Here is a 284399-nt window from a genome sequence, read left to right on the forward strand (position 1 = left end):
CTCCTAAACTTTGCCAGCATGCGGTGCACGCACTGTTAGGGTAAGTGCACACGTCAGGATTTCTTGCAGAAATTTTCCTGACAAAAACCGGACATTTCTGCCAGAAATCCGCATGCTTTTTTACCGCATATTTCATGCGTTTTTGGTGCGTTTTTGTGCGTTTTTCCCAAATGCATAGAATTGCGTGAAAAACGCATCCTGTGTCAGCGCCGGCCAGCCGGAAAGCACAGCGGTGACGTCACCGCTCTGCTTTCCGGCTGACCGGCGCTGACAGTGCAGAGGAAAGCAGAGCGCCGGAGGACAGACAGCTGAAGGTAAGTATGTAGTGTTTGTTTTTTTAACGTTTATGCTGGTAACCATGGTAAACATCGGGTTACTAAGCGCGGCCCTGCGCTTAGCAACCCGATGTTTACCCTGGTTACCGGGGACCTCGGGATCGTTGGTCGCTGGAGAGCTGTCTGTGTGACAGCTCTCCAGCGACCAAACAGCGACGCTGTAGCGATCGACATCGTTGTCGGTATCGCTGCAGCGTTGCTGAGTGTGAAGGTACCTTAAGGCTGGTTTCACATTTGCATTTTCTGGTGCTGCGTTTTAGCGCAAAAAAGCATGCGTTTTTTTCCCTATATTTAACATTAAAAACGCATGCGTTTTTTAAATGCGTTTTGCTGCGTTTGACGACGCATGCGTCGTTTCTATGCTTACGTTTTGTTGCAGAAATGCAACATGTAGTAATTTCTAGAGGCGTTTTTTTGCGGCAAAAAAACGTATTGCTGTGTAAATGCATGCGTTTTTAAGCACATACGTTTGGTTGCGTTTTTAAACGCATGTATTTCCATAGAAAAAAACAAGTCTACACACTGATAAGCCACCCCCCACCATCAAGGTGATAAAGGGATCCAAACCCTAACCCTAACCCCCCACCATCAAGGTGATAAAGGGATCCTAATCCTTACCCCCACCATCAAGGTGATAAAGGGATCCTAACCCTAACCCTAACCCTAGGGATCCTAACCCCCCACCATAATGGTGATAAAGGGATCCTAACCCTAGGGATCCAAACCCTAACCCTAGGGATCCAAACCCTAACCCCCCACCATAATGGTGATAAAGGGATCCTAACCCTAACCCTAGGGATCCAAACCCTAACCCTAGCGATCCAAACCCTAATCCTAACCCTAGGGATCCAAACCCTAACCCTAGCTATTTCTATTTATAGTGGGTTTTCTAGTTGATTTTGATAATTGGCAGCTGTCACACACTTCTCAACATGCGTTTCAAAAACGCAAACGCAGGAAAAAACGCATGTAAACTCGTCAAAACGCCGCGTTTTTTTACCGCATACAAAAACGCATGCGTCTAAAAAACGCAGCGTTTGCACGCGTTTACATGCGTTTTTTTCACCACCTGCATTTGCGTTTTTAACGCTGCGTTTTTAAACGCAAATGTGAAACTAGCCTTAACCAGTGCTGTCTTTTATGGTCAAGCTTTCATGTGATTTTATTTGTTTATTGCCTGCAGATCAGGATAGGTCCTGAGACCCTCAGCGATAACTCAAAAGAGAGATCAGCAGCTCAGGAGTCAGGAGCATGCACACAAATACGACTATGGATCACATAGAAAGTCATATCCTTTTTATATGCTTCATGCTCCACCTTGTGCGCTTGCTCAGGCAGGAGATGTTTGCGTCTGCCCCCTGACCTGCACAATTCTCAGCCATCTTTTTGGAAATCGATGGAGGTCTCAGGACCCAAACCCTCACAGATCTTCAAACAAGTACAGTGCATAAAAAAATAGAAAAACCTGTAAAATGGTCAGTTCCCACTTGTGACAAACCCTTTAACAGCATGACATTATTTGTACATTTCATGTTATTATGTTTACTTTAAAAAATATTTGCTTCCAGAGAGAGAAGGAAGCAGGGAGTAGATGTGTTATTTCCATGAAAGGCAACTGCACAACCATTCATGACCCACGGAACCCAGGTCACGAAAAAACGTTTCAATTTGATCTTGCCTACTGGTCCCATAATGGATTTGTGAAGAATCAAGATGGCACACTAGTTCCAAATGGCAAAGAAAGCAGTTACGCTGGCCAGGTAATATCATTTTATATAAGTAATTGTTATTTCACATATGAACATGTTTCAACTCTAGTCATGAATATTTGACTATTTCATTCTAAACATGTAAAATAGCTTGTCTGAAAAGCCTCATTATGTCCTTATTGGTGACCTTACATTTTGGTGTGTTTTTAGATGGGTTTGTGAGTTTTTCTTATTTGCGGAGACTTAAATGAAAACTACTTGGCAACAAAGGAAAATGTTAACAATGCGCCACTCTCCATGTCATTTATATTACCGATGTCTTATGTGATTGAGGGACCTTTAGACATGTTCATGCACCAGGGTCTGAGAGTGATTTCTTCATCTTTATTCTATTAGTCTCTGTCTATTTGCATTCTTTAAGTGTAATCATTCTGAAATATGTTCTTCTGGAAAACTGCTAATTCATTCCTTTTCTATCCAGTTGGATGAGCACATAGGTGTTTTTTTCACTTGCTAAAGACACCAGTACGATGTTTTGAACTCATTGTGAATAAAAAAAACCTTATTTTCATCGTCATTTCTGAAGAATTACTTTACTCCAGTATTGCAGCACACTAACGTGTTCATCCAACTGGATACAATGTCTCCTGGAGGATTGATCCACCAGCCACGGGGCAGCAGCAGCTATTTTTCTTCATTTTTACATAGGAGTTGTGTCTGTCACTACTCCATCAGGTGAGCGTAGCCAGCACTCTCCTTCCTACTCTCCCTCCATAGGGTATCACCCTATTGTGCGCCTTATTTTCCAGATTCCAGATATTTTTAGATTTATTCATTAATTACTTTTAACAGCTTTGATGAAAAAGAACTGAAATATTTTTTTACTCCACCAATATACAGTATATGCTATGCACCTGTCTGGACTCTAGTGTTGGGTTCTTCTCTGCCTTTCCTATGGCCATCTCCCTTTGTTGTGCTCCACACCAAATTTCACTAGTTGCTTGATGTAGCTCACTGATATCATCATCCAAAACCTTTTATAGTCCACTTTGACACACATATGGCATCGGAGTATTCAGTCTGTGTGGTCTCAGTTGCAGTTTGTCTTGGAGTTTGACGTCATCCTGTTCCTATAACATCTTTTCAAACTCCGGAGATATTTACAAATTGCATTATTACTTCTCAGACCTGCTGGTTAGCCAATCATTTATTGTCAGCATTTTGAACTGTTATTTAAAAACTATTAACATTATGCTGAAATCATCTCTGCAATCATCTGTGGTTTCTGCAACTTGAATTTATTGTTCTTAAGACCTGCTGGTTAATTCATTATTTGCGAAAAGCATTACAAACTATTATTTAGAGACTATTCACATTTGGCTGCAATCATCTCTGCATTCTCCTTTGACTTCCGATATGTCCTACTCTGTTTGCTTGCCGTCCAGCATAGCCTGTTGCCTGGTCCAAGATGCTGTGCCATCGTCTTTGGTCCAAATGTTTGGCCTGACCTATGACTCAGTGGATTCATCATAACAGATGAGCCTAAGTGTATAGTTACTGTAGGTAATGAAAAATGTGTATCATTCACCATACAGCAAATCCTACATAATAATATGCACAAAGATGAAACATGCAAATATTTTTAGTAAAAAAAGAAACATGTAAGATCTATTTAAAGGTGAGTCACTCAGTCGGTGGCAGCACACAGCTTTAGGACAAGCAGTACAATAGTAATTATGTGAAGTTCAGAACCTAAAAATTATTGTTATATTGAAGCAGCCTAATAATGGAATAACAGATAATAATAGAATCAATGTTGTGTCCAAAGAGCTATTATTGAAATGTTATTCCAAAACAATCAAGTTATCCTCTATCAATAAGATAGGAAATAACTTGCTGGGACGCCCAGAAATAACAAGGTTAGATGTCTGAAGTCCCATCCTGAAAGAAGTGGAGGTGTGCATGCTCAGCCTCCGCTCCATTTATCAGTCCATGGACTGCTGAATACAGCGGAAATACCACAACAAACTCACATGCTGTAATATCCAAAGGAAGTGTAATAAATAAATGTACTAGAGTATTTTATAAACTAGAACCACAGTAATTATATGATATGCTGTATCAAAAAAATATAAAAAAGGAAGAAATGAATGCTACACATGGGAAGAGCATGGCAGTATAACTGATATAGGTTATTTATTATGTGTAATAAACGTGCCAATGTTTTTAACACCATGTGTGTTATATGACTGAAAATGCATATAAAGAAGGGGCAAAGGAGCGAACAATACAATGTCCTACCACACTCCAAAGACATATTGATAGGGAATCTAAATTGTAAATGGAGCGTCGTTGTCGGTGGTCGTTAAAGGGGTGGTCACCGTGGCAGTGACCCGGTCCGTGGCACTGGGCGTCCAAGTGAAAGGAAAGGACTTTGAAGGGGTTATTTGAATAAAGAGTGTTTGTTACGCCACCTGTGGTATTCAGTCATGGATAACCGACACTGTTTAAAGGGGTCCTCTGTTATGACCTGGTGGTCAGGACAATAATGGAGCTGGTGGTTAAGAGCACACGGAATGACCTGATAGTTACTGATAATAAGGACGAGCTCTGGGACGTGGGAACTCTGCTGACCGCAATCCCTAAACCTATCAAACACACTAGAAATAGCCGTGTATTGCGCCTAACGCTCCCTATGCAACTCGGCACAGCCTAAGAAACTAGCTAGCCCTGAAGATAGAAAAATAAAGCCTACCTTGCCTCAGAGAAGTTCCCCAAAGGAAAAGGCAGCCCCCACATATAATGACTGTGAGTAAAGATGAAAATACAAACACAGAGATGAAATAGATTTAGCAAAGTGAGGCCCGACTTACTGAACAGACCGAGGATAGGAAAGGTTACTTTGCGGTCAGCACAAAAACCTACAAAAAGACCACGCAGAGGGCGCAAAAAGACCCTCCGCACCGACTCACGGTGCGGAGGTGCTCCCTCTGCGTCCCAGAGCTTCCAGCAAGCAAGACAAAAAATTAAATAGCAAGCTGGACAGAAAAATAGCAAACCAAAGAAATACAAGCTGGAACTTAGCTTCTGATGGGAAGACAGGTCACAAGAATGATCCAGGAGTGAACTAGACCAATACTGGAACATTGACAGGTGGCATGGAGCAAAGATCTAAGTGGAGTTAAAGGGACACTGTCACCTGAATTTGGAGGGAACAATCTTCAGCCATGGAGGCGGGGTTTTCGGGTGTTTGATTCACCCTTTCCTTACCCGCTGGCTGCATGCTGGCTGCAATATTGGATTGAAGTTCATTCTCTGTCCTCCATAGTACACGCCTGTGCAAGGCAAGATTGCACTGTGCAGGCATGTACTATGGAGGACATAGAATGAACTTCAATCCAATATTGCAGCCAGCATGCAGCCAGCGGGTAAGGAAAGGGTGAATCAAACACCCGAAAACCCCGCCTCCATGGCTGAAGATTGTTCCCTCCAAATTCAGGTGACAGTGTCCCTTTAAATAGAGCAGCAGCTAACGAATTAACCTCGTCACCTGTGAAACTCAGAAACACCCACCAGAGGAAGTCCATGGACAGAAACAGCAGAAGTACCATTCATGACCACAGGAGGGAGCCCGACAACAGAATTCACAACAGTACCCCCCCTTGAGGAGGGGTCACCGAACCCTCACCAGAGCCCCCAGGCCGACAAGGATGAGCCAAATGAAAGGCACGAACCAGATCGGCAGCATGAACATCAGAGGCAAAAACCCAGGAATTATCTTCCTGACCATAACCCTTCCACTTGACCAGGTACTGGAGTTTCCGTCTCGAAACACGAGAATCCAAAATCTTCTCCACCACATACTCCAACTCCCCCTCAACTAACACCGGGGCAGGAGGATCAACGGATGGAACCACAGGCGCCACGTATCTCCGCAACAACGACCTATGGAACACATTATGGATGGCAAAAGAAGCAGGAAGGGCCAAACGAAATGACACAGGATTGATAACCTCAGAAATCTTATACGGACCAATGAAACGAGGCTTAAACTTAGGAGAGGAAACCTTCATAGGAACATAACGAGACGACAACCAAACCAAATCCCCAACACGAAGTCGGGGACCCACACAGCGCCGGCGGTTAGCGAAACATTGAGCCTTCTCCTGGGACAATGTCAAATTGTCCACCACATGAGTCCAAATCTGCTGCAACCTATCCACCACAGTATCTACACCAGGACAGTCTGAAGACTCAACCTGCCCTGAAGAGAAACGAGGATGGAAACCAGAATTGCAGAAAAACGGCAAAACCAAAGTAGCCGAGCTGGCCCGATTATTAAGGGCGAACTCAGCCAACGGCAAAAAGGACACCCAATCATCCTGATCAGCAGAAACAAAGCATCTCAGATATGTTTCCAAAGTTTGATTAGTTCGTTCGGTTTGGCCATTTGTCTGAGGATGGAAAGCCGAGGAAAAAGACAAATCAATGCCCATCCTAGCACAAAAGGATCGCCAAAACCTTGAAACAAACTGGGAACCTCTGTCAGAAACGATGCTCTCCGGGATACCATGTAAACGAACCACATGCTGGAAAAATAATGGCACCAAATCAGAGGAGGAAGGCAATTTAGACAAAGGGACCAAATGGACCATCTTAGAAAAGCGATCACAAACCACCCAAATGACCGACATCTTTTGAGAGACGGGGAGATCCGAAATAAAATCCATAGAAATATGCGTCCAGGGCCTCTTCTGGACCGGCAAGGGCAAAAGCAACCCACTGGCACGAGAACAGCAGGGCTTAGCCCGAGCACAAGTCCCACAGGACTGCACAAAAGAACGCACATCCCGCGACAAAGACGGCCACCAGAAGGATCTAGCCACCAAATCTCTGGTACCAAAGATTCCAGGATGCCCAGCCAACACTGAACAATGAATCTCAGAGATAACTCTACTAGTCCATCTATCAGGGACAAACAGTTTCTCCGCTGGGCAACGGTCAGGTCTATCAGCCTGAAATTTTTGCAGCACCCGCCACAAATCAGGGGAGATGGCAGACAAAATTACCCCCTCTTTGAGAATACCCGCCGGCTCAGGAACACCCGGAGAGTCAGGCACAAAACTCCTTGACAGGGCATCAGCCTTCACATTCTTAGAGCCCGGAAGGTACGAAACCACAAAATCCAAACGGGAGAAAAATAACGACCATCGAGCCTGTCTCGGATTCAACCGTTTGGCAGACTCAAGATAAGTCAAATTCTTGTGATCTGTCAAGACCACCACGCGATGCTTGGCTCCTTCCAGCCAATGACGCCATTCTTCGAATGCCCACTTCATGGCCAACAATTCACGATTACCGGACACTAGCAGCCGGGCAAGCAAGCTCCTGCAATGCATATTCAGCCAATTCTGGCCAGGTGTCTAATTTGGATGCCCAGTAATCAAATGGGAATGATGGTTGAGGGAGAACATGGATAAGGGATGAAAAATAGTTTGTAACCATACTGGACAAATGTTGTCTCCTGTCACTTTGAATTGATGCTGCAGTACCTGTCCTGTCTGCGGTCATAGCAAAATCACTCCACAACCTGGTCAGAAAACCGCTCTGTCCAACGCCATTTCTGATGTGTGCACCCCTAGCACTCCTGGTCTGCTGGCCCCTGGAGCTCGTGTGAGAACGATCACGGGAGCTGTGTGCTGGGAATGCCTGAAGCAAACGGTCAACAAGAGTTGATTGTTTTGTTGCTAATATTAGTTCCAAGTTCTCATGTGGCATAATATTTTGCAATTTGCCTTTATAGCGAGGATCAAGGAGGCAGGCCAACCAGTAATCGTCATCGTTCATCATTTTTGTAATGCGTGTGTCCCTTTTGAGGATACGCAAGGCATAATCCGTCATGTGGGCCAAAGTTCCAGTTGTCAAATCTGCGGTTGTGCTTGGTTGAGGGGCAGTTGCAGGCAAATCGACGTCACTTGTGTCCCTCAAAAAACCAGAACCCGGCCTTGCCACGCCACCAATTTCCTGTGCCCCCGGGAAAGCTTCCTCATTAAAATTATACTCATCCCCATCATCCTCCTCGTCCTCCACCTCCTCTTCGCCCACTACCTTGTCCTGTACACTGCCCTGACCAGACAATGGCTGACTGTCATCAAGGCTTTCCTCTTCCTCTGGTGCAGACGCCTGATCCTTAATGTGCGTCAAACTTTGCATCAGCAGACACATTAGTGGGATGCTCATGCTTATTATGGCGTTGTCTGCACTAACCAGCCGTGTGCATTCCTCAAAACACTGAAGGACTTGACACATGTCTTGTATCTTCGACCACTGCACACCCGACAACTCCATGTCTGCCATCCTACTGCCTGCCCGTGTATGTGTATCCTCCCACAAAAACATAACAGCCCGCCTCTGTTCGCACAGTCTCTGAAGCATGTGCAGTGTTGAGTTCCACCTTGTTGCAACGTCTATGATTAGGCGATGCTGGGGAAGGTTCAAAGACCGCTGATAGGTCTGCATACGGCTGGAGTGTACAGGCGAACGGCGGATATGTGCGCAAAGTCCACGCACTTTGAGGAGCAGGTCTGAGAAACCAGGATAAGTTTTCAATAAGCACTGCACCACCAGGTTTAAGGTGTGAGCCAGGCAAGGAATGTGTTTCAGTTGGGAAAGGGAGATGGCAGCCATGAAATTCCTTCCATTATCACTCACTACCTTGCCTGCCTCAAGATCTACTGTGCCCAGCCACGACTGCGTTTCTTGCTGCAAGAACTCGGACAGAACTTCCGTGGTGTGTCTGTTGTCGCCCAAACACTTCATAGCCAATACAGCCTGCTGACGCTTGCCAGTAGCTGCCCCATAATGGGACAACAGGTGTGCAACAGTGACAGCTAACGATGGAGTGGTTTCACGACTGTGGTCTGTGGAAGAGCTCTCGCTTCTGCAGGAGGACGAGGAGGAGGAGGAGGGGGTGCGAACGCCTACAGCCAACTGTTTCCTAGACCGTGGGCTAGGCACAACTGTCCCGAAATTGATGTCCCCTGTGGACCCTGCATCCACCACATTCACCCAGTGTGCCGTGATGGACACGTAACGTCCCTGGCCATGCCTACTGGTCCATGCATCTGTAGTCAGGTGCACCTTTGTACTCACAGATTGCCTGAGTGCATGGACGATGCGCTGTTTAACATGCTGGTGCAGGGCTGGGATGGCTTTTCTGGAAAAAAAGTGTCGACTGGGTAGCTCGTAGCGTGGTTCAGCGTACTCCATCAGGGCTTTGAAAGCTTCGCTTTCAACTAACCGGTAGGGCATCATCTCTAACGAGATTAGTCTAGCTATGTGGGAGTTCAAACCCTGTGTACGCAGATGCGAGGATAAGTACTTCCTTTTTCTAACTAGAGTCTCATGTAGGGTGAGCTGGACTGGAGAGCTGGAGATTGTGGAACTAGCGGGTGTGCCGGTGGACATGGCAGACTGAGAGACGGTTGGAGACGGTATTGTTTCCGCCGGTGCCCTAGATGCAGTATTACCTCCAACAAAACTGGTGATTCCCTGACCCTGACTGCTTTGGGCTGGCAAAGAAACCTGCACAGATACTGCCGGTGGTGAAGAAAATGGTGGCCTTACAGTGACGGAAGGGATGTTGCATTGCTGAGTAGCTTCATTGGCCGAGTGTGCTACAACCTTAAGGGACGTTTGGTAGTTAGTCCAGGCTTGCAAATGCATGGTGGTTAAATGTCTATGCATGCAACTTGTATTGAGACTTTTCAGATTCTGACCTCTGCTTAAGCTAGTTGAACATTTTTGACAGATGACTTTGCGCTGATCAATTGGATGTTGTTTAAAAAAATGCCAGACTGCACTCTTCCTAGCATCGGATCCCTTTTCAGGAATTACTGACTGAGCTTTAACCGGATGGACACGCTGTCCTCCAACATTTTTTTGCTTTGCCACGCGTTTTGGGCAAGATACGGGCCCGGCAGATGGAACCTGTTGCGATGTTGATGCCTGTTGCGGCCCCTCCTCCTCCGCTTCAGAACTACTGCCGCCTGCACCTTGTTCCCCCAATGGCTGCCAATCGGGGTCGACAACTGGGTCATCTATAACCTCCTCTTCTAGCTCGTGTGCAACTTCGTCTGTGTCACCGTGTAGGTCGGCGGTATAGCGTTCGTGACGGGGCAACATAGTCTCATCAGGGTCTGATTCTGGATCAGTACCCTGAGAGGGCAATGTTGTGGTCTGAGTCAAAGGACCAGCATAGTAGTCTGGCTGTGGCTGTGCATCAGTGCACTCCATGTCAGAATCTACTTGTAATGGGCATGGCCTGTTAACTGTTTCACTTTCTAAGCCAGGGACGGTATGTGTAAAGAGCTCCATGGAGTAACCCGTTGTGTCGCCTGCTGCATCCTTCTCTCTTGTTGTTGTTTTTGCTGAAGAGGACAAGGAAGCGACTTGTCCCTGACCGTGAACATCCACTAACGACGCGCTGCTTTTAGATTTGCCAGTTTCAGAAGAGGAGGCAAAAGAGCTAGAGGCTGAGTCAGCAAGGTAAGCCAAAACTTGCTGTTGCTGCTCCGGCTTTAAAAGCGGTTTTCCAACTCCCAGAAAAGGGAGTGTTCGAGGCCTTGTGTAGCCAGACGACGAACCTGGCTCCACAGCTCCAGACTTAGGTGGAATAATTTTTTTCCCACGACCACCTGATGCTCCACTACCACTACCATCATTACCAGCTGACAATGAACGCCCACGGCCACGACCTCTTCCACCAGACTTCCTCATTGTTTTACAAACTTAACCAAAGTAACTTTATTTGTTGCTGTCAGACAACTTACACGGTGAGCTATAACTTCAGTATGATTTCGATATCGCTTTACAGGTTGGTGAAACCGCAAGGAAAATCAGGCACAATGTTACACACTGTTTTCTGTGGCACAAAATCAGAGCGATGCCACACACGCAGGACTGTCACTCAAGCAAAAATGTCAATATTAATCTCCCACTTTTTTTTTTTTTTTTTTTTAAGGAGACTTTAGAAAAAAAATTAAATAAAATGATTTATTCAGGAAGAATTTAGAAACCAAATAAAATAAAATGATTTTTCAGGGACAATTTAGAAACCAAATAAAAAAAAAATATAGGCTTTCTATGGCCCACTGAGTGAGAGATGGCACCCACAGGAGTCAGGAGTGGCACACAAGCCCAGAGGCCAATATTTTTCTCCCACTGATTGATGTGATTTTTTTTCAGGTAGATTTTTGAACCCAAATCAAGCAAAAAAAAAAAAAATATAGGCTTTCTATGGCCCACTGAGTGAGAGATGGCACCCACAGGAGTCAGGAGTGGCACACATGCCCAGAGGCCAATATTTTTCTCCCACTGATTGATGTGATTTTTTTTTTCAGGTAGATTTTAGAACCCAAATCAAGCAAAAAAAAAAAAATATAGGCTTTCTATGGCCCACTGAGTGAGAGATGGCATACACAGGGATGGCACTCTAGCAGAAATGCCAATCTTAATCTCCCACAAAAAAAAAAAAAAAAGGGACTGTCCCACAATTACTATCTCCCTGAAGTAATCTCAGCCAGGTATGGCAGTCAGCAATAAGGAGTGGACTGATGCACAAATGAAATAAAAAGTGTGGACAAACAAAAAAGATAGCTGTGCAGAAAGGAAGGAACAAGAGGATTTTTGCTTTGAAAAAAGCAGTTGGTTTGCACAGCGGCGTACACACAGCAATGCAGCTATCAGGGAGCCTTCTAGGGCAGCCCAATGAGCTACAGCGCTGAGGAAAAAAAAAAATGTAGCCTCCACTGTCCCTGCAAACCGAAGGTGGTGTTGGACAGTGGAAATCGCTACAGCACAAGCGGTTTTGTGGTTAATGGACCCTGCCTAACGCTATCCCTGCTTCTGACGAAGCGGCAGCAACCTCTCCCTAAGCTCAGATCAGCAGCAGTAAGATGGCGGTCGGCGGGAACGCCCCTTTATAGCCCCTGTGACGCTGCAGACAGCAAACCAATCACTGCAATGCCCTTCTCCAAGATGGTGGGGACCAGGACCTATGTCATCACGCTGCCCACACTCTGCGTTCACCTTCATTGGCTGAGAAATGGCGCTTTTCGCGTCATTGAAACGCGACTTTGGCGCGAAAGTCGCGTACCGCATGGCCGACCCCGCACAGGGGTCGGGTCGGGTTTCATGAAACTCGACTTTGCCAAAAGTCGGCGACTTTTGAAAATGAACGACCCGTTTCGCTCAACCCTACAGGAGACTGGTAAGGTGCATAAGTTTTTTAACCAATCATGCTTCTTGGTTAAGTCATACTACATTATGCATTGATCATATCAATCTGCTTCTTATTTGTTTTAACTTCTGCTTTCTCACAACTCGCCCGCCCTTTAACACATTCTGGGCACTCTCTCTATATCCACCCCTCCCTTCTCCCCTCTCCCATGTATAACTCTGAGGCTCTACTGACATTTTGTATCCACTCCAAACCAGCCACTACCGCCATGCAGCACTCAAAACATTCATACAAATCATCCCACCACCTGCTCTTTCTGTTTTTTTCTCCTTCTACTAGTTGCAGGTGACATCTCCCCAAACCCTGGACCTCCCTCCACCAGCATACATTACTCTCCTCCAGCTACATATAGAAACCCTGCTAATCTTATTAACATTCAGTGCATGCCTTCTCCTATTGCTTTCTACTGTGCTCTCTGGAATGCACGGTCTGTGTGTAACAAACTAACTTACATTCACGATCTTTTCCTCTCTAATTCCCTTAACCTTCTGGCTATTACAGAAACCTGGATCCAGCACTGAGACACCACCGCCGCTGTCGCTCTCTTGTTTGGTGAGCTGAAATTTTCACATACCACCAGAACTGAGAACAGACGGGGTGGAGGTGTTCGTTTACTCCTTTCATCACAATGTGCTTTCCAGGTCATCCTCCCCGGTTCCCTCACTTAAATTTCCTTCCTTTGAAGTCCACACCGTCAGACTCTTTAAGCCCTTCTCCTTGCGGGTGGCATTTGTTTATCGCCCTCCAGGTTCCTCCCGCCTGTTTCTAGACCACTTTGCCACCTGGCTTACTCACTTTCTATCCTGTGACATCCCCACCCTCATCATGGGAGACTTTAACATCCCCATCAATGATCCCCTCTCCCAATCTGCCTCCCATCTTCTCTCTCTAACTTCTTCATTCAACCTCTCACAGTTTACTAATTCTCCTATGCATGAAGACGGGAATACTCTGGACCTGGTTTTCTCCCATCCCGGATCGCTACACGACTTTACTAACTCCATTCTCCCACTCTCGGACCACAACCTTCTTTCCTTCTCTGTCAAGAATTGTCTCCTCACCCAGGACACCCCCACTTACCACACTTATCGGAATACACGTTCCATTAATACCCAGCAGCTTATGGACAACCTCCACACATCTTTAGCCCCCATCTCCTCCCTCTCCTGTCCAGACTTAGCATTGTCACACTTTAATATTACACTGAAAAATGCCCTGGATGAAGCAGCACCTTCTACACGCAGAAAGACCCGACACAAACAACTGCAGCCCTGGCACACTATGCAAACACGCTTTCTTCAGCATTGCTCAAGGTGTGCAGAGCGGCAGTGGAGAAAATCTCTCTTAGCAGAAGAGTTCATCCACTATAAGTTCATGCTCAAAACCTATAACTCTGCCCTTTCTCTGGCCAAACAATCCTACTTCACCACCCTCATCACCTCACTATCCAACAACCCAAAATGACTTTTTGAAACCTTAAACTCCCTCCTGAAACCTAAAGTACAGGCCCCCATCTCCAATCTCAGTGGTGAGGATCTGGTCACTTATTTCCTAGAAAAAAATCAACCACATCCATCAGGATATCTCAGCCCAATCTCCTCAGTGCCTGGATCCCCTTCCCTGCCGCACCTCAAGCTCATTAGACATCTTTGAGCCTGTTTTAGAAGAAGTTTCCAAGCTCCTCACTTCTGCTCTGCCTACAACCTGCAATAGTGACCCCATTCCTTCACCTCTCCTGCTGTCTCTCTCACCAGTGGTCACCACTCACCTGACTAATATATTTAACCTCTCTCTTTCTTCAGGTATCTTTCTCTCCTCATTTAAACATGCCATCATTACCCCTTTACTTAAAAAGCCATCCCTGGACCAGTACTGCACGGCTAACTACAGACCTGTCTCTAACCTTTCCTTCATCTCTAAACTCCTGGAACGCTTGGTCCACTCCCGTCTAATCCGCTATCTCTCGGATACTCTCTTCTCGACCCCTTACAATCTGGTTTCCGCTCTGTACACTCCATTGAAACTGCCCTCACTAAAGTCTCTAATGATCTAATAACAGCTAAATCCAAAGGTCATTGCTCTCTGCTGATTCTCCTGGATCTATCTGCCGCATTTGATACTGTGGATCACCAGCTCCTTCTCACTATGCTCTGCTCCATAGGCCTCAAGGACACAGCCCTCTCCTGGTTCTCCTCCTACCTCTCTGTCCGCTCCTTCACTGTATCTTTTGCCGGCTCCTCTTCCTCTCCTCGTCCCCTTACTATCGCGGTTCCACAGGGCTCAGTCCTGAGCCCCCTTCTTTTCTCTCTATACACTGCCCCTATTGGACAAACAATCAGCAGATTTCGGTTCCAGTACCATCTCTATGCTGACGACACCCAATTATACACTTCTTCCCCTGACATCACCCCCACTCTAATTCAAAATACCAAGGATTGTCTGTCTGCTTTCTCTAACATCATGTCCTCCCTCTATCTGAACTAAATCTCTACAAAACTGAACTACTTGTGGTTCTCCCTTCTGCCAACCTCACTCTACCCAACATCGAAATTACCCTGGAGGGTTCAACCATAACTCCCAAGCAGCATGCCCGCTGTCTTGGGGTGATATTCGACACTGAACTTTCCTTTACTCCCTATATCCGATCACTCACTCGCTCCTGTCACCTGCATCTTAAAAACATCTCCAGAATCTGATCTTTTCTCACCTTTGAAACTGCTAAGACGCTTACTGTCGCTCTTATATTCATTCTTGTCTGGACTACTGCAACTCTCTTCTGATCGGTCTCCCTCTTTCCAAACTTTCTCCTCTCCAATCCATCTTGAATGCGGCAGCCAGGGTCATATTTCTGTCTAGCCGCTTCACCAATGCCTCCATCTTGTGCCAGTCATTACACTGGCTACCCATTCGCTACAGGGTCCAGTATAAACTCATCTCTCTCACCCACAAAGCTCTCTACAGTTCTCCACCGCCTTATATCTCCTCTCTTATCTCCGTCTATCGCCCTACACGTGCCCTCCGTTCTACAAATGACCTAAGACTAACATCCCCTGTAATCCAAACCTCACACCTCCGTCTCCAAGACTTCTCTCGTGCTGCACCAGCTCTCTGGAATGCATTTCCCCAGACGATCAGACTGATACCTAGCCCCGACCTATTCAAGCGCGCTTTAAAAACCCATCTCTTCAAACAAGCCTACCACATCAACTACTCAGTAAACTAACTTTGCCCGGTTCCCTCCTTCCAAATATTATCTGCATGTGAATCTGCACCCTACTATTCATCTGTCCCTACACCCTCCATGCACATGATAACTGCACTTGATACTTGACTATTGCACTTAAACACACGGGCTGATGACCAGATCATGCAGCTTTATATGAAAATCCCTATTTATTATAATTGCCAGACCTGAAATAACAAGCACTTTTCACCTATTGTGTCCCCCCCATTTCCTTGTAGATTGTAAGCTTGCGAGCAGGGACCTCACCCCTAATGTCACTGTTTAAATTGTCTTAACTTGTACTGAACTTATTGTCTGTACATGTCCCCGCTTAATTGTAAAGTGCTGCGGAATATATTGGCGCTATATAAATAAAAATTATTATTATTATCATAAGAATTTGGCATACATCGAGTATGCTAAAAGGTTGACACCGAGACAGGCGAAATGGTCACTTTTCATCCCACGGTTTCAATACTCTATTACCTTTCGACCTGGTTCTAAAAATGTCAATGTTGATGCATTGTCTCATATTCTGGACCCGAAATCACCTCCTGAACTTCCTTCCTCCATTATTCATCACAGTGTAATGGTGGCTGGGGTATCTTCGGTATTGGAGCAGGAGGTTTGTGAGGCCCAATCTCTTGCCCCTCCGTCATTGCCAGGTAATAAGCTCTTTGTGCCCATTCAATTTCATCTCAGTATACTCTGGGAGTTTCATGATTCAGCCCTGAGTGGGCATCCTGGAATCTTGGTTACCCGTAAAGCTGTTTCTAGGTTGTTTTGGTGGTCCTCGTTGGCCTCGGATGTGGTGAAGTTTGTGTCATCCTGTGATGTATGTGCTCATGCTAAGAACGCCCATAGTTGGCCGGTCAGGGAACTCGTGCCATTGCCAATTCCTGATAGACCATGGACACATCTGTCCTTAGATTTTATCATCGATCTTCCTGCTTCTAGTGGTAAAACGGTCATTTCGGTGGTGGACAGATTTACCAAGCAGGCTCTTTTTGTACCTTTAACAGACCTGCCTAATGCAGAGACGCTAGCTAAATTGAACATGTGGTGTGATTGCATGGTTTGCCTGTGAGTGTGGTTTCAGACAGGGGAGTGCAGTTTGTGTCCAAGTTTTGGAGGGCCTTTTGTAAAAGGTTGGGTATCTGTTTGACCTTTTCTTCAGCATATCATCCTGAGAATAATAGTCAGACAGAGAGGACCAATCATTCCCTGGAACAAATCTTGCAATGTCTGACTGCAGCTTGGCAGGATGATTGGTGTTCCTCTTTGCCTGTGGCTGAATTTGCTTTTAATAATCGCATTAATCAGTCCACGGGCACCTCCCCTTTCTTCTGTAATTATGGGTTTCACCCTCATTTTGGGGAATTTTCCCGACTGGATTCAGGGTGTCCTGGGGCTGATCTAGCTGTTCCCTTTTCCTGACTTCTCTGTGTGTTTGGTGGTTCCCTACAGTGTAAGACTTGACTTCAATTCTGAACCCTGCCTCCTGCTTTCCATCTCTGTCACTACGTTTCCCGTCTGACTTTGACTCTTTAACTCTTTGGCTCATTCCCCGACTATGTCTTCTGTCTCACGTTTTGGATCCCGCGCTCCCATCTAGTTCCGATTTCTGGCTTCTCTCTGACCACGTGCATTGCTGTGACCTCTGGTACTTCGTCTTCCTGTTTGTTGCTGACCGGCCTGTCTGACTACTCTGTGGCCTCCTAGTGGCAGTCCGCACTCTGCACTGTTGTGCTACATGGCGAGTGCTACCTTTTTTCACTTACCTGTGCCCCCTGGTGGAGGTTGCGTGCAACTGCCTTGCAGTTGCATTACAGGCAGGGCCGCCATCAGGGCATTACTGCCCTTACTGCTGTATAGGACCCGGTGAACAGCAGAACACAGAGGGGCCCGCAGGTCCAGGGTCCCGCTTATGTGCTACTTCTCATGGGGCCCAATCGTGCAGTAAAGTGGTTCGTGCTGCGGCGCACACGTCGGCACTAGGGCCAGGGAGCTTTCCCGGAGCTGTGCAGGGCCATCTTACCTTGATGGTTGTGTAGGTCCTGACCCCTCCGTCTTCTGTATCAGGTGACGATGCATGCACGATGACGCTCGACATGTTCCGGACGCTGGAGGCAGAGCCACGCTGCTGGGGAACGACTGTGAGGTAAGTATGCAAAAATGAATGTACAAAATGAATTAAATGGGTGAGGGGAGGAAAAGGAGGAATTGCACATGATGACGGGGGAACGAGTAAGTAGGACTGCACATGATGGTGTGGGGAGGGGGGTTAAAGGGGGTCTGCACATGATGATATGGGGGGCTAAAGGGGGACTGCAAATGAAGTGGGGGTTAAAGGGGGACTGCAAAGGATGACATGGGGTAAAGGGGACTGCATATGATGATGTTGGGAGGGAGTTAAAGGGGGACTGCACATGATGGGAGGTTAAAGGGGGACTGCACATGATGATGTGGGGAGGGGGGGTTAAAGGGGGACTGCACATGAAATGGGGAGTTAAAAGGAACTGCAAAGGATAACATGGAGTAAAGGGGACTGCACATCATGATGTGGAGGTTAAAGGGTGACTGCACATGATGATGTGGGGAGTGGGTTAAAGTGGGTCTGCACATGATGATGTGGGGGTTAAAGGGGGACTGCACATGATGTGGGGAGGGGGTTAAAGGGGGACTGCATATGAAGTGGGGGTTAAAAGGAACTGCAAAGGATGACAGAGGGTAAAGGGGACTGCAAATTATGATGTGGGTGTGTTAAAGGGGGACTGCACATGATTATGTGGGGAGGGGGTTAAAGGGGGACAGCACATGATGGGAGGTTAAAGGGGGCTGCACATGATGATGTGGGGAGGAAGGGTTAAAGGGGCACTGCACATGATAATGTGGGGGTTAAAAGGGGACTGCACATGATGTGGGGAGGGGTTAAAGGGGGACTGCACATGAAGGAACTGCAAAGGATGACATGAGGTAAAAGGACATGGGGTTAAAAGGAACTGCAAAGGATGACATGGGGGTAAAGGGGACTGCACATGATGATGTGGGGGTGTTAAAGGGGGACTGCACATGATGAAGTGGGGTAAAGGGGACTGCACATGATGAAGTTGGTTCGGGGGCCTGCACATGATGAAGTGGGGGAGGGGACGGGAGACTGCAAATGATGAATTTAGAGTGAGGGAAGAGGGACAGCAGTTGAATTGAAGGTGGGGAGTGGGAGAGCAAATGATAATCGGGAGAGGGCAAATAATAATGAATTTGAGGATGAGGGAATAAATGATCTATTGAATGTGGGGTAGAGCTGAATAGAGGGTGGGAGAGAGAAGACATGATAATTAATTGGGGGGGTAGGGGCATGTAAATATAATGAGTCGGGGGAGCGGTAGGTACATAGGGGGGGCATTGAGTATGCAGTGACTGTTAATGAATTGGGAAAGAGTACAGGTGCTAATGAATTTATATGTTTATTAGGTGGGGAAAGTGGCTATGTATAGCTAGAAGGGACTCAGTGGCGTGTTGTAATTTATATTTGGAATGGTGGGTTGCATAATAACCAAGTATGTATTAATGGTGGGTGCATATCTATATTCAGATGTGCATTGTAGAAGAAAGGGAATAAAGAGGGGAATTTGCTCTGGAAGCAGTGCTCTAGGTAACTGTGCTATTTTATGCAGGGATGACTCCTGGCTGGAAGAAGTGATGACTGTCTGTGCTGCATGAAAAAGAAAAGCAAAGATGAAGGACTTAAGGTACCTTCACACATAACGATATCGTTAACGATATCGTTGCTTTTTGTGACGTAGCAACGATATCGTTAAGGAAATCGTTCTGTGTGACAGCGACCAACGATCAGGCCCCTGCTGGGAGATCGTTGGTCGCTGAGGAAAGTCCAGAACTTTATTTCGTCGCTGGACTCCCTGCAGACATCGCTGGATCGGCGTGTGTGACACCGATCCAGCGATGTCTTCACTGGTAACCAGGGTAAACATCGGGTTACTAAGCGCAGGGCCGCGCTTAGTAACCCGATGTTTACCCTGGTTACCAGCGTAAAAGTAAAAAAAACAAACACTACATACTTACCTACCGCTGTCTGTCCCCGGCGCTCTGCTTCTCTGCACTCCTCCTGCTCTGGCTGTGAGCGTCGGTCAGCCGGAAAGCAGAGCGGTGACGTCACCGCTCTGCTTTCCGGCCGCTGTGCTCACAGTCAGTGCAGGAGGAGTGCAGAGAAGCAGAGCGCCGGGGACAGACAGCGGTAGGTAAGTATGTAATGTTTGTTTTTTTTACTTTTACGCTGGTAACCAGGGTAAACATCGGGTTACTAAGCGCGGCCCTGCGCTTAGTAACCCGATGTTTACCCTGGTTACCCAGGGACCTCGGGATCGTTGGTCGCTGGAGAGCGGTCTGTGTGACAGCTCTCCAGCGACCAAACAGCGACGCTGCAGCGATCGACATCGTTGTCGGTATCGCTGCAGCGTCGCTGAGTGTGAAGGTACCTTTAAGCTAGAGACATCACTGGTGAGTCAGTGTGTTACCTGTACACTGACACTGTACACTTTATACTCTGTACAGAGCTTCTGTGTATAATGTCACCAGTGATCACTGTATTATTTGTACACCAACACTGTATACTATGTACAGAGCTTCTGTGTATAATGTCACTTAGATTTGTGTTTTTTTAAATTAATGATCAGTATTGTAGTATTCAGTCACTATGTTGTGGTAATATGTGGTCCGGTCATGGTTTGGTGGTATTTGTTCCTTGTATGTGGTATTTGGTCACTATGTGGTGGTAATATGTGGTCTGGTCATGGTATGACAGCATTTGTCCCTTGTATTTGGTATTATAGGTCACTATGTGGTGGTAATATGTGGTCTAGTCATGGTGTGATGGCATTTGTCCCTTGTATGTGGTATTATAGGTTACTATGTGGTGGTAATATGTGGTGTGGTCATGGTGTGACGATATTTGTCCCTTGTATGTTGTATTAATGGTCACTTAAAAAATGTATGTGACTCATTCTCTTAAAGAAAAATACATAAAAATATACAGTTAGGGCCAGAAATATTTGGACAGTGACACAATTTTCGCGAGTTGGGCTCTGCATGCCACCACATTGGATTTGAAATGAAACCTCTACAACAGAATTCAAGTGCAGATTGTAACGTTTAATTTGAAGGGTTGAACAAAAATATCTGATAGAAAATGTAGGAATTGTACACATTTCTTTACAAACACTCCACATTTTAGGAGGTCAAAAGTAATTGGACAAATAAACATAACCCAAACAAAATATTTTTATTCTCAATATTTTGTTGCAAATCCTTTGGAGGCAATCACTGGCTTAAGTCTGGAACCCATGGACATCACCAAACGCTGGGTTTCCTCTTTCTTAATGCTTTGCCAGGCCTTTACAGCCGCAGCCTTCAGGTCTTGCTTGTTTGTGGGTCTTTCCGTCTTAAGTCTGGATTTGAGCAAGTGAAATGCATGCTCAATTGGGTTTAGATCTGGAGATTGACTTGGCCATTGCAGAATGTGCCACTTTTTGGCACTCATGAACTCCTGGGTAGCTTTGGCTGTATGCTTGGGGTCATTGTCCATCTGTACTATGAAGCGCCGTCCAATCAACTTTGCAGCATTTGGCTGAATCTGGGCTAAAAGTATATCCCGGTACACTTCAGAATTCATCCGGCTACTCTTGTCTGCTCTTATGTCATCAATAAACACAAGTGACCCAGTGCCATTGAAAGCCATGCATGCCCATGCCATCACGTTGCCTCCACCATGTTTTACAGAGGATGTGGTGTGCCTTGGATCATGTGCCGTTCCCTTTCTTCTCCAAACTTTTTTCTTCCCATCATTCTGGTACAGGTTGATCTTTGTCTCATCTGTCCATAGAATACTTTTCCAGAACTGAGCTGGCTTCTTGAGGTGTTTTTCTGCAAATTTAACTCTGGCCTGTCTATTTTTGGTATTGATGAATGGTTTGCATCTAGATGTGAACCCTTTGTATTTACTGTCATGGAGTCTTCTCTTTACTGTTGACTTAGAGACAGATACACCTACTTCACTGAGAGTGTTCTGGACTTCAGTTGATGTTGTGAATGGGTTCTTCTTCACCAAATTAAGTATGCGGCGATCATCCACCACTGTTGTCATCCGTGGACGCCCAGGCCTTTTTGAGTTCCCAAGCTCACCAGTCAATTCCTTTTTTCTCAGAATGTACCCAACTGTTGATTTTGCTACTCCAAGCATGTCTGCTATCTCTCTGATGGATTTTTTCTTTTTTTTCAGCCTCAGGATGTTCTGCTTCACCTCAATTGAGAGTTCCTTTGACCGCATGTTGTCTGCTCACAGCAACAGCTTCCAAATGCAAAACCACACACCTGGAATCCACCCCTGACCTTTTAACTACTTCATTGATTACAGGTTAACGAGGGAGACGCCTTCAGAGTTAATTGCAGCCCTTAGAGTCCATTGTCCAATTACTTTTGGTCCCTTGAAAAAGAGGACGATATGCATTACAGAGCTATGATTCCTAAACCCTTTCTCCGATTTGGATGTGGAAACTATCATATTGCAGCTGGGAGTGTGCACTTTCAGCCCATATTATATATATAATTGTATTTCTGAACATGTTTTTGTAAACAGCTAAAATAACAAAACTTGTGTCACTGTCCAAATATTTCTGGCCCTAACTGTATTTATATTTAATAGGTTAGAGTAGAGCAGGGTCCAGCCAAAAGAGTCTAGCGTGTCGTTTTGGTGGCTTAAAAATTATTTTAGCCAGAAAAAAAGCTGCTGATTATGAATGTAATCTGGTGTCTTATGGAAACTGTTAATATCTGATTGATGAGGATGTGGTGGAGTTTTCCCAAGAGTGAGCTATGGGACTGTGGAAGGTTCGAAGGGTGGAGGTGGAGATGGGGGTGGAGCCTGGGCAGAGTCTCAAGGTGGCCTGAAAATTTTGCCGGTATGGGGCCCCGAAAAAAAAAAGAGACGCGGGCCCTTTAAATCTTCGGGCAGCGCCGACCGCCGCCACGATCAGGGCCCTCCCCAGGTGCCAGCGCTGGCATCAGGCCCCCCTTCTAATACTCACCTCTCCTGGTTCCTGCGGCAGCTGCAGTGTCTTCAGCGCCCTCTGACTCTGCGACGTCTCAGGGCAGAGAATGCGATGACATCATCACTGCGCGCTCAGCCTCTCTGTCCTGAGCATTGCAGAGCCGGAGAGACGCTGAATGCACCGGACCTGCGCTGGGAATGGAAGAGGTGAGGATTTTTTTTTCTTTATGTCTGACTGGGGCCCATAATAATTTATGAAGGAGCGGGGGGGGGGGGGGGCATAATACTGTGCAGGGGGAGGGGGCATAATAGTGTGTGGGGGCATAATAATGTGTGGAGGAGCTGGGGGGAAATACTGTGCAGAGGCATAGTACTGTGTGGAGGAGCTGGGGGGGAAATACTGTGCGGGGGCATAATACTGCGTGGAGGAGCTGGGGGGGAAATACTATGCGGGGCATAATACTGTGTGGAGGAGCTGGGGGGGAATACTGTGCGGGGCCCGGGGCATAATACTGTGTGGAGGAGCTGGGGGGGAATACTGTGCGGGGCCCGGGGCATAATACTGTGTGGAGGAGCTGGGGGGGGGGGAAATACTGTGCGGGGCATAATACTGTGTGGAGGAGCTGGGGGGGGGAAATACTGTGTGGGGCATAATACTGTGTGGAGAAGCTGGGGGGAATACTATGCGGGGCATAATACTGTGTGGAGGAGCTGGGGGGGAATACTGTGCGGGGCATAATACTGTGTGGAGGAGCTGGGGGGAATACTATGCGGGGCCTGGGGCATCTGGAGGGGAAATACTGTGCAGGGCATAATACTGTGTGGAGGGTCTGGGGGGGAAATACTGTGCGAGGGCATAATACTGTGTGGAGGAGCTGGGGGGGGAAATAATGAGCGGGACCCGGGGCATAATACTGTGTGGAGGAGCTGGGAGGGAAGGAAATACTGTGCAGGAGCATAATACTGTGTGGAGGAGCTGGGGGGGAAATACTGTGCGGGGCATAATACTGTGTGGAGGAGCTGGGGGGAAAAATACTGTGCGGGGCATAATACTGTGCAGGGGGGGCAATAATACTGTGCAGGGGCAATAATACTGTGCAGGGGGTGGGCATAATACTGTGTGGGGGGCATAATACTGTGTGGAGGAGCTGGGGGGGAATACTGTGCGGGGCCCGGGGAATAATACTGTGTGGAGGAGCTGGGGGGGAAGGAAATACTGTGCAGGAGCATAATACTGTGTGGAGGAGCTGGGGGGGAAATACTGTACGGGGCATAATACTGTGTGGAGGAGCTGGGGGGAAAAATACTGTGCGGGGCATAATACTGTGCAGGGGGGGCAATAATACTGTGCAGGGGCAATAATACTGTGCAGGGGGTGGGCATAATACTGTGTGGGGGGCATAATACTGTGTGGAGGAGCTGGGGGGGAATACTGTGCTGGGGCATAATACTGTGTGGAGGAGCTGGGGGGGAATACTGTGCGGGCCCGGGGCAAAATACTGTGTGGAGGAGCAGGGGGGGGGAATACTGTGCGGGGCCAGGGCATAATACTGTGTGGAGGAGCTGGGGGGGGGAAATACTGTGCTGGGCATAATACTGTGTGGAGGAGCTGGGGGGGGGGAATACTATGCGGGGCATAATACTGTGTGGAGGAGCTGGGGGGGAAATACTGTGCGGGGCATAATACTGTGTGGAGGAGCTGGGGGGAAAATACTGTGCAGGGCATAATACTGTGTGGAGGAGCTGGGGGGGAAATACTGTGCGGGCCCCGGGGCATAATACTGTGTGGAGGAGCTGGGGGGGTTAAATACTGTGCAGGGGCATAATACTGTGTGGAGGAGCTGGGGGGAAATACTATGTGGGGTATAATACTGTGTGGAGGAGCTGGGGGGAATACTGTGCGGGGCATAATACTGTACAGGGGGGCAATAATACTGTGCAGGGGGTGGGCATAATACTGTGCGGGGGGCATAATACTGTGTGGAGGAGCTGGGGGGAATACTGTGCGGGGGCATAATACTGTGTGGAGGAGCTGGGGGGGAAATACTGTGCAGGGGGCATAATACTGTGGAGATACTGGGGGGGAAATACTGTGCGGGGCACAATACTGTGCAGGGGGCAATAATACTGTGCGGGGGCAATAATACTGTGCAGGGGGTGGGCATAATACTGTGCGGGGGCATAATACTGTGTGGAGGAGCTGGGGAGCATAATACTGTGCGGGGGGCATAGTACTGTGCGGGGTGCATAATACTGTGTGGAGGAAACGGGGAGCCCATAATACTGTATGGAGGAGCTGGGGCATAATACTGTGTGGAGGAGCGGGGGTCCCATAATACTGTGTGGAGGAGCTGGGGGGCATAATACTGTGTGGGGGGCCCACAATACTCTATGTAGGAGCAGGAGGCCCATGATGTGCTGTATGGAGAAGCATTACATGGGGCCCATAATGCTATATGGAGGACTGTGAGGTGCCCATAATACTGTATGGAGGAGCATTATATGGGGCCAATAATACTGTATGGAGGAGCATTATATGGGGCCAATAATACTGTATGGAGGAGCATTATATGGGGCCAATAATACTGTATGGAGGAGCATTATATGGGGCCAATAATACTGTATGGAGGACTATGTGGTTGCCCATAATACTGTATGGAGGACTATGAGGTGCCCGTAATACTGTATGGAGCACTATGTGTTGACCATGATACTGTATGGCGGACTATGAGGTGCCCATAATACTGTATGGAGGACTATGTGGTTGCCCATAATACTGTATGGAGGACTATGAGGTGCCCGTAATACTGTATGGAGCACTATGTGTTGACCATAATACTGTATGGCGGACTATGAGGTGCCCATAATACTGTATAGAGGACTATGTGGTTGACCATAATACTGTATGGAGGACTATGAGGTGCCCGTAATACTGTATTGCGCACTGTGTGGTGCCTATATTTTGTACTATATCTGTTTTTTTATCTGTGCATCAGGATTCGTGGCATGTGTTAAAGGGGCCCATGAAAACCTGGAGCCGACCCTGGTGACAACGCACATCAAGATGAATACCGGCTGCTACTGTGACAGGGCGCTCTGCTCTGTGACAAGCCATGTGTTGAAGTCACATGGCAGTCTTGTTAAATGACTCCTGCAGCCTTTGATAGGCCGGCGGCCTTTCAATGTTACTGCTATGTGACGTCAGTGCGCGGCCTGTCACAGAGCAGAGCACCCTGTCACAGCTGCAGTCGGCAGCCATTGTAACGACCACGCCGAATATGAAGCCAAAAGAGGATGCTGGGGAGCGCAAGAAGGTGAGAAGAATCCCCCCCCTTTGTAGTTGGGCAAGGTAGTGGCCATAGGGACAGACATAGGGGCCCATAGGGGTACATTAAATAAAGGGGCCCAAGATGAGGACATTATTACTGGAAGGGCCCCAGGATAGGGACCTTATTAAGGTGGACATTGGGGTCCAAGATGGAGACATTAAATAAAGGGAGCAAGGATCTGGCACCTTATTAAATAAAGGGGTGACATAATTACTCTATTGAGGTCAGGATGAGGAACATACATTATTGGTTTATGGTGGCAAATGGGGACATAATTGCTGTAGGGGCCAATCAGGGGATATTATTACTGCTGTAATTTACTTTTGATCTTACTGTCTTCCATGGGGAGAACAAAAGGGTCCTGCTACTGAGCAGGGTGGCACTATGTCTTTTTTTTCTTCATCTGACATAGTATAGAAGTCGAGGAAAATAGTGGGAAATGTGCTCTGGAAGCGATCAGCTATGGCTAACTGTGTTATTTTCTGCAGAGATGAGTCTTTGCTGGAAGAAGTAATGGCGGTCTGCACTAGATGAAGAAAAAAGACTTCAACTACAGATGTCACCGGTGAGTCAGTGTGTTGCTTGTACACTTACACTATATACTGTGTACATAGCTCCTTTGTATAATGTCACTGGTGATCACTGTATTATGTGTACACTGACACTATATACAGAGCTCCTGTGTATAATGTCACTGGTGATCACTGTATTACCCGTACACTATGCAATATATACAGAGCTCCTGTGTATAATGTCACTGGTGATCACTGTATTACCTGTACACTGACACTATATACAGAGGAACTGTGTACATTGTCACTGGTGGTAATAACAGTGTTGTTAGTATTGTGGTTTGTATTCATAATCAATATTGTAGTATTCGGGCACTATGTGTTGGTAATTTGTGGTCTGGTCACGGCGTGGCAGTATTTCTCCTTGTATGTGGTATCTTGTGGTCCCTATATGCTGGTAATATTTATTTTTATTTATTTTTAGTCATATATATAGCGCTATTAATTTCACAGCGCTTTACAGACATTATTGCCACTGTCCCTGATGGGGCTCACAATCTAGAATCCCTAGCAGTATGTCTCTGTAAATGTGGGAGGAAACCAGAGTACCAGAGGAAACCCACGCAAACATGGGGAGAACATACATTGCAGATGTTGTCCTTGCTAGGATGTGAACCCAGGACCCCAGCGCTGCAAGACTGCAGTGCTAACCTCTGAGCCGTGCTGCCCTAATATGTCATATTATGCAGTCACTGTGTGGTGGTAATATGTGATCTGTTCATGGTGTGGCGGTATTTGTCCCTTATATGCAGTATTATTCGGTCACTATGTGGTCTGGTCATGGTGTGGTGGTATTTCTTCCTGTATGTGGTATTATTGGTCTTGGTATAGTGGATTGTGTTGTTTATGGCGGTCATTTGATCTCTCTGATATTAATTACGAGAAGATTCTTTATTTCCATTAGAGTTTTAATGCTTTGTACACAGCGGCGGAGATGCACTTACAGGGGGTTTCCTGTGGAAAAAAGTAATCACCTCTCCACAGGATAAGTGATAACGTATTGATTGGTGTGTGTGTGTGTGTGTGGGGGGTCTGACTGCTTGGACCCAGTCAGCAAAATGTGGAACTTTTTATCCCCATTAGACTGGCGTGGCATGTCCGACTAGATCACTGATCCACTCAATCCCTCAGTGGCTGCACTTGTTTTTTTCTGGAAGCCCCAAAGAGAATGAATGGAGCTGTGGTTAGACATCCCACCTGCCGCTGCATTTTAAAATAGTGATAAAAGTGTCCTGTCAGGGATAAAACTTCCCCATTCTTCTGATCGATGCAGTTTCTAATGATCGGACCTAAGCGATCACCTATCCTGTGGAGCCAATGGATCGGTGATAACTTGTTTTAACCAAGAACCCCATTAATGTAAACTACCGTAATTATACATCCCAGTTATTGGGGAACACGGTAGATGTGCAGCAGCCACTGGTGTTTTACAGCCGATGCTCCACTATGACAGATATTTGCATATAGATGTATGGTGGGCCCCTAGAGTCCATTCCTCTGGTGGGCCCCAGACACCCCAGTCCGACCCTGAGTGTGCATTCCATGTGCTGTCCATAATTAATATTAAAATGGGCAGGAGAAGCTTTGAATCTAATTATTTATTATTTTACTGATTGTAAAAATTGACAGCTGACCAAACACTGATGTACCTCAGATCCAAAATACTGATGACTCTCAGGTCATTTTTTGTGCATATGACAACATTCTCTGATGCCTGAATGAGGCCTAAAGTAATCTACTGATACTGTGAAACTACAAGTCACAACTGAAGAAAACCCCAAAATCCTACCCTACCACACATAATGATAACGCTTTGTTATGTTAATTTTTGTCCAGCAATATAACGTTTACCAGTGACCCTATTCCTAATCTCCCCGAGGCACTGTGTACAGTATCAGGCTACAATCATACTTAAAAATCATCGGTCATTCATTGCCGCAATTTGCAGAGTTTTTATAAAGTAGTGGAAAGTAATGCACTATACTCAGAATGTGCAAAGCAAACAGAAAAACTTGAGTAAGCTTCAAAAGCCACGTTCACATGTTCAGAATTTAGTCAGTATTTTACATCAGTATTTGTAAGCGAAATCCAGGAGTGAAACAATCAGAGGAAAAGTATTATAGAAACACGTCACCACTTCTGCATTTTTTACTCAATCCTGATTTTGGTTTACAAATAACGATGTAAAATACTGATCAAAAACTGAACATGCGAATGTGGCCTAGGTCGTGTTAGCGCACACAGAGAAGTTGTTAAAGGGCCTGGAGCAAGTCTACATGGAGTACGGTAATTTAAAAGTGATATAAAATAAATGTACTGCCCACGAATTAAAAACAAAAATAAATGTACCGTAATTATATGGCCTACTCATGTGTTTCAGAATTGAAAACAAAAATTTGCAGGAAGTGTCTTTTAGGTCACAGCTGACATGTGATTGGCAGTTCTTTGGCGTTCTTAGGCCTAGGTTAACACCACTGTATTTTCCCACATCCCAGAAAATTGGGTCTATTATGCTAATCACACTTTGATCAGAGTTTGATCAGAGTGGAATGTGGAAAACATTTCTCAATCTTCTCCATTCTGTCAGTCCGTGAAAATCGCACCACATGCGGATGTGTTCCAATGTTTCCATTAACTTATTGATTTGCATTGCTGAGTGTGATCCCAGTATCAGATGCAAATTGGGCATGCTGCAATTTTTTTGCTTGGACAGATTTTGTCCAAGGAAAAAATCTGATGTGCCCAACCCCATAGAATAACATTGGTCTTAGTGCGATATGATTTTTTGACGGATTGCCCTCAGACCGAAAATAGGGTCATCTGCACCTTCCCTTATGCTGACAGATGCTCAGTCACTGCCCTCTTACATTATTACATACAGATATAATGTAGAGCACCATAGATAAACTACTGTTACTTTTGGGAATATTACATTTTTGGAATGGAATTTTTCCATGCAAATTAAACAAAATCACATAGACAAATGCTATTTATATTGGGGTTGCTTTTATTATGTAAATACAATTGTCAACAAAACAGAAATGACGTGATGAATTTTTCCAATTTCCCATTTGTTCCAGGTTAGGATATTAGTGGGAGAACTCTTCTTCTATGCTCTCTTTTTCTTAATTGTTGTTAGTGAGGTTTTATTTTCAGTGCTGATGTTTTTAAATGTAAACCTTCACCTTTACAATATTGCTCGTTACAGTGCAGGAAATCCAGATTTGTATTATTGCAGTAAATGATTATTTGCAACTTACATTATTTTATCGGCAAAAAACATTTGCAAAAAATTAGCCAAAGGAAGAAATGTTAGAAAATATTAAACTAACCTTTTTGTGTACTTGGCTGAAGCAATCACCTTCTGTTTAAACATGTGACTTTGTCCCATCAGTCCAGCATCAAAGCAAAGGTTCTTTAGTTATTGTTACATCAGCGCCCCCCATTGACCTTTTCTTTTCTTTTTTTAATTTCAGAATTAAATCTCTGCTTATTCTACACTTGTGAGTCCAGTGGGCAGTCTCAGTCAATAATTGATAGTTTTCAATGAAAGAGTGAGTGTATAAGCCCAGATACAGTAAAATGTTAATGAATGACAAATTAAAGTCAATCTTTTTCCATAAAACTGTATATTAATCTTCTCAGCAACTCCAGCTCTATAACATGATATCCACAGATTACAAATCATATTCAATATGACAGGTTCCCCTTAAGGAATGTAATTAAGTTTACATATCAACCTATTAAGATCAGATTGGTTGTCACCCCGACACTTAACATCTCCACCAGTAAACTGTTACCAGGGCCTGCAGCCTCCACTCTGAAACTACCCTGTGCACAAAACCAGAACACAAAAGCTCTGCATGCCATTTTTGGGTTGTGCAGTTTAGCTTCCATTCACTTCAATAGGGGCTGAAAAGCAGTAGCCAAGAAAGACCCCATTAACAATGCTTGAGGAGAGACTATGTATTTCATATGATTGTGTGATGGCTTAAAATGTTACTGATGGTAATACGAGGTGCAAAATATGACGATGAGCTTTCTATAGGGACCCACAATTTTTGTGAACGATATTGTATATTGTTTGTATACTGGGACATTGGCTTTGTCCTGATGTGTTTTTTTCTAATTTTGGTACTGTTTTGGTCTGAATAATAAAGCAAAGTCTGTACACTAAAAAAAATAGAAAACAATGCAAAAAATGCTCAAACTAATTGCTATGTAACCTAAAGATTCAGCTGTAAACTAAAAAGAAAACATTAGAATAAACTTCTTATTGGTTTCAGTGGGGTAAAAGACATACATGTGAAAAAGAGAAGAACTCACACATTACAAAATTAGTAGTAATGAATGTGTCCGGATCACTGGTGGGTACAGACAGAAGGGGATCCCTGTGCAAGAACTAAATACAGGCCCTTTGCAGTCCAATAACTCATCATAATGCACAATTCTACCTGCTTTATAGGCGGATGTGGCCCTCTTACCTCTTGGGTCCCTTTGCACAAATGATATGTCCGCTGCTGGTCCGGATGTCTGGGATTGTTTTAAAAATATATTTAGAATTGAGAATCCTCAATGGTTGATTCCTTTTAATGGCTAACTGAAAAGATGGTAACAAATTGCAAGCTTTTGAGGCTACTCAGGCCTCTTCATCAGGCATATGGGATTGTTTTATGAATTTGTTTTGACCTATTGTACTTTGTTAATACTAGAGCAAAGTGGCGATTTCTACCATACTCATATTGCAGCAATAATTCACAACAGATGATCACATAAATATCTTTGATGGTATTCAGCAATATATAGGCAACTTGAGAAGTGCACAGTTGTGGCCCTCACCATGTAGAAAAATAGAATTCTTTTTTAAAGCATATAGATTGGATAGAGAACATAATCATATGCAGCTTGTTTGTACTCTCTGTGTGACCTATGTGCATTAAGTAAAGAACATTTATAAATTCCACAATTTTCTTAAATGAAGTGATATTATATTTTGTGTCTTTGCAAATCTTATCAGCATGGTACAATAGGCAAATATTAGGTTTATCGTTACATTAAAAAAAAGTTGTTTCATAAACTTCTAACTTCCAGATCTTTGCAGATCATCTACAATGAATTCAGAAAAATAATTTTCTATTCTCCATTTTCTTTGTTTTCTCTTATTTTTGCACAAAAAACACAAAAGAGAATATTTTGGAACAGTGAGTAAGTGCAATACCATAAACTAATTGTTACAAATCAGCATGAAATAATTAATATGATCATACTAGCTGTAAATTAATCACACACATTTTGGAAGACTTTTTTTTAATTCATATATTGTATAACTGCAAAACAGTCGGTCCATGGCCTTGCATATAATGGAGTTAAAAAATCATGCTTAAAAAATGAAAGGAATCACAGCTTTTCTATTTTTGGGATAGTCTTTAAACTTTTGCAGGTAAAACCTGAAAAACAAGTAATAATATTATTAGCAAAGTACTACTACTACTACTCCTCCTACTTCTACTCCTACTCCATCTCCTACTCCTCTAATTAGTTGAATTAATTTTTCAGGTTATTACAGTAAGCCTAAAAAGTACAGTATTTTTTTACTGTAATCACTATGAAAGAAAATATATTTTAAAGAAGCATTCAGGTCTAAAGAAATGTTCTTCTCCACTAGATGGATGATATCTGTTCAGGGTCGGACTGGCCTGGTGGGGTATTGAAGAAAACCACATTGGGCCCTTGGCTGTGTGAAGGAGAAGAGGAGAAGAAGAAAAAAAAGTCTACAGTTTTTAGGGGCACGGGTCCTTTAAAATCACACAGAGAATGTGCAGGGGCGCGTGCACGCAGCGTTCATTATCTGAACCGCTGCGGCACACGTCCCGATCGTATATGTCAAATGTGCGCCAGCTGGTTGTCACCAGCGTATGATGTCAGTGTCATGAGCCGCACGTGACGGGCGCACATAAGCTGCTGGCCTCTGCTAGGTTGGCGACCATCTGTCTCTGCCTCTCTCTGTGTCTCTCTGTCTGTCTCTGTCTCTCTCTGTCTCTATCTGTCTCTCTCTGTCTGTCTCTGTCTGTCTCTGTCTCCCCATGAGGCCAGGATAAGGGGCCAGGATGGATATATGGGGGCGACAGGATGGATATATGGGGGGCAAAAAAAAAGGATTAGGATGGATATAAGGGGGGCAGCAGGATGGATATATGAGGGGCAGGAAAAAAGGACCAGGATGGACATAAGGGGGGCAGTCAGATGGGTATATGGGGAGCAGGAAAAAGGACCAGGATTGATATAAGGGGGCAGCATGATGGATATATGGGGGCAGGAAAAAAGGACCAGAATGGATATAAGGGGGTGGCAGAATGGATACATGCGGAGCAGGAAAAAAGCTCCTGATGAGGCGTTTGATGGTCTCCTCAGGGATCTCCTCTCAGACCTGGATTAAAGCATCTGCCAACTCCTGGACAGTCTGGTGCAATGTGACATTGGTGGATGGTGCGAGACATGATGTCCCAGATGTGTTCAATCGGATTCAGATCTGGGGAATGGGTGGGCCAGTCCATATCTTAAATGCCTTCATCTTGCTGGAACTGCTGACACACTCCAGCCACATGAGGTCTGGATTTGTCCTGCATTAGGAGGAACCCAGGGCCAACTGCATCAGCATATGGTCTCACAAGCGGTCTAAGGATCTCATCTCGGTACCTAATGGCAGTCAGGCTACCTCTGGAGAGCACATGGAGGGCTGTGAGGCCTTCCAAAGAAATGCCACCTCGCACCATTACTGACCCACTGCCAAACCGGTCATGCTGAAGGATGTTGCAGACAGCAGATCGCTCTCCATGGCATCTCCAGACTCTGTCATGTCTGTCACATGTGCTCAGTGTGAACCTGCTTTCATCTGTGAAGAGCACAGGGCGCCAGTGGCGAATTTGCCAATCCTGGTGTTCTGTGGCAAATGCCAAGCTTCCTGCATGGTGTTGGACTGTGAGCACAAACCCCATCAGTGGACATCTTGCACTCAGACCATCCTCATGGAGTTGGTTTCTAACCATTTGTGCAGACACATGCACATTTGTGGCCTGCTGGAGGCAATTTTGCAGGGCTCTGGCAGTGATCCTCCTGTTCCTTCTTGCACAAAGGCTGTGTAGCGATTCTGCTGCTGGTTTGTTGCCCTCCTATGGCCCCCTCCACATCTCCTAGTGTACTGGCCTGTCTCCTGGTAGCGCCTCCTGCCTCTGGATACTACGCTGACAGACACAGCAAACCTTCTTGCCACAGCTCGCATTGATGTGCCATCCTGGATGAGCTGCAGTACATGAGCCACTTGTGTGAGTTGTGGAGTCCGTCTCATGCTACCACGAGTGTGAAAGGACAACCAATATTCAAAAGTGACCAAAACATCAGCCAGAAAGCATTGGTACTGAGATGTGGTCTGTGGTCCCCACCTGCAGAACCACTCCTTTATTGAGTGTGTCTTGATAATTGCCAATAATTTTCATCTGTTGTCTATTCCATTTGCACAACAGCATGTGAAATTGATTGTCAAACAGTGTTGCTTCCTAAGTGGACAGTTTGATTTCAAAGAAGTTTGATTTACTTGGAGTTATGTTTTGTTGTTTAAGTGTTCCCTTTATTTTTTTGAGCAGTGTATATGGGGGGTCAGGATGCAGATTTATGGGGGAGCCAGTATGCATATATATGGGGAGCTAGGATGGATATATGGTAAAGCCAGGATGCATATATATGGGGGGCCAGGATCGATATATGGGGGGCCAGGGTGGATTTATGGGGGGTTCAGGACAAGATAACAGGATGAATATATATGGGGGGCTAGGAGGATATACGGGGGGCAGGACAAGGATGGATGTATATGGGGGAGCCAGGATGGATATACTGTATAGTGTGGAGCAGAGGATGCATATATATGAGGGGCAGGACAATGGACCAGTATCTGTTAGATCATTTTAGATCTTCTGGAAACACACCGATCACTAAAACTGTTGTGCATCTCCCCTGCCTCTTTCCTAGGCACAATACTATTTCTAGAAGAAAATGAACCTAGCATGCAAGTGATAATTTCCTCACACCACAATACCCCCCTTAATAGCATTTTCCATTATTTTATTGCAAGCTGGGGAAGGGAATTTTCATTACATTTTTTCTACCACTTGAAACATTTATTTCATGTTTGATAATGCTTGATACAAATATGTTACATAATATACATTACATACGTCTGGGAGACATAAAAAGGAAAAATAGGCACCAGCGATCATGTAAGAACGGAAGCAAGGAAATCGCTCGTTCATCTATTCTCTGAATAGCGTTCATTTAGTGCTAAGTATGCTGAAAATAGATTTAAATTCCTTTTAAAGATTGGGGGTGGGACTGAGGAAATTAAGTTGAGACCCCACATGACAAGTGTTGGGCCGGGAGCAGAAACTAGGGGATTGGTAGTAGCGGTTTGAATTTCAACTTAAAGAGAGAGAAGCTACAGGGAATATACATCAGGGAAAATGTGTGAAAGAGGCCATTTTATGGGATCGTTATTAAGAAGAGTACTATTTGGTATACAGCAAAGTTTGTACGTCAGTGTATAACAAGGCAAGAAAAAAATTGGGACAGATTAATTGAGACTAGCGTTGTACATGTCAGTCTTTTTAAGTTGTGTGTTGGAGTAGGAAACACAGAATTTATTAGGAGGTGCATGCTACTTAACGGATTTGGCACATACTCTTAGTCAGGGACTTCTGGCAAAAGTAATGGAGTAACATTTAATGAATTGAGAGGCCAGGAGAAAGGTCAGAGTTTAGTACTCATCCTGTAGAAAATCCTAATTACATTAACTTCATTGGTATGTACATAGCAGCTAAATAAAAAAATGTGGTCAACTATTTTTTTTCGCTTTCTAAAATTTCCAGAATTTGGTAAATTGCTGTTATTAATATAAAAAATATTACCTCTGCTGACTGATGGCACCATGCAACGTCTAAAAACTAAATGTAGATACAGCTCTGTTAGGAGCTCGGTGTTTGCTTTATTATTTTCACATGAAGTAAAATAAATTCTAACAAAGAGAGAAAAAGTTGTGTCTTACTTGTGATGATGATAAGCCCTTGGCCCAATGCTAACTGTGGTAAACACTGCAAAGGCAAATGCTGGCAAAGACCATGTTGCTATAGCATAACCATACCACTCCACAATTTCACCAAAGAAATTTGCTCCAGATACAAAGTTAAACATTCCTCCTGTAAAAAAAAAATTATATTAACAAACCTCATCTGAACACATGTATATCATGTTTGATAAGCACTATGTTAAACTACCAAAAAAGCAGACATGCGGACCTCTGTTCTATTCAAGACAGGGCCTAGCAAAGTTCTGAAAGTTACTCAAAGTCCCAGTGGTCCCCAGCAATTAGCCAGTTATCCAATATCCCATGTCATACGGATAGAGGATATCTTGCTATCTTGGGAATAACCTTTCAAAGGGGCAAAACGATTTGTAAATATTATTTGCCAATATGTACATAGGATCTAAATACCGTAATCTGATGTGGTGTTACCTTGTGGAATCTTGTAAGAGACTTCACTTGGTTTTCTTAATTTGCGCAGAATATGGTCACTGTGTATATTAATACCCATTCCAAAAAGAAATATGGCAAGCCCTGAAATATGAATAAAGTTAATATAAGATATGTAATACTGTAGAGTCATGCATTTTATTGTCATTGTGAACTTTTTAACTGCATTTAAACCCCTTCACGACATATGCGGTACTAGTACTGCACATGTTGTGTCTCCCCCTTTGATGTGGGCTCTGGCGCTGAGCCCACATCTTTCTTGGCACATGTCAGGTTTTTGAACAGCTGACATGTGCCTCTAACAGCTGTGAATGGAATCGCAATCCACCTGCGACTGTTAACCTGTTAAATGCCACTGTCAATCTCTGACAGCGGCATTTAGCGGGTGCTTCTAACAAGCATGCCGGAAATCCCACCGATCGGTGACCCTGTCACATGATCGTGAGTCACCGATGGGTTGGTATGACAACCAGAGGTCTCCAGCAGACCTCTATGGTTGTCACTGTCAGATTGCTATGAGCACTGCTCAGTGGTCGGCTCTCATAGCAAGTGAGCAATTCTGCTTCATACAGGCGATCAGATCATCGCCTGTATGTAGCAGAGCAGATCGGGGTATGGCAGCATCTAGTCTCTCATGGAGACTATTATTGAAGCATGCAAAAAGTAAAAAAAAGTTTAAAAAAATAAAAACAATATAAAAGTTTAAATCACCCCCTTTTCCCCCATTCAAAATCAAACAATAAAAACATCAAACATACACATATTTGGTATCACCATGTTCAGAATAAAGAATTAATCCGATTGGTAAACGGCATAGCAAAATAAAAAGTAAAAACGCCAGAATTATGTTTTTTAGGTCGCCGCAATATTGCATTAAAACGCAATAACGGGCCATCAATAGATCGTATCCACACCAAAATGGTATCATTAAAAACACCAGCTCGGCACGCAAAAAATAAGCCCTTACCCAACCCGTGATCACGAAAAATAAGATGCTACGGGTATAGGAAAATTATGCAATTTTTTTCTTTAGCAAACTTTGGATTTTTTTTTCACCACTTAGATAAAAAAGAATCTATACATGTTTGCTGTCTATGAACTTGTAATGACCTGCAGAATCATAATGGCAAGTGATTTTTAGCATTTTGTGAAAATCGTAAAAAAATCCAAAAAACAGTTGTGGAATTGCACTTTTTTGCAATCACACCGCACTTGGAATTTTTTCCTTGTTTTTGTGTATGCTATATGATAAAAGCAATGGTGTTGTTCAAAAGTACAACTTATCCTGCAAAGAAAAGCCCTCACATGGCCATATTGACCGATAAATAAAGAAGTTATGGCTCTAGGAAGTGGGGGAGCAAAAAACAGAAATGCAAAAATGAAAAAGGGCTCCGTAATGAAGAGGTTAACAATATACAATAGGGAGATACGATAGATAGATAGATAGATAGATAGATAAATAAGTATTTGATGCACTACCGACTTTGCAAGTTTTCCCACGTACAAAGAATGGAGAGGTCTGCAATTTTTATCAAAGGTACACTTCAACTGTGAGAAACAGAAACTTAAAAAAAAATTCAGAACATCACATTCTATGATTTCTACGTAATTAATTTGCATTTTATTGCATGAAATAAGTATTTGACACAAAACAAAAACAGAACTTAATATTTGATACAGAAACATTTGTTTGCAATCACAGAGGTCAGACATTTCCTGTAGTTCTTGACCAAGTTTGCACACACTGCAGCAGGGATTTTGTCTCATTCCTCCATACAGATTTTCTTCAGATTTTTCAGGTTCTGGGGCTGTCGCTGGGCAACATTGAGTTTCCGCTCCCTCCAAAGATTTTCTATTGGGTTCAGGTATGGAGACTGACTTACCACTCCAGGACCTTGAAATGCTTCTTACGGAGCCACTCTTTAATTGCCCTGGCAGTGTGTTTTGGGTCATTGTCATGCTAGAATACCCATCTTCAGTGCTCTTAGTGAGGGAAGGTTGTTTGCCAAAATCTCATGATACATGATTCTATCCATCCTCCCTTCAATACGGTGTAGTTATCCTGTCTCTATTACAGAAAGCATCACCAAAGTATGTTTTCCCCACCATGCTTCACAGTTGGGACCGTGTTCTTGGGGTTGTACTCATCCTTCCTCTTCCTCCAAACACATCGAGTGGAGTTGATGCCAAAAGTTCTATTTTGGTCTCATCTGACCACATAACCTTTTCCCATGCCTCCTCTGTATTATCCAGATGGTCATTGGCGAACTTCAAACGGGTCTGGACATGAGCTGGCGTGAGAAGGTGGGCCTAGCATGACCTGCAAGACTTTAATCCATGACAGTCTGGTGTGGTAGTAACGGTAATGTTTGACACTGGTCCCATTTTTTTCAGGTCATTGACCAAGTCCTCCCATGTAGTTCTGTGCTGATTTCTGACCTTTCTCAGAATCATCCCTAACCAACAATGTGAGATCTTGCATGGAGCACCAGGCCGAGTAAACCACAGTCATCTTGTGGTTTTTCCATTTTTATTAATTCTGCAAACAGTTGTTGCCTTCTCACCAAAATGCTTTCCTGTTGTCCTGTAGCCCATTCCAGCCTTGTGCAGATCTACAATTTTGCCCCTGGTGTCCTTAGACAGCTCTAAGGTCTTGGCCATGATGGAGAGGTTGGAGTGGGATTGTGTGGACAGGTGTCTTTTGTACAGGTAATGAGTTCAAACAGGTGGAATTAATACAGGTAATGAGTGCAGAGTAGGAGGGCTTCTTGAGAAAAACTAACAGGTCTGTGAGAGCCAGAATTCTTGCTGGTTGGTAGATGAGAAAATACTTATTTAATGCAATAAAATGTAATTTAATTATTTAGAGATCATATAATGTGATCTTTGGGATTTTTTTAAGATTCTGTCTCTCACAGTTGAAGTGTACCTAGAATAAAAATTACAGACCTCTCTGTTCTTTGTAGGTGGGAAAACTTGCAAAAGCGGCAGTATTTCAAAAACTTATTTTCCCCACTGTAGACAGAGAGAAGCATAGGTATAAAGTATTGACTTTATTCATTTACCTAATTGAAATCGAATATCCATGTGCCAGTCATTGGGGTATGCAGCAACATATATCATGCAGTGACTTTGTAAGAAACCATTGTAAGAACAAAATATAAATGCCAAAGCTACTATAAATAATGGTATATGGCGTCCTCTTGTAAGGGCCGAAAAGATAAATGTCCTGAAAAAAATGAAAGTTACAAAGTAAGGAGCTGACAGAAGAATCAATATTCCACTTGATAAACTATTAAAATGAAATATTTAGCGTAATGGGAAGAATCTTTACTGAAAACTTCTAATCACTATGTAGGAAATATTTGAGAAGTAGTTTGCCTTGATAACAGTTCTTCTTGAATGTCCGCACCTGTATTATTTTAATATTCAAGTTGCCCTTCTAGTTGTGTTTTGCTTTATTCAGGTCACTATTTGACCAGAGACTATAGTTGTTGAATTCACACCCTAGTGATTCCTTAAAAGGCGCAACCCTAATTCATGACATGTTGTGATTGTCATGATCCGGACCAGGTTTTGAGTCCTGTCTTCCCTTTTCCTGGTCTGATCATGTCTGGGGTTAACTTTTCTCATCCCCAGTCTGGTCTCAGGTTTGCTATTTAGCACCGCTGTGTCCTGCAGATCATGTCCGTTATAGTTTCTGTCTAGTGCTGCTGTCTCTGATTGCTCCATTTTGTCCTGCTGCGTTTGCTGTCTGAACCCGTGTCTCTGTTTTCCCCTGTTCCCGTCTTGACTCCGTGTTCCCCTTTAGTGTGCAGACTCCCAGGTTTGACTTGGCGTGTGTCCTGACCTGTTTTTGTCATTTGTCTTTTGGCTTATTCACTCTTGAGTGTTACTGACTCCCTGGCTTGTCTCTGACTGCGAGTTTGCTTATTCCTTTTAAGCCCTGCGCTACAGTCTAGGATTTGACCCTGCTTGTTTTGACTATTCTGCTGCCACCTGTGGTAGCCTCACTGTTGCACTACAGGTAAGCTCTGTTAGGTACAGACCTACTTCCTCTCTACTGCCATCTAGTGAAGCCTGCACCTACCTGCATTGCAGCAGCATGACATTATAACTGACCTGAAAGTTTTTTTTCTCTGCTCTGCTTTCTATGGATACGCTCCGCACCTTGGCAGATCAAATGGCTAGCTTGACACAAATTATGCAGGATCTGTCTGTGGAACATAGGCAGGGCCGGCTCCAGTTTTTGAGGGCCCCGGGCAAGAGTCTCAGTGGGCCGCCCTTTAACACATACCACGATTCATGATCGCATATAAACACAGCCATGTAGTATATAACACAGCCCACGTAGTATATAGCACAGCCACGTAGCATATAACACAGCCATGTAGTATATAACAGCCCACGTAGCATATAATACAGCCACGTAGTATATAGCACAGCCCATATAGTATATAGCAGAGCCACATAGTATATAACATGGCCCACGTAGTTTATAGAACAGCCATCTAGTATATAGCACAGCCCACATAGCATATAACAGCCCACGTAGTATATAACATGGCCCACGTAGTATATAGAACAGCCATGCAGTATATAGAGACACTTGCCCCATATAGTGCTGCACAAACGTTATGGCCCCATAGATGCTCCATACAGACACTTGCCCCATTTGCTGTTGCTGTGATAAAAAAATCACATACTCACCTCTCCGTCGCTCAGGCCCCCGGCACTTTCAATATTCACCTGTCCTCGTTCCAGCCGCCGCTCCATCTTCTTCAGCATCTTCTGCACTGACGCTCAGGCAGAGGGCTCGCACTAACCACGTCACCGCGCCCTCTGACCTCAGCGTCACTGCAGAAGATGCTGAAGACAGTGCAGCGCTCCCCTCCCTGTTATACTCACCTGCTCCTGGCACTGTGCAGTCCCTGCTTCCCGGCGCTGGCAGCTTCTTCCTGTATTGAGCAGTCACTGTTACCGCTCATTACAGTAATGAATATGCGGTTCCACCCTTATGGGAGGTGGAGCCGCATATTCATTACTGTAATGAGCGGTACCATGTGACCGCTCAGTACAGGAAGCAGCTGGGGAGCCTGGGACCTGCAGGGACCGCGCCAGCCACCAGGAATAGGTAAGTACAATTAGACAGCCCCCGGCCGCTCCCCCTCCCCATCTGAGTCAGCTCTGTGATGTGTCGCTAGCTGAGGGCCCCTGGGGGAGCGGTGGTCCCAGGCACTGGCAGCTGCCTGCCCCTAACGCCGGACTTGAATGGGCCCCCCTGTCTCGCCAGGGCCCCGGCACTTGCCCGGGTACGCCGGGTGCTGACGCCGGCCCTGAACATAGGGCCCTGGCCACGTCTCATAACCACCTGCAAAGAGAGTTTTCTGACACAGTAAGATCTTTTCAGGGATCTTCTTCCCAGTCTGGCTGTAAGCACTCTGACACTGTTGATGTCTCATTGCACGCTCCTGAACCTATGGTCAGACTCCCAGATACCTTCAGGGGAAAAGGAAAAGTTCCATACGTTCAAGGAGAATTGCAAGTTGTTGTTTTCCCTTAGACCCCGATCTTCTGGAGATCAGAGATTTCGAGTGGGGATAATCATTTCTTTACATCGGGAGGGACCTCAATCATGGGCTTTCTCTTTACCTGCTACTGCCCCTGAACGTATGTCTATGGATAAGTTCTTTGAGGCCTTAGGACTTATTTTTGACGAGCCTGACCGGGTCAGAGTGGCAGAAGACACAATCATGACTCTTTTTCAGATTAAGCTATCGGCTGAATGGTATAGTTCCGAGTTCCTTTGCTGGTCCACTGAGGTGTCCTGGGATGATTCTGCACTGAGATGTCAGTTCAGGAAAGGACTGTCGGATTACCTGAAGGACACTCTGGCTCTCCATTCACCACCCAACTCATTGGAGGAGGCTATGACTCAGGCTATCCGTATGGATCGGAGGCTGTGGTAAGAGGTGTCACACAGTGAGAGGTTCCGTTGCTCCCTGCTAATCCTGTTGTTTTGCCATCATCTGAACCTATGGAGGTGGAGGCCACCAACTCCAAGGAGAAGGAGAGGAAGCGATGACGTGATGGGAGATTATGGTTTTATTGTGGAGATTTGGGACATTGGAAGAAGGACTGCCCCTCTTGTCCATCAATTAACAAGCTTCCGAGTCTGGGTGATTGTTGAGGAAGTAACCCAGACTCTCATGTACCATTTTTATAATTTCAAAAAGTTTTGTTAGAGGTGGAACTGTGCTATGGAGGTTATGTATCCACTTCAGCTTTTGTGGACTGTGGATCCATGAACTTCATTAACTCTAGTCTAGTGTCCAAGTTAAAGTTAGGGACAGTTAGGCTAGACACTCCCATCCATACCATTGCCATTGATAAGACACCATTGGCTCAAAATGTTATTAAGTTTGTCTCTGAGGAGTTCCTCCTTAAGGTGGGTTCCTTACACCAGGAACAAATCTCATGTTATGTTATGAATCTTCCTGTCAGACTAGTGTTGGGTTCCCCTGGTTACAAAGGCATAATCCTGTTATAGACTGGGGATCTTGTGAAATTGTTAAATGGGGTCCTAATTGTTCCAGTGTTTATATTTCTGCTGTTTTTGTGTCTGCGATTAATCTGGAGGGTATTCCAGAGTACCTGAAGGATTTGGGGGATGTGTTTTCCGAAAAAGAAGCTGAGGTCTTGCCACCACATCGTCCGTATGATTGTACAATTAATTTTATTCCGGGTTCTAAATTGACCGAAGCCCATTTGTACAATCTTTCTGGCCTGGAACGCAACGCTATGAAAAACTATACAGTATATCCGATAGTCTACGTAAAGGTCACATCCGCACTTCTGTTTCATCTGTAGCTGCTGGATTCTTTTTTGTTAAGAAAAAAGATGGTGGTTTACGCCCATACCTTGATTTCCGAGAACTAAATAAAATTATGTAGAAAAATAAACCTTGCACTCAACTTAATGCTCAAGTGAGATATTTTATTGTAGTACTCAAACGTTTCGGTCCAAAACACACAGGACCTTCATCAGTTACGTACTGTTGGGTAAGTAAGTGAACAAAGAAAAGAGACTATCGGGTCTCAAGGCACACAATAGGCTGCGCCTGCATGACTCATGAGAACGGAACCAGTTAAACTGTGAGGTAGACGTAGGTAAGTGCCTGGATCAGACGAGCGGGGGATACCGCGTCTGATCCAGGCACTTACCTACGTCTACCTCACAGTTTAACTGGTTTCGTTCTCATGAGTCATGCAGGCGCAGCCTATTGTGTGCCTTGAGACCCGATAGTCTCTTTTCTTTGTTCACTTACTTACCCAACAGTACGTAACTGATGAAGGTCCTGTGTGTTTTGGACCGAAACGTTTGAGTACTACAATAAAATATCTCACTTGAGCATTAAGTTGAGTGCAAGGTTTATTTTTCTATGTACCACATGGTGTGGGAACCTACCTTTGCACCATTACTAATAGTGCACGCGTTCCCATTTGTTTAAATAAAATTATGGTGATAAATACCTATCCTATTGTCTGGGGCTAAATAGTTTTTCAAACTCGATCTCAGGGGAGCATATAACCTTATCCGCATTTGGGAAAGGGATGAGTAGAAAGCGGCATTTCTCACCTCCGAGGGTCTGTTTGAAAATTTGGCCATGCCCTTCGGTATCATAAATGCGTCCGCAGTGTTTCACAAATTTATGAATGATGTTTTTTCTGATTTTATCGGGCACTTTATGGTTGTATACCTGGATGATATCCTTGTTTCCTCCCTGACAAGGAATCCCACATTGGTCATGTACGTGCTGTTCTTCATAGGTTACGGGGAAATTCACTGTTCGCTAAACCCGAGAAATGTTTGTTTTGTGTCCAGGAGCTTTCATTTCTAGAAATTATCCTTTCTGCCAATGGGTTTCGGATGGATCCCAGGAAGGTACAAGCCATTGTTGATTGGGTGCAACCCAGAGACCTCAAGGGTCTGCAGTGTTTTCTGGGTTTCACCAATTATTATCGAAAATTCATCAAGGGGTTTTATCAGGTGGTCAAGCCACTCCCAAATCTCACTCGCAATGGGGCTGATCTCAAAGTCTTGTCATCCTTGGCGGTTGAAGCATTTTCTACATTAAATAAGTGTTATATGTCTGCTCCTGTATTGGTTCAGCCCGATCTGTCAGAACCATTCATTGTAGGGGTGGACGCATTGGAGGTGGAAGTGGGGGCGGTGTTGTCTCAGGGACCCGTTACTTTGGTCAATTTAGGACCATACGTGATGTGAATTCTGTTGTTAAGCTCCCTCCTGTGGTCATGAATGGTACTTCGGCTGGTTCTGTCCATGGGCTTCCTCTGGTGGTTGTGAGTGGGGCTGCGGCTTCTGAGGTTCCTTCCACAGGTGACGAGGTTAATTCGTTAGCTGGCTGCTCTATTTAACTCCACCTAGATCATTGCTCCATGCCACCTGTTGTGAATTCTGTTGTCGGGCTCCCTCCTGTGGTCATGAATGGTACTTCGGCTGGTTCTGTCCATGGACTTCCTCTGGTGGGTGTTTCTGAGTTTCACAGGTGACGAGGTTAATTCGTTAGCTGCTGCTCTATTTTACTCCACTTAGATCTTTGCTCCGTGCCACCTGTCAATGTTCCAGTATTGGTCTGTTCACTCCTGGATCGTTCTTGTGACCTGTCTTCCCATCAGAAGCTAAGTTCCAGCTTGTATTTCTTTAGTTTGCTATTTTTCTGTCCAGCTTGCTATTTAATTTGTTGTCTTGCTTGCTGGAAGCTCTGGGACGCAGAGGGAGCGCCTCCGCACCGTGAGTCGGTGCGGAGGGTCTTTTTGCGCCCTCTGCGTGGTCTTTTTGTAGGTTTTTGTGCTCACCGCAAAGTAACCTTTCCTATCCTCGGTCTGTTCAGTAAGTCGGGCCTCACTTTGCTAAATCTATTTCATCTCTGTGCTTGTATTTTCATCTTTACTCACAGTCATTATATGTGGGGGGCTGCCTTTTCCTTTGGGGAATTTCTCTGAGGCAAGGAAGGCTTTATTTTTCTATCTTCAGGGCTAGCTAGTTTCTTAGGCTGTGCCGAGTTGCATAGGGAGCGTTAGGCGCAATCCACGGCTATTTCTAGTGTGTTTGATAGGTTTAGGGATTGCGGTCAGCAGAGTTCCCACGTCCCAGAGCTCGTCCTTATTATCAGTAACTATCAGGTCATTCCGTGTGCTCTTAACCACCAGGTCCATTATTGTCCTGACCACTAGGTCATAACAGTACAGGTGGCCCAAAGTACTAATGCATCTCAATAGAGGGATAAGAGAAGTTCTGAGACCATTTTTTTTTCTTTGCAGTGTGTTTTGTCTCTATTTTCCCCTTTACCTCTGGGTGGTTCAGGACACTGGTGTAAACATGGACATTCAAGGTCTGTCCTCTTGGATGGATAATCTCACTACAAGAATACAAAACATTCAAGATTTTGTGGTTCAGAATCCGATGTCAGAGCCTAGGATTCCAATTCCTGATTTGTTTTTTGGTGATAGATCTAAGTTCTTGAATTTCAAAAATAATTGTAAATTGTTTCTTGCCTTGAAACCTCGCTCCTCAGGTGGCCCTGTTCAACAAATAAAGATCATTATTTCTTTGTTACGTGGTGACCCTCAAGACTGGGCATTTTCCCTTGCGCCAGGAGATCCGGCATTGCGTGATGTTGATGCGTTTTTCCTGGCGCTTGGATTGCTTTATGACGAACCTAATTCAGTGGATCAGGCAGAGAAAATCTTGCTGGCTCTGTGTCAGGGTCAGGATGAAGCGGAGATATATTGTCAGAAGTTTAGAAAGTGGTCTGTGCTCACTCAGTGGAATGAATGTGCCCTGGCAGCAATCTTCAGAAAGGGTCTCTCTGAAGCCCTTAAGGATGTCATGGTGGGGTTTCCCATGCCTGCTGGTCTGAATGAGTCTATGTCCTTGGCCATTCAGATCGATCGACGCTTGCGTGAGCGTAAAGCTGTGCACCATTTGGCGGTACTATCTGAGCATGGGGCTGAGCCTATGCAATGTGATAGGACTTTGACCAGAGCTGAACGGCAAGAACACAGACGTCGGAATGGGCTATGTTTTTACTGTGGTGATTCCACTCATGCTATCTCCGATTGTCCTAAGCGCACTAAGCGGTTCGCTAGGTCTGCCACCATTGGTACGGTACAGTCTAAATTTCTATTGTCTGTTACTCTGATTTGCTCTTTGTCATCCTATTCTGGTGATGTTCCATTTTTGTCTATTTCGTCTTCCACTCCTTCTGAAGTTCCAGAGTTTTTGTCGGATTATCGGGATGTATTTGATGAGCCCAAATCCAGTGCCCTACGTCCTCATAGGGATTGCGATTGTGCAATTAATTTGATTCCTGGTAGTAAGTTTCCTAAGGGCCGATTGTTCAATTTATCTGTGCCAGAACACGCCGCTATGCGGAGTTATATAAAGGAATCCTTGGAGAAAGGCCATATTCGCCCGTCGTCATCACCGTTAGGAGCAGGGTTCTTTTTTGTGGCCAAGAAGGATGGTTCTTTGAGACCTTGTATTGATTACCGCCTTCTTAATAAAATTACAGTCAAATTTCAGTATCCTTTGCCGTTGCTGTCTGATTTGTTTGCTCGTATTAAAGGGGCTAGTTAGTTCACCAAGATAGATCTTCGAGGGGCGTATAATCTTGTGCGTATTAAACAAGGCGATGAATGGAAAACAGCATTTAATACGCCCGAGGGCCATTTTGAGTACCTGGTTATGCCATTCGGGCTTTCCAATGCTCCATCAGTATTTCAGTCCTTTATGCATGACATCTTCCGAGAGTACCTGGATAAATTCCTGATGGTGTATTTGGATGATATTTTGGTCTTTTTGGATGATTGGGAGTCTCATGTGAAGCAGGTCAGAATGGTGTTCCAGGTCCTTCGTGCGAATTCCTTGTTTGTGAAGGGGTCAAAGTGTCTCTTTGGAGTTCAGAAGGTTTCATTTTTGGGGTTCATTTTTTCCCCTTCTACTATCGAGATGGACCCTGTTAAAGTCCAGGCCATTTACGATTGGACTCAGCCGACATCTGTGAAGAGCCTGCAAAAGTTCCTGGGCTTTGCTAATTTTTATCGGCGCTTCATCGCTAATTTTTCTACTGTTGCTAAACCGTTGACTGATTTGACCAAGAAGGGTGCTGATGTGGTCAATTGGTCTTCTGCGGCTGTAGAGGCTTTTCAGGAGTTGAAGCGTCGTTTTTCTTCTGCCCCTGCGTTGTGCCAGCCAGATGTTTCGCTTCCATTTCAGGTTGAGGTTGATGCTTCTGAGATTGGAGCAGGGGCTGTTTTGTCGCAAAGAAGTTCTGATGGCTCGGTGATGAAGCCATGTGCTTTCTTTTCTAGAAAGTTTTCACCTGCTGAGCGTAACTATGATGTTGGTAATCGTGAATTGTTGGCCATGAAGTGGGCATTCGAGGAGTGGCGTCATTGGCTGGAAGGAGCCAAGCATCGCGTGGTGGTCTTGACAGATCACAAGAATTTGACTTATCTTGAGTCTGCCAAACGGTTGAATCCGAGACAGGCTCGATGGTCATTATTTTTCTCCTGTTTTGATTTTGTGGTTTCGTACCTTCCGGGCTCTAAGAATGTGAAGGCTGATGCCCTGTCAAGGAGTTTTGTGCCCGACTCTCCGGGTGTTCCTGAGCTGGCGGGTATTCTCAAAGAGGGGGTAATTTTGTCTGCCATCTCCCCTGATCTGCGGCGGGTGCTGCAAAAATTTCAGGCTGATAGACCTGACCGTTGCCCAGCGGAGAAACTGTTTGTCCCTGATAAATGGACTAGTAGAGTTATCTCTGAGGTTCATTGTTCGGTGTTGGCTGGTCATCCTGGAATCTTTGGTACCAGAGATTTGGTGGCTAGATCCTTTTGGTGGCCGTCTTTGTCGCGGGATGTGCGTTCTTTTGTGCAGTCCTGTGGGACTTGTGCTCGGGCTAAGCCCTGCTGTTCTCGTGCCAGTGGGTTGCTTTTGCCCTTGCCGGTCCCGAAGAGGCCCTGGACGCATATTTCTATGGATTTTATTTCGGATCTCCCTGTCTCTCAAAAGATGTCGGTCATTTGGGTGGTTTGTGATCGCTTCTCTAAGATGGTCCATTTGGTGCCCTTGTCTAAATTGCCTTCCTGCTCTGATTTGGTGCCGTTGTTTTTCCAGCATGTGGTTCGTTTACATGGCATTCCGGAGAACATCGTTTCGGACAGAGGTTCCCAGTTTGTTTCGAGGTTTTGGCGATCCTTTTGTGCTAGGATGGGCATTGATTTGTCTTTTTCCTCGGCTTTCCATCCTCAGACAAATGGCCAAAACGAACGTACTAATCAGACTTTGGAAACATATCTGAGATGCTTTGTTTCTGCTGATCAGGATGATTGGGTGTCCTTTTTGCCTTTGGCTGAGTTCGCCCTTAATAATCGGGCCAGCTCGGCTACTTTGGTTTCGGGGTTTTTCTGCAATTCTGGTTTCCATCCTCGTTTCTCTTCAGGGCAGATTGAGTCTTCGGACTGTCCTGGTGTAGATACTGTGGTGGATAGGTTGCAGCAGATTTGGACTCATGTGGTGGACAATTTGACATTGTCCCAGGAGAAGGCTCAACGTTTCGCTAACCGCCGGCGCTGTGTGGGTCCCCGACTTCGTGTTGGGGATTTGGTTTGATTGTCGTCTCGTTATGTTCCTATGAAGGTTTCCTCTCCTAAGTTTAAGCCTCGTTTCATTGGTCCGTATAAGATTTCTGAGGTTCTCAATCCTGTGTCATTTCGTTTGACCCTTCCAGCTTCTTTTGCCATCCATAATGTATTCCATAGGTCGTTGTTGCGGAGATACGTGGCGCCTGTGGTTCCATCCGTTGATCCTTCTGCCCCGGTGTTGGTTGAGGGGGAGTTGGAGTATGTGGTGGAGAAGATTTTGGATTCTCATATTTCGAGACGGAAACTCCAGTACCTGGTCAAGTGGAAGGGTTATGGTCAGGAAGATAATTCCTTGGTCTTTGCCTCTGATGTTCATGCTGCCGATCTGGTTTGTGCCTTTCATTTGGCTCATCCTGGTCGGCCTGGTGGCTCTGGTGAGGGTTCGGTGACCCCTCCTCAAGGGGGGGGTACTGTTGTGAATTCTGTTGTTAAGCTCCCTCCTGTGGTCATGAATGGTACTTCGGCTGGTTCTGTCCATGGGCTTCCTCTGGTGGTTGTGAGTGGGGCTGCGGCTTCTGAGATTCCTTCCACAGGTGACGAGGTTAATTCGTTAGCTGGCTGCTCTATTTAACTCCACCTAGATCATTGCTCCATGCCACCTGTCAATGTTCCAGTATTGGTCTAATTCGCTCCTGGATCGTTCTTGTGACCTGTCTTCCCAGCAGAAGCTAAGTTCCTGCTTGTTTTTCTCTGTTTGCTATTTTTTCTGTCCAGCTTGCTGTTTTGATTTTTGTCTTGCTTGCTGGAAGCTCTGGGACACAGAGGGAGCGCCTCCGCACCGTGAGTCGGTGCGGAGGGTCTTTTTGCGCCCTCTGCGTGGTCTTTTTGTAGTTTTTTGTGCTGACCGCAAAGTTACCTTTCCTATCCTCTGTCTGTTCAGTAAGTCGGGCCTCACTTTGCTAAATCTATTTCATCTCTGTGTTTGTAATTTTCATCTTAACTCACAGTCATTATATGTGGGGGGCTGCCTGTTCCTTTGGGGAATTTCTCTGAGGCAAGGTAGGCTTTATTTTTCTATCTTTAGGGCTAGCTAGTTCCTTAGGCTGTGACGAGTTGCATAGGGAGCGTTAGGAGCAATCCACGGCTATTTCTAGTGTGTGTAATAGGATTAGGGATTGCGGTCAGCAGAGTTCCCACGTCTCAGAGCTTGTCCTGTATTATTAGTATCTATCAGGTCTTTCCGTGTGCTCTTAACCATCAGGTCCATTATTGTCCTCACCACCAGGTCATAACACATACGCCTTTTTCTCCAGGAGGTTTTCTTTTGCGGAGAGGAATTATTATGTTGGTAATCGTGAGTTTTTGGCCATAAAATTGGCTTTTGAAGAATGAAGACACTTTTTGCCAGAGGCGGTTCATCGGATCACGGTGATTATGGATCACAAGAACCTGTCTAACATTGAGTCTGCCAAGCGGTTAACTCCTAGGCAGGCATGGTGGTCACTTTTTTTTCTTGTTTTCATTTTTCTCTCACCTTTTGGCCTAGTTCTAAGAATGTCAAAGCGGATGTCTTATCTTGCAGTTTTGATCCGATATCACCCCCGAACCTCCTTCCTCCATTCTTCTGCATGGGGTGTTGCTGAGGTATCCTCTGAATTGGAGCATGAAATTCGGGAGGCTCAGTCTCTCGTTCCTCCCTCTTTGCCTGATAATAAGCTCTTTATCCCAGTTCAGTACCGGTTGAGAGTTCTCCAGGAGTTCCACTATTCTGCTCTCAGTGGACACCAAGGGATCTCAGCCACCTAGAAAGCCATTTCTAGGCTGTTTTGGTGGTCCTCCTTGATCTCTGATGTTGCTTTGTTTGTGTCTGCTTGTTATACCTGTGGCCGTGCTAAGAGCTCCCATAACCGGCTGGCAGGGGAATTCGTGCCATTGTCAATTCCAGATAGACCTTGGACTCATTTGTCCATGGATTTTATCACTGATCTCCCTCCTTCCAATGGCAAAACTGTAATCTGGGTAGTGGTTGACAGATTCAGTAAACAGGTGCATTTTGTACCTCTGTCTGGATTGCCTATTGCAGAGACACTATCTAATTTGTTTGTTGAGCACATTGTGCAGTTGCATGACGTGCCATTGAGTGTGGTTTCTGATAAAAAAAAATTGGGTATTTGCTTGATCTTCTCCTCTAACTACCATCCCAAGACCAAAGGTCAAACGTACAAGACCAATCAGTCACTTGAACAGATTTTGCGGTGTATTGCTACGTCTCAGCAGGATGCTTGGTGTTCTTCTTTGCCAGTGGCTGAGTTTGCATTTAATACTCGGATTAACCAGTCCACTGGCACCTCTCCGTTCATTTGTAATTACGGCTTTCACACCCATTTTGGCGAATTTTCCAGGCTGGATTGAGGATGTCCAGGGGCTGAAACAGCATGTCAACGGTTGGGGAGGTATGTAGGGAGGACCAGAAGAACATTGGGGAGGCTCAGGACAAACATAAACATTTTGCTGACAAGCGACGGTCAGTAGGACCTACATTCCTGGTAGGAGATAAATTGTGGTTATATACCAATAACATTCATCTGAAAGTTCCTTCTACTAAGCTAGGGCCCAGGTTTATTGGTCCTTACGAGATCATTGAGGTTGTCAATCCAGTTGCCTTTCACTTACACCTACATCCGTCACTTCGTATCCCCAATGTGTTCCATAAGTCCATTCTTAAGACATTTGTACCTTCCTCTGCTGTGTCTCCATCCCCTCCATTTCCTTTCTTTGTGGATGGCCAGACTGAGTATGAAGTTGAACGAATTGTGGATTGTCACATGCTGATCAATTGATTTGGGCATTTCATATAAGTTATCCTGGGATACCTGGGGTCCGGTGGCCCCCTTGAGAGGAGGGTACTGTCATGACCCAGACCAGGTTTTGAGTCCTGGCTTCCCTTTTCCTGGTCTGATCATGTCTGGGGTTAACTTTTCTCATCCCCAGTCTGGTCTCAGGTTTGCTATTTAGGCCCGCTGTGTCCTGCAGATCATGTCAGTTATAGTTTCTGCCTAGTGCTGCTGTAAGCTGACTCTGATTGGTCCGTTTTGACCTACTGCGTTTGCTGTCTGAACCCGTGTCTCTGTTTTTCCCTGTTTCCGTCTTGACTCAGGGTTCCCATTTAGTGTGCAGACTCCCCGGTTTGACTTGGTGTGTGTCCTAACCTGTTTTTGTCATTTATCTTTTGGCTTATCCGCTCCTGACTGTTACTGACTCACTGGCTTGTCTCTGACTGTGAGTTTGCTTATTCCTTTTGTATTGCGCTACTGTCTAGGATCTGACCTTGCTTGCTTTGACTATTCTGCTGTCACCAGTGGTACTGTTGCACTACAGGTAAGCTCTGTTAGGTGCAGACCTGCTCCTGCTTCCGCTCTACTGCCATTTTTTGAAAAATATATCAAATTTTATTAGAGCAATAATGCATAGCATAAACACAGGGTTGTTGTTGCAGGGGGGGGAGTTTGCTCTTGAATATTCAGCATAGGATTGTTTAAATACTGACTACTTTTGTATTACAAATTATAGCTAATTGCTGTTTCTGAGGCATCTCCTTTAATGGGACCATACCATTTATTGAATTAATGTGCTATTCATCTGTGGTCCTCTATGCACTACAGCCACTTTATATTTTTTGTCACAGTGTTCATTGGAATGGGATAGTCTATAGATATATCTAATGTTACTCCAATGAACTAATACTGTTATGTTATTGATATGTGCTATGGCATGCCTGTTGTAGTTGGTCATAGTTGGCTGTCTCGAAGTACACTTGTATAGCCCTATTTTTAATTATTTTCTGTGTTTATACTGTGCTTTATTGTTCTAATAAACTTTGATATATTTTTTATATACTCTATTTACTGATCCTTCAGTTGTTCTCAATTGGTGTAAGTTGTATTTTTTAAGGGTTCAATATTATTTATAGTGAGGAAGTTTTTTTTGCTTCATACTATTTATTGTCTGTGATTACAGATGCCTCAAAAACTGAGTACATGGACTTTCGCAAACGCGATAAAACATGGATTAACCAATTAGGGCTCCTATTTGGTGAGAAAACAGGGACTACAACAGAGACCAATGATGCTAGAGATTTGAAACTCAAAATTAAGGACCTTTTGAAGAAACGCACTAAAATCTGGTGGAACAAGGTGGCACTGAAGAATTATCTCCAAAAAGATATTATCCCAAGGGGGCTAAGAATCCGGATCTATCCAACCATTCACAAAGGGGACAGTTCCTTTACCAATAAGAGGGAAGATACCATTTCTAAATGCTCACGTATGTTGTTGGAACTGCTGATTGGGTTGGATAGAAAGAAATTGGAGGGGATTGAAGGTGAAATTGATATCCTAAGAGTAAAGATACAGTCTATACTATCTACTGATGAATGCACCAAATTTGATAAGGAAGTAGAAACTGAATTGATTAAATGGGAACAAGACATACAGAGTAAAAAAACTCATAAATTCCAACATGATTTACAGGATTATTCACAGAAGAAAGTCTATAGATGTCAATATAGCCAAAATGGCCATAAGCCATATTTATGCTCATCCTCTATAACCTCTAGCTAATCAGAGGAATCATGTGGAAAATGTTTTTTAGAAGAGTGGAGTGGGTTAGGGGACGACAACAGTTCAGATCGGCCAACCCACAAATCCGTCACACCCCTTCCTCCACCAAGAACAAGGATTTATGCGAAATGCGAAAGGCAGTATCGGAGAAATTAAAGGTAATTAATTTGTCAAACATTACCTACACCATAGCACAGATACGGGTATTAGAGAAGGGGTTGACATTTGCACCTTCAGCTGCCGTTAATTCGTTTAATATGACTAAGGATCTTGAACTATTCGCCAGAAAGTTGTCTTTCAAAAAATACTTTGCCAATCAATCTAAGCAAATTTTCCCTACAAATATTGAACGACAGGCACTGGCTGATCTTGAAGATCTCTTAGCCGAGCAGGGACCATCAGATACTGAACATGGGCCTACATATCTGCATGCACGATTGCAACATTTTCCCCCTTTGGGATTATGCCCTAATGTAGATATATTTGTAAAATTGGTTAGGGAAGATATGGCCCAAATTCCTGAACAAATATCTACATTTAATCTGTCATCAACTCAGAATAGAGCAATTAAGGAATTGAAAAACATGAAAAATGTGGTGATCAAACCAGCTGATAAGAGGGGGGAAATGTTGTGCTCTGGACTGTAGATATGTATGAGCGTGAAGTCTTTAGACAGCTTAATATGACAGACTGTTATAGGAAGTTGGACAGTAACCCTCTACATCGATTCAAACTTGAACTAGATTCTATACTGTTGACAGGTAGATATAGAGGAGTGATTACTTCAAAAACGTTTGAAGCATTGACTGTGCCTCACCCAATGATCCCTACCTTTTATTTAATACAAAAATCCACAAAAATGCGAATAATCCACCTGGGCGACCTATTGTGTCGGGTGTAGAGGGTTTGAGCAAGTGTGCAGATTCATAGACTATTACCTTAAAAAATGTGTAGAAACACTTCCATCTTTTATCAAAGATATGACTGACATACTCAATAGACTTAACGACATACAAATGGAGGACAACAAGGTTTTGGTTGTCTGTGATGTGGAGGCGTTGTATACGTCTATACGGCATGACCATGGGATCGCAGCATCGATGTCCTGTTTATGAATGACAAATTTGGATGAAGATCTAATTCAATTTATAATTGACCTTTTGCGATTTACTCTGATGCATAATTTTTTTGTTTTTAAAGGGAACCTGTCACCTGAATTTGGCGGGACTGGTTTTGGGTCATATGGGCGGAGTTTTTGGGTGTTTGATTCACCCTTTCCTTACCCGCTGGCTGCATGCTGGCTGCAATATTGGATTGAAGTTCATTCTCTGTCCTCCATAGTACACGCCTGCACAAGGCAAGATTGCTTTGCGCAGGCGTGTACTACGGAGGACAGAGAATGAACTTCAATCCAATATTGCAGCCAGCATGCAGCCAGCGGGTAAGGAAAGGGTGAATCAAACACCCGAAAACTCCGCCCATATGACCCAAAACCAGTCCCGCCAAATTCAGGTGACAGAGTCCCTTTAAGGACCGATACTTCCTACAGCTCCAGGGAACGGCTATGGGGCTACCTGTGCATCCTCGTATGCCAATATTTTCCTGGGGCTGTGGGAAAGGAAGGTCGTACAAAATTTGGAGGGCATTGATGCTGTAATCTCATGGTCTAGGTATATCAATGATATACTTTTTATCTGGCAGGGTTCTGAATCCTCTCTCAAATCTTTTCTTAATAGGCTCAATAACAACATCTCATTATTTGCCTGACGTGGAAATACAGCAAGGACAGAGTGGATTTTCTTGATGTGAGTGTGGAAAAAGACATAAGAGGCTTTATTAAAACCGATGTGTTTCGCAAGTCCACTGCCACAAACACGTTATTGCACACCGAGTCATCACACCACCCCCAAACTTTCAATTCTGTACCAATTAATCAGTTTTAAAGATTTAAGCGCATCTGTTCCAGTGATTTGCTTTTCGAACAGCAGGCCAATATTCTAAAAGACAATCTCAAAATGAGAGGTTATAATCACAAAGTTATCAGAGCAGGTTATAGAAGGGCTAAATTCCCACCAAGAACACTGCTGTTACATCAATCAAAAAATAGGGCCTCCATATATAAACAACCTGTAAGGCTGATTACTGACTTAAATTCTGAATGGAAGGCAATTATGGCGATTCTTGGCAAATATTGGTCAGTGTTACTGGCTGATGATGACTTGAAGCAGCATATCCCTTACTATCTGGCAGTAACGTGGAGACAATCTGGAAGCATAAAAGATCTGATTACACATAGCCACTATGTGGCACCTCAATAATCTTTCTTTTCAGATAGTGTTGGTCCAAGATGGGGTTCTTTTCAATCTGGGGACTGTTCGGCGTGCAAGTATGTGGAGCGAACAACTGATTTTGAGAATAGTTGTGGTAATAGGACTTTTTCCCATCACTCACAATATAGTCGTTGCAACCTAACTATCCGCCAGCTGCGAACACGCATTCTGGAACATGTTCATGACATCAAAAATTCAAAACTGGAAAAAGACATTGAGAGCTTGAAAACTATCCCTAAACACTTTAGGACTTACCATAACAGCAATCCAAATTATTTCAAAGTGAGTGGTATAGATCGAGTACAATTGGGCACTAGGGGAGGTGATTATAAAAGAGAATTGTTGAAAAAAGAAACTAAATGGATGGTGGTTATGGATACTGTTGCCCCCAAGGGTCTAAATGAATTTTTGAGTTTCAAACCTTTTTTAGAGTAGCGTGAAATTTATAACTATTTGGGTTGGGTAATTTGTTTTTGAACATTTTCAGTTGTGTGTATTATGTTACTTATTTGTCTGTCTTTCTTTAGTAACTAATCATTTACTGAGGGTTCTGGTAGGAGATGTATCCCTAGGAGAATGCATATGTCTTTTAAGAAGCTGTAGAAAACATTGATCATGAAAATTATATGGATCCGCATATCTATTAAATTATATGATCTAAGTAGGAACGTTTATATTTAATTGCACTATTTATTTCACTTTCACATATATATTCATTGTATAGCTAGGCATATTTTTTTTAATATTATGTAAATTATTGCACAACTTTATTATATATTAATTGGATTTGTTAGATTGTTGTTATGGCACTGTAATATTGATTAGGTTTTAGTAAGCATATTTGTTTTTATTTTTGTTTTCATTTTTTATGTGATTTTTCACATTTTCTTTAAATTGTAATAAGGCACTTAGCACTTTATTCTATAGCTATGGATCATATACATTTGTGCAAATATTGACCTATACCAGCTATGTTTGCCGTTACTGTTATGTTACCATACTAGCGTTGCCAGTTTCAATGTACACTGCTAAAAAAAATAAAGGGAACACTTAAACAACAGAATATAACTCTGTGAAATCAAACTGTCCACTTAGGAAGCAACACTGTTTGACAATCAATTTCACATGCTGTTGTGCAAATGGAATAGACAACAGATGGAAATTAGTGGCAATTATCAAGACACACTCAATAAAGGAGTGGTTCTGTAGGTGGGGACCACATCTCAGTACCAATGCTTTCTGACTGACGTTTTGGTCACTTTTGAATGTTGGTTGTGCTTTCACACTCGTGGTAGCATGAGACAGACTCTACAATCCAGACAAGTGGCTCATGTAGTGCAGCTCATCCAGGATGGCACATCAATGCGAGCTGTGGCAAGAAGGTTTGCTGTGTCTGTCAGCGTAGTGTCCAGAGGCTGGAGGTACTACGAGGAGACAGGCCAGTACACCAGGAGACGTGGAGGGGGCAGTAGGAGGGCAACAACCCAGCAGCAGGACCACTTCCTCAGCCTTTGTGCAAGCAGGAACAGGAGGAGCATTGCCAGAGCCCTGCAAAATGACCTCCAGCAGGCCAAAAATGTGCATGTGTCTGCACAAACGGTTAGAAACCGACTCCATGGGGATAGTCTGAGTGCCCGACATCCACAGATGGGGGTTGTGCTCAAAGCCAAACACTATGCAGGACGCTTGGCATTTGCCACCGAACACCCAGGATTGGCAAATTCATCACTGACGCCCTGTGCTCTTCACAGATGAAAGCAGGTTTACATTGAGCACATTGACAGACATGACAGAATCTAGAGACGCCGTGGAGAGCGATCTGCTGCCTACAACATCCTTCAGCATGACCAGTTTGGCAGTGGGTCAGTAATGGTATGGGGTGACATTTCTTTGGAGGGCCGCACAGCCCCCCATGTGCTCACGAGAGGTAGCCTGACTGCCATTAGGTACCGAGATGAGATCCTCAGACACCTTGTGAGACCATATGCTGGTGCGGTTGGCCCTGGGTTCATCCTAATGCAGGACAATTCCAGACCTCATGTGGCTGGATTGTGTCAGCAGTTCCTGCAAAACGCAGGCATTGAAGCTATGGACTGGCCCGCCAGTTCCCCAGACCTGAATCCGATTGAACACATCTGGGACATCATGTCTCACACAATCTACCAAAGTCACGTTGCACCACAGACTGTCCAGGAGTTGGCGGATGCTTTAGTCTAGGTCTGGGAGGAAATCCCTCAGGAGACCATCCGCAGCCTCATCAGGAGCATGCCCAGGTGTTGTAGGGAGGTCATACAGGCACGTGGAGGCCACACACACTACTGAGCATCATTTCCTTGTCTTGAGGCATTTCCACTGAAGTGGCCTGTAACTTCATTTTCCACTTTGATTTTGAGCATCATTCCAACTCCAGACCTCCGTGGGATATTAGTTGTGCCATGTTGCAAATAAAAGGCCTACACATAGTCCATAGCACTTTAACTTACCGAACAGTTCATTAATGTCCACTGAACACAACAAGCCCCAACAGTCTGTTCCAATTGCAGATACTCATCTGCCCATAACCCCCTTTATCTGGAGTTACCTTATAGGAGCACCTGCTCCACACATTGACTCCTGTCAATCCTGGTTCCCAGGGAAAAGCTTCCTTTATGGGATCAGCGTGCTTGTGACCAGGACACTTCAGATAGTCCGTACCCCCAGAAGGAACTGTAGCTTCCCCAACACAGTAGCCGTCCCAGGCTCTCCAGATCTGCCTCTCCATATGCTAGTCAGGAAGTCCGGTCAACAGGCACTTCCAACACACAGGCCATCAGTCCATGGCCTCACCATGTGCTTCCAGGAATCCAGTCAACTCCAGGACATTCCAAGACACTGACCAATCCAGGAACTCACACTCTGACCATTCAGGTCCATACACTATGAACCATATGACCAAACCCTGGTCACATTATGCAGTTGTAACCACCCGCATAAGTGGGAGGTGTGTGTGGTTAGTCAGTCCCACCCAGCTCTCCGACTAACCCTGCAAGCCTCCCTTTCAACCATACAAATACTTGTGGGACTACAGGTCCCAGAACAACAATACTAAAGGCTTACAGTGCAGACTCCCTCTGTGACACATACCGGCCATTTACAATCATGCCGGACACTGTTTAATTATCACCATTACAGATACGCCTCCATGTATATCCTGAGGAGCACAAACAACGCCCCCTGGCTGTAACATGGGTTACTGCATCACAATATATATATATATACAGTGGGGCAAAAAAGTATTTAGTCAGTCAGCAATAGTGCAAGTTCCACCACTTAAAAAGATGAGAGGCGTCTGTAATTTACATCATAGGTAGACCTCAACTATGGGAGACAAACTGAGAAAAAAAAATCCAGAAAATCACATTGTCTGTTTTTTTATCATTTTTTTTTGCATATTATGGTGGAAAATAAGTATTTGGTCAGAAACAAACAATCAAGATTTCTGGCTCTCACAGACCTGTAACTTCTTCTTTAACCTCTTCCCGACCTTTGACGCCACGTAGGCGTCATGAAAGTCGGTGCCAATCCGACCCATGACGCCTATGTGGCGTCATGGAAAGATCGCGTCCCTGCAGATCCGGTGAAAGGGTTAACTCCCATTTCACCCGATCTGCAGGGACAGGGGGAGTGGTAGTTTAGCCCAGGGGGGGGGGTGGCTTCACCCCCTCGTGGCTACGATCGCTCTGATTGGCTGTTGAAAGTGAAACTGCCAATCAGAGCGATTTGTAATATTTCACCTATTATAACTGGTGAAATATTACAATCCAGCCATGGCTGATGCTGCAATATCATCGGCCATGGCTGGAAATAGTAATGTGCCCCCACCCCACCCCTCCGATCGCCCCCCCAGCCCCCGATCTGGCCGGTACACTGCTCCGGCTCCCCTCCGTCCAGTGCTCCGCTCCCCCCCGTGCTCTTGTCCGCTCCCCCCGTGCTCCAATCACCCCCCCGTGCTCCAATCACCCCCCCCCTGCACTCCGATCCACCCCCCGTGCTCCGTTCCAGCCCCCCGTGCTCCGTTCCAGCCCCCCGTGCTCCGTTCCACGCCCCCTGTGCTCCGTTCCACGCCTGCCGCGCTCCGATTCCCCCCCCGTGCTCCGATCCCCTCCCGTGGTCCCCCCCCATCATACTTACCGATCCTGCCGGGGTCCCGTCCGTCTTCTCCCTGGGCGCCGCCATCTTCCAAAATGGCGGGCGCATGCGCAGTGCGTCCGCCGAATCTGCCGGCCGGCAGATTAGTTCCAAAGTGCATTTTGATCACTGAGATAGATTATATCTCAGTGATCAAAATAAAAAAAATAATAAATGACCCCCCCCCCCCTTTGTCACCCCCATAGGTAGGGACAATAAAAAAATAAAGAAATTTTTTATTTCCACTAATGTTAGAATAGGGTTAGGGGTAGGGTTAGGGCTAGGGTTAGGGCTAGGGTTAGGGGTAGGGTTAGGGGTAGGGCTAGGGGTAGGGCTAGGGTTAGGGGTAGGGTTAGGGGTAGGGTTAGGGTTTCGGTATGTGCACACGTATTCTGGTCCTCTGCGGATTTTTCCGCTGCGGATTTGATAAATCCGCAGTGCTAAACCGCTGCGGATTTATGGCGGATTTACCGCGTTTTTTTTCTGCGCATTTCACTGCGGTTTTACAATTGCGATTTTCTATTGGAGCAGTTGTAAAACCGCTGCGGAATCCGCACAAAGAAGTGACATGCTGCAGAATGTAAACCGCTGCGTTTCCGTGCAGTTTTTCCGCAGCGTGTGTACAGCGATTTTTGTTTCCCGTAGGTTTACATTGAACTGTAAACTCATGGGAAACTGCTGCGGATCCGCAGCGTTTTCTGCAGCGTGTGCACATACCTTTAGAATTAGGCTATGTGCACACGGTGCAGATTGGCCGCTGCGGATTCGCAGCAGAGTTCCATCAGGTTTACAGTACCATGTAAACATATGAAAAACCAAATCCGCTGTGCCCATGGTGCGGAAAATACCGCGCGGAAACGCTGCGTTGTATTTTCCGCAGCATGTCAATTCTTTGTGCAGATTCCGCAGCATTTTACACCTGTTCCTCAATAGGAATCCGCAGGTGAAATCCGCACAAAAAATGCTGGAAATCCGCGGTAAATCCGCAGGTAAAACGCAGTGTCTTTTACCCGCGGATTTTTCAAAAATGGTGCGGAAATATCTCACACGAATCCGCAACGTGGGCACATAGCCTTAGGGTTAGGGTTGGAATTAGGGTTGTGGTTAGGGTTATGGCTACAGTTGGGATTAGGGTTAGGGGTGTGTTGGGGTTAGTGTTGGAGGTAGAATTGAGGGGTTACCACTGTTTAGGCACATCAGGGGTCTCCAAACGCAACATGGCACCACCATTGATTCCAGCCAATCTCATATTCAAAAAGTCAAATGGTGCTCCCTCACTTCCGAGCCCTGACGTGTGCCCAAACAGTGGTTTACCCCCACATATGGGGTACCAGCATACTCAGGATAAACTGCGCAACAATTACTGGGGTCCAATTTCTCCTGTTACCCTTGTGAATCTAAAAAAATGCTTGCTAAAACATCATTTTTGAGGAAAGAAAAATGATTTTTTATTTTCACGGCTCTGCGTTGTAAACGTCTGTGAAGCACTTGGGGGTTCAAAGTGCTCACCTTACATCTAGATAAGTTCCTTGGGGGGTCTAGTTTCCAAAATGGGGTCACTTGTGGGGGGTTTCTACTGTTTAGGCACACCAGGGGCTCTGCAAACGCAATGTGACGCCCGCAGACCATTCCATCAAAGTCTGCATTTCAAAAGTCACTACTTCCCTTCTGAGCCCCGACGTGTGCCCAAACAGTGGTTTACCCCCACACATGGGGTATCAGAGTACCCAGGAGAAACTGGACAACAACTATTGGGGTCCAATTTCTCCTGTAACCCTTGGGAAAATAAAAAATTCTGGGCTAAATAATTATTTTTGAGGAAAGAAAACGTATTTATTATTTTCACGGCTCTGCATTATAAACTTCTATGAAGCACTTGGGGGTTCAAAGTGCTCACCACACATTTAGATAAGTTCCTTGGGGGGTCTAGTTTCCAAAATGGGGTCACTTGTGGGGGGTTTCTACTGTTTAGGCACATCAGGGGCTCTGCAAACGCAACGTGACGCCCGCAGAGCATTCCATCAAAGTCTGCATTTCAAAACGTCACTACTTCAATTCCGAGCCCCAGCATGTGCCCAAACAGTAGTTTACCCCCACATATGGGGTATCACCGTATTCAGGAGAAACTGGACAACAAATATTGGGGTCAAATTTCTCCTGTTACCCTTGGGAAAATTAAAAAATTCTGGGCTAAATAATTATTTTTGAGGAACGAAAACGTATTTATTATTTTCACAGCTCTGCATTATAAACTTCTATGAAGCACTTGGGGGTTCAAAGTGCTCACCACACATCTAGATAAGTTCCTTTCGGGGTCTAGTTTCCAAAATGGGGTCACTTGTGGGGGGTTTCTACTGTTAAGCCACATCAGGGGCTCTGCAAACGCAACGTGACGCCCACAGAGCATTCCATCAAAGTCTGCATTTCAAAACGTCACTACTTCACTTCCGAGCCTCGGCATGTGCCCAAACAGTGGTTTACCCCCACATATGGGGTATCAGTGTACTCAGGAGAAACTGGACAACAACTTTTGGGGTCCAATTTCTCCTGTAACCCTTGGGAAAATAAAAAATTCTGGGCTAAATAATTATTTTTGAGGAAAGAAAACGTATTTATTATTTTCACGGCTCTGCATTATAAACTTCTATGAAGCACTTGGGGGTTCAAAGTGCTCACCACACATCTAGATAAGTTCCTTTGGGGGTCTAGTTTCCAAAATGGGGTCACTTGTGGGGGGTTTCTACTGTTAAGCCACATCAGGGGCTCTGCAAACGCAACGTGACGCCCACAGAGCATTCCATCAAAGTGTGCATTTCAAAACGTCACTACTTCACTTCCGAGCCCCGGCATGTGCCCAAACAGTGATTTACCCCCACATATGGGGTATCACCGTACTCAGGAGAAACTGGACAACAACTTTTGGGGTCAAATTTCTCCTGTTACCCTTGGGAAAATAAAAAATTGCAGGCTAAAAGATCATTTTTGAGAAAATAATTTTTTATTTTTATTTTCATGGCTCTGCGTTATAAACTTCTGTGAAGCACTTGGGGGTTCAAAGTCCTCACCACACATCTAGATTAGTTCCTTTGGGGGTCTAGTTTCCAAAATGGGGTCATTTCTGGGGGATCTCCAATGTTTAGGCACACAGGGGCTCTCCAAACGTGACATGGTGTCCGCTAATGATTGGAGCTAATTTTCCATTTAAAAAGCCAAATGGCATGCCATCCCTTCCGAGCCCTGCCGTGCGCCCAAACAGTGGTTTACCCCCACATATGGGGTATCAGCGTACTCAGGACAAACTGGACAACAATATTTGGGGTCCAATTTCTCCTATTATCCTTGGCAAAATAGGAAATTCCAGGCTAAAAAATCATTTTTGAGGAAAGAAAAATTATTTTTTATTTTCATGGCTCTGTGTTATAAACTTCTGTGAAGCACCTGGGGGTTTAAAGTGCTCAATATGCATCTAGATAAGTTCCTTGGGGGGTCTAGTTTCCAAAATGGGGTCACTTGTGGGGGAGCTCCAATGTTTAGGCACACAGGGGCTCTCCAAACGCGACATGGTGTCCGCTAACGATGGAAATAATTTTTCATTCAAAAAGTCAAATGGCGCTCCTTCCCTTCCGAGCCTTACCATGTGCCCAAACAGTGGTTTACCCCCACATGTGAGGTATTGGTGTACTCAGGAGAAATTGCCCAACACATTTTATGATCCATTTTATCCTGTTGTCCATGTGAAAATGAAAAAATTGAGGCTAAAATAATTTTTTTGTGAAAAAAAAGTACTTTTTCATTTTTATGGATCAATTTGTGAAGCACCTGGGGGTTCAAAGTGCTCACTATACATCTAGATAAGTTCCTTGGGGCGTCTAGTTTCCAAAATGGGGTCACTTGTGGGGGAGCTCCAATTTTTAGACACACGGGGGCTCTCCAAACGTGACATTGTGTCCGCTAAAGAGTGGAGCCAATTTTTGATTCAAAAAGTCAAATGGCGCTCCTTCCCTTCCAAGCCCTGCCGTGCGCCCAAACAGTGGTTTACCCCCACATATGAGGTATCAGCGTACTCAGGACAAATTGGACAACAACATTCGTGGTTCAGTTTCTCCTTTTACCATTGGGAAAATAAAAAAATTGTTGCTAAAAGATAATTTTTGTGACTAAAAAGTTAAATGTTCATTTTTTCCTTCCATGTTGCTTCTGCTGCTGTGAAGCACCTGAAGGGTTAATAAACTTCTTGAATGTGGTTTTGAGTACCTTGAGGGGTGCAGTTTTTAGAAAGGTGTCACTTTTGGGTATTTTCAGCCATATAGACCCCTCAAACTGACTTCAAATGTGAGGTGGTCCCTAAAAAAAATGGTTTTGTAAATTTCGTTGTAAAAATGAGAAATCGCTGGTCAAATTTTAACCCTTATAACTTCCTAACAAAAAAAAAATTTTGTTTCCAAAATTGTGCTGATGTAAAGTAAACATGTGGGAAATGTTATTTATTAACTATTTTGTGTCACATATCTCTCTGGTTTAACAGAATAAAAATTCAAAATGTGAAAATTGCGAAATTTTCAAAATTTTCGCCAAATTTCCGTTTTTATCACAAATAAACGCAGAATTTATTGACCTAAATTTACCACTAACATGAAGCCCAATATGTCACGAAAAAACAATCTCAGAACCGCTAGGATCCGTTGAAGCGTTCCTGAGTTATTACCTCATAAAGGGACACTGGTCAGAATTGCAAAAAACGGCAAGGTCTTTAAGGTCAAAATAGGCTGGGTCATGAAGGGGTTAAGAGTCTCCTCTTTCCTCCACTCATTACCTGTAGTAATGGCACCTGTTTAAACTTGTTATCAGTATAAAAAGACACCTGTGCACACCCTCAAACAGTCTGACTCCAAACTCCACTATGGTGAAGACCAAAGAGCTGTCAAAGGACACCAGAAACAAAATTGTAGCCCTGCACCAGGCTGGGAAGACTGAATCTGCAATAGCCAACCAGCTTTTATCATTTTTTTTGCATATTATGGTGGAAAATAAGTATTTGGTCAGAAACAAACAATCAAGATTTCTGGCTCTCACAGACCTGTAACTTCTTCTTTAAGAGTCTCCTCTTTCCTCCACTCATTACCTGTAGTAATGGCACCTGTTTAAACTTGTTATCAGTATAAAAAGACACCTGTGCACACCCTCAAACAGTCTGACTCCAAACTCCACTATGGTGAAGACCAAAGAGCTGTCAAAGGACACCAGAAACAAAATTGTAGCCCTGCACCAGGCTGGGAAGACTGAATCTGCAATAGCCAACCAGCTTGGAGTGAAGAAATCAACAGTGGGAGCAATAATTAGAAAATGGAAGACATACAAGACCACTGATAATCTCCCTTGATCTGGGGCTCCACGCAAAGTCCCACCCCGTGGGGTCAGAATGATCACAAGAACGATGAGCAAAAATCCCAGAACCACGCGGGGGGACCTAGTGAATGAACTGCAGAGAGCTGGGACCAATGTAACAAGGCCTACCATAAGTAACACACTACGCCACCATGGACTCAGATCCTGCAGTGCCAGACGTGTCCCACTGCTTAAGCCAGTACATGTCCGGGCCCGTCTGAAGTTTGCTAGAGAGCATTTGGATGATCCAGAGGAGTTTTGGGAGAATGTCCTATGGTCTGATGAAACCAAACTGGAACTGTTTGGTAGAAACACAACTTGTCGTGTTTGGAGGAAAAAGAATACTGAGTTGCATCCATCAAACACCATACCTACTGTAAAGCATGGTGGTGGAAACATCATGCTTTGGGGCTGTTTCTCTGCAAAGGGGCCAGGACGACTGATCCGGGTACATGAAAGAATGAATGGGGCCATGTATCGTGAGATTTTGAGTGCAAACCTCCTTCCATCAGCAAGGGCATTGAAGATGAAACGTGGCTGGGTCTTTCAACATGACAATGATCCAAAGCACACCGCCAGGGCAACGAAGGAGTGGCTTCGTAAGAAGCATTTCAAGGTCCTGGAGTGGCCTAGCCAGTCTCCAGATCTCAACCCTATAGAAAACCTTTGGAGGGAGTTGAAAGTCCGTGTTGCCAAGCGAAAAGCCAAAAACATCACTGCTCTAGAGGAGATCTGCATGGAGAAATGGGCCAACATACCAACAACAGTGTGTGGCAACCTTGTGAAGACTTACAGAAAACGTTTGACCTCTGTCATTGCCAACAAAGGATATATTACAAAGTATTGAGATGAAATTTTGTTTCTGACCAAATACTTATTTTCCACCATAATATGCAAATAAAATGTTAAAAAAACAGACAATGTGATTTTCTGGATTTTTTTTTCTCAGTTTGTCTCCCATAGTTGAGGTCTACCTATGATGTAAATTACAGACGCCTCTCATCTTTTTAAGTTGTGGAACTTGCACTATTGCTGACTGACTAAATACTTTTTTGCCCCACTGTATATACACAGTACAGACCAAAAGTTTGGACACACCTTCTCATTTAAAGATTTTTCTGAATTTTCATGACTATGAAAATTGTAAATTCACACTGAAGGCATCAAAACTATGAATTAACACATGTGGAATTATATACTTAACAAAAAAGTGTGAAGCAACTGAAAATATGTCTTATATTTTAGGTTATTCAAAGTAGCAACCTTTTGCTTTGGTGACTGCTTTGCACACTCTTGGCATTCTCTTGATAAGCTTCAAGAGGTAGTCACCGGGAAAGGTTTTCACTTCACAGGTGTGCCCACTCAGGTTTAATAAGTGGGATTTCTTGCCTTATAAATGGGGCTGGGACCATCAGTTGTGTTGAGCAGAAGTCTGGTGGATACACAACTGATAGTCCTACTGAATAGACTGTTAGAATGTGTATTATGGCAAGAAAAAAGCAGCTAAGTAAAGAAAAATTAGTGGCCATCATTACTTTAAGAAATGAAGGTCAGTCAGTCTGAAAAATTGGGAAAACCTTGAAAGTGTCCCCAAGTGCAGTGGCAAAAACCATCAAGCGCTACAAAGAAGCTGGCTCACATGAGGACCGCCCCAGGAAAGGAAGACCAAGAGTCACCTCTGCTTCTGAGTATAAGTTTATCCGAGTCACCAGCCTCAGAAATCGCAGGTTAACAGCAGCTCAGATTAGAGACCAGGTCAATGCCACACAGAGTTCTAGCAGCAGACACATCTCTGTTGTGAATTCTGTGGCAGAGCTCCCTCCTGTGGTCACAAGTGGTACTTCGGATGATTCTCTCTGTGAGCTTCCGTTGGTGGAGGAGAGTGGTACTGCGGCTTCTGAGTTTCCTTCCTCAGGTGATGTGGTGAAGTCGTTAGGTGCTGCTCTATTTAACTCCACCTAGTGCTTTGATCCTGGCCTCCAGTCAATGTTCTAGTATTGGACCTGTTTCCTCCTGGATCGTTCCTGTGGCCTGCTGCTCTGCATAGCTAAGTTCCGCTTTTGCTATTTTGTTTGCTGTTTTTTCTGTCCAGCTTGCTTATTTGTTTTTTTCTTGCTTGCTGGAAGCTCTGGGACGCAGAGGGTGTACCTCCGTGCCGTTAGTTCGGTACGGAGGGTCTTTTTGCCCCCTTTTGCGTGGTTTTTTGTAGGGTTTTGTGTTGACCGCAAAGTTACCTTTCCTGTCCTCGCTCTGTTCAGAAAGTCGGGCCTCACTTTGCTAAATCTATTTCATCTCTACGTTTGTCTTTTCATCTTAACTCACAGTCATTATATGTGGGGGCTGCCTTTTCCTTTGGGGTATTTCTCTGAGGCAAGGTAGGCTTATTTTCTATCTTCAGGCTAGCTAGTTTCTCAGGCTGTGCCGAGTTGCATAGGGAGCGTTAGGCGCAATCCACGGCTGCCTCTAGTGTGGTTGGAGAGGATTAGGGATTGCGGTCAGCAGAGTTCCCACGTCTCAGAGCTCGTTCTATGTTTTTGGGTTATTGTCAGGTCACTGTATATGCTCTGACTTCTATGTCCATTGTGGTACTGAATTACCTTATCATAACACATATCTAGAACAACTGTTAAGAGGAGATTTTGTGCAGCAGGCCTTCATGGTAAAATAGCTGCTAAGAAACCACTGCTAAGGACAGGAAACAAGCAGAAGAGACTTGTTTGGGCTAAAGAACACAAGGAATGGACATTAGACCAGTGGAAATCTGTGCTTTGGTCTGATGAGTCCAAATTTGAAATCTTTGGTTCCAACCACCGTGTCTTTGTGCGACGCAGAAAAGGTGAACGGATGGACTCTACATGCCTTGTTCCCACCGTGAAGCATGGAGGAAGAGGTGTGATGGTGTGGGGGTGCTTTGCTGGTGACACTGCTGGGGATTTATTCAAAATTGAAGGCATACTGAACCAGCATGGCTACCACATCATCTTGCAGCGGCATGCTATTCCATCCGATTTGCATTTAGTGTAAAGGCTATTTAAGCAAGAAGGAGAGTGATGGGGTGCTACGCCAGATGACCTAACCTCCACAGTCACCAGACTTGAACCCAATCGAGATGGTTTGGGGTGAGCTGGACCGCAGAGTGAAGGCAAAAGGGCCAACAAGTGCTAAGCATCTCTGGGAACTCCTTCAAGATTGTTGGAAGACCATTTCCAGTGACTACCTCTTGAAGCTCATCAAGAGAATGCCAAGAGTGTGCAAAGCAGTCATCAAAGCAAAAGGTGGCTACTTTGAAGCACCTAGAATATAAGACATATTTTCAGTTGTTTCACACTTTTTTGTTAAGTATATAATTCCACGTGTTAATTCATAGTTTTGATGCCTTCAGTGTGAATTTACAATTTTCACACTCATAAAAATACAGAAAAACCTTTAAATGAGGTGTGTCCAAACTTTTGGTCTGTACTGTATATATATGTGTGTATATATAGAGTATATATATCTATATATATCTGTAATATAACGGTGGGAGCGTCACTCTGTCCGAAGCCTTTATAGCCTGTGCAGTCTGGACAAGAGTGACGCAGCCGAACTTACTTATCCCCTCCCCCAATATACCGGCCATGGGGGCTCCACACACCCGTGTATCCCCCATAATATAGCGGCCATGGGGGCTCCGTGCTCTGCATCTCCGGTCAGGGTAGATGTAGAGCCCAGCGGAGCTCCAGGACCTTCGATGATGTCACCAGCATGTGACCAGTGACGCGAGTGGGCGGAGTCAGCTCTCGCTGTGCTGGCTGCAGGGGTGCTGTATCCATTATAGCCAGCGCTGCACTCAGGCAGTACAACCACACTCAGCTGCACTCACACAGTACAGCCACACTCGCCCGCACTCACACAGTACAGCCGCACTCAGCCACACTCACACAGTACAGCCACACTCAGCCACACTCACACAGTACAGCCACACTCACACAGTACAGCCACACTCACCTGCACTCACACAGTACAGCCACACTCAGCCACACTCACACAGTACAGCCACACTCACACAGTACAGCCACACTCACACAGTACAGCCACACTCACGCAGTACAGCCACACTCACCGTACAGCCACACTCACGCAGTACAGCCACACTCACGCAGTACAGCCGTGCTCAGTATAGCCGCACTCAGGCAGCACAGCCGCACTCAGGCAGCACAGCCGCACTCAGCACAGCCGCACTCAGGCAGCACAGCCGGAGAGAGAAAGATGGGAGCAACATATGGCAGAATGGAAACAGGAACAGGCAGAATGGGTGCAGCACATTACAACAGAATGGGGGCACAGGATGGGAGCAGAACATGACAGAATGGTTGCGCAGGATGGGAGCACCACATGACAAAATGGGGACGCAGGATGGGAACAGCACATGACAGAATGGTTGCGCACGATGGGAGCACCACATGACAGGATGGGAGCAGCACATGACAAGACGGGGCGCAGGATGGGAGCACATGACAGGATGGGGACGCAGGATGGAGCAGCACATGACAGGATGGGAATGCAGGTTGGAACAGCACATGACAGGATGGGGGCGCAGGGTGGAGCAGCACATGACAGGATGGGGACGCAGGATGGAGCAGCACATGACAGGATGGGGGCACAGGATGGAGCAGCACATGACAGGATGGGGACGCAGGATGGAGCAGCACATGACAGGATGGGGGAGCAAGATGGGAGCAGCACATGACAGGATTGAGACCATAGACCAATATAAATGCTCGCCACCCGGGCGTAGAACGGGTTCAATAGCTAGTATATACTGTATATAGCCTAATATACAAAGTAAATGTGTCATCATTAACTTTAGGCCTTTTAGAGATCATTTAATTTTCAACTTGCTTAACTGTTCACAATAACAGTACAACAGTTTTTACAAGGGGGCCCAAACTGTTACATGCCATTGTATAAAAAAAACAAACCAAGATTTACTCCCTGTTCAGTGTCCCCAGGTCCAGGGGTGTGTCTCTGCTGTTCTTACTGGTGTCTAGTATTGGCTGCGGTGCTGACATAGACAGTGCTGCAGCCGATCAGTGAACTTAGTGACTCTGCCCATGTGGATGAAATGCCCTTTCAGAGCTGCTGAGCTTTCCAGAGCTGCTGAGCTTTCTGATTGCCGACGTGACTTCAGAGCTGCTGTCAATTTTAGACAACGGGAGCAGCGGAGGAGACTCAGCCCTGGATTCTGGGAAGTGGGAACGCAAGTAAATTGTGGTTTGTTTTAATCTAACAAACTACCTGGGGATCAAGATTTTCTGAAAAGGGACAACCCAGCAGGAAGTGCGGCGGCGTCTAAAAATCACTAAAATTGACAAATCTCCGGGCCCGGATGGGATACACCCTCGAGTACTGCAGGAATTAAGTACAGTCATTGATAGACCATTATTTTTAATCTTTAAAGACTCCATAATAACAGGGTCTGTGCCACAGGACTGGCGTATAGCAAATGTGGTGCCAATATTCAAAAAGGGGACAAAAACTGAACTCGGAAATTATAGGCCAGTAAGCTTAACCTCTACTGTGGGTAAAATACTGGAGGGCATTCTAAGGGATGCTATACTGGAGTATCTGAAGAGGAATAACCTCATGACCCAGTATCAGCACGGGTTTACTAGGGACCGTTCATGTCAGACTAATTTGATCAGTTTCTATGAAGAGGTAAGTTCCAGATTGGACCAAGGGAACCCAGTGGATGTAGTGTATATGGACTTTTCAAAAGCTTTTGATACGGTGCCACACAAAAGGTTGATACATAAAATGAGAATAATGGGGATAGGGGAAAATATGTGCAAGTGGGTTGAGAGCTGGCTCAGGGATAGGAAACAAAGGGTGGTTATTAATGGAGCACACTCGGACTGGGTAGCGGTTAGCAGTGGGGTACCACAGGGGTCAGTATTGGGCCCTCTTCTTTTTAACATATTTATTAATGACCTTGTAGGGGGCATTCAGAGTAGAATTTCAATATTTGCAGATGACACTAAACTCTGCAGGGTAATCAATACAGAGGAGGACAATTTTATATTACAGGATGATTTATGTAAACTAGAAGCTTGGGCTGATAAATGGCATATGAGCTTTAATGGGGATAAATGTAAGGTCATGCACTTGGGTAGAAGTAATAAGATGTATAATTATGTGCTTAATTCTAAAACTCTGGGCAAAACCGTCAATGAAAAAGACCTGGGTGTATGGGTGGATGACAAACTTAAATTCAGTGGCCAGTGTCAGGCAGCTGCTACAAAGGCAAATAAAATAATGGGATGCATTAAAAGAGGCATAGATGCTCATGAGGAGAACATAATTTTACCTCTATACAAGTCACTAGTTCGACCACACTTAGAATACTGTGCACAGTTCTGGTCTCCGGTGTTTAAGAAAGACATAGCTGAACTGGAGCGGGTGCAGAGAAGAGCGACCAAGGTTATTAGAGGACTGGGGGGTCTGCAATACCAAGATAGGTTATTACACTTGGGGCTATTTAGTTTGGAAAAACGAAGACTAAGGGGTGATCTTATTTTAATGTATAAATATATGAGGGGACAGTACAAAGACCTTTCTGATGATCTTTTTAATCATAGACCTGAAACAGGGACAAGGGGGCATCCTCTGCGGTTGGAGGAAAAAAGGTTTAAGCATAATAACAGACGCGGATTCTTTACTGTAAGAGCAGTGAGACTATGGAACTCTCTGCCGTATGATGTTGTAATGAGTGATTCATTACTTAAATTTAAGAGGGGACTGGATACCTTTCTGGAAAAGTATAATGTTACAGGGTATATACACTAGATTCCTTGATAGGGCGTTGATCCAGGGAACTAGTCTGATTGCCGTATGTGGAATCGGGAAGGAATTTTTTTCCCCAATGTGGAGCTTACTCTTTGCACATGGGTTTTTTTTGCCTTCCTCTGGATCAACATGTTAGGTTAGGCTATGGGTTGAACTAGATGGACATATAGTCTTCCTTCAACCTTAATAACTATGTAACTATGTAACCCCTTTAAAGCATTTTCTTTGAAATTTCTTGTCTCTCATTGTATATAGCCCTACTGTGCACCATGCTTTTGTTAAGATGGCAGAATATGTACAATTGTTTGCAGCCATGTTTTGGTTGAACTTTATTCAAAGGTCACTTCTTTCATAGTTTGATGGTTGTAACCTTTAATAACAATAAGGCAGACCCATAAAACCATGGTGATAGTCTATGTCACGTCTAAGCCTGGCCTTTTACTCAGGTGTTCTTTTTGATCTACACTGAATTGTTTTTCTATCGTTCCTGTTGAGGTGCCGCCACAACACCAGTGATCACTCTTGCAAGACTTGAACAAATAGTTAGAGTGAGGTTTTTGAAGTTGCGCTTCATTAACAATGACATTGTTGAATAAATGCATGTACAGTGAAACAGCCATATATTTGTAGCATGGGCTACACCGTAACTGTAATGGCTGCATCTATCTGCACATGTGATCTAGGGCATTTAACAATTTTAATACCTTTATAGTCTCTTCATTGTTAGAGAATATTTCAAATGATATACTAATGTAAAAAGGTGCTATTACTATAGTGTTCAGTAATAGCACCTTTTTTTTACATTGCCCTATCTTTTCAGTTTGTTACTATATTAGATGAGGATGTGCTTCAGAATGTGCTTCATAATCAGGGCATTACAGCCATGACGGGCGTATGGGGCCCGGTGAGCAGAGGGGGCCCGCATCGGACCCCGTCTCATCTGCTCACCAGGCCCCCCCGCAGGAGCTGCGGCACACTATTGATGTGCGGGCACACAGAGGGGCAGAATGCTGGACACACAGTGGGGCAGAATGCTGGACACACAGTGGGGCAGAATGCTGGACACACAGTGGGGCAGAATGCTGGACACACAGAGGGACAGAATGCTGGACATGTAATGACCAGAGGTCCGAATAAGATCCAGTGAGTCACAAACCAAGACCAAGGCAGAAATCTCCAACGGTATTTACTCAAAGGCAAAATAATCAAGGTAATATGGAGAACATTAAGGCAGATGCACCCCAAAGATACACTAGCTCAGCAGCAGCTGAAATCACTGTGCCACTCCAAGGTCTCCTGAGAACTGTATACTACAACAGACTAGTAAGAAATTTACCTAACAGGCAACTAAAAACAGGAACAAGTGTAAATTGAATGTAGTGTTATCAAGGGAGCCCCTGGAATGGCACACTGAGTATAACTTACACAACTCTAATATAAGATACACCTCTAAAGTAACAATTTAACACTCTGAGCAGAGATACCCGGGTATCTATAACTATGGTACCGTATCCTGAGATGGATTTCCTCTCAGGCAGGAATCCGCACAGGCTGCAGCCAGTCCATATCTTCAGCGCCAATAAGTTACAGCAAGCTCCTCTTGTCTTGTCGGCCGATGCCGAGCCCAAACGCCGGGGACTTAGTGGTCTCACGATGTTGTCTCTGCTTCTGTAGCTCCTAGGAATGCTTCCACGACAATCCGTCCGTCTCTGTATCAGCAGTCTGTCCAGACTTGTTTCTCCACTCAATGCACAGGGAATCCACAGACTTCCAAATTCGTACTGGGTTCTTAGTAAATTCTCAGTCTTTTCTTAGATAAAGGGTTAGCTCCTCTCCAGGAAACGTTAGCAACACAAGTCTCTCACAGAGTTAAACAAAAGGTTAGCTCTTCTCCAGGGGAACGTTAGCAACAAAAAGTCTCTCAAAAGCTTCTTTTCCTCCAAAAACACTTGCAGTAAATCCACACACAGTCTCTTTTTAAGATCTCACGGCAGCTTCTCCTTTGCTTCCCGCCTTTTCTCTCTCAGCTCTCACTTCCTAGTTTCACTTTACACACGAGACACTAGACCCCACCCCCCAGCACACATTGTCTCTGGGAGTTTTGCACGGTCTGTCTTCTGCTGCAACAGGCAAAAACCACAGGGTCCTAGTGCCCTCTCAGTGGGACTACAGTTCACCCTCTTACAGACACACTGGGGCAGAATTCTGGACACACTGGGGCAGAATGCTGTACACACTGGGGCAGAATGCTGGACACACAGTGGGGCAGAATGCTGGAGACACAGTGGGGCAGAATGCTGGACACACAGTGGGGCAGAATGCTGGACACACAGTGGGGCAGAATGCTGGACACACAGTGGGGCAGAATGCTGGACACACAGGGGCAGAATGCTGGACACACAGTGGGGCAGAATGCTGGACACACAGTGGGGCAGAATGCTGGACACACAGTGGGGCAGAATGCTGGACACACAGTGGGGCAGAATGCTGGACACACAGAGGAGCAGAATGCTGGACACAGTGGGGCAGAATGCTGGATACACAGTGGGGCAGAATGCTGGACACACAGTGGGGCAGAATGCTGGACACACAGTGGGGCAGAATGCTGGACACACAGTGGGGCAGAATGCTGGACACACAGTGGGGCAGAATGCTGGACACACAGGGGGCAGAATGCTGGACACAGTGGGGCAGAATGCTGGACACACAGAGGGGCAGAATGCTGGACACACAGAGGGGCAGAATGCTGGACACACAGAGGGGCAGAATGCTGGACACACAGTGGGGCAGAATGCTGGACACACAGTGGGGCAGAATGCTGGACACAGTGGGGCAGAATGCTGGACACACAGAGGGGTAGAATGCTGGACACACAGTGGGGCAGAATGCTGGACACACAGTGAGGCAGAATGCTGGACACACAGAGGGGCAGAATGCTGGACACACAGTGGGGCAGAATGCTGGACACACAGTGGAGCAGAATGCTGGACACACAGTGGGGCAGAATGCTGGACACACAGTGGGGCAGAATGCTGGACACACAGAGGGGCAGAATGCTGGAAACACAGAGGGGCAGAATGCTGGACACACAGAGGGGCAGAATGCTGGACACACAGAGGGGCAGAATGCTGGACACACAGAGGGGCAGAATGCTGGACACAGTGGGGCAGAATGCTGGACACACAGAGGGGCAGAATGCTGGGCACACAGTGGGGCAGAATGCTGGGCACACAGTGGGGCAGAATGCTGGACACACAGAGGGGCAGAATGCTGGACACACAGAGGGGCAGAATGCTGGACACAGTGGGGCAGAATGCTGGACACACAGAGGGGCAGAATGCTGGACACACAGAGGGGCAGAATGCTGGACACACAGTGGGGCAGAATGCTGGACACACAGAGGGGCAGAATGCTGGGCACACAGTGGGGCAGAATGCTGGGCACACAGTGGGGCAGAATGCTGGACACACAGAGGGACAGAATGCTGGACACACAGAGAGGCAGAATGCTGGACACACAGTGGGGCAGAATGCTGGTCACACAGTGGGGCAGAATGCTGGACACAGTGACAGGGGCAGAATGCTGGACACACAGAGGGGCAGAATGCTGGACACACAGTGGGGCAGAATGCTGGACACACAGAGGGGCAGAATGCTGGACATACAGAGGGGCAGAATGCTGGACACAGTGGGGCAGAATGCTGGACACACAGAGGGGCAGAATGCTGGGCACACAGTGGGGCAGAATGCTGGGCACACAGTGGGGCAGAATGCTGGACACAGTGACAGGGGCAGAATGCTGGACACAGTGACAGGGGCAGAATGCTGGACATTGGGGCAGAATGCTGGACATTGGGGCAGAATGCTGGACATTGGGGCAGAATGCTGGACATTGGGGCAGAATGCGAGACACGGGGCAGAAGCGAGACACGGGGCATGATGAAAGACATGGGAGCATGACTGGAGACAGATGGGGGAGGATTGGAGACAGATGGGGCAGAATGGAGACACAGGGGCATAATTGGAGACAAGTGGCAGGATTGCAGACACGGGGGCATGGTTGTAGACATAGGGTGCAGAATGGAGACATGGACCATGATTGGAGACACTGGGGGCAGAATTGGAGACAGATCGTGCAGGATCATGGGGCAGGATGGATATGATGGAGACAGATGGGGCCAGATGGAGAGATCACATGGGGCGATCATATGGGGCAGGATGGGGAGATCATATGGGGCAGAATGGCTACTCATGAGGGGAGGATGGGAGAACATATGGCTGACGCCAGGAATGAGACACACGGTGGCCAGGATGGGGAATATTATTACCATAGGGGCTAATTTAGGGATATTATTACTGCAGTGATGTATTTATTTTATTTTTTGAGTATACTGTTTTAAATGAGGGGGCGGTCCTGTTACTGTATAGAGTGATACTATGTTGCTTCTTTTTCTTCATGTGGTGTAATGTAGAAGTCGTGAAAAATTAAGTAGTGTATTCTACAAGCAGAGCTCAAGATAACTGTGTTATTTCCTGCAGAGACGAGCCCTGGCTGGATGAAATGATGGCGGTCTGTGCTGGATGAAAGAAGGATTTCACCTAGAGACGTCACTGGTGAGTCAGTGTGTTACCTATACACTGACACTATACACTGTATACTATATACAGAGCTCCTGTGTATAATTTCACTAGTGATCACTATATTTTCTGTACACAGACACTGCATACTAAGTACAGATCTCCTGTGTATAATGGCACTTATGGTGATGGTATGGTGCTTTGCTTTTTTTTTAATTACTGATCAGAATTGTAGTATTCAGTCACTATGTGGTGGTAATATGTGTTCTGGACATGGTGTTGCAGTATTTGTCCCTTGTACATGCTATTTGGTCACTTTGTGGTGGTAATACAATGCCTACAAGTAGTATTCAACCCCCTGCAGATTTAGCAGGTTTAATAAGATGCAAATAAGTTAGAGCTTTCAAACTTCAAACAAGAGCAGGATTTATTAACAGATGCATAAATCTTACAAACCAAAAAGTTTTGTTGCTCAGTTAAATTTTTATAAATTTTAAACATAAAAGTGTGGGTCAATTATTATTCAACCCCTAGGTTTAATATTTTGTGGAATAACCTTTGTTTGCAATTACAGCTAATAATCGTCTTTTATAAGACCTGATCAGGCCGGCACAGGTCTCTGGAGTTATCTTGGCCCACTTCTCCATGCAGATCTTCTCCAAGTGTTCTTTGGGTGTCTCATGTGGACTTTAATCTTGAGCTCTTTCCACAAGTTTTCAATTGGGTTAAGGTCAGGAGACTGACTAGGCCACTGCAACACCTTGATTTTTTGCCTCTTGAACCAGGCCTTGGTTTTCTTGGCTGTGTGCTTTGGGTCGTTGTCTTGTTGGAAGATGAAATGACGACCCATCTTAAGATCCTTGATGGAGAAGCGGAGGTTCTTGGCCAAAATCTCCAGGTAGGCCGTGCTATCCATCTTCCTATGGATGCGGACCAGATGGCCAGGCCCCTTGGCTGAGAAACAGCCCCACAGCATGATGCTGCCACCACCATGCTTGACTGTAGGGATGGTATTCTTGGGGTCGTATGCAGTGCCATCCAGTCTCCAAACGTCACGTGTGTGGTTGGCACCAAAGATCTCGATCTTGGTCTCATCAGACCAGAGAACCTTGGACCAGTCAGTCTCAGAGTCCTCCAAGTGATCATGAGCAAACTGTAGACGAGCCTTGACATGACGCTTTGAAAGTAAAGGTACCTTATGGGCTCGTCTGGAACGGAGACCATTGCGGTGGAGTACGTTACTTATGGTATTGACTGAAACCAATGTCCCCACTGCCATGAGATCTTTCCGGAGCTCCTTCCTTGTTGTCCTTGGGTTAGCCTTGACTCTTCGGACAAGCCTGGCCTCGGCATGGGAGGAAACTTTCAAAGGCTGTCCAGGCTGTGGAAGGCTAACAGTAGTTCCATAAGCCTTCCACTTCCGGATGATGCTCCCAACAGTGGAAACAGGTAGGCCCAACTCCTTGGAAAGGGTTTTGTACCCCTTGCCAGCCTTGTGACCCTCCACGATCTTGTCTCTGATGGCCTTGGAATGCTCCTTTGTCTTTCTCATGTTGACCATGTATGAGTGCTGTTCACAAGTTTGTGGAGGGTCTTAAATAGTCAGAAAAGGCTGGAAAAAGAGATAATTAATCCAAACATGTGAAGCTCATTGTTCTTTGTGCCTGAACTACTTCTTAATACTTTAGGGGAACCAAACAGAATGCTGGTGGGTTGAGGGGTTGAATAATAAATTACCCTCTGAAAAGACTTTTCACAATTTAAAAAAAAAAATAAACAAAGAAATAACATTATTTTTTGCTGCAGTGCATTTCACACTTCCAGGCTGATCTACAGTCCAAATGTCACAATGCCAAGTTAATTCCAAATGTGTAAACCTGCTAAATCTGCAGGGGGTTGAATACTACTTGTAGGCACTGTATGTGGTCTGGACATGGTGTTGCGGTATTTGTTCTTTGTATGTGATATTATTCGATCACTGTGGTGGTAATATGTCATCTGGTCATGGTGTTGTGGTATTTGTTCCTTGTATGTGATATTATTGGTAATTTTAAAAATTGAAAAATAAATAAAAATATACCTAAATTGTATTGCATATTTTAACAAATATTTAATAGGTTACAGTAGAGTAGGGCCTGGCCAAAAAGTGTCTACCGTGTTATGGTGGCAGCTTAAAAAATCTTTTGTCCAAAACAAAAGCTGCCAGCTATGTATGTGATCTGGTGATGGGAACTGTTAGGCTATGTGCACACGTCAGGATTTTTAGCTTTTTTTGCGGAATTTCGCCATAAAAACGCTATAAATCCGCTAAAAAAACGCTAACATTATGCATCCTATCATTTAGAATGCATTCTGCATTTTTTGTGCAGATGTTAGCATTTTTTTCCGCAAAAAAAACGCATACCGCAAAAAATCCGGACATGCTCTATCTTTTTGCGGATTTTTTGCGGATTTCCTATCAAAAAGGACATTCCGGAAAATTTAAAAAAAAACGCAAAAAATCCGTGCAAAAAACGCGCAAATTCCGCGAGAATTCCGCGCGAAAAAAGCACGTGGATTTCTGGCAGAATTCTCAGGATTATGTCAGGAAAAAATCCTGACGTGTGCACATAGCCTTAATGTGTGATAGGTGAGAAGTGGAGTTTTTCCAAGAGAGAGCGGTGGGACTGTGGACAGTTCGAGGGGTGGAGCGTGGAGGCGGGGCTGGGATGGAGCCTGGGCGAAGTCCCAAAGGGGCCCCGAAAATTTTGCCAGTATGGGGCCCCGAAATTTCTAGTGGCAGCCCTGTTCATAATTGAAGGATTGAAGCTGTTTGGACAGAAAATTTTGCAAAGACAGTTCATGGTTTCTAGTAAGTTTAGTCAGTGTGCTGTCCTTGTGAAAAGTGGACAGTTCAATGACAGCGTATCACCATAAGTCAATGTGTGGAAAAAATAGCATCCTGCACTAGTCTCTTTTGTTATGCGGACAACACAATGTTAAGGTACCGTCACACTAGACGATATCGCTAGCGATCCGTGACGTTGCAGCGTCCTGGCTAGCGATATCGTCCAGTGTGACAGGCAGCAGCGATCAGGCCCCTGCTGTGATATCGCTGGTCGGGGAAGAAAGTCCAGAACTTTGTTTCGTCGCTGGATCTCCCGCTGACATCGCTGAATCGGCGTGTGTGACGCCGATTCAGCGATGTCTTCGCTGGTAACCAGGGTAAACATCGGGTTACTAAGCGCAGGGCCGCGCTTAGTAACCCGATGTTTACCCTGGTTACCATCGCTAAAGTAAAAAAAACAACCACTACATACTTACCTACCGCTGTCTGTCCCCGGCGCTGTGCTTCTCTGCTCTGGCTGTGAGCACAGCGGCCGGAAAGCACAGCGGTGACGTCACCGCTCTGCTTTCCGACTGCCCGGCGCTCACAGCCAGAGCAGAGAAGCACAGCGCCGGGGACAGACAACGGTAGGTAAGTATGTAGTGGTTGTTTTTTTTACTTTAACGATGGTAACCAGGGTAAACATCGGGTTACTAAGCGCTGCGCTTAGTAACCCGATGTTTACCCTGGTTACCGGCATCGTTGGTCGCAGGAGAGCTGTCTGTGTGACAGCTCTCCAGCGACCAAACAGCGACGCTGCAGCGATCCGGATCGTTGTCGGTATCGCTGCAGCGTCGCTTAGTGTGACGGTACCTTAAGTATCAAATAGTGCCAGATGGCACATACAGTGGGTAGTGATGGGCGAACCCATTGATGTTCGGGTTGGGCAGGTTCAGGCGAATAGTTACAGAAAGAAAGGTTCGGGTACCAGAACAGTACCCAAACCCGGGACGCATTCATCTGCATGACAGCACGGCAGACACTGGCTCTGATCGTCGGTAAGATCATTACCGCCGGTCAGAGCGCTGTTGTCATGGTATCTAAAGCAACCCCTACGGGGGGGAGTCAGTAAATGGACAGCACAACAAATTCACAACAGGATGGAAAAGGGAGGGAGGAAGGACCTATCAATAGGGAAATGAAGGAAGGGACACCCCTGAACTCAAGCCTGAGCCTGTCCCTACACTCCCCTAACGCCCTAAGTGGGTCCTTTGTTGTGAATTCCACTCTTGGGCTCCCTCCGGTGGTTGTAAGTGGCACTTTTGTGAGTTCTGCTCTTGGGCTCCCTCTTGTGGTTTCAAGTGGTATGGCTGCTCCTTGGAGTTAGCTGTCATCAGCTGCCTCCACTTATCGTCTCTTCTGCTCGGTTATTTAGGCCTGGCTGTTCCTTCAGCCAGTGCCACTTGTAAATGGTTCCTGGTTGGATTCACATCTCTTTGGATTTCCCTGTTATCCTGACCAGTTCAGCAAAGCTAAGTTTTTGCTTGCTCTTTTCTGTTCACAGATTGTGGACTTATCCGTTCAGTGCTTTCTATGTTTGTCCAGCGTTTTCAGTATGAATTAATTCTGTCTTGCTGGAAGCTCTGGGAAGCAGATTTACCCTCCACACCTTTAGTCAGGTGTGGAGATTTTTTGTAAACTCTGCGTGGATTTTTGTAGTGTTTTATACTGACCGCACAGTATTCCATCCTGTCCTATCTATCAAGCTAGACTGGCCTCCTGTGCTCATCCTGGTTTCATTCTGTGTATGTCTTTTTCCTCTCCACTCACAGTCATTATTTCTGGGGGGCTAATCTATCCTTTGGGGATTTTCTCTGAGGCAAGATAGTTTTCCTGCTTCTGTCTTTAGGGGTAGTTAACTCTTAAGCTGTGACGAGATGCCTAGGGAGAGTTAGGAGCATTCCACGGCTACTTCTAGTGTTGTGTTGAGCTTAGGGACTGCGGTCAGTACAGTTACCACTTCCTTCAGAGCTCGTTCCATGTTGCTCCTAGACCACCGCATCATAACAGTACAAGTGGCTCCAGCACATCAGGAAGATTGCCGTTTTCTGGTGTTGCATAACCTGCATGATGTTGTTGTACTGGGTTTTCCATGGTTACAGGAACATAATCCGGTGCTGGATTGGAAAACTATGTCGGTGACTAGTTGGGGTTGTCAAGGGGTACATAGTGACGTTCCTTTGATGTCAATTTCCTCTTCCCCCTCTTCTGAGGTCCCTGAGTTTTTGTCGGATTTCCAGGATGTATTTGATGAGCCCAAGTCCAGTTCCCTTCCTCCGCACAGGGACTGTGATTGTGCTATTAACTTGATTCCTGGATGCAAGTTCCCTAAGGGCCGACTTTTCAATCTGTCTGTGCCAGAGCATGCCGCCATGCGGAGTTATGTTAAGGAGTCTTTGGAGAAGGGGCATATTCGGCCCTCTTCGTCACCATTGGGAGCGGGTTTCTTTTTTGTTGCTAAGAAGGATGGCTCCTTGAGACACTGTATTGATTATTGTCTTCTTAATAAGATCACGGTCAAATTCCAATACCCCTTGCCTTTGCTTACTGATTTGTTTGCTCAGATTAAGGGGGCTAGTTGGTTTACTAAGATTGACCTCCGAGGGGCATATAATCTTGTTCGTATTAAACAGGGTGACGAATGGAAAACTGCATTTAATACGCCCGAAGGCCATTTTGAATATCTTGTGATGCCATTTGGGCTCTCTAATGCTCCATCTGTGTTCCAGTCTTTCATGCATGATATTTTCCGCAATTATCTTGATAAATTCATGGTCGTATATTTGGATGATATTTTGATTTTTTCCGATGATTGGGAGTCTCATGTGAAGCAGGTCAGGATGGTGTTCCAGATCCTTCGTGATAATGCTTTGTTTGTGAAGGGTGTTATGACCTGGTGGTCAGGACAATAATGGACCTGGTGGTTAAGAGCACACGGAATGACCTGATAGTTACTGATAATAAGGACGAGCTCTGGGACGTGGGAACTCTGCTGACCGCAATCCCTAAACCTATCAAACACACTAGGAATAGCCGTGGATTGCGCCTAACGCTCCCTATGCAACTCGGCACAGCCTAAGAAACTAGCTAGCCCTGAAGATAGAAAAATAAAGCCTACCTTGCCTCAGAGAAATTCCCCAAAGGAAAAGGCAGCCCCCCACATATAATGACTGTGAGTAAAGATGAAAATACAAACACAGAGATGAAATAGATTTAGCAAAGTGAGGCCCGACTTACTGAACAGACCGAGGATAGGAAAGGTTACTTTGCGGTCAGCACAAAAACCTACAAAAAGACCACGCAGAGGGCGCAAAAAGACCCTCCGCACCGACTCACGGTGCGGAGGCGCTCCCTCTGCGTCCCAGAGCTTCCAGCAAGCAAGACAACAAATTAAATAGCAAGCTGGACAGAAAAATAGAAAACCAAAGAAATACAAGCTGGAACTTAGCTTCTGATGGGAAGACAGGTCACAAGAACGATCCAGGAGAGAACTAGACCAATACTGGAACATTGACAGGTGGCATGGAGCAAAGATCTAAGAGGAGTTAAATAGAGCAGCAGCTAACGAATTAACCTCGTCACCTGTGAAACTCAGAAACACCCACCAGAGGAAGTCCATGGACAGAACCAGCCATAGTACCATTCATGACCACAGGAGGGAGCCCGACAACAGAATTCACAACAGTACCCCCCCCTTGAGGAGGGGTCACCGAACCCTCACCAGAGCCCCCAGGCTGACCAGGATGAGCCAAATGAAAGGCAGGAACCAGATCGGCAGCATGAACATCAGAGGCAAAAACCCAGGAATTATCTTCCTGACCATAACCCTTCCACTTGACCAGGTACTGGAGTTTCCGTCTCGAAACACGAGAATCCAAAATCTTCTCCACCACATACTCCAACTCCCCCTCAACTAACACCGGGGCAGGAGGATCAACGGATGGAACCACAGGCGCCACGTATCTCCGCAATAACGACCTATGGAACACATTATGGATGGCAAAAGAAGCAGGAAGGGCCAAACGAAATGACACAGGATTGATAACCTCAGAAATCTTATACGGACCAATGAAACAAGGCTTAAACTTAGGAGAGGAAACCTTCATAGGAACATAACGAGATGACAACCAAACCAAATCCCCAACACGAAGTCGGGGACCCATACAGCGCCGGCGGTTAGCGAAACGTTGAGCCTTCTCCTGGGACAATGTCAAATTGTCCACCACATGAGTCCAAATCTGCTGCAACCTATCCACCACAGTATCTACACCAGGACAGTCTGAAGACTCAACCTGCACTGAAGAGAAACGAGGATGGAAACCAGAATTGCAGAAAAACGGCGAAACCAAAGTAGCCGAGCTGGCCCGATTATTAAGGGCGAACTCAGCCAACGGCAAAAAGGACACCCAATCATCCTGATCAGCAGAAACAAAGCATCTCAGATATGTTTCCAAAGTTTGATTAGTTCGTTCGGTTTGGCCATTTGTCTGAGGATGGAAAGCCGAGGAAAAAGACAAATCAATGCCCATCCTAGCACAAAAGGATCGCCAAAACCTTGAAACAAACTGGGAACCTCTGTCAGAAACGATGTTCTCCGGGATACCATGTAAACTGTTGTGAGTTCTGTTTTTGGGCTCCCTCTGGTGGTTACTGATGGTACTGGGTGATTTGTGTTCTGCTGTCTCTGGTGTCCACCTGTTCTATTAGGATTTGGGAGTTTCCTATTTAACCGGGCTTTCTTGTCATTTCCCCGCCGGCTATCAAGGTTATCAGAGTGTTTTGTTACCTCAGCTTCTGGCTTCAGTAATCTTCAGGACAAGCTAAGTTTTTGATTTTCTTGTTCCACGTTTTGCTTTATTTTTGTCTTGTCCAGCTTGCATATAATTGTTTCTTTGCTGCTGGTTGCTCTAGTGGGCTGTAATTGCTCCTCATGTTCCATGAGTTGGAACATGAGTTCAAGTAATTGCAGGATGGTTTTTTGAAGGGTTTTTTGCTGACCGCGCAGTTTACTTTTGTATCCTCTGCTATCTAGTTTTAGCGGGCCTCATTTTGCTGAATCTGTTTTCATACTGTGTATGTGCCTTCCTCTCATTTCACCGTCATTATATGTGGGGGGCTGCTATTTCTGTGGGGTATTTCTCTGGAGGCAAGAGAGGTCTGTGTTTCTTCTAATAGGGGAAGTTAGATCTTCGGCTGGTGCGAGACGTCTAGGATCAACGTAGGCACGTTCCCCGGCTATTGTTATTTGTGTGTTCAGGTTTAGGGTCGCGGTCAGCTCAGGTTCCATCACCCTAGAGCTCGTTGGTGCTTGTCCTTTTGTGATTCCCTGCCATTGGAATCATGACAGTATAGCCGGCCAAAATGTTTGGGCTGAAGTAGGAGGAAAAGTAGTCTGAGGAAGTTTTTTTTTTTTTTTTTTCCTCTGAGGTTGCTGCCTAGCCTTAATTGCAGCCTGGCTGATTTTTTTTTTTTTTCCTCCTCTTAATCCTTGAATGGCTCTGACCTTAGCTGTTTATCATGGACGTCCAGAGTTTAGCTTCCAGCTTGAATAATCTTGCTGCTAAGGTTCAAAATATACAAGATTTTGTTGTACATGCTCCTATGTCTGAACCTAGAATTCCTATTCCAGAGTTCTTTGCTGGAGATAGATCTAGTTTTCTGAATTTTAGGAACAATTGCAAGCTGTTCCTTTCTTTGAAATCTCGCTCTTCTGGAGACCCTGCTCAGCAGGTTAAGATTATTATATCTTTCCTGCGGGGTGACCCTCAAAATTGGGCATTTGCATTGGCACCAGGGGATCCTGCGTTGCTTAATGTGGATGCGTTTTTTCTGGCATTGGGTTTGCTCTATGAGGAACCTAACCAGGAGATTCAGGCTGAAAAAGCTTTATTAGCTCTCTCTCATGGGCAAGATGAAGCAGAAATATATTGTCAAAAATTTCGGAAATGGTCAGTGCTTACTCAGTGGAATGAGTGCGCCCTGGCTGCAAAGTTCAGAGATGGCCTTTCTGAGGCCATTAAAAATGTTATGGTGGGGTTCCCTGCGCCTACGGGTCTGAATGAGTCTATGACTATGGCTATTCAGATTGATCGGCGTTTACGGGAGCGCAAACCTGTGCACCATTTGGCGGTGTCTTCTGAACAGGCACTTGAGACAATGCAATGTGATAGAGTTCAGTCTAGAAGTGAACGGCAAAACTATAGGCGGAAAAATGGGTTGTGCTTTTATTGTGGTGATTCAGCTCATGTTATATCAGCATGCTCTAAACGCACAAAAAAGGTTGATAAGTCTGTTGCCATTAGTACGTTACAGTCTAAGTTCATTCTGTCTGTGACTCTGATTTGCTCATTATCATCCATTTCCGTCGATGCCTATGTAGATTCAGGCGCTGCCCTGAGTCTTATGGATTGGTCATTTGCCAAGCGATGTGGGTTTAGTCTTGAGCCTCTGGAAGTCCCTATTCCTTTGAAGGGAATTGACTCTACACCTTTAGCTATGAATAAACCTCAGTACTGGACACAAGTGACCATGCGTATGACTCCCGTTCATCAGGAGGTGATTCGCTTCCTGGTATTGTATAATTTACATGATGTTCTAGTACTTGGTCTGCCATGGTTACAAACTCATAATCCAGTCCTTGACTGGAAAACAATGTCTGTGTTAAGCTGGGGATGTCAGGGGGTTCATGATGATGCACCTCCGATTTCTATCGCTTCATCTACTCCTTCTGAGGTTCCTGTATTTTTGTCTGATTATCGGGATGTTTTTGAGGAGCCTAAGCTCAGTTCGCTTCCTCCTCACAGGGATTGCGATTGTGCTATAGATTTAATTCCTGATAGTAAATTTCCTAAAGGTCGTTTGTTCAATCTGTCAGTGCCAGAGCATACTGCTATGCGGGATTATGTTAAGGAGTCCTTGGAAAAGGGACATATCCATCCATCTTCGTCCCCTTTGGGAGCAGGTTTTTTTTTTCGTGGCCAAAAAAGATGGGTCCTTGAGGCCTTGTATAGATTATCGTCTTTTGAATAAGATTACCGTAAAATATCAGTATCCTTTGCCTTTGTTGACTGATTTGTTTGCTCGCATTAAGGGGGCTAAATGGTTCACTAAGATTGATCTTCGGGGTGCGTATAATCTTATACGAATAAAGCAAGGTGATGAGTGGAAAACCGCATTTAATACGCCTGAGGGCCATTTTGAGTATTTGGTAATGCCTTTCGGACTTTCTAATGCTCCTTCAGTCTTCCAGTCCTTTCTGCACGATATTTTCCGTGAATATCTGGATAAATTTATGATTGTGTATTTGGATGATATTTTGTTTTTTTCTGATGACTGGGAGTCTCATGTTCAGCAGGTCAGGAAGGTGTTTCAGGTCCTGCGGGCTAATTCCTTGTTTGTAAAGGGCTCAAAGTGTCTCTTTGGAGTCCAGAAGATTTCTTTCTTGGGGTATATTTTTTCCCCTTCTACTATTGAGATGGATCCCGTCAAGGTTCGGGCTATTTGTGACTGGACGCAGCCTGCATCTCTTAAGAGTCTGCAGAAGTTCTTGGGCTTTGCTAATTTCTATCGTCGTTTTATAACTAATTTTTCTAGTGTTGTTAAGCCTTTGACGGATTTGACTAAGAAGGGTGCTGATGTTGCTGATTGGTCTCCTGCGGCTGTGGAGGCCTTTCAGGAACTTAAACGCCGGTTTTCTTCTGCTCCTGTGTTGCGTCAGCCTGATGTTTCACTTCCTTTCCAGGTTGAGGTTGATGCTTCCGAGATTGGAGCGGGGGCGGTTTTGTCACAGAGAAGCTCCGATTGCTCAGTGATGAAGCCATGTGCGTTCTTTTCTAGAAAATTTTCGCCCGCTGAGCGGAATTATGATGTGGGTAATCGGGAACTTTTGGCCATGAAGTGGGCATTTGAGGAGTGGCGTCATTGGCTGAAGGGTGCTAGACATCGTGTGGTGGTCTTGACTGATCACAAAAATCTGATTTACCTTGAGTCTGCCAGGCGTCTGAATCCTAGACAGGCTCGTTGGTCACTGTTTTTCTCTTGTTTGAATTTTGTGGTTTCATACCTGCCAGGTTCAAAGAATGTGAAGGCGGATGCTCTTTCTAGGAGTTTTGTGCCTGACTCCCCTGGAAATTCTGAGCCCACTGGTATCCTTAGGGATGGGGTGATTTTGTCGGCCGTCTTCCCAGACTTGCGACGTGCTTTGCAGGAGTTTCAGGCGGGTAAACCTGATCGTTGTCCGCCTGAGAGACTGTTTGTTCCGGATAGTTGGACCAGTAGAGTCATCTCCGAGGTCCATTCTTCTGCGTTGGCAGGTCATCCTGGAATATTTGGTACTAGAGACTTGGTGGCCAGGTCTTTTTGGTGGCCTTCCTTGTCGAGGGATGTGCGTTCTTTTGTGCAGTCTTGTGAGGTTTGTGCTCGGGCTAAGCCTTGCTGTTCTCGAGCCAGTGGATTGTTGTCACCTTTGCCTATCCCGAAGAGGCCTTGGACGCACATTTCCATGGACTTTATTTCGGATCTCCCTGTCTCTCAAAAAATGTCTGTCATCTGGGTTGTGTGTGACCGCTTTTCTAAAATGGTTCATCTTGTACCCTTGCCTAAGTTGCCTTCCTCCTCTGAGTTGGTCCCTCTGTTTTTCCAGAACGTGGTTCGTTTGCATGGGATTTCGGAGAACATCGTTTCTGACAGGGGATCCCAGTTTGTGTCTAGATTTTGGCGGACGTTCTGTGCTAAGATGGGCATTGATTTGTCCTTTTCGTCTGCATTCCATCCTCAGACGAATGGCCAGACGGAGCGAACTAATCAGACCTTGGAAACTTATTTGAGGTGTTTTGTTTCTGCTGATCAGGATGACTGGGTTACCTTTTTGCCGCTGGCCGAGTTTGCCCTTAATAATCGGGCTAGTTCTGCTACCTTGGTTTCTCCTTTCTTTTGTAATTCGGGGTTTCATCCTCGTTTTTCCTCTGGTCAGGTGGAGTCTTCTGATTGTCCTGGAGTGGACATGGTGGTGGATGGGTTGCATCGGATTTGGAGTCATGTGGTGGACAATTTGAAGTTGTCCCAGGAGAAGGCTCAGCAGTTTGCTAATCGCCGTCGCCGCGTGGGTCCTCGACTTCGTGTTGGGGACTTGGTGGGGTTGTCTTCTCGTTTTGTTCCTATGAAGGTCTCTTCTCCTAAGTTCAAGCCTCGGTTCATCGGTCCTTATAGGATCTTGGAAATTCTTAACCCTGTGTCGTTTCGTTTGGATCTCCCGGCATCGTTTGCTATTCATAATGTGTTCCATCGGTCGTTGTTGCGGAGGTATGAGGTACCTGTTGTTCCTTCGCTTGAGCCTCCTGCTCCGGTGCTGGTGGAGGGAGAATTGGAGTATGTTGTAGAGAAGATCTTGGATTCTCGTGTTTCCAGACGGAAACTCCAATATTTGGTCAAGTGGAAGGGTTATGGTCAGGAGGATAATTCTTGGGTGGTTGCCTCTGATGTTCATGCTGATGATTTGGTCCGCGCTTTTCATAGGGCTCATCCTGGTCGCCCTGGTGGTTCTCGTGAGGGTTCGGTGACCCCTCCTGAAGATGGGGGTACTGTTGTGAGTTCTGTTTTTGGGCTCCCTCTGGTGGTTACTGATGGTACTGGGTGATTTGTGTTCTGCTGTCTCTGGTGTCCACCTGTTCTATTAGGATTTGGGAGTTTCCTATTTAACCGGGCTTTCTTGTCATTTCCCCGCCGGCTATCAAGGTTATCAGAGTGTTTTGTTACCTCAGCTTCTGGCTTCAGTAATCTTCAGGACAAGCTAAGTTTTTGATTTTCTTGTTCCACGTTTTGCTTTATTTTTGTCTTGTCCAGCTTGCATATAATTGTTTCTTTGCTGCTGGTTGCTCTAGTGGGCTGTAATTGCTCCTCATGTTCCATGAGTTGGAACATGAGTTCAAGTAATTGCAGGATGGTTTTTTGAAGGGTTTTTTGCTGACCGCGCAGTTTACTTTTGTATCCTCTGCTATCTAGTTTTAGCGGGCCTCATTTTGCTGAATCTGTTTTCATACTGTGTATGTGCCTTCCTCTCATTTCACCGTCATTATATGTGGGGGGCTGCTATTTCTGTGGGGTATTTCTCTGGAGGCAAGAGAGGTCTGTGTTTCTTCTAATAGGGGAAGTTAGATCTTCGGCTGGTGCGAGACGTCTAGGATCAACGTAGGCACGTTCCCCGGCTATTGTTATTTGTGTGTTCAGGTTTAGGGTCGCGGTCAGCTCAGGTTCCATCACCCTAGAGCTCGTTGGTGCTTGTCCTTTTGTGATTCCCTGCCATTGGAATCATGACAGTAAACGAACCACATGCTGGAAAAATAATGGCACCAAATCAGAGGAGGAATGCAATTTAGACAAAGGTACCAAATGGATCATCTTAGAAAAGCGATCACAAACCACCAAAATGACCGACACCTTTTGAGAGACGGGGAGATCCGAAATAAAATCCATAGAAATATGCGTCCAGGGCCTCTTCGGGACCGGCAAGGTCAAAAGCAACCCACTGGCACGAGAACAGCAGGGCTTAGCCCAAGCACAAGTCCCACAGGACTGCACAAAAGAACGCACATCCCGCGACAAAGACGGCCACCAGAAGGATCTAGCCACCAAATCTCTGGTACCAAAGATTCCAGGATGCCCAGCCAACACTGAACAATGAATCTCAGAGATAACTCTACTAGTCCATCTATCAGGGACAAACAGTTTCTCTGCTGGGCAACGGTCAGGTCTATCAGCCTGAAATTTTTGCAGCACCCGCCGCAAATCAGGGGAGATGGCAGACAAAATTACCCCCTCTTTGAGAATACCCGACGGCTCAGGAACACCCGGAGAGTCAGACACAAAACTCCTTGACAGGGCATCAGCCTTCACATTCTTAGAGCCCGGAAGGTACGAAACCACAAAATCAAAACAGGAGAAAAATAACGACCATCGAGCCTGTCTCGGATTCAACCGTTTGGCAGACTCAAGATAAGTCAAATTCTTGTGATCTGTCAAGACCACCATGCGATGCTTGGCTCCTTCCAGCCAATGACGCCACTCCTCGAATGCCCACTTCATGGCCAACAATTCACGATTACCAACATCATAGTTACGCTCAGCAGGCGAAAACTTTCTAGAAAAGAAAGCACATGGCTTCATCACCGAGCCATCAGAACTTCTTTGCGACAAAACAGCCCCTGCTCCAATCTCAGAAGCATCAACCTCAACCTGAAAAGGAAGCGAAACATCTGGCTGGCACAACACAGGGGCAGAAGAAATACGACGCTTCAACTCCTGAAAAGCCTCTACAGCCGCAGAAGACCAATTGACCACATCAGCACCCTTCTTGGTCAAATCAGTCAACGGTTTAGCAACAGTAGAAAAATTAGCGATGAAGCGCCGATAAAAATTAGCAAAGCCCAGGCACTTTTGCAGGCTCTTCACAGATGTCGGCTGAGTCCAATCGTAAATGGCCTGGACTTTAACAGGGTCCATCTCGATAGTAGAAGGGGAAAAAATGAACCCCAAAAATGAAACCTTCTGAACTCCAAAGAGACACTTTGACCCCTTCACAAACAAGGAATTCGCACGAAGGACCTGGAACACCATTCTGACCTGCTTCACATGAGACTCCCAATCATCCGAAAAGACCAAAATATCATCCAAATACACAATCAGGAATTTATCCAGGTACTCTCGGAAGATGTCATGCATAAAGGACTGAAATACTGATGGAGCATTGGAAAGCCCGAATGGCATAACCAGGTACTCAAAATGGCCCTCGGGCGTATTAAATGCTGTTTTCCATTCATCGCCTTGTTTAATACGCACAAGATTATACGCCCCTCGAAGATCTATCTTGGTGAACCAACTAGCCCCTTTAATACGAGCAAACAAATCAGACAGCAACGGCAAAGGATACTGAAATTTGACTGTAATTTTATTAAGAAGGCGGTAATCAATACAAGGTCTCAAAGAACCATCCTTCTTGGCCACAAAAAAAACCCCTGCTCCTAACGGTGATGACGACGGGCGAATATGGCCTTTCTCCAAGGATTCCTTTATATAACTCCTCATAGCGGCGTGTTCTGGCACAGATAAATTGAACAATCGGCCCTTAGGAAACTTACTACCAGGAATCAAATTAATTGCACAATCGCAATCCCTATGAGGAGGTAGGGCACTGGCTTTGGGCTCATCAAATACATCCCGATAATCCGACAAAAACTCTGGAACTTCAGAAGGAGTGGAAGACGAAATAGACAAAAATGGAACATCATCTGGCAACCCCAGCTGGACAATCCAATACTGGATTATGGACCTGTAGCTATGGCAACCCCAAAACGACCACATCATGCAGATTATGCAACACCAGAAAGCGGATATCCTCCTGATGTGCAGGAGCCATGCACATGGTCAATTGGGTCCAATACTGAGGCTTATTCTTGGCCAAAGGCGTAGCATCAATTCCTCTCAATGGAATAGGATACTGCAAGGGCTCCAAGAAAAAACCACAGTGCCTAGCATACTCCAAGTCCATCAAATTCAGGGCAGCGCCTGAATCCACAAATGCCATAACAGAATAGGAAGACAAAGAGCAAATCAGAGTAACAGACAATAGAAATTTAGACTGTACCGTACCAATGGTGGCAGACCTAGCGAACCGCTTAGTGCGCTTAGGACAATCGGAGATAGCATGAGTGGAATCACCACAGTAAAAACATAGCCCATTCCGACGTCTGTGTTCTTGCCGTTCAGCTCTGGTCAAAGTCCTATCACATTGCATAGGTTCAGGCCCATGCTCAGATAGTACCGCCAAATGGTGCACAGCTTTACGCTCAGGCAAGCGTCGATCGATCTGAATGGCCAAGGACATAGACTCATTCAGACCAGCAGGCATAGGAAACCCCACCATGACATCCTTAAGGGCTTCAGAGAGACCCTTTCTGAAGATTGCTGCCAGGGCACATTCATTCCACTGAGTGGGCACAGACCACTTTCTAAACTTCTGACAATATATCTCCGCTTCATCCTGACCCTGACACAGAGCCAGCAAGATTTTCTCTACCTGATCCACTGAATTAGGTTCGTCATAAAGCAATCCAAGTGCCAGGAAAAACGCATCAACATCACGCAATGCCGGATCTCCTGGCGCAAGGGAAAATGCCCAGTCTTGAGGGTCACCACGTAACAAAGAAATAATGATCTTTACTTGTTGAACAGGGTCACCTGAGGAGCGAGGTTTCAAGGCAAGAAACAATTTACAATTATTTTTGAAATTCAAGAACTTAGATCTATCACCAAAAAACAAATCAGGAATTGGAATCCTAGGCTCTGACATCGGATTCTGAACCACAAAATCTTGAATGTTTTGTATCCTTGTAGTGAGATTATCCATCCAAGAGGACAGACCTTGAATGTCCATGTTTACACCAGTGTCCTGAACCACCCAGAGGTAAAGGGGAAAATAGAGACAAAACACACTGCAAAGAAAAAAAAAATGGTCTCAGAACTTCTCTTATCCCTCTATTGAGATGCATTAGTACTTTGGGCCACCTGTACTGTTATGACCTGGTGGTCAGGACAATAATGGACCTGGTGGTTAAGAGCACACGGAATGACCTGATAGTTACTGATAATAAGGACGAGCTCTGGGACGTGGGAACTCTGCTGACCGCAATCCCTAAACCTATCAAACACACTAGAAATAGCCGTGGATTGCGCCTAACGCTCCCTATGCAACTCGGCACAGCCTAAGAAACTAGCTAGCCCTGAAGATAGAAAAATAAAGCCTACCTTGCCTCAGAGAAATTCCCCAAAGGAAAAGGCAGCCCCCCACATATAATGACTGTGAGTAAAGATGAAAATACAAACACAGAGATGAAATAGATTTAGCAAAGTGAGGCCCGACTTACTGAACAGACCGAGGATAGGAAAGGTTACTTTGCTCTCAGCACAAAAACCTACAAAAAGACCACGCAGAGGGCGCAAAAAGACCCTCCGCACCGACTCACGGTGCGGAGGCGCTCCCTCTGCGTCCCAGAGCTTCCAGCAAGCAAGACAACAAATTAAATAGCAAGCTGGACAGAAAAATAGAAAACCAAAGAAATACAAGCTGGAACTTAGCTTCTGATGGGAAGACAGGTCACAAGAACGATCCAGGAGAGAACTAGACCAATACTGGAACATTGACAGGTGGCATGGAGCAAAGATCTAAGAGGAGTTAAATAGAGCAGCAGCTAACGAATTAACCTCGTCACCTGTGAAACTCAGAAACACCCACCAGAGGAAGTCCATGGACAGAACCAGCCGAAGTACCATTCATGACCACAGGAGGGAGCCCGACAACAGAATTCACAACAGAAGGGGTCTAAGTGCCTATTCGGAGTTCAGAAGGTCTCTTTTTTGGGTTTTATTTTTTCTCCCTCGTCTATAGAAATGGATCCTGTTAAGGTCCAAGCTATTCATGACTGGATCCAACCCACATCTGTGAAGGGCCTTCAAAAATTTTTGGGCTTTGCTAATTTCTATCGCCGTTTCATTGCCAACTTTTCCAGTGTGGTTAAGCCCCTTACTGATTTGACGAAGAAAGGCGCTGATGTGACGAATTGGTCCTCTGAGGCTGTTGAGGCCTTTCAGGAGCTTAAACGCCGATTTACTTCTGCCCCTGTGTTGCGTCAGCCGGATGTTTCTCTTCCTTTTCAGGTTGAGGTCGACGCTTCTGAGATTGGGGCAGGGGCCGTTTTGTCTCAGAGGGAGTCTGATGGTTCTTTGATGAAACCGTGTGCTTTTTTTTCCAGAAAGTTTTCGCCTGCGGAACGCAATTATGATGTCGGCAATCGGGAGTTGTTGGCTATGAAGTGGGCGTTTGAGGAGTGGCGACATTGGCTTGAGGGAGCCAAACACCGCGTTGTGGTCTTGACCGATCATGAGAATCTGATTTACCTCGAGTCGGCCAAGCGGCTGAATTCTAGATAGGCTCGATGGTCCCTGTTTTTCTCCCGTTTTGATTTTGTGGTCTCGTATCTTCCGGGATCTAAGAATGTTAAGGCTGATGCCCTCTCTAGGAGTTTTTCGCCTGATTCTCCTGGAGTCCTTGAGCCGGTTGGCATTCTTAAGGAGGAGGTGATTCTTTCTGCTATCTCCACTGATTTGCGGTGGGTGCTTCAGGAATTTCAGGCTGATAGGCCTGACCGCTGTCCAGTGGGGAAGCTGTTTGTTCCTGATAGATGGACAAGTAAGGTTATTTCTGAGGTTCATTGTTCAGTGTTGGCTGGTCATCCTGGGATTTTTAGTACTAGAGATTTGGTTGCTAGGTCCTTTTGGTGGCCTTCCTTGTCGCGCGATGTGCGTGCTTTTGTGCAGTCCTGTGGGACTTGCGCCCGGGCCAAGCCTTGCTGTTCCCGCGCTAGTGGGTTGCTTTTGCCCTTGCCGGTCCCTGAGAAGCCCTGGACGCATATTTCCATGGATTTTATTTCAGATCTTCCTGTTTCCCAGAAGATGTCTGTTATCTGGGTAGTTTGTGACCGGTTCTCTAAAATGGTCCATCTGGTACCTTTGCCTAAGTTGCCTTCCTCCTCAGATCTGGTTCCATTATTTTTTCAGCATGTGGTTCGTTTGCATGGCATTCCGGAGAATATTGTCTCTGACAGAGGTTCTCAGTTTGTCTCTAGATTTTGGCGGGCCTTTTGTGCTAGGATGGGCATTCATTTGTCTTTTTCTTCGGCATTTAATCCTCAGACTAATGGCCAAACTGAGCGAACTAATCAGACCTTGGAGACCTATTTGAGATGCTTTGTGTCTGCTGATCAGGATGATTGGGTGTCTTTCTTGCCGTTGGCCGAGTTTGCCCTTAATAATCGGGCTAGTTCGGCTACTTTGGTTTCACCTTTCTTTTGTAATTTTGGTTTTCATTCTCGTTTTTCTTCGGGACAGGTTTAGCCTTCTGATTGTCCTGGTGTTGATTCTGTGGTGGACAGGCTGCAGCAGATTTGGACTCATGTGGTGGACAATTTGACGTTGTCTCAGGAAAGGGCTTAACGTTTTGCTAACCGCCGTCGGTGTGTTGGTCCCCGGCTTCGTGTGGGCGATTTGGTTTGGTTGTCTTCTCGTCATGTACCTATGAAGGTTTCTTCCCCTAAGTTTAAGCCTCGGTTTATTGGTCCTTATAAAATTTCTGAAATTATTAATCCGGTGTGTTTTCGTTTGGCTCTTCCAGCCTCTTTTGCCATTCATAATGTTTTCCATAGATCTTTGTTGCGGAGATATGTGGTGCCGTTGTTCCCTCGGTTGACCCTCCTGCCCCGGTGTTGGTTGAGGGAGAGTTGGAATATGAGGTTGAGAAGATTTTGGATTCTCGTTTTTCGAGGCGGAGGCTTCAGTATCTTGTCAAGTGGAAGGGTTATGGCCAGGAGGATAATTCTTGGGTTGTTGCCTCCGATGTCCATGCCACCGATTTGGTTCGTGCTTTTCTTTTGGCTCGTCCTGATTGGCCTGGGGGCTCTGGTGAGGGTTCGGTGACCCCTCCTCAAGGGGGGGGTACTGTTGTGAATTCCGCTCTTGGGCTCCCTCCGGTGGTTGTAAGTGGCACTTTTGTGAGTTCTGCTCTTGGGCTCCCTCTTGTGGTTTCAAGTGGTATGGCTGCTCCTTGGAGTTAGCTGTCATCAGCTGCCTCCACTCATCGTCTCTTCTGCTCGGCTATGTAAATGGTTCCTGGTTGGATTCACATCTTTTTGGATTTCCCTGTTATCCTGACCAGTTCAGCAAAGCTAAGTTTTTGCTTGCGCTTTTCTGTTCACAGATTGTGGACTTATCCGTTCAGTGCTTTCTATGTTTGTCCAGCGTTTTCAGTATGAATTCATTCTGTCTTGCTGGAAGCTCTGGGAAGCAGATTTACCCTCCACACCTTTAGTCAGGTGTGGAGATTTTTTGTAAACTCTGCGTGGATTTTTGTAGTGTTTTATACTGACCGCACAGTATTCCATCCTGCCCTATCTATCAAGCTAGACAGGCCTCCTGTGCTCATCCTGGTTTCATTCTGTGTATGTCTTTTTCCTCTCCACTCACAGTCATTATTTGTGGGGGGCTAATCTATCCTTTGGGGATTTTCTCTGAGGCAAGATAGTTTTCCTGCTTCTGTCTTTAGGGGTAGTTAGCTCTTAGGCTGTGACGAGATGCCTAGGGAGAGTTAGGAGCATTCCACGGCTACTTCTAATGTTGTGTTGAGCTTAGGGACTGCGGTCAGTACAGTTACCACTTCCTTCAGAGCTCGTTCCATGTTGCTGCTAGACCACCGCATCATAACAGTCCTTATTTCCACCGCCGTCAGGATACCTCGTCCCTGTCGCCTAACTCTGCCCTGGCTAGTGTACTGGCCGGCGACGGGCACTAGCCACACCACTGCAGATATTACCACATGGGGGATAGTGACAAACACAAAAGGAACGAGGAAATAAAACACTTCGCTTTCTCTGCTGCAAAGCACCGCACAGCAGAATAAAAGCACAAGGATAATGAACCCAGCAGAAGCACCACTGCACCAAGAGAGCTCCTCACTCAGGCTTGGTCACTGAAGATTGCTCTGTCACCAGCAGTCAGCTGATGTATCAGGTGACCATTTAAATCATGAAGGGAGTGGTCACCACCACATCAGCTGACCCAGCAACACTGCAGTTGCACCAGATTGCCAGCGGGGGAGGGGAAAACTGACATTAACCCCCGATGGACTGAAAGGAAAAAAACTACATTTAAACAAAGTGGAACCAGAGCGGCCACAAATCCAAAAATGGATCGTAACTGCTGTGGCTCTCACGCTGTCAGATAACAGTGTGAAAGAATGAATACGCTGCACTCGGACCAATGTAAGGTGATTAATTTAATACACCACAATAAAAGTAATGCTTGTTTGGTGAACAATAAACAGTTAAGTAGCAAGTAGTGACGTTTCGACCCCATCCGAGTCTTTTTCAAACATCGCTAAAAGACAAATGAGGCAATAAGTCAGGGTGATTCATTAAAGAGAATAACATACATAGAACAATAAAAGTGCTAACATAACCCCATAAATGGAAACACAGTAATGGTAAACATACAAAAGCTGCTAAGAAGCATAAACCGTCTTAGAGTCCACAAGACTGTGTTGGAACAAGTATATCATAAAATGAAGAAAAATAGAAGGTAAAAATTAGAGGTAAGTTGGAAAGAAAGGATGAGTCCGCAGGAAAAGTCTATGATGGAGAAATAATCCCATGGGGATTAGAGTATGAGTTTTGAAGATAGTCAGGCTTAAAGCCAGAGGAATAACGAGTACTAGAGAGTGTCTGTATACAATGTAATGGCATAAGATAAATAGTGACCGACCTATACTTACCTGTTGGCTGGGATAATCTAATAGTGTTCCCAAGTTAGGGGGAAAGAGGCTGTGGAGAGCAAAGGACAGATTAGGGAAGGCCCATAGCGGTAGTTCTGTAGTTCTGCTCCCAATGCTCTTCGCCCCCTGCATTTTGATCCGGGACCTCCTCCTTGTTATGTACTCGCCAGGTCAGTTCTGCGCATGCTCACCATGTCATGCGCTCCAGACTTTGTTCAGGTTAGGCAGCGGTCACGTCATGTGCTTCGATATCAGAAGTTTGGCACAACGCACACACATAAACAGATCCACTTCCACCAATGCCCCTACACCACCACCGCTCACTCACACTGCGGCGCAACACCTCTACGCCACCAGGATCCTCATCCAAGGTCAGCTAAATACCTCAGTATGGGTCTCTATTAACGCTATGGGCCCTCCCTAATTCTCCCCCCTTTTGCTCTCCATAGCCTCTCTCCCCTTGCCTTGTGAGCACTGTGGCATCTTCCCAACCAACAGCTAAGTATAGGTCTGTCATTTTTATCCTATGCTTTTTCATTGTATACTGGCACTCTTTAGCACAGGTCCCAATGACCGCTATGGGCCTTCCTTAATCCTCCCTTAATTTTGCTCTCCACAGCCTCTTTCCCCCTGACTTGGGAACACTATAAAACATCGCATAGCACTCGGACCAGTATTCATCTATGGGGAAACTCACATTAGTGTTTTTTTTCTCGTGCTAGTGAAATCGTAGCATGCTGCAATTGTCACTGACAATCGGCCGAGTCTCGGCTCACTTGCACCCATATAAGCCTATGGGTGCGAATGAGACAATGCACATCACTCGGATATCATGCAAGTGATGTATGATATACGCTGACCCTGGCAATGGAGGAGATGGAGAAATTCATTTATCTGCCTCCTCCACAGCTATGCTCCGATCCTCTCTGTGCGAGAGGCTCGGAGTACAGATGCATGACACCCGGCTCCCGCTCGCAGCAGAGCAGGAGCCGAGTGTCATTAGCATGTCGCATCTGATGCCATACGCTAGTCTGACCCCAGCCTTGTACTCATTATTCCTCTGGCTTTAAGCCTGCCTATCTTCAAAACACATACTCTAATCCCCATGGGATTATTTCTCCATCATAGGCTTTTCCTGCAAGCTCTTTTCTCCCCCCCCCCCCTTTTAAAGTTTGTCATTACTGTGTTATGTTTCCATTTATGGGTTTGTTAGTACTTTTATAGTTCTATGCATGTTATTCTCTATAATGAATTACCCTGACTTATGTCCTCATTTGACTTTTAGCAATGTTTGAAAAAGACCCGGTGTCACGGGGTGCTTCTCTGGTATCACACAATCAACAGAGCAAGAGAAGAGTGAACAATCCCAAGACCTTTATTTAGGCAAAAATACGAAAGGTCCATATACAATCCACCACACAAAGGATAAAATAGTCCAGAACCTGAATGCAGTTCAGAAAGAGGATAAAAGCCTCAAGGGGTCTGGGGAAGGCATTCGCCGAAACGCGCGTCGGGGTGGACTGGTGCGGGGTGCTTGCACACTGGTGCACTCACGTTGATTGGTATGTATTGTTATACATTTGCCCTATTTGCTGATACTTGTTACGGTCATTATATGTAATGGTGGTACTGACCTAGTGATTGGGATTTTATATGGGCATGTACGTATGCTGATACTATTAGAATGATTTTTCTGCACCCACCCCTGTTCCTTTTCTGTGCGTGCTGAGGTCAGCACGGGGATCTTTCCTACCTGCTGTTTTTTAACCTATTGTGATCAATAAAGATTTTTGTATTTTGCATATATTTGGACTTTGGACTGCATTTGTATGTATGGATTATTCGGTATGAATAGACAGTTGGTCCGCTATGATCCGATTCAGTACCATTACTTTTTGATACTTAATCCCCTATTGGGAGAATAATTATTGGTGACTGGTCTGTATTCCATAAAGTGTTTATGCATATTCTGGTGCAGTAGTGTGCGAGTATCTGATGCTAATAAGCTCAATAAACTTATCAAGAAGGCAAGCGCGGCTGTTGGCCTCCATCTGGACTCTTTTGAGGAGGTAGTGGAAGATAGGATTTAGAAGAAGTACAGGTCCTTCTCAAAAAATTAGCATATAGTGTTAAATTTCATTATTTACCATAATGTAATGATTACAATTAAACTTTCATATATTATAGATTCATTATCCACCAACTGAAATTTGTCAGGTCTTTTATTGTTTTAATACTGATGATTTTGGCATACAACTCCTGATAACCCAAAAAACCTGTCTCAATAAATTAGCATATTTCACCCATCCAATCAAATAAAAGTGTTTTTTAATAACAAACAAAAAAACCAACAAATAATAATGTTCAGTTATGCACTCAATACTTGGTCGGGAATCCTTTGGCAGAAATGACTGCTTCAATGCGGCGTGGCATGGAGGCAATCAGCCTGTGACACTGCTGAGATGTTATGGAGGCCCAGGATGCTTCAATAGCGGCCTTAAGCTCATCCAGAGTGTTGGGTCTTGCGTCTCTCAACTTTCTCTTCACAATATCCCACAGATTCTCTATGGGGTTCAGGTCAGGAGAGTTGGCAGGCCAATTGAGCACAGTAATACCATGGTCAGTAAACCATTTACCAGTGGTTTTGGCACTGTGAGCAGGTGCCAGGTCGTGCTGAAAAATGAAATCTTCATCTCCATAAAGCATTTCAGCCGATGGAAGCATGAAGTGCTCCAAAATCTCCTGATAGCTAGCTGCATTGACCCTGCCCTTGATGAAACACAGTGGACCAACACCAGCAGCTGACATGGCACCCCACACCATCACTGACTGTGGGTACTTGACACTGGACTTCAGGCATTTTGGCATTTCCTTCTCCCCAGTCTTCCTCCAGACTCTGGCACCTTGATTTCCGAATGACATGCAAAATTTGCTTTCATCAGAAAAAAGTACTTGGGACCACTTAGCAACAGTCCAGTGCTGCTTCTCTGTAGCCCAGGTCAGGTGCCTCTGCCGCTGTTTATGGTTCAAAAGTGGCTTTACCTGGGGAATGCGGCACCTGTAGCCCATTTCCTGCACACGCCTGTGCACGGTGGCTCTGGATGTTTCCACACCAGACTCAGTCCACTGCTTCCTCAGGTTCCCCAAGGTCTGGAATCGGTCCTTCTCCACAATCTTCCTCAGGGTCCGGTCTCCTCTTCTCGTTGTACAGCGTTTTCTGCCACATTGTTTCCTTCCAACAGACTTACCATTGAGGTGCCTTGATACAGCACTCTGGGAACAGCCTATTTGTTGAGAAATTTCTTTCTGGGTCTTACCCTCTTGCTTGAGGGTGTCAATGATGGCCTTCTTGACATCTGTCAGGTCGCTAGTCTTACCCATGATGGGGGTTTTGAGTAATGAACCAGGCAGGGAGTTTATAAAAGCCTCAGGTATCTTTTGCATGTGTTTAGAGTTAATTAGTTGATTCAGAAGATTAGGGTAATAGGTCATTTAGAGAACCTTTTCTTGATATGCTAATTTATTGAGACAGGTTTTTTTGGTTATCAGGAGTTGTATGCCAAAATCATCAGTATTAAAACAATAAAAGACCTGACAAATTTCAGTTGGTGGATAATGAATCTATAATATATGAAAGTTTAATTGTAATCATTACATTATGGTAAATAATGAAATTTAACACTATATGCTAATTTTTTGAGAAGTACCTGTATAGGGCTATAATGATGCACACCCACTATACGAGCTGTTCTTGAAGCAGAAGAGCACATTCAGCAGCCGACTAATCCTGCTAAGGTGTAAGAAGGAGAAATTCAGGAAATCGTTTGTACCTACTGCAATGGGGATGTATAAAAATTTCCTGAGGGTGGTAGACAACAATGACTGATTGCAGGTGTACTAGTGTCAATTAACAGTGACTTATATACCTGAACCACCCACATTATTTGTTATGTAATGTTGGTATACTTGTGCAAGATTTGTGTCCTAATATTTTATATACTGCTGTTTGTATTGCTGCTGTAATACCGTAATTTCCTCCAGGATCAATAAAGTGTATCATATCATATCGTATATGTATATAGCCACATGTATATCTCTTACATATTATTATTATTATTATTTATTTATATAGCACCATTAATTCCATGGTGCTGTACATGAGAAAGGGGTTACATACAGGGTTATAAATATCGTTTACAGTAAACAAATTTACAGTGACAGACTGGTACAGAGGGGAGAGGACTCTGTCCTTGCGGACTTATATTCTATGGGATAGTGGGGAAGAGGCAGAAGGTAGGGGCGAGGCAGCAGCTCTGGTGATGGCGATGCGGCAGAATGGTTATTGCAGGCTGTAGGCTTTCTTGAAGAGATGGGTTTTCAGGTTCCGTCTGAAGGAGCCGAGGGTGGTCGATAGTCGGACATGTTGAGGCATGGAATTCCAGAGGATGGGGGAGATTCGGGAGAAATCTTGGAGGCGGTTGTGTGAGCAATGAATAAGTGTGGAGGAAGTTAGGAGGTCTTGGGAGGATCAGAGATTACGTGAGGGAAGATATTGGGAGATCAGAGATATAGGGAGGGGACAGGTTGTGGATGGCTTTGAGATCAGTGTTAGTAGTTTGAACTGGATTCGTTGGGGAATTGGGAGCCAGTGGAGGGATTTGCAGAGGGAAGAAGCAGGGGAGTAGCGAGGAGAGAGGTGGATTAGCCGGGCAGCAGAGTTGAGGACAGACTGGAGTGGTGCAAGAGAGTTAGTGGGAAGGCAACAGAGGAGTCTCCTTTACATATTCTCCTTTATTATGGATATCGCCATCCTTTATTATACAGTGTAATATGGGATTACATAGAACCCTGACTCTTTTTTTTTTTACATACCGTCCTCTCTTGTTGCAGCATGATGGAGCATGGGAAAGCTTAGTTACTAATGGAGGAGGCTGATGGACTGGTCTTCTGGTCACTTACTGCTCCATCAGCTCCACCATCAGCACTCATTTTATATCTAACAAGAGATAACTATTTAATAAAAGAGGTCACTGTGATTAAGAAAAATAACAAGAATGTGCTGTGTAAGGCACCGCACCATACATAACAGCAGAAGAAGCTATAAAATAATGGATGGCACCATATATAACTAGGGAGGATGGTAGATAATACAGGACGATGTTATAATAAGACAGGAAACTATGTAACTAATGATGGCGCTATACATAATGAGTACACTATATATTAAGGGACTGTGCTATACATAATAAGGCTACATTCCTGCATCCGTGTGTAATGTCAGTGTGCTGCACGCTTTTACAGACACATGGAACATGTTCAATTTTGTCCTCAAAGTCAGATCAGAATAAGACATTCTGTTACCCTCACGGATCTCATTCTCAGATCCGTGATTTTCATGGATGTGTGAATGGACCTATAAGACGTGTGTTGTCTGATAAAAAAAAAAATCAGGCTAAAGAAAAAAGGAGATTCCATCTACACAATCCAATCCGGTAATAGAACTATTCTTTATAGGAGCAGTTTAAAAAATTTTAAAATACCAGACAGTCTGATGCGTTTCTGGTGTACACAGACACCCTTATTTATAGGACATGAGAGGTAGAATGAACAAAGAACATACAGTGAGGGAAATAAGTATTTGATCACTTGCTGATTTTGTAAGTTTGCCAACTGACAAAGACATGAACAGTATATAATTTTAAGGGTAGGTTAAGTTTAACATTGAGAGATAGAATATCAAAAATAAAATCCAGAAAATCACATTGTATAAATTATATAAATTTATTTGCATTTTGCAGTGAGAAATAAGTATTTGATCCCTCTGGCAAACAAGACTTAATACTTTGTGGCAAAACCCTTGTTGGTAAGCACAGCAGTCAGACTTTTTTTTGTAGATGATGATGAGGTTAGCGCATATGTCAGGAGGAATTTTGGTCCACTCCTCTTTGCAGATCATCTCTAAATCATTAAGATTTTGAGGTTATCGCTTGGCAACTTGGAGCTTCAACTCCCATTGATGCGGTGAAGTAGTCCTGTGCCCTTAGCAGAGAAACACCCCCAAAACATAATGTTTCTGCCTCCATGCTTGACAGTGGGGATGGTGTTCTTTGGCTCATAGGCAGCATTTCTCTTCCTCCAAACATGGCGAGTTGAGTTAATGCCAAAGACCTCAATTTTTGTGTCATCTGACCACAGCACCTTTTGCTAATCACTCACAGAATCATCCAGGTGTTAATTGGCAAACTTCAGACATGCCTGCATATGTCCCTTCTTGAGCAGGGGGACCTTGCTGGCACTGCAGCATTTTAAACCTTTACGGCGTAATGTGTTACCAATGGATTTTTTAGTGACTGTGGTCCCAGATGTGTTGAGATCTAATGATCAATGATCAAAGTTCCCCTGTATAGTTTTGGGCTGATCTCTCACCTTTCTAATGATCAAGGATACCCCATGATGTAAGATGTTGCATGGTGCCCCAGATCGATGTCGATTGACAGTCATTTTGTATTTCTTCCATTTTCTTCCTATTATACCAACAGTTGTCTCCTGCTCACCCAGTGTCTTACTTACTGGTTTTGTAGCCCATTCCAGCTTTGTGCAGGTCTATGATCTTGTCCCTGACATCCTTATTTTGGTCTTGCCCATGTTGTAGAGGTTAGAGTCTGACTGATTAATTGAGACTGTGGACAGGAGTCTTTTATATAGGGAACTATTTAATTCAGCTGTCTTTAATGTAGGTAAGGAGTTGATTAGGAGCGTCTAACTGGTCTATAGGAGCTAGAACTCTTAATGGTTGGTGGGGGATCAAATACTTATTTCTCACTGCAAAATGCAAATAAATTTATATAATGCTGTGTAAATTCAGTATCAGAGTGCAATTACTTTAAATCACATTTAACCGTTGACTTTGGAATCTCCTTTTTTCTTCTGAAGATGGCTGCTAGTGCATGCCTTGCTCCAGAGACCGGCAGGACAGATAATTCCACGTTACCTGCCCGACCAATATCCAGGAGGCACGGTGGCAACTTGTGGGGGCTGGAGCGTGCTAGAGTCCCTGTAAAAAGTCTCAGGCCATCAGTCATACGGGTTGTTCCTATCCATCTGGGGGACAGAGAGAAAGACATAACATCTAGAACACCAACAACAGTTGTGAGGACCTTACGAGAGGCTCAGCAGTAAGGTACTACAACATCCAGGCGCTAGAGGAAGGCTACTGATTTCCACCTGGAAAAGGGGACTCTGGGTTTGCCTTCAGACCGGCCAGACTCTGCCTACCCTGTGATCCGGCGCTCTGGACTGTGGACGCTGAAGCCTTCAGTAAAGGTAAAGAGACTGCAACCTTGTGTCCTTGTTCTTCACTGCGCCTCACACCATCCACCATCTACACTCTTGGAGGCCCTGAAGACATATTTCACCTGTGGGAAGGTATACCATCTAGCTGCCACAACATCACCCCAGCGGACCCCTAAGCAGCATCGGTCACCCTGACTGAATACCATAGGTGGCGTCATGAACATTATCCCTTTAAAGACCTTTCCTTCTTTTTCAACGGACCTCCCGAGGGCCACAGACCGGGTCAGCCACTGTGACATTCCCCCTTGAGAACCGAAGGGCCTGGTTCCGAGTACCCCAAGCCCTATGGGGGCGCTCCACTAACACCAGCAGATACAGCACTTTCCAGCTGAACTCCTGCTTAGAAACATGGTCTTCAATGTGGTGGGCTTCACCCACCTTCCTTCCTTTTCCTCCTCTCAATAAAATCTGGCAGCACATGGACATTTCCCACAAATGTGTGAATATAGCCTAAGGGATTTTACATATAACATTATCACTCCATGTCACACAGTTCAGATACAGAATAATATTTACATCCAGGAACTCACGCGCAGATATCTCATCTGATTAGTCATTTTCTGCTGTTTCTTCTCCATCTTGCCAGACCTTCATGTCGACATCTCCCAGTCACGACTCGTTTTGTCACGATGATCATAGCAGCCATGCAAATAACATATAACATGTGTCTCCCTCACACTGTGCCCCTGAATACAGATATGTATCCCACCATTAATATGCTATTAGCCATTGTGAGACAGTGACCGACGCGTTGTTGTGAATGGCCGGTATGTGTCGCAGAGGAGGAGGTCCTCTGCGCTGTAAGCTTGGAATGTTTCTCTGGGACTTGTAGTTCCACAAGTCTTGCTTAGTGTACAAGGAGCTTGGCTTGCAGGGTTAGTCGGAGAGCTGGGCGGGTCTGGCTAACCACACACCGCCCATCAGTGGGTGTGTCTCATATGTTTAATGATACTGTAGTTTGGTCACATGGTCTCTGCGTTTGAAGTTCCTGCAAGAGGACAGGTTTCCTGGAAGGCTTATGGAGGAGGCATGTGCCTGCAGACTCCGCGACGGCTATGTGTGTTGGGGGAAGGTACCATCCTTCTGATGGTCTGGAACTGACAGAGTTTGAACTTGTAAAGCAAGTCATAGTATGGGTCGGTGATCCCAGTAAGGCAGCTTCCCTGGAAGTCAGGACCCATGTGATGCCAGCCTGTGAAGCCTGCAACGCTGCCAAGCAGATAACCCAGAGCATGGGAGACTGTGTGCCCTGACAAGCTTCAGTTAATGAACTGTGCGGACATAACCGCAGTGGAGAGTGGACTGTATGTTAGGTCTGTGATGTATAACATGGCCTACAGTGGTTTATGAGTACATAATAAACCGCATGTACTGGATTAAGTGGAAATTCGTTCCTGTGTGCCTTAATCCCGCTGCCAAGTAAGTGTCCCCAACACATTCATTGAGCCCTGCACTACACTATGCACCAATCAAAATATAAAAAGATAAGTAGCACTGTGCCTGCCATTAACTATAATCTCTGTCACCCAATAAATATAAGCTATTCAGTCTGTGACTCTCCCCAGGTAACTGTAAGGCTATGTGCACACGGAAAATATGCAAGGTTTAAGTACAAGCAAAGTGAGTGAGATCCCTGAAGTCTCATGCACACATTGCTTTTTTTCAGATTTGCAGCAGATTAAAATCTGCAGTTGAATTCTTGCAACGTATTTCACCCATACTAATGAGTGGGGAAAATACAAAATAATAGTATGGCAAAAAGTGGCAAGCTTTCTGCCTGCTAACACATTAGGATTATGCAGCAGAACTTTCTCCTGCAAATCCTGAACGTGGGCACATAGCTTAAAGGTACCTTCACACTAAGCGACGCTGCAGCGATACCGACAACGATGTCGATCGTTGCAGCATCGCTGTTTGGTCGCTGGAGAGCTGTCACACAGACAGTCCTCCAGCGACCAACGATGCCGGTAACCAGGGTAAACATCGGGTTACTAAGCGCAGGGCCGCGCTTAGTAACCCGATGTTTACCCTGGTTACCAGCGTAAAAGTTAAAAAAACAAACACTACATACTTACCTTCGCTGTCTGTCGCCGGCGCTCTGCATTCCTGCACTGACTGTGAGCACAGCGGCCGGAAAGCAGAGTGCTGACATCACCGCTGTGCTTTCCGGCTGGCCGGCGCTCACAGCCAGGGCAGAGAAGCACAGCGCCGGGGACAGACAGCGGAATGTAAGTATGTAGTGTTTGTTTTTTTTTACTTTTACACTGGTAACCAGGGTAAACATTGGGTTACTAAGCGTGGCCCTGCGCTTAGTAACCCGATGTTTACCCTGGTTACCAGTGAAGACATCGCTGAATCGGCGTCACACACGCCGATTCAGCGATGTCTGCAGGGAGTCCAGCGACGAAATAAAGTGCTGGACTTTCTGCAGCGACCAACGACATCACAGCAGGATCCTGATCGCTGCTGCGTGTCAAACTGAACGATATCGCTAGCCAGGACGCTGCAACGTCACAGATCGCTAGCGATATCGTTCAGTGTGAAGGTACCTTTAGTCCCTGTCCTGTGCCCCTCCATTCATTATAAGTCCTTGATATCATTATAATGAATTTGGGCATGGGAGAAGACATCAAGTACTTACCATCCTCCATCACCTCCCAATTCATTACAAGTCCCTGGTTGCATCTTCTCCCACCTTTCAATTCATTATAAAGTGTCCTATGCATCTTCCACCCTCCTCTTTCACTCCGTGATAGCATCCACCCCGATCTTACAATTCATTATGACACTATCAGGGGCTTAACACCTTTCTCCACCACGTAATTCATGTTACATTCATATCTAACGTAATCCTCCTGCTCACCGTTTAAAAGTCCATTATAAGTCCCCCTTACTCCCATCCCAATTCCCCACCCCCTCCTTTCCCCTTCCACTCCATTGTTCTCTCCCCAACATCACTCATTGTTATCTCCCCCAGCCTCATCATTGTCCTCTCTACCAATCCATCTTTGTTCTTCCCCACTACACCTCAGTGTCCTCTCCCCCATACTCATCATTGTTCTCACCACCACCCCTCAGTGTCCTCTCCCCCAACCTCATCATTGTTCTCCCCATTACACCTTAGTGTCCTCTCTCCCACCCCATCATTGTTCTCCCCCACCACAACTCAGTGTCCTCTCCACCACCCCATCATTGTTCTCCCAACCGCACCTCAGTGCCCTCTCTCCGACCCTCATCATTTCTCTCCCCACCACACCTCAGGGTCTTCTCTACCACCCCCATCATTGTTCTCCCCCACCATCCCCATGATTCTTCTCCCCACCACACCTCAGTGTCCTCTCCATCATCCCCACCACTGTTCTCCCCTCACCCCTTAGTGTCCTCTGTTATGAATAGTTAATTCAGAACCACAATGGACCTTGAAGTTCAGAGCACACAAAGTGACCTGACAATAACCAAAAAACATAGGACGAGCTCTGAGACGTGGGAACTCTGCTGACCGCAATCCCTAATCCTATCACACCACACTAGAGGTAGCCGTGGATTGCGCCTAACGCTCCCTATTCAACTCGGCACAGCCTGAGAAACTAGCTAGCCCTGAAGATAGAAAAATAAGCCTACCTTGCCTCAGAGAAATTCCCCAAAGGAAAAGGCAGCCCCCCACATATAATGACTGTGAGTAAGATGAAAATACAAACACAGAGATGAAATAGATTTAGCAAAGTGAGGCCCGACTTACTGAATAGACCGAGGATAGGAAAGATAGCTTTGCGGTCAACACAAAAACCTACAAACAACCACGCAGAGGGGCAAAAAGACCCTCTGCACCGACTAACGGTACGGAGGTGCTCCCTCTGCGTCTCAGAGCTTCCAGCAAGCAAGAAAAACCAATATAGCAAGCTGGACAGAAAACATAGCAAACAAAAGTAACACAAGCAGAACTTAGCTTATGCTGGGAGACAGGCCACAGGAACGATCCAGGAGGAAGCAAGACCAATACTAGAACATTGACTGGAGGCCAGGATCAAAGCACTAGGTGGAGTTAAATAGAGCAGCACCTAACGACTTAACCTCATCACCTGAGGAAGGAAACTCAGAAGCCGCAGTACCACTCACATCCACCAACGGAAGCCCATAAACAGAATCAGCCGAAGTACCACTTGTGACCACAGGAGGGAGCTCGACCACAGAATTCAAAACAGTACCCCCCCCTTGAGGAGGGGTCACCGAACCCTCACCAGAGCCCCCAGGCTGACCAGGATGAGCCATATGAAAGGCACGAACAAGATCGGCAGCATGGACATCAGAGGCAAAGACCCAGGAATTATCTTCCTGACCATAACCCTTCCACTTAACCAGATACTGGAGTTTCCGTCTCGAAACACGAGAATCCAAAATCTTCTCCACAATATACTCCAACTCCCCCTCCACCAAAACCGGGGCAGGAGGATCAACAGATGGAACCATAGGTGCCACGTATCTCCGCAACAATGACCTATGGAATACGTTATGGATGGAAAAAGAATCTGGAAGGGTCAAACGAAAAGACACAGGATTAAGAACCTCAGAAATCCTATACGGACCAATGAAACAAGGCTTAAACTTAGGAGAGGAAACCTTCATAGGAATATAACGAGATGACAACCAAACCAAATCCCCAACACGAAGTCGGGGACCCACACAGCGTCTGCGATTAGCGACACGTTGAGCCTTCTCCTGGGACAAGGTCAAATTGTCCACTACATGAGTCCAAATCTGCTGCAACCTGTCCACCACAGTATCCACACCAGGACAGTCCGAAGACTCAACCTGCCCTGAAGAGAAACGAGGATGGAACCCAGAATTGCAGAAAAACGGCGAAACCAAGGTAGCCGAGCTGGCCTGATTATTAAGGGCGAACTCAGCCAACGGCAAAAAGGACACCCAATCATCCTGATCAGCAGAAACAAAACATCTCAGATATGTTTCCAAGGTCTGATTGGTTCGTTCAGTCTGGCCATTTGTCGGAGGATGGAAAGCCGAGGAAAAAGACAAATCAATGCCCATCCTAGCACAAAAGGCTTGCCAAAACCTCGAAACAAACTGGGAACCTCTGTCAGAAACGATGTTCTCTGGAATGCCATGTAAACGAACCACATGCTGGAAGAACAATGGCACCAAATCAGAGGAGGAAGGTAATTTAGACAAGGGTATCAAATGGATCATCTTAGAGAAGCGATCACAAACTACCCAAATGACCAACATTTTTTGAGAGACGGGGAGATCCGAAATAAAATCCATGGAGATATGTGTCCAAGGCCTCTTTGGGACCGGCAAGGGCAAAAGCAACCCACTGGCACGAGAACAGCAGGGCTTAGCCCGAGCACAAATCCCACAGGACTGCACAAAAGAACGCACATCCTGCGACAGAGACAGCCACCAAAAGGATCTAGCCACTAAATCTCTGGTACCAAAGATTCCAGGATGACCAGCCAACACCGAACAATGAACCTCAGAGATAACTTTATTCGTCCACCTATCAGGGACAAACAGTTTCTCCGATGGGCAACGATCAGGTTTATTAGCCTGAAATTTTTGCAGCACCCGCCGCAAATCAGGGGAGATGGCAGACACAATTACTCCCTCTTTGAGAATACCCGCCGGCTCAGGCAAACCCGGAGAGTCGGGCACAAAACTCATAGACAGGGCATCCGCCTTCACATTTTTAGAGCCCGGAAGGTACGAAACCACAAAGTCAAAACGGGAGAAAAACAGCGACCAACGAGCCTGTCTAGGATTCAACCGTTTGGCAGACTCGAGATAAGTCAAGTTCTTGTGATCAGTCAAGACCACCACGCGATGCTTAGCTCCTTCAAGCCAATGACGCCACTCCTCGAATGCCCACTTCATGGCCAGCAACTCTCGATTGCCAACATCATAATTTCGCTCAGCAGGCGAAAACTTCCTGGAAAAGAAGGAGCATGGCTTCATCACCGAGCAATCAGAACCTCTTTGCGACAAAACAGCCCCCGCTCCAATTTCAGAAGCATCAACCTCGACCTGGAACGGAAGTGAAACATCTGGTTGACACAACACAGGGGCAGAAGAAAAACGACGCTTTAACTCTTGAAAAGCTTCCACAGCAGCAGAAGACCAATTGACCACATCAGCACCCTTCTTGGTCAAATCGGTCAATGGTTTAGCAATACTAGAAAAATTACAGATGAAGCGACGATAAAAATTAGCAAAGCCAAGGAACTTTTGCAGACTCTTCAGAGATGTCGGCTGAGTCCAATCATAAATGGCCTGGACCTTAACAGGGTCCATCTCGATAGTAGAAGGGAAAAAAATGAACCCCAAAAATGAAACCTTCTGAACACCAAAGAGACACTTTGATCCCTTCACAAACAAAGAATTAGCACGCAGGACCTGGAACACCATTCTGACCTGCTTCACATGAGACTCCCAATCATCCGAGAAGACCAAAATATCATCCAAGTATACAATCAGGAATTTATCCAGGTACTCTCGGAAGATGTCATGCATAAAGGACTGAAATACTGATGGGGCATTGGCAAGTCCGAATGGCATAACTAGGTACTCAAAATGGCCCTCGGGCGTATTAAATGCAGTTTTCCATTCATCGCCCCGTTTAATACGCACAAGATTATATGCACCACGAAGATCTATCTTGGTGAACCAACTAGCCCCCTAAATCCGAGCAAACAAATCAGATAGCAGCGGCAAGGGGTACTGACATTTGACCGTGATTTTATTTAGAAGGCGGTAATCAATACAAGGTCTCAGTGAACCATCCTTCTTGGCCACAAAAAAGAACCCTGCTCCCAATGGCGATGACGACGGGCGAATATGACCCTTCTCCAAGGATTCTTTTATGTAACTCCGCATAGCGGCGTGCTCAGGTACAGATAAATTAAACAGTCGACCCTTAGGAAACTTACTACCAGGAATCAACTCGATAGCACAATCACAATCCCTATGCGGAGGTAAGGCATTGGACTTGGGCTCATCGAATACATCCCGTTAATCAGACAAGAACTCTGGGACCTCAGAAGGGGTGGATGATGAGATAGACAGAAATGGAACATCACCATGTACCCCCTGACAACCCCAGCTGGACACAGACATTGATTTCCAATCTAATACTGGGTTATGGACTTGTAGCCATGGCAACCCCAACAAGACCACATCATGCAGATTATGCAACACCAGAAAGCGAATATCCTCCCGGTGCGCAGGAGCCATGCACATGGTCAGCTGGGTCCAATACTGAGGCTTATTCTTGGCCAAAGGCGTAGCATCAATTCCTCTCAATGGAATAAGACACTGCAAGGGCTCCAAGACAAACCCACAGCGCCTAGCAAACTCAAAGTCCATCAAATTCAGGGCAGCGCCTGAATCCACAAATGCCATGACAGAATAGGAAGACAAAGAGCAGATCAAAGTAACGGACAAAAGAAATTTCGACTGTACCGTACCAATGGTGGCGAACCGCTTAGTGCGCTTAGGACAATCGGAGATAGCATGAGTGGAATCACCACAGTAGAAACACAGCCCATTCTGACGTCTGTGTTCTTGCCTTTCAGCTCTGGTCAAAGTCCTATCGCACTGCATAGGCTCAGGTTTATGCTCAGATAATACCGCCAAATGGTGCACAGATTTACGCTCATGCAAGCGTCGACCGATCTGAATGGCCAAAGACATAGACTCATTCAGACCAGCAGGCATAGGAAATCCCACCATGACATCCTTAAGGGCTTCAGAGAGACCCTTTCTGAAAATAGCTGCCAGCGCACATTCATTCCATTGAGTGAGCACGGACCACTTTCTAAACTTCTGACAATAAATCTCTATCTCATCCTGACCCTGACACAGAGCCAGCAAATTTTTCTCTGCCTGATCCACTGAATTAGGTTCATCGTACAGTAATCCGAGCGCCAGAAAAAACGCATCAATATTACACAATGCAGGATCTCCTGGCGCAAGGGAAAATGCCCAGTCTTGAGGGTCGCCACGTAATAAAGAAATAATGATCTTAACTTGTTGAACTGGGTGACCAGAGGAGCGAGGTTTCAATGCCAGAAACAGTTTGCAATTATTTTTGAAACTCAGAAATTTAGCTCTATCTCCAGAAAACAAATCAGGAATAGGAATTCTTGGTTCTAACATAGAATTCTGAGCCACAAAGTCTTGAATATTTTGTACTCTTGCAGTGAGATGATCCACACATGAAGACAGACCTTTAATGTCCATCACTACACCTGTGTCCTGAACCACCCAAATGTCTAGGGGAAAAAAAAGGCAAAACACAGTGCAAAGAAAAAAAAATGGTCTCAGAACTTCTTTTTTCCCTCTATTGAGAAGCATAGTACTTTAGGCCTCCAGTACTGTTATGAATAGGTAATTCAGAACCACAATGGACCTTGAAGTTCAGAGCACACAAAGTGACCTGACAATAACCAAAAAACATAGGACAAGCTCTGAGCCGTGGATTGCGCCTAACGCTCCCTATGCAACTCGGCACAGCCTGAGAAACTAGCTAGCCCTGAAGATAGAAAAATAAGCCTACCTTGCCTCAGAGAAATTCCCCAAAGGAAAAGGCAGCCCCCCACATATAATGACTGTGAGTAAGATGAAAATACAAACACAGAGATGAAATAGATTTAGCAAAGTGAGGCCCGACTTACTGAATAGACCGAGGATAGGAAAGATAGCTTTGCGGTCAACACAAAAACCTACAAACAACCACGCAGAGGGGCAAAAAGACCATCTGCACCGACTAACGGTACGGAGGTGCTCCCTCTGCGTCTCAGAGCTTCCAGCAAGCAAGAAAAACCAATATAGCAAGCTGGACAGAAAATATAGCAAACAAAAGTAACACAAGCAGAACTTAGCTTATGCTGGGAGACAGGCCACAGGAACGATCCAGGAGGAAGCAAGACCAATACTAGAACATTGACTGGAGGCCAGGATCAAAGCACTAGGTGGAGTTAAATAGAGCAGCACCTAACGACTTAACCTCATCACCTGAGGAAGGAAACTCAGAAGCCGCAGTACCACTCACATCCACCAACGGAAGCCCATAAAAAGAATCAGCCGTAGTACCACTTGTGACCACAGGAGGGAGCTCGACCACAGAATTCACAACAGTCCTCTCCACCATCCCCATCATTGTTCTCCCCACCACACCTCAGTGTCCTGTCCACCAACCCCATCATTGTTCTCCCCCACCACACCTCAGTGTCCTCTCCACCATCCCCATTATTGTTCTCCCCACCACCATTTAGTGTCCTCTCCACAGTCCTCATCATTGTTCTCCCCCACCACACTTCAGTGTCCTCTCCACCATCCCCATAATTGTTCTCCCCAACACACCTCAATATCCTTTCCACCATTCCCATCATTGTTATTCCCCACCACCCCTCAGTGTCCTCTGCACCATCCCCATCATTGTTCTCCCCACCACCCTTTAGTGTCTTCGCCACCATCCCCATTATTGTTCTCCCCAACCACACCTCAGTGTCCTGTCCACCATCCCAATTATTTTTCTCCCCACCAAACCTCAGTGTCCTCTTCACCATCCCTATTATTGTTCTCACCACCACACCTCAGTGTCCTTTCCACCATCCCCATCATTGTTCTCCCCACCACCCCTTAGTGTCCTCTCTACAGTCCCCATCATTGTTTTCGCCCCACCACACTTCAGTGTCCTCTCCACCATCCCCATCATTGTTCTCCCCACCACACCTTAGTGTCCGCTCTACAGTCCCCATCATTGTTTTCCCCCACCACACTTCAGTGTCCTCTCCACCATCCCCATGATTGTTCTCCCCACTACACCTCAATGTCCTCTCCTCCATTCCCATCATTGTTCTCCCCCACCACCCCTCAGTGTCTTCTCCACATCCCATCATTGTTCTCCCCACCACTCTTTAGTGTCTTCCCCACCATCCCCATTATTGTTCTCCCCAACCACACCTCAGGGTCATCTCCATCACCCCCATGATTGTTCTCCAGACCACACCTCAGTATCCTCTCCTCCATTCCCATCATTGTTCTCCCCACCACCCTTCAGTGTCTTTTCCACCATCCCCATCATTGTTCTCCCCACCACCCTTTAGTGTCTTCTCCACCATCCCCATTATTGTTCTCCCCCAACACACCTCAGGGTCATCTCCACCACCCCCATGATTGTTCTCCAGACCACACCTCAGTGTCCTCTATGCGATCCCCATCATTTTTCTCCCCACCACACCTCAGTGTCATCTCTCTCACCCCATCATTGTTCTCCCACACTACACCTCAGTGTCCTCTCCCCCACCCTCATCATTGATCTCCCCCACCACGTCAGTGTCCTCTCCACCAGCCCCATCATTGTTTTCCTGACCACACCTCAGTGCCCTATCCCCCACAGGGTGATCTCCCTTGCCGTGGTTGATGAGCACACATGAATTGGCCAATTTATGCGCTAAGAATCTTCATTTTATCTATAACTGTAAGTTTTGTGAAAAAAATTTTTTTGAAAAATGTTTTATGAAAAACATTTTTGAGAAATATAATTCATATTGGATATTTGTCTGTGTTTTCACATGGCCTAGATTCATGTACATGTGCTGCTGTGTTCTTTATCTATATGATGCAGCTTGCACGTGTTCACATTAGGAGTGCTGGTTGTTTTTTTTCTCTCTATTTGATGTATGGATGCGGCTGCATCCCCACTGATCGTGCACTCCTCCCATTGACCCTGCAGGTGGTGGTAATCTACTCTACCTGCCCATAAATTGTAGGTTTAGCCCGAAGTGACATGGTTTGCCCAGAGTTGTAGGCTGGTGGCCCAAAAGTGGCATGTACGGTAGTGTAGGACCCATCAGAGGGAGATCACCTTGCCGTGGTTGATGGGCACACATGAATTGGCCAATTTAATCTTCATTTTATCTATAACTGTAAGTTTTATGAAAAAAAAATTTTTGAAAATTTTTTTATGAAAAATATTTTTGAGACGTATAATGCATATTGGATATTTGTCTGTGTTTTCACGTGGCCTAGATTCATGTACATGTGCTGCTGTGTTCATATATATATATATATATATATATAATGTATATCTTTCTTGTAGCAATAGTGTAGAGGGAGATCATGTATCCTTCCTTGCTGTACTGCACAGCTGAACAGTTAAGGATTATGATAGCTTCAGATGGGCCCCATGAGGATGGGTCTGGGGACAACCGCACCTTCTGCCCATCCATTAGCTACACTACTTTCATGAGCAATTATATATCATCATGAATGGATGTGTGACCCACAGTGATGAAAAATAAGTATTTGATACACTGATGATTTTGCAAGTTTTCTAACCTACAAAGAATGGAGAGGTCTATAATTTTTATCGTAGGTACACTTCAACTGTGAGAGACAGTATCTTAAATTAAATCCAGAAAATCATATTGAATGATTTTAAAGGGTAAATGATTTTTAAGGGACAGCGGGTAAAGAAAGGGTGAATCAAACACCCGAAAACCCCGCCTCTATGGCTGAAAATTGTTCCCTCCAAATTCAGGTGACAGAGTCCCTTTACCATAATTAATTTGTTGCATGAAATAAGTATTTGATATATTAGAAAAATAGAACTTAACATTTTGTACAGAAACCTTTGTTTGTAATTACAGAGGTCAGACATTTCCTGCAGTTCTTGACCAAGTTTGCACACACTGCAGCAGGGATTTTGGCCCACTCCTCCATACATATCGTCTCCAGATCTTTCAGGTTTTGGGGCTGTCACTGGGCAACATTGAGTTTCATCTCCCTCCATAAATTTTCTATTGGGTTCAGGTCTAAAGACTGTCTAAACCACTCCAGGACCTTGAAACGCTTCTTACAGAGCCACTCCTTAGATGCCCTGGCTGTGTGTTACAGGTGATTGTCATGCTGCAAGACCCAGCCACATCCCATCTTCAATGCTCTTAGTGAGGGAAGAAGGTTGTTGGCCAAAATCTCACGATACATGACCCCATCCATCCTCCCTTCAATACGGTGTAGTTGTCCTGTCCTCTTTGCAGAAAGCATCACCAAAGTATGATGTTTCCCCCACCATGCTTCATGGTTGGGACGGTGTTCTTTGGGTTGTACTCATCCTTCTTCTTCCTCCAAACACGGCGAGTGGAGTTGATACCAAAAAGTTTGATTTTGGTCTCACTGACCACATGACCTTTCACCCATGCCTCCTCTGGATCATCCAGATGGTCATTGGTGAACTTTAAGTGAGCCTGAACATGTGCTGGTGTGAGCAAGGGGACCTTGCGTGACCTTCAGGATTGTGCAGGTATTAGGATTCAGGAAGAACCCAAGAGTGGACCCTTTGGGTCGTGGCTCTAGAGCCCCCCGAGGGCGAGTGGACCAGATGGAACCACCCCTATATAAGGAGCGTTAGGAGCAGGCCCAAGGGGGATGGAGACACAACTACTAGAGCCAAAGGAGGAGAGTAAAAGAGGCAGAGGACCGAAGGAAATGGATAGAAGCAGGAAAAACTGGGAGACAAGACTTGATGCTTGACTGGTACGGTTGAGGCACAGGTGTGGCACAGCAGAAACACAGTACAGATATAGCGGAGACACAGGGCGAGTGCGGCTATGGCACAAGGCTGGCACAGTAGTGACACGAGGCAGGCACAGCAGAGACTCTGGGCTGGCATGGGAGAGACACAGGACTAGAACAGCAGGGTCACAGGGCTAGAACGGAAGAGACAAAGAGGGGCCTGAGGATAAAGAGGGTGCTGGCAAGAAATGCAACAAAATGCCATAAGAAGCACAGACATCTTACATAGGAAGACGCCGGGAAGAAATACCTGATGGGCGCCACCATATTGGGGAGGAGCCACCAGATCGCGACCTCCCAGGGAACCCAGCAGTGGAGGAGGCGTGACTGCGCATGCACGAGGATACGACGCGCCGAGACCTGGAGAAGATAGAGGAGGAGCTGCGAGGGACAGAGTCGGGAGCGCGCCGAGGGATGGGAGAAGGCAGGTAAGTGTCCGAGGTCATGACAGCAGGTCTACAATTTTGTCTCTGGTGTCCTTACACAACTCTTTGGGCTTAGCCCCGGTGGAAAGGTTGGAGTGTGATTGAGTGTGTGGACAGGTGTATTTTATACAGGTAACAAGTTCAAACAGGTGCAACTAATACAGGTGATAAGTGCAGAGTAGGAGGGCTTCTTAGGGTATGTGTCCACTGGCCGGATTACATCTGGATTAGCTGTGGATTGAACGCTGCGTACAACCATCGCCGCAAGATAAATAACAGCATCCTATGTATAGGGTGTGGCGATTTCAGATGTGTGCAATGAACACATCCTGAATCACCGTGCGTACAGAAGGGGGCGGCGCTTTGGGCGGAGCGGGTTTTCCGCTCTGTCCAAAGAGCCGTCAATCCGTACAGTGGACACGCACCCTGCAAGAAAAACTAACAGGTTTTTATCAGCCAGAAATCTTGCTGATTGGTTGGTGATCAAATACTTATTTCATGCAATAAAATGCAATTTAAGTATTTAAAAATCATAAAATGTGATATTCTGTTTTTTATTGTTGGATTCTGTCCCTCGCAGTTGAAGGGTACCTATGATAAAAAATTGCAGACCTCTCCATTCTTTGTAGATGGGAAAACTTGCAAAATCGGCAGTGTGTCAAATACTTATTATTATTATCAGGTGCTCAGGTATAAGGGGTAAAGACGTTTCTGCAGAACAATAGGAAAGTATTTTCTTTTTTTGTAAATTCTTTATTTTTTATTTAGGGAATTATTGATTTAACCCCTTAGCGACCGCCGATACGCCTTTTAACGGCGGCCGCTAAGGGTACTTAAACCACAGCGCCGTTAATTAACGGCGCTGTGGAAAAAGTCAATAGCGCCCCCCAGAGGCCGATTTTCTCCGGGATCTCGGCTGCCGAGGGTAGCCGAGACCCCAGAGAACATGATTCGGGGGGTTTTTAACCCACCCCGCATTTGCGATCGCCGGTAATTAACCGTTTACCGGCGATCGCAAAAAAAAAAAAAAAAACGCGATCTCTTTTTAATTTCTCTGTCCTCCGATGTGATCGCACATCGGAGGACAGAGAAAAGGGGTCCCAGGTGGCCCCCCAATACTCACCTAGCTCCCCCGATGCTCCTCGTGTCTCCCGGTGGGCGCCGCCATCTTCAAAATGGCGGGCGCATGCGCAGTGCGCCCGCCGGCCGGCACCGGGAGAATCTTTGAGGTCTCGGCTGCCGGGGGTAGCCGAGACCCCAAAGAGCATGATCGGGGTCGGTTTTACCGACCCCTGTTTTGCGATCGCCGGTAATTAACTGTTTACCGGCGACCGCAAAAAAAAAAAAAAAAAAAGTAAAGTGTAATTCTCTGTCCTCTGATGTTATCGCACATCAGAGGACAGAGAAATAGGGGGATTCAGGGACCCTACAATACTCACCTGTGTCCCTGGATCCTCTTGCTGCTCCTCCTGGCCGCCGGCAGAAGAACATGGCGGACGCATGCCCAGTGCGCCCGCCATCTGTCTCCATCTGCCGGCCGGCAGGAGAACAGCAGTTGGGGCTAAAATTAGGGTTAGGGGTAGGGTTAGGGGTAGGGTTAGGGGTAGGGGTAGGGGTAGGGTTAGGGGTAGGGTTAGGTTAGGGTTAGAAGTAGGGTTAGGGGTAGGGTTAGGGGTAGGGTTAGGGGTAGGGTTAGGTTAGGGCTAGGGTTAGGGCTAGGGTTAGGGCTAGGGTTGGGGCTAAATTTAGGGTTAGGGTTGGGGCTAAATTTAGGGTTAGGCTTCTTTCACACTTACGTCGGTACGGGGCCGTCGCAATGCGTCGGCCCGACATACCGACGCACGTTGTGAAAATTGTGCACAACGTGGGCAGCAGCTGTAGTTTTTCAACGCATCCGCTGCCCAATCTATGTCCTGGGGAGGAGGGGGCGGAGTTACGGCCACGCATGCGCGGTCAGAAATGGCGGATGCGACGTACAAAAAAACGTTTCATTGAACGTTTTTTTGTGCCGACGGTCCGCCAAAACACAACTGATCCAGTGCACGACGGACGCGACGTGTGGCCATCCGTCACGATCCGTCGGCAATACAAGTCTATGGGCAAAAAACGCATCCTGCGGGCACATTTGCAGGATCCGTTTCTTGTCCAAAACGACGGATTGCGACGGATGCCAAACGACGCAAGTGTGAAAGTAGCCTTAGGGCTAGGGTTAGGGTTGGGGCTAAAGTTAGGGCTAGGGTTGGGGCTAAAGTTAGGGTTAGAGCTGGGATTAGGGTTAGGGTTTGGATTAGGGTTGGTATTAGGGTTAGGGTTGGCATTAGGGTTACGCTTGGGATTAGGGTTAGGTTTGGGATTAGGGTTAAGGTTAGGGTTGTGATTAGGGGTGTATTGGGATTAGGGATAGGTTTGAGGTTAGGGTTGAGATTAGGATTAGGGGTGTGTTGGATTTAGGGTTTTGATTAGGGTTATGGTTAGGGTTGACATTAGGGTTGTTTTGGGGTAAGGGTTGTGATTATGGTTAGGGTTAGTGATTAGGATTATGGATCAGGTTGGGATTAGGGTTAGGGGTGTGTTGGGGTTAGGGTTGGAGCTAGAATTGGGGGGTTTCCACTGTTTAGGTACATCAGGGGGTCTCCAAACACGACAGCCAATTTTGCGCTCAAAAAGTCAAATGGTGCTCCCTCCCTTCTGAGCTCTGCCGTGCGCCCAAACAGTGGGTTACCCCCACATATGGGGCATCAGCGTACTCAGGATAAATTGGACAACAACTTCTGGGGTCCAATTTCTTTTGTTACCCTTGTGAAAATAAAAACTTGGGGGCTACAATATCTTTTTTGTGAAAAAAATTTTTTTTTTTATTTTCACGACTCTGCATTCTAAACTTTTGTGAAGCACTTGGGCATTCAAAGTTCTCACCACACATCTAGATAAGTTCCTTGGGGGGTCTAGTTTCCAAAATGGGGTCACTTGTGGGGGGTTACTACAGTTTAGGTACATCAGGGGCTCTGCAATTGCAACATAATGCCCACAGACCATTCTATCAAAGTCTGCATTCCAAAAAGGCGCTCCTTCCCTTCCGAGCTCTGCCGTGCGCCCAAACAGTGGTTTACCCCCACATATGGCGCATCAGCGTACTCGGGATAAATTGGACAACAACTATTGCACTCCAATTTCTCCTGTTACCCTTGTGAAAATAAAAACTTGGGGGCTACAATATCTTTTTTGTGGAAAAAAAAAATATATTTTATTTTCACGACTCTGCATTCTAAACTTCTGTGAAGCACTTGGGCATTCAAAGTTCTCACCACACATCTAGATAAGTTCCTTGGGGGGGTCTAGTTTCCAAAATGGGGTCACTTGTAGGGGGTTACTACAGTTTAGGTACATCAGGGGCTCTGCAATCGCAACATAATACCCGCAGACCATTCTATCAAAGTCTGCATTCCAAAAAGGCGCTCCTTCCCTTCCGAGCTCTGCCGTGCGCCAAAACAGTGGTTTACCCCCACATATGGGGTACCAGCATACTCAGGACAAATTGGACAACAACTTTTGGGGTCCAATTTCTCTTGTTACCCTTGTGAAAATAAAAACTTGGGGGCTAAAAAATCTTTTTTGTGGAAAAAAAAATATTTTTTATTTTCATGGCTCTGCATTATAAACTTCTGTGAAGCACTTGGGCATTCAAGGTTCTCACCACACATCTATATAAGTTCCATGGGGGGTCTAGTTTCCAAAATGGGGTCACTTGTGGGGGATTTCTACTGTTTAGGCACATCAGGGGCTCTCCAAACGCGACATGGTGTCCGATCTCAATTCCAGCGAATTCTACATTGAAAAAGTAAAACGGCACTCTTTCTCTTCCAAGATCTGCGGTGCGCCCAAACAGTGGTTTACCCCCACATATTGGGTATTGACGTACTCAGGAGAAATTGCACAACAACTTTAGTTGTCTAATTTCTCCTGTTACCCTTGTGAAAATAAAAATCTGTGGGCAAAAAGATCATTTTTGTAGAAAAAATGCAATTTTTTTTTTCACGGCTCTACGTTATAAACTTCTGTGAAGCACATGGGGGTTCAAAGTGCTCGCCACACATCTAGATAAGTTCCTTAAGGGGTCTAGTTTCCAAAATGGTGTCACTTGTGGGGGGTTTCCACTGTTTAGGCACATCAGGGGCTCTCCAAACGCGACATGGCGTCCGATCTCAATTCCAGCCAATTCTACATTGAAAAAGTAAAACGGCACTCCTTCTCTTCCAAGCTCTGCGGTGCGCCCTAACAGTGGTTTACCCCCACATATTGGGTATCAGCATACTCAGGAGAAATTGCACAACAACTTTTGTGGCCTAATTTCTCCTGTTACCCATGTGAAAATAAAAATTTGTGGGCAAAAAGATCATTTTTGTAGAAAAAATGCGATTTTTTTTTTTCACAGCTCTACATTATAAACTTCTGTGAAGCACATGGGGGTTCAAAGTGCTCACCACACATCTAGATATGTTCCTTAAGGGGTCTAGTTTCCAAAATGCGGTCACTTGTGGGGGGTTTCCACTGTTTAGGCACATCAGAGGCTCTCCAAACGCGACATGGCGTCCAATCTCAATTCCAGCCAATTCTACATTGAAAAAGTAAAACGGCGCTCCTTCACTTCCAAGCTCTGCGGTGCGCCCAAACAGTGGTTTACCCTCACATATGGGGTATCGACGTATTCAGGAGAAATCGCACAACAACTTTTGTGGTCTAATTTCTCCTGTTACCCTTGTGAAAATAAGAATTTGTGGGCGAAAAGATCATTTTTGTGTAAACAAAAGCGATTTTTTATTTTCACGGCTCTACGTTATAAACTTCTGTGAAGCACTTGGGGGTTCAAAGTGCTCACCACACATCTAGATAAGTTCCTTAAGGGGTCTAGTTTCCAAAATGGTGTCACTTGTGGGGAGTTTCCACTGTTTAGGCACATCAGGGGCTCTCTAAACGTGACATGGCGTCCGATCTCAATTCCAGACAATTCTGCATTGAAAAAGTCAAACGGCGCTCCTTCACTTCTAAGTTCTGCGGTGCGCCCAAAAAGTGGTTTACCCCCACATATGGGGTATTGGCGTATTCAGGAGAAATTGCATAACAAAATTTATGGTTACATTTCTGTTTTTACACTTGTGAAAATAAAAAAAATGGTTCTGAATTAAGATGTTTGCAAAAAAAAGTTAAATGTTCATTTTTTCCTTCCACATTGTTTCAGTTCCTGTGAAGCACGTAAAGGGTTAATAAACTTCTTGAATGTGGTTTTGAGAACCTTGAGGGGTGTAGTTTTTAGAATGGTGTCACACTTGGGTATTTTCTATCATATAGACCCCTCAAAATGACTTCAAGTGTGATGTGGTCCCTAAAAAAAAATGGTGTTGTAAAAATGAGAAATTGCTGGTCAACTTTTAACCATTATAACTCCCTAACAAAAAAAAATTTTGTTTCCAAAATTGTGCTGATGTAAAGTAGACATGTGGGAAATGTTATTTATTAACTATTTTTCGTGACATATCTCTCTGATTTAAGGGCATAAAAATACAAAGTTTGAAAATTGCTAAATTTTAAAAATTTTCGCCATATTTCCATTTTTTCATAAATAATCGCAAGTAATATTGAAGAAATGTTACCACTAACATGAAGTACAATATGTCACGAAAAAAACAATCTCAGAATCAGTGGGATCCGTTGAAGCGTTCCAGAGTTATAACCTCATAAAGTGACAGTGGTCAGAATTGCAAAAATTGGCTCGGTCATTAAGTACCAAATTGGCTCTGTCACTAAGGGGTTAAGGAAGGTACTTGAGACATTGAGTGCAGCATAACAAAGGGAATACCTAAGGGCTGATACTCACCTGCGAGAAACTCGGATGAGTCTCGCATGTTAACACCCGGCGCTGCTGCCGGCACTCAGGAGCTGAGCGTGCGGCTGCATGTATTCCTATGCGGCCGCATGCTCCAATCTGAGTGCCGGGTATTAACATGCGAGACTCATCCGAGTTTCTCGCAGGTGAGTATGAGCCCTAATTCTGTGTCTCAATATGGGAACAAGGTGAATAAAGAAAATATATCAATAAACAAGAGGACAGGTGTGGATGTACATAAGAAGAGGATGAATGTTATAGGCATGATACTTACAATATAATTTGAAAGCTGGTAAGATGGATAAGTAAACCATCAAATAAAAAGGGGAATAATAAAGGGATTAGAGTAGTGGGTATGAACTATTGGCAGTATTTTAGGAGAATTTTTACACTGGGATCTGTTTTTGAGCTCCTAGGTCATACAAACGTGATAATACATCATAATTTTTTGTAAAGCATAGACTCGGATGTCATCTTGGTAATGTAGATGACATATCCATGGTCTATAGTTTAGTAGCTAAGAATGATCCGCCCCCTAAGATCAAAATGAGGGTACGGTTATGTAACAGGACCAGGGGAACAGTAGTAGATGGTGTACATTTCCCCTAAGTTTTTGTCTTATATACGGTGTAAATAAGCCAGCCAGCCAGTTTGGTAGCAGGGAACTGTGATGACTGGCTAATCACCTTCAAAGCTCAGGTATGCTATAAAAGTGCACAGAGTTCACAACTGAGGGATTTCTGTGTTCTTGGAAAGTTGCTATGAGTAAAGAGTTTATTCTTTGCTTTGCTGTTGTACTGAACCAGTAGTGGTTGCTGTCAGTTGTACCAAACCTGCCTGTTGTGAACTGTGCCTGAAATGCCCTTTAAGCCCAGGAGGCGGATATTATATGAGTTAGTTCCATAATCCTGTTATAGGAGGTAATACCCAAGTTTAATTTCAATATAGAAAAAAAAAGTTATTCAGCTCACCATTAGATGAATTTCTCTGGCTTTTGGTGCGGACTCCAGGATGGTGCTCCGAAAAAGCAGCTGTGGTAATGAAACAAAAAAGTTCCAGCAACAGACATCCAAAATCAGGTTATTGAGTGGATGGTAAAAACTTCATTTTATTACAATGCCTTTAAAAACATGGTGTTAAAATAGTGACTGAAATAGTGACTGATGGATTACGCATTACGAACCATGGTTATGATTAAGAACTTTCATTCAAAACACGTAATCCATCACTCACCTTTTTAACACCATGTTTTTAAAGGCATTGTAATAAAATGAAGTTTTTACCATCCGCTCAATGACCTGATTTTGGATGTCTGTTGCTGGAACATTTTTGTTTGATTACCAAGTTTTATTTCAGTCCTTGGCACTGGTTCAATTTAACAAAGTGGCCCTTGGACCAAAAAAATGTGTGCTTCCCTAGTCCAGAGTCTTACCTGGAGTCATATATTTTAAATGGTATATGTCTTTTCAGGTAATTTTTCACAATAAGATGTCCTCTGTGTGTATTTGAGGAATAACATTATTTCTGCCCATTGCATGACATTTATTGTGCATTTCCACCAGTTTTCTCCTATGCAGACTTAGGGAGATATATCCAGCAACAGGATCGGAGATAAATTAAGTTAAAAACAAATTAAATTATTGAAAAAATATTAAAAATTATCCATATAATAAAGGTGCAGTGTCTCTGGGAAGTGCAAAAGCTGACTCGTGTCGAACTATGCGTTCTTAGTTGCCAACACAGGCTTCATTTCCATGCACTGCCTGAGGAATTGTATTCATCTAACTGGTGAGCTGGATACAACCTTTTTTTATTTTCAGTCTTTAAAGGAGTATTCCCATCTCAAAGATCTTATCCCAATATGTGGTAGGTGAAATAAGAGTAAAATTAGCAAATGCCTCCAATTAGAAATATGGTTCTTCTAATTCACTATATCTCTTTCCTCATGTGTAGACATTGCAATAGCTTAGGTATCCATGTTTAAGACCACTAGCTAACTAGTTAACTGTCACTATATGAGTGGTCATAACCATGGATACCTAAGCTACTTCAATGCCAAATATGAGGTGAGCGACATAGCGAATCAGAAGAACTATACCTCATTTCTAATTGGAGGTATTTGATATTATTATTATTATTATTACACCTACTGCATATTGGGATAGGATCTTGGAGATTGGAATACCCTTTTAAGTTACAATCGACTGGGAATTGGGGAAGGAGACTAGCTGCTATGATCTCTATCATACGCATCACAGTGCACAGAGGGGGATTCCTGCTCTTCCTACGTTTTTAATCACATAGGAACAAACAGCAACATGGAGCAAATTACACGGCAGTAGTGATTAGTGAAGATATAAATGCAGGACTGGAGTGAGGTAAAAGACTTATTAGTTCAGCACTGTTTTTCTGTGTCTTCCTCTGCCTGTTTCCTCATTCTGCTCCATACTCCTCCTTCATCTGCTCATCTCTACAGACAATAATGGCCTATGTAACATGACACCACAATGAGCTGAAAGTCCATCTTGTCTGAGAGAGAGGAAGTTCAGCTGCTTCTTCAGAGTGAATCACAAGTTTGGGAGGTAATGGGGAGAGGAAGAAGTGACTGGAGGTAGTGCGGAAGGAATCAGATTTCTCTGATACCTTATATTACAAGGTTTCTTATATTTGCCTGTACTATTTGTTTATCTAAAATATGGTTCCATTAAGGTCTAGTAAGGATTCTGATCATTTAACACATTAGGGTCTGATAACACTGGTCAACACAAAAAAACATCAGCAAAGGTAATATGTCTGTTTTATAGAGTTTGATGTATTTTTGTTATTACGTTATTTCTGCATTTTCAATGTATGTGGTTTTTCCTATGTTATTTCCATTTCTTTGCTTGTCTTACTTAATTGTGAATTTTCTTACAGGGACAACATCAGTAAAGGTTTTAGTGAGTCTTATGGGAAGGAGTATTGACAGTGCAGTCAACCAATGACTGCTTCTCGGAAAGTCACATGTTATGGCAAGGAGCTGTTTTTTGCCTTCCTCTGGATCAACATGTTAGGGCATGTTACGTTAGACTTTGGGTTGAAGACGGATGGACGTAAAGTCTTCCTTCAACCTTAAAAAACTATGATACTATGTTATGAGGCGTTAAGATTTGAGTCAGTCAAAAAAGGATGGTGATGGCAGCATGTACCGGTATGTGAGACTCTGACAGTAGACAGGCCTCTACAGGGATCTGAGCCCTGCCACAAAGACATTGAAGGGAAGGCAGGGGACAGCCGCCATTGTGAGAGGATTTTCACTGCATTTCTGGGAGGGCAAGTAGCCTCAGATGGAAGAAAACAGCTCAGCCCCTGAGGTGTAACTGAGTGAGGGTCTCCACAGAGAGAGAACCTGAAAGCAGCCAATATCACACTGAGAAGCTGCCTGACTGCAAATATTCATCTGTAAGGAATAGGCTGACCCGTTTACCTCACAACTGTATATAGTTATCTACCAGATTACCTCCAGTAAAATCAGTTCTAAATACAAGCTGCCTCTGTCATCTCTGGGGAAATATCTAAGAGAAAGGAAATTAGAGCAGCACAAAGAAAGAGTCCGGGTGCAGAGCCCCCCAGGCAAATACCAAACCTCAATTATAAAAAAACAGAAAAATTGGAGGCAGCACACCGTTGGTAGTGAAAAGAATCTATTTAATCAGCCCAGAAGGCGATGTTTCAGTCCCAACAGGAAAGTTTGGGGAAATATCTACGTATAGTTGGTCGGCTCATCGCATTTTTTTTAAAAAGTTTGTCACCACCATTGAACTGAATTTACTCTATTGTGTGAGACCTTGCTATTTTTTATGCCGCAATAAAGACTGAACACTACTTTCGGATGGTGAGTGCTCCTTTCTATTTTTCTTCCGTGGTATTGCATATTGGACTCTGATTATCTCACGGAGCACCCGAATCCTTAATACGCACAGTTTATGGTTTCCACCCAGTATCTCTGATTTAACCGGCTGTGAGTGCGGACTTTCCTCTTGGTTTTGGTTTACTCTACTGTTTGATTTGATTTAAAGGAGAAAAATGCCTCAATCATCCGAACAGATTCTGCTGCGTGGTTCTTTTACATCAAAAGGCCAAGTACATTCAATCATAGTAACATAGTAACATAGTTAGTAAGGCCGAAAAAAAGACATTTGTCCATCCAGTTCAGCCTATATTCCATCATAATAAATCCCCAGATCTACGTCCTTCTACAGAACCTAATAATTGTATGATACAATATTGTTCTGCTCCAGGAAGACATCCAGGCCTCTCTTGAACCCCTCGACTGAGTTCGCCATCACCACCTCCTCAGGCAAGCAATTCCAGATTCTCACTGCCCTAACAGTAAAGAATCCTCTTCTATGTTGGTGGAAAAACCTTCTGTCCTCCAGACGCAAAGAATGCCCCCTTGTGCCCGTCACCTTCCTTGGTATAAACAGATCCTCAGCGAGATATTTGTATTGTCCCCTTATATACTTATACATGGTTATTAGATCGCCCCTCAGTCATCTTTTTTCTAGACTAAATAATCCTAATTTCGCTAATCTATCTGGGTATTGTAGTTCTTCCATCCCCTTTATTAATTTTGTTGCCCTCCTTTGTACTCTCTCTAGTTCCATTATATCCTTCCTGAGCACCGGTGCCCAAAACTGTACACAGTATTCCATGTGCGGTCTAACTAGGGATTTGTACAGAGGCAGTATAATGCTCTCATCATGTGTATCCAGACCTCCTTTAATGCACCCCATGATCCTGTTTGCCTTGGCAGCTGCTGCCTGGCACTGGCTGCTCCAGGTAAGTTTATCATTAACTAGGATCCCCAAGTCCTTCTCCCTGTCAGATTTACCCAGTGGTTTCCCGTTCAGTGTGTAATGGTGATATTGATTCCTTCTTCCCATGTGTATAACCTTACATTTATCATTGTTAAACCTCATCTGCCACCTTTCAGCCCAAGTTTCCAACTTATCCAGATCCATCTGTAGCAGAATACTATCTTCTCTTGTATTAACTGCTTTACATAGTTTTGTATCATCTGCAAATATCGATATTTTACTGTGTAAACCTTCTACCAGATCATTAATGAATATGTTGAAGAGAACATTTCCCAATACCGACCCCTGCGGTACCCCACTGGTCACAGCGACCCAGTTAGAGACTATACCATTTATAACCACCCTCACTCATGATATTAAAAAGATTTACTAGATGTACTGTAAGTGTCCACTTGGTGATCAACATAAAAGCTGGGTGGCCCCTCATGTGATATGCTCAAGTTGTTCAAATGGTCTTTGTGACTGGTTGAATATGAGGAAAGTGGCCATGCCATTTGCTGTTCCCATGATTTGGAGAGAAACCAAAAATCATACTGATGACTGCTACTTTTGTTTTGTCAAACTGAAGGGCTGCGATGATTACAAACAATATTTTTGTAGACCTGTGTGATTTAAGGATCTGGTCTGGAATGTAATAATTTAGTTCTGGTGTGGATCTTGGTTTAAGGGTCAAGACTGGGTTATGAATAATTAATGAGTGACTAAAATTTTGACATATCAATGGTTGATATTTTATTTTTGTCTCTAAATCTTTCCTAGTATAACATAGTAACATAGTAACATAGTAACATAGTTAGTAAGGCCGAAAAAAGACATTTGTCCATCCAGTTCAGCCTATATTCCATCATAATAAATACCCAGATCTACGTCCTTCTACAGAACCTAATAATTGTATGATACAATATTGTTCTGCTCCAGGAAGACATCCAGGCCTCTCTTGAACCCCTCGACTGAGTTCGCCATCACCACCTCCTCAGGCAAGCAATTCCAGATTCTCACTGCCCTAACAGTAAAGAATCCTCTTCTATGTTGGTGGAAAAACCTTCTCTCCTCCAGACGCAAAGAATGCCCCCTTGTGCCCGTCACCTTCCTTGGTATAAACAGATCCTCAGCGAGATATTTGTATTGTCCCCTTATATACTTATACATGGTTATTAGATCGCCCCTCAGTCGTCTTTTTTCTAGACTAAATAATCCTAATTTCGCTAATCTATCTGGGTATTGTAGTTCTCCCATCCCCTTTATTAATTTTGTTGCCCTCCTTTGTACTCTCTCTAGTTCCATTATATCCTTCCTGAGCACCGGTGCCCAAAACTGGACACAGTACTCCATGTGCGGTCTAACTAGGGATTTGTACAGAGGCAGTATAATGCTCTCATCATGTGTATCCAGACCTCTTTTAATGCACCCCATGATCCTGTTTGCCTTGGCAGCTGCTGCCTGGCACTGGCTGCTCCAGGTAAGTTTATCATTAACTAGGATCCCCAAGTCCTTCTCCCTGTCAGATTTACCCAGTGGTTTCCCGTTCAGTGTGTAATGGTGATATTGATTCCCTCTTCCCATGTGTATAACCTTACATTTATCATTGTTAAACCTCATCTGCCACCTTTCAGCCCAAGTTTCCAACTTATCCAGATCCATCTGTAGCAGAATACTATCTTCTCTTGTATTAACTGCTTTACATAGTTTTGTATCATCTGCAAATATCGATATTTTACTGTGTAAACCTTCTACCAGATCATTAATGAATATGTTGAAGAGAACAGGTCCCAATACTGACCCCTGCGGTACCCCACTGGTCACAGCGACCAAGTTAGAGACTATACCATTTATAACCACCCTCTGCTTTCTATCACTAAGCCAGTTACTAACCCATTTACACACATTTTCCCCCAGACCAAGCATTCTCATTTTGTGTACCAACCTCTTGTGCGGCACGGTATCAAACGCTTTGGAAAAATCGAGATATACCACGTCCAATGACTCACCGTGGTCCAGTCTATAGCTTACCTCTTCATAAAAACTGATTAGATTGGTATGACAGGAGCGATTTCTCATAAACCCATGCTGATATGGAGTTAAACAGTTATTCTCATTGAGATAATCCAGAATAACATCCCTCAGAAACCCTTCAAATATTTTACCAACAATAGAGGTTAGACTTACTGGCCTATAATTTCCAGGTTCACTTTTAGAGCCCTTTTTGAATATTGGCACCAGATTTGCTATGCGCCAGTCCTGCGGAACAGACCCTGTCGCTATAGAGTCACTAAAAATAAGAAATAATGGTTTATCTATTACATTACTTAGTTCTCTTAGTACTCGTGGGTGTATGCCATCCGGACCCGGAGATTTATCTATTTTAATCTTATTTAGCCGGTTTCGCACCTCTTCTTGGGTTAGATTGGTGACCCTTAATATAGGGTTTTCATTGTTTCTTGGGATTTCACCTAGCATTTCATTTTCCACTGTGAATACCGTGGAGAAGAAGGTGTTTAATATGTTAGCTTTTTCCTCGTCATTTACAACCATTCTTTCCTCACTATTTTTTAAGGGGCCTACATTTTCAGTTTTTATTCTTTTACTATTGATATAGTTGAAGAACAGTTTGGGATTAGTTTTACTCTCCTTAGCAATGTGCTTCTCTGTTTCCTTTTTGGCAGCTTTAATTAGTTTTTTAGATAAAGTATTTTTCTCCCTATAGTTTTTTAGAGCTTCAATGGTGCCATCCTGCTTTAGTAGTGCAAATGCTTTCTTTTTACTGTTAATTGCCTGTCTTACTTCTTTGTTTAGCCACATTGGGTTTTTCCTATTTCTAGTCCTTTTATTCCCACAAGGTATAAACCGCTTACACTGCCTATTTAGGATGTTCTTAAACATTTCCCATTTATTATCTGTATTCTCATTTCTGAGGATATTGTCCCAGTCTACCAGATTAAGGGCATCTCTAAGCTGTTCAAACTTTGCCTTCCTAAAGTTCAATGTTTTTGTGACTCCCTGACAAGTCCCCCTAGTGAAAGACAGGTGAAACTGCACAATATTGTGGTCGCTATTTCCTAAATGCCCAACCACCTGCAGATTTGTTATTCTGTCAGGTCTATTAGATAGTATTAGGTCTAAAAGTGCTGCTCCTCTGGTTGGATTCTGCACCAATTGTGAAAGATAATTTTTCTTGGTTATTAGCAGAAACCTGTTGCCTTTATGGGTTTCACAGGTTTCTGTTTCCCAGTTAATATCCGGGTAGTTAAAGTCCCCCATAACCAGGACCTCATTATGGGTTGCAGCTTCATCTATCTGCTTTAGAAGTAGACTTTCCATGCTTTCTGTTATATTTGGGGGTTTGTAACAGACCCCAATGAGAATTTTGTTACCATTTTTCCCTCCATGAATTTCAACCCATATGGACTCGACATCCTCATTCCCTTCGCTAATATCCTCCCTTAAAGTGGACTTTAGACAAGACTTTACATAGAGACAAACCCCTCCTCCTCTCCGATTTTTACGATCCTTTCTAAACAGACTGTAACCCTGTAAGTTAACTGCCCAGTCATAGCTTTCATCTAACCATGTCTCGGTTATTCCCACTATGTCAAAGTTACCTGTAGATATTTCTGCTTCTAGTTCTTCCATCATGTTGTCTACAGCATATCCCTCATTTTTTATGCCAGTATAAAGATCCCAACATCAACTGATTTCAATTTTTGTGTATGAGAAAAATCACTGACATCTCAATGAGCCCTTAGTGATTCCTCTTCTACAAAAACTTAAAGGGAGTCCATCATCCCCAAAATACATTTTAATAGGACTATACCTTGTTGTAGGGCACTTAGCCCCTATAAAAACCATATAAGCGCTGTACCTGTTGCTGGCATAGTGCCTGAGGAAGTAACTTTAATTTGTATGGAAAATAAGACCCTTGGTACACCCTTAGCCTGGCTAAGAGTCTGATGCACTGTTACACCTCCTATTTTGCATGTTGGGGGCCATGTCTGATTGCTGACTGTGTGTGTGTGTCTGATTTCTGACAGTGTGTGTGTATGTGTGTCTTATTGCTGTAAGCGTGCGTGCGTGTGTGTGTGAATGTGCACTGCTTGTGCCCAGCCATAGGTCGGGAGCCGGGAGCATTCTCCTTCCCATCTTCTTTCTGGTGATGTCGCTCACTACACTAATACACCACGATGCGGCTTCAATATTCAAATGAGGTGGCATAACAAACTAAAAGTTATGATCTAAGGCTCTGTAGCAGTACCAGTAACAGGTACAGCGCTAATATGGTTTTATAGGGGCTAATTTCCCTACAACACTGTATAGCCCAATTAAAATGCATGTTGGGGGGTGCTTGACCTCCTTTAACTAGGAACAAAAATCAATAAATTTAAGTGTGCTGTTGCTTGGTATAATGCATTCACTGAAATACTGTTACAGATACTCCCAAATAAACAAACATTATGTACTATCATCAAGTACAAGTATTTGTTTATTTATCAAAGGAGGAGAACAAGGAGCATATCATGAACAATATATAATTAAATCTTTATTAGTACATAAAAATGATTAAAACACGATCAGTAATTAGTCACAGCATGTAAGTTCCAATGAAGGGCCGAAAGGGGACAGTCCCTCCAAATTACCCCTAAACATATGACAGGGAAAGTCCCGCATATAATGGATAAAGCACACAATATGCTTACCAAGAGCACTATACAAAACAGGTAAGTACCGGGTAGAGCAGTATAATCAATCTAGCTATTCCAAAGCAGAACCCATGTGGGCTGCAGGTACATGTAAACAGATTGTAGCGCAATACCAATATGGACTCACCAGAAAGTGCAGAGGGGTGCAGAGGAGAGACACAGCCGGAAAGAGAGATCCCCGACGCACATTTCGCGGCACTACCACGCCGCTTTCTCAAGGGAGTCATATGTTTAGGGGTAATTTGGAGGGACTGTCCCCTTTCGGCCCTTCATTGGAACTTACATGCTGTGACTAATTACTGATCGTGTTTTAATCATTTTTATGTACTAATAAAGATTTAATTATATATTGTCCATGATATGCTCCTTGTTCTCCTCCTTTGATATATATTGTGTGGAGCGGACTTGTTTGTCGTGGGGTGTACTATTCTAGTACTCCCATACCCAGACTGTCACAATGGTTTGGGGGTTTTGCATAATATATATGTATATTTGTATATATATATATATATATATATATATATATATATATATATATATATATATATACAGTGGGGCAAAAAAGTATTTAGTCAGTCAGCAATAGTGCAAGTTCCACCACTTAAAAAGATGAGAGGCGTCTGTAATTTACATCATAGGTAGACCTCAACTATGGGAAACAAACTGAGAAAAAAAAATCCAGAAAATCACATTGTCTGTTTTTTTAACATTTTATTTGCATATTATGGTGGAAAATAAGTATTTGGTCAGAAACAAACAATCAAGATTTCTGGCTCACAGACCTGTAACTTCTTCTTTAAGAGTCTCCTCTTTCCTCCACTCATTACCTGTAGTAATGGCACCTGTTTAAACTTGTTATCAGTATAAGAAGACACCTGTGCACACCCTCAAACAGTCTGACTCCAAACGCCACTATGGTGAAGACCAAAGAGCTGTCAAAGGACTCCAGAAACAAAATTGTAGCCCTGCACCAGGCTGGGAAGACTGAATCTGCAATAGCCAACCAGCTTGGAGTGAAGAAATCAACAGTGGGAGCAATAATTAGAAAATGGAAGACATACAAGACCACTGATAATCTCCCTCGATCTGGGGCTCCACGCAAAATCCCACCCCGTGGGGTCAGAATGATCACAAGAACGGTGAGCAAAAATCCCAGAACCACGCGGGGGGACCTAGTGAATGAACTGCAGAGAGCTGGGACCAATGTAACAAGGCCTACCATAAGTAACACACTACGCCACCATGGACTCAGATCCTGCAGTGCCAGACGTGTCCCACTGCTTAAGCCAGTACATGTCCGGGCCCGTCTGAAGTTTGCTAGAGAGCATTTGGATGATCCAGAGGAGTTTTGGGAGAATGTCCTATGGTCTGATGAAACCAAACTGGAACTGTTTGGTAGAAACACAACTTGTCGTGTTTGGAGGAAAAAGAATACTGAGTTGCATCCATCAAACACCATACCTACTGTAAAGCATGGTGGTGGAAACATCATGCTTTGGGGCTGTTTCTCTGCAAAGGGGCCAGGACGACTGATCCGGGTACATGAAAGAATGAATGGGGCCATGCATCGTGAGATTTTGAGTGCAAACCTCCTTCCATCAGCAAGGGCATTGAAGATGAAACGTGGCTGGGTCTTCCAACATGACAATGATCCAAAGCACACCGCCAGGGCAACGAAGGAGTGGCTTCCTAAGAAGCATTTCAAGGTCCTGGAGTGGCCTAGCCAGTCTCCAGATCTCAACCCTATAGAAAACCTTTGGAGGGAGTTGAAAGTCCGTGTTGCCAAGCGAAAAGCCAAAAACATCACTGCTCTACAGGAGATCTGCATGGAGGAATGGGCCAACATACCAACAACAGTGTGTGGCAACCTTGTGAAGACTTACAGAAAACGTTTGACCTCTGTCATTGCCACCAAAGGATATATTACAAAGTATTGAGATTAAATTTTGTTTCTGACCAAATACTTATTTTCCACCATAATATGCAAATAAAATGTTAAAAAAACAGACAATGTGATTTTCTGGATTTTTTTTTCTCAGTTTGTCTCCCATAGTTGAGGTCTACCTATGATGTAAATTACAGACGCCTCTCATCTTTTTAAGTGGTGGAACTTGCACTATTGCTGACTGACTAAATACTTTTTTGCCCCACTGTATATACCATATATATATATATATATATACTATTGTTCATTGTTGACTTAGCAATCATGAACAAAATGTCAGACCTGTCTACAATCTTTACTTTTTACATTTATTTTGACATATTTTGCCTCTATTTAAAAAGCAAAACTATAATATTATAAAAATGTGATACATGCTTATAAACTATGTGCAAATGTTATTAAGGGCATTATTTACATTATATGAGCACAGTCTGTATATAGAACCGTAGTCCCTCCGTGTTTATTATTGATGTAGAAAACTTGCGTTCTCCAAATTTATTTTAGAACTTTAAAATATTCAAAAACCGTTTAAAAATAAGTACATTGTTACTTCTTACCTTTGAAAATAGTGTCCGCAAAACATGAAGAGCAGCTTACTTCCAACAGTATCCAAGGACTGATTATACAGTAAAGCCACAAAAGGAATTAGGAAGGAAGGTAGCTCCTGGATCAACCAGCCCCACTTTGCTGGAATACCAGTTTGGGTATGCGTTTTTTCAATATGCTTCCCATAAAGTGCAGGCTCTCTCAGTTGACTTAAAAAAAATAAGAGTCCTACAATGAGTAATAATATACTCATGTAAAAGTCTAAATCTTGGGTACAGTACATTCTTCAGTTCAACGTTGACTCTGGATCACAAGCTGTGTAGCACGTCTCAGAAACACAGGAGTGTTGTTATATCCAGCTCCTCAATCACTATGAATACTTGTGGAAACACCACTACTGAGCTGCTCAAGTTTCCTTCCTGAGAAAAAATGCACAAAGAGAGAGTGGAAGCAGAATAAAAAAACGTTTACAACTGATTGTCAACACTACATACCACATGCACACCATACAATTAATAGTCGAAAATTTACTCTTGTTTCAACTTAAAAGTACATTTTTTGGTGGGTGAGGAAGGGGGCTGCATTCATTCATGCATGGTAACAAGCTTCCTTAGTATAATGCGTGCTTCATGTAAAATCTCTAATGTAGGGACATATGTAATATATTGCCATTTCCAATAAATAAAAGAATAAATCATATACATCTTCCAGAAGTAGTACATTGCACATATAGTACATTAGTTAAAATCAGTACTTTGCATTTCTGGTCACTTTAATGTAAATTCACTGCATAGCATAGCCTTTTGTGAAATTATGTTTGTGGCATAAAGCAGAGCCCTAAAGGGCCAGCGTCGCTCCAGCGGTGTTGGCACTGTCTTTCATGGGGCTCGCCGCGTAATATTGAGCCTGGGACAAATCAACGCCTGCTTCACTCTCCCCACCTTCGCTCACTTCCTCTGAATATATCATTGCCCGAAAGTGAGGAGAGTGAAGGGGGCACTGAGGGGCTGCAGGGTTCGTGTGATGTAACAATGTTATGCGAGCCTGTTAGGAGAGACATTGCCGATATGACTGAAATGGCGCCGACACTGGAGCTGTGTATAGGTGTTTGCTATACAATTGGGAAACTGGGAGAGAAGAATAAGCCAATTCTCGACTCCTCTGGCAACACCTTTAACCCCTTCATGACCCAGCCTATTTTGACCTTAAAGACCTTGCCGTTTTTTGCAATTCTGACCAGTGTCCCTTTATGAGGTAATAACTCAGGAATGCTTCAACGGATCCTAGCGGTTCTGAGATTGTTTTTTCGTGACATATTGGGCTTCATGTTAGTGGTAAATTTAGGTCAATAAATTCTGCGTTTATTTGTGATAAAAACGGAAATTTGGCGAAAATTTTGAAAATTTCGCAATTTTCACATTTTGAATTTTTATTCTGTTAAACCAGAGAGTTATGTGACACAAAATAGTTAATAAATAACATTTCCCACATGTATACTTTACATCAGCACAATTTTGGAAACAAAATTTTTTTTGCTAGGAAGTTATAAGGGTTAAATTTTGACCAGCGATTTCTCATTTTTACAACGAAATTTACAAAACCATTTTTTTTAGGGACCACCTCACATTTGAAGTCAGTTTGAGGGGTCTATATGGCTGAAAATACCCAAAAGTGACACCATTCTAAAAACTGCACCCCTCAAGGTACTCAAAACCACATTCAAGAAGTTTATTAACCCTTCAGGTGCTTCACAGCAGCAGAAGCAACATGGATGGAAAAAATGAATATTTAACTTTTTAGTCACAAAAATTATCTTTTAGCAACAATTGTTTTATTTTCCCAATGGTAAAAGGAGAAACTGAACCACGAAAGTTGTTGTCCAATTTGTCCTGAGTACGCTGATACCTCATGTGGGGGTAAACCACTGTTTGGGCGCACGGCAGGGCTTAGAAGGGAAGGAGCGCCATTTGACTTTTTGAATGAAAAATTGGCTCCACTCTTTAGCGGACACCATGTCACGTTTGGAGAGCCCCCGTGTGGCTAAAAATTGGAGCTCCCCCTCAAGTGACCCCATTTTGGAAACTAGACGCCCCAAGGAACTTATCTAGATGCATAGTGAGCACTTTGAACCCCTAGGTGCTTCACAAATTGATCCGTAAAAATGAAAAAGTACTTTTTTTCACAAAAAAATTCTTTTAGCCTCAATTTTTTCATTTTCACATGGGCAACAGGATAAAATGGATCCTAAAATTTGTTGGGCAATTTCTCCTGAGTACACCAATACCTCACATATGGGGGTAAACCACTGTTTGGGCACATGGTAAGGCTCGGAAGGGAAGGAGCGCCATTTGACTTTTTGAATTAAAAATTATCTCCATCGTTAGCGGACACCATGTCGCGTTTGGAGAGCCCCTGTGTGCCTAAACATTGGCGCTCCCCCACAAGTGACCCCATTTTGGAAACTAGACCCCCCAAGGAACTTATCTAGATGCCTAGTGAGCACTTTAAACCCTCAGGTGCTTCACAAATTGATCTGTAAAAATGAAAAAGTACTTTTTTTTCACAAAAAAATTATTTTCGCCTCAATTTTTTCATTTTCACATGGGCAATAGGATAAAATGGATCATAAAATTTGTTGGGCAATTTCTCCCGAGTACGCCGATACCTCATATGTGGGGGTAAACCACTGTTTGGGCACTCGGCAGGGCTCGGAAGGGAAGGCGCGCCATTTGACTTTTTGAATGGAAAATTAGCTCCAATTGTTAGCGGACACCATGTCGCGTTTGGAGAGCCCCTGTGTGCCTAAACATTGGAGCTCCCCCACAAGTGACCCCATTTTGGAAACTAGACCCCCCAAGGAACTTATCTAGATGCATATTGAGCACTTTAAACCCCCAGGTGCTTCACAGAAGTTTATAACGCAGAGCCATGAAAATAAAAAATAATTTTTCTTTCCTCAAAAATGATTTTTTAGCCTGGAATTTCCTATTTTGCCAAGGGTAATAGGAGAAATTGGACCCAAAATGTTGTTGTCCAGTTTGTCCTGAGTACGCTGATACCCCATATGTGGGGGTAAACCACTGTTTGGGCGCACGGCAGGGCTCGGAAGAGAAGGCATGCCATTTGGCTTTTTAAATGGAAAATTAGCTCCAATCATTAGCGGACACCATGTCACGTTTGGAGAGCCCCTGTGTGCCTAAACATTGGAGATCCCCCAGAAATGACCCCATTTTGGAAACTAGACCCCCAAAGGAACTAATCTAGATGTGTGGTGAGGACTTTGAACCCCCAAGTGCTTCACAGAAGTTTATAACGCAGAGCCATGAAAAAAAAAAAAATTATTTTCTCAAAAATGATCTTTTAGCCTGCAATTTTTTATTTTCCCAAGGGTAACAGGAGAAATTTGACCCCAAAAGTTGTTGTCCAGTTTCTCCTGAGTACGCTGATACCCCATATGTGGGGGTAAACTACTGTTTCGGCACATGCCGGGGCTCGGAATTGAAGTAGTGACGTTTTGAAATGCAGACTTTGATGGAATGCTCTGCGGGCATCACGTTGCGTTTGCAGAGCCCCTGATGTGGCTAAACAGTAGAAACCCCCCACATGTGACCCCATTTTGTAAACTAGACCCCGAAAGGAACTTATCTAGATGTGTGGTGAGCACTTTGAACCCCCAAGTGCTTCATAGACGTTTATAATGCAGAGCCGTGAAAATAATAAATACGTTTTCTTTCCTCAAAAATAATTATTTAGCCCAGAATTTTTTATTTTCCCAAGGGTTACAGGAGAAATTGGACCCCAAAAGTTGTTGTCCAGTTTCTCCTGAGTACGCTGATACCCCATGTGTGGAGGTAAACCACTGTTTGGGCACACGTCGGGGCTCAGAAAGGAAGTAGTGACTTTTGAAATGCAGACTTTGATGGAATGGTCTGCGGGCGTCACGTTGCGTTTGCAGAGCCCCTGGTGTGCCTAAACAGTAGAAACCCCCCACAAGTGACCCCATTTTAGAAACTAGACCCCCCCAAGGAACTTATCTAGATATGTGGTGAGCACTTTGATCCCCCAAGTGCTGCACAGACGTTTACAACGCAGAGCCGTGAAAATAAAAAAATCATTTTTCTTTCCTCAAAAATGATGTTTTAGCAAGCATTTTTTTATTTTCTCAAGGGTAACAGGAGAAATTGGACCCCAGTAATTGTTGCGCAGTTTGTCCTGAGTATGCTGGTACCCCATATCTGGGGGTAAACCACTGTTTGGGCGCACGTCGGGGCTCGGAAATGAGGGAGCACCATTTGACTTTTTGAATACGAGATTGGCTGGAATCAATGGTGGCGCCATGTTGCGTTTGGAGACCCCTGATGTGCCTAAACAGTGGTAACCCCTCAATTCTACCTCCAACACTAACCCCAACACACCCCTAACTCTAATCCCAACTGTAGCCATAACCCTTATCACAACCCTAACCGCAACACACCCCTAACCACAACCCTAACCCCAACACACCCCTAACACTAACCACAACCCTAATTCCAACCCTAACCCTAAGGCTATGTGCCCACGTTGCGGATTCGTGTGAGATTTTTCAGCATCATTTTTGAAAAATCCGCGGGTAAAAGGCACTGCGTTTTACCTGCGGATTTTCCGCGGATTTCCAGTGTTTTTTGTGCGGATTTCACCTGCGGATTCCTATTGAGGAACAGGTGTAAAACGCTGCGGAATCCGCACAAAGAATTGACATGCTGCGGAAAATACAACTCAGCGTTTCTGCGGTATTTTCCGCACCATGGGCACAGCGGATTTGGTTTTCCATAGGTTTACATGGTACTGTAAACCTGATGGAACACTGCTGCGAATCCGCAGCGGCCAATCCGCACCGTGTGCACATAGCCTAATTCTAAAGGTATGTGCACATGCTGCGGAAAACACTGCGGATCCGCAGCAGTTTCCCATGAGTTTACAGTTCAATGTAAACCTATGGGAAACAAAAATCGCTGTACACATCACTTCTTTGTGCAGATTCCGCAGCGGTTTTACAACTGCTCAAATAGAAAATCGCAGTTGTAAAACCGCAGTGAAATGCGCAGAAAAAACGCGGTAAATCCGCCATAAATCCGCAGCGGTTTAGCACTGCGGATTTATCAAATCCGCAGCGGAAAAATCCACAGAGGACCAGAATACGTGTGCACATACCGAAACCCTAACCCTAACCCTAGCCCTAACCCTACCCCTAAACGGGGGGTGGAACGGAGCACAGGGGGGTTGAACGGAGCACGGGGGGGTGGATCGGAGTGCAGGGGGGTGATTGGAGCACGGGGAGGGTGATTGGAGCACAGGGGAGCAGACAAGAGCACGGGGGGAGCGGAGCACAGGACGGAGGGGAGCCGGAGCAGTGTACCGGACAGATCGGAGGGCTGGGGGGACGATCGGTGGGGTTGGGTGGGGGCACATTAGTGTTTTCAGCCATGGCCGATGATATTGCAGCATCGGCCATGGCTGGATTGTAATATTTCACCAGTTATAATAGGTGAAATATTACAAATCGCTCTGATTGGCAGTTTCACTTTCAACAGCCAATCAGAGCGATCGTAGCCACAGGGGGGTGAAGCCACCCCCCCTGGGCTGTACTACCACTCCCCCTGTCCCTGCAGATCGGGTGAAATGGGAGTTAACCCTTTCACCCGATCTGCAGGGACGCGTTCTTTCCATGACGTCACATAGGCGTCATGGGTCGGATTGGCACCGACTTTCATGACGCCTACGTGGCGTCATGGGTCGGGAAGGGGTTAAGTACGCATTCTACCTGCTTCTTTTTCCTGTATTTCCACCCCCCCCCCTTTCTTTGATTGACAGCTCTGGCTTCATAGAGCCAGAGAAGGGAGGAGATATATGGAAAGCAAGCAGATAGGAAGGTGTATTGAAATGACTGGCCATGCCGTGAGGCACTGTGTGGCGGGACTTAGTTTGAATAGTCATTTTGTGTTGACAGAGTCCCTTTAAGGGGAACCTGTCCAGCTGAAAATGCTGTGTTTGCAGGTGGCTTGTTATAGAACAAGAGGAGCTGCAAAAACTGATCTGCTAAGATGCACAGCAAGCTTCTTCATGGGCATGGTTACGATCACACTCTCTGTGACCATGTTCATTATGCCCCTGCTTGGCAGTTGTTATGGATGCCAAACCAGTAATTGCGTATTCGGAGGTGTACCTGAAGCTCATGGGCAGAAATGCAAAATATGTGACATCCCTGTTTACCCACTATTATGCTATGTTAGGTGAATATGCTAAATAACTGACCCATCCAAAGCCTAGGAGATATGGCCAGACACACCTAAATGCCTCTATACATATTAGACTAATGTTGGCCATGCCTACCATTATAGACAGATTCAGCTGATAGTCTTATGTATATGAGCTTGCCGACCAACTGATGATTGGGAGAAATATCGATTTCACATATCCGATTTTGGATTGTTGATAGTATTGTTTTGCGTGAGATAAGCCAGCAGCCGACAAATCAGCCAGTGACTTTCTCATAGAGAACACCGGAGCACTTGGTCAAACAAGTGCACCTGTGTATGGTAGAACCGGCTGAGATGGCTTAAAGTATTAAGTTGAGGCAGTAGCGTTGGTACCGGGGGGCAGAGGGTGAGAGCACCCCTGGCCCGGAGCTTTGAGGCGGCCCACCCGGTGCCAACAGTGGGCCCCCGCCTGTCATCGCAAGGTGAGCTGTATCGCCATCTAGCTGATACAGCTCACCGCATTGATGAGGGAAGGAGCATTACACTCCTTCTCCCATCATCCCCCTGTCAGCGTCTGTCTGACTGCAGACTTGTAGTTTAAGACTGAACAGCCCCTTTAATAAAAGGGAGCATATTAGCTGATTCATGCTGCCCAAACCTTTAGAGATCAGCTCTGTTTTCTAAATTTCTGTAATCCAGCTCCAGGAAAAAGGGAAAATTCTGATGTATTAAAATCCAATAAACTTTATTGAAACAAATCCATAAAATAGTCGATCCCAATAGGTGGCTAGGCATAGGATCACATATCAGCCCTCGCTATACGCGTTTCGAAGACTAAGAACACGTTTGTGTTCGAAACGCATATAGCGAGGGCTGATATGTGATCCTATGCCTAGCCACCTATTGGGATCAACTATTTTATGGATTTGTTTCAATAAAAAGTTTATTGGATTTTAATACATCAGAATTTTCCCTTTTTCCTGGAGCTGGATTACCGAACTCTTTGTGCTTCTACCACGTCCTGGGCTGGACGTTTTTCCCTGCTCGGATGTCTGTATCGCTTGTGGATCCCTGTTGGGTGAGCTGAAAATTTTTTTTTCTTTTTTTGTATTCTAAATTTCTACATTTTACTGTGAAACATTGTTGCAATTTCAGAGAAAAACAAAGTTGAAAATGTGGCCAGGAATAAAGTGACTAGCCCAATAGAGCTTCTGCTCCCTCCTGTGACAAATCTCTCCATATAGACACATATGGACAGACCTGTCATCATTACCAAGTGGACAGGAAGGAGCCAGCGGGAACCTGGCTCTTGGATAAGTCACCTCACTCCTGGGTGCACTCTCAAGTATGCTTTTCTCTGAAATGCTGGTGTTTTAGAGTAAATCATAGATATTTAGAATTCTGGAGCCAGTCTCTGATTCATGCTGCCTTTAGTTCATGCTGCGTTAATCAGCTGACAGGTTCCATTAAACATTACGATATCATAAACATATTTTAAGCCAGTATGAATTAACTATAGAGTGAGATTAGAAGTCTTTTTTTCCCTTGAAATGTTCCTTTCCATTAGGTCTACCAGAAAACATTGGTTGGCAGCCATTGATTATTTTGTAATCTTGTTAACAAATAGTTATTCAGAGAACATCCAAGGATTTATCTATTTTTTTTCCATCCTATGTTTCTCTCCAAACCTCAGTGGAAATGTAAGTAAGAGGAAACGCTACCGAATTTCTTTAATTCATGAAAAATACAGAATTTAACTGTTCACGAGAGAGCGGAGCCTAATAATGTTATAAAAGAAGACTACCTTTTAGACTAAAAGTGGAAATGCCATGTAAAATGTTTAGAATGCTATTGGCTTTAACTACATACAGGGCTGCCATCAGGGCATTTCTACCATTAATGGCATATGGGGTCCTTCTACTTCTACTCACTGGGCCTTAGCGGCAGGATTCTGCCTGTTCAGTAACTGAACGTGCGTCCTCGGTGGCTTCCGCATATTAATGGTTAACAGCTGCCAACCAATCACAGGCTGGGAGCTGACGTTGGAGCACACATCGCCGGCTGGACTGCGGTCAGGTAAGGAGAAACTTTTAAAACTTTTTTATAAAGCCGCCCTATGGAGGCAGGATGGGAGATCATATGGGGCACAATAGAGAGACATGGGGCAGAATTTAGACCTATGGGGCAGAATGAAAATGACATGAGGCAGAATTAAGTCAAATGGGGGCAGTATAGTATGCATGACTGCATACTATACTGGCAGGCGATACCAAAAGCTGTGGGCGAACCAAAAGTTGAGACACAGGGGGTATCGCCTGGAACGAGAACCTTGAAACTACCGATTCTGGGTTGGGAACTTGTGGACTGACGATTGTATTTTGACCATCTTCCTGGAGTTGTTGTATGACCGTGGATGGAGGAAACAAAGATAACTGCATCATTAACCTGCCTAGGTGATAATTACAACCCCAAACCTTAGATTAGTGGTCTGGTCACGGAGTGGTGGTATTTGTTCATTGTATGTGGTTTCATTTGGTTATTATGTGATGGTAATGTGTGGTCTGGTCTTGGTGTGATGGTATTTGTCCCTTGTATATGGTATTATTCGTCATTTTAAAAAATGTATGTGACACATTCTCTTAAAGAAAATAAATGAAACATACCTAAAAATAGTATTGGATATTTTTAAGAAATGTTTAATAGGTTAGAGTAGAGAAGGGCAGTGCCAAAAGAGTCTACTTTGCCGTAGTAGCATCTTAAAAAATCTTTTGGCAAAAACAAAAGCTGATAGCTATGAATGTGATATGGTGTTCAATGGGAACTATTAATATGTGATTTGTGAGAACGTAGTGTAGAAGTGGAGTTTTACCAAGAGTGTGTGGTGGAACTCTGGAAGGTTCAAGGGTTGGAGGTGGAGCTTGGGTGGAGTCTCAAGGGAGCACGGCATTTTTGCCAGTATGGGACCCTGAAATTCCTGGTGGCAGCTCTGACAACATATAAAACAAGTCTCAAACTATTTATGAGGATACACAACTGAGAGATTGGGTGCATTTACTAATATTACATATGATACTAGTGTTCTACATCTGAGAGCAGCAGAACTAGGTAACAAATTGGTCAAATAGTAAAATTAGCACTAAATAGTGCAAACGAACCCAAAACCTGAAAAAACACCAACTCCATATTATATGCCAAGAAAGGAGAATGAAGGAGTATATACGTATAAAAGATTATATTTTATTAACAATACTTTTTACTGTAAAATACAAAAGTACAAAACCAATAAAATGCACAAGGATGGAATAAGGAAGGAACCTCCGGAGTGAGTGGCCGGCTCAATCAATACATGTCAGGGCAGAGAGCTGCTCAATGTAATGCTAGTGCCAATCAAGCACGTAAATATCACCACAAAAGCCCACTGGGCATAAAGAGCAGCTAAAATAGCTATTCTGGGTCCAACCTGGTGTCTGTCGCCTGTTATACATACTGGTAAGCGCTGCTCTTTATGCCCAATGGGCTTTTGTGGTGATATTTACTTGCTTGATTGGCACTAACATTACATTGAGAAGCTCTGCCCTGACATGTATTGATTGAGCCGGCCACTCACTCCGGAGGTTCCTTCCTTATTCCATCCTTGTGCACTTTATTAGTTTTGTACTTTTGTATTTTACTGTATAATGTATTGTTAATAAAATATGACATTTTATACCTATATACTCCTTCATTCTCCTTTCTTGGTAGTGTTGTACATCTGTTGAGCAACTCAGCACACGTGACTGAACTTGTTCGCTAATGTTTTTCTGAAGACTGTGGGATCAATTCATCAAAGTATTTTATGTCTGAAAACTGCTGTAAAACACTTTGCACAAAAATAATGTGACTTTTCAATGTCAAGTTGCACAAACATATTACATTTTTAGGAGTTTTCCTAGCAGCTCTACCAAAATGGGTAGGAGAAGGATGTATCAACTACCGTCCAACAAATTCATCAATAGTCATACTGTTTCTTAGGCCGGGGTCACACTTGTGTGTGCAAAGCGGGAAACTCACATGAATACCTTGCACTGCCACCAGCACTCGGAACCGGAGCATTCAGCTGCATGTATTTCTATGTAGCCGCACGCTCCGGTCCCAAGTGCCGGTGGCAGTGCCAGGTATTGATGCGAGTGTCTCGCATTGCACACGCAAGTGTGACCTGGCCTTATACTGGAAATTACACTGGAAGCTTCAGTCACTGACTGGAGTAGCATTTCTGGCAAGAAGGTGTAAGCAGGTGGACAAGTGGGTAGACTCACAGTTAATGCCTTCCAGAGTGTCTGCTAGTGAACAAGGCCATCTGCTGGTCGATGATGATAGAAAAAATGAAAGCAGAGAGAATTGCATTAGCAGGAACTGAAAAGTGAAATGCATGGTCTCTGGGGAAAGAGATCGGAGTAGACACCAGGTGTATTTCAGTTAGGAATTTTAAAATGCCCAAGATGGAAGAGAAGGAGCGGAGTTGGCCCCTGAATCTTTAACAGAACAGACGTGTGGTGCAATGAGGTTGGCTCATAGCTGCCATTACGAGAGTAACCACATTCAAATGGAGAACCAAGTGACCAGACCTAATTGAAGAATCAAGAACCAGATCCAAGCACAGAGCCAAGTGAGTAGACCAAAGTAAAGAATCAAGAAATCAGATCTGAGAGAAGAATCGAGTGAGCAGAACTGAGAGAAGAACTGAGTGAGCTGAGCGGAGCTAAGTGAACGGAGCCAGAAGCAAGCGAATGGGACCAGAGCCACGAGAAGCAAGGCGGTCATGTTAGAGGGACATTTTTGAGATCCGCAAAGTGAAATGCAGAAGTACAGTACGCAGGGGACAGGACATGCTTCAGGAAACAGAAGCCGCCAGCATAACGTGTGCTAGAAGCGACTCACCAAGAAGGGACTTGAAACCTAAAGGTGTAGTAATGTAGACTGATGTTAGGGCTTTATGGCGTGCGCCATTACCACCAGAGTGACAGGATAATGACAATAATGGATACACAACTGACTGTGATGCACTTTAGGACGAAGTAATAAAATAGAGATGCTTGTATCTATTGTAAATGTTTAGTTCCTTGTATGATAGGGTTTAATTGTTATATTTGTTATTGCTACTTCAATCAGAAGAAGGGACTTACATTCAAGTTGTAAAGCATTTGTTTGTTCTATAATAACCTGCTAATCCTGTTTAATTTTGTATCTGAATTATTCAAATTGTTGTGTTAGTAATAAGTAATCTTTGGTTAAGTTACTACTGTGTCCTCATCTTCTGCACAGTTGCATCACAAGCACCTGTTTACAGAGACGCAAAGCCACTGAAAACTTGCAACTAGGGTTGAGCGAAACGGATCGGACAAATTCAAAAATCTCCGACTTTCGGCAAAGTCGGTGTCAGGACTCTGGATTCCCTGTTTTATTTGTGGTACTGTTTGCCTTTTTCCAAGATGGCGTCTGCTCCTTCGCTTCTGCCCATGTGATCCGCCTTCCCTGTCTTTATAACCCTGGTTCACATCCTACTCCTTGCTTGTGTATGATGCTAGTACTCCAGGCTTGTACTGCAAGAGATTTCCCTGCTTCAGATACTCCGGCTCCTCAGCAAACCTTTCCAGCTCTCAGAGGTGTTTGTGCTGCAAGCTGTTTTGCCTGTGTTTCTCTGCATCCTCCTCCTGCCTGCGTGGACATGTAAGCTCTGCCTGCTGCAGCTGTCTAGTTTGGTATCGGTTGCCAGTTTATTTGACTGTTTCTGGACTCGAAGCTCTGCTCTGCTTCAGGACTCTTTTCTAGTGACTGCAAGCCCTGGTATGAGCTGTGTTCTATGATCTGCTTTACTCCAGAGAGTGCTGCGCCCATAAGACTTTGCCTGCAGTGGAGCTGCAAATGAACTACTCCTAAGGCTACGTTCACATTAGCGTTTTGCGTGTTTGCATCGAGCGCAGCCGCGGCGACGCATGCGTCATGCGCCCCTATATTTAACATGGGGGGCACATGGACATGCGTTGTGTGATGCATGCGTTTTTTTTGCCGCAAGCGTCGGGTGCAGAAAACGCAACAAGTTGCTTTTTTTGCATCCAAATTTCAGCAAAAAAGGACGCATGCATCGCAAAACGCTGCGTTTTAGCGTGCGTTTTGCGTGCGTTGTGCGTTGCGTCGCAGCATGTGCACTTGAACTTATGTGCACATGCTGCACCCACGTTTGTGCAAAGTATCTTCTCCTGATATCACCTTGATTGCTGTGTATTGTACTTGCTCAAGCCTTGCACCTGTGTTTATTGAATTATACAGATTTACACTTTACTTGGTTCTGCTGCCTTATTTGTCTCAAGCTAAGAGATTCCTGAGTGTACCGCTATAATTGTTACAGGATATACAAGCCAAATAAGGAATCTGCTGAGACAATGGCTACTGAACTAAGATTGAGCAACTGTTGTCTATGATGAGATCTCTGCAAAAAGAAATTGACAGTCTGCAGAGTAAGGGTATGTGCACACGTCAGGATTTCTTGCAGAAATTTCCTGAAGAAAACCAGAAATTTTCTGCAAGAAATCCGCATTTTTTTTTGCGTTTTTTTAGCATTTTGCAAGCGAAATTAGCTTGCAGAATGCTAAAGTTTTCCAAGTGACCTGTAGCATCGCTTGGAAAACTGACTGACAGGTTGGTCACACTTGTCAAACATAGTGTTTGATAAGTGTGACCAACTTTTTACTATAGATTCTGCCTATGCAGCATCAATAGTAAAAGATAGAATGTTTAAAAATAATTAAAAAAATGGTTATACTCACCTGCAGACAGCCGATCTCCTCAGCGGTGTCCGTTCCTATAGATGGTGTGTGTGTGCAGGACCTTCGATGACGTCGCAGTCACATGAGCGGTCACGCGACCAATCACAAGACAGCGACGTCATCGCAGGTCCTTCACACACACCATCTATAGGAATGGAAGCGGCAGCATGCACCGCTGAGAGGCGGGAAGACTCCGGGACCATTGAAGGTATATCACTGTTTTTTATTTTAAATCTTTTTTTTTTACCAATTATATGGTGCCCAGTCCGTGGAGGAGAGTCTCCTCTCCTCCACCCTGGGTACCAACCGCACATAATCTGCTTACTTCCCGCATGGTGTGCACAGCCCCATGTGGAAAGTAAGCAGATCAATGCATTCCTAGGTGTGCGGAATCCCTGCAATTTCGCAAATTTAATGAACATGTTGCTTTTTTTTCCGCAATGCGATTTTTTTCGTGAAAAAAAATGCAACATTTGCACAAGAAATGCGGAATACACTGTAAATAATAGGAGGCATATGTAAGCGTTTTTTTCGCGTTTTTATAGCGAAAAATACTGAACGTGTGCACATGGCCTAAGGTTGGAGGCTTGGAACATAATCAGCAGGTGTTTGGACAGACTCTACAGGATTTGAGCTCTCGAATGGACGCTCAGGAGAATAAATTTAAAAGCATGGAGTCCCAGTATGGACAGGCTTTTAAGGACTTAAGTGCTCAGATGGCCACAAAGTGGTCTTACCCCCTGGACAGCCGCAGGCAGCCAGTCCTCCTAAGCTGCCGCCATTTCGATACAATGGTGATCGTGATAAATTTCGTGGTTTTGTAAATCAATGTTTCTTATATTTTGATGTGCATGCTGACCGCTTTCACACTGATCGATCTAAGGTGTTGACATCACGAGCACTCGCCTGGGCGAATCCGATGATCGAGTCTCGTGATCCACGTTTAAATGTATTGGATGATTTTTTGGCTGCCATGGCATTAATGTTTGATGACCCTAACCGCCGCGCCTCTGCTGAGACCGCCTTACTGTCCTTGCGTCAGGGTAAACGTTCAGTTATTGAATATACCACTGATTTTAGAAGGCTAGCTGTGGATACTACAAATAGTCAGGTCAAGAGTGGTGCACTCATCAAATTATGTGGTGCTCAAAGGAAGAAAGACTCAAATATGAAGAAGAAAACCTTCGGCACTCAACAAGTCCACAAATCTTTACTCTCAAATAGGAATAAATGTATTTAGCAGCCAGCAGAAAGATAACAGACATCAAAATTCCAACGTTTCGGTATACATTGCCTTTTTCAAGGAAGTCTATATATAGCAAACAGTGTTCCTATTGTATTATTTGCCAACGTGGCATGAGGAAAGGAAGCATAACTGCAGTAAATGAAATGCTGGCGCGCGTCCCGTGGCCCAAAGCGAGATGCTTTGGGCCACGGTCATGGTCATCTCGCTAAATAAATTTATTCCTATTTGAGAGTAAAGAGTTGTGGACTTGTTGAGTGCCGAAGGTTTTCTTCTTCCTAGCTGTGGATACTAATTGGGATTGTTTTGCACAATTGCCTATTTTCAGGAGAGGTCTGTCTAGTGTTATAAAGGATCTACTAGCCCACTCTGAGTCACCACAAGAGCTAGAAACATTTATCCAACATTGTGTACGCTTTGATATTCGCCTTACTGAGCGTAGACAGGAGAAAATGGCAATATTTAATCGCATGTCTAACTATTCCCTTTCTCGCAAGGAATCTGCAAGTAAAGCCACTCGGGAGACTGAGGTGGTGCCTATGCAAATTGACGCAGTACAGAGGCGTGAGAGTAATGAACGGGAGAGTCTATGCTTCTATTGCGGCCAATCTGACCACTTCCTGATCAACTGTCCCAAGCGGCCTAACAAGGTGTTAGCAGCGGTAGGGGAATATGATGACTGTAAGGCTGAGTCAGATGTCTCTGAATTTAGTCTACCAGTGAATGCTGTTTTTCATGCACTCTCAATGACTACTTCTTCCACTAAGCAGAAGGAGAGTAGTTCTCACTGTTCACTCCCTATAAAGGTTTTATGCTCTGGACAGTGGATCTCTAGCGCAGCCATGATCGACTCTGGCACAGGGGGTAATTTCATGGACATTGCTTTTGCCAAGGAACACGGTATAGAGATTCTGCATAGAGCTTCCCCAATTGCCATGGAGACTGTAGATGGCTCACCATTAATCTCTGGGCCTGTTGATCAGGAGACTGTACCTCTTACCATTGTATTGGAGTCAGATCATCAGGAGCAGCTCTCCTTCTTATTAATCTCTTCTCCTCATTTTCCTGTGATTCTAGGCATTCCCTGGCTGCGTTCACAGAATCCAGCGATCAACTGGGAGACCAGAGAGATTACATTTCCAACAAGGAGTGATTCAAAATTACTGGAAACTGTACCGAAGTCCCTTGATTCGGAACCTCTGGAACCGGTATTCACTTTACCTTTTGTGTATAAGGAATTCTGTGATATCTGTGATACAAAGAAGGCAGATCAGCTTCCACCACATAGGTCTTATGATTGTCCTATTGAACTGCTTCCAGGGGCTGCCATTCCTTTCAGTGATGTATATCCATTAGCAGCTCCTGAACTCCAAGCTTTGAAGGAGTATATCGATGAGAATTTGGCCAAGGGCTTTATACGTCCTTCTTCCTCACCAGCAGGGGCACCTATTTTTTCTGTGAAGAAGGATGGGACTCTGAGACCTTGTATCGACTATCGGGAACTCAACAAGGTGACCATCCGGAATAGTTATCCCTTGCCTTTGATTCCAGAACTATTGGAAAGAATCCGTCATGCCAAGGTATTTTCTAAATTGGATCTTCGCGGGGCATATAATCTGGTACGTATTCGTCCTGGTGATGAATGGAAGACGGCTTTCAGATGTCGGTATGGACATTTTGAATACTTGGTGATGCCTTTTGGGCTGTGCAATGCCCCTGCAACCTTTCAACATCTTGCCAATTATATCTTTAGAGATTTACTGGACCAGTTTGTCGTAATCTATCTGGACGACATCCTAATTTTTTCTTACTCCCTACAGGAACATAGAGCTAAATAGAGCTTACAGCTCTATAAATAGAGCTGTAAGGGGCGCAATAAGTGACAAATAGAAAGCATTTAGAGAATTAAAGGAAGTAGGTAGTGATGAGGCATTAAATAAATACAAAAAATTAAATAAATTCTGTAAAAAGCAAAGCAAGGCAGCAAAGATTGAGACAGAGAGACTCATTGCCAGAGAGAGTAAAAATAATCCTAAAATATTCTTTAACTACATAAATAGTAAGAAACTAAAAAATGATAGTGTTGGCCACCTTAAAAATAGTCTGGGTGAAATGGTGGATGAGGATGAGGAAAAAGCCAATATGCTAAATGACTTTTTTTCATCAGTATTTACACAAGAAAATCCCATGGCAGACAAAATGACTAGTGATAAAAATTCCCCATTAAATCTCACCTGCTTAACCCAACAGGAAGTGCGGCGGCATCTAAAAATCACTAAAATTGACAAATCTCCGGGCCCGGATGGGATACACCCTCGAGTACTGCAGGAATTAAGTACAGTCATTGATAGACCATTATTTTTAATCTTTAAAGACTCCATAATAACAGAGTCTGTACCACAGGACTGGCGTATAGCAAATGTGGTGCCAATATTCAAAAAGGGGACAAAAACTGAACTCGGAAATTATAGGCCAGTAAGCTTAACCTCTACTGTGGGTAAAATCCTGGAAGGCATTCTAAGGGATGCTATACTGGAGTATCTGAAGAGGAATAACCTCATGACCCAGTATCAGCACGGGTTTACTAGGGACCGTTCATGTCAGACTAGGGTTGAGCGAAACGGGTCGAACATTTTCAAAAGTTGCCGACTTTTGACAAAGTCGGGTTTCATGAAACCCGATCCGACCTCTGTGCGGGGTCGGCCATGCGGTACGCGACTTTCGCGCCAAAGTCGCGTTTCAATGACGCGAAAAGCGCCATTTCTCAGCCAATGAAGGTAAACGCAGAGTGTGGGCAGCGTGATGACATAGGTCCTGGTCCCCACCATCTTAGAGAAGGGCATTGCAGTGATTGGCTTGCTGTCCGCGGCGTCACAGGGGCTATAAAGGGGCGTTCCCGCCGACCGCCATGTTACTGCTGCTGATCTGAGCCTAGGGAGAGGTTGCTGCCGCTTTGTCAGAAGCAGGGATAGCGTTAGGCAGGGTCCATTAACCACCAAACCGCTTGTGCTGTAGCGATTTCCACTGCCCAACACCACCTTCGGTGTGCAGGGACAGTGGAAGCTACATTTTTTTTTTTTTCCCCTCAGCGCTGTAGCTTATTGGGCTGCCCTAGAAGGCTCCCTGATAGCTGCATTGCTGTGTGTACGCCGCTGTGCAAACCAACTGCTTTTTTCAAAGCACAAATCCTCTTGTTCCTTCCTTTCTGCACAGCTATCTTGTTTGTTTGGCCACACTTTTTATTTAATTTGTGCATCAGTCCACTCCTTATTGCTGCCTGCCATACCTGGCTGAGATTACTGCAGGGAGATAGTAATTGAAGGACAGTTCCTTTTTTTTTTTTTTTTTGTGGGAGATTAAGATTGGCATTTCTGCTAGAGTGCCATCCCTGTCTGTGTCATCTCTCACTCAGTGGGCCATAGAAAGCCTATTTATTTTTTTGCTTGATTTGGGTTCTAAAATCTACCTGAAAAAATCACTACATCAATCAGTGGGAGAAAAATATTGGCCTCAGGGCTTGTGTGCCACTCCTTACTCCTGTGTGTGCCATCTCTCAGTGGGCCATAGAAAGCCTATTTATTTTTTTGCTTGATTTGGGTTCCAAAATCTACCTGAAAAAATCAATAAATCAATCAGTGGGAGATTAATATTGGCCTTTGGGCTTGTGTGCCAGTCCTAAGCGTGCCATCTCTCTCTCTCAGATAGTGGGCCATAGAAAGCCTATTTATTATTTTTTTTATTGGGTTTATAAATTTTCCCTGGAAAAAAAAAAAAAAGTGGGAGATTAATATTGGCCTCTGGGCTTGTGTGCCAGTCCTGAGCGTGCCATCTCTCTCACAAATAGTGGGCCATAGAAAGCCTATTTATTTTTTTGGTTGATTTGGGTTCTAAATTCTACCTGAAAATATCACTAAATCAATCAGTGGGAGATAAATATTGGCCTCTGGGCTTGTGTGCCACTCCTGACTCCTGTGTGCGTCCTCTCTCACTCAGTGGGCCCTAGAAAGCCTATTTTTTGTTTTATTTGTTTTCTAAATTCTCCCTGAAAAAATAATTTTATTTTATTTGGTTTCTAAATTATTCCTGAAAAAATCATTTTTTTTTTCTAAAGTCTCCCTGAAAAAAAAAAAAAAAATCAAATCAGTGGGAGATTAATATTGCCCTTTCTGCTTGTGTGCCAGTCTTGACTCCTGGGTGTGCCATCTCTCTCTCTCCAATTGTGGGCCATAGAAAGCCTATTAATTGTTTTGCTTGATTTGGGTTCCAAAATCTACCTGAAAAAATCACTTAATCAATCAGTGGGAGATAAATATTGGCCTCTGGGCTTGTGTGCCACTCCTGACTCCTGTGTGCGTCCTCTCTCACTCAGTGGGCCCTAGAAAGCCTATTTTTTGTTTTATTTGTTTTCTAAATTCTCCCTGAAATAATCATTTTATTTTATTTGGTTTCTAAATTATTCCTGAAAAAAATCATTTTTTTGTATTTTTTTTTTCTAAAGTCTCCCTGAAAAAAAAAAAAAATCAAATCAGTGGGAGATTAATATTGCCCTTTCTGCTTGTGTGCCAGTCTTGACTCCTGGGTGTGCCATCTCTCTCTCTCCAATTGTGGGCCATAGAAAGCCTATTAATTTTTTTGCTTGATTTGGGTTCCAAAATCTACCTGAAAAAATCACTAAATCAATCAGTGGGAGATAAATATTGGCCTCTGGGCTTGTGTGCCACTCCTGACTCCTGTGTGCGTCCTCTCTCACTCACTGGGCCCTAGAAAGGCTATTTTATGTTTTATTTGTTTTCTAAATTCTCCCTGAAAAAATCATTTCATTTTATTTGGTTTATAAATTCTTCCTTAAAAAATCATTTTTTTTTTTTTTTCTAAAGTCTCCTTTTTAAAAAAAAAAACACAAATCAGTGGGAGATTAATTAAATTTGCGCTTCAGTGACAGTCCTGCGTGTGTGGCATCTCTCTCATTTGTTGCCACCAACAACAGAGTGTGTAACATTGTGCCTGATTTTCGTTGTGGTCTCACCCACCTGTAAAGGGGTAGCTAAATCATACTGAAGTTATAGCTCACCGTGTAAGTTGTGTGACAGCAACAAATACCGTTAGTTTGGTAACGTTTTTAAAACAATGAGGAAGTCTGGTGGAAGAGGTCGTGGCCGGGGGCGTTCATTGTCAGCTGGTAATGAGGGTAGTGGTAGTGGTGGAGCATCAGGTGGTCGTGGGAAAAAAAATATTGCACCTAAGTCTGGAGCTGTGGAGCCAGGTTCGTCGTCTGGCTACACAAGGCCTCGAACGCTCCCTTTTCTGGGAGTAGGAAAACCGCTTTTAAAGCCGGAGCAGCAAGAGCAAGTTTTGGCTTATCTTGCTGACTCAGCCTCTAGCTCTTTTGCCTCCTCTCGTGAAACTGGTAAAAGTAAAAGCAGCGCGTCGTTAGTGGATGTTCAAGGTCAGGGACAAGTCGCTTCCTTGTCCTCTTCAGCAAAAACAACAACAGAGAAGAATGCAGCAGGCGACACAACGGGTTACTCCATGGAGCTCTTTACACATACCGTCCCTGGCTTAGAAAGTGAAGCAGTTAACAGTCCATGCCCATTACAAGTTGAATCTGACATGGAGTGCACTGATGCACAGCCACAGCCAGACTACTATGCTGGTCCTTTGACTCAGACCACAACATTGCCCTCGCAGGGTGCTGATCAAGAATCAGACCCTGATGAGACTATGTTGCCCCATCACGAACGCTATACCACCAACCGACAAGGTGACACAGACGAAGTTGCACACGAGCTACAAGAAGAGGTAATAGATAACCCAGTTCTTGACCCCGATTGGCAGCCATTGGGGGAACAGGGTGCAGGCGGCAGCAGTTCTGAAGCGGAGGAGGAGGGGCCGCAGCAGGCATCAACATCGCAACAGGTTCCATCTGCCGGGCCCGTATCTTGCCCAAAACGCGTGGCAAAGTCAAAACCTGTTGGAGGACAGCGTGGCCATCCGGTTAAAGCTCAGTCTGCAATGCCTGAAAAGGTATCCGATGCTAGAAAGAGTGCAGTCTGGCATTTTTTTAAACAACATCCAATTGATCAGCGCAAAGTCATCTGTCAAAAATGTTCAACTACCTTAAGCAGAGGGCAGAATCTGAAAAGTCTCAATACAAGTTGCATGCATAGACATTTAACCACCATGCATTTGCAAGCTTGGACTAACTACCAAACGTCCCTTAAGGTTGTAGCACCCTCGGCCAATGAAGCTAGTCATCAACGCAACATCCCTTCCGGCAGTGTAGGGCCACCATTTTCTGCACCACCTGCAGTATCTGTGCAGGTTTCTTTGCCAGGCCAAAGCAGTCAGGGTCAGGGAATCACCAGTTTCGTAGTAGGAAACACTGCATCTAGGGCACCGGCGGCAACAATACCATCTCCCACCGTCTCTCAGTCTGCCATGTCCACCGGCACCCCCGCTAGTTCCACGATCTCCAGCTCTCCAGTCCAGCTCACCCTACATGAGACTATGGTTAGAAAAAGGAAGTACTTAGCCTCGCATCCACGTACACAGGGTTTGAACGCCCACATAGCTAGACTAATCTCGTTAGAGATGATGCCCTACCGGTTAGTTGAAAGCAAAGCTTTCAAAGCCCTGATGGACTACGCTGTACCACGCTACGAGCTACCCAGTCGACACTTTTTTTCCAGAAAAGCCATCCCAGCCCTCCACCAGCATGTTAAAGAGCGCATCGTCCATGCACTCAGGCAATCTGTGAGCACAAAGGTGCACCTGACAACAGATGCATGGACCAGTAGGCATGGCCAGGGACGTTACGTGTCCATCACGGCACACTGGGTAAATGTGGTGGATGCAGGGTCCACAGGGGACAGCAAGTTTGGGACAGTTCTGCCTAGCCCACGGTCTAGGAAACAGTTGGCTGTAGCCATTCGCACCCCCTCCTCCTCCTCCTCGTCCTCCTGCAGAAGCGAGACCTCGTCCACAGACCGCAGTCGCACAACCACTCCATCCGCAGCTGCCACTGTTGCACACCAGGTCTCCCATTATGGGGCAGCTACTGGCAAACGTCAGCAGGCTGTATTGGCTATGAAGTGTTTGGGCGACAACAGACACACCGCTGAAGTTCTGTCCGAGTTCTTGCAGAAAGAAATGCAGTCGTGGCTGGGCACTGTAGATCTTGAGGCAGGCAAGGTAGTGAGCGATAACGGAAGGAATTTCATGGCTGCCATCTCCCTTTCCCAACTGAAACACATTCCTTGCCTGGCTCACACCTTAAACCTGGTGGTGCAGTGCTTCCTGAAAAGTTATCCGGGGTTATCCGACCTGCTCCTCAAAGTGCGTGGACTTTGCTCACATATCCGCCGTTCGCCCGTACACTCCAGCCGTATACAGACCTATCAGCGTTCTTTGAACCTTCCCCAGCATCGCCTAATCATAGACGTTGCAACAAGGTGGAACTCAACACTGCACATGCTTCAGAGACTGTGTGAACAGAGGCGGGCTGTTATGTTTTTGTGGGAGGATACACATACACGGGCAGGCAGTAGGATGGCAGACATGAAGTTGTCAGGTGTGCAGTGGTCGAAGATTCAAGACATGTGTCAAGTCCTTCAGTGTTTTGAGGAATGCACACGGCTGGTTAGTGCAGACAACGCCATAATAAGCATGAGCATCCCCCTAATGCGTCTGCTGATGCAAAGTTTGACGCACATAAAGGATCAGGCGTCTGCAGCTGAGGAAGAGGAAAGCCTTGATGACAGTCAGCCATTGTCTGGCCAGGGCAGTGTACAGGACGAGGTAGCGGGCGAAGAGGAGGAGGAGGACGAGGAGGATGATGGGGATGATTATATTTTTAATGAGGAAGCTTTTCCGGGGCCAGTGGAAATTGTTGGCGCGGCAAGGCCGGGTTCTGGTTTTTGGAGGGACACAAGTGACGTGGATTTGCCTGAAACTGCCCCTCAACCAAGCACAACCACAGATTTGAGAACTGGAACTTTGGCCCACATGGCGGATTATGCCTTACGTATCCTCAAAAGGGACACATGCATAACAAAAATGATGAACGATGACGATTACTGGTTGGCCTGCCTCCTTGATCCGCGCTATAAAGGCAAATTGCAAAATATAATGCCACATGAGAACTTGGAACTAATATTAGCAACCAAACAATCAACTCTTGTTGACCGTTTGCTTCTGGCATTCCCTGCACACAGCGCCCGTGATCGTTCTCACACGAGCTGCAGGGGCCAGCAGACCAGAGGTGTTAGAGGGGCAGAAATCAGAAGTGTCGTTGGCCAGAGGGGTTTTCTGACCAGGTTGTGGAGTGATTTTGCTATGACCGCAGACAGGACAGGTACTGCAGCATCAATTCAAAGTGACAGGAGACAACATTTGTCCAGTATGGTTACTAACTATTTTTCATCCCTTATCGACGTTCTCCCTCAACCGTCATTCCCATTTGATTACTGGGCATCAAAATTAGACACCTGGCCAGAATTGGCAGAATATGCATTGCAGGAGCTTGCTTGCCCGGCAGCTAGTGTCCTATCAGAAAGAGTATTCAGTGCTGCAGGTTCAATAATAACAGAAAAAAGGACTCGTCTGGCTACCCAAAATGTAGATGATCTAACCTTCATTAAAATGAACCACAACTGGATTTCGAAATCTTTTGCCCCACCTTGCCCGGGTGACACCTAGCTTTCCTATGTAAAGGTCTTGCCTGTGGACTATTCTGAACGACTTTTCCAATCTCGTAATTTGCAGCACCTGATTGTCCAGCATCCGACATGTTAACACCTCCCTAAATGGCCAAAGTCCCCACACGGGGCCGTGGTATCGCCACTTGGCGCCAGCACCCGTGAGAGTACTGTTTGTCTGAAGAGGTGGGTGTGCCCGCTTTTGGTCGACGGCACTGCCACTAGGTCCCTCATAGTACAATAAAGTGTCTGGCGGTGGTGGTGCGCACCCAACGTCAGACACACCGTTGTAATATGAGGGGCCCTGGGCCTGTACCGCCGGCCACAAGACAGTCCCCCCCCAGGTCAAACAGTGCTCTACCACTTGCAAAATTTTCTCTCACAGCTCCACCAATGTTTAGTCTATGCGCTGACATCCTTCAATGCCTGGCACTGTCAATACCATTGTATTGACATTTTTCTTATGTTAGGCCTTCGAAGCCTGTCTGCGGTCACTCCTTCCACTAGGCCTCCACTGACCTGTCTACTGCTGCCCGTGTTCCCCTGGAACCAATTTTAAATTGCCTACAGCCAGGCCAATTTATTATGTTAGGGCTTCGAAGCCTGTCTGCGGTCCCTCCTTCCACTAGGCCTCCACTGACCTGTCTACTGCTGCCCGGGTTCCCCTGGAACCAATTTTAAATTGCCTACAGCCAGCCCAATTTATTATGTTAGGGCTTCGAAGCCTGTCTGCGGTCCCTCCTTCCACTAGGCCTCCACTGACCTGTCTACTGCTGCCCGGGTTCCCCTGGAACCAATTTTAAATTGCATACAGCCAGCCCAATTTATTATGTTAGGGCTTCGAAGCCTGTCTGCGGTCCCTCCTTCCACTAGGCCTCCACTGACCTGTCTACTGCTGCCCGGGTTCCCCTGGAACCAATTTTAAATTGCCTACAGCCAGCCCAATTTATTATGTTAGGGCTTCGAAGCCTGTCTGCGGTCCCTCCTTCCACTAGGCTTCCACTGACCTGTCTACTGCCGCCCGTGTTCCCCTGGAACCAATTGTAAATTGCCTACAGCCAGGCCAATTTATTATGTTAGGGCTTCGAAGCCTGTCTGCGGTCCCTCCTTCCACTAGGCCTCCACTGACCTGTCTACTGCTGCCCGGGTTCCCCTGGAACCAATTTTAAATTGCCTACAGCCAGCCCAATTTATTATGTTAGGGCTTCGAAGCCTGTCTGCGGTCCCTCCTTCCACTAGGCCTCCACTGACCTGTCTACTGCCGCCCGTGTTCCCCTGGAACCAATTGTAAATTGCCTACAGCCAGGCCAATTTATTATGTTAGGGCTTCGAAGCCTGTCTGCGGTCCCTCCTTCCACTAGGCCTCCACTGACCTGTCTACTGCTGCCCGGGTTCCCCTGGAACCAATTTTAAATTGCCTACAGCCAGCCCAATTTATTATGTTAGGGCTTCGAAGCCTGTCTGCGGTCCCTCCTTCCACTAGGCCTCCACTGACCTGTCTACTGCCGCCCGTGTTCCCCTGGAACCAATTGTAAATTGCCTACAGCCAGGCCAATTTATTATGTTAGGGCTTCGAAGCCTGTCTGCGGTCCCTCCTTCCACTAGGCCTTCACTGACCTGTCTACTGCTGCCCGGGTTCCCCTGGAACCAATTTTAAATTGCCCACAGCCAGCCCAATTTATTATGTTAGGGCTTCGAAGCCTGTCTGCGGTCCCTCCTTCCACTAGGCCTCCACTGACCTGTCTACTGCTGCCCGGGTTCCCCTGGAACCAATTTTAAATTGCCTACAGCCAGCCCAATTTATTATGTTAGGGCTTCGAAGCCTGTCTGCGGTCCCTCCTTCCACTAGGCCTCCACTGACCTGTCTACTGCCGCTCGTGTTCCCCTGGAACCAATTGTAAATTGCCTACAGCCAGGCCAATTTATTATGTTAGGGCTTCGAAGCCTGTCTGCGGTCCCTCCTTCCACTAGGCCTCCACTGACCTGTCTACTGCTGCCCGGGTTCCCCTGGAACCAATTTTAAATTGCCTACAGCCAGCCCAATTTATTATGTTAGGGCTTCGAAGCCTGTCTGCGGTCCCTCCTTCCACTAGGCCTCCACTGACCTGTCTACTGCCGCCCGTGTTCCCCTGGAACCAATTGTAAATTGCCTACAGCCAGGCCAATTTATTATGTTAGGGCTTCGAAGCCTGTCTGCGGTCCCTCCTTCCACTAGGCCTCCACTGACCTGTCTACTGCTGCCCGGGTTCCCCTGGAACCAATTTTAAATTGCCTACAGCCAGGCCAATTTATTATGTTAGGGCTTCGAAGCCTGTGTGCGGTCCCTCCTTCCACTAGGCCTCCACTGACCTGTCTACTGCCGCCCGTGTTCCCCTGGAACCAATTGTAAATTGCCTACAGCCAGGCCAATTTATTATGTTAGGGCTTCGAAGCCTGTCTGCGGTCCCTCCTTCCACTAGGCCTCCACTGACCTGTCTACTGCTGCCCGGGTTCCCCTGGAACCAATTTTAAATTGCCTACAGCCAGGCCAATTTATTATGTTAGGGCTTCGAAGCCTGTCTGCGGTCCCTCCTTCCACTAGGCCTCCACTGACCTGTCTACTGCCGCCCGTGTTCCCCTGGAACCAATTGTAAATTGCCTACAGCCAGGCCAATTTATTATGTTAGGGCTTCGAAGCCTGTCTGCGGTCCCTCCTTCCACTAGGCCTCCACTGACCTGTCTACTGCTGCCCGGGTTCCCCTGGAACCAATTTTAAATTGCCTACAGCCAGCCCAATTTATTATGTTAGGGCTTCGAAGCCTGTCTGCGGTCCCTCCTTCCACTAGGCCTCCACTGACCTGTCTACTGCTGCCCGGGTTCCCCTGGAACCAATTTTAAATTGCCTACAGCCAGCCCAATTTATTATGTTAGGGCTTCGAAGCCTGTCTGCGGTCCCTCCTTCCACTAGGCCTCCACTGACCTGTCTACTGCCGCCCGTGTTCCCCTGGAACCAATTGTAAATTGCCTACAGCCAGGCCAATTTATTATGTTAGGGCTTCGAAGCCTGTCTGCGGTCCCTCCTTCCACTAGGCCTCCACTGACCTGTCTACTGCTGCCCGGGTTCCCCTGGAACCAATTTTAAATTGCCTACAGCCAGCCCAATTTATTATGTTAGGGCTTCGAAGCCTGTCTGCGGTCCCTCCTTCCACTAGGCCTCCACTGACCTGTCTACTGCTGCCCGGATTCCCGTGGAACCAATTTTAAATTGCCTACAGCCAGCCCAATTTATTATGTTAGGGCTTCGAAGCCTGTCTGCGGTCCCTCCTTCCACTAGGCCTCCACTGACGTGTCTACTGCCGCCCGTGTTCCCCTGGAACCAATTGTAAATTGCCTACAGCCAGGCCAATTTATTATGTTAGGGCTTGGAAGCCTGTCTGCGGTCCCTCCTTCCACTAGGCCTCCACTGACCTGTCTACTGCTGCCCGGGTTCCCCTGGAACCAATTTTAAATTGCCTACAGCCAGCCCAATTTATTATGTTAGGGCTTCGAAGCCTGTCTGCGGTCCCTCCTTCCACTAGGCCTCCACTGACCTGTCTACTGCCGCCCGTGTTCCCCTGGAACCAATTGTAAATTGCCTACAGCCAGGCCAATTTATTATGTTAGGGCTTCGAAGCCTGTCTGCGGTCCCTCCTTCCACTAGGCCTCCACTGACCTGTCTACTGCTGCCCGGGTTCCCCTGGAACCAATTTTAAATTGCCTACAGCCAGCCCAATTTATTATGTTAGGGCTTCGAAGCCTGTCTGCGGTCCCTCCTTCCACTAGGCCTCCACTGACCGGTCTACTGCTGCCCGTGTTCCCCTGGAACCAATTGTAAATTGCCTACAGCCAGGCCAATTTATTATGTTAGGGCTTCGAAGCCTGTCTGCGGTCCCTCCTTCCACTAGGCCTCCACTGACCTGTCTACTGCTGCCCGGGTTCCCCTGGAACCAATTTTAAATTGCCTACAGCCAGCCCAATTTATTATGTTAGGGCTTCGAAGCCTGTCTGCGGTCCCTCCTTCCACTAGGCCTCCACTGACCTGTCTACTGCCGCCCGTGTTCCCCTGGAACCAATTGTAAATTGCCTACAGCCAGGCCAATTTATTATGTTAGGGCTTCGAAGCCTGTCTGCGGTCCCTCCTTCCACTAGGCCTCCACTGACCTGTCTACTGCTGCCCGGGTTCCCCTGGAACCAATTTTAAATTGCCTACAGCCAGCCCAATTTATTATGTTAGGGCTTCGAAGCCTGTCTGCGGTCCCTCCTTCCACTAGGCCTCCACTGACCTGTCTACTGCTGCCCGGGTTCCCCTGGAACCAATTTTAAATTGCCTACAGCCAGCCCAATTTATTATGTTAGGGCTTCGAAGCCTGTCTGCGGTCCCTCCTTCCACTAGGCCTCCATTGACCTGTCTACTGCCGCCCGTGTTCCCCTGGAACCAATTGTAAATTGCCTACAGCCAGGCCAATTTATTATGTTAGGGCTTCGAAGCCTGTCTGCGGTCCCTCCTTCCACTAGGCCTCCACTGACCTGTCTACTGCTGCCCGGGTTCCCCTGGAACCAATTTTAAATTGCCTACAGCCAGCCCAATTTATTATGTTAGGGCTTCGAAGCCTGTCTGCGGTCCCTCCTTCCACTAGGCCTCCACTGACCTGTCTACTGCTGCCCGGGTTCCCCTGGAACCAATTTTAAATTGCCTACAGCCAGCCCAATTTATTATGTTAGGGCTTCGAAGCCTGTCTGCGGTCCCTCCTTCCACTAGGCCTCCACTGACCTGTCTACTGCCGCTCGTGTTCCCCTGGAACCAATTGTAAATTGCCTACAGCCAGGCCAATTTATTATGTTAGGGCTTCGAAGCCTGTCTGCGGTCCCTCCTTCCACTAGGCCTCCACTGACCTGTCTACTGCTGCCCGGGTTCCCCTGGAACCAATTTTAAATTGCCTACAGCCAGCCCAATTTATTATGTTAGGGCTTCGAAGCCTGTCTGCGGTCCCTCCTTCCACTAGGCCTCCACTGACCTGTCTACTGCCGCCCGTGTTCCCCTGGAACCAATTGTAAATTGCCTACAGCCAGGCCAATTTATTATGTTAGGGCTTCGAAGCCTGTCTGCGGTCCCTCCTTCCACTAGGCCTCCACTGACCTGTCTACTGCTGCCCGGGTTCCCCTGGAACCAATTTTAAATTGCCTACAGCCAGCCCAATTTATTATGTTAGGGCTTCGAAGACTGTCTGCGGTCCCTCCTTCCACTAGGCCTCCACTGACCTGTCTACTGCCGCCCGTGTTCCCCTGGAACCAATTGTAAATTGCCTACAGCCAGGCCAATTTATTATGTTAGGGCTTCGAAGCCTGTCTGCGGTCCCTCCTTCCACTAGGCCTCCACTGACCTGTCTACTGCTGCCCGTGTTCCCCTGGAACCAATTGTAAATTGCCTACAGCCAGGCCAATTTATTATGTTCGGGCTTCGAAGCCTGTCTGCGGTCCCTCCTTCCACTAGGCCTCCACTGACCTGTCTACTGCTGCCCGGGTTCCCCTGGAACCAATTTTAAATTGCCTACAGCCAGCCCAATTTATTATGTTAGGGCTTCGAAGCCTGTCTGCGGTCCCTCCTTCCACTAGGCCTCCACTGACCTGTCTACTGCTGCCCGTGTTCCCCTGGAACCAATTTTAAATTGCCTACAGCCAGCCCAATTTATTATGTTAGGGCTTCTAAGCCTGTCTGCGGTCCCTCCTTCCACTAGGCCTCCACTGACCTGTCTACTGCCGCCCGTGTTCCCCTGGAACCAATTGTAAATTGCCTACAGCCAGGCCAATTTATTATGTTAGGGCTTCGAAGCCTGTCTGCGGTCCCTCCTTCCACTAGGCCTCCACTGACCTGTCTACTGCTGCCCGGGTTCCCCTGGAACCAATTTTAAATTGCCTACAGCCAGCCCAATTTATTATGTTAGGGCTTCGAAGCCTGTCTGCGGTCCCTCCTTCCACTAGGCCTCCACTGACCTGTCTACTGCTGCCCGGGTTCCCGTGGAACCAATTTTAAATTGCCTACAGCCAGCCCAATTTATTATGTTAGGGCTTCGAAGCCTGTCTGCGGTCCCTCCTTCCACTAGGCCTCCACTGACGTGTCTACTGCCGCCCGTGTTCCCCTGGAACCAATTGTAAATTGCCTACAGCCAGGCCAATTTATTATGTTAGGGCTTCGAAGCCTGTCTGCGGTCCCTCCTTCCACTAGGCCTCCACTGACCTGTCTACTGCTGCCCGGGTTCCCCTGGAACCAATTTTAAATTGCCTACAGCCAGCCCAATTTATTATGTTAGGGCTTCGAAGCCTGTCTGCGGTCCCTCCTTCCACTAGGCCTCCACTGACCTGTCTACTGCCGCCAGTGTTCCCCTGGAACCAATTGTAAATTGCCTACAGCCAGGCCAATTTATTATGTTAGGGCTTCGAAGCCTGTCTGCGGTCCCTCCTTCCACTAGGCTTCCACTGACCTGTCTACTGCTGCCCGTGTACCCCTTGAACCAACATCAGAAAATATAAAAATAAGTATTTTGCTTATAAAAAAGAAAATACTGGAGAGATATCAAATGCAGACATTTTAACATTAAAAACAAACACATACAACAAAAATCTGGTACAGTACTAAAAATGGCCACCAGCTACAATAACTTTCTCCTGCAAGTAGTTAACTGAAAGTTTTTTTTCAATTTAAAACACAGATATGGCATCCACCGAGTGTTGTCCTGTCGCGTCTTCTTTATATTATTGCCAAGAAGATGCAAAACAATGAAAATAATAAAATCATTATTTACCAAAAAAATAGAGTAAGTCAAAACCACATTGCAAATAAACATTCATTACAAATAAAGAAGCAGGGCGCGTCCGAGGGTGAGTATATACCTAATAAGAATATAATCACCCTCGGACGCGCCCTGCTTCTTTCCGACAGCCTTCCTTCCTAAGAATCAGCCCTTCCGTGGTGTAGAGAGAGGGTGTGTTACACTCCAAGGTGTTCCCCAGGTTGCCTTTCCTGAGCTTCGATCTTCATGCTCTCGTTTAGTAGTTGTCGGAAAGTAGGCTGCATTAGGCCTACAAAATGGGTATGGGGTGGAGAGAGATGGTGTGTTACACTCCAAGGTGTTCTCCAGGTTTCCTCGCCATTGCTTCGATCTTCCGACTCTCGTTTAGTAGTTGTAGAAAACTACACTGCATTAGGCCTACAAAATGGGTATCGGGTGGAGAGAGATGGTGTGTTACACTCCAAGGTGTTCCCCAGGTTGCCTTGCCATTGCTTCGGTCTTCCGACTCTCGTTTAGTAGTTGTAGAAAACTACACTGCATTAGGCCTACAAAATGGGTATCGGGTGGAGAGAGATGGTGTGTTACACTCCAAGGTGTTCCCCAGGTTGCGTTGCCATTGCTTCGGTCTTCCGACTCTCATTTAGTAGTTGTAGAAAACTACACAGCATTAGGCCTACAAAATGGGTATGGGGTGGAGAGAGATGGTGTGTTACACTCCAAGGTGTTCTCCAGGTTTCCTCGCCATTGCTTCGATCTTCCGACTCTCGTTTAGTAGTTGTAGAAAACTACACTGCATTAGGCCTACAAAATGGGTATCGGGTGGAGAGAGATGGTGTGTTACACTCCAAGGTGTTCCCCAGGTTGCCTTGCCATTGCTTCGGTCTTCCGACTCTCGTTTAGTAGTTGTAGAAAACTACACAGCATTAGGCCTACAAAATGGGTATGGGGTGGAGAGAGATGGTGTGTTCCACTCCAAGGTGTTCTCCAGGTTGCCTTTCCTGAGCTTCTATCTTCAGGCTCTCGTTAAATTGTGGTTAAATGGAACAACTGCATTTGGCGTACTAGTTGGTTTGGGGCCTACTAACAATGTCTGCCGCTCCTTGCTGTTCTCCTGGTTTCCTGTCCTGAAATTCCGTTTTCAGGCGCTCGTTAAGTAGTTGTTAATGTTAGACTGCATTTGGCCTACTAGTTGGGTTGGGGCCTACTATCGGTGTCTGCCACTCCTTGCTGTTCTCCTCCACTGAACAAAGCTGTGCTGCCTGTTTACTACGGTTGCCAATTTTGAACTGCATTTCGACTACTTACTGATTTGGGCCTACTCTCTGTGTCAGCCTCTCATTCCAGTTGTCCTCCACTGCAATGCCCCCTGGTTATTCCTGTGTTACCAATTTTGAACTGCATTTAGCCCACTTTATTATTTGGGCCTATATCTGTGTTTCCTCCTCATCCTGCCCATTGCCCAGCCAGTGATAGATGAGTCTGCTGGTACATTGACCCATAACGCAACATTCCCCGTGCACGCTACACAACAACATTGTGACCCTGCTGAAAGTCAGGTTGCTCTTCCCGCATACCATACCACCTTACACGGGGACAAAGAGGAAGGTGCAGATGAAAGTGCAGGTTCCTTCATCAGGTGGGGGGAGGAATACTAGTTGGCGACGTCACTGGCACAGGGCCTCTCATAGTACGCAAAAGTGTTGCTGCTGGTGGGAGGCGCCCCCGCCGTGCAAACACACCGCTGTACTTTGAGGGGCCCTGTGCCAGTGCCAATGCCAACGAGTGGGCCCCCCCTGCTTGCTCAGGTTCACAGCACTTGCAAAGTTGAAATACTTACCTCTCCCTGCTCCACTGCCGTGACGTGGTCCAGATTTCCTGGGCCCACTAATTACTTGAACCAGCCCTACCCACCACAACTTTAGCCAAATGACCCCCAATTTCAAATGCCTTCCAATTATTATAAGGTAAATTACGCTTGACAAGCTTCATTAAGAAGAATGGATGGTTTTGACATTAAAATGGGCACTCTAGGTGTTTTCCTGGCCCCCACTCACTGCCGACTATGCTGCCCCATTGACTTGCATTGGGTTTCGTGTTTCGGTCGATCCCGACTTTACGTCATAATCGGCCGATTTCACTCGACCCGACTTTTGAGATAGTCGGGTTTCGCGAAACCCGGCTCAACTCTAAAAAGGTCAAGGTCGCTCAACTCTATGTCAGACTAATTTGATCAGTGTCAATGAAGAGGTAAGTTCCGGATTGATCCAAGGGAACCCAGTGGATGTAGTGTATATTGGCTTTAGAAAAGCTTTTGATACGGTGCCACACAAAAGGTTGATACATAAAATGAGAATAATGGGGATAGGGGAAAATATGTGCAAGTGGGTTGAGAGCTGGCTCAGGGATAGGAAACAAAGGGTGTTTATTAATGGAGCACACTCGGACTGGGTAGCGGTTAGCAGTGGGGTACCACAAGGGTCAGTATTGAGCCCTCTTCTTTTTAACATATTTATTAATGACCTTGTAGGGGGCATTCAGAGTAGAATTTCAATATTTGCAGATGACACTAAACTCTGCAGGGTAATCAATACAGAGGAGGACAATTTTATATTACAGGATGATTTATGTAAACTAGAAGCTTGGGCTGATAAATGGCAAATGAGCTTTAATGGGGATAAATGTAAGGTCATGCACTTGGGTAGAAGTAATAAGATGTATAATTATGTGCTTAATTCTAAAACTCTGGGCAAAACCGTCAATGAAAAAGACCTGGGTGTATGGGTGGATGACAAACTCATATTCAGTGGCCAGTGTCAGGCAGCTGCAACAAAGGCAAATAAAATAATAGGATGCATTAAAAGAGGCATAGATGCTCATGAGGAGAACATAATTTTACCTCTATACAAGTCACTAGTTCGACCACACTTAGAATACTGTGCACAGTTCTGGTCTCCGGTGTATAAGAAAGACATAGCTGAACTAGAGCGGGTGCAATACCAAGATAGGTTATTACACTTGGGGCTAGTTTGGAAAAACGAAGACTAAGGGGTGATCTTATGTTAATGTATAAATATATGAGGGGACAGTACAAAGACCTTTCTGATGATCTTTTTAATCATAGACCTGAAACAGGGACAAGGGGGCATCCTCTGCGTTTGGAGGAAAAAAGGTTTAAGCATAATAACAGACGTGGATTCTTTACTGTAAGAGCAGTGAGACTATGGAACTCTCTGCCGTTTGATGTTGTAATGAGTGATTCATTACTTAAATTTAAGAGGGGACTGGATACCTTTCTGGAAAAGTATAATGTTACAGGGTATATACACTAGATTCCTTGATAGGGCGTTGATCCAGGGAACTAGTCTGATTGCCGTATGTGGAGTCGGGAAGGAATTTTTTTTCCCCAATGTGGAGCTTACTCTTGCCACATGGGTTTTTTTTGCCTTCCTCTGGATCAACATGTTAGGGCATGTTAGGTTAGGCTATGGGTTGAACTAGATGGACTTATAGTCTTCCTTCAACCTTAATAACTATGTAACCTCAAGAACATGTCAAAGTGGTTTTGAGACGTTTGCAAGAAAACCATCTTTATATCAAGCCAGAGAAATGTGACTTCCATCGTTCTGAAATACCCCAAGAATTGTATGTCATCTCTCCTCAAGGGATAAACATGGAATCTGGTAAGATTCAAGCAATCCTTGATTGGCCGGCACCTAAAAATGTTAAGGAAGTTCAACGCTTTATCGGCTTTGCAAATTTTTATAGACGTTTTATCTGAAATTTTTCAGAGATCGTCTGTCACATCACTTCTCTGACCAAGAAGGAGAAATCCTTTAAGTGGTCTTCACAGGCTCAGGAAGCCTTTGATCGGCTTAAGTCATGTTTCACTTCAGCTCCGCTCTTGATTCATCCGGACCCAACACTTCCTTTCATCGTGGAGGTGGACACTTCTGATTGGGCAGTGGGGGCCATTCTCTCTCAAAGAACTGGAGAGAAGGCTCTGCTACATCCTTGTGCTTTCTTTTCCCGTAGTCTTACCCCTGCAGAGAGGAACTACGACGTAGGAGATAAGGAACTTCTAGCGATTATTGCGGCCTTTAAGGAATGGAGGCACTATCTGCAAGGGGCTGCACAACAAGTCATAGTGCTGACCGATCATCGCAATTTAGAGTTCCTCAGATCTGCTAAGTGTCTGTCTCCACGTCAGGCTCGGTGGAATTTATTTCTAAACCAATTTAATTTTATTTCGTACCGTCCAGGTTCATGTAATGGGAAGGCTGATGCTTTGTCCCGAATCCATTCTGCGTATTCTGTACCTGGATCCCCACCCAAGACCATTTTATCGGATGCCAACTTCATCAGAGTAATCCATGATCCAGACCTGTGGACGGAGATCAAGGAGGCCTATGATGATGATGTATGTCTTGCTAACCCACCTGTGGATCTCAATCTTGTCCTTAAGGGAGGCTTGTGGTTCTGTGACCAATGTATCTACATCCCTGAGGCCGTACGTCTGCAGATTCTCAAGTTGGTACATGACTCCAAGTTGGCTGGTCATAGGGGGGCACAGAAGACACAAGAATTCCTGAGCCGATTCTTCTGGTGGCCAACTTGCCTGAAGGACACTAAAGACTATGTTCTTTCTTGTGAGGTATGTGCTCATTATAAGACTCCTCGTGCTTATCCTACGGGTCTACTTCAATCTCTACCAGTTCCATCTCGCCCATGGGGCTCAATTTCTATGGACTTCATTGAGGATCTTCCTACTTCTGGTGGTATGAATACAATCCTAGTGGTGGTTGATCGTCTGACTAAGGCTGCTCATTTTGTTCCTTGTGCCGGCCTCCCCTCGGCAAAAGAGACTGTGAACTTGCTGATTCAGAATGTTTTTCGGCTGCACGGGGTCCCAGATGTACTGATCTCTGACCATGGAGTCCAATTCACCTCAAGATTCTGGAAGGGGTTTTGTGCTGCAATTAATATTAATGTTCGTCTTTCTTCTGCATATCACCCTCAGACGAATGGTCAGACAGAGCGAACCAATCAGACTTTGGAACAATATCTTCGATGCTACATCTGCCATCTTCAGGATGATTGGTTGGAGCTACTTCCTCTAGCGGAATACTCCTACAACAATGCTCAGAATGCCTCCACTATGGTAACACCCTTCTTCACTAATCTAAGTTATCATCCGAGCATCATTCCTAGATCTCCGATGGATGTTCCTGTTCCGGCAGTGGAGGAGAGGATAATCCGCAGCAGCCATCTACATCGCAACAGCTGTCATCTGGCAGGCCCGTATCAGGCCAAAAACGTTTGACAAAAACAGTTTTAGGACAGCGTGGCCATCCGGTGAAAGTAGCACAGCGTGCAATACCTGAAAAGGTATTCCACAGTAGGAAGAGTGCAGTGGGGCAATTTTTTAACCAAGATCCGAATGATCAGTCAAAAGTTATCTGTAAGAAATGCTCAAAGACCTTAAGCAGAGGGAAGAATCTTCAAAATGTAAATACAACATGCATGCTTAGACATTTAACCAGCATGCACTTGCAAGCCTGGACTAACTACCAAACGTCCCCTACCGTTGGTGCACCTGCTCAGAATGAAGGTAGTTAGCAACGCTACATTGCTTCCCCCACTGTAAGCCCTCCGGTTAGGACACCACCAGCAGCAAATGTGGAGGTATCGTCGCAAGGCCAAAGCAGTCAGGGAATCACAAGGTTATTGGTAGGAAACACTGTATGTAGGCCAACATCGAGAATACCATCACCAACCCTCTCTCAATCTGCCATGTCCACCACCACCACCGCTAGTTCCACCATATGCACCTCTCCAGTCCAGCTCACCCTACAAGAGACTCTCGTTAGGAAAAGAAAGTACTCATCCTCTCATCCGCATACACAGGGTTTGAACGCCCACATTGCTAGACTAATCTCGTTAGAGATTTATGCCCTACCGGTTGGTTGAAAGCGAAGTTTTCAAAGCCCTGATGGCCTACGCAGTACCACGCTATGACCTACCCAGTCGGCACTTCTTTGCGAGAAAAGCCATCCCAGCCCTCCACCAGCATGTCAAAGACCACATTTGCCATGCACTGAGGCAATCAGTCAGTAGAAAGGTGCACCTCACAACAGATGCATGGACCAGTAGGCATGGCTAGGGACGTTACGTGTCCATCATGACACACTGGGTTAATGTGGTGGATGCAGGGTCCACGGGGGACAGCCATAGTGGGACAGTTCTGCCTAGCCCACGGTCTAGGAAACAGTTGGCTGTAGGCGTTCACCACCCCTCCTTCTCCTCCTCCTCCAGAAGCGAAAGGTCGTCCACAGAGCGCAGTTGCACGACCACTTCATCCGCAGCTGTTGCACACGAGGTGTCCCATTATCGAACAGCTAGTGGTAAGTGTCAGCAGGCTGTGTTACAAATGAAGTGTTTGGGCGACAACAGACACACCGCGGAAGTACTGGCTGAGTACTTGCAGCAACAAACTCAGTCATGGCTGGGCAGTGTACATCTTGAGGCAGGCAAGGTAGTCAGTAATAACGGAAGGAATTTTATGGCTGCCATAGCCCTTTCAGAACTTAAACACATACCTTGCCTGGCTCACACCTTGAACCTGGTGGTGCAGTGCTTCCTCAAAAATTATCTGGAGTTACCAGCCCTGCTCCTGAAGGTGCGAAGACTTTGCTCGCACATCCGCCGGTCGCCTGTACACTCCAGCCGTATGCTGAACCATCAGCGATCGCTGAATCTTCCCCAGCACCGCCTAATAATCAACGTTGCGACAAGGTGGAACTCCACACTGCACATGGTTCAGAGGCTGTGCGAACAGAGGAGTGCTGTAATTAATTTGTGGGAGGATACACATACACGGGCAGGCAGTTGGATGGCAGACATGGAGTTGTCTGGTGTGCAGTGGTCGAAGCTCCAAGACCTCTGTCAAGTCCTTCAGTGTTTTGAGGAATGCACATGGCTGGTAAGTGCAAAGACGATGCCATCATAAGCATGCGCATCCCACTAATGTATCTGCTGATGCAAAGTTTGATGCACATTAAGGAGCTGGTGTCTGCAGCCGAGGAGGAGGGAAGCCTTGATGACAATCAGCCATTGTCTGCTCAGGGAACTCTCCTGGATGAGGTGGCAGACGAAGAGGAGGAGGATGATGGGCATGAATATTTATGGGAGGAGGATGCTTCACAGGGGGCAATAGAAACTGGTGGCGTTGCAAGGTCAGGTACAGGGTTTTTGCGGGACACAAGTGATGTTGATTTGCAAGAAAGTGCTCCTCAACCCAGCACAAGCAGGGAATTGACACCTGGAACATTGGCCCACATGGCTGAGTATGCCTTGCGTATCCTAAAAAGGGACCCCAGCATTATCATAATGACTAACTTTCATTAAAATGAAGCAATCATGGATTTCAAATTATTTTGCCCCACCTTCTCCTGCTGACACGTAGCTTGCCTGAAAAATGTCTTGCTTTTGGCCTCCTCTTACTGACTTCTCCAATTCCACCATTTGCAGCTGCTGAATGTCCACCATGGGCCATTTTTATACCTTCCCAAATGGGCTGACTCCCCCCACAGGGCCGTGGTCACCACCTGGCGCAAGCACCCGTGCGAGTGCCGTTTGCCTGGACAGGTGGGTGTGCCCACTCTTGGGTGACGGCACTGGCACAGGGTCCCTCATACTACAATGAAGTGTCTCTGATGGTGGTGGTGCACAACCAACATCAGACACACCGTCGTAATATGAAGGGCCCTGTGCCAGTACCACCGCCCATGAGAGAGTGTTCCCCCCCCAGCTCGAACAGTGCTCTACCACTTGCAATACTTCCCTCTCCCTGCTCCACCACTGTGTAGTCTGTGCTGTTAAATCCTTCAATGGCACTGCCAATACAAATTTGTTGAAATATACAGGGGCCCTGGCCTCCATTTAGACCAGTTAATACTTTGCGCCTATTACCACTGTCTGCTACTCAGCAGAGGAGCGCACCCTAGTACCTAGCTATGCTGCCTGTTTAGTCCTGTTACCAATTTTGAACTGCTTTTAGCCTACTTTAGTATTTGGGCCTATATCTGTGTTTCCTCCTCATCCTGCCCATTGCCCAGCCACTGCTAGATGAGTCTGCTGGTACATTGACCCAGTCTACCTATGGGGGGTGCATTATACTATATAGAATCTGCCTATGGGGGTGTATTATACTATATAGAGTTTGACTATGGGGAGTGTATTATGCTATATAGAGTGTGCCTATGGGGAGCGCATTATACTATATGGATGCCTATAAGGAGTGCATTATACAATACGGAGGCCTATGTGGAGGGCATTATACCTTATTGAGGACTATCTGGTGCATTATACTATAGAGGCCTATGGGGAGTGCATTATACTATATTGAGGACTATTTGGTGCATTATACTATATGGAGGCCTACGGAGAGTGCATTATACTATATGGAGGCCTATGTGGAGGGCATTATACTATATGGAGGCCTATGTGGAGGGCATTATACCTTATTGAGGACTATCTGGTGCATTATACTATAGAGGCCTATGGGGAGTGCATTATACTATATGGAGGCCTATGTGGAGGGCATTATACTATATGGAGGCCTATGTGGAGGGCATTATACCTTATTGAGGACTATCTGGTGCATTATACTATAGAGGCCTATGGGGAGTGCATTATACTATATTGAGGACTATCTGGTGCATTATACTATATGGAGGCTATCTAAGGCTACGTTCACATTTGCGTTGTTGGGCGCAGCGTCGTCCACGCATACCGACCCATGCGCCCCTATCTTTAACATGGGGGGCGCATGGACATGCGCCGGTATGCGTTGTACTGCATTTTACGACGCATGCGTCATATAGACACACAAGACAGGGCGCAGAGGACGCTACTTGTAGCATTTTCCCTGCGCCGAAATTCCTGATCTGTAGGATCTTATGACAACGCATGCGTCGCAAAATGCTGCGTTGTGTACATGCATTGTTGGTTGCGTCGCGTCGCCGACGCTGCGCCAAACAACGCAAATGGGAACGTAGCTTAAGGGGCCATCATACAGTGTGGAGATTACAGTGAGGGGGCCATCATACAATGTTGTAGCCATCAAACAGTTTGCGGGATACTAAGAGGTCAGTATACTGTGTGAGTGGTACTATATAGTGAGGGGGCATTATACTGTGTATAAGAGAGCATCATACTGTGTATAAGGGAGTTGTACAGGAGGGAGACACGGGACATCATTAAATATAATGTGGGCACTTATTGTTATAGGGGAACTCAGGTTACTGTGACTGTCAAAGGGGCACACAGAGCATTATTACTTTCTAGAAGACAAAATGTGGGAACTGTTTTCTAGAGCACTTGCACCCGGTATTACTATATTCTAGAGCAGGGGTCCTCAAACTTTTTAAACAGGGGGCCAGTTCACTGTCCCACAGACCATTGGAGGGCCAGAATATAGTTTAAAAAAAACTATGAACAAATTCCTATGCACACTGCACATATCTTATTTTGAAGGAAAAAAACAAACAAACAGAAACAAACACAATATTTAAAATGAAGAACAAGTAAAGTTAAATCACCAAACTTACCAGTATTTCAATGGGAACTATGGGCCTGCTTTTGGCTAATGAGATGGTCAGTGTCTGGTTCCATATTTGTCACTGCTAGTTGGTAACAAGTTGGTAACAAGTGATGCAAGAGTGCATCAGTTAGTTTAGGTCTGGTTGGAGATTTCAGATGTTTCATTCTTGAAAAAGTCTGTTCACAGACATACGTAAGTGCTGCCAAAGATGGTTGCCATTTTGAGTGCATGGTTCCTGAGAATAGGATATGTCTCAGAGGGGAGAGATGCATAGAAATTAGGAAGGCTGCTTGACTTGAATGCGTCTTTCAGAGAGTCACAATTCTGCAGTTCAGCCAGTTCCATTTGGTAAATAGTATCCACATTTTCAATGTTGATAGAAAATGGTTTACGGAAAAGCTGTATGTCCTGTTCCTGGAGATGAAGCTCTTTAAATCTAAATTGGAACTGCTTTTGTAAGTTTTCCAGTGAATCCAAACGTTTTGTTTGGGAATGCAACCAATGTTTTTTCTGCTAACAGATTTTGAGTTGTGGGGAGATCGTAGAAATTCTCCTTCTTCACTTGTTTGATGAGGAGGCCTAATTTTACTTCAAATGCTTTCACATGTGATTGCATATCACAGATGAGCTTCCCCTCTTTCCTTGAAGTTGCACATTGAAACTGTTAAGTAACTCTATAATCTGTGAAAGTAAGTCATAGAAAAGTTTCAAAACTCTGTCAACTCAGTCAACAGACTTCTGTGTGGAACAGAACATCTTCATAGGCAACATTTAGCTCAGACAGAAATTCCTGAAATTGTCTTTGGTTTAATGCATTAGCTCTAATTAAGTTAACACAAAATACCACAATTTTCATAACAGAGTCCCACTTCAGTGATTTACTACACAGCGCCTGTTGGTGGATGAGGCAGTGTATGACTATTGGTTATATTTGTCCATCTCTTGGTTAAAGAGAGCAATTACTCCTTTGTTAGACCCCATCATGCTAGGAGCACCATCAGTTGTCACATTGGCTAGTGTAGCCCAGTCCAGTCCAGCTCCAAACCACTTAGTTTGGCAAACTTTTTCATAGCTATCATCTCCTGTAGTTGTTCCTTTGAGGCTTTGCAGTACAGCAGTCTCTTCTGGACTTTGAAATAGTCCTTCGTCCCACGAATAAAAATTAGAAGTTGTGCAGAATCACGAATAGCATTACTTTCGTCGAGTGCAAAGGGAAATAGGAACGTTTTTTGTAGAGTTTTGCAAATCCTGATGCAAATTGTCTCCAATTTCTTCAATCCTTCCTGTAATTGTAGTTCCTGAAAGACTCATCTTTTGGCAACAAAAAGAAGTCATTCTTTAATAAATTATCCTTCCACGAATGGTCTGCCAGTGTGCACACTATTAGCTTGGCAACTTGAAAACTTGTTTGCAGTAATGAAATATTTAGCTACTTCTGCTTCACAAAAGTATTTTGCTGAGTTGCCAATGTATTTTTCAGTTTTAATGTTTTATCTTTTCTCACTTCTCCGACCAAAACATCATATTTATCTTTATGTTGAGTTTGATAGTGTCGACGCAAATTGTATTCTTTGAACACAGACACTATATTCTGGCATATCAAACACACAGCTCTTTCCTTGTACTGCATGAAAAAGTAATCATATGTCCTGTTCTTTAAATATCCAACACTCCAAGTCAATTTTTCTTTCTTGACATTAGTGTTTCCTAGGGATTCCAAATTGCTATTAGTAAAATACCAATATATGTACAGATCTACAAAAACAATATACCAGCAATAAAATTGCCCACACAGAGGCATACAGACTGGACAGCCCATCAATGCAGTCTGATCAGTGCCCATCAATGCAGCCTTACCAGTCCATATCATTTCAACTTCACCAGTGCCCATGTTGGTGGAACTCTGATTTTACCTCAGGCTCAGACTGGTGTGGTACGAGAGTCCCCAATAGGCAGGTAAATGTCCTCAATAGGCAGCACAGGTCCCCAGTAGGCAGGTAAATGTACCCAAGAGGCAGGTAAATGTCCCCAATAGGCAGCATAGGTTCCCAATAGGTAGGTAAATTTCCTCAATAGGCAGAGAGAGAATAGAACAGAGTACTATGCGGTCAGTATAAAAACACTAGAAAAATATCCACCGCAGAAAATACGGATCACCACATCTGACTAAAGACATGGGGGGTATTGTTGTGAATTCCGCTCTTGGGCTCCCTCCGGTGGTTGTTAGTGGCGTTTTTGTGAGTTCTGCTCTTTGGCTCCCTCCTGTGGTTTTGAGTGGTATGGCTGCTTCTTGGATTTAGCTTCAGCAGCTGTTTTCCCTGATCATCTTTCTGGCTCGGCTATATTAGTCTGGCCTTATCCCTCATTCAATGCCCGTTTTCAATTGTTCCTGCCTGGAGTCATTGCTCTTAGGACTTTCCTGACTCTCTGACCAGTTCATCAAAGCTAAGTCCTTGCTTGTCCTTTTGCGGTTCTCTTGTTGTGGACTTGTTGTTCAGCACTTTCTTTGTTTTTGTTCATTTGTCCAGCTTTTCAGTATGGATCTATTCAGCTAAGCTGGAAGCTCTGGGCAGCAGAGTTTGCCCTCCACACCTTTAGTCAGGTGTGGAGATTTTTGCATTTCTATGTGGTGGACTTTTTCTAGTTTTTATTACTGACCGCACAGCGTTCTGTCCTGTACTATTTTCTATCTAGCTAGAAGTGGCCTCCTGTGCTAAATCTTGTTTCATACTACGTATGTCATTTCCTTCTCCTCTCACCGTCATTATTTGTGGGGGGCTAATCTATCCTTTGGGGATTTTCTCTGAGGCAAGATAGTTTTCCTGCTTCTATCTTTAGGGGTAGTTAGCTCTTAGGCTGTGACGAGATGCCTAGGCAGAGTTAGGAGCATTCCACGGCTGCTTCTAGTGTTGTGTTGAGCTTAGGGACTGCGGTCAGTATAGTTGCCACCTGCTCAGAGCTAGACACATGTCGCTCCTTAATCACCAGATCATAACAGGGTATATCTGCATCTCCAGAGAAATAGCTAGACTGCAAAAAATCCTTCACAGACCAAGCTGGACAGGACAAAAACATGAAAATGCACAGAACTATACGGTCCACTGCAGGTGGACAGCAAAAACAAAGCCAGGACTTATCTTTGTAGAAAAACACAGCAAACTGGAGAGACCAGCAGGGAAGTGAATCATTCAAGAACAATGGACAACTGGCACTGACTAAAGGATCCTGCAAAGCTATATACCCCAGTCAGTCCTGCAATTAGTAGATACACCTGTCCACTCCTGCAATCCAGGCCCAACTGCATTACCCTCTACAACCACCAGAGGGATCCCAAAAGCTGAATTCACAACAAGCGCCGTTGGATCCCAGGAAGCGGAGAGACAGGATACTGAGGAGCAGCGACGAGAATGGTGAGTATGTTAAACTACAAGGGGCCCTCGGATCGTTTGGTGAGTATGTTTATTTTTTATTTTTTAACCTGTGACATACGTGGCTGGGCAATATACTACGTGGCTGGGCAATATACTACGTGGCTCTGTGCTGTATACTATGTCGCTGTGCAATATACTACATGGCTCTGTGCTGTATACTACGTGACTGGGCAATATACTACGTAGCTGGGCAATATACTATGTAACTGGGCAATATACTACGTGACTGGCCAATATACTACGTAGCTGGGCAATATACTATGTGACTGGGCAATATACTACGTCACTGGGCAATATACTACGTGACTGGGCAATGTACTACATAACTGGGCAATATACTACGTGACTGGGCAATATACTACGTAGCTGGGCAATATACTACGTAGCTGGGCAATATACTACGTAGCTGGGCAATATACGTGACTGGGCAATATACTACGTGACTGGGCAATATACTACGTGGCTGGGCAATATACTACGTAACTGGGCAATATACTACGTGACTGGGCAATATACTACGTAGCTGGGAAATATACTACGTGACTGGGCAATATACTACGTGACTGGCCAATATACTACGTAGCTGGGAAATATACTATGTGACTGGGCAATATACTACGTCACTGGGCAATATACTACGTGACTGGGCAATGTACTACATAACTGGGCAATATACTACGTGACTGGGCAATATACTACGTAGCTGGGCAATATACTACGTAGCTGGGCAATATACTACGTGACTGGGCAATATACTACGTGACTGGGCAATATACTACGTGGCTGGGCAATATACTACGTAACTGGGCAATATACTACGTGACTGGGCAATATACTACGTAGCTGGGCAATATACTACGTGACTGGGCAATATACTACGTGACTGGGCAATATACTACGTCGCTGGGCAATATACTACGTCACTGGGCAATATACTACGTGACTGGGCAATATACTAGGTGACTGGACAATATACTACGTCACTGGGCAATATACTACGTGACTGGGCAATATGCTACGTAACTGGGCAATATACTACGTGACTGGGCAATATACTACGTGGCTGGGCAATATACTACGTAACTGGGCAATATACTACGTGACTGGGCAATATACTACGTAGCTGGGCAATATACTACGTGACTGGGCAATATACTACGTGACTGGCCAATATACTACGTAGCTGGGAAATATACTATGTGACTGGGCAATATACTACGTCACTGGGCAATATACTACGTGACTGGGCAATGTACTACATAACTGGGCAATATACTACGTGACTGGGCAATATACTACGTAGCTGGGCAATATACTACGTAGCTGGGCAATATACTACGTGACTGGGCAATATACTACGTGACTGGGCAATATACTACGTGGCTGGGCAATATACTACGTAACTGGGCAATATACTACGTGACTGGGCAATATACTACGTAGCTGGGCAATATACTACGTGACTGGGCAATATACTACGTGACTGGGCAATATACTACGTCGCTGGGCAATATACTACGTCACTGGGCAATATACTACGTAGCTGGGCAATATACTACGTGACTGGACAATATACTACGTGACTGGGCAATATACTACGTGACTGGGCAATATACTACATGGCTCTGTGCTGTATACTACATAACTGGGCAATATACTACGCCACTGGGCAATATACTACGTCACTGTGCAATATACTACGTCGCTGGGCAATATACTATGTGGCTCTGTGCTGTATACTACGTGGCTCTGTGCTGTATACTACGTGGCTCTGTGCTGTATACTACGTAACTGGGCAATATACTACGTCACTGGGCAATATACTACGTAACTGGGCAATATACTATGTAACTGGGCAATATACTACATGGCTGGGCAATATACTACATAGCTGGGCAATATACTATGTGACTGGGCAATATACTACGTCACTGGGCAATATACTACGTAGCTGGGCAATATACTATGTGACTGGGCAATATACTACGTAGCTGGGCAATATACTACGTGACTGGGCAATATACTACGTCACTGGGCAATATACTACGTCACTGGGCAATATACTACGTGGCTGGGCAATATACTACGTCACTGGGCAATATACTACGCAGCTGGGCAATATACTACGTGACTGGGAAATATACTACGTCACTGGGCAATATACTACGTGGCTGGGCAATATACTACGTGACTGGACAATATACTACGTGACTGGGCAATATATTACATCACTGGGCAATATACTACATCACTGGGCAATAAACTACGTAACTGGGCAATATACTACGTCACTGGGCAATATACTATGTCGCTGGGCAATATACTACGTGGCTCTGTGCTGTATACTACATGGCTCTGTGCTGTATACTACGTAACTGGGCAATATACTATGTAGCTGGGCAATATACTACGTGGCTGGGCAATATACTACGTCACTGGGCAATATACTATGTAGCTGGGCAATATACTACGTGACTGGACAATATACTACGTCATTGGGCAATATACTACGTGACTGGGCAATATGCTACGTAACTGGGCAATATACTACGTGACTGGGCAATATACTACGTAGCTGGGCAATATACTACGTGATTGGGCAATATACTATGTCACTGGGCAATATACTACGTGGCTGGGCAATATACTACGTAACTGGGCAATATACTATGTGACTGGGCAATATACTATGCAGCTGGGCAATATACTACGCGACTGGGAAATATACTACGTCACTGGGCAATATACTACGTGGCTGGGCAATATACTAGGTGACTGGACAATATACTACGTCACTGGGCAATATACTACGTGACTGGGCAATATGCTACGTAACTGGGCAATATACTACGTCACTGGGCAATATACTACGTGGCTGGGCAATATACTACGTGACTGGACAATATACTACGTGACTGGGCAATATACTACATCACTGGGCAATATACTACATCACTGGGCAATAAACTACGTAACTGGGCAATATACTACGTCACTGGGCAATATACTATGTCGCTGGGCAATATACTACGTGGCTCTGTGCTGTATACTACATGGCTCTGTGCTGTATACTACGTAACTGGGCAATATACTATGTAGCTGGGCAATATACTACGTGGCTGGGCAATATACTACGTCACTGGGCAATATACTATGTAGCTGGGCAATATACTACGTGGCTGGGCAATATACTACGTCACTGGGCAATATACTACGTGACTGGGCAATATGCTACGTAACTGGGCAATATACTATGTCACTGGGCAATATACTACGCAGCTGGGCAATATACTACGCGACTGGGAAATATACTACGTCACTGGGCAATATACTACGTGGCTGGGCAATATACTACGTGACTGGACAATATACTACGTGACTGGGCAATATACTACATCACTGGGCAATATACTACATCACTGGGCAATAAACTACGTAACTGGGCAATATACTACGTCACTGGGCAATATACTATGTCGCTGGGCAATATACTACGTGGCTCTGTGCTGTATACTACATGGCTCTGTGCTGTATACTACGTAACTGGGCAATATACTATGTAGCTGGGCAATATACTACGTGGCTGGGCAATATACTACGTCACTGGGCAATATACTATGTAGCTGGGCAATATACTACGTGACTGGACAATATACTACGTCATTGGGCAATATACTACGTGACTGGGCAATATGCTACGTAACTGGGCAATATACTACGTGACTGGGCAATATACTACGTAGCTGGGCAATATACTACGTGATTGGGCAATATACTATGTCACTGGGCAATATACTACGTGGCTGGGCAATATACTACGTAACTGGGCAATATACTATGTGACTGGGCAATATACTATGCAGCTGGGCAATATACTACGCGACTGGGAAATATACTACGTCACTGGGCAATATACTACGTGGCTGGGCAATATACTAGGTGACTGGACAATATACTACGTCACTGGGCAATATACTACGTGACTGGGCAATATGCTACGTAACTGGGCAATATACTACGTGACTGGGCAATATACTACGTAGCTGGGCAATATACTACGTGATTGGGCAATATACTATGTCACTGGGCAATATACTGCGTGGCTGGACAATATACTACGCAACTGGGAAATATAATCCGTCACTAGGCAATATACTACGTGGCTGGGCAATATACTACGTGACTGGACAATATACTACGTGACTGGGCAATATAATACATCACTGGGCAATATACTACGTCACTGCGCAATATACTATGTCGCTGGGCAATATACTATTTGGCTCTGTGCTGTATACTACATGGCTCTGTGCTGTATACTACGTAACTGGGCAATATACTACGTCACTGGGCAATATACTACGTGGCTGGGCAATATACTACATAAATGGGCAATATACTACATCACTGGGCAATATACTACGTCGCTGGGCAATATACTACGTGGCTCTGTGCTGTATACTATGTCGCTGTGCAATATACTACGTGGCTCTGTGCTGTATACTACGTGACTGGACAATATAGAATGTGGCTGGGCAATATACTACGTCACTGGGCAATATACTATGTAGCTGGGCAATATACTACGTGACTGGACAATATACTACGTCACTGGGCAATATACTACGTGGCTGGGCAATATACTACGTAGCTGGGCAATATACTACGTGGCTCTGTGCTGTATACTACGTAACTGGGCAATATACTACGTCACTGGGCAATATACTACGTAACTGGGCAATATACTACGTGGCTGGGCAATATACTACGTAACTGGGCAATATACTACATGGCTGGGCAATATACTACGTGACTAGACAATATACTACGTGGACATGCATATTCAAGAATACCCGATGCGTTAGAATCGGGCCACCATCTAGTTGCAAATAAACAACAGGAGAGAGCTTGATAAAAGAAGCATCGTTGAAATGTATATTTTAACCTTGACCTCATGATGTATTCCAATTACATAGCAAAAACCTGCACATCACTGCAAATCTTACTTCAGAGAGAAAATTTCTGGAGTAAGGCATACTACAGCTCATCATGGATTAGACGAACTGTGGCATCACGGCACTGTTTGGACCGCATCCTCCCCAGTTCCGGACATTTTTTCTGAGGTGAGCAAAACTACAATAAAAACATAAAGTGACAAAAAAATTTCACATTCCGCATTATATAAATATGTTGTGACTTTTTAAAGTGATTTATTACATAACTAGATGGTGGCCCGATTCTAACGCATCGGGTATTCTTGAACATGTCTGTATATAGCAGCCACATAGTATATAGCACAGGCCACAACATATTTTTGAATACCTGATGCGTTAATACGGACCACGCAGTATATAACAGTGGCCACGCAGTATATAACACAGCCCAAATAGTATATAACAGCCCACGCAGTATATAACATTGCCCACATAGTATATAACACTGGCCTCGTAGTATATAGCAGCCATACAGTATATAACGCAGCCCACATAGTATATAACGCAGCCCACATAGTATATAACACTGCCCACATAGTATATAACACTGCCCACATAGTATATAACACTGCCCACGTAGTATATAGCAGCCATGTAGTATATAACACAGCCCACGCAGTATATAACATTGCCCACATAGTATATAGCAGCCATGTAGTATATAACGCAGCCCACGCAGTATATAACATTGCCCACATAGTATATAACACTGCCCACGTAGTACATAGCAGCCATGTAGTATATAACGCAGCCCACGGAGTATGTAACACAGCCCACGTAGTATATAGCAATGTGGGCACTATATGCGTGGTTAAAAAAGACTTAAAATAAAAAATAAACATATATGCTCACCTTCCGTAGGCCCCTTGAAATCCTGGCACCTGTGTGCGGTGCACGCAGCAGCTTCCGATCCCAGGGTTGGTATGAGCGCAGGACCTGTGATGACGTCGCGGTCACATGACCGTGACGTCATGGAAGGTCCTTCTCACATATCATCCTTCGCACCGAAACCTGCCGCTTGCACTGCCGAGGACAGTACCACATCGGAGGGTGAGAATAACCTTTTTTTTAAAATTATTATTATTTTTAACATTAGATCGTTTTACTATTGATGCTGCATATGCAGCATCAATAGTAAAAAGTTGGTCACACAGGGTTAATAGCTGCGTTAATGGAGTGCGTTACACCGCGGCATAACGCGGTCCATTAACGCTGCTATTATCCCTGTGTGAGGGCTGACTGGAGGGGAGTATGGAGCTGGCACTGACTGCGGGGAAAAAGGAGCGGCCATGTTGCCGCCGGATTGTGCCCGTTGCTGATTGGTCGTGGCAATGGTCATGGGCGTTTTGCCACGACCAATCAGCGACTTGGATTTCCATGACAGACAGAGGCCGCGACCAACGAATATGTGTGACAGACAAACAGAAAGACAGACAGACAGAAGCTTGTATAAAGTTAAAAAAATTGTCTGTTTTTTTGTGACTTTTTATAACAAGTCGCATGCATTTCGAAATGTTGCAAAAAATTAATTGCGTATATAAAATCACTTTTGGGGTGACTAGAGTACATTTGCTGCAAATCTTGTGACTTTTTGAAAAGTTGCAAATGTTGAATCAGGCGAAATCATCAGGAAAACCTAAACCTTACCCACAGTGCTGAACTTAAAGAAAAAAAAAAAGACAAAAGAAAACGCAAAAGGAAAGATGAATTTAATGTAAACAAAAAAGTGAAAAATACCAAAAACTTGATGAAAAACAGATGTGAATGAAATAATGTGTCTGGTCCATTGTTTTTATGGACTATTCCCTTGTGAATAATCGCAGACCCACGCCCTATAAAGGATAAGGCCGGAGTCACACTAGAGCGTAATACAGATGAGTGCTATGCGATAAAAAGTCGCATAGCACTTGGACCAATGCTAATCTATGGGCAGCTCCCATCATCCGTTGTTTTCTCAGTCATATTATATGTGCGAGGGAAAATCGCAGCATGCTGCTATTTGCATCGTCTGAGACTCACCAATGAAAGTCTATAGGTGCAAGAAAAACTCGCACACCACACGGACCATCAGTGTAACTTGCGAGAAATACGTGCCAGTGTCCTTTAGAAAAGCAGTCAATTCAGTGCGGTGTACAGTAAAATCACACTGACATGTTAGAATAGGATAGATAAAATAAATGCCTACACATAGTATAGGTGGATATGTATGTGTATATATATATATATATATATATATATATATATATATATATATATATATATATATATAAATCCAGAAAAAATGAAAAAATTGAGGTAGTACACCGTTTGTAGTGAAAAGGAGCTATTTAATCAGCCCAGACGCTTTGGTCCCAACAGGAACCTTTCTCAAGGCTTATAAATATATATATATATATATATATATATATATATATACTAGCTGAAGAGCCCGGCGTTGCCTGGGCATAGTAAATATCTGTGGTTAGTTATAGCACGTCACTCCTCTCATTTTCCCAATCACATTTTTAATTTTCCCCCTCACATCTCTCATTTTCTCCCTCACACCTCTCATTTTCTCCCTCACTCCTCATTCCCGCCTAACACTTGTCATTTCGACCTCACATCTGTCATTTTCCGATCACTACACTATTTTCCCTCACTCCTCTCATTTTGCACTCACACCTTTTCATTTTCACCTCACACCTCTTATTTTCACCTCAGTATATACATGTTTGTCATCTCCCTTATATATAGTATACACCTGTATGTCATCTCCTGTATATAGTATATACCTGTATGTCATCTCCCCTGTATATAGTATATACCTGCTGTGTGTCATCTCCCCTGTATATAGTATATACCTGTATGTGATCTCCTCCTATATATAGTAAATACCTGTATGTCATCTCCTCATATATAGTATATACCTGTATGTCATCTCCTTCTATATATAGTATATACCTGTATGTCATCTCCTCCTGTATATAGTATATACCTGTGTGTCATCTCCCCTGTATATAGTATATATCTGTGTGTCATCTCCTCCTGTATATAGTATATACCTGTATGTCATCTTCCATATATAGCATATACCTGTATGTCATCTCCTCCTGTATATAGTATATACCTGTAGGTAATCTGCTCCTGTATATAGTATATACCTGTGTGTCATCTCCTCCTGTATATAGTATATACCTGTATGTCATCTCCTCCTGTATATAGTATGTACCTGTATGTCATCTCCTCCTCTATATAGCATATACCTGTGTGTCATCTCCCCTGTATATAGTATATACCTGTGTGATCTCCTGTATTAGACCTCGTTAACACGTTATTTGCTCAGTATTTTTACCTCAGTATTTGTAAGATAAATTGGCAGCCTGATAAATCCCCAGTCAACAGGAAGCCCTCCCCCTGGCAGTATATATTAGCTCACACATACACATAATAGACAGGTCATGTGACTGACAGCTGCTGTATTTCCTATATGGTACATTTGTTGCTCTTGTAGTTTGTCTGCTTATTAATCAGATTTTTATTTTTGAAGGCTAATACCAGACTTGTGTGTGTTTTAGGGCGAGTTTCGTTTGTCAAGTTGTGTGTGTTGAGTTGCGTGTGGCGACATGCATGTAGTGACTTTTGTGAGATGAGTTTTGTGTGGCAACATGTGTGTAGCCACTTTTTGTGTGTCGAGTTGCATGTGACAGGTTAGTGTAGCAAGTTGTGTGCAGCAAGTTTTGCGCATGGCGAGTTTTGCACGTGGTGAGTTTTATGTCTGGTGCCTTTTGAGTATGTGCAAGTTTTGTGTGAGGCAACTTTTGCATGTGTTGCAAATTTTGTGCATGTGGCAATTTTTCCGCGTGTGCAAGTTTTGCGTGTGGCGAGTTTTCCATGAGGTGAGTTTTGCACTTGTGGCGAGTTTTGCGTGAGCCTAGTTTTTGCATGTGGCGAGTTTTGCGCGTGGTGAGTTTTGAGCGGCGACTTTTGTGTTTCGACTTTTATGTGGCGAGGTTGGTGTATGTGTGGTGAAATGTGTGCTGAGGGTGGTATATGTGTTCAAGCACGTGGTAGTGTGTGGCGCATTTTGTGTGTGTGTTCATATCCCCATGTGTGGTGAGTATCTCATGTCGGGGCCCCACCTTAGCAACTGATCGGTATATACTCTTTGTCGCCATCGCTCTCATTCTTTAAGTCCCCCTTGTTCACATCTGGCAGCTGTCAATTTGCCTCCAACACTTTTCCTTTCACTTTTCCCCATTATGTAGATAGGGGCAAAATTGTTTGGTGAATTGGAACGCGCGGGGTTAAAATTTCACCTCACAACATAGCCTATGACGCTCTCGGGGTCCAGACGTGTGACTGTGCAAAAATTTGTGGCTGTAGCTGCGACGCCTTCAACACTTTTAATTTAACTTTTTCCCCATTATGTAGATAGGGGCAAAATTGTTTGGTGAATTGGAAAGCGCGGGGTTAAAATTTCACCTCACAACATAGCCTATGACGCTCTCAGGGTCCAGATGTGTGACTGTGCAAAATTTTGTGGCTGTAGCTGCGACTCCTCCAACACTTTTCATTTCACTTTTTCCCCATTATGTAGATAGGGGCAAAATTGTTTGGTGAATTGGAAAGCGCGGGGTTAAAATTTCACCTCACAACGTAGCCTATGACGCTCTCAGGGTCCAGACGTGTGACTGTGCAAAATTTTGTTTCTGTAGCTGCGACGCCTCCAACACTTTTCATTTCACTTTTTTCCCCATTATGTAGATACGGGCAAAATTGTTTGGTGAATTGGAACGCGCGGGGTTAAAATTTCGCCTCACAATATAGCCTATGACGCTCTCGGGGTCCAGACGTGTGACTGTGCAAAATTTTGTGGCTGTAGCTGCGACGGTGCAGATGCCAATCCCGGACATACACACACACACACACATACACACACACACACACACACACACACACACATACACACATTCAGCTTTATATAGTAGATATATACAACAAAAGAGGAAAGGAGCAGCACAGCTTCACCAAACATAGATAATCAAAGGGCACATGGAAAATATGTAGCAGTCCGAAAAAGAGAAGGAGGTGCTATTTGCGTGAATAAAGTCCATACGAAATCCAAACAAAAAGAAATGCAAATGCACTCACCAACTGCAGTTGAAAGTGTTCTTTATTCAAACACAAGACGGTACATCTTCACGGCACGGGGGAGTGAAGGGTAGCCAGAAGGAGTGTGCGGCAGACGAGACGACGGCCGTTTCGCGCTAAACAAGAGCGCTTCTACGGGTCTATGACCGAAAGGGAAGTGACGCCAGGCTAAGTAGGTAAGTGAATGCGAACCTGTGTGTACCTGTGTGTCATCTCCCCTGTCTATAGTATGTACCTGTATGTCATCTCCTCCTGTATTAGACATCGTTCACACGTTATTTGGTCAGTATTTTTACCTCAGTGTTTGTAAGCTAAATTGGCAGCCTGATAAATCCCCATCCAACAGGAAGCCCTCCCCCTGGCAGTATATATTAGCTCACACATACACATAATAGACAGGTCATGTGACTGAAAGCTGCCGTATTTCCTATATGGTACATTTGTTGCTCTTGTAGTTTGTCTGCTTATTAATCAGAATTTTATTTTTGAAGGATAATACCAGACTTGTGTGTGTTTTAGGGCGAGTTTCGTTTGTCAAGTTGTGTGTGTTGAGTTGTGGCGACATGCATGTAGCGACTTTTGTGAGATGAGTTTTGTGTGGCGACATGCGTGTAGCAACTTTTTGTGTGTCGAGTTGCATGTGACAGGTTAGTGTAGCAAGTTGTGTGCAGCAAGTTTTGCGCATGGCGAGTTTTGCGCGTGGCGAGTTTTATGTGTGGTGCCTTTTGAGTATGTGCAAGTTTTGTGTGAGGCAAATTTTTCCGCGTGTGCAAGTTTTGCGTGTGGCGAGTTTTCCATGAGGTGAGTTTTGCACTTGTGGCGAGTTTTGCGTGAGCCTAGTTTTTGCATGTGGCGAGTTTTGCGCGTGGCGAGTTTTGAGCGGCGACTTTTGTGTTTCGACTTTTATGTGGCGAGGTTGGTGTATGTGTGGTGAAATGTGTGCTGAGGGTGGTATATGTGTTTAAGCACGTGGTAGTGTGTGGCGCATTTTGTGTGTGTGTTCATATCCCCGTGTGTGGTGAGTATCTCATGTCGAGGCACCACCTTAGCAACTGTACGGTATATACTCTTTGTCGCCATCGCTCTCATTCTTTAAGTCCCCCTTGTTCACATCTGGCAGCTGTCAATTTGCCTCCAACACTTTTCCTTTCACTTTTCCCCATTATGTAGATAGGGGAAAAATAGTTTGGTGAATTGGAAAGCGCGGAGTTAAAATTTCACCTCACAACATAGCCTATGACGCTCTCAGGGTCCAGACGTGTGACTGTGCAAAATTTTGTGGCTGTAGCTGCGACGCCTCCAACACTTTTCATTTCACTTTTTCCCCATTATGTAGATAGGGGCAAAATTGTTTGGTGAATTGGAAAGCGCGGGGCTAAAATTTCACCTCACAACGTAGCCTATGACGCTCTCAGGGTCCAGACGTGTGACTGTGTAAAATTTTGTTGCTGTAGCTGCGACGCCTCCAACATTTTTCCTTTCACTTTTTTCCCCATTATGTAGATAGGGGCAAAATTGTTTGGTGAATTGGAACGCGCGGGGTTAAAATTTCGCCTCACAATATAGCCTATGACGCTCTCGGGGTCCAGACGTGTGACTGTGCAAAATTTTGTTGCTGTAGCTGCGACGCCTCAAACACTTTTCCTTTCACTTTTTTCCCCATTATGTAGATAGGGGCAAAATTGTTTGGTGAATTGGAACGCGCGGGGTTAAAATTTCGCCTCACAATATAGCCTATGACGCTCTCGGGGTCCAGACGTGTGACTGTGCAAAATTTTGTTGCTGTAGCTGCGACGCCTCCAACACTTTTCCTTTCACTTTTTTCCCCATTATGTAGATAGGGGCAAAATTGTTTGGTGAATTGGAACGCGCGGGGTTAAAATTTCGCCTCACAATATAGCCTATGACGCTCTCGGGGTCTAGACGTGTGACTGTGCAAAATTTTGTGGCTGTAACTGCGACGGTGCAGATGCCAATCCCAGACATACACACACACACACACACACACACACACACACACACACACACACACAGCTTTATATAGTAGATATACAGTGTCTTGCGAAAGTATTCGGCCCCCTGGAACTTTTCAACCTTTTCCCACATATCATGCTTCAAACATAAAGATATGAAATATAAATTTTTGGTGAAGAATCAAGAACAAGTGGAACACAGTTGTGAAGTTGAACAAAATTTATTGGTTATTTAAAATTTTTGTGGAAATTCAAAAACTGAAAAGTGGGTCGTGCAATATTTGGCTACTTTCACACTTCCGTAGTTTGGGCTATGTATCAATACGTCGTTTTGGGGAAAAAACGCATCCTGCAAAGTTGCCCGCAGGATGCGTTTTTTCTCCATAGACTTGCATTAGCGACGCATTGCGACGTATGACCACACGTCGCATCAGTCGTGCAATGGATGCGTCGTGCTTTGGCAGCTGCGACGCACAAAAAGAGTTCAATGTAACGTTTTTTTGTGCGACGTGTCCACCATTTTTGACCGCACATGCGCGGCCGAAACTCCGCCCCTCCTCCCCGCTCATCACAAAGGGCAGCGGATGCGTTGTAAAACTGCATCCGCTGCCCACGTTGTGCTAAATTTAGGTACGTCAGGCCGACGGTTTGCGACGGCCCCGTACCGATGGAAGTGTGAAAGTAGCCTTATTCGGCCCCTTTACTTTCAGTGCAGCAAACACACTCCAGAAGTTCATTCTGGATGTCTGAATGATCCAATGTTGTCCTAAATGCCTAATGATGATAAATATAATCCACCTGTGTGTAATCAAGTCTCCGTATAAATGCACCTGCTCTGCGATAGTCTCAGGGTTCTCTTTGAAGCAAAGAGAGCATCATGAAGACCAAGGAACACAACAGGCAGGTCCGTGATACTGTTGTGGAGAAGTTTAAAGCCGGATTTGGATACAAAATGATTTCCAAACCTTTAAACATCCCAAGGAGCACTGTGCAAGCCGTCCTATTGAAATGGAAGGAGTATCATTCCACTGCAAATCTACCAATGCACGGCCATCCCTCTAAACTTTCATCTCAAACAAGTTTCCCCTGTTAATTCATAGGGAGTTTATTTACTTGCTATTTTTGGACTTCTGCCTCATATTTTTCTGCAGCACATCTCAGGAACCATCTTATCCATGCACAGGTTGTATCCACAGGGTTGATGTACTTCATCGTCACCTTTATTTCAGGGGACTATATATATGGGTCACCCTCCTGGGCTATTTGCTCTTCATACCTCGGATAGTGGGTATATACATAGTGATGTTGTTGTCATATATATGGATTGATGTGCACATAATTTCCAATGCATATGCAGGACAATATTTATAGGTGTTATGACCTCATTATTATGAGGAATTTCTATCTCTTGGAGTGTGGTTTTTTCGTACTAATTCATGTACCATGTTTTAAATGTTTTTATGTGTATATCTTGAGGTGCAATAAAGGTGTTTATATATATTTTCTATATTGATTGTGGTTGTGCATACTATACTAGTCTACTTTTTTCTCTTTGGTTTCATATGTTCATACATAGACTAGGTATTGCACCCCTTGATGATCATTATCTTTTCAGGATACTATAGTGCGCCCCTGTTTCTATATAACTTCTCTCAAACAAGGAGAAGACTGATCAGAGATGCAGCCAAGAGGCCCATGATCACTCTGGGTGAACTACAGAGATCTAAAGCTGAGGTGGGACAGTCTGTCCAAAGGACAACAATCAGTCGTACACTGCACAAATCTGGCCTTTATGGAAGAGTGGCAAGAAGAAAGCCATTTCTCAAAGATATGCAGAAAAAAGTGTGGTTTAAAGTTTGCAACAAGCCACCTGGGAGACACACCAAACATGTGGAAGAAGGTGCTCTGGTCAGATGAAACCAAAATCAAACTTTTTGGCAACAATGCCAAACGTTATGCTTGGCGTAAAGGCAACACGGCTCATCACCCTGAACACACCATCCCCACTGTCAAAAATGGTGTGGCAGCATCATGGTTTGGGCCTGCTTTTCTTCAGCAGGAACAGGGAAGATGGTTAAAATTGATGGGAAGATGGATGGAGCCAAATACAGGACCATTCTTGAAGAAAACCTGTTGGAGTCTGCAAAAGACCTGAGACTGGGATGGAGATTTGTCTTCCAAAAAGATAACGATCCCAAACATAAAGCAAAATCTACAAAGGAATGGTTCACAAATAAACATATCCATGTGTTAGGATGGCCAAGTCAAAGCCAAACCTCAATCCAATTGAGAATCTGAGGAAAGAGCTGAAAATTGCTCCATCAAACCTCACTGAGCTCGAGCTGTTTGCCAAGGAAGACTGGGCAAGAATTTCAGTCTATCGATATACAAAACTGATAGAGACATACCCCAAGCAATTTGCAGCTGTAATCGCAGCAAAAGGTGGCGCAACAAAGTATTAACTCCTTTACCCCCAAGGGTGGTTTGCACGTTAATGACCGGGCCAATTTTTACAATTCTGACCACTGTCCTTTTATGAGATTATAACTTTGGAACGCTTCAACGGATCTTGGCGATTCTGACATTGTTTTCTCGTGACATATTGTACTTCATGAAAGTGGTAATTTCTTCGATATAACTTGCGTTTATTTGTGAAAAAAACAGAAATTTGGTAAAAATTTTGAAAATTTTGCAATTTTCCAACTTTGAATTTTTATGCCCTTAAATCACAGAGATATGTCATGTATATTAATTAATAAGTAACATTTCCCACATGTCTACTTTACATCAGCACAATTTTGGAACAAATTTTTTTTTTGTTAGGGAGTTATAAGGGTTAAAAGTTGACCAGCAATTTCTCATTTTTACAACACCAATATTTTTTAGGGACCACATCACATTTGAAGTCATTTTGAGGGGTCTATATGATAGAAAATAACCAGTGTGACATCATTCTAAAAACTGCACCCCTCATGGTGCTCAAAATCACATTCAAGAAGTTTATTAACCCTTCAGGTGTTTTACAGGAATTTTTGGAATGTTTAAAAAAAATTAACATTTAACTTGTTTTCACAAAAAATTTACTTCAGCTCCAATTTGTTTTATTTTCCGAAGGGTAAGAGAAGAATTTGGACCCCAAAAGTTGTTGTGCCATTTGTCCCCCCAAGGAACTTATCTAGATGTGTGGTGAGCACTTTAACCCACCAAGTGCTTCACAGAAGTTTATAATGCAGAGCCGTAAAAATAAAAAATCATATTTTTTCACAAATATGATCTTTTCACCCCCAATTTTATTTTCCCAAGGGTAAGAGAAGAAATTGGACCCCAAAAGTTGTTGTGCCATTTGTTCTGAGTACACCGATACCCCACATGTGGGGATAAACCACTGTTTGGGCGCATGGCAGAGCTCGGAAGGGAAGGGACTTTTCAATGCAAAATTGACTAGAATTGAGATGGGATACCATGTCCCGTTTGGAGAGACCCTGATGGGCCTAAACATTGAAACCCCCCACAAGTGACACCATTTTGGAAATAAGAACCCCCTAAGGAACTTATCTAGTTGTGTTCTGACAGCTTTGAACGCCCAAGTGTTTCACTACAGTTTATAATGCAGAGCAGTGAAAATAATTTTTTTTTTCCCAAAAATTATTTTTTAGCCCCCAGTTTTGTATTTTCCCAAGGGTAACAAGAGAAATTGGACCCCAAGAGTTGTTGTCCAATTTGTCCCGAGTACGCTGATACCCCATATGTGGGGGAAACCACCGTTTGGGCGCATGGCAGAGCTCGGAAGGGAAGGAGCGCCATTTAGAATGCAGACTTAGCTGGATTGGTCTGCAGGCGTCACGATGCATTTGCAGAGCCCCTGATGCACCTAAACAGTAGAAACCCCCCCACAAGTGACACCATTTTGGAAACTAGACCTCCTAAGGAACTTATCTGGATGTGTATTGACAGCTTTGAACCCCCAAGTGTTTCACTACAGTTTATAACGCAGAGTCGTGAAAATAAAAATTTATTTTTTCCCACAAAAATGTTTTTTTTAGCCCCCCAAGTTTTTATTTTCCCAAGGGTAACAAGAGAAATTGGACCCCAATTCTTGTTGTCCAATTTGTCCTGAGTATGCTGATACCCCATATGTTGGGGTAAACCCCTGTTTGGGCGCACGGGAGAGCTTGGAAGGGAAGGACCACTGTTTTACTTTTTCAACGCAGAATTGGCTGGAATTGAGATCGATGCCATGTCGCGTTTGGAGAGCCCTGATGTGCCTAAACAGTGGAAACCCCCAATTCTAACTGAAACCCTATCCCAAACACACCCCTAACCCTAATCCCAACCATAGCCCTAACCACACCCCTAACTCTGACACACCCCTAACCCTAATCCCAACCCTAAATTTAGCCCCAACTCTAACTCTAACTTTAGCCCCAACCCTAACCCTAACTTTAGCCCCAACCGTAACTTTAGCCCCAACCCTAACCCTAACTTTAGCCCCAGCCCTACCCCTAACTTTAGACCCAACCCTAACTGTAGCCCTAATCCTAGCCCCAACCCTAAGCCTAACCCTAGCCCTAACCCTTAACCCTAACCCTAACCCTAGCCCTAGCCTTAACCCTAATAGGAAAATGGAAATAAATACATTTTTTTAATTTTTTTATGTTTCCCTAACTAAACTAAGGGGGTGATGAAGGGGGGTTTGATTTACTTTTATAGCGGATTTTCTAGCGGATTGTTATGATTGGCAGCCGTCACACACTAAAAGACGCTTTATATTGCAAAAAATATTTTTTGCACTACCACATTTTGAGAGCTATAATTTTTCCATATTTTGGTCCAGAGAGTCATGTGAGGTCTTGTTATTTGCGGGACGAGTTGACGCTTTTATTGGTAACATTTTCGGGCACGTGACATTTTTTGATCGCTTTTTATTCCAATTTTTGTGAGGCAGAATGACCAAAAATCAGCTATTTGTGAATTTCTTTTTGGGGGGGGTGTTTATACTGTTCCGCATTTGGTGAAATGGATAAAGCAGTTTTATTCTTTGGGTCAGTACGATTACAGCGATACCTCATTTACATCATTTTTTTATGTTTTGGCGCTTTTTATACGATATAAACTATTTTCTAGAAAAAATAATTATTTTTGCATCGCTTTATTCTGAGGACTGTAACTTTTTTTTTTTTGCTGATGATGCTGTATGGCAGCTCGTTTTTTGCGGGACAAGATGACGTTTTCAGCGGTCCCATGGTTATTTATATCCGTCTTTTTGATCGCTTGTTATTCCACTTTTTGTTCAGCGGTATGATAATAAAGCGTTGTTTTTTGCCTCGTTTTTATTTTTCTTCACGGTGTTCAGTGAAGGGGTTAACTAGTGGGACAGTTTTATTGGTCGGGTCGTTACGGACGCGGCGATACTAAATATGTGTACTTTTATTGTTTTTTTTTATTTAGATGAAGAAATGTATTTATGGGAACAATATATATATACTGTATATTTTTTTATTTATTTAGGAATTTTTTTTTTTAATTTTTTTACACATCTAAAAAAAATTTTTTAGAACTTTTTTAGTTTGTCCCAGGGGGGACATCACTGTATAGTGACAGATCGCTGATCTGACACTTTGCAGAGCACTGTGTCAGATCAGCGATCTGACGTGCCCTGCTGGAGGCTTACAGGCGCCTGCTCTGGACCCGGAAGTACTCCCTGCAGGACCCGGAAGTAGCCCCGTGGCCATTTTGGATCCAGCGCTTGCAGGGAGGAGACACACGGTACAAGGTGAGCACATCGCCTTGCTCCCTACACGATGCTTCCCTGTACCGCCGGCACACTGCGATCATGTTTGATCGCGGTGTGTCGGGGGTTAATGTGCCGGGAGCGGTCCGTGACCGCTCCTGGCACATAGTGCCAGATGTCAGCTGCGATAGTCAGCTGACACCCAGCCGCGATCGGCCGCTTCCCCCGTGAGCGCGGCCGATCGCGTATGACGTACTAACCCGTCGGTGGTCATACGGGCCCAACCCAACTTGATGGGATAGTACGCCATATGTCAGAAAGGGGTTAAGGTAAAGGGGCCGAATAATATTGCACGCCCCACTTTTCAGTTTTTGAATTTCCACAAAAATTTAAAATAACCAATAAATTTTGTTCAGCTTCACAATTGTGTTCCACTTGTTGTTTATTCTTCACCAAACATTTACATTTGGTATCTTTATGTTTGAAGCATGATATGTGGGAAAATGTTGAAAAGTTCCAAGGGGCCGAATACTTTCTTAAGGCACTATATATATATATATATATATATATATATATATATATATATATCCAATCGAGATAAAGAAAGGCAGCACTCACCGATCCATCCGAGACAGGTATCTTTATTGTTACAGATTAAAAGTCTTCACGGCCGGGGGTACAGATTCCAAAGAGTGCGGCAAGCCTGACGACGGCCGTTTCGCACCCTCCTGGTGCTTCTACGGGTCAGTCATGACCAGAGTGTTGGATTGTCCGCGGATGGACTGGAGTCCTGTAAGCACTTGGTAAGATCATGGACTGATGGCCTGTGTGTTGGAAGTGCCTGTGATTGGACTTCCTGGAAGCGCATGGAAAGGCTGCATCTACAGAGCCTGAGATGGTTTCTGTGTTTGGGGAAGCTACAGTTCCTACTGTGGGTTAGGACTATTCGAGGTGCCCTGGTCACAAGGACGGTGATCCCAGTGAGGCAGTTTCCCTGTGAACTAACACTGGCAGGAGTCAGTGTGTGGAGCCGAAGCTCCTGAGAGGTAATCCCTGTTATGGGATAAAACCTGTAATATATGGCAGAGACGCATCTGCCATTGGAACAGACTGTCGGGATTTATTATGTTCCGTTGATGCATTTAATGTAATGAAGAGAAAAGACGTGACTACCGAATGTTTTGTAAAGCCACATGTGTTAAAGTAAGACTGTGTGTAACCTGGCTTATGGTGCGGTTTATGATGCTTTAATAAACCGGAACAGACTTAATTTGTGGAAAAATCGTGCTTGTATGCGTTATTCCCGTGCAAAGCGAGTGTCCCCCAAGACCCGAAGGAAGGGAAACGCTACAATATATATATATATATATATATATATATATATATATATATATGTCAGTGACACACACATATATATATATGTATATATAAATATATATATATTTAGATTTCATACAGAGCTAGATGGCAGAATAGCCGATAATTCAGTAGTCGGGTTCTGTAAAAATCATTGCAGAACCTGACAGGATATGAGACATGGTTTACACACAGTAAACCATTGCACATCAGCTAGATTTTTATATGTCCCTCACTAATAATGTTAGTAGAGTGTGTGTGTGTTAAATTTTGGAGCTGTAGATGTTAAATCAAAGGATTAATTCACGAAAAAAATCTGGCGTGGGCTGACGCACAATTTTCTCTGCCAGAGAGGGAAAGCCAGTGACTGAGGGCAGATAATAATAGCCTAGAGAGGGACCATGGTTAAGGGATGGGCAACAAATTGATAAGTACTATCTGTACTGTTTTTTCTATGACCACGATCTAACTATGGATCACCTATATCCCTGCAGTGTGCTATATAACTAGGAATTTATTATTGACTAAGCATCTGTGAGCATGATTGTGCCTTTATAGTTGTGTGTATACTGTGATTGATGATATCAGGCAACCTGATTATGTAACTAATTAGAAGCAGTGTTATTATCACTTGCTGGTTACTTTTTTTGCGGTATAAGATTATTTTTGGTATCCAATATTTCATAAGCATCCGTGAACGTGATGGTGCTTTCACATCTGTGGACATACTACATTTTTTTGATTTAGGAACCTACTACTGAATCAACCAGCAATAGTGCTACTGTCCCTCATTGGTTGTCTCTCCCCCTGTGTGGTACACTGTTCAATATCTATAACTAATGAGATAAGGTATATCAGCCTGTATCTATTTTGAGATAAGGTATATCAGCCCATATCTTTTTTATGAACTGCTCAATATAAGGCACATACTATACCATTATTGATCTTTGCTCACAATTGCACCTTAGTTATAAGGCATCAGGACTCATATCAACAAGAATCCTGAATCAAAAGATTGGTATATAAGAATATTGATATATACAGTGGGGCAAAAAAGTATTTAGTCAGTCATCAATAGTGCAAGTTCCACCACTTAAAAAGATGAGAGGCGTCTGTAATTTACATCATAGGTAGACCTCAACTATGGGAGACAAACTGAGAAAAAAAATCCAGAAAATCACATTGTCTGTTTTTTTATCATTTTTTTTTGCATATTATGGTGGAAAATAAGTATTTGGTCAGAAACAAACAATCAAGATTTCTGGCTCTCACAGACCTGTAACTTCTTCTTTAAGAGTCTCCTCTTTCCTCCACTCATTACCTGTAGTAATGGCACCTGTTTAAACTTGTTATCAGTATAAAAAGACACCTGTGTACACCCTCAAACAGTCTGACTCCAAACTCCACTATGGTGAAGACCAAAGAGCTGTCAAAGGACACCAGAAACAAAATTGTAGCCCTGCACCAGGCTGGGAAGACTGAATCTGCAATAGCCAACCAGCTTGGAGTGAAGAAATCAACAGTGGGAGCAATAATTAGAAAATGGAAGACATACAAGACCACTGGTAATCTCCCTCGATCTGGGGCTCCACGCAAAATCCCACCCCGTGGGGTCAGAATGATCACAAGAACGGTGAGCAAAAATCCCAGAACCACGTGGGGGGACCTAGTGAATGAACTGCAGAGAGCTGGGACCAATGTAACAAGGCCTACCATAAGTAACACACTACGCCACCATGGACTCAGATCCTGCAGTGCCAGACATGTCCCACTGCTTAAGCCAGTACATGTCCGGGCCCGTCTGAAGTTTGCTAGAGAGCATTTGGATGATCCAGAGGAGTTTTGGGAGAATGTCCTATGGTCTGATGAAACCAAACTGGAACTGTTTGGTAGAAACACAACTTGTCGTGTTTGGAGGAAAAAGAATACTGAGTTGCATCCATCAAACACCATACCTACTGTAAAGCATGGTGGTGGAAACATCATGCTTTGGGGCTGTTTCTCTGCAAAGGGGCCAGGACGACTGATCCGGGTACATGAAAGAATGAATGGGGCCATGTATCGTGAGATTTTGAGTGCAAACCTCCTTCCATCAGCAAGGGCATTGAAGATGAAACGTGGCTGGGTCTTTCAACATGACAATGATCCAAAGCACACCGCCAGGGCAACGAAGGAGTGGCTTCGTAAGAAGCATTTCAAGGTCCTGGAGTGGCCTAGCCAGTCTCCAGATCTCAACCCTATAGAAAACCTTTGGAGGGAGTTGAAAGTCCGTGTTGCCAAGCGAAAAGCCAAAAACATCACTGCTCTAGAGGAGATCTGCATGGAGGAATGGGCCAACATACCAACAACAGTGTGTGGCAACCTTGTGAAGACTTACAGAAAACGTTTGACCTCTGTCATTGCCAACAAAGGATATATTACAAAGTATTGAGATGAAATTTTGTTTCTGACCAAATACTTATTTTCCACCATAATATGCAAATAAAATGTTAAAAAAACAGACAATGTGATTTTCTGGATTTTTTTTTCTCAGTTTGTCTCCCATAGTTGAGGTCTACCTATGATGTAAATTACAGATGCCTCTCATCTTTTTAAGTGGTGGAACTTGCACTATTGCTGACTGACTAAATACTTTTTTGCCCCACTGTACCTATGCAGGTGTTATTCAAGCACTTTAAAGACATTAGCACTTTAATATATTGGTGTTGGTGGTGGTGTTTTCTTTGTTAGTCCCCCTTGGGGGCTTAAGGGAGAGCCTTCGTCGAGTGGGGGCGCCATGTCGAATTTACGGTGCCAACCTCCGCGGTAAGGTAGGGTGAGTTAGGGAGAGAGCACCCCCTCACCTATATAACTCTATCCTTTTAGTGTTAAGTTATATGGTTAATTAATTACTGTCTCCTGACCCTTAAAAGGTAATTTTTACCTAATTCAATAAAACTTATATTTTAGGGGCATTTTTTATCTCTTTATGGTTGATATTAGTTTATATGCTCCGGTTCTATTTGATTTGGTTTATTCCCATCCATATGCCCCATACGCTGCCCCATAAAGGTTGATGGCCCCCATAAGATGCTCCATAGCATAAAATGTCCCATATGCTGCTCTATAAAGGTTGATGGCCCCCATAAGATGCTCCATAGTATAATATGCCCCGTATGCTGCTGCGATTAAAAAAAAATAAATTACATTCTCACCTATCGTTGCTGGGTGCCGAGTGCCGGGGGCCTGAGCAGGCGGGGACACCAGCATGCTATGGGGGTAAGGTGCCGGAGTCGCCACTGGCTCAGGCCCCCGGCACATGCTATATTCACCTGTCCCCATTCCACCGCTGCTCACCGCTCTGTCTTCCAGGTCTTCTGGCTGTGACTGCTCAGGCAGAGGGCAGCGCACACTAATCACATCATCGCGCCCTCTGACCTGAATGTCACAGGTAGGGGACGTGGAAGACTGAGAGGCACGCAGCGGTAGAACGGGGACAGGTGAATATAGCATACTCAACTTCCTGGCTTGATCGCGGTGTGCGTTCAGTGCTTACTCAAACCGCGATCCCCTGGGCTGCGTCACTCTGTGGGGTCCAGACTGCTCAGGCGTTTGCGCTTGCGCAGTCTATAAAAGGGACGGACAGAGTGACACTCCCTGCATTATATTATATATATATACAGTATACTGTATATATATATATATATATATATATATATTGTGGTGCAGTGACCAATGTTACAGCCAGGGGGCGCTGCGTGTGCACTTCAAGATGCACTTGGAGGCATAGTTGTGATGAGACAAAGTCCGGCAGAATTGTAGATGGCCGGTATGTGTGTCGCAGAGGAGGACACTCTGCGCTGTCAGTCTAAAGCTATGTTATGGTCTGGGACCTGTAGTCCCACATGTAAATGTGTAAATTCTAATGGGAGATTGACAGGGCTAGTCATGAGAGATGGGAGGGTCAGACTAGCCACACACACCCACACTCCCACCCAGGGGAGTGGTTACAGGTATGTAATGTGACCAGGGTGTGGGTCACATGGTTCCTGTGTTTGGGTCACATGGTTCCTGTGTTTGGATCTGAATGGTGCAAGTGCAAGGCCCTGGAAGCCTGTGTTGGATAATCCTGGGATTTCCTGAATAGCACATGGTGGGATTTTGCTACTGGTGGCCTGGGTATTGGACGGTCCCAGCTGGGGATGGACGTCCTGAATAGTACCCGGACTGGCCACCTGTGTGATCCTGTGTAACCTGGGTGTTGGGAGGTCCTGGGAGTAGGACTGGATCCCTGAATAGCACGAGGTAAGGACCGGGATCTGCAGAGCCAGTGACAGCTACTGTTTGGGGAAGCTACAGTCCTTCGGTGGCTCTGGACTAACTGATGTGTGCAGGCCAGGCAAGTTGGTGAACCCCGTAAGGCAGCTTTCCCAGAGGAATGACAAGGAGTCAGCAGGTGGAGCAGGAGCTCCCGTCAGGTACCTTCATAAACTGTAGGTGCTTGTTGTATCATGGAATGTATTGCAATGGACTGTACATCATATGGTTTATGCAGTTTAATAAACCAGACTCATGTGAGGTACCGTGCCTGAGTGCTTGAATCTTGTGCCAAGCGAGTGTCCCCCAACACACTCAGGTAGCGTAATCTTAGAATATATATATATATATATATATATATATATATATATATATATAATCAAAAAAAGAAAAGCAGCACAAAAATAAATAGAAAAAAGTGGACTTTATTGCCTGAACGGCGTGGCAACTTTTCAGATACAAAATCCTTTTTCAAGCGGTGAGCACATGAGTGAAACAGCCTTTTATATAAAACACATACATATCCAATTATAAAATTCATTATGTGTAATATTATGACTACTAATAAAATATATATACTAACAAGACATAAAAAAGTGCATCAATGTGAATGACGGTGACCTCTCTAAATTCATCATCAGTGAACATAATATATTACATATTCTGTGATTATTCCTAAAATATACTTAATAGGTAATTTAATAATTTCAAAAAATCAGGTGTCCCAATCCCAGAAATCATAGTTGCAAAGGACTTACACATACATTATTTTCTCATGTGCGGCTCGGTCTTCGGGGTCCTAGCACGCTAACTGCGCATGTTCATGACGTCCATGTCAAAGACCTATAGTGCACAGGTTCGTGATTGCGCAGAATCGCCATGAAGACCGCGGCGCCATATTGCTAAAGGGAAAAATGGCACGTAAGGCAACGGATCTCCACAACCATAAATATTGCACAAAAATACAAAGATATATATCCGCCCTGCATCTCCAGATTCCCCAGTACCCTAAAGATAGCAAAAAAAAAATAAAAAATAAAAAAACACAAAAGAAGGGGGAACTACAGAATTAAGAAAGACACACGTCTCGTTCTTTTTCTGAAAAGGGTTCAAGTGTGCCGCCAGATTTAAAGGGCCAGGGCATAAGCCCAAATGTCATAAGGTTTGGGAGACCCCCCACTCAAGTGGGGCATCCCATTCCTTAATATGGATACAGAGACGTTTGGAGATGGATAACCCCCCGCATTTCTCCAATCCAAATAATGACATAATGCGACCCATATCCTTGGCTAATTCACACATAGCCCTATAGAAATATGCTTAAAATATGATCCAGACCAAGATAAAGTTGCTCCCAGTATTCAACATTTATTATTCCTTCATTTATATAATTATGTTCATTTACTTTCCACATTCATATTAAGTATGTAACCAAAGAATCAGGAGATGCAAAAATCGGAGAAACATATTAAGTCCATGAATTGGTTTCTACAAAAGAAGAGATCAGTCACTTCACGGGCACAAAAAGCTTTGCAACAACATTCATTTCACAGGAAGGGACACCTGAAACAGAGAATGAAAAGAAAAAAATCACTATTTTCATCCAAAATACAATAGATTCTTAATTAATAAGATCATATATTCAGGGAAAGAATAAAACTAAAACTGTATGTTACATAAGTTGACTAAGCTGAAAGTCTACATTGAGACCATGTGGTTTCAGAGTGTTTAATCTTGTTATCCACTCCAATTCTTTTCTCTTCAATAAACGCAGACGGTCACCCCCTCTCCTCTGAATAGGTACCATATCAATAATACGGAACCGTAACTCCTTTTCAGTGTGATATTTTTCCACAAAATGTTTGGAAACAGGTAAATCCATACGCTTTTTCCTTATGGTATGTCGGTGTTGATTAATTCTTGTCTTAAAATTACATGTAGTCTCACCGACATACCACAAGGAGCAAGGACATTGTAATAAATAGATGACAATCTCGGAGTCACATGTTAAAAATGTCGAATTTTGAATTCCTCTTTAGTGATGGGATGAAAAAAATTAGACCCCTTAAGCATCAGGCTACAATTAATGCATGATAAACATGGATAACAACCCCTTTTATTGAGGCCAGTAAGTGTACTTTGGCCCTGTTTCTTGAAAGAACCTATATCTGATTTAATTAGGGTGGAGGCAATAGTACGGTTTCGTTTATATGAAAAAATTGGAAGTTTAGAGAATTCTTTCACCTGGGGTAAACATTTATGCAACAATCCCCAGTGTTTGCATATAACATGTTGCATGTTGTCATCTATTTATTACAATGTCCTTGCTCCTTGTGGTATGTCGGTGAGACTACATGTAATTTTAAGATGCATAGTGAGCACTTTGAACCCCTAGGTGCTTCACAAATTGATCCGTAAAAATGAAAAAGTACTTTTTTTTCACAAAAAAATTCTTTTAGCCTCAATTTTTTCATTTTCACATGGGCAACAGGATAAAATGGATCATAAAATTTGTTGGGCAATTTCTCCCGAGTACGCCGATACCTCATATGTGGGGGTAAACCACTGTTTGGGCACACGGCAGGGCTCGGCAGGGATGGCGTGCCATTTGACTTTTTGAATGGAAAATTAGCTCCAATTGTTAGCGGACACCATGTCGCGTTTGGAGAGCCCCTGTATGCCTAAACATTGGAGCTCCCCCACAAGTGACCCCACTTTGGAAACTAGACCCCCCAAGGAACTTATCTAGATGCATATTGAGCACTTTAAACCCCCAGGTGCTTCACAGAAGTTTATAACGCAGAGCCATGAAAATAAAAAATAATTTTTCTTTCCTCAAAAATGTTTTTTTAGCCTGGAATTTCCTATTTTGCCAAGGGTAATAGGAGAAATTGGACCCCAAATGTTGTTGTCCAGTTTGTCCTGAGTACGCTGATACCCCATATGTGGGGGTAAACCACTGTTTGGGCGCACGGCAGGGCTCGGAAGGGAAGGCACGCCATTTGGCTTTTTAAATGGAAAATTAGCTCCAATCATTAGCGGACACCATGTCACGTTTGGAGAACCCCTGTGTGCCTAAACATTGGAGATCCCCCAGAAATGACCCCATTTTGGAAACTAGACCCCCAAAGGAACTAATCTAGATGTGTGGTGAGGACTTTGAACCCCCAAGTGCTTCACAGAAGTTTATAACGCAGAGCCATGAAAATAAAAAAAAAATTATTTTCTCAAAAATGATCTTTTAGCCTGCAATTTTTTATTTTCCCAAGGGTAACAGGAGAAATTTGACCCCAAAAGTTGTTGTCCAGTTTCTCCTGAGTACGCTGATACCCCATATGTGGGGGTAAACCACTGTTTGGGCACATGTCGGGGCTCGGAAGTGAAGTAGTGACGTTTTGAAATGCAGACTTTGATGGAATGCTCTGTGGGTGTCACGTTGCGTTTGCAGAGCCCCTGATGTGGCTAAACAGTAGAAACCCCCACAAGTGACCCCATTTTGGAAACTAGACCCCGAAAGGAACTTATCTAGATGTGTGGTGAGCACTTTGAACCCCCAAGTGCTTCACAGAAGTTTATAATGCAGAACCGTGAAAATAAAAAATAATTTTTCTTTCCTCAAAAATGATGTTTTAGCAAGCATTTTTTTATTTTCACAAGGGTAACAGGAGAAATTGGACCCCAGTAATTGTTGCGCAGTTTATCCTGAGTATGCTGGTAACCCATATGTGGGGGTAAACCACTGTTTGGGCACACGTCGGGGCTCGGAATTGAGGGAGCACCATTTGACTTTTTGAATACGAGATTGGCTGGAATCAATGGTGGCGCCATGTTGCGTTTGGAGACCCCTGATGTGCCTAAACAGTGGTAACCCCTCAATTCTACCTCCAACACTAACCCCCCCCACACCCCTAACCCTAATCCCAACTGTAGCCATAACCCTAATTCCAACCCTAACCCCAAGGCTATGTGCCCACGTTGCGGATTCGTGTGAGATTTTTCAGCATCATTTTTGAAAAATCCGCGGGTAAAAGGCACTGCGTTTTACCTGCGGATTTTCCGTGGATTTCCAGTGTTTTTTGTGCGGATTTCACCTGCGGATTCCTATTGAGGAACAGGTGTAAAACGCTGCGGAATCCGCACAAAGAATTGACATGCTGCGGAAAATACAACGCAGCGTTTCCGCGCGGTATTTTCCGCACCATGGGCACAGCGGATTTGGTTTTCCATAGGTTTACATGGTACTGTAAACCTGATGGAACACTGCTGCGAATCCGCAGCGGCCAATCCGCTGCGGATCCGCAGCCAAATCTGCAACGTGTGCACATAGCCTAATTCTAAAGGTATGTGCACACGCTGCGGAAAACGCTGCGGATCCGCAGCCAAATCCGCAACGTGTGCACATAGCCTAATTCTAAAGGTATGTGCACACGCTGCAGAAAACGCTGCGGATCCGCAGCAGTTTCCCATGAGTTTACAGTTCAATGTAAACCTATGGGAAACAAAAATCGCTGTACACATGCTGCGGAAAAACTGCACGGAAACGCAGCGGTTTACATTCTGCAGCATGTCACGTCTTTGTGCGGATTCTGCAGCGGTTTTACAACTGCTCCAATAGAAAATCGCAGTTGGAAAACCGCAGTGAAATGCGCAGAAAAAACGCGGTAAATCCGCCATAAATCCGCAGCGGTTTAGCACTGCGGATTTATCAAATCCGCAGCGGAAAAATCCGCAGAGGACCAGAATACGTGTGCACATACCGAAACCCTAACCCTAGCCCTAACCCTAGCCCTAGCCCTAACCCTAGCCCTAATCCTAACCCTAGCCCTAATCCTAACCCTAGCCCTAGCCCTAGCCCTAATCCTAACCCTAGCCCTAATCCTAACCCTAGCCCTAGCCCTAACCCTAGCCCTAATCCTAACCCTAGCCCTAACCCTAACCCTATTCTAACATTAGTGGAAAAAAAAAATTCTTTATTTTTTTTATTGTCCCTACCTATGGGGGTGACAAAGGGGGGGGGTCATTTATTATTTTTTTTATTTTGATCACTGTGCTAGATTATATCTCAGTGATCAAAATGCACTTTGGAACGAATCTGCCTGTAGGCAGATTCGGCGGGCGCACTGCGCATGCGCCCACCATTTTGGAAGATGGCGGCGCCCAGGGAGAAGACGGACGGACCCCTGCAGGATCGGTAAGTATGATGGGGTGGGGGGGAGCACGGGGAGGGGGATCGGAGCATGGGGGGGTGGATCGGAGCACGGGAGGGGTGGAACGGAGCACGGGGGGTGAAACGGAGCATAGGGGGTGGAACGGAGCACGCGGGGGTGGATCGGAGTGCAGGGGGGGTGATTGGAGCACGGGGGGGCTGATTGGAGCACGGGGGGAGCGGACAAGAGCACGGGGGGAGCGGAGCACAGGACGGAGGGGAGCCGGAACAGTGTACCGGACAGATCGGAGGGCTGGGGGGGCGATCGGTGGGGTGGGGGCACATTAGTGTTTCCAGCCATGGCCGATGATATTGCAGCATCGGCCATGGCTGGATTGTAATATTTCACCAGTTATAATAGGTGAAATATTACAAATCGCTCTGATTGGCAGTTTCACTTTCAACAGCCAATCAGAGCGATCGTAGCCACGGGGGGGGGGTGAAGCCACCCCCCCTGGGCTGTACTACCACTCCCCCTGTCCCTGCAGATCGGGTGAAATGGGAGTTAACCCTTTCACTCGATCTGCAGGGACGCGATCTTTCCATGACGCCACATAGGCGTCATGGGTCGGATTGGCACCGACTTTCATGACGCCTACGTGGCGTCATGGGTCGGGAAGGGGTTAAGGACACCTTGTTGGGAAGTGCTGCTAAAGACGAAGAAGAGGGACATTGGAGAGATGAGTTCTGGGCATGAAATCTCATCATAGCATTTGTACTATGTGGAGACAAAAAGGATGGGAAAGATGTCAACTATAAGGTACCTGGGTGTAAATGTTTAATTGCTATGCTGACTACATCACATCAGTACTGTAGTTTTTGTATGGTTTGTAGTCTGATAATGGTTGGTAACAACAACTCCCAGCATCTTCTTAAAAGCATACTAGGAAATGCAGGTTCATGTGATACAATTGTGTATGGGGCTGACCTGACACTGTAATTGATTGCTGTACTAAGCTTTGTGCTGCATTCATGTACTGAAGGTGGTTCTGGCACTGCAATCATCTGCTGACAGTAGTTCTAGCGCTGCACTCATCTACTGTCAGTGGTTCTGATCTTGTACACATGTAGCAATCCATAGCGTGTCTCATGATTATGTTAAAAATGAAAAATCCTCAAACCTTGATTTGCCATTTTCGGCTCAATTTCTGCTTCAAAAACTCAGTGTATCTTAGTGTATGTCTACACTGAGATTTTGGAGCTGAAACTAGGATTGAGCGAAACGGATCGGACAAATTCATAAATCGCCGACTTTCGGCAAAGTCAGGTTTCATGAAACCCGACCCAATCCTAGTGTGGGATCGGCCATGAGGTTGGCGATCTGCGCGCAAAAGTCGAGTTTCATATGACGCTTTCAGCGCCATTTTTCAGCCAATGAAGGAGGACGCAGAGTGTGGGCAGCGTGATGACATAGGTCTCGGTCCCCACCATCTTAGAGAAGGGCATGACAGTGATTGGCTTGCTTTCTGCGGCGTCACAGAGGCTATAAAGGGGCATGCACGCCGACCGCCATCTTACTTCTGCCGATCTTAGCATAGGGAGAGGTTGCTGCAGCTTCATCAGAAGAAGAGATATAGTTAGGGAGGGAAGATTAACCCCCAAACTGCTTGTGCTGTAGCGATTTCCACTGTCCAACACCACCATTTGTTTGCAGGGACAGTGGAGGCTATATTTTTGTGCATCAGCTCTGTAGCTTATTAGGCTGCCTTATAAGGCTCCCTGATAGCTGCATTGCTGTTTGCACGCTGCTGTGCAAACCATCTGCTTTTTTAAAAGCAAGAATTCTGTTGCTCCTTTCTGCACAGTTCTCTTGTTTATTTGTCCACACTTTTGTGTGCAGCAGTCCTGAGATCATTGTAGGGAGATTGAAATTGTACTACAGTCCTTGAATTTTTTCATATATCTTCCAGCCACTTTCTGCCACTTACATTGTGTTGTTTTATGCACTGGGCCTGAGTTTTGGTTCAGTCTCCCCCCAAAAAAGTGAGATTCAAATTTTCACAAAGTGGATATACTGCAGTCCTGTTAGTTTGTCGTATGTCAGCCAGCCACTTTCTGCCACTTAGATTGCATTGTTATATACACTGGACCTGAGTTTTAGTTCAGTCTCCCAAAAAAAAGGGAGATTCAAATTCTCTCAAAGTGGATATACTGCAGTCCTGTTAGTTTGTCGTATGTCAGCCAGCCACTTTCTGCCACTTACATTGTGTTTTATGTACAGGGTCTGAGTTTTGGTTAGGTCTCCCCCCCAAAAAAAGGGAGATTTAAATTCTCAGCAAGTTTATATACACCTTCCACCTTGTTTTACAGTACCATATAACGGTTGTTATTTTGGTTAGATTTTCCAAAAAAATTAGGAAGTCTGGTAGAAGAGCCCGTGGGCGGTGGTTGCCAGCTGGTACTCATGGTGGTGGTGGTGGTGGTGCATCTGGTGGTAGTGGCAAAAGCACAATAGCACCTAAGGCTGGAGGTGTTGAGCCAGCGTCATCGTCTGGCTACACAAGGCCTCGAAGACTCCCTTATCTGGGAGTAGGAAAACAGCTTTTAAAGCTCATTACAGTTTTCCTCCACTGAACAAAGCAATGCCGCCTGTTTAGTCCTGTTACCAATTTTGAACTGCATTTAGCCTACTTTATTATTTGGGCCTACTAACTGTGTCTGCCACTCATTGCAGTTTTCCTCCACTGAACAAAGCAATGCTGCCTGTTTAGTCCTGTTACCAATTTTGAACTGCATTTAGCCTACTTTATCATTTGGGCCTGCTAACTGTGTCTGCCACTCATTACAGTTTTCCTCCACTGAACAAAGCAATGCCGCCTGTTTAGTCCTGTTACCAATTTTGAACTGCATTTAGCCTACGATATTATTTGGGCCTACTAACTGTGTCTGCCACTCATTACAGTTTTCCTCCACTGAACAAAGCAATGCTGCCTGTTTAGTCCTGTTACCAATTTTGAACTGCATTTAGCCTACTTTATCATTTGAGCCTGCTAACTGTGTCTGCCACTCATTACAGTTTTCCTCCACTGAACAAAGCAATGCCGCCTGTTTAGTCCTGTTACCAATTTTGAACTGCATTTAGCCTACTTTATTATTTTGGGCCTATATCTGTGTTTCCTCCTCATCCTGCTCATTGTCCAGCCACTGGTAGATGAGTCTGCTGGTACATTGACCCAGACCAGTACATTCCCCTTGCACTCTACACAGCCAGAATCTGACCCTGCTGAAAGTCAGGTTCCCCTTTCCACATACTAAACCACCTTACACGGAGACAAAGAGGAAGGTGCAGATGAAAGTGCAGGATCCTTCATCAGGTGGGGGGGCATACTTGTTGGCGACTTCACTGGCACAGGGCCCCTCATAGTACGCAAAAGTGTCTCGGCCAGTGGGAGGCGCCACCCGCCGTCAAACACACCACCGCACTATGGGGGGCCCTGTTCCAGTGCCAAGGAGTGGGCCCCCCCTGCTTGCTCAGGATCACAGCACTTGCACAGTTGAAATACTTACCTCTCCCTGCTCCACCGCCGTGATGTATTCCGCGTTTCCTGGGCCCACGAAAATCTTGAGCCAGCCCTACCCCCCGACAACTTTAGCCAAATGACCCCCAGTTTTCAATGCCTAACTATTATTAAATAAATTAAGATTGACAAGCTTAAGTAATAAGAATTGATGTTTTTGGCATTAAAATGGGCACTGTAGGTGTTTTCCTGTCCTCCACTCAATGCCGACTTTGATTCCCCATTGACTTGCATTGGGTTTCGTGTTTCAGTCGGCCCCCGACTTTTCGCAATAATCGGCCAATTTCACCCGACCCAACTTTTGACAAAGTCTGGTTTCGCGAAACTCGACTCGATACGAAAAAAGTAAAAGTCGCTCAACTCTAGCCGAAACTCTTCAAATCCTCCTCAAATACTCAAACTTGGTTCTGGTGATATGATGACGATGGTCCTGGTGATGAATTCATGTAAGTTGGATTAGTTCAGTATGACAATGTGGGCCTTGGACATAAAAAAGGCACCACTGATATAGAGTAACAGAAGGGGGCATAGCCATCAACGTTTAGACAGATTTATTAAGCTTCATGCCAGAAAATGTTGTAAACTGTGGCTTAAATCTACACCTGTTCAAATTAGATGTAGATTTCATTTCATGAATTTAGGGCAGTCTAAAACTGTGTAGAGAGTATTTTAATAAACTTGACACAATTTGATTTAATTATATTTTTTATTTTAGACAAAAGGCAAATCTTTATAATAATTTCTGATAATATATGGTTTTAAAACTGGTGCCAAGTTCTACTTGTGCTATTGCCTCCTTAGTTACTCTAGGGAATAATAGAGTTTGGAACTGAGAACACTAGGGGCCAGAAAGGAACACGTATGGTGTGATTGTAGTAAAAGTTGTATTGAAAGCCACGAGATTTTACACTAGGACAAAGGGCAAAACACAGAATAGAGAATGCAGCCAAATACTGATCTTTTGTGATACTGAGGGCCATGTTCACACATTCAGTATTTTACATCAGTATTTTTAAGTCAAACCAGGTGATAAATACAGAAGTGGTGACGTGTTTCTATTATACTTTTCCTCTGATTGTTCCACTCCTGGTTTTGGCTTACAAATACTGAGGTAAAATACTGACCAAATACTGATAGTGTGATTGCGGCCTAAATATAACAGTCCATGAGCCTGACTTTGCTCTCACAGGACAGCAGCACTTTTTGATGAGTGTTTTAGAGCCTTTATGACATGTCAAACTTGTTGTGATAGTGATGCATATGACACAATTTATAAGAAATTAGAAATATACACCTCTATATTCGACTAAAGACTACAGAGGCCGTGGGGAGGGAGACTGTTGAAGGTCAACTCAAGCTCATATCATGATGTACTAAATGGTGCATGTAATTGCTGAGCAGAGAGCCTGCAGACAGTTACTGTAGTGACAAAGTTATGCTGCATTCACACGTCTAACACGCCTTCACAACAGCGATGTCCAGACTTTGGGATCGCTCACACGAGCGAATAAATCGGATGAGTGCAATTTCCTAAAAATTTGGATTGCACTCGGACCAATGTAAAACTATAGGGCAGTGAAGATCTGCAATTTTTTTTTTGCAGCATGCTGGCAGTGCATTAGACGATTGGATCGCTTTTGCCCATTCAAGTTTATGGGTGCGTGTGAAAAATCCAACTGCACTCACATGTCATCCTAGTGCAGGCTCAAACTGGCCCATAGTGTAACAGGGCAATCCCCTGGTGGGACCTAGTGTAGATCTGGACTTCCACCCCACTGTGTGGGCAGTACTTGGCATAATTCACTTGACTCACTCTGTACAGGAAAAAAGGATCATCTCATCATTCAGTAATCAACCTACCCAGTTTATTATTATATAGAGATACAGGTAATTTTGTGAATGAGGATCGTGTAATGAAAAGTGCCCCCCCCCCACCCCCAAATCAATGTTGTTGGTGAGCCCTTGCAACCCCAATCCGACACTGTCCTAGTGCAGTCCAATGTACTCCGCACAGAGTCAATAGAGAATATGGAGAAATTTTGTTCTCTATATTCCCTGCACTTGTGCTGTGATTCTCTCGTTGAAGAGAATCGGATCACACTAAGGTGACACTCGGATCAAACTGTGACAGAGCTTGATCCCAGTGTCATTAGCATAATCTGCCCGATACACTCGCACAAGAGAATATTCGCTCGAGTGACCCCGGCCTTACTGGGGGTGCCATTATTTGAACTAACAGTCTCTTCCGACAAGCCTACAACCTGCAGTAATCACCGATCGACCAAACCGCTGCATGACCAGCTCTACCCTCGCCTACTGTATTCTCACCCATCCCTTGTAGATTGTGAGCCTTCGCGGGCAGGGTCCTCTCTCCTCCTGTACCAGTTATGACTTGTATTGTTTAAGATTATTGAACTTTTTTTTATTATGTACTAGATGGCAGCCCGATTCTAAAGAATCGGGAGTCTAGAATCCATATATACTTTATTTATTCAAATGTAAGAATAATACAATTAATAAATAATAGTAAGAAAGAACAAAAATAATAGGCAGTATATGGAGAAAACACCAAACAAAAGTTCAAAATTGGTGTGAAAATGTCACTGAACCACTTCACAACTAAATATATATAGTTTTGGTAAATGGTATTATCATTTTTTTGACGAAATTCGGCAGGAGCTTGAAGAGCAACGTCACTGGGCCCGCCTCCACGCAGTAGAAACTTGCTGTGAGGTAAAAATTCAAAAATCACACCAAAATGGCGGGCGGAGTGTGTCACAGTACGGCACGTTTCTGATTGGTCGCTCGCAGCAGGCGGCAACCAATCAGACACTGGACACTGTTGACGTCACTTATCTCCGGACATTAGCTCCGGACATTAGCTCCGGACATTAGCTCCGGACAAAGCCACGGAACTTGGCACAAATTGCAGGAAGTAGTATTCTAGGCAATTAATCTCCGGACATTAGCTCCGGACATTAGCTCCGGACAAAGCCACGGAAGTTGGCACAAATTGCAGGAAGTAGTATTCTAGCGAATTATATATTAGATACCCCTCCTTACATGTAAAGTGCCATGGAATAAATGGCGCTATAACAATAAATAATAATAATATACAGGAGCATCTCACAAAATTAGAGTATCATCAAAAAGTGTATTTATTTCAGTTCTTCAATCCAAAAAATGAAACTCATATATTATATAGAGTCATTACAAACAGAGTGATCTATTCCAAGTATTTATTTTTGTTAATGTTGATGATTATGGCTTACAGCCAATGAAAACTCAAGCATCATTATCTCAGTAAATTAGAATACTTTATGACATCCAAGACAATCCAAGACAATGCAGACGAGCTGAAGGCTGCTATGAAAGCAAGCTGGTCTTCCATAAGACCTTAGCAGTGCCACAGGCTGATCGTCTCCATGCTGTACCACATTGATGCAGTAATTGATGCAAAAGGAGCCCCGACCAAGTATTGAGTGCATTTACTGAGCATACCATTTCAGTAGGCCAACATTTCGGATTTTAAAATTATTTTTCAAGCTGTTGTTATAAAGTATTGTATTGTAAATGACTTTTGGGTTTTCATTGGCTGTAAGCCATAATCATCAACATTAACAGAAATAAACGCTTGAAATACATCACTCTGTTTGTAATGACTCTACATAATACATGACTTTTTGTATTGGAGAACTGAAATAAATTAACTTTTTGATGATAAGCTAATTTTGTGAGATGTACCTGTATCCCTATGAAGTTTTAATTTTGGGTCAGAAGAACTAATGTCTGTCTGGGCACTATGGTCCATATAAGGAACTTACAAATGTAGGCTCGACTGTGACTGTGAGGTGGACCGCAGCTGTTTTCTTGGTCCTAGTCTGAGCCTGGTTAGTACATTTAGAAATATATACACTATAGAATATGGTACACACCACTATGAAACAAGTTATGAACTGCATTTTATTAATTCTTATCAAAAAAACAAACACAGAGACTTGAAAAAGCCTCCACATTTGAGGTCACCCTAAAATAAAGGCTATTCCTATAAAGCATGATACAAAGGCCAATAAGCACAATAACATGATACAATATCATTTGTGGATACAACCCAATACACACATGACAGATCACTGAATGAAGGCAGCTGCCCTATCTAACCATATCGTGATCTCTGCTTTGTGATAACATTCACTGAAGCACAGTTTTAGAATTAAGAAATAGCACATAAGAACAAGTAGGTCCGATGTAATGCAATGCCCCTAATTTTTCCTTATTATATAGTGGTATTCAATACTGTAGTATGCATCTTTATGAATATACTAATTTGGTTATGTGTGATATGCAAACGTGATGTCAATCCTTATTCTTGCTGGCAGGCTCTGACTGATCCATTGGGGTACAGGTGTATCCCACCAGGGGCCTAGGTGCAGAAGTTAGCCCCCCCAGTCCCATACATGTGTTTGGCGCAATACACTTAATGATATTTGTACCCCAGAATCAATGTCACTGGTGGGCTCTTTACACCCCAGTCCAACACTGCCTGCTGTTATGAAAGCCCTCAACACCTGCAATTGTGTCAAAGTTGGTTACGGTAGGACTTGCATGCTGTTGTCCTACCATCGTACCTGCGGCACTGCAAAGTTAGAGCTCAAGAATACTGTCCAGCACTGCAGGTGAATTGCTATAGTCTAGAGTAAGCATAATGCGGTATCAATTTGTGTTTCTGCTAGGAGCATTTGGGGTTGTTTTTTGTGTGCCTTACTTCTTTACTGACTGCATTAGACACTTTAACCTGCCTTCTCTATAATTCCTCTTTGAGAGGACCTTTGTGTTTGCAATTTTGGGTTTTTGGCTCAAAGAGGTGTTACTCTATATATATTAGGACAATAAATTCTGTAGGCCAAATTCAAATAAAAAGCAATGTGCATCTACGCTTACTAATTAAGGTAACGTATGGATTATCCATCACAGATTTGCTGCTCCGTATTTGTCTTTTTCTTTATCTTGTTTTGTATCTAGGAAATCTGCCAATACAATGAGCGTAGTATTAGCAAATATTAGAAATACATGCCATTAAGTTTACAAAAGACTAGGACAAGAAAATTAAGCAAGACTTTATGAAAAGAGATATTGCTACTTACAAGCCACTGTTTCTCTATCACGCACACAAATTCAACTCTACTGTTTCATGCAAATCTGAGGTCATCTGTTGCACCTTTTAAGCATACAAAGTTCCAGTAGTTATTTATTAACTTGTGTACAGTAGTAGTTACTCTGGTACATCGAGATTACATGCCTGGCATAATCTAACAATAGTATGAGTATGGTTTGCTTGGAAGAATTGAGCCTTGGCTTTCCTAGCCAAGATCAAAAACCATGGCCAAATAAAAGTATAGTATGTACATCGTGTCACTGACAACACTTTTTTTGTGACACTTTGTAGATATATCTATTCATTAATAAAACCATTTTTTTTATTTACACATGATGTGTGGAATGTATGGCATATACCTGTATATAAATTCTTATTATAAATGTCATGCCAACCCATCGGTGACCCGCGATCACGTGTTGGAGGTCACTGATGGGCGGATTTCCGGCGTCATTGCCGGAGATGCATGTTAAATGCTGCTGTCAGGTACAGTTGAATGCAATGATGGAGGAGACAGCGTCTGCTGACGCTCCCTCTCCCATGATTCCCCGCTCTGCCTGGCGCTGACACTGTGAGTGTGCGATGACGTCATATCATCTCACACCTGCTGTGTGACCGGGCAGACTGCAGCTGCTGAGACCGGAGCCAGAAACAGCGCTGGGTACGAGGAGAGGTGTGTTTTGTTTCGGTTCAAAGAATTGTGATGAAGAAATAAATGCTGACACGAAAATTGAATAAGACTAAAATGAATTTACTTCATAAAAGATAATAAATACAGTCATGGCCAAAAGTATTCACACCCCTGCAATTCTATCAGATAATACTCTTTTCTTCCTGAAAATGATTGCAAACACAAATTATTTGGTATTATTATCTTAATTTAATTTGTCTTAAATGAAAAAACACAAAAGAGAATAAAGCAAAAAGCAAAACATTGATCGTTTCACACAAAACTCCAAAAATGGGCCAGACAAAAGTATTGGCACCCTCAGCCTAATACTTGGTTGCACAACCTTTAGCCAAAATAACTGCGACCAACCGCTTCTGGTAACCATCAATGAGGTTGTTACAATGCTGTGCTGGAATTTTAGACCATTCTTCTTTGGCAAACTGCTCCAGGTCCCTGATATTTGAACGGTTTCTCCAAACTGACATTTTTAGATCTCTCCACACGTGTTCTATGGGATTCAGGTCTGGACTCATTGCTGGCCACCTTTAGAAGTCTCCAGTGCTTTCTCACAAACCATTTTCTAGTGCTTTTTGAAGTGTTTTTTGGGTCATTGTCCTGCTGGAAGGCCCGTGACCTCTGAGGGAGACCCAGCTTTCCCACACTGGGCCCTACATTATGCTGCAAAATTTGTAGGTAGTCTTCAGACTTCATAATGCCATGCACACGGTCAAGCAGTCCAGTGCCAGAGGCAGCAAAGCAACCCCAAAACATCAAGGAACCTCCGCCATGTTTGACTGTAGGGATCATGTTCTTTTCTTTGAATGCCTATTTTTTTCTCCTGTAAACTCTATGTTGATGCCTTTGCCCAAAAAGCTCTACTTTTGTCTCATCTGACCAGAGAACATTCTTCCAAAACGTTTTAGGCTTTTTCAGGTAAGTTTTGGCAAACTCCAGCCTGGCTTTTTTATGTCTCGGGGTAAGAAGTGGGGTCTTCCTGGGTCTCCTACCATACAGTCCCTTTTCATTCAGATGCCGACGGATAGTACGGGTTGACACTGCTGTACCCTCGGACTGCAGGGCAGCTTGAACTTGTTTGCATGTTAGTCGAGGTTCTTTATCCAACATCTGCACAATCTTGCGTTGAAATCTCTTGTCAATTTCTCTTTTCCGTCCACATCTAGGGAGGTTGGCCATAGTGCCATGGGCTTTAAACTTCTTGATGACACTGCGCACGGTAGACACAGGAACATTCAGGTCTTTGGAGATGGACTTGTAGCCTTGAGATTGCTCATGCTTCCTCACAATTTGGTTTCTCAAGTCCTCAGACAGTTCTTTGGTCTTCTTTCTGTTCTCCATGCTCAATGTGGTACACACAAGGACAAGCTTCGTTTCCACATGCGAGACATGGACGTGTTCCTTGCAAGTGAAAACAAGCCCTAATTAACATTTACATGATACCATCTCATGGGAACAAGTGGTTCACCTTTGAAGATAAATGTAAAGTGTACTCTATCATTTACATTCTGGATAATTGACATGTAACCTTCTGTGGACTCCATACAGTAGGCTATACTATGCATATTTTATAATAAAGCCAATCAATATCTCTATAATTTGCATTAAATAATTGGAGTGTTGAAATCATTATAAATATATAGCATACAACACAAGGTGAGTGTTTTTTTTAAAAATATATCACTGAGTGATAACTGGGTTGTGGGGCTATTGGGGGGCTGCATTACATTCTATGGGGGCTGTGCTGTATGACATTCAATGGGGCTGGCTGTATTACATTATATGGGGGCTGTGCTGTATTACATTCTATGGGGGCTGGCTGTATTACATTCTATGGGGGCTGGCTGTATTACATTCTATGGGGGCTGTGCTGTATTACATTCTGTGGGGGCTGGCTGTATTACATTCTATGGGGGCTGGCTGTATTACATTCTATGGGGGCTGTGCTGCATTACATTCTATGGGGCTGTGTTGTATTACATTCTATGGGGCTATGGGGGCTGTGTTGTATTACATTCTATGGGTGGCTGGCTGCATTACATTCTACTCGTTACATTAGATGTAAACAGTCTATATACGTCCATTACACACGAGAAAGGTATCACAGCCACAAGGACACTCCTTCAGGCCTCAAATATGCCCCCTAATTCCATCAAATTCTGCCTTGACCTTCTTAAACTAGTCCTATATGAGAATTTTTTCTTATATGAGGACACGTACTATGTACAATGCTGTGGGACCGCGATGGGCTCGAATGTCGCACCGGCCTACGCAAACGCATACATGAGCCATTTTGAAAATAATCACGTCTACCCAGAGGAACTGTTCAAGCAACATGTCCGATGTTATCACCGATACATTGATGACATCTTTCTTATCTGGACAGGGTCATCTGAACTACTATTATCCTTTCACCAACATCTTAATTCAGTTCACCCTGAACTGCAGTTCACTATTCAATATGACACGACCCATATATCGTTCTTAGACACCATGATACATAAAAACCAATCAGGTAAACTCACTACTGACTTATTCACCAAACCCACAGATTGTAACAATCTCCTACACTATTCCAGTAGCCACCCTAAGGCCACCAAAAACAGCTTACCCCGATCACAGTTCACGAGGCTAGCTAAGATTGTGTCGAACCCGGTCATACTCCCAATACGCCTGGATACCATGTCCCAAAAATTCAAGGACAGGAACTACCCAGCACGCCTGCTGGAAAGGGAAAAAAAACAACATCCTGAGTCCTCAACCCCCTCGCCCACAATTGGCCACCAAAGAACGTGTTCCCTTTGTACACACATATCATCCCCTGATGCCAAAAGTCCAATCTATCATCAGAAAACACTGGCCTCTACTATCTAAGGCATACCCTAGAGTAGATTGCTTTACCTCACCAGCTAATGTGCAACAGCAGGGCCCCCAACATCAGGGATAAGTTGGTACGTGCTGACATTGGTAGTCTCCGGCCAACCTTGACTCAAAGCTTCCTTACCACACGTAGACAGGGCACTTTTCCCTGTCTAAGCTGTGCCTCATGCTCCAATGTGATTAAATCGGACAATGTCACTCATCCTAGGACGGGTAAATAATTTCCTATTCATGGTTACCATACCTGTAATTCCAATTTCGTAGTGTACCTAATAAAATGTCCATGCGGCCTCCTATACATTGGGGAAACAACTCAACATGTCAGAGACAGAATCGCGAGCCACAAATCGACCATTCGGTGCGGTAAAACCTGGCTTCCCATACCAGACCACTTCATTAACCCCTTAGTGACGGAGCCAAATTTTTGAAATCTGACCAGTGTCACTTTATGTGGTAATAACTCTACAACGCTTCAACAAATCCCAGTGATTTTGAGATTGTTTTTTCATGACACATTATGCTTTATGATAATGGTAAATTTAGGTCAATATGTTTTGTGTTTATTTATAAAAAATATCAAAAATTTGAAAAAAATGTTAAAAAATAGCAATTTTTGAAGTTTGAATGATTATCCCTTTAATCCAGATGGCCATACCACAGCAAACCATTAATAAATAACATTTCCCACATGTCGGCTTTACATCAGCACCATTTGTAAAATGTTATTTTATTTTGTTAGCATTTTAGGAGGTTTAAAAATGTAGCAGCAGTTTTTCATTTTTTCAAGGAAATTTACAACATTTATTTTTTTAGGGAACTATCCATGTTTGAAGTGACTTTAGGGGTCTCATATATTGGGAACCCCCAAACATGATACCATTTTAAAAACAGCACCCCCTGACATATTGAAAACTGCTGTCATGTAGTTTATTAACCCTTCAGGTGCTTTACAGGAATTAATGCAAAGTGGTATGACAGAAATGAAAATGTGCATTTTTACCACCTAAATGCCTCTAACTTCTGAACAGGTTACTACAGCCGTCAGACTCTAAGGCCGCTATTTGGTCATGAATTGCCATGACAAACATCAGGACCACAAAATCATGATCAGAGGGCACCAATTGGGATAAAGAGGAAGCCCCCACACTCTGTTAACCATTTATAATGATGTAGTCACAATTTACAGCAGCATCTAAGGGGTTAAACAGATTTGGACGGTGCAAACACTGATTGTGGCTGATGCAGAAAGTTGTCAGTCATAGTGCACAACCGACAGCTACTGGATTGTCACCTGTATGGGGATGCTATTCTCTTATATCTCAAGTCAGTTAAAAGGCGTATTGGCGGTCATTAAGGGGTTAAATTGAAACACACTGTGGCACAACTCAAATACCAGGTGATCGAACATGTACCCAGGCCTAGGAGAGGAGGTAATCACATCAGACTTCTTAAAACCAGGGAGGCCTACTGGATCCATAAACTAGATACGCTGGCCCCTAGAGGTCTCAACAGAGAGATTGACTGGTTAATATGATCCTAACTACTCTACCATTTATTTTTGCAGACTCGCTAAACTCTATTCCCTATAGGTGAGTTTTCCTTTTTTACTACAGACAGTCATTTTTGTTTGTATTTTTTTTTTTTTTTCCTCCTTATATCTTCACCTGCCCCACCATTATAGCAGAATTCCAGGGCAGTTCACTATGGGTAGCTTATATATTTCTCTCCCTGTCTGCCCATTTTCTATCTGCCACCATTCATTACGCAGCATCCATCATCTTAGGGCTCTTTTCTATTGCTCCTTCCCCTGCCCCAGCACGACCGTCGCCATGACTACCGTGCATACACAGTACACCCTTCCCAGCATTGATACGTCATCTGTGGCTGTTTATTAGTGTTCCCTCCCCTGCCTCAGCATGCCCGTCGCTATGATTTCACATCCAGACATGCGCAGTGTAACCCTCTCTGCTACGATACGTCACTTCCGGTCTCGGTGACGGACTTCCGGTCCGGCGATATGGGATCGTTTAAAACGCCGCTGTTGGCCTCCAGATACAGATCAGACAGCCGTACACCGAGCAGGACGCGGATGCGCCGCTCTATCACCCTGGACACCACACCTGCAGCAGGTAATCTTCATCTGTGTATCCCACATACTTTCCCAGAGCCTCCCGGGAGCTTAGTTACCACCACCCTACTTACAGCAACCCATCTGATGTGCCCCTTTTTTACACTATCGCAGCCTTATTACTTATGCCCATTACCTACCACTGTGTCCCTGCGTGCACATTTCAGCCATTCCTGATGGAACTATCCATTGTATTATTTCCATACCATGTAGCTACCCTCTTCCCATACTTGTATTTGCTTACCTCCCTGATTATATCCCCATTATCCATTACAGTTTCGGTTACCCTAAGTCTAAGGGTCCTACATCTTCTACCTTCTACTTTGGCATCTCCTACCAAGGTAATACTGGCCTGTCATATGTCTTTCTACTACATTACATTGTATCTCATTCTAGTATAATGCTACTACTAGCATTATACTGGCAGCCCAGTCTCTCTTTGATGCAATTATATTATTGTTGGTAATCATACTTATGCTACCATGCTAAATCCTATTGCCGCTTATTCCTTTGTACATAATGTATATATAATTCAGTGTCTTATGCTTTTGTCTTTTTGTCTTCACTAGTAACCCCATGACTAAGACCCAGGAGGGTCGAAACGTTGGGTTGTTGTATCTCACTTTATCTCTACACTGCTTGTGGTTTATTTTTCTGTCTGAAACAACTTTTGGAATAAAAGTGTAAATACACGTTTGCAAACCAGCATTTTAGAGTGTGCGGTGAATTTCTACTACTTTACATTCTATGGGGGCTGTGCTGCATTACATTCTATGGGGGATGGCTGCATTACATTCTATGGAGGCTGTGCTGCATTACATGATATGGGGGTTGTGCTGCATTACATTCTATGGGGGCTGTGCTGCATTACATTCTATGGGGGCTGTGCTGCATTACATTCTATGGGGGCTGGCTGTATTACATTCTATGGAGGCTGTGCTTTATTACATTCTATGGGGGCTGTGCTGCATTACATTCTATGGGGCTGTGCTGTATTACATTCTATGGGGCTGTGCTGTATTACATTCAATGGGGGCTGTGTTGTATTACATTCTATGGGTGGCAGGCTGCATTACATTCTATGGGGGCTGTGCTGCATTACATTCTATGGGGGATGGCTGCATTACATTCTATAGAGGCTGTGCTGCATTACATTCTATGGGGGCTGTGCTGCATTACATTCTATGGGGGCTGTGCTGCATTACATTCTATGGGGGCTGGCTGCATTACATTCTATGGGGGCTGTGCGGCATTACATTCTATGGGGGCTGTGCTGTATTACATTCTGTGGAAGCTGCTGTATTACATTCTATGGGGGCTGTGCTGTATTACATTCTATGGGGGCTGTATTGTATTACATTCTATGGGTGGCTGGCTGCATTACATTCTATGGGGGCTGTGTTGCATTACATTCTATGGGGGCTGTGCTGCATTACATTCTATGGGTGGCTGGCTGCATTACATTCTATGGACGCTGTGCTGTATTACATTCTATGGGATCTGGCTGCATTACATTCTATGGTGGCTGTGCTGCATTACATTCTATGGGGGCTGTGCTGAATTACATTCTATGGGCTCGCTGTATTACATTCTATGGGTGGCTGGCTGCATTACATTCTATGGGGGCTGGTTGCATTACATTCTATGGGGTGTTATGACCTGGTGGTCAGGACAATAATGGACCAGGTGGTTAAGAGCACACGGAATGACCTGATAGTTACTGATGTTAAAGGACGAGCTCTGGGACGTGGGAACTCTGCTGACCGCAATCCCTAATCCTATCACACACACTAGAAATAGCCGTGGATTGCGCCTAACGCTCCCTATGCAACTCGGCACAGCCAAAGGAACTAGCTAGCCCTGAAGAAAGAAAAATAAAGCCTACCTTGCCTCAGAGAAATTCCCCAAAGGAAAAGGCAGCCCCCCACATATAATGACTGTGAGTAAAGATGAAAATACAAACACAGAGATGAAATAGATTTAGCAAAGTGAGGCCCGACTTACTGAACAGACCAAGGATAGGAAAGGTTACTTTGCGGTCAGCACAAAAACCTACAAAAAGACCACGCAGAGGGCGCAAAAAGACCCTCCGCACCGACTCACGGTGCGGAGGCGCTCCCTCTGCGTCCCAGAGCTTCCAGCAAGCAAGACAACAATAAAAATAGCAAGCTGGACAGAAAAATAGCAAACCAAAGAAATACAAGCTGGAACTTAGCTTCTGCTGGGAAGACAGGTCACAAGAACGATCCAGGAGTGAACTAGACCAATACTGGAACATTGACAGGTGGCATGGAGCAAAGATCTAAGTGGAGTTAAATAGAGCAGCCTGCTAACGAATTAACCTCATCAACTGTGGAAGGAAACTCAGAAACACCCACCAGAGGAAGTCCATGGACAGAACCAGCCGAAGTACCATTCATGACCACAGGAGGGAGCCTGACAACAGAATTCACAACAGTACCCCCCCCTTGAGGAGGGGTCACCGAACCCTCACCAGAGCCCCCAGGCCGACCAGGATGAGCCAAATGAAAGGCACGAACCAGATCGGCAGCATGAACATCAGAGGCAAAAACCCAGGAATTATCTTCCTGACCATAACCCTTCCACTTGACCAGGTACTGGAGTTTCCGTCTCGAAACACGAGAATCCAAAATCTTCTCCACCACATACTCCAACTCCCCCTCAATCAACACCGGGGCAGGAGAATCAACGGATGGAACCACAGGCGCCACGTATCTCCGCAATAACGACCTATGGAACACATTATGGATGGCAAAAGAAGCAGGAAGGGCCAAACGAAATGACACAGGATTGATAACCTCACAAATCTTATACGGACCAATGAAACGAGGCTTAAACTTAGGAGAGGAAACCTTCATAGGAACATAACGAGACGACAACCAAACCAAATCCCCAACACGAAGTCGGGGACCCACACAGCGCCGGCGGTTAGCGAAACGTTGAGCCTTCTCCTGGGACAATGTCAAATTGTCCACCACATCAGTCCAAATCTGCTGCAACCTATCCACCACAGTATCTACACCAGGACAGTCCGAAGACTCAACCAGCCCTGAAGAGAAACGAGGATGGAAACCAGAATTGCAGAAAAACGGCGAAACCAAAGTAGCCGAGCTGGCCCAATTATTAAGGGCGAACTCAGCCAACGGCAGAAAGGACACCCAATCATCCTGATCAGCAGAAACAAAGCATCTCAGATATGTTTCCAAAGTTTGATTAGTTCGTTCGGTTTGGCCATTTGTCTGAGGATGGAAAGCCGAGGATAAAGACAAATCAATGCCCATCCTTGCACAAAAGGATCGCCAAAACCTTGAAACAAATTGGGAACCTCTGTCAGAAATGATGTTCTCCGGGATACCATGTAAACGAACCACATGCTGGAAAAATAATGGCACCAAATCAGAGGAGGAAGGCAATTTAGACAAAGGTACCAAATGGACCATCTTAGAAAAGCGATCACAAACCACCCAAATGACCGACATATTTTGAGAGATGGGGAGATCCGAAATAAAATCCATAGAAATATGCGTCCAGGGCCTCTTCGGGACCGGCAAGGGCAAAAGCAACCCACTGGCACGAGAACAGCAGGGCTTAGCCCGAGCACAAGTCCCACAGGACTGCACGAAAGAACGCACATCCCGTGACAAAGACGGCCACCAAAAGGATCTAGCCACCAAATCTCTGGTACCAAAGATTCCAGGATGACCAGCCAACACTGAACAATGAATCTCAGAGATAACTCTACTAGTCCATCTATCAGGGACAAACAGTTTTTCCGCTGGGCAACGGTCAGGTCTATCAGCCTGAAATTTTTGCAGCAGCCGCCACAAATCAGGGGAGATGGCAGACAAAATTACCCCCTCTTTGAGAATACCCGCCGGCTCAGGAACAACCGGAGAGTCAGGCACAAAACTCCTTGACAGGGCATCAGCCTTCACATTCCTAGAGCCCGGAAGGTACGAAACCACAAAATCAAAACGGGAGAAAAATAACGACCATCGAGCCTGTCTCGGATTCAACCGTTTGGCAGACTCAAGATAAGTCAAATTCTTGTGATCTGTCAAGACCACCACGCGATGCTTGGCACCTTCAAGCCAATGACGCCACTCCTCGAATGCCCACTTCATGGCCAACAACTCATGAATACCAACATCATAATTACGCTCAGCAGGCGAAAACTTTCTAGAAAAGAAAGCACATGGCTTCATCACCGAGCCATCAGAACTTCTTTGCGACAAAACAGCCCCTGCTCCAATCTCAGAAGCATCAACCTCAACCTGAAACGGGAGCGAAACATCTGGCTGGCACAACACAGGGGCAGAAGAAAAACGACGCTTCAACTCCTGAAAAGCCTCTACAGCTGCAGAAGACCAATTGACCACATCAGCACCCTTCTTGGTCAAATCAGTCAACGGTTTAGCAACAGTAGAAAAATTAGCAATGAAGCACCGATAAAAATTAGCAAAGCCCAGGAACTTCTGCAACCTCTTCACAGATGTCGGCTGAGTCCAATCGTAAATGGCCTGGACTTTAACAGGGTCCATCTCGATAGTAGAAGGGGAAAAAATGAAACCCAAAAATGAAACCTTCTGAACTCCAAAGAGACACTTTGACCCCTTCACAAACAAGGAATTCGCACGAAGGACCTGGAACACCATTCTGACCTGCTTCACATGAGACTCCCAATCATCCGAAAAGACCAAAATATCATCCAAATACACAATCAGGAATTTATCCAGGTACTCTCGGAAGATGTCATGCATAAAGGACTGAAACACTGATGGAGCATTGGAAAGCCCGAATGGCATAACCAGGTACTCAAAATGGCCCTCGGGAGTATTAAATGCTGTTTTCCATTCATCGCCTTAATTAATACGCACAAGATTATACGCCCCTCGAAGATCTATCTTGGTGAACCAACTAGCCCCTTTAATACGAGCAAACAAATCAGACAGCAACGGCAAAGGATACTGAAATTTGACTGTAATTTTATTAAGAAGGCGGTAATCAATACAAGGTCTCAAAGAACCATCCTTCTTGGCCACAAAAAAGAACCCTGCTCCTAACGGTGATGACGACGGGCGAATATGACCCTTCTCCAAGGATTCCTTTATATAACTCCGCATAGCGGCGTGCTCCGGCACAGATAAATTGAACAATCGGCCCTTAGGAAACTTACTACCAGGAATCAAATTAATTGCACAATCGCAATCCCTATGAGGAGGTAGGGCACTGGCTTTGGGCTCATCAAATACATCCCGATAATCCGACAAAAACTCTGGAACTTCAGAAGGAGTGGAAGACGAAATAGACAAAAATGGAACATCACCATGTACCCCCTGGCAACCCCAGCTGGACACAGACATTGATTTCCAGTCCAATACTGGATTATGAACCTGTAGCCATGGCAACCCCAAAACGACCACATCATGCAGATTATGTAACACCAGAAAGCTGATATCCTCCTGATGTGCAGGAGCCATGCACATGGTCAATTGGGTTCAGTACTGAGGCTTATTCTTGGCCAAAGGCGTAGCATCAATTCCTCTCAATGGAATAGGATACTGCAAGGGCTCCAAGAAAAAACCACAGCGCCTAGCATACTCCAAGTCTATCAAATTCAGGGCAGCGCCTGAATCCACAAATGCCATAACAGAATAGGATGACAAAGAGCAAATCAGAGTAACGGACAATAGAAATTTAGACTGTACCGTACCAATGGTGGCAGACCTAGCGAACCGCTTAGTGCGCTTAGGACAATCGGAGATAGCATGAGTGGAATCACCACAGTAAAAACATAGCCCATTCCGACGTCTGTGTTCTTGCCGTTCAGCTCTGGTCAAAGTCCTATCACATTGCATAGGCTCAGGCCCATGCTCAGATAGTACCGCCAAATGGTGCACAGCTTTACGCTCACGCAAGCGTCGATCGATCTGAATGGCCAAGGACATAGACTCATTCAGACCAGCAGGCATGGGAATCCCACCATGACATCCTTAAGGGCTTCAGAGAGACCCTTTCTGAAGATTGCTGCCAGGGCACATTCATTCCACTGAGTGAGCACAGACCACTTTCTAAACTTCTGACAATATATCTCCGCTTCATCCTGACCCTGACACAAAGCCAGCAAGATTTTTGCCTGATCCACTGAATTAGGTTCGTCATAAAGCAATCCAAGCGCCAGAAAAAACGCATCAACATCACGCAATGCTGGATCTCCTGGCGCAAGGGAAAATGCCCAGTCTTGAGGGTCACCACGTAACAAAGAAATAATGATCTTTACTTGTTGAACAGGGTCACCTGAGGAACGAGGTTTCAAGGCAAGAAACAATTTACAATTATTTTTGAAATTCAAGAACTTAGATCTATCACCAAAAAACAAATCAGGAATTGGAATCCTAGGCTCTGACATCGGATTCTGAACCACTAAATCTTGAATGTTTTGTACCCTTGTAGTGAGATTATCCATCCAAGAGGACAGACCTTGAATGTCCATGTTTACACCTGTGTCCTGAACCACCCAGAGGTAAAGGGGAAAAGAGAGACAAAACACAGTGCAAAGAAAAAAAAATGGTCTCAGAACTTCTCTTATCCCTCTATTGAGATGCATTAGTACTTTATGCCACCTGTACTGTTATGACCTGGTGGTCAGGACAATAATGGACCAGGTGGATAAGAGCACACGGAATGACCTAATAGTTACTGATGATAAAGGACGAGCTCTGGGACGTGGGAACTCTGCTGACCGCAATCCCTAATCCTATCAAACACACTAGAAATAGCCGTGGATTGCGCCTAACGCTCCCTATGCAACTCGGCACAGCCTAAGGAACTAGCTAGCCCTGAAGAAAGAAAAATAAAGCCTACCTTGCCTCAGAGAAATTCCCCAAAGGAAAAGGCAGCCCCCCACATATAATGACTGTGAGTAAAGATGAAAATACAAACACAGAGATGAAATAGATTTAGCAAAGTGAGGCCCGACTTACTGAACAGACCGAGGATAGGAAAGGTTACTTTGCGGTCAGCACAAAAACCTACAAAAAGACCACGCAGAGGGCGCAAAAAGACCCTCCGCACCGACTCACTCTGCATCCCAGAGCTTCCAGCAAGCAAGACAACAATAAAAATAGCAAGCTGGACAGAAAAATAGCAAACCAAAGAAATACAAGCTGGAACTTAGCTTCTGCTGGGAAGACAGGTCACAAGAACGATCCAGGAGTGAACTAGACCAATACTGGAACATTGACAGGTGGCATGGAGCAAAGATCTAAGTGGAGTTAAATAGAGCAGCCTGCTAACGAATTAACCTCGTCACCTGTGGAAGGAAACTCAGAAACACCCACCAGAGGAAGTCCATGGACAGAACCAGCCGAAGTACCATTCATGACCACAGGAGGGAGCCCGACAACAGAATTCACAACAATGGGGGCTGTGTTTTATTACATTCTATGGGGGCTGTGCTGCATTACATTCTATGAGGGCTGGCTGCATTACATTCTATGGGGGCTGTGCTGTATTACATTCAATGGGGGCTGGCTGCATTACATTCTATGGGTGGCTGGCTGCATTACATTCTATGGAGGCTGTTATGATCTGGTGGTTTAGGAGCAACATGGGACGAGCTCTGAAGGAAGTGGTATCTGTACTGACCGCAGTCCCTAAGCTCAACACAACACTAGAAGTAGCTGTGGGATGCTCCTGACACTCCCTAGGCACCTCTTCACAGCCTGAGAACTAACTACCCCTAAAGATAGAAACAGGAAAACTATCTTGCCTCAGAGAAAATCCCCAAAGGATAGATAGCCCCCCACAAGTAATGACTGTGAGTGGAGAGGGAAAAGACATACACAGAATGAAACCAGGATGAGCACAGGAGGCCAGTCTAGCTAGATAGATAGGACAGGATGGAATACTATGCGGTCAGTATAAAACACTGCAAAATATCCACACAGAGTTTACAAAAATCTCCACACCTGACTAAAGGTGTGGAGGGTAAATCTGCTTCCCAGAGCTTCCAGCTTAACTGAATTAATTCACACTGACAAGCTGGACAAACATAGAAAGCACAGAACGGATAAGTCCACAACCTGTGGACAGTAAAGAGCAAGCAAGGACTTAGCTTTTCTGAACTGGTCAGGATAGCAGGGAAATCCAAAGAAATGTGAATCCAACCAGGAACCATTGACAAGTGGCACAAGCTTAAGGAAAGAGCCAGGCTAAATAGCCCAGCAGAATAGACAATCAGTGGAAGCAGCTGCTGACTGCTAAATCCAAGGAGCAGCCATACCACTTAAAACCACCGGAGGGAGCCCAAGAGCAGAACTCACAAAAGTGCCACTTACAACCACCAGAGGGAGCCCAAGAGCGGAATTCACAACAGGAGGCTGTGCTGTATTACATTCTATGGGGTCTGGCTGCATTACATTCTATGGGGGCTGGCTGCATTACATTCTATGGGGGCTGGCTGCATTACATTCTATGGGTGGCTGGCTACATTACATTCTATGGGTGGTTGTCTGCATTACATTCTGTGGGGGGCTGGCTGCATTACATTCTATGGGGGCTGGCTGCATTACATTCTATGGGGGCCGGTGTTGTGAATTCTGCTCTTGGGCTCCCTCCAGTGGTTATGAGTGGTAGTGCTGCGGTAGTTGGATAGCAGCATTTATCAGGTGTTTCTATTTTTTGCAATTTGGGCTGGGCTATTTAGTCCTGCTTTATCCTTTAGTCAGTGCCAGTTGTCCATTGTTTTTGGAGGATTCACATCCATACCTGGTCTCTTCTGTTCTGCTGTTCATTTCTACAAAGATAAGTTCTGGCTTTGTTTTTGCTGTCCACCTGCTGTGGACCTTATAGTTCTGTGCATTTTCATGTTTTGTCTAGTCCAGCTTTGTCTGTGAAGGATTTTTTGCAGCCAAGCTGTGTCTCTGGAGATGCAGATATACCCTCCATGTCTTTAGTCAGATGTGGTGTTTTGTATTTTCTGTGGTGGATATTTTCTAGTGTTTTAATACTGACTGCATAGTACTCTGTCCAATTTTTTCTTTTTAGCTAGTATGGCCTCCTATGCTAAATCCTGATTTCATGTCTGCGTATGTTATTTCCCTCTCCTCTCACAGTCAATATTTGTGGGGGGCTGTCTATCCTTTGGGGATTTTCTCTGAGGCAAGATAGGTTTCCTGTTTCTGTCTTTAGGGGAAGTTAGTTCTTAGGCTGTGTCGAGGGGTCTAGGGAGTGTTAGGTACCCCCCACGGCTACTTCTAGTTGCGCTGCTTAGTTCAGGGTTTGTGGTCAGTACAGGTACCACCTTCTCCAGAGTACGTCTCATGCTGCTCTTAGGCCACCAGATCATAACAGTACAACTGGCCCACAATGAGTTAATTGCATCTCAGAAGAAGGGAGGAAAGGTTTTGAGACATTTTTTTTTCCTTAGCCTGTTCTGTCTTCCTCCCTCTTAATCTCTGGGTGGCTACGGAACCTAGTAATAACATGGATGTTCAGGAGTTAGTTTCTCGGGTGGATCAGCTTGCTGCTAGGGTACAGGGTATTTCAGATTATATTATTCAGACTCCTGCCTTAGAACCTAAAATTCCCACTCCTGATTTATTTTTTGGTGACAGATCCAAATTTTTGAGTTTCACAAATAACTGTAAACTGTTTCTTGCATTGAGACCCCGGTCCTCTGGTGATCCCATTCAGCAGGTTAAAATCATCATATCCCTGCTGCATGGTGACCCACAGGATTGGGCATTTTCCCTGGAATCTGGCAATCCTGCTTTGCTTAATGTTGATTCTTTCTTTCAAGCATTGGGGTTATTATATGATGAGCCTAATTCTGTGGATCAAGCTGAGAAGATCTTGTTGGCCCTGTGTCAGGGTCAAGAAGTGGCAGAATCGTATTGCCAGAAATTTAGAAAATGGTCTGTACTGACTAAATGGAATGAGGATGCCTTGGCGGCAATTTTCAGAAAGGGTCTTTCTGAATCCGTTAAAGATGTTATGGTGGGGTTCCCCACGCCTGCTGGTCTGAGTGATTCTATGTCTCTGGCCATTCAGATCGATCGGCGCTTGCGCGAGCGCAGAGTTGTGCACACTGTGGCGTTGTCCTCCGAGCTGAGCCCTGAGCCTATGCAGTGTGATAGGATTTTGTCTAGAGCTGAACGACAAGGATTTAGGCGTCAGAATAGGTTGTGTTTTTACTGCGGCGATTCTGCTCATGTTATTTCTGATTGCCCTTAGCGTACAAAGAGAATCGCTAGTTGTGTTACCATCAGTACTGTACAACCTAAATTTCTGTTATCTGTGACCTTGATCTGCTCATTATCATCATTTTCTGTCATGGCATTTGTGGATTCAGGCGCCGCTCTGAATTTAATGGACTTAGAATTTGCCAGACGTTGTGGTTTCCCCTTGCAGCCTTTGCAGAACCCTATTCCTTTAAGGGGCATTGATGCTACACCGTTGGCTAAAAATAAACCTCAGTTTTGGACACAGCTGACCATGCGCATGGCGCCAGCCCATCAGGAAGATTGTCGTTTTCTGGTGTTGCATAATTTGCATGATGATATTGTGCTGGGTTTTCCATGGTTACAGCTACATAATCCGGTGTTAGATTGGAAATCTATGTCTGTGACTAGTTGGGGTTGTCAGGGGGTTCATGGTCACATTCCTTTGATGTCAATTTCCTCTTCCCCCTCTTCTGAAATTCCTGAGTTTTTGTCAGATTTCCAGGATGTATTCGATGAGCCCAAATCCAGTTACCTTCCACCACATAGGGACTATGATTGTGCTATTGACTTGATTCCATGTTGTAAGTTCCATAAGGGTCAACTTTTCAACCTGTCTGTGCCAGAACATGCCGCCATGCGGAGCTCTATTAAGGAGTCTTTGGAGAAGGAGCATATTCGGCCATCTTCATCACCATTGGGAGCAGGTTTTTTTTTTTGTTGCCAAGAAGGATGGCTCCTTGAGACCCTGTATTGATTATCGCCTCTTGAATAAGATCACTGTCAAATTTCAATACCCTTTGCCTTTGCTTACTGATTTGTTGCTAGGATTAAGGGGGCTAGCTGGTTTACTAAGATTGACCTTCGAGGGGCATATAATCGTATTCGTATTAAACAGGGTGACGAATGGAAAACTGCATTTAATACGCCCGAAGGCCATTTTGAATACCTTGTGATGCCATTCGGACTCTCTAATGCCCCATCGGTGTTCCAGTCCTTCATGCATGATATCTTTCGGAGTTATCTTGATAAATTCATGGTTGTATATTTGGATGATATTTTGTTTTTTTCCGATGATTGGGAGTCTCATGTGAAACAGGTCAGGATGGTATTTCAGATCCTTCGTAATAATGCTTTGTTTGTGAAGGGGTCGAAGTGCCTCTTTGGAGTGCAGAAGGTTTCTTTTTTGGGCTTCATTTTTTCTCCCTCATCTATAGAAATGGATCCGGTTAAGGTTCAGGCCATTCATGATTGGATTCAACCCACATCTGTGAAGAGCCTTCAGAAATTCTTGGGCTTTGCTAATTTTTATCGTCGTTTCATTGCCAACTTCTCCAGTGTGGTTAAACCTCTGACCGATTTGACGAAGAAAGGCGCTGATGTGACGAATTGGTCCTCTGCGGCTGTTTCTGCCTTTCAGGAGCTTAAACGCCGATTTACTTCTGCCCCTGTGTTGCGTCAGCCGGATGTTTCTCTTCCATTTCAGGTTGAGGTTGACGCGTCTGAGATTGGGGCAGGGGCCGTTTTGTCTCAGAGGAAATCTGATGGTTCCTTGATGAAACCGTGTGCCTTCTTTTCTCAGAAGTTTTCGCCTGCGGAACGCAATTATGATGTCGGCAATTGGGAGTTGTTGGCTATGAAGTGGGCATTTGAGGAGTGGCGTCATTGGCTTGAGGGGGCCATGCACCGTATTGTGGTCCTGACCGATCATAAGAATCTGATTTACCTCGAGTCTGCCAAACGATTGAATCCTAGACAGGCACGATGGTCCTTGCTTTTCTCCCGTTTTGATTTTGTGGTCTCGTACCTTCCTGGTACTAAGAATGTTAAGGCGGATACCCTCTCTAGGAGTTTTTTTCCTGATTCCCCTGGGGTTCTTGAGCCGGTCGGCATTCTGAAAGAAGGGGTGGTTCTTTCTGCCATCTCCCCTGATTTACGACGGGTTCTTCAGAAATTTCAGGCTAATAAACCTGACCGCTGTCCAGTGGGGAAACTGTTTGTTCCTGATAGATGGACTAGTAAAGTTCATTGTTCTGTGTTGGCTGGCCATCCTGGGATTTTTGGTACCAGAGATTTGGTTGGTCGGTCCTTTTGGTGGCCTTCTTTGTCGCGGGATGTGCGTTCTTTTGTGCAGTCCTGTGGGATTTGCACGCGGGCTAAGCCTTGCTGTTCCCGCGCTAGTGGGTTGCTTCTGCCTTTGCCGGTCCCTGAGAGATCTTGGACGCATATTTCTATGGATTTTATTTCAGATCTTCCGGTTTCCCAGAGGATGTCGGTTATCTGGGTGGTTTGTGACCGGTTTTCTAAGATGGTTCATTTGGTACCTTTGCCTAAATTGCCTTCCTCTTCTGATTTGGTTCCGTTGTTTTTTCAGCATGTGGTTCGTTTGCATGGCATTCCGGAGAATATTGTGTACGATAGAGGTTCCCAGTTTGTTTCTAGGTTTTGGCGGGCCTTTTGTGCTAGGCTGGGCATTGATTTGTCTTTTTCTTCCGCATTTCATCCTCAGACAAATGGCCAGACCGAGCGAACTAATCAGACTTTGGAAACTTATTTGAGATGCTTTGTGTCTGCTGACCAGGATGATTGGGTGGCTTTCTTGCCATTGGCCGAGTTTGCCCTTAATAATCGGGCTAGTTCTGCTACCTTGGTTTCGCCTTTTTTTTGTAATTTTGGTTTTCATCCTCGTTTTTCTTCAGGGCAGGTTGAGCCTTCTGATTGTCCTGGTGTGGATTCTGTGGTTGACAGGCTGCAGCAGATTTGGGCTCATGTGGTGGACAATTTGGTGTTGTCTCAGGAGGAGGCTCAGCGTTTTGCTAACCGTCGTCGGTGTGTTGGTTCCCGGCTTCGGGTTGGGGATTTGGTCTGGTTGTCTTCCCGTCATGTTCCTATGAAGGTTTCTTCCCCTAAGTTCAAGCCTCGGTTTATTGGTCCTTATAGGATTTCTGAGATTATCAATCCAGTGTCTTTTCGTTTGGCCCTTCCAGCCTCTTTTTCCATCCATAATGTTTTCCATAGATCTTTGTTGCGGAAGTATGTGGTGCCCATTGTTCCCTCTGTTGATCCTCCGGCCCCGGTGTTGATTGATGGGGAGTTGGAGTATGTGGTTGAGAAGATTTAGGATTCTCGTTTTTCGAGGCGGAAGCTTCAGTATCTGGTCAAATGGAAGGGTTATGGCCAGGAGGATAATTCTTGGGTTGTTGCCTCCGATGTTCATGCTGACGATTTGGTTTGTGCCTTTCATTTGGCTCGTCCTGATCGGCCTGGGGGCTCTGGTGAGGGTTCGGTGACCCCTCCTCAACGGGAGGGTACTGTTGTGAATTCTGCTCTTGGGCTCCCTCTGGTGGTTATGAGTGGTAGTGCTGCGGTAGTTGGATAGCAGCATTTATCAGGTGTTTCTATTTTTTGCAATTTGGGCTGGGCTATTTAGTCCTGCTTTATCCTTTAGTCAGTGCCAGTTGTCCATTGTTTTTGGAGGATTCACATCCATACCTGGTCTCTTCTGTTCTGCTGTTCATTTCTACAAAGATAAGTTCTGGCTTTGTTTTTGCTGTCCACCTGCTGTGGACCTTATAGTTCTGTGCATTTTCATGTTTTGTCTAGTCCAGCTTTGTCTGAATCTCGGCTTCAGGAAAATGGCCGCCGTGATGTCCATCTGCGCACGCGCGGCATCCCGCGGCCATTTTCCTGAAGCCCCAGGAAGCAGGAGACTCCATCTGCGCACGCGCGGCCTCAGGAAGATGGCCGCGCCCACCGAGAAACCGCTGAATAGCGGCGAGCGCGCTCTTTTTCTACAGCTGCGCAGTGCATTTGGCACTTGCGCATGCGAGAAGCACTACACCACCAACGGGAACATAAGCAAGATGTGGGGGAGAAACAGCGCTGTGACCACGCCCATCCGACCTGACCAGCCTGATTGACAGGCGAAAAAGGCCACTTTTGTAAGGTATTTTGGCAGCATAGGTAGGGAATCAGGGGACAAAAAATACCCTATTGTAAAGCACAGCTCAGGCCCTATTTAACGGTATTTTTATCTCCTACTGAAAAAACGGGGTGACAGGTTCCCTTTAATAGTCATGAAAATACAGAAAAATCTTTGAATGAGACGGTGTTCAAACATTTGGTCTGGACTGTACATACAGTATATAGTATGAATGTTTATATCTGTGGTGCATGTGAGTGTAAATAATATATACACATCTACATACAGTATATAGTATGTGTATGTATACTAACAGAACAGTGGTTGGGATCTCAAGAAACCCCGTGCCCACTATGCGTCCACAGACACACGCGGTCACCAGCGGAGACGGACATGCGATGCTTCTTTCCAGATCACAACATGTCTATTTATCTTGTGGAGACACGATAAATCTCACCTGTACAATGTATTGGACGCAGTGAATCAGCACAATTCAGTGGGCTGCAGGGGTCTTGTGGCTCCGGGGGTTTCTGCCAGTCTCAGCACTGGGCTGCAGGGGTCTTGTGGCTCGGGGAGTCTCTGCCAGTCTCCGCACTGGGCTGCAGTGGTCTTGTGGCTCCGGGGGTCTCTGCCAGCGTCAGCACTGGGCTGCAGGGGTCTTGTGGCTCGGGGAGTCTCTGCCAGTCTCCGCACTGGGCTGCAGGGGTCTTGTGGCTCCGGGGGTCTCTGCCAGCCTCAGCACTGGGCTGCAGGGGTCTTGTGGCTCTGGGGGCCTCCGTCAGTCTTATCACTGGATGCAGTGGTCTTGTGGCTAAGGGGGTCTCCTGTTGTGAATTCTGTTGTCGAACTCCCTCCTGTGGTCGTGAATGGTACTCCGGCGAGTTCTGTCTATGGGCTCCCTCTGGTGGCTATGAGTGAAGCTGCTGCTTCTGAGGTTCCTTACACAGGTGACGTGGTTTATCCTTTGGTTGGCTGCTCTATTTAACTCCTCTCAGATCGTTACTCCATGCCAGCTGTCAATGTTTTTGCATTTGCTCAGTTCGCTCCTGGATCTCTCTGGTGACCTGCCTTCTTCTGCAGAAGCTAAGTTCCTGATAGTCATTATTTGTTCACTGTTTTCTTGTCCAGCTGGTTATCATGATTTTGTCTTGCTAGCTGGAAGCTCTGGGATGCAGAGTGGCCCCTCCGCACCGTGAGTCAGTGCGAAGGTCTTTTTTGCACACTCTGCGTGGTCTTTTGTAGGTTTTTGTGCTGATCGCAAAGTTACCTTTCCTATCCTCTGTCTATTTAGTAAGTCTGGCCTCCCTTTGCTGAAACCTGTTTCATTTCTACGTTTGTGACTTTCATCTTTACTCACAGTCAATATATGTGGGGGGCTTCCTTTACTTTTGGGGAATTTCTCTGAGGCAAGGTAGGCTTTATTTTCCATCTCTAGGGCTAGATAGCTCTTAGGCTGTGACGAGGCGCCTAGGTCTGGTCAGGAGCGCTCCACGGCTATTTTTAGTGTGTGTGATAGGATTAGGGCTTGCGGTCAGCAGAGCTCCCACATCCCAGAGCTCGTCCTGTATGAGGTTTAACTATCAGGTCATTCCGGGTGCTCCTAACCACCAGGTCATAACAGTACAGCTGGCCCAAAGTATTAATGCATCTCAATAGAGGGATAAAAGAACTTCTGAGACCATTCTTTTTTCTTTGCACTGTGTTTTGTCTTTCTTTTCCCCTAGACCTTTGGGTGGTTCAGGACACAGGTGTAGATATGGACATTCAAGGTCTGTCCTCTTGTGTGGATCATCTCACTGCAAGGGTACAAAACATTCAAGATTTTGTGGTTCAGAATCCGATGTTAGAGCCTAGAAATCCTATTCCTGACTTATTTTCTGGGGATAGATCTAGGTTCTTGAATTTCAAAAATAATTGTAAACTGTTTCTAGCTTTGAAACCCCGCTCCTCTGGTGACCCCGCTCAAGAAGTAAAAATCATTATTTCTTTGTTGCGTGGTGACCCTCAAGACTGGGCATTTTCCCTTGCGCCAGGAGATTCTGCATTGCGTGATGTTGATGCGTTTTTTCTGGCGCTTGGATTGCTTTATGATTAACCAAATTCAGTGGATCAGGCAGAGAAAATCTTGCTGGCTTTGTGTCAGGGTCAGGATGAAGCGGAGGTGTACTGTCAGAAATTTAGAAAGTGGTCTGTGCTTACTCAGTGGAATGAATGTGCCCTGGCGGCAATTTTCAGAAAGGGTCTTTCTGAAGCCCTTAAGGATGTCATGGTGGGATTTCCCACGCCTGCTGGTCTGAATGAGTCTGTCTTTGGCCATTCAGATCGATCGGCGCATGCGTGAGTGCAAAGCTGTGCACCATCTGGCGGTATTCTCTGAGCATAGGCCTGAGCCTATGCAGTGTGATAGGACTTTGACCAGAGCTGAACGGCAAGAACACAGACGTCAGAATGGGCTGTGTTTTTACTGTGGTGAATCCACTCATGCTATCTCCGAGTGTCCTAAGCGCACTAAGCGGTTCGCTAGGTCTGCCACCATTGGTACGGTACAGTCTAAATTTCTTTTGTCCGTTACTCTGATTTGCTCTCTGTCATCCTATTCTGTTATGGCATTTGTGGATTCAGGCGCTGCCCTGAATTTGATGGACTTGGAGTTTGCCAGGCGCTGTGGTTTTTTCTTGGAGCCCTTACAGTATCCTATTCCATTGAGAGGAATTGATGCTACGCATTTGGCCAAGAATAAGCCTCAGTACTGGACTCAATTGACCATGTGCATGGCTCCTGCACATCAGGAGGATATTCGCTTTTTGGTGTTGCATAATCTGCATGATGTGGTCGTTTTGGGGTTGCCATGGCTACAGGTCCATAATCCAGTGTTGGATTGGAAATCTATGTCTGTGTCCAGCTGGGGTTGTCAGGGGGTACATGGTGATGTTCCATTGCTGTCAATTTCGCCTTCCACTCCTTCTGAAGTCCCTGAGTTTTTATCAGATTACCGGGATGTATTTGAAGAGCCCAAATCCGGTGCCCTACCTCCTCATAGGGATTGCGACTGTGCTATTAATTTGATTCCTGGTAGTAAGTTTCCTAAGGGCCGTCTGTTTAATTTATCTGTGCCCGAGCACGCCGCTATGCGGAGTTATATAAAGGAATCTTTGGAGAAGGATCATATTCGTCCGTCGTCGTCACCATTGGGAGCAGGGTTCTTTTTTGTGGCCAAGAAGGATGGCTCTTTGAGACCTTGTATTGATTACCGCCTTCTTAATAAGATCACAGTCAAATTTCAGTATCCTTTGCTGCTGCTGTCTGATTTACTTGCTCGGATTAAGGGGGCTAGTTGGTTCACCAAGATAGATCTGCGTGGTGCGAATAATCTTGTGCGAATTAAAAGGGTGATGAATGGAAAACGGCATTTAATACGCCCGAGGGCCATTTTGAGTACCTGGTTATGCCATTCGGGCTTTCTAATGCTCCATCTGTGTTTCAGTCCTTTATGCATGACATCTTCCGAGAGTACCTGGATAGATTCATGATTGTATATTTGGATGACATTTTGGTCTTTTTGGATGATTGGGAGTCTCATGTGAAGCAGGTCAGAATGGTGTTCCAGGTCCTTCGTGCGAATTCCTTGTTTGTGAAGGGGTCAAAGTGTCTCTTTGGAGTTCAGAAGGTTTCATTTTTGGGTTTCATTTTTTCCCCTTCTACTATCGAGATGGACCCTGTTAAAGTTCAGGCCATTTACGATTGGACTCAGCCGACATCTGTGAAGAGGTTGCAGAAGTTCCTGGGCTTTGCTAATTTTTATCGTCGCTTCATTGCTAATTTTTCCAGTATTGCTAAACCATTGACTGATTTGACCAAGAAAGGTGCTGATGTCGTCAATTGGTCCTCAGCGGCTGTAGAGGCTTTTCAGGAGTTGAAGCGACGTTTTGCTTCTGTCCCTGTGTTGTGCCAGCCAGATGTTTCGCTCCCTTTTCAGGTTGAGGTTGATGCTTCTGAAATTGGAGCAGGGGCTGTTTTGTCGCAAAGAAGTTCTGATTGCTCGGTGATGAAACCCTGTGCCTTCTTTTCTAGAAAATTCTCGCCTGCTGAGCGCAATTATGATGTGGGCAATCGGGAGTTGTTGGCCATGAAGTGGGCATTCGAGGAGTGGCGACATTGGCTTGAAGGAGCTAAACATCGCGTGGTGGTCTCGACGGATCACAAGAATTTAACTTATCTCGAGTCTGCCAAACAGTTGAATCCTAGACAGGCTCGATGGTCGCTCTTTTTCTCCCGTTTTGATTTTGTGGTTTCATACCTTCCGGGATCTAAGAATGTGAAGGCTGATGCCCTGTCAAGGAGTTTTGTGCCTGACTCTCCGGGTGTTCCGGAGCCGGCGGGTATCCTTAAGGAAGGGGTAATTTTGTCTGCCATTTCCCCTGATTTGCGGCGTGTGCTGCAAAAGTTTCAGGCTGATAGACCTGACCATTGTCCTACGGAGAAACTGTTTGTCCCTGATAGATGGACTAGTAGAGTTATCTCTGAGATTCATTGTTCAGTGTTGGCTGGTCATCCTGGAATCTTTGGTACCAGAGATTTGGTGGCTAGATCCTTTTGGTGGCCTTCTTTGTCATGGGATGTGCATTCTTTTGTGCAGTCCTGTGGGACTTGTGCTCGGGCTAAGCCCTGCTGTTCTCGTGCCAGTGGGTTGCTTTTGCCTTGCCGATCCCGAAGAGGCCCTGGACGCATATTTCCATGGATTTTATTTCAGATCTCCCTGTTTCTCAAAGGATGTTGGTCATTTGGGTGGTTTGTGATCGCTTCTCTAAGATGGTCCATTTGGTACCCTTATCTAAATTGCCTTCCTCCTCTGATTTGGTGCCATTGTTTGTTTTTCCAGCATGTGGTCCGTTTGCATGGCATTCCAGAGAACATCGTCTCGGACAGAGGTTCCCAGTTTGTTTCGAGGTTTTGGCGGTCCTTTTGCGCTAAGATGGGCATTGATTTGTCTTTTTCTTCGGCTTTCCATCCTCAGACTAATGGCCAAACCGAACGAACTAATCAGACTTTGGAGACATATCTGAGATGCTTTGTTTCTGCTGATCAGGATGATTGGGTGTCCTTCTTGCCTTTGGCTGAGTTCGCCCTTAATAATCGGGCCAGCTCGGCTACTTTAGTTTCTCCTTTTTTCTGTAATTCTGGTTTCCATCCTCGTTTCTCTTCAGGGCAGGTTGAGTCTTCGGACTGTCCTGGTGTGGATGCGGTGGTGGACTGATGTGGTGGACAATTTGACATTGTCCCAGGAGAAGGCTCAACGTTTCGCTAACCGCCGACGCTGTGTGGGTCCCCGACTTCGTGTTGGGGATTTGGTTTGGTTGTCGTCTCGTTATGTTCCTATGAAGGTTTCCTCTCCTAAGTTTAAGCCTCGTTTCATTGGTCCGTATAAGATTCCTGAAGTTCTTAATCCTGTGTCATTTCGTTTGGACCTTCCAGCTTCTTTTGCCATCCATAATGTGTTCCATAGGTCGTTGTTGCGGAGATACGTGGCGCCTATGGTTCCCTCCGTTGATCCCCCTGCCCCGGTGTTGGTTGAGGGGGAGTTGGAGTATGTGGTGGAGAAGATTTTGGATTCTCGTGTTTCGAGACGGAAACTTCAGTACCTGGTCAAGTGGAAGGGTTATGGTCAGGAAGATAATTCCTGGGTTTTTGCCTCTGATGTTCATGCTGCCGATCTTGTTCGTGCCTTTCATCTGGCTCATCCTGATCGGCCTGGGGGCTCTGGTGAGGGTTCGGTGACCCCTCCTCAAGGGGGGGTACTGTTGTGAATTCTGTTGTCGAACTCCCTCCTGTGGTCGTGAATGGTACTTCGGCGAGTTCTGTCTATGGGCTCCCTCTGGTGGCTATGAGTGAAGCTGCTGCTTCTGAGGTTCCTTACACAGGTGACGTGGTTTATCCTTTGGTTGGCTGCTCTATTTAACTCCTCTCAGATCGTTACTCCATGCCAGCTGTCAATGTTTTTGCATTTGCTCAGTTCGCTCCTGGATCTCTCTGGTGACCTGCCTTCTTCTGCAGAAGCTAAGTTCCTGATAGTCATTACTTGTTCACTGTTTTCTTGTCCAGCTGGTTATCATGATTTTGTCTTGCTAGCTGGAAGCTCTGGGATGCAGAGTGGCCCCTCCGCACCGTGAGTCGGTGCGGAGGTCTTTTTTGCACACTCTGCGTGGTCTTTTGTAGGTTTTTGTGCTGATCGCAAAGTTACCTTTCCTATCCTCTGTCTATTTAGTAAGTCTGGCCTCCCTTTGCTGAAACCTGTTTTATTTCTGCGTTTGTGACTTTCATCTTTACTCACAGTCAATATATGTGGGGGGCTTCCTTTACCTTTGGGGAATTTCTCTGAGGCAAGGTAGGCTTTATTTTCCATCTCTAGGGCTAGATAGCTCTTAGGCTGTGACGAGGCGCCTAGGTCTGGTCAGGAGCGCTCCACGGCTATTTTTAGTGTGTGTGAAAGGATTAGGGCTTGCGGTCAGCAGAGCTCCCACATCCCAGAGCTCGTCCTGTATGAGGTTCATTCCGGGTGCTCCTAACCACCAGGTCATAACAGTCTCCGCCAGTTTCAGCACTGGGTTGCAGGGGTCTTGTGGCTCCGGGGGTCTTTGCCAGTCTCAGCACTGGGCTGCAGGGGTCTTGTGGCTCCGGGTGTCTCTTCCAGTCTCAGCACTGGGCTGCAGGGGTCTTGTGGCTCTAGGGGTCTCCGTCAGTCTTATCACTGGGCTGCAGTGGTCTTGTGGCTACGGGGATCTCCTCCAGTTTCAGCACTGGGCTGCAGTGGTCTTTTGGCTCCGGGGGTTTCTGCCAGTCTCAGCACTGGGTTGCAGGGGTCTTGTGGCTCCGTGGATCTCTGCCAGTCTTAGCACTGGGCTGGGCTGCAGCTTCACCTTATATTATAGCTGCAAAGTGAATACTAACCATGAGGGACCCCGATCCATCGGCCACGGAGCCAGAGGGGATTTAGCAGAGTAGGTTGGCCGACATGTAGGATTTTTTTTTTTAATCGCTTTTTATTCTGCTGTTAGTGAGGTAGGATGTAGAAAAAGATGACAATTCTACTCATGTTTTCTATTATGTGACTGTACGGCCCCTTCACACAACCTATCATGTTTTTCACAGATGCCACGTGTGCCCTATTTGACCTACGGTGCTGCACTCATGTCCGTGTTTTCCCAGCAGCACAGATGACAAGGGCCAATAGAAGTCTATGGGTCCGCGTAAACATGCCTTCCATGTGCCGTACGTGTGCTGTACATGTGCCGTACGTGTTTAACATGGAAAGTATATGAGAAGCTTTGTAATTTCATTTCCATTATCCATACCGGGAAAACATGAATGGCACATGGACGGCACACTGATTGAAAACACTGGTGACACCGATATCGGTTTAACATGTACGTGTTTTATATGGACATGGGGGCCCCACTTTGAATTTTGCCTAGGGCCCCAATTTGTTTAAAACTGGTCCTGATTACCAGCTTCCTAAGGTCGGTTTCACACGTCAGTGGCTCCGGTATGTGAGGTGACAGTTTCCTCACGTACCGGAGACACTGACTCACGTAGACACATTAAAATCAATGTGTCTCTGCACATGTCAGCGTGTTTTCACGGACCGTGTGTCCGTTTGAAAAACACGGAGACATGTCAGTGTTAGTGGGAGCGCACGTATTACACGGACCCATTTGTTGTGAATTCTGTGGCAGACCTCCCTCCTGTGGTCACAAGTGGTACTGCGGCTTCTGAGTTTCCTTCCTCAGGTGATGTGGTGAAGTCGTTAGGTGCTGCTCTATTTAACTCCACCTAGTGCTTTGCTCCTGGCCTCCAGTCAATGATCTAGTATTGGTCTTGCTTCCTCCTGGATCGTTCCTGTGGCCTGTCTGCTCTGCATAAGCTAAGTTTTGCTTGTGTTATTTTTGTTTGCTATTTTTTCTTAATTGGTTTTTCTGGCTTGCTGGAAGCTCTGGGACGCAGAGGGAGCACCTCCGTACCGTTAGTCGGTGCGGAGGGTCTTTTTGCCCCTCTGCGTGGTTGTTTGTAGGGTTTTGTGTTGACCGCAAAGTTATCTTTCCTATCTTCGGTCTGTTCAGTAAGTTGGGCCTCACTTTGCTAAATCTATTTCATCTCTGCGTTTGTATTTTCATCTCTACTCACAGTCATTATATGTGGGGGGCTGCCTTTTCCTTTGGGGTATTTCTCTGAGGCAAGGTAGGCTTATTTTTCTATCTTAGGCCTAGCTAGTTTCTCAGGCTGTGCCGAGTTGCATAGGGAGCGTTAGGCGCAATCCACGGCTGCCTCTAGTGTGGTTGGATAGGATTAGGGATTGCGGTCAGCAGAGTTCCCACGTCTCAGAGCTCGTCCTATGTCTTTTGGTTATTGTCAGGTCACTTTGTGTGCTCTGAACCTCAAGGTCCATTGTGGTTCTGAATTACCTAATCATAACACCCATTAAAGTCAATGGCTCCGTGTAAAACACGTACCGCACATGGATGCTGTCCGTGTGCAGTCCGTGTGCCGTGCAGGAGACAGCGCTACAGTAAGCGCTGTCCCCCCAGCGTGGTGCTGAAGCCACCATTCATTTCTTCTCTCCAGCAGCGTTCGCTGGAGAGAAGATATGAAAAATCTTTTTTTTTTTTTTTTTTTTTTTTGGTGCTTAAAAAAAAGATCCCTGTCCCCAACCCCCTATGCCTATGCAGCATCAATAGTAAAAACATGTAATGTTAAAAATAATAAAAAAAACCAAAAAAACTGCTATTCTCACCTTCCGTCGTCGGACGATGCGCTCGCGCCGGCCGCCATCTTCCATTCCCAGAGATGCATTGCGAACTTACCCAGAAGACTTAGCGGTCTCGCGAGACCGCTAAGTCATCTGGGTAATTTCGCAATGCATCTTGGGAACGGAAGATGGCGGCCGCATCACACAGCTTCGCTGGATCCCAGGGGTAAGTATATAACAATTTTTTATTTTAATTATTTTTTTAACAGGGATATGGTGCACACACTGCTAAATACTGCGTGGGCAGTGTTATATACCTATGTGACTGGGCAATATACTACGTGACTGGGCAATATACTACATAACTGGGCAATATACTACGTGACTGGGCAATATACTACGTGACTGGGCAATATACTACGTGGCTCTGTGCTGAATACTACTTCGCTGGGCAATATACTACGTCGCTGGGCAATATACTACGTCGCTGGGCAATATACTACGTCACTGGGCAATATACTACGTGACTGGGCAATATACTACGTGACTGGACAATATGCTATGTGGCTGGGCAATATACTACGTGAATGGCCAATATACTACGTAGCTGGGCAATATACTACATCACTGGGCAATATACTACGTAGCTGGGCAATATATTACGTAGCTGGGCAATATACTACATTACTGGGCAATATACTATGTGACTGGGCAATATACTACGTAGCTGAGCAATATACTACGTGGTTGGGCAATATACTACCTGGCTGGCCAATATACTACGTGGACATGCATATTCTAGAATACCCGATGCGTTAGAATCGGGCCACCATCTAGTGTATATCTATATATCTATATCTATATCTATATATATATCTATATATATATAGATATAGATATAGATATACACTGCTCAAAAAAAACAAAGGGAACACTCCAAGTAAATCAAACTTCTGTGAAATCAAACTGTCCACTTAGGAAGCAACACTGACAATTTCACATGCTCTTGTGCAAATGGAATAGACAGCTGATAGAAATTATTGGCAATTATCACGACACACTCAATGAAGGAGTGGTTCTGCAGGTGGGGACCATAGACCACATCTCAGAACCAATGCTTTTTGGCTGATGTTTTGGTCACTTTTGAATGTTGGCTGTGCTTTCACACTCATGGTAGCATGAGACAGACTCCATAACCGACAGAAGTGGCCAGGGCCGGCTTCAGCACCCGGCGTACCCGGGCAAGTGCCGGGGCCCTGGCGAGACAGGGGGACCCATTGAGGGCCAGCGTTAGGGGCAGGCAGCTGCCTAGAGCCCCCGCTCCCCCAGGGGCCCTCAGCTAGCGGCACATCAGCAGCCGCTATGGGGCCTCGCCCTATGTGAGGCAGGGGGGCCCGCCTGTTGCCAGCGCCAACTCCCCCGCCGCCGCATTGAACTATACCGGCGTCTGCTGGTAAAGTTCAAAGCAAATGATGGAGGAGAGAGTATCACCTGACGCTCCCTCTCCCATCATTCCCCACTCTGCCTCTGACACTGCCGCTGCAGGTGCGCGATAACGTCATCACGCACTCGCTGTGTGTCAGGCAGTGCAGCGGCAGCGGCAGCCGCCGAGACCGGAGCAGGGAGCAGCGCGGGCACGTTGAGAGGTGTTTTTTTTTTTCTGTAACTATAACAGTGAGTACTGGACTATGGGGCCATTCTTGGGGGGAGGGGGGCTGTGATGTATACTACATGTCTGTGCTATATACTACATGGCTGTGTTATTTACTATGTGGGCTGTGCTCTATACTATATGGGCTGTTATATGCTACGTGGGCTGTGCTATATACTACATGGCTGTTCTATATACTATGTGGGCCGTGTTATATACTATGTGGATGTGCTATATACTATATTGGCTGTTATATGCTACGTGGGCTGTGCTATATACTATATAGGCTGTTATATGCTACGTGGGCTGTGCTATATACTACATGGCTGTTCTATATACTACGTGGGCCGTATTATATACTACGTGGGCTGTGTTATACAGTATGTGGCTGTGCTATATACTATATGGGCTGTTATGCTACGTGGGCTGTGCTACTGTATATACTACGTGGCTGTGTTATATACTACGTGGGCGGTGTTATATGCGATCATAAATCGTGGTATGTGTTAAAGGGGGGGGGCACTGAGACTCTTTCGCCCGGGGCCCTCAAAAACCTGGAGCCGGCCCTGCAAGTGGCTCAGGTAGTGCAGCTCATCCAGGATGGAACATCAATGCGAGCTGTGGCAAGGTTTGCTGTGTCTGTCAGCGTAGTGTCCAGAGGCTGGAGGCGCTACCAGGAAACAGGCCAGTACACCAGCAAGACCGTTACCTCAGCCTTTGTGCAAGGAGGAACAGGAGGAGCACTGCCAGAGCCCTGCAAAATGACCTTCAGCAGGCCACAAATGTGCATGTGTCTGCACAAATGGTTAGAAACTGACTCCATGAGGATGGTCTGAGTGCCCGACGTCCACAGATGGGGGTTGTGCCCACAGCCCAACACGTGCAGGATGCTTGGCATTTGCTACAGAACACTAGGATTGGCAAATTTGCCACTGGCGCCCTGTGCTCTTCAGATGAAAGCAGGTTCACACTGAGCACATGTGACAGACATGACAGAGTCTGGAGATGCCATGGAGAGCGATCTGCTGTCTGCAACATCCTTCAGCATGACCAGTTTGGCAGTGGGTCAGTAATGGTGTGGGGTAGGATTTCTTTGGAGGGCTGCACAGCCCTCCATGTGCTCTCCAGAGGTAGCCTGACTGCCATTAGGTACCGAGATGAGATCCTCATACCCCTTGTAAGACCATATGCTGGTGCAGTTGGCCCTGGGTTCCTCCTAATGCAGGACAATGCCAGGCCTCATGTGGCTGGAGTGTGTCAGTAGTTCCTGCAAGATGAAGGCATTGAAGCTATGGACTGGCCAGCCCATTCCCCAGGCCTGAATCCGATTGAACACATCTGGGATATGTCTCGCACCATCCACCAACGTCACGTTGCACCACAGACTGTCGAGGAGTTGGCGGATGCTTTATTCCAGGTCTGGGAGGAGATCCCTCAGGAGCTCATCCACCGCCTCATCAGGAGCATGCCCAGGCATTGTAGGGAGGTCATACAGGCATGTGGAGGCCACACACACTACTGAGCATCATTTACTTGTCTTGAGGCATTTCCACTGAAGTTAAATCAGCCGGTAACTTCATTTTCCACTTTGATTTTGAGCATCATTCCAACTCCAGCCCTCCGTGGGATATTAGTTGTGATTTACGTTGATCATTTTTAGGTTTCATTGTTCTGAACACATTCCACTATGTAATTAATAAATATTTACAACTGGAATATTTAATTCAGTGATATCTAGGATGTGGAATTTTAGTGTTCCCTTTATTTTTTGAGCAGTGTGTATATATACAGTATATTGTACCAATAAATACTATGAAATAAAACAAAAAAAAAACAATAAAACTACACATTTGATATTGCCATGTCCGGAACGAACCGACCTATTAAACTACAACTAGTTAACCCCTTTAGTAAACATCGAAAGAAAAATAAATAAAAAAGTGACAAGAAACGATGCTTTATCATCATACCGTCGAACAATAACATCATACCGTCGAACAAAAAGTGGAATAAAACGCGATTAAAATAATGAACATAAATAAAAATGGTACCGCTGAAACCGTCATCTTGTCCCGCAAAAATAAAGCTGCCATACAGCTCCATCAGCTGAAAAATAAAAAGTTATATCTTATTATTTTAAGTTAAATAATAGTTTTTATTGGGTAAAAGCGCCAAAACATAAAAAAGATATAAATGGGGTATCTCTGTAATCGTGCTGATGCGAAGAATAAAGCTGCCTTATCAATTTTACCACATGCAGAATGGCATTTAAAAAAAAAAAAATAAAATCCTGAATTATTGGCTTTTGTTTACTCTGCCTCACAAAAACTGGAATAGAAAGCGATAAAAAAAATGTCTTGTGACCGAAAATGGTACCAATAAAAACGTCAATTTGTCCACAAAAAACAAGCCTTGACTGTCGGACGAAATATGGAAAAATTATACCTCTCAAAATATGGTGATGCAAAAAACTAGTTTTTGCAATAAAAAGCATCTTTTAGTGGGTGACAGCAGCCAAACATAAAAAACCAATATAAATCTGGTATCGCAGTAATCGCAACGAACCGCCATATCTCTTATACCGCATGAGGAACAGCGTAAAAAAATAAAACCAATTCTTCACCTGCTGATTTTTTTTTTAATTCTGCCTCCCAAAGATCACAGTAAGGGCTGCGCTCTACACTGAGCGCTTACAGTGGGGTTTCCGAGTAAATCTCTGAAATATGTAATTCAGATGGCAGTTTTCTGCACCTCTGAAAAAAGGACACCGCTTAGCAGAGGCCAGATAAAGGCCAGAGTAAGGGTATGCACCCAGGACCAGTAATTGCTGTGGGTTTAATGCTGCGTTTTTATACGGCATCATAGCCGCAGCGGCCAGCTGTGACAGCATAGTGGACGGGATTTCAAGAAATTCCATGCCCACTATGCATCCATACACGCCTGTGGCTCATCCTCAGAGAATGACATGTGCCGCGTCTTTCCAGACCGCAGCATGTCAATTTCTCTTGCGGAGACTAGCTAGTCTCTGCAACAGAAATTACATCAATATATGCAGTGGGTACGGAAAGTATTCATATCCCTTTAAATTTGTCACTCTTTGTTTTCATTACAGCCATTTGGTAAATTCAAAAATGTTCATTTTTTTCTCTCATAATTGTACACTCTCCCCCCCATCTTGACTGAAAAAAAGAACAGAAATATAGTAATTTTTGCAAATTTATTAAAAAAGAAAAAAGGAAATATCACATGGTCAAAAGTATTCAGACCCTTTGCTCAGTATTGAGTAGAAGCATCCTTTTGAGCTAGTACAGCCATGAGTCTTCTTGGGAATGATGCAACAAGTTTTTCACACCTGGATTTGGGGATTCTCTGCCATTCTTCCTAGCAGATCCTCTCCGGTTCCGTCAGGTTGGATGGTGAACGTTGGTGGTGCTCAATTGGGTTTAGGTCAGGGCTCTGGTTGGGACAGTCAAGAATGGTCACAGAGTTGTTCTGAAGCCACTCCTTTGTTATTTTAGCTGTGTGCTTAGGGTCATTGTCTTGTTGAAAGGTGAACCTTCGGCCAAGTCTGAGGTCCAGAGCACTCTGGAAGAGCTTTTCATCCTGGATATCTCTGTACTTGGCCGCATTCATGTTTCCTTCAATGATAACCAGTGTCCTGTCCCTGCAGCTGAAAAACACCCCCATAGCATAATGCTGCCACCACCATGTTTCACTGTTGGGATTGTATTGTGCAGGTGATGAGCAGTGCCTGGTTTTCTCCACACATACCGCTTAGAATTATCACCAAAAAGGTATAGCTTCATTTCATCAGACCAGAGAATCTTATTTTTCATAGTCTGGGAGTCCTTCATGTGTTTTCTTTTAGAAAACTCTATGCGGTCATTCATATCTTTTGCACTGAGGAGAGGCTTCCATAAAGGCCTGACTGGTGGAGGGCTGCAGTGATAGTTGACTTTGTGGAACTTTCTCCCATCTCCCTACTACATCTCTGGAGCTCAGCCACAGTTGATCTTGGGGTTCTTCTTTACCTCTGTCACTAAGGCTCTTCTCCCACGATTGCTCAGTTTGGCTGGATGGCCAGGTCTAGGAAGACTTCTGGTGGTCCCAACAGAGGCGTAGCTAGAGCTTTTGCCGCCCGGGGCTGTTCCCGAGTTTGGCGCCCCCCCCACTCAATACACACAAAGGTTACCAAAAATGGTTTTCCTGTTTTGTAGAACGTAAACTGGGCCTAATGGTGTCACCCCCACATGCCAAACCTGTGACTTAATACCACCACACCATGACCAGGCCACATAGTGACCGAATAGTACTACATACAAAGGACAAATACCACAACACCATTTCCAGACCACATATTACCACCACATAGTGACTGAATACTACAATACTGATCAGTAATAAAAAAAAAACCACAATACTATCACCATAAGTGCCAGTATTCACAGGAGATCTGTACTTAGTATGCAGTGTCTGTGTAGAGGTAATACAGAGATCACTGGTGACATTATACACAGGACCTCTATATAGTATACAGTGTATAGTGTCAGTGTATAGGTAACACTGACTCACCAGTGATGTCTCTAGGTGAAGTCCTTCATCTTTCATCCAGCACAGACCGCCATCATTCCTTCCAGCCAGGACTCGTTTCTGCAGGAAATAACACAGTTATCTCGAGCTCCGCTTGCAGAACACATTGCTTAATTTTTCACAACTTCTACATTACACCACATGAAGATAAAAAGGCGATATAGTGTCACTCTGCACAGTAACAGGACCGCCCCCCCATTTAAAACAGTATACTCAAAAAATAAAATAAATACATCACTGCAGTAATAATATCCCTTAATTATCCCCTATGGTAACACTATTCCCCACCCTGGCCCCGTTTATCTCATTCCTGGCTCCAGCCATATGTTCTCGCATCCTGCCCTCATGAGTATCCATTCTACCCCATATGATCTCCCCATCCTGCCCCACCAGCCTCCATCGTATCCGTCCTGCCCCATGATCCAATCCTGCCCCGTATCTCCAATCATGCCCCGTATCTACATTCTGCCCATGCCTCAAGTCCTGCCCCCAGTGTGTCCAGCATATTTCCCCCATGTTGTCCAGCAATCTGCCCCAGTGTGTCCAGCATATTACCCCCATGTTGTCCAGCAATCTGCCCCAGTGTGTCCAGCATATTACCCCCAGTGTGTCCAGCAATCTGCCCCAGTGTGTCCAGCACTGCCCCCAGTGTGTCCAGCAATCTGCCCCAGTGTCCAGCCTTTCCCCAGTGTGTCCAGTAGTCTGCCCCAGTGTGTCCAGCATATTACCCCCAGTGTCCAGCATTGCCCCAGTGTGTCCAGCAATCTGCCCCAGTGTCCAGCATTGCCCCAGTGTGTCCAGAAGTCTGCCCCAGGGTCTCCAGCATTGCCTCAATGTGTCCAGAAATCTGCCAAAGGGTCTCCAGTATTGCCCCGGTGTGTCCAGCAATCTGCCCCATGGTCTCCTGTATTGCCCCAGTGTGTTCAGCATTCTGCCCCATGGTCTCCAGTATTGCCCCGGTGTGTCCAGCAATCTGCCCCATGGTCTCCAGTATTGCCCCAGTGTGTCCAGCATTCTGCCCCATGGTCTCCAGTATTGCCCCAGTGTGTCCAGCAATCTGCCCCATAGTCTCCTGTATTGCCCCAGTGTGTCCAGCAATCTGCCCCATGGTCTCCTGTATTGCCCCAGTGTGTCCAGCATTCTGCCCCATGGTCTCCAGTATTGCCCCAGTGTGTCCAGCATTCTGCCCCATGGTCTCCAGTATTGCCCCAGTGTGTCCAGCAATCTGCCCCATAGTCTCCTGTATTGCCCCAGTGTGTCCAGCAATCTGCCCCATGGTCTCCTGTATTGCCCCAGTGTGTCCAGCATTCTGCCCCATGGTCTCCAGTATTGCCCCAGTGTGTCCAGCAATCTGCCCCATAGTCTCCTGTATTGCCCCAGTGTGTCCAGCAATCTGCCCCATGGTCTCCAGTATTGCCCCAGTGTGTCCAGCAATCTGCCCCATGGTCTCCTGTATTGCCCCAGTGTGTCCAGCATTCTGCCCCATGGTCTCCAGTATTGCCCCAGTGTGTCCAGCATTCTGCCCCATGGTCTCCAGTATTGCCCCAGTGTGTCCAGCATTCTGCCCCATGGTCTCCAGTATTGCCCCAGTGTGTCCAGCATTCTGCCCCATGGTCTCCAGTATTGCCCCAGTGTGTCCAGCAATCTGCCCCATGGTCTCCAGCATTGCCCCCAGACAGTCAGACATAAAGAAAAAAAAAAAAAGTAAAATCCTCACCTCTCCCGTTCCTAGCGCAGGTCCGGTGCAGCCAGTCAGCGTCTCTCCGGCTCTGCGACGCTCAGGACAGAGAGGCTGAGCGGCGCGCACAGTAGTGACGTCATCGCGCCCTCTGCTCTGAGACGTCACAGAATCAGAGGACGCTGAAGCCGCAGGAACCAGGAGAGGTGAGTATTAGAGCGGGGGGCGGGGCCCGGGGGTGGGGGGAGCTGGCCCTGGTCGTGGCGGCGGACGGCGCCGCCCGAAGATTTAAAGGGGCGTCTTCTTTTTTTTTTTTTTTTTTCCTTCTTCTCCTGCAGCGCCGGCCGCGGCCGCCCCCCGCATTGTGCCGCCCGGGGCGGACCGCCCCCCCTTCCTACGCCACTGGGTCCCAAACGTCTTTCTTTAAGGATTATGGAGGCCACTGTGCTCTTAGGATCCTTGAGTACTGCAGAAATTCTTTTGTAACATTGGCCAGATCTATGCCTTGCCACAATTCTGTCTCTGAGCTCCTTGGCCAGTTCCTTTGACCTCATGATTCTCATTTCGTCTGACATGCACTGTGAGCTGTGAGGTCTTCAATAGACAGGTGTGTGCCTTTCCAAATTAAGTCCTATCAGTTTAATTAAACACAGCTGGAATCCAATAAAGGAGTAGAACCTTCTCAAGGATGATCACAAGGAAATGGACAGCATGTGACTTAAATATGGGTGTCTGAGCAAAGGCTCCTGAAAACTTATGACCATGTGATATTTCAGTTTTTCTTTTTAATTAAATTTGCAAAAATATTTTTTTTCAGTCAAGATGGTTTACAGAGTGTACATTAATGTGGAAAAAATGAACTTTTTTTTTTAAATGGCTGCAATGAAACAAAGTGAAAATTTTAAAGGGGTCTGAATACTTTCCATACCCACCGTATGCCCATGAGGCTGTTGAGTTAAAGTCAGGAGACCCGGGTCCAATCCATGCATGCAGGCACACTGAGGCCACAATCCAGTGATGTGTGCATCTGGCATGAGGCATGTTTAACACATCCGTGAAACATGGACCATTTTCGCATCAGAAGACTCAACTTAAGCCAACTTCTTAACTTCTTCATATATGCCTATGAAGAGGTCCGTGTTTAATGTGTAAATTCAGCCTTTCTTTTTTTTTTCACCCATAGAAAGCAATGAGAAAGTTAAAAAATGCAGCATAATATTCTGCTTTTTGGTGAATAAAACTATATGTATTAACATGTACTGTGGAGAAATCACATACGTAACTAGCTTGAAAAATACACCAGAAAAAAACACAGGAAAAAGCCGCTTTTTATACAAGGTGTTTTACTGCCAAGAGTGTAGGTTTTGGCTGGAGAAAAAAATGCTGCAAAAACACCACGTGTCAACATAGCATTCTGGTTTGAAGGTAATGTACCCTCCAAAGATTTTTTTATAATTTCAGTGCTGGAATGGTGATAATGATTTAAGGTCCCTGCATCTAGCATTATATTCACCATCTGCCATCTTCAGCATGACCCCTCAGTTCCCGAGCCAACATCTTTTGACTTCAACTTCTGACTGACTGAAAGTAAAAGTGCACAAACACTCAATGCAAGTCTATGGCAGACAGCACAAGGCTCTCATAGACTTGCATTGAAAAGTGACATCCGTCTCACTTCATCAAACGCTGGAGCGATCCTGCAGGTCACAAAGTGATGGAGACCAACGGGAATGGCATTGATAAAAGATGGCAACAGAGGAATATAAAGCTAAGTGCAGGGGACTTACATTGGTAGCACCACTCCAGTATTGCTATTAAAAAAAAAACGTTGGAATGGTGCTTTAGTCCCTTCAAGTGGGTGCAGTTGTATGGAGAGGGCTCAGCTGCACTATAAAATGTTGTTAAAAATATAAGCTCAGCAAAAAATAAGTCCTCAGCTCAGGCAACAGAAAAATGAAAGTTTCTCAAAAAATATTACATAAATCAAAAATTTGTTTTTTCAACGCTTCAAAAATAAAATGCCATATTTTTGGGATTATAAAATGCAGTTTTATGATCCACAAAATTAGGGGGAAAATGGGGGTGCATCTTATAATCCGAACACTGTTCTTACCAAGGGGTCAATGCTGTGGGCCCAGAGCTGGGGGTGTTGCGGTGGTCCTGCGGTGGTGGTATGGCAACGAGTAGTAGACCTGTGGCGGTGACATATGGCAGCCGCCATTCTCCGGGGTCCGGCTTTTTACTTGGCGCAGGCACAGATGGAGGAAAGTCGAGATCTCCATCCGCGCCTGCCTCTCTGCGATGTCTCCATGAAAATGGCTACATACAGTCATGGCCAAAGGTATTGACACCCCTGCAATTCTGTCAGATGATACTCATTTTCTTCCTGAAAATGATTGCAAACACAAATTCTTTGTTATTATTATCTTCAATTAATTTGTCTGAAATGAAAAAACACAAAAAGAATTGTCCTAAAGCCAAATTGGATATAATTTCACACCAAACATAAAAAAGGGGGTGGACAAAAGTATTGGCACTGTTCGAAAAATCATGTGATGCTTCTCTAACTTGTGTAATTAACAGCACCTGTAACTTAACTGTGGCACCTAACAGGTGTTGGCAATAACTAAATCACACTTGCAGCCAGTTGACATGGATTAAAGTTGACTCAACCTCTGTCCTGTGTCCTTGTGTGTACCACATTGAGCATAGAGAAAAGAAAGAAGACCAAAGAACTGTCTGAGGACTTGAGAAACCAAATTGTGAGGAAGCATGAGCAATCTAAAGGCTACAAGTCCATCTCCAAAGACCTGAATGTTCCTGTGTCTACCGTGCGCAGTGTCATCAAGAAGTTTAAAGAATATGGCACTGTGGCTAACCTCCCTAGATGTGGACGGAAAAGAAAAATTGACAAGAGATTTCAACGTAAGATTGTGCGGATGTTGGATAAAGAACCTCGACTAACATCTAAACAAGTTCAAGCTGCCCTGCAGTCCGAGGGTACAACAGTGTCAACCCGTACTATCCGTCGGCGTCTGAATGAAAAGGGACTATATGGTAGGAGACCCAGGAAGACCCCACTCCTTGCCTCGAGACATAAAAATGCCAGGCTGGAGTTTGCCAAACTTACCTGAAAAAGCCTAAAACGTTTTGGAAGAATGTTCTCTGGTCTGATGAGTCAAAAGTAGAGCTTTTTGGGCAAAGGCATCAACATAGAGTTTACAGGAGAAAAAAAGAGGCATTCAACGAAAAGAATATGGTCCCTACAGTCAAACATAGCGGAGGTTCCCTGATATTTTGGGGTTGCTTTGCTGCCTCTGGCACTGGGCTGCTTGACCGTGTGCATGGCATTATGAAGTCTGAAGACTACCAACAAATTTTGCAGCATAATGTAGGGTCCAGTGTGAGAAAGCTGGGTCTCCCTCAGAGGTCATGGGTCTTCCAGCAGGACAATGACCCAAAACACACTTCAAAAAGCACTAGAAAATGGTTTGAGAGACAGCACTGGAGACTTCTAAGGTGGCCAGCAATGAGTTCAGACCTGAATCCCATAGAACACCTGTGGAGAGATCTAAAAATGGCAGTTTGGAGAGCGCACCCTTCAAACACCAGGGACCTGGAGCAGTTTGCCAAAGAAGAATGGTCTAAAATTCCAGCAGAGCATTGTAAGAAACTCATTGATGGTTACCGGAAGTGGTTGGTCGCAGTTATTTTGGCTAAAGGTTGTGCAACCAAGTATTAGGCTGAGGGTGCCAATACTTTTGTCTGGCCCATTTTTTGAGTTTTGTGTGAAATGATCAATGTTTTGCTTTTTGCTTCATTCGCTTTTGTGTTTTTTCATTTAAGACAAATTAAATGAAGATAATAACACCAAAGAATGTGTTTGCAATCATTTTCAGGAAGAAACTGAGTATTATCTGACAGAATTGCAGGGGTGTCAATACTTTTGGCCAAACTGTATGTGGTGCAGATGGAGATATGCAGCTGACACCCGGCCGCGATCGGCCGCGCTCCCCCCGTGAGCGCCGCCGATCGCGCTGGACGTACTATCCCGTCGATGGTCATAGGGGCCCACCCCACCTCGACGGGATAGTACGTCCGATGTCAGAAAGGGGTTAATTTTGTTGAAAAAAAGCAGATCACAGACATGGCACAAAGCTAAAGTCATTTCAAATGGGAACTTTCTGGCTTTAAGAAACACTAAAAGAAATCAAGAACAAAAAAAATGTGTTAATCAGTAATAAAAAAAGAAAGAAATGTCCAGTTTCACCGAGTCTGTAAAAAAGCGTTTTCTTTATTCACAAACTTTAAACATGGAGGATACAGACTTCAGCACAACCATATGGGTAAGAATCTCAACGCGTTTCTGGAGACTAGGCTCCCTTAATCTTAGTCTCCAGAAACGCGTTAAGATTCTTACCCATATGGTTGTGCTGAAGTCTGTATCCTCCATGTTTAAAGTTTGTGAATAAAGAAAACGATTTTTACGGACTCGGTGAAGCTGGACATTTCTTTCTTTTTTTGGATCTTGCACGCCTGGACACAGCGGGTCCGTGCTCCCGAGGTTTGGTTGCTGAATCACGGGTGAGCTGGTTTATGTTCCTTCTTGTTAATCAGTAATGGTTACTTTTTTAACCAAGCATAGTGGAAAATTTATGGAGTCACTAAATTATGAGGGAAAAAATTATGGAATCATGAAAAACAAACAAGCAAAAAAACACTCCAACATATTGTTAGGGTTGGCGGAACGCACCGAATATATTTATGAGATGAGATTGGTGCGTTCGCAATCCGGAATCCACAGTGCAGGAAAGAACCTGCTGCTAAGCAAGGCGGCGAAGCAAGTTAGTATAAACGAACTCTGTTACTTCTCAGAGCCCGTGGTAAAGAGAACGCTGTGCCCTGTTTAGCTCACAGGGGACACAGCTACTGTGTAGAGCAAACAGTGGTCATGCTGTCCAACCAACTAGCAGCTCCTCTCCGGTGGAGCCGGAATTCTAATGGCTATTAGCCAGCCCTGAATTCAGACATAAAACTCCTCGCCGGAGGTGCCAGCATACTAGGGGCTTATTTCAGCTGGGTCCCTGACTGCATACACAAAACTCCTCGCCGGAGGTGCCAGCATTCTAGGGGCTGTAGCACCTACAGGACCTTCCAAGAAGGACCAATGGAAGGCTGCCACAGAACTTGATCAGGTACAGGGCCTTCCTGGAGGACCAATGGAAGTTGCTGCAGTACCTGAGCATGTGACCCTTGATCTCCACTGAGAGATCTTACCCTGGGCATGCTCAGTGTGTGCAAAGCAGGACTTAGTCCCAGAAAAGCCTGCTCGCCGCAGACCAGTGCAGGATACAATAGTAGAGCCTGGAGAGGAAGCAGTAACCCTTTGCACAGTATCAGATTCAGAGAGACACTGGGACTGACGTCTCCGCTGAGCAGGCTCCACTGCGGCTGATGCAGAATGGGGGACCGCAGCAGATATGGCTTGAGATTCCCCCTGTGCGGCAGCGGGAACTCGACTCCTAACACATATCACTAGTATTTTGTTGCACCACCTCTGGCTTTTATAACAGCTTGCAGTATCTGAGGCATGGACTTAATGAGTGTCAAACAGTACTCTTCATCAATCTGGCTCCAACTTTCTCTGATTGCTGTTGCCAGATCAGCTTTGCAGGTTGGAACCTTGTCATGGACCATTTTCTTCAACTTCCACCAAAGATTTTCAATTGGATTGAGATCCAGACTATTTGCAGGCCATGACATTGACCTTATGTGTATTTTTTCAAGGAATGTTTTCATAGTTTTTGCTCTATGGCAGGATGCATTATCATCTTGAAAAATGATTTCATCATCCCCAAACATCCTTTCAATTGATGGGATAAGAAAAGTGTCCAAAATATCATCATAAACTTGTGCATTTATTGAAGATGTAATGACAGTCATCTCCCCAGTGCCCTTTACCTGACATGTGTCATGCCCTCAACTGCAGGTCTGGTCTCCGCTGCGAAGGGAGAACGGCACCTATCACGCAGCTCCACTGGTACTACTCACCCTGTTCGTGGCTCCAGACGATCAGTGGCTCCTTTCTCTGCTAAGAACCTGCCTCCTCTTGGCAGGTCTCCTGGAAATGCTCTTAGCACCCCGCTTCCTGCACATACTTAAAACAGCAGAGCACCTGTTCTCGATTAAGGCTCTCTGTGCTATGATGCTCTGTGCATAAAAGGCATCTTCTCATTATGGGAGGTGCCTGGGCAATGTGTTCATTCTATTGTTTGTGGCCTTCTGCTCAGGCCACACTCTGCTGTGCTCTGCTCTGCAAAGTGTAGTTTATTACTTTTGGTTTTCTAATCCCTCTGTCTCCTCAGAATCCTCCGCTGGCAGTTCCCTATTCTGGATCCTTCTGGACTCTCCGGTTTCCACTCCAGGCTGACTAAGCTGCTTCTCACGGAACCATCCAGATATTGCTGTCGGCTGGATCAGCCTTTCCGAAACTACACAGAGCTTCTAGTATTCTCTTCACTGACAAAGCCTGAATTCCACCGTCTTGTTAATACGGTCTGTACGGGCCGTCCTTCTGGTCCGGGCACTGCGGCATTTAGGCCATCTGGTGTTGTGACGGGGGAATCCCTGTATAGGGGTACACCTTGCCCGGTGCTCCACTACGTGGTTCAGTGTTGTGGTCTAGAGGGTTCTTCTCTCAGGCACCTCTTTCTGTTTGTTTAAGCTTCATTTAAATAAATACCTTTGCTTTTTGGAAGCACATGCAGCGCCCCAGAATCCTGGTCGTTGCAGTAATGTCGCTCTTCCACCAGGGAGAGTGATGTTACGTCTGATGGCACCAAAGGAGTTCACCCTGCCAGGTATCACAGCCACACACACACTTCACACGCCAGTCCACCAGGGGGAGCTAAGGGTTCTATTCACTAGGCCACTCCTCACATAGGCTGGTGGGTTGGTTAGGAAGTCAGTCAGTTAAAGGGAGAGTGAGTCAGGAGTCGGAAGGAGGAGAGGGAGAGAAGCAGACTGGACTCAGCCCAGGGAATTCCTGTCAGGCAGAGGGAAAAGGAAGAACATCAGCGGCTCAGTAAGAAAGAAGGACACGGAGCTGCGCCTGCAACCCATGCGGCAGCCTCCTAAGAAAGGACACGAAAGGAAGTGTGCTGTAGTGAGTGAGCACAGAAGTCATAGCAACAGGAGTGAAACATCAGTGGGAGACCAGCTAGAAGCAGGCTGCCTCCATCGGAAGCGCAGATCCGGTGGCCGGAACACCGAGGGAGTAATAGACTCTACGCTTTACTTCAGAGACAGGCAGGGCAGTCGATTCCAAGTTGGCTGTCCGACTTAAACACCTAAGCAGACACGGTGGCAATTGTGGAGGAGAGGCGTCACTAGGGTCCCTATAAAATAGCCTCAGGCCATCACCGTCATACGGGTTTGTCCTATCTAGCTGGGGGACAGAGAGAGAAGTAACAACAGTGAGGACCTTATGGTAGCTAATGCAAGTAGGGACCTACTACGTTACTGTGCGCAAGGGGAAGGCTACTGATTTCCACCTGGATAAGGGGACTCTGGAATTGCCATCAGACCGGCCGGACCCTGCCTACCATGTCATCCGGCACTATGGACTGTGGATGCTGAAGCCTTCAGTAAAGGTAAAGAGACTGCACCCATTGTGTCCTTGTTATTTGCCGTGCCTTACATCATCCACCATCACCATTTACACTTCTGGGAAGCCCTGGGGAAATACTTCACTCTGACCGAATACCACAGGTGGCGTCACGAACACTACCGTTATCTACGAACTCTGCCTTTTATTGGGTGCCCCTCATAGGGCCATGGTCCGGGTCGGGCCACCGTGACATCCTCGCTGAGGGAACTGAAGGATCCGGTACCGAGTACCCCATTGTCCTTATGTGGGGGCGATCCACACACATCCATCTCCTGTCTCTTGTGTACCGGGTATACAGCTACCACTGCTCCATCAGTGGTCTAGTGAGTCCTCTATATTTCCCCACGCCCTGTGGGCGCAACAACATGCAGCCCCATATCATCAATGACTGGAAATTTGCATGTTCTCTTCAGGCAGTCATCTTCATAAATCTCATTGGAACAGCACCAAACAAAAATTCCAGCATCATCGCCTTGCCCAATGCAGATTCGTGATTCATCACTGAATATGACTTTCATCCAGTCATCCACAGTCCACGATTGCTTTTCCCTAACCCATTGTAACCTTGTTTTTTTCTGTTAGGTGTTAATGATGGCTTTCGTTTAGCTTTTCTGTATGTAAATCCCATTTCCTTTAGGCGGTTTCTTAGAGTTCGGTCACAGACGTTGACTCCATTTTCCACCCATTGGTTCATTTGTTTTGTTGTGTATTTCCTGTTTTGGAAACGTACTATCCCGTTGAGGTGGTATGGGCCCGGATGACCACCGATGGGATAGTACATCATCGCCGATCAGCCGCGCTCACGGGGGGAGCATGGCCAATCGGGGCAGGGTGTCAGCTGACAATCACAGCTGACATCCGGCACTATGTGCCAGGAGCGGTCACAGACCGCTCCTGGCACATTAACCCCAGCACACTGCGATCAAAGATGATTGCAGCGTTCCGGCGGCACAGGGAAGCATCGCACAGGGAGGGGGCTCCCTGTGTGCTTCCCTGAGACCCTCGGAGCAAAGCTCAAAGCAGGCGCCGGGAAGCCTCCCTGCACTGCCTGTCAGATTGCCGATCTGACACAGTGCATTGCAAAGTGTCAAATCAGCTGTCACTTTACTGTGATGTCCCCCCTGAGACAATGTAAAAGTTAAAAAAAATATTTACATGTGTAAAAAACAAAAAAAAATTGTTCCAATAAATTTCTTTATCTAAATTTAAAAAAACAAAACAAAACAAAAAAAGTGCACATATTTAGTATCCTCACGTCCGTAACGGCCTGACCTATAAAACGGTCCCACTAGTTAACCCGTTCAGTGAACACTGTAAAAAAAAAAAGAGGCAAAAAAATGACACTTTATTATCATACCACCAAACAAAAAGTGGAATAACACACGACCCAAAAGACAGATATAAATAACCATGGTACCGCTGAAAATGTCATCTTGTCCCGCAAAAAACGAGCCACCACACAGCATCATCAATGAAAAAATAAAAAAGTTATAGTCCTCAGAGTAAAGCGATGCAAAAATAATTATTTTTTATATAAAATAGTTTTTATCGTATAAAAGCGCCAAAACATACATACATAAAGATATAAATGAGGCATCGCTGTAATTGTTCTGAACCGAAGAATAATACTGCTTTATCAATTTTACCAAACGTGGAACAGTATAAGCACCCCCCCAAAAAAGAAATTTATGAACGGATGGTTTTTGTTCATTCTACCTCACAAAAATCGGAATAAAAAGCGATCAAAAAATGACACATGCCTGAAAATGGTACCAATAAAAACGTCAACTCATCCCACAAAAAACAAGACCTCACATGACTCTGTGGACCAAAATATGTAAAAATGATAGCTCTCAAACTGTGGAGATGCAAAAACTATTTTTTGCAATAAAAAGCGTATTTTAGTGTGTGACGGCTGCCAATCATACAAATCCGCTAAAAAGCCCGCTTTAAAATTAAATCAAACCCCCCTCCATCACCCCCTTAGTTATTGAAAAATAATAACATTTAAAAAAAATTATTTATTTCTATTTTCCCATTAGTGTTATGGTTAGGGATGGGGCTAAAGTTAGGGTTGGGGCAAAAGTTACGGTTGGGGCTAAAGTTAGGGTTAGGTTTGGGGCTAAAGTTAGGGTTTGGATTACATTTACAGTTGGGATTAGGGTTAGAGGTGTGGTTAGGGTTATGGTTGGGATTAGGGTTAGGGGTGTGTTTGGGTTAGGGTTTCAGTTAGAATTGGGGAGTGTCCACTGTTTAGGCACATCAGGGGCTCTCCAAACGCAACATGGCGTCCGATCTCAATTCCAGCGTTGAAAAAGTAAAACAGTGCTCCTTCCCTTCTGAGCTCTTCCTTGCGCCCAAACAGGGGTTTACCCCAACATTTGGGGTATCAGCATACTCAGGAGAAATTGGACATCAATGTTTGGGGTCCAATTGCTCCAGTTACCCTTGGGAAAATACAAAAGCGGGGGCTAAAAATTAATTTTTGTGGAAAAAAAAGATTCTTTATTTTCAAGGCTCTGCGTTATAAACTATAGTGAAACAATTGGGGGTTCAATGTTCTCACAACACATCTAGATAAGTTCCTTGGGGGGGTCTAGTTTCCAATATGGGGTCATTTGTTGGGGGTTTCTACTGTTTAGGTACATCAGGGGCTCTGCAAAGGCAACGTGACGCATGCAGACCAATCCATCTAAGCCTGCATTCCAAACGGCGCTCCTTCCCTTTCCGAGCTCTGCCATGCCCCCAACCGTTGGTGGTTCCCCTCCACATATGGGGTTTCAGTGTACTCGGGACAAATTGGACAACAACTGTTGGGGTCCAATTTCTCCTGTTACCCTTGGGAAAATACAAAACTGGGGGCTAAAAAATAATTTGTGTGGAAAAAAAATAATTTTATTTTCACGGCTCTGCGTTATAAACTGTAGTGAAACACGTGGAGGTTCAAAGTTTTCACAACACATCTAGATAAGTTCCTTAGGGGGTCTTCCTTCCAAAATGGTGTCACTGGTGGGGGTTTCAATGTTTAGGCACATCAGGGCCTCTCTAAATGCGACATGGTGTCCCATCTCAATTCCAGTCAATTTTGTATTGAAAAGTCAAACGGCGCTCCATCCCTTCCGAGCTCTGCCATGCACCCAAACAGTGGTTTACCCCCACATATAGGGGAATCAGCGTACTCAGGACAAATTTTACAACTTTTTGGGTCCAATTTCTTCTGTTACCCTTGGGAAAATAAAAAATTGGGGGCGAAAAGATAATTTTTGTGAAAAAATATGATTTTTTATTTTTACGGCTCTACATTATAAACTTCTGTGAAGCACTTGGTGGGTCAAAGTGCTCATGCGCCCAAACAGTGCATGCTCAGAACAAATTGGACAACAACCTTTGGGGTCCAATTTCTCCTGTTACCTTTGGTAAAATAAAACAAATTGGAGCTGAAGTAAATTTTTGGTGAAAAAAAGTTAAATGTTCATTCTTTTTTAAACATTCCAAAAATTCCTGTGAAACACCTGAAAGCTTAATAAACTTCTTGAATGTGGTTTTGAGCACCTTGAGGGGTGCAGTTTTTAGAAAAAACCCAAGTGTGACACCATTCTATCATATAGACACCTCAAAGTGACTTCAAATGTGATGTGGTCCCTAAAACAAAATGGTGTTGTAAAAATGAGAAATTGCTGATCAACTTTTAACCCTTATAACTCCCTAACAAAAAAAATGTTGGTTTCAAAATTGTACTGATGTAGACATGTGGAAAATGTTACTTATTAAGTATTTTTTGAGACATATCTCTGTGATTTAAGGGCATAAAAATTCAAAGAAGGAAAATTGCGAAATTTTCATAATTTTCGCCAAATGGCTATTTTTTCACAAATAAACGCAGGTAATATCAAAGAAATTTTCACTATCATGAAGTATCCCTTTTGTCACTACACTTTCAATTTCGACTCGGAATTTCCACCATATCGGGAATTGTCAAGCACATGTGCCGTGCATTGTGGGACTCTTTGCACTGCGAATTTATACCACATCCCATAATGGAGAGTTGGTTGGAAATAGCCGATAAATTCCAGCAAGTTTGTCAGTTTCCCAATTACTTGGGTGCAGCGGACGGGCGCAGTGGACGGGCCATTGCAGACGCGGAATACAAATTTATAGCGGTGGATATTGGGGCATATGGCCGCTCCAATGATTCCAAATTTTTCAAATTGTCTGCTATGGGCCATCATCTGTATGGAAACACTTTCCAATTCCCCCCTTGCCCCCCCCAGACCACTGCCCCAAACCTCTGGGCCACCAATGTCTCTTGTTTGTATTGGGGATGAAGCATTCCAGCTGTCGGAACACCTGCTGAAACCCTACTCAAGTAGTGGATTAACGCAAACTAAAAGAATTTTTAATTACTGCCTCACACCAGCACGCAGAATGGTGGAGTGCGCTTTTGGGATTTTGACCGCCAAATGGCGAGTTCTATTGACAGCTATAAACTTGAACACTAAGACTGTTGACGAGGTGGTGAAAGCGTGTCTAGTCCTGAACAATTATGTGATATGCAAGAATCATATTTCCATTGAAGACCACTCTGAAGAAACCACCTTTGCTGATTATCACAATATTACGTATAGAAGTTCTGTGTCAGTTTCCCGAATGAGGGACAAATTTGCAGAATACTTTATTTCAGAGAGAGTTTGAACAATTTGTCTTGGACCTTGTAACCCAAAGTATTTTACCTTTTTTTTTTTAACCAAGTTGTGTACATGTTTGGGCTGTAGCCAAAGTATTTTACCTTCTTTTACCCAAGTCGTGTACCTGTTTTGGTTGTACCCAAAGTATTTTACCTTCTTTTACCCAAGTCGTGTACCTGTTTTGGTTGTACCCAAAGTATTTTACTTTCTTTTACCTTTATCCTTATTTTACCCAAGTTGTGTACCTGTTTGGGTTACACCCAAAGTATTTTACCTTTAGCCACATTATTAAACCTTGATTTAACCTTATAAATAAAAGTGTTTTTTTAAACAAACAGTTTTATTAAACCAAATTATTTAAGAAATATAATTTTTATAAGTTTAAATAGTTCAGGGTGGATATATTGCTGGAGGGCCTGTCAGATTGGAACACTTCGACATTGAGAGTGTGGAGAGAGGAATGTGATGGTGGTGAAGGATCAGTAGGTAAAACAGGTGAGGGGGTGGAGAAAGAAAGAACGGGTGGACATGAATCTGGGAGTAGTATTTGGAATTTGGAAGGTTGGAGGGGTGGAGTGGATGGATTGGGAGGCAGAAGAGGTATTGGGTGGAGAAGAGGATTGTGATAGTGGCATGATGGTTTAAGGAGACTGGTGGTAGTGGGCAGGAAGAGGAGGTGCGGATGATGTTGGTGGGAACTGGTATGGGGCGGGATGTTGGTGCGGGACAGGATGCTGGGATGGGGCATGGGCAGAATGCTGGTATGGGGCAGGATGCTAGTACGGGTTCGGCTTGAGAGGTCTACAAGCACTAGAGCAGACTGGCACGATTGCATTACTTGTATCTGCTGATCAAGAGATAGCTTATCCATGCGCTCGAGTACCGACCGGAAAAAAGTGTGGTTTGGTGATTGACTTGCATCTGAATGCATCTGTTGCAGACGTGTATGCAACTCAAGAATACTTTTATCAAATTAAAACCTGCAGCCATTTGCTCCAATAAAAGTTTCAGACAGTTCTGGAAGAATGCATTCAGGTGCAAGAACTCAGGCGCATAGCTCTGTACCTGACCCCTCTGGCATGGCCGCCCCAAAGCCACAGGTGTACTAGAGATAGCAGCATCAGCGGGGTGGGGTACAGGAAAAGCTATATCCTCACCAGCAGATTCATGCAACGCAGGCGGCCAGGATACTCCAGTGCTGGTGGATGGGACTGAGGGATCAGATGTGAGGGAAGGCTGGGAAGGTGCTGAGGGGTCAGGACTCTCAAAGTGTCCGGTGGTGGTGGACTCCTGAGGGATCGCCCCAGAAGGGTTCAACTCTGCTACAGGCTCCCAAGTGCTGCCGACGGTGCTGTGCAACAAAGAGAAAAAAATATACGTTTGATTATGCACGACATAAGCGATTTACATGAATAACTTCTGAATTACACATAGAGTTGATAATTTTTGGGGCAAATATTATTCACGACATTGAGCTGGTCATTTTCAGTACTAGTGGTCAAGGGTACCTGTTTTCAAATTGAACTTACATATGATTGAGTACGTTTGATTATGCGCGACATAAGCGATTTACGTGAATAACTTCTGAACTACACATAGAGTTGATAATTTTTTTGGCAAATATTATTCAGGACATTTATATGTTCATTTTGAGTACTATTGGTCTAGGGAACCTCTTTTCAAATTGAACTTATGTACGATTGAGTACGTTTGATTATACGCGACATAAATAAGCGATTTACGGGAATAACCCAGAACCACAAGTAGTCAAAGAACAAAATTTTACCAAAACAATATCCACTCTATGTGTAATTCATCATACATGAAAATCTAATAGCTAATTCACCATGCATGAAAATCTAATAGCAAACTAATAACTAATAGTTAACTGCAGACTAACTTGAGTCCGGTGAGGGATTGTGTAAGAACAAACACATGCTTCACATAGGATTCAAGCTGCATGTTGCCAGGGCAGAAAACACTGTGAGTACTTGGTAGTACTGGAAGTTTAGACTCCAGGAAACCCTGTCCCTAAAGGGATTAGAAAAGCAGGACGTTCACACTGAATCACAGCAGAGAGAGATAACTCCGATCGTGCAGAGCAGACTGTCAACCTGGAGAGAGTTGTATTCCATCTTCTGACACTGATTCCGGATTTCAGTAAATGATAAAGTGACTTTCCTTGTCTCCTGCCTTACTACTCTGCACCATCTACCTCTATCACTATCTCTGGGGGCCAGCCCTAGTTGGAGGGAGTTAAACACCTGCACTGCCCTCATCACCTACCCCCTCAGGAATCATCTGCAGTGCCAGCCATCTTACAGCCGAACACTCCAACTGGTGTCACACACTCTTCTTTTTAATTTTTGTTTTCCTTCCATTTTAGTTTATTTTTAACCCCTATTTCACTTTCACCAGAGCACAGGCACTGGTAACGGCTGCAATCCCAGTGACCCCGAATCCAATGCTGCCCGGCGACCTGAGTACCCCACTCTGGGCGATACATGTGTGTGTGCGGGTCTGTGAGAAGGCAAGTCTGCTACTGTGACAGGTAGCCGGATGATGGGACAGTAGTGGTCCCGTCATCCGGCTACTGTGTTCAAGTGTAAAAAAAACACATACACACATATACACATACAGTACATACATATAGACATACATTACATACAACACACAGTATATACTCACCAATTACCTAGTCCCCGAAGCACTTGATCACCTGTAAAAAATTTAAAAATAATAAACCAATAGTATACTTCCTGATCCGATGTAATCCATTTAATAACGAATGTCCCACGATGATCTCCCGCAGAGAGCTGTCACATCGGCAGATGTGAGCGCTCTCCAGGGGCTCCGGTGATACAATGACTACACAGTATGAACTCTGCACTCAATGGCCTAGGGATACAGTCACTTGTGGCGTGGGAAAATTCTCACACAGCAGTGCCATAAAGTGAGAGGCCATTGAACCCTCAGTGATAACACTGCAGGAGCCATTGTCTCCTGTCAGTGTGCCACTGGAGGCCTATAGAGCTGTCACAATATTCTGATGTGACAGCTCTACATGGGAGATCATCGTGGGACACTCGTTATTAATTGGACTGCGTCGGACCAGGTAGTATACTGTTGGTTTATTATTTTTTGCAGGTGATCGATGGCTTTGGGGAATTCGGCGTGGTTGTAAGTATGGTGAAATTAAGAATATTAAAATACTTTGTTCTGGCTGTGTCTATTTAACTCTTTCACTACAATTGGATTAGTAACGGATAGGTATCTTATTGATGCCTCTCCATTACTAACCAAGCTTAATGTCACCTTACAATCAAAGGTGACATTATTCCCTTATTACCCTTTATGACACTACTTGGCAGTGGGAAGAGAGTGGCTAAGTGCCGGAATTGGCACATCTTACAGATGTGCCATTTCTGGGGCGGCTGGGGGCTGGTATTTGTAGCCGGGGGGGCAATATCCATCGTCCCTCTCTAGGCTATGAAAAACAGCCTGCAGCTGTCTGCATAGCCTTTTCTGGCTATTAATTATAGGGGGACCCCACGTTATTTTTTTGGGGGGTCCCCTATTTTAATAGCCAGTAAAGGCTAAATATACAGCTGCGGGCTGAGATTCATAGCCTGGGAAGCTCCATGCGTATTAACCCCTTTCCAGGCTAGAAACATCGGCCCCCAGCTGTCGGCTTTCCTTCTCTGGTGCAGAAAATAGCGTGGGAGCCCACACCATTATTTTCCTTTTTTTTAATTAAAGATATTGCGTGCAGATTTTGTGTGTCTTTATTTAACTATTTACGTACTATTAGGTTCATTACTAAACATCGGCCTTGGTATTATCTATCATCTATTATCTATCAATCTATCATCTGTCTGTGTGTATGTGTGTAAACATTATTCTTCAATGAACTATGTAAAAAAGGAGGTAGGACAAAGAAATGACAACACAATTTTTTTTTGTTAAATAATAGATTTTATTTAGGTTACAAAAACGCAGACAAATCCGCATGAAAAAAAAACGCTTGAAAATCCGCACAAAAGAGCGTGGATTTTTAAAGGGACACTGTCACCTGAATTTGGAGGGAACAATCTTCAGCCATGGAGGCGGGGTTTTGGGGTTTTTGATTCACCCTTTCCTTACCCGCTGGCTGCATGCTGGCTGCAATATTGGATTTAAGTTCATTCTCTGTCCTCCGTAGTACATGCCTGCACAAGGCAATCTTGGGTTTGCTGCTTCAGTGTATTTAGATCTTTTAGTCGGATGTTTCTTTGGTTACTAAAGTACAATTATCAGCATTTCATAATTTTTTATATCTTTATTGACAAATAAAAGATTATGTAAAAACTCAATATTTACAGCGCTGTTAGTTTTGCCCTTTGCCCTGGCAGCTGGATATCAGCTTCTGGTCTCAATCCTGACAGATGAGAAGCCATTTTTTTCTAATCATAGTTAGGCCACCACATTCAGTATTTGATCAGTAGTATATATCAGTATTTGTAAGCCAGAACCAGGAGTGGGTGATAAATACAGAAGTGGTGACATGTTTCTACTGGGATTTGGATGTTTCGCCCCCGGGTACATTTCATCCCCGCACATTTTGCCCCCAGCAGCTTGCCCCCAGCAGTTCGCCCCTGGGTACATTTCGCCCCCGCACATTTCGTACCCAGCATTTGGCCCCCAGGATGTTTTGCCCCCACACATTTCATCCCTAGCAGTTCACCCCCAGCCCTTCGCCCCTGGGTACTTTTCGCCCCCGCACATTTTGCCCCCAGCAGTTTGCCCCTGGGTACATTTCACCCCCGCACATTTCATCTCCAGCATTTGGCCCCAGGATGTTTCGCCCAAGCAATTCACCCATTTTGCCCCCAGATGTTTCACCCTCAGCAGTTCGCCCCAGCAGTTCACCCCCAGCAGTTCACCCCCGGATGTTTGTACCCTTGTGGTTCATGAATTCCCGTCCGTCATCAATAGTTCGCCCCCGGATGTTTTGCACCGAATGTTTCTGCTACAGCATTTTGTCCCTGGATGTGTCACCATCTGATGTTTTCCCCTAACATTTTGACCCCAGATGTTTCACCCTCAACTTTTGGGGTCAACATGCAGGGAACAAAACATCTAGGGCTGAACGTACCTGGGGGTAAAATATACAGATCCCCAATTGCTAGGGATTCCTGTGACTGCCTTTTCAGCAGCTCACCCTAGAACAAAAAAAAAACTGACATACTTACCTGTCACAGCTGCAGCTCCTTGGGTCACGGAGTGCAGTCTAGCGGTTCCCTGTGATGTCTTCTCCTGCTCTGGCTGTCTTTTCATCTGGCCTGGATCACTGATCCATGAAGCATGATGAATGCCGCAACAGTGAGGCCGAATGTCTCCAGGCCGCTCACTGACATGACGTCACTCCTGCCCCATTCATCAGTCAATCCAGAGGGCAGGATGCCTCTCCAGTCACCAAGACACTGCTGCGCATACAATTTTAGAATTTTAGTCTAGTAAGAGGTTTTCACATGTACCCATTCAGATGGAGACGTTTATGCTCAGCGAGGTTAGGCAAGCGTAGGACCTGGTATAAGAGAGATGCCGTAAAGAGGCTACCAGATACACATAAAATTGGCCATTTTTATGCGCTAAAAGCTCTCATTTTTCATATTTCTAGTGCAGTAATGCAGTTCAAATTTCGTTTTTCAAGTTTGTATGTTTTAGCGCTGCAGTGTGCTGCCTTATTTACTTAACTATATACGAGTTGGCGACTCTATGTTCAGTACCTGTTCACACTGAGTCTATGTTTGGATGTGCAGGTCAGGTTTTTGAAATGTATTCTCTAGCCTTCTGATCGTGCACTCCGCCTCCTAGCTTCAGGTGTTTTAATTACAGCAGGTCCGATACCCCTCCACAGAGAGAGAGAATTTTAGTCTAGTAAGAGGTTTTCACATGTACCCATTCAGATGGAGACGTTTATTCTCAGCGAGGTAAGGCAAGCGTAGGACCTGGTATAAGAGAGATGCCGTAAAGAGGCTACCAGGTACACATAAAATTGGCAATTTTTATGCACTAAAAGCTCTCATTTTTCATATTTCTAGTGCAGTAATGCAGTTCAAATTTCGTTTTTCAAGTTTGTATGTTCTAGTGCTGCAGTGTGCTGCCTTATTTACTTAATCATATTTTGAGTCTAAGATGTATAAATGTGATCAAGTTACATTTTTTTTTTAAATTCCAAAACTTTGAGTTTTCTAGATAAGTAACTTTACAAATAGACAGAAAAATATTAACAATTGGTCAAACCAACCAACATTGCAGAACAATATATTTAAAGCGTAACTGTAAAAAAAACAAAAAAACTGTTGATATGTTATAGTAACTGTGGCACTGATCTTTTCTATTGGAGAACCCATTCCAGAAAATTTAGTTTTTTTTTAAATCTAATATTTTCTAAATTTTATTTAGTTTTGTGTGAAAAGTCCCATCCAAGTTACAGCAGCAGGCTCTATGTGCTGCTGAAGAGTTTCAGTGGTTACTAAGGAAGTCGGGCGCCATTTGCGCAGGATTATAGGGTGCCAACCCCCACAGGAAGGTAGAACGCATCTAGGTACAGTGCAGGGGTATAGGTTAAATTGCCTCAGTATCGGCCAAAATAAACGTGCAATACATAATATAAGTGTGTTACATCGTTATATGTTTAAAAACCACACTTTTGCACAGGCCTTAATGTATATCCCATTGATTACATGTGCAACATATTACAAAAAGTGTGCAATATTGTTACTTTTTCCATTTAGCACACTTTTGCACAATTTATGGAATTTTTGCTCTAGTGACATCTGTTTGTCTGTCTGATATGTAATGCTCTGCTGTTTGTTGTTTTTTCTATTTTCCGCATGATAGGGCCTACTAGGGACAGTTATGGGGAGCCTACGTTGAGCAGGGGCGCCATTGCGCAGGTTTATACGGTGCCAACCTCTGCTGCAAGGTAGGGCATTAGATAGTTGGCCCTTTAGGGATTTAGTGCACCCTGTATCTTTGTTTGCAGCCATACGTGTTTTTAGGTCGTGTATGTTGTATTGTTTTGTTTTAGTAATAACAAGTAAATGTTAAGTTTTATTGTGGTCATTTACTTTATCGTGTAATAGTGTCATTTGTCGGTGAGTTGATCTAATTAAGGCACTTGTATTTGAAATTCTGTGAAAAAATTTGATATTAAGCTATTAAAGGGACACTGTCACCTGAATTTGGAGGGAACAATCTTCAGCCATGGAGGCGGGGTTTTTGATTCACCCTTTCCTTACCCGCTGGCTGCAATATTGGATTGAAGTTCATTCTCTGTCCTTCATAGTACACGCCTGGGCAAGGCAAGATTGCACATTGTGCAGGCATGTACTACGGAGGACAGAGAATGAACTTGGATTGTTCCCTCCAAATTCAGGTGACAGTGTCCCTTTAAGTCTCCTCTCAGTCTTCTTTTTTGCAAGCTAAACGAGCCCCATCGGGGACAGCGATGATAATGTGTGCAAACTGTAAAGCCCTGCAGAATATGTTAGCGCTATATAAAAAATAAAGATTATTATTATTCCCAAATCCTGTAAACATTCCTCATACGACATGGTTTGCAGACCGGTCACCATTCTGGTCGCTATTCTCTGAACTTGCTCCAGTTTGTTGATGTCTTTTTTAAAATGTGGTGCCCAAAACTGGACACAGTATTCCAGATGAGGTCTGACCAAAGAGGAGTAGAATCCTTAAGGTTCATTCACATGCACTAAGTAGTTGCAGCAGACAATCTGCAGCTAATTTAGAGCAGAAAATTGTACACTAAAATTGACATCTAGTGATGCGGTTTTGATGCAACAGCTTTGTCCTCTGGCTGTGATTGACAATGGCTGGATACCTGCAAATCATGGTTGGTGGACAAGGTTACCACTCTGCTTATGAACATGGCAGACCACTGTATCTTAAAGACAGGACTTCTACTTTGAAGCTGAGCAGAGAATTAGACTGCAACTAAAGAAGTGAGGCATAGTTGGAATCAGTAGGCCTCGTCCTACATTATACTATCCTCAAAGTTTCCCTTTAAGGCAAAAAAAATCATAGTATTCTATATCAGCACTTTGTAATATATACTTTTTCACATTTGTGCAACATAAATTTTGCAATAATTCCGCATAATGGAAATGTTAAATGCTTACCAGAGTCATGCAGAAGGGACTGCTGCTGGATGCCATCAATATTGATCCCCTGGGGAATAACAAGTTGATCAAGGGTTTGGGGCAACCTTGGAATATTGTCAAGTTGCCTTGATAATCTTATTGTTCTCTTCAGTGATGCTTTCTTTGGGAGAAGTGCTACAACATTAGAATGGGCTTCTGAAATGACTTCTGTGAGAATCTGTTGTGGTGTCTACTGTGTTGTCCTTGCCCTGGTGACGGCCTCATTGACAAGTCGGATTGCTTCAGGTCTTGCTGCTTGTGCTGCGTGGTTGTGGGGATTGGTTACCACTTCACCAGATGCTTCATTGGTCCAAACACGTCCCTTGCAAGTCGACCGTTTTTCACACACCCAGATGGAATGGATATTGTCAGCCGTTCGTTTGGAAAATACGTAAATGTGATTCTCTTAGACCAACTTCTTCTCACGTTTGGATAGAACTGAATTCATACTTGTAGAAAGTGAATTGCTGTGGAAGCTGACTGATTTTTTTGTGCTAGTACACCTCTCTCTTTGTAGAGATTTTAGACACTGCTATATTCTGATGTAAAGATGGAATAAAAGCTAATCTAAGGTATCTTGCAGGACATCTGACATAAAAATTGTTACACCTGCAACAAAACTTGCAAATAAGCAGGTCAGTGCTGGGTCAGGTAAAAGTTTGATTTAGAGTGCTTTACATTCCCCACCTAAATCAGGCCTCATTCACATTACATTTTTTTAATCCATTTATTTTTTTCGTGTTATGTTTTTGTAACACAAAAACGTTTTAGAGAAGTTTTGGAAAATGTCTTGTTAAAATTGCAGGCAAAATGCTCTGACACTATAATGCAATCAGTTGTGAGGTTTACAGATGGAAACAGTTGATTTAACATGTCACAAAAGTGCAGCACTCTGTACAGATCTTTTGGGGCATGTGGATTGATGATGGACGGGAATTCATGAATCACAAGGACAAACTCGTGAAACATCCAAACACAAAATTATGGAGGCAAAACAGGGTGCAAACTTCCAGGGGCGAAAGATTGATGATGGATGGGAATTCATGAACCACAAGGGTACAAACATCTGGGGGCGAACTGCTGAGGGCGAAACATTGATGACGGATGGGAATTCATGAACCACAAGGGTACAAACATCCGGGAGCGAACTGCTGGGGACGAAACATTGATGATGGACGGGAATTTGTGAATCACAAGGATACAAACATCCGGGCCGAACTGCCGGGGGTGAACTGCTGGGGGCGAAACATTGATGACGGAAGGGAATTCATGAACCACAAGGGTACAAACGTCTGGGGGCAAACTGCCGGGAGTGAAACATTGATGATGGATGGGAATTCATGAACCATAAGGGTACAAACATCCGGGGGCAAAACATTGATGACGGAAGGGAATTCATGAACCACAAGGGTACAAACGTCCGGGGGCGAACTGTCGGGAGTGAAACATTGATGACGGATGGGAATTCATGAACCACAAGGGTACAAACATCCGGGGCCAAACTGCCAGGGGCGAATTGCTGGGGGTGAAACATTGATGATGGGACGGGACGGGAATTCATGAACCATAAGGATAAAAACATCCAGGGACAAACTGCCAGGGGCGAACTGCCAGAGGTGAACTGCCGGTTGTGAAACATCCGGGGGCAAAATGGGCGAACTGCTGGGGGGGAAATGTGCGGGGGCAAAACATACTGGGGGCCAAATGCTGGGGTTGAAATGTGCGGGGGCGAAATGTACCCGGGCGAACTGCTGGGGGCGAAACATCCTATAACCGTTTCTACTATACTTTTCCTCTGATTGATCAACTCCTGGTTTTGGCTTACAAATACTGATGTAACATACTGACCAAATACTGGTGTGAATGTGGCCTTAATTGGGTCCGTCATGCTGAATGATGTCACTGCAGTCTCAAAAGCTGTGCCTGGGGTCCAGAGCTGACTGATGGACCAGGGTGCTGCGAATCAATCTGCCCATCTTTTGTTCATACATTTGATCTGTCCCTTTCAGGGACAACAGAATTAATTTGTAAAGTGCTCTGTGTCATCAGTATGGCTAACGGATTCAGAAGGGTTCCACTGACCATTAGTCTTTTAAAATATGGTGGTCCATCTGGGTTGCATTATTTAACCCCTTCACGCCGCAGCCCTTTTTGTTTTTGAGTTTGTTTTTCGCTCCCCTTCTTCCCAGAGCCAGAGCCATAACTTTTTTATTTTTCCCATCAATATGACCATGTGGGGCTTGTTTTTTGCAGGACAAGTTGTACTTTTGAATCACAGCACTGGTTTTACCATGTTGTGTACTCGAAAACGGGGAAAAAAAATTCCAAGTGCAGTGAAATTGCAAAAAAAAGTGAAATTCCACGACTGTTTTAAGGATTTTTTTTTTACCATGTTCACCAAATGGTAAACCTGACCTGCCATTATTATACTCTAGGTCATTACGCGTTCGTAGACACCAAACATATATAAGTTGTTTTTTATTTAAACGGTGAAAAAAAAATCCAAAGTTTCTTAAAAAAAAAAAATAATTGTGCCATTTTCTGAGAACCATAGCGTATCAATTTTTCTTGATATCGGGTTGTGTGAGGGCTTATTTTTTGCATGCTGATCTGACTTTTTTAGGTATGTGCACACGTTGCGGATTTGACGCTGCGGATTTGCAGCAGTTTTCCATGCGTTGTACAGTACCATGTAAACCTATGGAAAACAAAATCCGCAGTGCACATGCTGCGGAAAATTCCACGCTGAAATGCTGCGGTTTTTTCTGCAGCATGTCAATTCTTTGTGTAGATTCCGAGGTAGTTTACACCTGCTCCTCAATTGGAATCCACAGGTGTAAAACCGCAGGTGGAAGCCGCACAAAAACTGCAGGAAATCCGCAGGTAAAACGCAGAAATCCACGACGTCTGCACATAGCCTTAATGATACCATTTTACTGCAGATACGATCGATCTTTTGCTCACCTGTTATTGCATTATTGCGGTGACCAAAGAAACGTAATTCTGGGGTTTTGACTTTTTTCTTGCTACACCGTTTACCGATCGGATTAATTCTTTTTATAGCTTGATATAGATAGGGCGATTCTGAACGTGGCATTGCCAAATATGTGTATTTTTTTAAATTGTTTAATTTTGAATGGGGGGGGGGTGATTTTAACTTTTGTTTTTTAAATATTTTTAAAAACATTTTTTTTACTTTTCACTTGCATCAATAGTCTCCATGTGAGACTAGAAGCTGCAATAACCCGATCGCCTTTGCTACACACAGGCGATAATCAGATCGCACGTGTGTAGCAGAAATGCTCACTTGCTATGAGCGCCGACCACTGGCTTAGCCTTTCCTGTCTAGTTTACAGGGGGACCCCAGAAAAAAATTGACATTGGGTCCCCCTATAAAATCTAACCAGCAAAGGCTAGGCAGATAACTGCAGGCTGATATTAATAGCCTAGGAAGGGGCCATGGATATTGGCCCCTCCCAGACTAAAAACATCAGCTCTAATGCTCTAATCCGAACCAGAAAAAGTGCAGCTATAAGATGCACCGACTCTGGTTTTTAGTCTTGCTCTTCCCACTAGCCCTGTAGCAGTGGCAAATGTGGTGATGGTTGGGGGAGGAGGTTGATGTCACCTTTGTATTGTCAGGTGACATCAAGCCCCGAGGTTAGTAATGGAGAGGTGTCAGTAACCCCATAGTGATATTATAAATACACAGACACTCATAATAAAGTCATTTATTTGAAATAATGACACCAACTTTTTTACTGAATCTAAATTAAACCATACTTACCAAACGCCAAATCCACTGATGCCAATGTCTCCTGCAACAAAAATAAAATAATAAACCACAATATTCCTCACCTGTCGGCAGACAAGATAATCCATAATGTCCCACAACGATCCTGATGACTGAGATGTGACTGTTCTCAAAGACAGCCAGCGATAAACTGACAGGAGGCAATCGCTCCTGCAGTGTATCACTGAGCTGTCGTGAGAGAGTTCACCGGAGTTCATCAGATGATCAGCTTCGGTGATCTCCCTTAGGTCACCACTGCTGTGTGAAAAAGGTTCTCACGCAGCAGTGGTGCCGTGAGAGCATCGGAGCTGATCAGCTGATGAACTCCGGTGAAGTCTCTCACGGCAGCTCAGTGATACTGCGGGAGCAATTACCTCCTGTCAGTGTATATCACCAGCAGCCGGGTAGCAGGCACATGTCCCGATGGAACTGTTCTACAAGCGAGATCGCTGTGGGACATTCGTGATTACGTGGACTACGGCGGACATGTGAGTATATGGTGGATTTTTTTTATTTTTTATCTAGGAGACATGAACATCGGGGATTAGGCATTAGGTGAGTATAATATTTTTTATTTTATTTGGCTATGTATGTAATTATTTTACATTTTTTTAAGCGTCTCCCATCAGCAGCTCCTGCCATCACTGTTCTCAGTGACACATGTTGTGAATTCTGTGGCAGAGCTCCCTCCTGTGGTCACAAGTGGTACTTCGGCTGGTTCTCTCTGTGAGCTTCCGTTGGTGGAGGAAAGTGGTACTGCGGCTTCTGAGTTTCCTTCCTCAGGTGATGTGGTGAGGTCGTTAGGTGCTGCTCTATTTAACTCCACCTAGTGCTTTGATCCTGGCCTCCAGTCAATGTTCTAGTATTGGACCTGTTTCCTCCTGGATCGTTCCTGTGGCCTGCTGCTCTGCATAGCTAAGTTCCTCTTTGCTATTTGTTTGCTGTTTTTTTCTGTCCAGCTTGTCAATTTGTTTTTTACTGCTTGCTGGAAGCTCTGGGACGCAGAGGGTGTACCTCCGTGCCGTTAGTTCAGTACGGAGGGTCTTTTTGCCCCCTTTGCGTGGTTTTTGTAGGGTTTTGTGTTGACCACAAAGTTACCTTTCCTATCCTCGCTCTGTTCAGAAAGTTGGGCCTCACTTTGCTAAATCTATTTCATCTCTACGTTTGTCTTTTCATCTTAACTCACAGTCATTATATGTGGGGGCTGCCTTTTCCTTTGGGGTATTTCTCTGAGGCAAGGTAGGCTTATTTTCTATCTTCAGGCTAGCTAGTTTCTCAGGCCGTGCCGAGTTGCATAGGGAGCGTTAGGCGCAATCCACGGCTGCCTTTAGTGTGGTTGGAGAGGATTAGGGATTGCGGTCAACAGAGTTCCCACGTCTCAGAGCTCGTTCTTGTTTTTTGGGTTATTGCCAGGTCACTGTATGTGCGCTGACCTCTATGTCCATTGTGGTATTGAATTACCTTTCATAACAGTACTGGAGGCCAAAAGTACTAATGATTCCCAATAGAGGGAAAAAGGAAGTTCTGAGACCATTTTTTTTTCTTTGCACTGTGTTTTGCCTTTTTTTTCCCCTAGACATTTGGGTGGTTCAGGACACAGGTGTAGCAATGGACATTAAAGGTCTGTCTTCATGTGTGGATCAGCTCACGGCAAGAGTACAAAGTATTCAAGACTTTGTGGTTCAGAATTCTATGTTAGAACCGAGAATTCCTATTCCTGATTTGTTTTTTGGAGATAGAACTAAATTTCTGAGTTTCAAAAATAATTGTAAACTATTTCTGGCTTTGAAACCTCGCTCCTCTGGTGACCCAGTTCAACAAGTTAGGATCGTTATTTCTTTTTTGCGTGGCGACCCTCAGGACTGGGCATTTTCTCTTGCGTCAGGAGATCCTGCATTAAGTAATATCGATGCATTTTTCCTGGCGCTCGGATTGCTGTACGATGAGCCTAATTCTGTGCATCAGGCAGAGAAGAATTTGCTGGCTCTGTGTCAGGGTCAGGATGAAATAGAGGTATATTGTCAGAAATTTAGAAAGTGGTCCGTACTCACTCAGTGGAATGAAGGTGCGCTCGCAGCTATTTTCAGAAAAGGTCTCTCTGAAGCCCTTAAGGATGTCATGGTGGGATTTCCTATGCCTGCTGGTCTGAATGAGTCTATGTCTTTGGCCATTCAGATCGGTCGACGCTTGCACAGATTTACGCTCGCGCACCATTTGGCGGTATTACCTGAGCTTAAACCTGAGCCTATGCAGTGCGATAGGACTTTGACCAGAGTTGAACGGCAAGAACACAGACGTCTGAATGGGCTGTGTTTCTACTGTGGTGATTCCACTCATGCTATCTCTGATTGTCCTAAGCGCACTAAGCGGTTCGCTAGGTCTGCCACCATTGGTACGGTACAGTCAAAATTTCTTCTGTCCGTTACCTTGATTTGTTCTTTGTCATCGTATTCTGTCATGGCATTTGTGGATTCAGGCGCTGCTCTGAATTTGATGGACTTGGAGTATGCTAGGCGTTGTGGGTTTTTCTTGGAGCCCTTGCAGTGTCCTATTCCATTGAGAGGAATCGATGCTACGCCTTTGGCCAAGAATAAGCCTCAGTACTGGACCCAGCTGACCATGTGCATGGCTCCTGCACATCAGGAGGTTATTCGCTTTCTGGTGTTGCATAATCTGCATGATGTGGTCGTGTTGGGGTTGCCATGGCTACAAATCCATAATCCAGTATTAGATTGGAAATCCATGTCTGTGTCCAGCTGGGGTTGTCAGGGGGTACATGGTGATGTCCCATTTCTGTCTATTTCGTCATCCACCCCTTCTGAGGTTCCTGAGTTCTTGTCTGATTACCGGGATTTATTTGATGAGCCCAAGTCCGATACCCTACCTCCGCATAGGGATTGTGATTGTGCTATCGATTTGATTCCTGGTAGTAAATTCCCAAAAGGTCGACTGTTTAATTTATCTGTACCTGAGCACGCCGCTATGCGGAGTTATGTGAAGGAGTCTTTGGAGAAGGGGCATATTCGCCCGTCATCGTCGCCATTAGGAGCAGGGTTTTTTTTGTAGCCAATAAGGATGGTTCACTGAGACCTTGTATCGATTACCGCCTTCTAAATAAGATCACGGTTAAATTTCAGTACCCCTTGCCATTGTTATCTGATTTGTTTGCTCGGATTAAGGGGGCTAGTTGGTTCACCAAGATAGATCTTCGTGGTGCGTATAATCTTGTGCGTATTAAGCGAGGCGATGAGTGGAAAACTGCATTTAATACGCCCGAGGGCCATTTTGAGTATCTAGTAATGCCATTCGGACTTGCCAATGCTCCATCAGTGTTTCAGTCCTTTATGCATGACATCTTCCGAGAGTACCTGGATAAATTCCTGATTGTGTACTTAGATGACATTTTGATCTTTTCGGATGATTGGGAGTCTCATGTGAAGCAGGTCAGAACGGTGTTTCAGGTCCTGCGTGCTAATTCTTTGTTTGTGAAGGGATCAAAGTGTCTCTTTGGTGTTCAGAAGGTTTCATTTTTGGGGTTCATCTTTTCCCCTTCTACTATCGAGATGGACCCTGTTAAGGTCCAAGCCATCCATAATTGGACTCAGCCGACATCTCTGAAAAGTCTGCAAAAGTTCCTGGGCTTTGCTAATTTTTATCGTCGCTTCATCTGCAATTTTTCTAGTATTGCTAAACCATTGACCGATTTGACCAAGAAAGGTGCTGATTTGGTCAATTGGTCTTCTGCTGCGGTGGAAGCTTTTCAAGAGTTGACGCGTCGTTTTTCTTCTGCCCCTGTGTTGTGTCAACCAGATGTTTCGCTTCCGTTCCAGGTAGAGGTTGATGCTTCTGAGATTGGAGCAGGGGCTGTTTTGTCGCAGAGAAGTTCTGATTGCTCGGTGATGAAACCATGCGCCTTCTTTTCCAGGAAGTTTTCGCCTGCTGAGCGAAATTATGATGTGGGCAATCGAGAGTTGCTGGCCATGAAGTGGGCATTCGAGGAGTGGCGTCATTGGCTTGAAGGAGCTAAGCATCGCGTGGTGGTCTTGACTGATCATAAGAACTTGACTTATCTCGAGTTCGCCAAGGGGTTGAATCCTAGACAAGCTCGTTGGTCGTTGTTTTTTGCCCGTTTTGACTTTGTGATTTCATACCTTCCGGGCTCTAAAAATGTGAAGGCGGATGCTCTGTCTAGGAGTTTTGTGCCCGACTCTCCGGGTGTATCTGAGCCGGCGGGTATCCTCAAAGAGGGAGTAATTGTGTCTGCCATCTCCCCTGATTTGCGGCGGGTGCTGCAAAAATTTCAGGCTAATAAACCTGATCGTTGCCCAGCGGAGAAACTGTTTGTCCTTGATAGGTGGACGAATAAAGTTATCTCTGAGGTTCATTGTTCGGTGTTGGCTGGTCATCCTGGAATCTTTGGTACCAGAGAGTTAGTGGCTAGATCCTTTTGGTGGCCATCTCTGTCGCGGGATGTGCGTACTTTTGTGCAGTCCTGTGGGATTTGTGCTCGGGCTAAGCCCTGCAGTTCTCGTGCCAGTGGGTTGCTTTTGCCCTTGCCGGTCCCGAAGAGGCCTTGGACACATATCTCTATGGATTTTATTTCAGATCTTCCCGTCTCTCAAAAGATGTCAGTCATTTGGGTGGTCTGTAATCGCTTCTCTAAGATGGTCCATTTGGTACCCTTGTCTAAATTGCCTTCCTCCTCTGATTTGGTGCCATTGTTTTTCCAGCATGTGGTTCGTTTACATGGCATTCCAGAGAATATCGTTTCTGACAGAGGTTCCCATATTGTTTCAAGGTTGTGGCGAGCCTTTTGTGGTAGGATGGGCATTGACTTGTCTTTTTCCTCGGCTTTCCATCCTCAGACTAATGGCCAGACCGAACGAACCAATCAGACCTTGGAAACATATCTGAGATGCTTTGTTTCTGCTGATCAGGATGACTGGGTGTCCTTTTTGCCTTTGGCTGAGTTCGCCCTTAATAATCGGGCCAGCTCAGCTACCTTGGTTTCACCGTTTTTCTGCAACTCTGGGTTCCATCCTCGTTTCTCTTCAGGGCAGGTTGAGTCTTCGGACTGTCCTGGTGTGGATACTGTGGTGGACAGGTTGCAGCAGATTTGGACTCATGTAGTGGACAATTTGACCTTGTCCCAGGAGAAGGCTCAACGTTTCGCTAATCGCAGACGCTGTGTGGGTCCCCGACTTCGGGTTGGGGACTTGGTTTGGTTATCTTCTCGTCATATTCCTATGAAGGTTTCCTCTCCTAAGTTTAAACCTCGTTTTATTGGTCCGTATAGGATTTCTGAGGTTCTTAATCCTGTGTCTTTTTGTCTGACCCTTCCAGATTCTTTTTCCATACATAACGTATTCCATAGGTGATTGTTGCGGAGATACGTGGCACCTATGGTTCCATCTGTTGATCCTCCTGCCCCGGTTTTGGTGGAGGGGGAGTTGGAGTATATTGTGGAGAAGATTTTGGATTCTCGTGTTTCAAGACGGAAACTCCAGTATCTGGTTAAGTGGAAGGGTTATGCTCAGGAAGATAATTCCTGGGTCTTTGCCTCTGATGTCCATGCTCCCGATCTTGTTCATGCCTTTCATATGGCTCATCCTGGTCGTCCTGGGAACTCTGGTGAGGGTTCGGTGACCCCTCCTCAAGGGGGGGGGTACTGTTGTGAATTCTGTGGCAGAGCTCCCTCCTGTGGTCACAAGTGGTACTTCGGCTGGTTCTCTCTGTGAGCTTCCGTTGGTGGAGGAAAGTGGTACTGCGGCTTCTGAGTTTCCTTCCTCAGGTGATGTGGTGAGGTCGTTAGGTGCTGCTCTATTTAACTCCACCTAGTGCTTTGATCCTGGCCTCCAGTCAATGTTCTAGTATTGGACCTGTTTCCTCCTGGATCGTTCCTGTGGCCTGCTGCTCTGCATAGCTAAGTTCCTCTTTGCTATTTGTTTGCTGTTTTTTTCTGTCCAGCTTGTCAATTTGTTTTTTACTGCTTGCTGGAAGCTCTGGGACGCAGAGGGTGTACCTCCGTGCCGTTAGTTCGGTACGGAGGGTCTTTTTGCCCCCTTTGCGTGGTTTTTGTAGGGTTTTGTGTTGACCGCAAAGTTACCTTTCCTATCCTCGCTCTGTTCAGAAAGTTGGGCCTCACTTTGCTAAATCTATTTCATCTCTACGTTTGTCTTTTCATCTTAACTCAGTCATTATATGTGGAGGCTGCCTTTTCCTTTGGGGTATTTCTCTGAGGCAAGGTAGGCTTATTTTCTATCTTCAGGCTAGCTAGTTTCTCAGGCCGTGCCGAGTTGCATTGGGAGCGTTAGGCGCAATCCACGGCTGCCTTTAGTGTGGTTGGAGAGGATTAGGGATTGCGGTCAATAGAGTTCCCAAGTCTCAGAGCTCGTTCTTGTTTTTTGGGTTATTGCCAGGTCACTGTATGTGCGCTGACCTCTATGTCCATTGTGGTACTGAATTACCTTTCATAACAGACACATAGGCTTATGGGAGTAGTTTCATCCATCCATGAGTGCTGACCTGCGATAAGCGTTTTACCGCGGGTCACAGTCACAGCTGCGGGGTTACGCTAACATCTGACAGCATGGCCCCGCAGCCTTCTGACGGTCTTACCAGGGGTAGCGTTACCACCGATAAGAACCAGCGCACCGGTGATTCCCATTCTGTCATCTGTATGACAGCATGGGAAACACCCACCAAAGAAAGACGGTAAAAACCGCAAACAAAAACTCGGCAAATCCGCAAACATTTTTATACCTGCGTTTTTGCTGAAGATTTGACTGAATCAATTGAAGTCAATGTGTGGAAAACGCTACAAAACCACACAAAGAATTGACATGCTGTAGAAAAAAACGCACTACAGATACTCTAAGGAAATTTACTGATCATGTGCCCAACACTTCAGGATTGTCATTGAATTAGCCTGCATAAGGGTTTCCATAGCGTTTTTAGCCCATTTCCTCGTGGAGAAAACGTATAAAAAATGCGCCGAGTACACACACAGTATTTGCAGCAGATTTTACTGCTACAAGGACCAGCGTGTTGGCAGGAGAAATACTGAGAATTAACTAAATTACTATTTTAGCATGCCAGAAAGAATAGACTGTTATCTATAATTGACTTTTGAATTTAACCCCTTTA

General features: G+C 44.8%; 1 protein-coding gene and 1 long non-coding RNA gene across 3 annotated transcripts; one reads left to right on the forward strand and one right to left on the reverse strand.

Moving 5' to 3' along the window:
- Window positions 1–31616: 31616 nt before the first annotated feature.
- LOC138681634 (3-oxo-5-alpha-steroid 4-dehydrogenase 2-like) lies at window positions 31617–216440 on the reverse strand. 2 transcript variants are annotated; one of them, XM_069769308.1, is made up of 6 exons: window positions 216374–216440; window positions 136221–136628; window positions 39174–39337; window positions 36091–36192; window positions 35623–35773; window positions 31617–31978 (listed from the first exon to the last, which is right to left on the reverse strand). In XM_069769308.1, exons 2-6 carry the CDS (start codon window positions 136490–136492, stop codon window positions 31912–31914), a joined length of 756 nt encoding a protein of 251 aa, XP_069625409.1. In that variant the 5' UTR covers window positions 136493–136628; window positions 216374–216440; the 3' UTR covers window positions 31617–31911. The 2 variants fall into 2 exon arrangements, with proteins under 2 accessions (XP_069625409.1, XP_069625411.1); XM_069769310.1 differs by lacking the exon at window positions 216374–216440 and adding an exon at window positions 216171–216244.
- Window positions 215858–222753, forward strand: LOC138681635 (uncharacterized). The gene is made up of 4 exons (XR_011321946.1): window positions 215858–215905; window positions 221514–221538; window positions 222354–222418; window positions 222647–222753. It is a non-coding gene; the product is annotated as an uncharacterized lncRNA (long non-coding RNA).
- The last annotated feature ends 61646 nt before the right edge of the window (window positions 222754–284399 follow it).

This window comes from Ranitomeya imitator, chromosome 5 (assembly GCF_032444005.1).
Source record: "Ranitomeya imitator isolate aRanImi1 chromosome 5, aRanImi1.pri, whole genome shotgun sequence".
Taxonomy (NCBI): domain Eukaryota; kingdom Metazoa; phylum Chordata; class Amphibia; order Anura; family Dendrobatidae; genus Ranitomeya; species Ranitomeya imitator.

Excerpts from the sequence above, each read along its gene's own strand:
- LOC138681634 (XM_069769308.1), bottom strand. The coding sequence starts at position 136,492 with ATGTACTGTACCCAAGATTTAGACTTTTACATGAGTATATTATTACTC. Across the intron at positions 39,338-136,220 it reads TGCGGACACTATTTTCAAAG|GACATTTATCTTTTCGGCCC; the intron begins GTAAGAAGTAAC and ends CATTTTTTTCAG. Across the intron at positions 36,193-39,173 it reads GGATATTCGATTTCAATTAG|GGCTTGCCATATTTCTTTTT; the intron begins GTAAATGAATAA and ends TTCATATTTCAG.